Source organism: Vanessa tameamea, chromosome 13, assembly GCF_037043105.1.
Source record: "Vanessa tameamea isolate UH-Manoa-2023 chromosome 13, ilVanTame1 primary haplotype, whole genome shotgun sequence".
NCBI classification, from domain to species: Eukaryota; Metazoa; Arthropoda; class Insecta; order Lepidoptera; family Nymphalidae; genus Vanessa; species Vanessa tameamea.
Genome location: NC_087321.1, coordinates 1,819,786 through 2,108,143, shown reverse-complemented (window position 1 = coordinate 2,108,143; position 288,358 = coordinate 1,819,786). Strand labels below are relative to the sequence as shown.

The 288,358-nt window shown below is 32.9% G+C and overlaps 2 protein-coding genes across 7 annotated transcripts in view; both read right to left on the bottom strand.

Annotated features, from left to right (window-relative positions):
* Window positions 1-66,735, bottom strand: part of LOC113397973 (5-hydroxytryptamine receptor) — a 109,758-nt gene extending 43,023 nt beyond the window's left edge. The window contains exon 1 of the mRNA XM_026636512.2: window positions 66,415-66,735. The gene's annotated coding sequence lies outside the window, so the exon portion shown is untranslated. The remainder of the gene's footprint in view (window positions 1-66,414) is intronic.
* Window positions 66,736-172,037: 105,302 nt separating this feature from the next.
* Window positions 172,038-287,483, bottom strand: Tn (thin). Of its 6 annotated transcripts, none has more exons than XM_026636398.2 (13): window positions 287,306-287,483; window positions 280,849-280,917; window positions 243,341-243,432; window positions 218,177-218,204; window positions 192,387-192,546; window positions 190,823-192,256; window positions 189,384-190,608; window positions 189,113-189,285; window positions 188,449-188,589; window positions 177,732-177,872; window positions 177,057-177,274; window positions 174,695-174,910; window positions 172,038-173,222 (listed from the first exon to the last, which is right to left on the bottom strand). In XM_026636398.2, exons 5-12 carry the CDS (start codon window positions 192,519-192,521, stop codon window positions 174,697-174,699), a joined length of 3,681 nt encoding a protein of 1,226 aa, XP_026492183.2. In that variant the 5' UTR covers window positions 192,522-192,546; window positions 218,177-218,204; window positions 243,341-243,432; window positions 280,849-280,917; window positions 287,306-287,483; the 3' UTR covers window positions 172,038-173,222; window positions 174,695-174,696. The 6 variants fall into 6 exon arrangements, with proteins under 6 accessions (XP_026492183.2, XP_064072824.1, XP_064072822.1 ...); XM_064216754.1 differs by lacking the exon at window positions 218,177-218,204 and having other exon boundaries at window positions 189,384-190,316; window positions 190,404-190,608; window positions 192,387-192,548; window positions 243,318-243,432; window positions 287,306-287,480; XM_064216752.1 differs by lacking the exon at window positions 218,177-218,204 and having other exon boundaries at window positions 192,387-192,548; window positions 243,318-243,432.
* Between the last annotated feature and the right edge of the window lie 875 nt (window positions 287,484-288,358).

Sequence of the window (288,358 nt, the reverse complement as noted above, 5' to 3'; positions counted from 1 at the left end):
AATAAGGTACATCTTTCTTGACATTAATTTGAAATGTATTCTTTGTTCATTTAAAAGATAGGTAGACTTGTAAATTGGCCTTCTGTTGATGAGTGGTCACCACCGCTCATAGACAATGTAAGAGATATTAACCGTTTCTCATTTGGCAGTGCGCCACTCACCTTAGAAACTAAGATGATATGTTCATTGTGCCTGTAGTTAGTTAATAATGAAAATTAATTTTATATTTTCACAATCTGCGTTAAATATAAATAGAAGTTCTGTTTATGTTATATATAATTTTGTAGTAATAAGCGACCTGCTCTTCTTAAAAGACAGTTATTGAGTTTTCAAGAAAGAGAAGGTTTTTTGAGAAAGAGAGAGCAATATTATCAGCCATGTCAAATTAATTCAATTTACCGATTGCGTACAACACAATTAGCACCAAAAGCTTTGCAGTGGTGTGCCTTTAATTCCCTTAGAGAATAGTATCCAACACGCTGATATAATATATGTCGTTTTTTTGTAAAGGAATTAAATATTTTCATGATGAACTGCTTCCTGAAGTAAGCGTAAAAACAAGACGACTATAGAATTATCGGTATAGATTCCCTAATAAATAGAACATTAATTTTATAAGTAATTATAATATATTGCTACTGCGTATTAGAGCTTTGTGCAAGGCTATCTAGGTAGGTGACAGCCGCATCGTATATTCTACCGCCAAACAGCAATTCTTGGTATTTTTGTGTTCCGGTTGAGTGAGCCGGTGTAACTTGAGACATAATGACACATGATTTATAAAATCTTGACTTTCAAGGTTCAACGACATTAAAACTAGAGTTAAATAAGTTAGTAAGCCTACCGCCGAAATTAGAAATAAAATCTGTAGTTTCGCAGATGAAAAAGGTAATCAACTATTACTGATTATGTCTTGCATGTGACTCTTTTATGATGATGATTATATAATTCTACTTGGTGGTAGGGCTTTGTGCAAGCCCGTCTGGGTAGGTACCACCCACTCATCAGATATTCTACCGCCAAATAACAGTACACTGTATTGTTGTGTTCCGGTTAGAAGGGTGAGTGAGCCAGTGTAATCACAGGCACAAGGGACATAACTTCTTAGTTCCCAAGGTTGGTGGCGCATAGGTGATGTAAGGAATGGTTAATATTTCTTACAGCGCCTTTGTCTATGGGCGGTGGTGACCACTTACCATCAGGTGGCCCATATGCTCGTCCGCCAACCAATGCCATAAAAAAAAGCCCCTTTTCCGCCATCGCTGGTAGAAAGCTACAGTTTTCCCGAGTACTATATGATATACATTATATTTGTAACATAATATTATTTTCTTTATTAATAAATTTCATCCGTGCGAATCCGGGGCGGATGGCTAGTAATGCTATATAGTGCATAATTATATTATTTTGTCTATAATAATTCGTTTACAAGAATTCCCTATTACTGAATGTCTTGTCGGTTTTTTAAGTAGCTTTACATTGAAATAGTCTTATATAATGATTCGAGACAAGTTAAAAGCCTTCTTGAATAAACTTTATCTTGAGTTAATTTGTAGCTTGTATTTTATTCTTAAAACAGAGTGAAAGAACAAAGCTAAAGCGATCGGTAGCGATCTGAATCGTCTTAACGATTTGTTTTTATGGTATAGGTAGGCGGACGGGCAAATGGGCCTGATGGTAAGTGGTCACCACCGCACATTAAACATTCCTTATATAGCCAATGCGCCACCAACATTGGGAGCTAAGGTGCTATGTATCTTGAACCTTGAGTAACATAGTCTCAAACGCCCTTCAAACCGGAACACAACAATACTGCATTGCATTGCAGTGCGTGGTACTTACCCAGTCGGTCCTACCAATCAAACTGAAGCAACAATAATCGATTTATAAAATTGTATCGCGTTTCAATTTTTGTTGATTCAAATTGAATTCAATTATTTATTAAACTACTGCCAGTGTAGAATGGAAGCGATTGTAAAATGTCAGCGAAAAAATCAATAAAGTGGATTGATGGCACCATTAATCTCACTATCCGCCATCTTGGTTACCAATATTTAATCAATTTTAATTGAACCATCCGAACGTGTTGTTTCAGATCCGTTCTCTTTTATGTTGGTCAGCCAATATTGGACAAATCGAATCGTCGGATTCGATATTTAAATATATTGATACGATATCACAGAAAATCAATATCTTATTAAAAGCTTATAAATAATCTACCAAGGTGTTAAAAGGGAATTAATGAAGTGACTATCACGCGATCGTTCATGCTTGCTGCTTGATAACATCGCGTTAAACGCTTGATACAAATAGTTGCCAGTTTCTGAACAATTATTATTCACGATAAGGCTATTTCAACGACACGAAATTTTATTAGTATATATTTCCTATATATATATATAACAGTTATATATATATATATATATATGTTATGTTATGTTATAACAGTTAATCGGACAGGCAAATGGGCCACCTGATGGTATGTGGTCACCACCACCCTCATATTTTGGCGTCGTAATTTTAACCATGTCTTAGATCGCCAATGCAACCAACCTTGGGAAATAAGATGTATTTTTTTATTACGATCTTTTATCTAGTTGTGGTCAGTGCTTTTGGTGTATCTTTTTTTTTTTTATTTAATCATGCTTGCGTGTTTTATTACCACCAATGTTATGTCCCTTGTGCCTGTAGTTATATTGGCTCACTCATCCTTCAACCAATATCACAAAAATATAAATTATTGCTATTTGGCGGTAGAATATGTCATCAACTATCTGCATGAAGCCCTACTATCAATTAACTGGTGGAAAGCAGTAACTTCTTTAAGTGGTAGCTTTAAATTTAATTTAAGATTCTAAAATGCTATTGTCTTTGATAAAGTATATTTCGATAAAGTTTGGTCCATTAAGTTTAACGATATTAGAGAAATAAGCAAAGAACCCTTTGTTTACGTGTTCATTTTATTGACATCAGGATATTTAATTTTACAAAACTAATGTAAAATTTGGCTCCTATTTAAGCTAAAGGGTAAAACGGGGCCCTATTACTAAGACTCCACTGTCCATCATCCTTTCTTCTTGACGACACTTGAAAGAAACTTGAATTTTTTGCAGATGATGTATTTCTGTTGCTGCTATAACAACAAATACTGAAAAAAAAATTATGTTTAAGTGAGGCTCCCATACAATAGACAACGTTTTTATATATAATGGTACGGAACCGTCTGTGCACGAGTCGGACTCGCACTTGCCCGGTTTTATTATTATTATTTGTATATATGCTCTTACCAATGACCTTTGGATTTTAAATGTCAGATTACAGTTCACCATATTCACGTTTATGATTACTGCAAAGTCATAAGTTGAATATTAAAGCCCTTTCTACGCCTTAAATAATTATTCAAATATAACTAATATCGTTAACTTCTCGCTTTATAATATTATACGTCGGTTAGATTTTATTTGGAGTTAGAATAATTAGTTTCTTCAATATACGTCAGTCATGGTAAGTATATCACATACAAACACTCCCTTATAAACAAATAGACGTTTTCTAAGAATTCCAAAACTTGGGTATGTATCAAAATTTGTACCAATTAATTATAATTTATAAATTATTGTGAAACATGATAGTATATATTTCCTATTGTTCATTTACCTGAAATACGTATTTCATCATGTGTAAATTACAAATACAATGTGAAGGTATTCCTTTCGAAGACGTAAACAATAGGGAGAGTTACTTGTATTCGTTTTATTATCACTGGAGAAGTATAAGTAGATATTAAATTATCCTCTAGTGTATTGTTGTGTTTGTGAAAAAGTCGGGATGGTACAGCGGTTAGAACACCAGAATACAAATCCTAACTGTCTGTATGTATGGTTGTTTGTTACTCTTTCACGCAAAAGCTGCTGAATGGATTTTGATGAAACGTTACATCAAAAAACACATAGGATATAATTCATAAATATATGTGAATTGTCCAAAATATATATGTCAAGTAAATATGAAAAATTTTATAGGAAACAAAAATGATATTCATGGAAGGACATAGGCTGAGTAGCCTTATGCGTAATGCCCGACCACCAACCCCTAAAACGCGAAAGAAGACGCCGGCAAAAACTAGTACCAAAATAATAATCGAAAATTGTGCTTTCGAATCAATCAAATCATATAATAAATCAGTGAGGAATGAGACATTGTACTGAAAAGATCTGTGACCTTTTTTCTGCAACCACAGGACACAGTATCAGATCTGCGCAGGGCATATTTGTTATTTATGGGTAACGCCCAATCGAGCAAGGTCAAAGGAGGTTGAGGTACATCATCCTCCTAAGCCCAGTAATGGGAAATTTACAAGTCGTTACTTAACTTAACTTTTTTATTGTAATATTATTCATTGCTCGCAATGAGTCGTGTTTTGTTTTATTTGTACGACGCAGACAGCAATTACAAATACATTTGCGTAACAGAGAAAAGTTCATTGTAATTCATGTTCAATACTTACTTTATATTGGTGTGGTGAGCCAGTTGAATTATAGGCACAAACTTAATTAACATTTTTGATCAGTAGAGCTATTCTGTAAGAACAAACTCGAACTCATCCAGAATACTATTGTGAAATATCATAGATATGCGACATTTCTGCCAGTTCATTTCATAATATTGGGTGTCAACGTAATTCGTCTTAGGATCGTCATGTTTTTATTGTTACAATATTATAATAATTGAATCATTGCACAGAACTTGTCTTCCGTATTGAATTTCGAAAATATACGAGTACATATATACATACATATATTCACAAGTTTGTATTGTTTCACTCCGTTAACTCTTGATACAATATTAGTTTCAAAACTAACAACGAAAACGGTTTCTATGGAAAAATTGAAGCGCTTGTATAAGTATACTTAGACAAAGAAACCTTTGAGTACCTTTCAAGTCCAGAGGATGCTCTGGCTTGCATTGAAACGTGCCAATGTAGTCTTTGAGCTATTGATGTAGAAACTTGACGGTAAGTATGTTCTTCGAAACACATGCATTTATAAATTTCTTGATAGTTAAAAAAAATATGAAATAAATAGATGATGGAAATAATTGGAATCTGACGGAATCATTTATGTAATAGACGGATGGGCAAATAAGCCAACTGGTTTTAAGTGGTAGCAACCGCTCATAGACATCGTTATATACTCTAATTATAGTCATAGTCTCTAGAAGTTAAGATGTAATGTTCCTTGTGCTTGCAGTTACACTGACTCATTCAACCTTCAAACCGGAACAAACAATACTAATTATTGCTGTTTGACGGTAGAATATATGATGGGTGGTACATATCCAAATCATTGCACAAAGCCCAAACACCAATAATTGCAGCTTGCGTTAAATATTACTCCATTCGAGAAATAATCAAAATATCTACGCTCATACACCAGAAGATAGAGATCAAACACGTATGAATACAATAATTCATTTTCTATACAAATATTAATACCTACAAATATTTTATTTCAAATTATAACCAAAGTACTGGATAGCTAGTCGGCGTTTCTCCAACAACAATTGCAAGCAATCGGATAAACATGATTGTAAGTTTCTATGTATTCTCTTAAACTAGCTATGTGCGATAAAGATGAGATTGAATTAGGGTTTGACTACTGAACATAGCCTTACATAGCTACTAAATCAATAAGTCTCATCACGATGACTAGAACAGTTAGAGTATATTTTAACCAGCCATTCAAAAGACATATTCGAAAATCATTGAAAGAAAAACTATCAAAGTGATCTCAGCGAAGTATTCGCACCTCAGTTAAACTATGTTACATTGTGTAATCAAACTTGACTTACATAATCTCGATTGTTAAGTATTTCGTAAGAATTATCCATCCGTGAATTCCTGACGACGTCGACGGTTTCGAATCAACTGTAATTGACTGTTATCAAACACTAGATCTTGATACATCGCTGTCAATACCGTTTTGAATTGGCAAATTGTTATTGAATACTGTTAAATCAATATCCCGTTAACAGTTGACATACGAAAATGTAAACGGGGAAAAATAAACGTACATAAATAGCTACGTGCGTTCGTGCACGCCATCATTATTTATTTATCGAAGCGCAAAGCAGAGAGCGTCGACCAAGTTCAAAAATGGTACCCGGACATGATTTGTTTACTTTATATTAAGTATAAATTAAATAATAAAAAAAAAATAGTTCAAAATTAATAATTATTTACATTAATTGAATTTAAATAATGTATTGAGATTACATTAATTGTAAGATAGTATTTGTTTGTATTTTAAGCTGGATAATTAACAATAACAAATACTTGAAATTCTTTGAAAATTAAAATATTTCGGCTTAACCACAAATATCCAGAACCTGCATGTGACTAACAATAAATTGTTTCTGGAACAATTCATATCTTTCCGCCAACGTGATGGTTACAGATTGTCATGAACTGTCTCCCAAACCAATCGAGTGCTTTTATATCAAGTAGTTCTAGGTATTCTATTCTAAAACTATTGTTGAATTATAAAACTAATAGTGTAAATTGGATTCGCTTATACAAATATGTCGAATTACATATAGAGTAAAATCCCAGCGTCTTCTATTATTAAAAAGGTATTATTAAAACGATGCGAATTTTTAATTAAAGTACATAATTTATTATTACAAATGCCACGCACACGGCAGCGGATAAGGTCCATGACGACATAGGAGGGTGTCATGGTGTTTGCCGCCAAGACACGAGCCTTCAAGGCGAGCCAATAGATGTTAATATTATCTTCATTACTTGGAATTGTATTCACAATATTTTGCTAAGATATCCACGTGTACCATCCAATCGGCAATATTAGCTCTAAGGCGCCTTCATTTTTTTTTATGTAGTAGATAGACGGACTGGCAAATGGGCCACCTGGTGTTAAGTGGTCACCACCGCCCATGGACATTGGTACTGTTAGAATTATTAACCATCTCTTACTTCGCCAATGCGCCACCAACCTTGGGAACTAATATGTTATGTCCCCTTGCCTACACACACTTACACACTACACACACACAGTCTGTCACCCTTCAAACTGCGACACAACAATACTATGTGATGCTGTTTGACGGTAGAATACATGTTAAGTGTGTGATACCTACCCACACACGCTTACGACGCTTACACAAGTACCAATAAGTATATGAAGCGCTAATTAACCTATATTTAGATACAGTAGAAAGACGTAACATTTTATTAAACAGAGTCTGGAACGGCTGTTCCACAATTTTTACACAAAAGCAATGTCAAGATTAAACTTAAATTTAAGAAGTTCATCTCGCGATCAGCATTGAAGAAAAACATCGTGAGGGAACCTGCATATGTCTAATCGAATTGAAACTCGGCTACATGTGTATCCGCCAACACGCGTTGGAGCAGCGGGCTAAAATAAGCGCCAAACCTTTTCCTTAAAGGGCCTTCCTTTTCCTTTTTCTTACAGGCTCTTACTAGTATTGATTGTGAGGTACGTTTTATTTGAAGTAGAACTTTGTGTAACTGACACTCATCAATTATTCTATTGCCAAACATCAATACCACGTTCATCTGTGTTCTAGTTAAATGACTGAGTTAGTCGGTGTACTTACAGGCACACGAGATACAAATAACAAGCATGTAACATCTTGAGTCCCATTGTTGGCAGGAGTGAGGACTTTTGACATTTCTAGTAGTTTTAGTGTCTAAGGGTGAACAAATTGCTCGTCTTCATAGCTTGACACGTTTGATTATGCTGGGTTAAGTACCGAGTAAGTACAGGATTATTTACAATGACCTTGATTAAACACCTTGACATGTAGTCTTATCTCACGTCAGGATGTAGCTGACGTCATAATTACTAGCCAGAAATAGTTTTTTGAAATGAATTTAAAAAAAATGTGACATTTAAATATCGAATCAGCTTTGAAAAATATTTCTCCGAACGTTTACATTTGTGTAGGACTAGCTTAATATAAATAGTCTGAGGTGTGTATTAGACCTAAATGTTCTGTTTCAAATTGATTCCGCCTCTCGAGGGGCTCAATCAAGCGATTCAATTACAGGACGGTTAAGGCAGGCCGTCTCTGTTTCAATCGAGCTTGGATTGAATAAGTTAGATCGGAAATTTGATTTTTAATTTACGATCGAGAAATTAGATGAAGTGATGAACAGATATACATTTTGCTGATTTTTATTTAAAATGTTTTATGATTTTATTGTCAACTTACCCCGGCATCGTATGAGATCATTATTAATAAAATGAAGTGCGCTTAACAAGAAAATGTAAAGACGGTATATTTATTTTAAAAAGTTAGTTTAACGTCATTGTAAGATATAGGAAAAAATGTTTCTACGGCTTATTGGTTCAATTTCAGATATTTTTAAGGGCCAAGGTCGATTTTATCGATACAGATCCGATCACTCGTTTCGTAACGAAAGATTTTTTTCGTTTGCCACAAATTGGAGAATTTGATATCTTCTAAATTATTCATTAAAATATCATACTGTAAATGACAATTTTAATCTAAATTAAACGTCCAAGATGGTTAACATATTAAAGAGTAGTTATCTGAGTAAGGATTAATAATGAATTGGAGAAAATGGCTTCGGGTTTAACGAATAGTTTTTTACCAATTTGTAATAAAAAAAATATTTATTATAAATTTATCATAGAAGATGGTGTGTGGGTGTGCTATACTTGGTATTAGAGACTTCTCTGTAGGCCTTTTTAAGACCTACATTTTTCTACTGCATAATCTTGATATATCTTCTAAGGTATAGCCAGCGTTAGCCATGTAAGAAATGATTTATTTGGATATAGTACTATCTTAGTTTAGCCGTTTTGTATGAAATATTTACTTTATACTCACAAACGTTCCTTGTTTATCGTTTTTTCTATTAATTAAAACCTTATCAAAATACGTTCAGTAGTTATAAGTGATCATAACGTTTAAAAAATCTATGTGATTAATCAATCAATGTCTCTCAAGAAAAATCTTGTCGATATACACAACAAAAATCTCAGACTTGTAAGAAATTATTAAAACTCAATAAATCGTTTTTTCATTTGCAGGCGACAACAGAACACTCCCCGTTACGTTCGCGAAATATACATAGTATATATTTTAATCATTAAATTCATGTTTTCATATAAAACCTTCTATTCAATAATAAGTCATAACAAATCAACAGATAGTCATGTTAAAACTAAAAAGTTCGATGGTATGAAAATGTGAAATAAATACATAAAACAATTTGAGCCGGAATAAATTAATTTTACAGTTAATAAAATAGCGTGAAATATCATCCTACTGTAACATGTTGAAACAATACGGCTTGATGATATACATTCTGGCTCATTACATGGAATACGTCAACGTCTGATTGTCGTTAGCCGGTTCTAATTTTATGTCGCGTTAGTGATGTCTGATTTGGCAGAATAATGTTCGATGTTTCGTTTTACGAAAATCGAGCTCAATTCCGTTGATTGGCTCCTGATTTTCAATTGAATTGGTCAAAAATAATTTTGTGCTAAAATTGTTTTAGCAATTGTGGCGTGGTTGGTTCATATAATTGGTGGTAAATTGACAAACGAGAAAAGGAAACGCATGATTGGTCATTTTTGATTTTAGACACTGAAACCTTTTGTTCCAATTAGTATCAACGTATTTACACGTCTGCCCAAAGAAGCGTGTAATGTCTCAGTATCACAGAATTTGCATCTACTTAATTTTGTGTTTGTAATTTATTGCGTGCTCGGAGGTGAAAGGAAACATCGCGAGGAATCTTGCATTTTAACGAAATTATTTGACCATTGGATGAGTTTGGTGACTTGGGACGTTTACAAATATTTAAATTTACCTACATTGTGAAAAATCACCCCTTCATTGTTTTGGGCAGTTAGTTAAATTAGAACATTAAATTGTCGTTGAAAAATATTCTCCAATAGTATTAAATTAAAGTCAATTATCGGTTAATCTTATCACAGCCTCCGTCAGATATATGAAAAGAAAATGCATCGCATAAAATGTTATTTAAACATCAGAAAAAGAAAACATTCTAGTATAAAAATATACAAAGCCCCGCGAGGACGTCGAGCGCCTTATCATGTCGCGAAGAAAGGTCAAGAGCGAAATCTAAATTTCTCTATCGACTTTGTTAGCTTCTTGATTTATCATATAAATGTACCTAGTTAACTGTATTGTGCTACTAATATATTTCCAAGGCCTAGCGTTACTGAGTGATTTATCAGATGCCACTCTATTGATATCCAACAAATGTCAACAGTATTTCATATTGAGTATTTATTTTTAAATTCTTAGATTTGAATTGGTGGTAAGTACCATTCTATTACCATATATCATACCTCCAAGCGACATTGCTTAGTATTGTTTTGGGCCATTCGTAGGATGACTGAGCTAGTGTAACAAGGGACCTAACATCTGAGTTCGCACGGTCGATGGCGTATTGGCGATGTAAGGATTGGTTAAGATTTTTTCTATCACGTGACACATTTGGCCAACTACCAACCAACTATAATATACGAGTATATATATAATAGTACAGTAATAAAGTAAGTGCTCTTGGTTAGATTAAGACTCTCGTTATGAGGATAAGGCTTACAGTTCAATTTACCACGCAAGCTAAAGCGGGTTGGACATACATATGCCCAAAAACTGACCATTATCATCAGACACGTGCAGTTTTCTTCACTGTCTTTATGTGTGTTATTCATCCTTATAAATAAAAATTGCGTTACGTTCGAACTCCTTCGGTTGATTCACGTATTCTTTTTCAGTCGATGTGAAAAGTAATTTAAAATTGCCCGTAATTTTTCCCGGTGGAAGTTAACAGAGTTAGCAAACGCAATCGCATTCATAACATTTTCTTTCTTTCTTTGTATTTTCATTACGAAATGTAATATATGTTTATTTTGAGTATTACAAAAAGAAGAATATAATGTAATCTAGTTTTTTTTTTAATATTTAAAAAAACAACATAAAAATCCTTTTAGGTATTTTTTTTATTATTATGAACTCAGAATTTCTTAAGACTTAATTTGAAAAAGAAGCAGCCTATAAATATGCGGGAGATAATATTTTTAATCAAGTTCCGATCTTATAACACGGTTGTGTAATTGACTCAAATGACAAGTCTTTATAAGATGCGCGACAGATGTCAATAGATCAGAAGTGGTTCAGTGTTGAACACGGCATTATCGGCGCTCTGAACTGTTTATTTGGTAATAACCCGTATTATTGCGCGTACTTAATTATTGTATATGGAATTAATTGTAATCAGTGTTTAGAAATAAGTATAATTATCTGCTATTATATTAAATATACTTTGTTTACTTATAAATTCGTTTTAATATTTATTTTGCCTTCCGTTCACTCACGAATACATAAATTTAACCATTTTTTTTTATTTAAATGACCAAAACAGTGATTGTGATGTTCATATCTTAACATATTTTACAGTCTAGCTTTGTTTTTATTCATTTCCCAAACAGAAAAAAAGATTTATCCAAATCGGTTTGTAAACAATGAAATTCTATCTGACAATGTCTTTTTCCGCTGTGGAAAACTTCAGAAAGAGCCCTGGGGATAGGAACCGTTATGTGTGAGATACTCACTTAAACCACTACGATGGCAGATTTCGACACGGACCAGAGGAGTTGCGGGATCGTGTTGTTATAACGCATCCGCTTGTGTTGTGCTCTACTCGTGGCTCCAAAACCAACTTATTCTGAACCAACCCGAGGCTTACAAGGCCCTAGACCAAGTATGATGTCTTACGTATATAAACCTGTTTATAAGAATAAAGAAATTTAAATAAACTAAACTTAAATTGAAGTAAATGATGACATTTAAATTGCAACGCCCAATTATGTCCCAGCCACCATCTCCCTTGGTATTATGAATTCTGCTACGTAACTAATGAAATTAGAATTTTTAAGTAGTTCAGCTCTCATGATTTTTTTATTAGGTTGTTGATGTAAGACAATGTATACAACTAAAAAGTATATTAATTTAAATAAGATTATAATATCAGGATATATAAGTGCTACTTGAAATTTTTTTTTGGATTTTATTGGTATTTCTTAAGAAAGACTACCTACTGTATAATATAACATAGGCCTGTGATTTACGAGGGTGGATCAGTATCGTTTATAGAGGATAAAACTGCACGTAGCAAGCTAGTGTTTAATAAATAAATACACGAGTAAGTGATAAAATTTATTAAAAAATAAAATTAATTGAACTTTTGGACTTTAACGAAATAATGTTTGTTGGGAAAATCAATTTGTGTATGTATGTTATGTTCAAACGACCCAAGGTATAAACATGTTTGAAATAAGAATATAAAGCAATTTTTTATATGTGATTCAGAGAGCCACTGGAAATAGTAGAATCCGTGACATCCCGACGTAAACGACATTTGCCTTGAGGTTGAGGTAGGAAGAACAGAACAATCCTCAGCTGCCTACGCTGTTATCTGAACTTGTCAAGTACAAAGAGAAATAGCGCCAGTTAATATATTAATAATTTATATTATAAATGAGGCGAAAGAAACCTTCACCAATATACAAAACAGAACAATGATTAAAAAATGTACAAAAATTCCAAACACTGACCTAAAAAAACCCTTCTTATAAAAGTGTGATATTAAAATATCCGTCCAGGGGCAAATGGCACTTCATAAATAGGTAGCCAGTCTTATCTACGTTGAAATATTTACAAATGCGGTTAACGTGAGAAAAAAAGGTTCACATTCGTTTTGAATAAGCGGCTACAATGAAAATGCGTAGTTTATAAAAAATATATATCTTTGTCTGTGTTTTCATCACGTTTTATTTATTTAATGTTCGTCCTTTAGTGTCGGCGGGAAATGTGGAATGTTTTTATTTTCGTTGTTCTTGGTGTAGAGGTTTGTTCAACAAGACGGAACTGTCATTTCGTAAACGCGTTTGTCACTATGAAAATGCTAAAGTCCTTTTTTGTTCGTGTTACGTAGAACGAACCAGATTTTTTTAAATTAATATATATTTGCAGAAGGTGGAATGTTATATGAACATGATTCTATATACACTATAATGTGGATGTAAATATATAAATATAAGTTAAATTTAAATTTGTCAATTATTAATCTAAAAACAAGTATTTTAATTTTTTTATGATTTGGTGATCAACACCGATCATTGACAATGATGCTGTAAGATTAACATTAACCATTCCGTACATCGTCCATGCGCCAATTTTGGGAATTAAGATATCATGTCTCTTGTGCCTGTAGTTACACTTGCTCACCCACCATTCAAACCGGAACACAACAATACTGAGTACTGCTGTTTGGTGGTAGAATATCTGATGAGTGGGCGGTACCTACCCAGACGGACTTGCACAAAGCCTTACCACCAAGAATAAATTAGTAAATATCTATAATTTATAAACATAGTATTATAAGAATTATTGTTACTAACATTCAATTGGCTAATGCTGAAATAAATTGATTATGAAGGTTATGTTAACAGAATCTATATTCATATCATAAATGCGATCACGCTGAAACCGCTGAACCGGTTTAGATAAAATTTTATGCAAATAGTTTTAAGTCCTGGGCAAGGACTGATGTTAATTTATGAATCCACCCCACGAGAGTGTAAAATGGGGTAACGGTTTGTGTGCTATAGAAGAAAATATATAATTTTCGCGCGGCTACAGCCGCAGATTCAGCTAGTGTTAAATAAATGAGGGTTCAGGCATAGTATTATTTACAACGCATTTTAGATAGTACATAGCTGTCCTCGTTAGCAACCGATACAAACATACAGACAACCCTTCCCAGTTGTAATATAATCGACATCATCATTATTTAGATTTTTGTTTTTAAAGGTCATAAGAACCCGCGTTATACGTATATATTATTACTTTTTTAATAATAACATTATTGTTATAACTATTTTATGTTTATTTTCAAAAATATTCCTTGTTTATCTGTAATTGTTTACGTGATTTGAAAAGCACAGATAAAATTAAAAATTTGCTAGGAACGAGGTTTCAATCGTTTGCCGTTCGAACATTTAATTAATTACAGCATAAGAATACACTCAGTTTTCAACTCAAATTATCTCGCTTATAATAGTTTCTAAGTGCGCCGGATATGAGCCTGAGAAGTACTTTTAGACTCAACTTAGAACCTTGGAACTTTGCTTAATTAGGTTCCTTAACTTAAAGCTGGTAATCGAGAAAATTCGATGTTAGCTACGTCATACTTTAATTTTATCAAACTCTCTGAAATTAACATTCGACGCTGTTCGTCGAAGGCTATCATAATATTATAAAAGGGTGTAAGAGACACATACATTAATAATAACAACCATTCGTATGAAATGTAGTTTTTTATGAATATAATATATGCATTTAGTACGTTTCGTCCTTCATAGGGAAACAAGTATATTTATTTAATAAAATACTTAAACTTTTACAGTAGGATTCATCTTTGTCGACCCCTAGTGTCCCTGTAGGCTAAGACCTCGTTTCCACTTAAGTCAAAAGTTTGTAGTTTATCCGCTTTATTGAAATACATGTTTGGCAGAATATTATCAACACGTGCAGCCTTCTAAAAGTTCAGTGGTTCCACGTTGGAGCTCATTTTCTAACTAACGTATCGCCAACTCTATTGTATCTAAGTTTATTTCAAATAACGTCTCTACGTATACGAGTATGTATAATTTATATTAAACATTCAAAATATATAATTGCCGAGGAAAAAAGTTGTAAAAGAAAGTCTGGTAGTTATTATACGACTTCTTAACGAATAAATGTTTATTGTAATTGTATACACTTAATTTTATCGCTTCTATCTCAGAGTTTATTATATCTTAAAGTTTTTCTTATTTTATTTATTAAGTGCTTAGAGTTTTAGTTCGAAATTCATGCGCAATTAAATAAAAATCGACTTCATTCGCATTGGTAATATCACACGCGCTTTTGCATCCTAATTTTCCAAGGTTCATTTTATTGCTTTTACAACAGGAAAGGTACGGAATATAAATTATAGTAAGAGGATTTGGGAAGTAAAAAAAAACATACGAATCTTTTACTTAAAAGTACAGCTCACAAAATAAACCTCTTAGTGTCAGCAATGTCTTACTCAAACGTTACATAGTAACATTGCACTGAACCTTGACTTGGATTCTCATCGCGGCCATCCAGGTTCATCTATTATTTTATTTAAATTTTAAATATCTTTACATTTAAGGTCACTGTATAAAATTTATGTTTCATTGCCTTATCGTTTATGATCGGTGGAAAGGCATTTAAAGCGCTGAAGTGTTGTGCGGGTAAATGAGTTAAATTAATCGTGGGATTTATCTTTTATATTTGCGTCGATTAATGTGTGGGTTGCACAACAATAAATCGCTGTTAAAAAAAATAGCTTTAATGTCTTAAGTCTGTAAAGTCTTTAATATCTTATTTATTTTATAATTTAAAAAAAGAATGCAACCGATTCTAAATAAGTGATGGTAGATAGTTTTTGAAACATATGAGATGTCAGAGTCTAAAATATCAAGGAGTTTCTAGGCGTTAGTATGAAAATTTCACTCGATAACGATTGTGCACTCTAATAGAAAATATGCCACAGCCTGGAAGCTATTTACAGACTAACTTTCTCTACAAACAGGGTATAATATTAAAATTATTTTATTCAAACAAATATTATAGTTGTAGGTATTTTTCTAAAAACTTTTTGTCACAAAAATGTAAACATTTACAACAAAGTCACGAGTAAGTAGCATAAGTCAATAACATATTTTGTTAAGATAGTTTATATAATATAAAATATTTTACTCCAGTCTTTCTAATGGTCCATTCACATAAAGCAGTTTGCTGGATATAAAACATACTTTATGGATGGCGTTGAAAATACACGAACAATTTAACCTTCAGAACCTCGACATTGTAATTGAAATATGACCTAATCACATGTTCGTTCCTATGAAGAATCAATAGTTATATTTCGGACTTGTTTACTTGATCCTTCGAGCAGGATTTGACCTTGAATGACCTCTTTTTAAAATACCTGTTTTTTAAAGTACCGAAATCAAAATCTCGTATTAGTATAGCGTAAGAATTTAATTAGTTCTTAGAAAAATTAGCTTGTCTTTACCTTAGCACGCAAGTTACAGGCTGGTGCAACAGTAAAAAAAATAAGATATTTTTAATGTATGTTTCTAGATATTTTAAATAACATTGAGTCGTAATCGTGTTATTCATCTCACGTTTGTGGCTTCTATTGCAATATGTAAACTCGATTCACATATACTAAACATTCACATTTAAATTTAGATCTCATTCCATTTTAAAGATAATAATGTAAAAATTGTAATGTTAGTTTTATATGCGGAAATATATTTACAAAGACAAATAGAGTGAATTTATTTGTGTAACATTATATAATGGAAACACTTAGCTTAAATTGAAAGTTGGAGATCCCGAATTTAAACCCATAATCTTTGCTTAAGATCCGCGCATTCTAAGCAATTTAAGGTATAAAGAACTTTATTTCTCATAAGAATTTACCATTCACTTAAAATGAGATACAATGAACATTTCTATACATTTGCAAAACAGTTTTAACATCTGGGCCGTTGGATATAAAAGGCTTTATTTACTATAGCGAGGATATTAAATGATTTTTTAGTTTGACTTTAAACATCTCCATACTATCACATAGTTTTATTTCATCTGGTAGTTTGTTGAACAGCTGTACTCCCTCAAACAGAATTGTCTTTTTACCATAATTAGTTCTTACATTATCAATATGAAGTTTATATTTATTCCTTAAATTCGAAATATGCGGTCTCTCACAAATCCTTATCTCTGATTGAATGGAACCTGATTTAATTTGTTTGATTAGAATGCATGTATAGTATGTGTATAGTTGTGATATATTCAATATTTTTGTTTCATTATAAAGTTGTGTCGTTGGAGTAGAATAGTGATATTTATATAGAGTTTTGATAATCTTATTTTGTATTCTTTGTAAAGTATTTAAATTTGAAGTAGTAGTGGATCCCCAAACCTGTATTAGATATTCTAAATGAGATTTTACTAAAGAATTATATAAAATGTTTCGGATTCTTTTTGGTATACAAGTGGAGATTCTATTGATTGCTCCTAATATTGATTGCAGCTTTGTTCTAATATGGTTAATATGTATCTTGAAATTTAGTTTGTCGTCTAACCATAAGCCAAGATATTTTTCATGATGAGAGCGCTGTAATATATCGTTATTTATCGTCAGCGGAGTGAAGTCAGGTATCTTTTTATTTTTAGCAGAGAAAATAATAAATGAAGTTTTAGCAGTATTGATTGTAAGTAAATTGTGTTTGAACCACTCATTTATCAAATTTAGATCATTTTGTGCATTGATTACAATTTCATGAATAGATTTATGAAAATAAAAAAGACAAGTGTCGTCTGCATATAGTGTGAGATGGCCAGTTAATCCTATCTTTTCTATGTTGTTTATGTAAATTAAAAATAATAAGGGTCCTAGAATAGATCCTTGAGGGATACCGTACGTCACATTTTGGGAAGCGCTAGAAAAGTTATTAATTTTAACTACTTGCTGTCTATTTTTTAAATATGACTCAAACATCGCTAAGGCAGTTCCTGTCACGCCAACGTTACATAATTTGGATAAAAGTTTTTGATGACTTATTGTGTCAAAGGCCTTTTTTAAGTCAATAAAGATACCTAATGCAATGTTCTTTTTATCAATGTTAGTTTTAATTTTAGTAATTAAGTCTACAACAGCTGAGAGAGTACTCGACTTTGGACGGAAACCATATTGTCGTTTACTTAAGAACTGTTTTTCAGTCAAATACCCATTTAAACGATTATATAAGATACGCTCAAATATTTTCGACATTATTGGCAGAACAGATATCGGCCTATAATTACTTGGATTGGATCGGCTACCAGATTTAAATATAGGACTGACCTTTGCGATCTTAAGTGAATCGGGATAAATTCCTTGTGCAAGACATACATTTATACAATTTGTAAGTCTTACAAGTATAACACCTTTAAGACATTTAATCGCTTTTGTGCTAATTCCATCCAAACCCGTGCTTGTATTACAGTCTAGTTTATCAATAATTTTAGAAACTTCGTCTGAACTGCAAGGTGTGAAGTTTGTTAATGTAATGTTATGTGTGTAACCATCTTCATACATGAAAATGTTCTGTGTACTTTCATGGTATGGCTTCGGTATTTTAGAAGCTAGCTCCGTGCCAATTGACGAAAAAAAAGTATTAAAGAGATCACATATTTTGTTACCGTCAAAAACCATTCCTGAATCTGACATCATTTTGGGAGGAGCAAAACCATCCCTAATCTTATTCAAAGCCAAACTATTCATCACTTCCCACATTTTTTTGGGGTTGTTTTTTACCTTATCAAATAGATTATAATAATATTCGCTTTTATGCATTTTAATGAGTTTCGGTACTCTGTCTCGTTCTGTATTCAATTTTTTATGTATGATTTCATTCCCCGGTAAGGCTTTATTTTGCTTCCATAGGCTATTGCGCTCATTTATAGAATCAATAATATTTTTATTTATCCAGTCCTTTCGAGGTGGGTTAAGTATTTTTGTTTTATTGATTTTATTTTTCATTATGAATTTCGATATAAATTTTTCTAAATAATCATAATCGTCACTTTCATTATTGTATGTAGCATTTAGTGCATCAAAGTATAGTTGTTTATAATTAAGTGCCTGATAGTCTATCTTTTTATTTCTTTGCGGTGATAGACTGCTAATTTCAAGATATATTTGCTTGTGGTCAGACAAGGCGGATTCAATTATCGATATATTAAATGAATGATTGTTTATATCAGTACATATATGATCTAATAATGTGCTGGTTTTAGTGGTTTCACGGGTATTGTGTGTTTTAGTTCTTTTATTTATAATTCTATATCCAGCCTCCTGTATGCTGCTTAAATATTGCGTAATATTTGTACCAGTGCTTAACAGGTCGATGTTAAAGTCTCCTAAGATGATCGATCTTTTTCTATTATTTAGTTGTGTGATATATTTATTTAAAAAATCCTTTAAGTTAGTTTCCCCTGGTTTGTAAATAGCGCCAATATTGAGCGATAATTTATCAATGCTTATCCATAAGTAATGATTTCCATTTTCTTCTAATTCTTCTGTAACGTCATATTTTATACTATTGTGTATATAAATCGACACTCCGCCTCCTCTACTATTCTTTCTATAATTGTATATGTGTTTATAATCCGGTAAATAATAAAGTTTTGCATCGGATTCCGATGTTATCCACGTCTCAGTGAATATACACAGGTGCGTAGTTTTCGGTATCGCTTTAAGTATACACTTTATCTCATCGAGCTTACCATGTTTGCGAATACTACGCACATTGGCATAAAATAATCGTAGTGATGACGAGTGTAAGGGAATATCTTCGTATTTTTTTATAATGTAGTGATTTATTTCTTTTATTGGTTTTATATTTTTTAATTTTTCTGCGTTTTGTTTTACTGTGCTTGTTAGTTTTTTTTATTGGTTTTATTAGCAATAATTGTGGGTATACCTTTAATATACTTTATAATAAGATCTTTCTCACCGTTAGCAGTTCTTTTTTGCAATTCGTCTCTTAACTGTTGCATAAATAGTTTTTGTGTGGTTGTCTGATCAGAATATATTTTTATGCCTTCCGGTAGTTTATGCTTGTTGTAGACAAGGTATTTTGGGATGTCCGTATTATTAAAAAATACTTTTATAGGTCGCGACTTATTAGGAATATATTTTCCCAGGCGCATTGTTTTGATTGGTTTAGGGCAGTTATCATAAAGTGGTAATATTAGATCAATTATTTTATTCTCATCATGTTGACGCCTATTTTTATAGTTGTTATCATTTTTTTCGGAAATACCCACCACTATGATATTTTTTTCGCGTTCGAAACGATCTTTGACTTCGAGGATTAGGTTTTCATTCATAAGCGGAAGCGAGTTTGGTGTTAAGGAACATGTACACTTTTGATTTTTGATTATTGTTATTTCATCTTCCAAAGCTTTAACCTTATTTTGAGTTCCAGTATAACTTAATTTAATTTTTTCTATTTCCAAATTTATTTGATTAAATTGTTGTATGAGGTTTTCGTTACTAGATTGGATAATTTTTATTTCATTTTTTATAGTGCGTATTTCTTCTTTTATCATAATCAAGTTTTCGTTTTGAGTTTGGCCGAATTTTTCTAACAATGACATAATGTCCCTATGAAAATTTTGTTGGTCTTTTTGGTAATCAAATATCTCAGAGCGTTCTTTGCGTTTTCTTGGGTTTATATTAATGAATGGATCTTCGTGATCATATGTAGATAGATTGGGTACTGACCGAATTTAAATGTATTTAACATGAAATGTGTAGCTCCGTAATGGTATTCGCAATAATAGTTGATGTAGAATAGTAGAGTCAACATACAAAATACTATACACGTTTTTATATCATAATTTCCAGGTAATAATATAATACATCTACAATACTTTTTTAACCGTTTTTTGAGTTCATTTTCCTTTGCTCAAATATAATCTTATTTTAAAATTAAACGCTCTAAATAAATTACTTTTTTCGCCGAATGTTCATTTGTAAGTTTTCCTAGGTATGTCACGTATTTCGAGTCATTTTTCTCTGTCCACGGAATGATGATCTCAAATCCACGAGATAGGGAAAAGAGAAATGGTTGCAGATCTAAACATGAAATTGTTTGCATCAGTGAAAACATTTGTCAAAGATAACCCATAACGTAAAAGCAGAAAATGTAGATTGAAATATCGGGTTCAGTCTTCGTAAAGAGGTTTTTAATTTTAATATTAAATGTCGCGTTTAAAGTCGGCATAAGAAATTCAGAATCATCTACGTTCCAAAATCAAATCTGTGGTAAATTTAAGTCAAGTTTTTGATGGTGTCGTAGGACATGTGGCTAAATAATTAGACTTCGTCGAGAAAAAAACTCTTAGTGAAGGTTAATTATCAATTATTACCGCTCGAATGATTATTTATAGTATGCGTCAGTAACAAAAAATAAGTAACTTTTCAATCAGCTGGATGGAGAATGTGATTCATGTTTCATCAAAAGGAGATCAGATCAGATCCTTCTTCGGATATTTTTTGTTATTTTGCATGATACAGTTGAGCTTGAGTGTAGGAGATCAAGAGTTACTTGATTTGGGCAGAGTATATGCGTCAAACTTGATGAATTTGATCTTCAACTCTTTAGACGTATTTTCGATTATATTCCTTTTCATAACGTCAGACGTTTATACATTAAGATGATTACTACTTTTTAAGTAGATTTTAAAATTCAGCTATTGTTTGAAAGCGTCTTTAAAAATGAGACCCCAGTAATTAAAAAAGATTTTGCTTTGATTTCCTTTAAGATATTTTTCTATTCATAAAGGAATCAGTTCGGAATTGTTTTATTGTAATTAACTAAATACTTTTAAAATAGATGATAGATTAAAATTATAATTACAATGGGATGACTTATCACTCAGACGAATACTGAGTTTATATATCAGATATTATAATCTAAGGATAAGCGAGTAAGTAATTTTAGTAAGTTATATGTTTTTTTATTCTGATTTACAAAAGCTAGGAATTACAAAAGAAACTTCTCCTAACTTCTAGCACAGATTTACAATTCAACATTAATTTTACAGCACAGATTACATTGCCACACACGTTTCGTAGCTTTAAAAAATTTAAATTGGCTTCAAGTATACCTTTTGAGGATAAGTATTCGTTATAAACCTTATCTTCCTTTTATACGTAAAAAAACACTTCAGTTCATATATGAATAAGATTAATTAAAACAATAATAAAATGCTCGGTTTGTTGAAAGGATGTCTAAAGAATTTTAGCATCCGTCAACGTTTACGTCATTAGATTCTACTTTTGTAAAAATCATTTCTTAGTATCTTCTTCTTTTGCCTGAAATGATCTGTATCTGAATGACATCTATAAAATTGAACGTCAAGTTGTAATAGAAATAATCCTGTTATACCAATGTTTAATTTATAAAAAATTACCTACAGCACCAACCAAATTTTATACTCCAGAGATGAACTAGCTCAGTTCACCCTAAGGATTCTGTATAAAACTAATGTTTACGAATAAAACAATTAAATGCCACTTAAAAACATTTTTTCAATGGTAAGTGATAATCACGATCCATAGACATTGGCGCTGTAAGAAATATTAACCGTTCCTTACATCGCCAATGTGCCACCAACCTTGGGAAATAAGATGTTATGTCCCTTGTGCCTGTAGTTAGGCTCACTGACTCTACAAATCGGAACACTAATATAATAAGTATTGCGGTTTGGCGGTATAATAACTGAAGTGTGGGTGGTACCTACCCAGATGGGCTTGTAATAACCACAAATGTACTATTTGTTTTGATTAAAAATACAAACAAATCAATTAAAAATGTAACGTTTTGATGTCGTTTTAAGTTCTTGATTTTTCACAGATTACACTACTGTAGAATTATAATTATGAGTACATTTTAACTTTGCCTCTTCAATGTTAGCATATCTAACAATATTGAATTTACAAAACATATTTTAGCGAAAGTTACAGAAATAGTTTATAATAACGTAAAAGTAGGATATTTAATCAAAATTACGGTAATAGAAGCTTGTGATCTGTGTAACGGGGTAAAATTATATAATAGTTTGCCGAATACTACAAAAGCGTGTACAAGTATAATGTAATTTCAGTAGTTCGGGATGGCAAATAAAATTATGTTTTTTACAATGATGCTCCAATCTCTCTATATATCTTTTACAATCCCTCACAATCCTCCAATTGTTTTCCTTATGACAGCTCAATCATTTTTAAAATAAGAAATAGTGCTACATGCCAGTATTAAATGTTATCCCATAAAATAATATTAACTAAAGTTGTACAAATTATTGATCAATTAATTACAATAATAATTGTATATATTTATAATATATGATATTATTAATGATATAATTAATTATAATATCCTATGACGTAGCACCGTATGGAGGCTAGGGCTAGTCTCGTAACAATAACTTTAAAAAGAAACTAAAATTCTTCATAAGGGAAAATGTATGTAAATAAAATTAGTAAATAATATTTCTATATTTAAAACTCATATTTAATGTTGCTAAAATTTAAAATTTAACTTTATACATTCTTTTGTCATTTTATTTATCTTTTTTGGGTCATTGTGGACATGCACTGCCACAGATTATGAGTAATAAAGTTCTATAACCTGATAACCTAAAATTAAAGCTTGACTTATTTTACTTTATTATTAATGAGACGTGTTGTTAGGATTATAAAGAAAATGTGCACGGATGTCCAATCATGAGTTGGTAAACTGTGGAGAATTGTGGCTAAATAATGTTTGAATTCATCTTGAGGGAGAACATCCGTGACCGTTATTATGTAAAAAATATTAAGCATTTTAAATGTACTTCTTTTTAAATATATATATAAACTTATTTTAAAATAATTAGAACGCAGTTCTTTTACTATTGCAGTTAAGTGAACTAACATAAATCGACGAGTAACAAAAAGCGTTATGATAGCGACTTTTCCATCTCTTTCCTTTCTTTCTGTCTCTTTCTATACGATTTTATTTTATTAGCCAGTAAGGAATATCTTGACAAGTCTCAAATTAATAATCTCTTAAATAAATGATTTATCGTAAATCACAAAACAAACGTGTGTTATGGTTTTCATATTTTTTTTTGATCAGATATCTAATCCTTAGAAACTAATTTAATCACGGGCGTAGCTATACTCCTGTGAGTATAATTACGACTTAATTAGTATTATCGTAATTACCGTAAGCGTTTATATTAATTAGCCTATGGATTTCAACTGATCTATTACTATGTAGTAGAATATTATACCAACCGTGAAACGTGGGCAACTCGACCATGACTATAACGAGACTGATTATGCATTGACATGCACACTGTCAATACAAAGTTATTTGTTCTTAAGAATAGAGATGTTCATAAAAGAGTAGCTTATATAATATTCAGTAAATTTTACGATTGAACTGTTTCAGAAATCTGTAAAACTACGTCTTATAATATGAAGACCCCTTTTGTCGATGTCTTTCGGGACACAAAACTACCGAACATGATTATGAATATGATTTCCTCAAATGGATGGAGTGATTCATGAAAAAGGTTTAGGTGTACTTATAAATCATAAAAGTTTTGTTTTATTTGGCTAAGTTATGAGGATAATTGTTGAAGGTCTATGTTTTTGGAGCGATATCTTCTTATGAGAGGGTAAACTGCTACGTTACGTAACGCGTTACGGCGCCAGTCTTACTCCTCTTTTACTCTAATCGTCAGCAATGCAGTATTTCGGACAGATGTTTTTTTAAGTTTTTTTTTTTAATATATAAAATGTTGTAATTCTTTACAATTTTAAATATGTATTTAATAATACGACCAGGTGAATATTCACCTGGTGGTACTGCTTTGTGCAATTACCCCTGGTTAGGTACCACCCACTCAACAGATATTCTACCGTAAAACAGCATTACTTAGTATTCTCATGTTTCAGTTTAAAATGTGAGTAAGCCAGAGTACCTACAGCCACACGAAAGATAACATTTTAGCTTTCAAGGTAGGTGGCACATAGGCGATGTAAGGAATATTTTATATTTATTGTAGCTTCATGTTTACGTGTGGTGACCACTTACCATTGGATGGCCCATTTATTTTTTACATTACATTAGCAGCCTGTTAATTTCCCATTGCTGGGCTAAGGCCTCCTTTCTCTTTGAGGAGGAGGAGGAGGTTTGGAGCATATTCCACCACGCTGCTCCAATGCGGGTTGGTGGAATACACATGTGGCCAGAATTTCTTTGAAATTAGACACATGCAGGTTTCCTCACGATGTTTTCCTTCACCGCCGAACTTCACGAGATGAATTATAAACACAAATTAACCTGCCTGGGTTTGAACCCGAAATCATCGGTTGATTGGTTAGTGGTTGGATGGACCACTGGATGGATGGCCCACTTGCCATCAATATATCTGCATTTTAAAAATAAATATAATAATTTTAAATAATATAAAGTATGCTATCATCCATGAACTCACTAATTGTATAATTAACCTTTTGCACTCAAACGTTCCTTTTTAATTTGCATTGCATACTGTGCGATAATGTAACATAAATTTCAATTATCGAAAATTTACATTGTAGCTTACATTTAAAAAATAAGTTAAATTAATTTATGGGGAAATAATTGATATTTAATTGTTTCTTTTTAAAATATAGAAAGAATTACTCAATTATTGATAAAAGATTATATTTATTCCTTTGATAAATCGCTTTGAGCTCAGATTGTAAAACTGAAAGCAGGTGGAGCGCGTGGAACATCATTATGAAACAATAAAAGGGGATACAAATTAATTGTAGTGTGTAAATACTCGTCTCTTTCTTAATACTTCCTAATTGCCGTTAATTTAAGTATAATTTTTTTGACTTTATAACATATATTTTTTTCGGTAGTGTGTTTTAGTAAACTTAAAACCGTCTGCTTCGTTTGTATAGTGGCTAGATGGAATTCTCAATAACGACCCTGAGTATAGAAGTTGGAAATGTGTACGCTCCTGTGTCTCGGAAAGCACGTAGTCGGTGGTCCTGTACCTAAGCTCGTACTGGCCGTGTCACATTATCGGATTATTTGAGTGAGGGAATAGAGTGCACCATTGTGGACATAATTATGACAGATCCTGCGCAGTTTGCTGGTGTCTCTTGAGATTAGCCGCCGAGCCCGAAATTGTTAGTAAGCACGTTATTGGGAATTTGCTTTTTCTTTATAATCTAAGGCCGTGAGTGTATTTTTGTTTGGAACAAAGACGCAAACTTATCGTTCGTCTAAAAGTTATTTTTCGGAGAGTGTGCATAGGAGTTAAGCGACATTCCACCCATTCGCACAAAGCGTTTTGCTTAATCAATTCCTATACGCACAGCGAAAATGCGGAATGTTCTTCCGGCGTGAGTGAATAGGCATATTTTTGGCATTGCGATTTGTCTTTGACTATATAAATATTTTGCACCACGTAGCTGTTCTTGATGATAAATATTGTACATAAATAAAAATAAAAAACCTTTGCTGTAATGCCACCAGTATCTTACTGCTAAGGGCTATTTAAAGCTAGTTAAACTTGGCTGAAACAAACTCTCATCCTTCAAACTAATATTTATTATAAAGAGAAAAGTTTGTCAGAGGTTTTTCCGAGTTCGTGGAAAAAAGAACCGGGTGATTACCATGGGATTTTGTAAATAATATTTGTTTTATGTGATACAAGTCACTATGGAAAGTATTTATTTTATAGGCGATAAAACTTTTTTGCATTAGTATGTCATTGATTTTAATATAAGATGTGTCAAAGTTAATTTGATTTGAAGATGGCCGAATGCAAATGTATGCAGAAGTCCAGGAACTAGGCTTTGCGCGTTATAGGAGATTCCGAATAACGATTCCTTGAAGATGACGATGGTACGTGAACCCAAGGCAATTATAGTTCTTTTATTATGAAATAGCTAGTCGGGCGGTTAATGGACCACCTGTTGGTAAATGGTCACCGCCTGCCATGGAGATTAGCGCAAACTTTTTATATTCTGGAAACATTGAAATGAATCAGAGCCGATTCGATTACATCGGCGTACAATTTAGGTATTTATATAATTCAAAATTTAAATCGATCATCCTTTAGGCATTCAAAATGTCGGACATACCTATTGTAAATTAATACAATTAGTAATATTAACTGCGAGGTTCTGATGAGACATTGACATCTGATGACATTCAATTTATTAAAATTCTATACCAATTTAATATTCTTACACAGTCATTTTATCTATTTACGCAATTTTGGATCGGATACTTTATTTTATTTGTTTTGTTGAAATTATTTTGTCCAGTATTCAAGCAAGAGACAAAAGAATAGCTTAAAATATCAGCGTGTCAATAATTCCATGTAAACTAATTTTAATTAAGGAATTCGTTTATTTTAATGTAAATATTTTTTAAACATGGTTTTTTTACAAGGACATATTCTATTATTAAATATTCAATATTAATTGGTTATAAACATGTCTATCTATGTATGTCCGATTGTGTAACCCAACCAACAGTGATTCTACGTAGGCATTTGATTGTGAAAAACCTATCACAAGTTCGGAAATAAATACATCAAACTTGGAAAAAGTGGTAAAAAAACTCAACAGTTTTTTCATTTTGTTATAATTAAATTAATCAAAATCTTTATGAACATAGGCTTATAAAAGCACTTTCGAATTCGTCAGGTTACAGTGTTGAATTAAATCTAAGCTACCACCGGTCTAGAAAGTAGATTCTACCGAGAAGAACCGCCAAGATACTCAGTAGCCTACTCTTTTAATTACAAAGTATGTCAGTAAAGTATACTTAAATTTTATAATTATATCTTGTCTAGAAATCAATATATTAAGCCCACGCTTTCTTATCTATAATATAATCTTGTATATATAATCTTATATTATATAATATGCCATATTTATCAATCAATTTTTTTGACATGAGCTGTGAGTCTTTTAATAGGCCAAGTTAAAAATACCTGTGGTAACTTATTATAGAAACGAATAGCGAAATAAACGAAATAATATTATATTTTTACTTGACCTTGAAATATATATTTTAATACCTAACGTGTGTCAATCCTAAAGCGTAATAAACAACTTACACAGTTAAGAATGTCAATTGAGATGACAATCATTTATAAGACATTTGCTTGACTTTATTTAAAAAAAAAAAACTTAAAGCATCAACCTGTAAATATATCGAAGTGGAAACTTTGGCATCTATCCCATTAAAATTCATCCTTCGGCATGGATCAGAGAAACTGCGATATTTTATCGATATAACGCATTCATGACTCGTACCATGCTGCGTTCTGCTTGTAGCTCGGCGGAATTCTCCTCAAGGGGCAAAGTTATATGTCTCACTGTTGGGTTAAGGTTTCCTCTCCTTTGAAGATGATATTTGATATCGTTGGATACTTATTTGTCAGTTCTTTCAACACAAATTCAAATTCAAATATAATTATCCAACTAGGAGCATTACACGTTTTTATTTATCGAAATTCTACCACCTATATGGATTCGGAAAGAAACACCTCAGCCCTGAGAAGAACCGGCAAAAGAAACTCAGCGAGAAACATATGCAGTAGTCCTCATATTGTGTGGACTTTGTTACCACATACACATGAAAACTAACGTGATCGTCCGTTGGAAACGTCATTTTTTTTAAGATGACTCAACGGTTATAGCTCAGTACCTATCTCAGTTTTATTGTCGTTGTCTATAAATATCGTGGAAGAAAATGCCAGTAGGAGAGTTATAAATCAGATCGGTATCTCTTGTCTTGATAGGTTAGGCTTTACTTAACAGTAATAGGGGCTTGCGTAAAATCACAATATACTTTATTCGAGTACAAATTTCTGAATTAACATTTTAGACGATTATATATATCGAATAGCAATTTTACAGCTACCGGTTTTAGAATGTAGATTCTATCTTGATCCGGCCAGTGATCATGATTCTGCAAGAAACTTGTCAGTTACTCTACTAAGATATCGAAGAGATATGCCCTTTGCATATTAATGTGAGTTCAAGTGTCGCCACTCATTTCTCGCCAAAATAACTACTACAAAGACAAATGTATGAAAACGACACAAACTGAAACAAATATTAACACATACATTATAATAATAGAACACCTACATAAATTGGGAGAAGCTATGTCTTGTATTTACAGACATTCACGCTCTCAGACACAATTAGGAACACCTAGGGAAGCAGTTCTTTAAGATTTAATCGATATTTTATTTTTTACTTTGGCTAAAAATTAAATTGTTTATTTATACCTATAATCAAAATATATTTTATGACATTTAATAATAATTAAATGTAATTAATATAATAGCAATTAATTACATTTATGTAATATTTTTTAATTGATTTTATAGGGATTGGAATGACAATGAAAAGTACTGGAAATTATTGACATTAAAAATTGTATATTAGAAATACTGGAATTGATAGTTTATAAGCGTATCGATACAATTTCGGTATACTACATTACACATCACTGCATAAAAGACTACCCTACAAAAAAGCTTTAAATTATATTTAAAAATTATATTATTAAATTATTATACAGTGCTAAAAAAACCTCCATATTTATGGAGCCATTTTTATGAATAAAATCTGGGCGAGTCGACATTTTAACATTTTGCAATTGTATGGGACTCATTCCGTAGCTGCGAAGCGTACTGTGTTTTGTAGCTGATAAGGTCAGTTTGACACGTCCCGATATCCGTTTGGTCTTTGAAATATACCCGGACTGATGGGGGATCAAAGTTATGGGGTATACGTATATATTATGGATAAGTTGTGGAGAATATATGGGTAAAAGCAGGTAAAGATTTAAATAAAATGAATCTAATTCGATATAACGAAATATTTAAATAATTACATTTCATCAAAAAAAAAGTAAAAAGATAGATAAATAAAAACAAAATAAACAAAAAAAAGGTGTAGAAAATAAAAAATTAATTATAACATATTTGTGTGCAAAGATAATATGTTCACCGTACATATTCAATTAAAGGTTTTGTTAAGATTTCAAACCGAAACAAAGCTATATAAATTATTGTTGTTCAATATAGTAGCTGATAAATCGAACTAGCCAGACCAGAAAGAATTTTCACTAAAGTCGCTACAGATTCAATAATTTGTAGCGAATACTCGGTAACAGGGTTACAAGCCCATCTGGATAGGTTCTAGCCACTCATCAGATATTCTACCGCCAAACAGCAGTACTGAGTATTGTTGTGTTCTGGTTTGAAGAGAGAGTGAACCAATCTAATGACAGACACAAGCGATAAAGTATCTCGCGCGCCTTGTGATGTAATGTCCCTTGTAAGTCCACTGTAAGGAATGGTTAACATTTCTTACGACGATCCTATCGATTTTTATCCCAGTGATTACGGGACGATAGCTGCACATAAAAAAATTGTTATGTTCGCATTTTAAAAAGCTCAAGCCGTAGATGTTCAGTACATTAAAAAGAATTCCTGATTTAAAATTGGTAGAATTTAACAAAGAATTAATTTTTGAGAGCGGAAAAAGTTACTGGCCAGTAGAGAGTGGTACTACGGCCGTATAAAAAAAAAAAAGACGTAAACAAAATAAAAGTAAATTGTTATCGACAAACTCCAATTCAAACTGAAGTAATGACAATAAAGATTTCATTTAAATAAGGTTTCATCATTTTGGCGCCAAATGCAGTTGAGTAACTTGCAGTTTACAATGAAATGAAATCAAAACAAAACCTCTCATAGGTTTCGAAATTCAAGTGTCAAATTTAAAAATATTCTTTTTATAATTTTATTTATGAAAACGTCAAACCAAAAAGTATGTATTACATTTATATAATTCTGTGATTGAATATTCAAGACTCAACAGCTAGAAGCTATACAACTTTTAATGACTATTTATAATTATGTTATTTAAATTAATTTATATATCGACGCAATCATCATCAGTTTGCCGGTTCAATTATCGCTTATAATAATTAACACATCTGTATTTTAAAACGTGATAAATCCAGTTTAATCCGGAAATTATAGGGTATGTATAATATCAATTGATTTATTAAATAAGAATATTAAATTTGAATTGTAAGAAACAATAACAAAGAAATTTTATTCGTCCAATCAGGAGGCGTCTGATCAGCTGATCAAAGCAGAGATTAGCATAAAAAAAATTACATCATGAGTAAAAAAGGGCTCTGGAAGAAACGTCGAACGAAGGGAACAAAGGTTGTATATTGTTTGCATTTTATTTCGAATATTCAATAATATTTTTGCTTTTACAACTAACCAGCAGTTGCTTGTGATGTTTTGTTCTAAAATAAATAAGAAATGTAAATAACAAACAAAATAAAAATAAAACATAACGGGACTAAAAATTATATAAATAATTATTTAGAAAAATAATATTTTAAGAGAGCGTACAGTACCTTACTCAGAATGTTCAACTAGATTTCCACCGAAACACATTAATAATAATTTTATGAAGGGATAATCTCCTGAACAAATGATCGAATACATTTTCACTGGTTGAAAGCTACATTATTCTTGAGTGTTTATTTATTATGTTTAAAGGCCTGGAATTAGTCTTGCGCCTTATTTTTATAATATATGTAAAAAGGTCACTGGATGGTAATAGTGTTTACCAAAAGACCTTTTTTTTTTTATAAATGTTAACAATAGGCTATTTGACAATGCGAAAAATAAAGTGGCAATTATTGTAATCAGTATTATGAGATTAAAAATGGTTATTTATTAGCGAAAGTTGAAAATAATAATTAATTTATTCAAAAATGCATTTTTTTAAACGTTTGTCACGTGACACAAAACGCTCCTGATTGGTCGGGCTTGATTATGACGTCACTTTCGCTCGCTTACTGTATGTGGATTATATGTACCACAGATTACAATACAGGAGAGTAACGTCACCGACCCCATTGCAGCGCCATGTTGTCAAAGTAGCGTTTTAGCGCGCTATTTAAATATGGAATTTTTAATTAGATATTTTTCAGCAAATATGTACTAGAATTAAAAAAAAAAACAACTTTTACTGGGTTCCTTAACCTCTAATAAATAATATAAAATGGATTTTAAAAACTAGTCAATAGCCTATTTCTTAAATCGCCAACGTGCCGCCAATTTTGGTAACAAAGATGTTATGAAGCGTGTGCCTGTTACAATGGCTAACTTACTCTTCAAACTGGAACACAACAATATATATTTTAATAACTGTTTGGTGGTAGAACATCTTATGAGTCGTGGTGTCTGCCCAGACGGCTACAAAATTCTACCACGAAGTTTTTTGTATGTTGTTTGTTGTTTTGTAATTGTATGAAAGTAAATAAATGTAAATGTTAAAAATGTGATTCGTAATAAAACTTATTCGCTTATAAGTAAGTTTGAATAGTTTGATGTTATTCAGAACACGCCATGTATGCTAAGTTAACGCGAAGTTTTGTACTTACGAAATTCGTACTAGTTGCTACAGAAATAACTTCGTAACATATCGTCTTCGCTGCGGAACCTTAATATTATTGCACAACTCAAACTGATATAAATATAATCACATGTAAATTTGTTTTTTTCGGCAAAATAATTATTATTGTGTTTACAATTTAATTTGAAAGTTAATTATAAATGATTCATAAAATATTGTATTTTAAATGTTGAAAAAGAGCTTCTTGCTGGTTCTTCTCGGTAGAATCTACATTCCGAACCGATGGTTTCTGCACTTAATATAGTTTGTAAAATCACGATTCAAAAGTACTTGTAAAAGTCTACTTGAATAAAGTATATTTTGATTTGATTAAAGAGGTTATCTCTTTTAGTTTTGTCTCTGTTAGGCTCAAAGAACGAAATCGCTCATTTAGCAAAAAAACAACACTATAGTCGAAAATGTGGTTTAAAAACTGGAACTGGAAAAAAGGAAAAATGATATTACTTATCTTTATTTATTTTAATTCATACGACACGCTTAAATCAACAGATTTATATTTAAGATTCGAGTTTACGGGGAAAAGCATTCCTTTTGTAAGTGAAGATTAAAAATCAAAGGAGCCTTTTGAAATCTAAGGACGACTGACTGATCCTCAGACAAAGATTGAACAAAGTTTTGAATAGGATTTTAAAGCATTTACCTTAATTAATGCAATTTAACTCACAAACTTATCTTGAAGAGAATTCGCTTTTTATCGTTTGCGATAAAATTTTATTGCTTTAAATAAATTAATGTGAAAATTTCATTTATACTAATGTTCGGTCAGTGGTCGAAATTCGGAATTTTTATTGAAAATTTCAGGAAAATGTATACGAATTTACGTGTTTTTAACATTTATTTTCCGAATTTTATTTACAAAATGAAGATTTATTAATGAGACTGAAGCTTGTCTTTGTCGTCGAGGAGAATAAGTATTAACTGTTTGTTTTTGGCACGTTTTTTGTTTTTGTAATTTTTAAGCGATTTGTAACTTCTACAAGTTAATTTTTTAGCAGTAAGAATAGATATAATGTAGACATGCTACCCATAGAATGTTGAAAAATTAAATAATTTTCTAATGAACCTGATAGGTCAAAAGGCACAAACACTTTTTTTATGTTATAGGTTGGCGGATTAGCATTTGGGCCAACTGATTGTAAGTAATCACCACTGCCTATAGACAATGGTGCTGTGAGAAATATTAACCTTTCCTTACATCGCCAAAGTGGTACGAAATTTGGGAACTATGATGTTATGTCCCTTGTGCCTGTAGTTACACTGGGTATTGCTGTTGACCGATAGGATATTTGATGAGTGAGTGTTACCTGTAGACGGGCTTGCACAAAGCCACCTGCCACCACCACCTACCACCACGAAAACTTAGTAACAGTCTTCTTTAAAATTCTTTAATTGGACGAGTTAAGAATATCAGGGGAATTTTATTATATAAACTAATTTCTTTCTCCAGATTGTATTGACATTACGGAGTCAGAAAATCGATGTTAAAGTTTTCCTACTTAAGTTGTACGAAGAAACGGCTGATTAGTTTAAGATTAAATTAATAATAACGTAATTTAGGCGACTTATATAATAATAGATTTATAAAATTAGTTAAAGCGAAATTGATCGGCGTTTTAGAAACTGGAAGCAATCTATATCTATCAATATCACACACGTATCCAACAATCCACCTTGGAGTAACGTGGTGGAATAAGCTCTAATACTAAATAATATACTATGTTTATAGTAACATTATAAAGCCGAGGAGTTTATTTATTGATTGCAGGCGCTTATGTCAGGAATCACTGGTTCGATTTGAACAATCCTTTCAATGATAGATAGCTCATATATTGAGTAAGGCTATAGGCTATACGTTAGCATGTAACGACCGACACAAGTCGAGTATCAATGAAAAATATTGCAAAAACGGGAGAACATTTTACTCTTTAAGAGCTTCCGTTGTATGCGCCGCGTAAACGATTTCAGTTTATCAAAAATCATAATCAGAATCTGTATACAACCGAAGTCCGGAAGAGCAGCTTGTATTAAAATATAATCATGAAATTTAATTCCCAGTCTGTTTGATACGATGCAGTATTGACCTCTGCCGTTAATAGATTATATGAGTAAAATGCTTCCATTGAAGGTCAATACAGTCCAGTCGAATGACTGCCTCAGCCTTCTTTGACATCTGGGATCTAGGTGTATATTTATAGTTCAGACATGGCCAGCGTCAAGTCAATATGTGGCCTTTATATTATTTTTCTCATCGAAGTCGTTGTAAAGTTCGATTTATTTTGTTCCCGGAGCTTTTATGGGTTCGTATTCAGTTACTGCTATTAATATATAATATATACTAGCTACCCTTTCCGGCTTGCACGGGTAGCATACGGTCTATACAATGTTAACACTCAAGGACAAACTTATTACGAAAATCCCTTTTTTGGGCCAGGGCTTTCGTTAGCGAACCATTCACCAAAATTTCATTATAATAGGATGAATAGTTCAGAAACGCGTAGAAGAAAAACATAGGAACAATGCTTCTTAATAAGAAGAAAAAGAAAATGACATGATATTATAAAAAAAAAAAACTTGTTACAACCGAAGGTCAGTGTTGAGCTTGGAACCCGATATGGAAGTTGAATAACACACATAGAAACACACAAAAACATACACTCACACATACGCATATACCCATGTACATAACTACATATATACAGTGAAACAGTGGAAATTAGTTAACGTGTCAATATTGTTTATTTTTTACAAAGGTTTCAAATTAAAGTTATAATATACTGAATAAATATTAATTTATACCCGGTGTTTGTTTCACTGATTCACAAACTAAAAATAAAACTCAAATTCCTTTATTCAAATATAGAAGCATTACACTTACTTATTGACAGTCAAATTAAACACTATCACCGATTCGGAAAAGGAAATACCCTGACCTGAGATGAACCGGCGAAAGAATGTCAGCGGGTCTTTTTTTTTTTGTCAATCTAATTATGTACATATATTGAATATGAATACAAACAGCCAGGAGGCGAGCGTTTCATTCCCAAGGTGTGCTATCAATCATAAACTCACTAATTGTATAGTAACCTTTCGCACACAAGCGTTCCTTAACATTTTTTTTTAATTTGGCAAAAGAAGTATTTTGAACGCTTTCTAGGATCCTGTTGTAGAACCGTATACATTGCCCCACAAAAGAGTTACTGACTCTATACAGTCGAGTAACAGGAGTAAAAAGTTTGTGTTTGTTCCTTGTACCAATGCTATGAGAATCACATATTCTCATAAAATCATTAATATTTTTCCGTACATGCAAAACATTACAGAATATATATTGAGAAGCAAGAGTTATTATCTTTAAATATAGACTGATCAATTCTCAAAACAGCGATTTAAAACACCTCTGTCAAGCAGTCTACTGAACTATACCATCATAAAATAACTATATTTACTATTCTAAAAACGACCTTGAAAATCATTATTAAACTACCCTCACAATGAGGAATACAAAATCTATCGAGAGCAAGAATCAAATTAACCGCGATTTTGCTCCAAATTGCTTAAAATTCACTCGATCGTAATCAAAGTAATCGATTAGTCTTATCCTCGAATCTGACGTCATTAGCACCCTTAGATGATGGCTGAACGCTTAAGTGACGTTCATTAACAACGATTGTCAAACTTTGAACAAAGTGATTCGTGCTTATTAAATAATTATTGTTCGTATAAATTGTGCTAATTAAAATATATTAAATTACTTTAACAGCCTGTAAATTTCCCACTACTGGGCTATTTTTGGGCCTCCTGTGAGACGAAGGTTTTTGGGGCATATTCCACCACCATGCTCCAGTGCGGGTTGGTGGAATACCCATGTGGCAGAATTTCGTTGAAATTTTGAGTGGTGCTTGTCTGGGTTTGAACCTGGAATCATCGGTTAATATGCACGCGTTCTAACCACTGGGCCATCTCGATTAAAATATATATTGAATTATGTATATTTTTTTGGTTTACAAGAAACACTTACAAATAAATATGTCAGTCTTATCAGAAAAACAAGGAGTGAAACGACGAAAATCTGGTGTGAGTTTTATATATTGGTTCCAAGATTTTTTGGTTTTTAACGCCTTTGATTATTTTTTATAGGTCCAGGTAGACTGTTAAAGCGGAGAACGCATAGAGATATTGTGGCTAACAGTGTGCAGCCAAGTACACGCACACTAGTGTAGTAGTAAACTCCTTCCTAAAAGGCCGGCAACGCACCTGCGACCCTGATGTTGCAGATGTCCATGGGCGGTGGTAATCACTTTCCATCAGGTGAGCCTCCTGCTCGCTTGCCCCCAATTACATCACACAGTCACAATAACATAAAAAAAAAGTATGATGTTTGGCGAACGTAAACGTTGTCAAACGTAACTGTCACGGGCAGCATGAAAATAAAGTTGGTTCTTTTTTTTTCTTTTGTAATGTAATCTAAAAATCATTAGAACATCTACTGAAAACTATAAATATAAAATAAATATTGGACAACATCACATACATTACTCTGATCCCAATGTAAATAGCCCTTGTGTTATGGAAAATCAGAAGTAACGACGGTACCACAAACACCCAGACCCAAGGCAACGGCCGGGATCGAACTCGGGACCTCGGAGTGGCGTACCCATGAAAACCGGTGTACACGCTACTCGACCACGGAGGTCGTTAAACTATGACCTTAAAACCTGCAACTTAAATATTACTGACTTTATACTTCATTGTACACCACAAAGATAATATAAATAAATACAACATGGATGCAGTCTAAATAAATAAATATGACGTTCAATTTTGGCGACCTTATCGTTACAGGATCTCTTCCAGTCAACCACTGCCACAGTTACATTACTGTTATGACTAGACTATGAAGTTACAATAACAATAACAAGGTAAGAATACAACAATCTCATGAAACGTAAATTTTTATCGTCCCATTAGCCAGTACGGACTCAAACGACCGTGAAGTTATTATACATTCTCAATACAATGTTACCTCCACGGTACGTTCCAGTTTGTAATTTCAACTCGCCTCGCTTATTGGCGCATATATCCGGTTCAGTTATCTCGTATGTACGGGTGCGCTCGTAACTCGTATAGGGATAATGGAGCACAGCCCCTAGGCTATGTAAGTGCTATGAAAGTTTCTGATACATTGACATTTTTTTTAGTGAAACCAACGTGCCAATTTGCCACCTGATAGTGTAGTCACCTTATATTCAAAGAGACACTTTGAGAATAACAAAAACAGCTTTATGTCAAACTATAAAATCCAAGGTTTAATGAATTTTTCTCTTTTGCACGCCTCATGATGCGAATTATAAAGATTTTTTGTCTCATTTCGGCAACTATTTTTGTTATAATGCTCTTGTTACACGGAATCAAAAAGGATTGCATGCCGTTGTTATTTAAAGAAGATTAATTCTGTTCTTTACGAAAATTTATTTAATTTATTTAAACTTTAAAACATCAAAATAGTCAAAATCTCTTCTCGTCGATCAAGCGTGAAACTTGAAAAAATTTGTAATTGAGTCAAATTTGTAAATTGTAATTAATAAAAAAAATCAAGGACTTGTATTTTATACGATATGTAGTTATATATAATTTTATATATCTATACATATTTTTGTTTAGCTTAGCTAGTTTGATATATAAATGATGAATGTACGTTGTGAGTGTATAAACGTAACAAAATCATACCTGTGTAAACCTGGCTGCGAAGAGGTGCGGCCAGATGCGCAACGGCAACCATGATTTTTCAGACTCTTTATAGATGTTGCCCTAAAGTGGACGATATTTTATTGAAAAAACAAGTCAATGAAATTTTTGACAGAATAAGAATTATTAATAATTTAATTAAAAATACTAGCGGCCACATTTTGATAGGCAACCTGGTAGATACAAATTCTCCTAATCATGAATATGAGTAAAAATTTGGTTTCTAGCAAACACTCGATGGGTACACCGATTCTGCAGCCGGATCTCGTACTATAAGTAGATTTTTGTTTTTTTATTTTCGGTTTAATTGGCGTTATGAGTCGTGCACTTTTGGATTTTGTATGATATAGATATCGCCCAATGACATGGGCGCTGTTAAAATATGTAAATGTATTTAACCATTCATTACGTCGCCGATGGTTTATAGCGGGCGTTGTGACGTTACGATAATTCAAGAATATGTTCATGCTCGTCGATGTAAATCTTTCGAGTCGAACAATATATTTTATGAAGTCTTCTTAACAGATTACAGCCACGGCAAGCAAGTCTAAATGGAGGATAGACAAAAGAAAATATTATATCTGTGTCTCGACCCGGAATTGGAACCAGGAATCTCAGGCTACACCTTCATTATCATCATCGATGTCAGCCAATTCATTGAATTTACTGCTAGACATAGGTCTAGACTTTTCTGTAAAGACCTATGTCCCGTAATAATAAACTTCATAGAAGATTCAGTTATTATGTTTCTTCAGGTCATAGTCATAATATAGTAATATGTTAACACAATAATGTATGCTACTAATTTTGTATTTACTGTCATAGTTACATCACAGTTTATCTCGAAGTTAACTGTTATTAAACTATCTCATAATGTATAAATATTTCTGATGACAATAACCGCACACGTACAATAAAGCTCCCTTTAATTACGTACTCACGCATTACCCTCAAATTACTAACTCTACGCTTAACATTTACATTATATATGTTTACCTATAACACTACAAACCTTTTTATATACAAAGTAGAAATAATGGTCTCGACAGAAGCGTTCGTGACGCGTCGTCGCCAGCTAAGTGGTGCTGTTTTTAATTATTTTTTAAGCGTATTTTTGAAATAGTATTTCTTCAAGTTTAGAGCCGAGATGGTCCAGTGGTTAGAACGTGTGGATCTTAACCGATGATTTCGGGTTCAAACCCAGGCAGGCACCACTGAATTTTCATGTGCTTAATTTGTGTTTATAATTCATCTCGTGCTCGGCGGTGAAGGAAAACATCGTGAGGAAACCTGCATGTGTCTAATTTCAACGAAATTCTGCCACATGTGTATTCCACCAACCCGCTTTGGAGCAGCGTGATGGAATATGTTCCAAACCTTCTTCTCAAATGGAGAGTAATTAATGTATGTAATGTAATGTGTAATATCTACTTTAATAAGAGAGATTTATTTCGTTTGCCGTCGCTGCGTGCAAGCCCATGGAGCGCAGTCTAATGTTTTACATCAATAGTTACTTTCAAAATAACATCTGAGTCTCTAGCTTTCTATTTTTCACGAAGAAAGAATATTCAAGTATTGATCTCAATCTAGACGTAAAAAAGGTTAGTGATCGGTGTCCTTATGATGTGAAAATACAATTCTCAAAGTACCAGTACACTATTTGATTGTGTTTACTTTTCGGATAATATAATGATATATGTAACTACATTTATTTAACCTTATATAAAGGGTCTGTATTATACCATTATTTGCAACATCTGTTCCGTGAAAGAGCTTTTATCCAGACATTACGATGTCATTCACTGTCACATAAATAGCGTCGAGAACATTATTGTTCTCGTATTTATGTTGACCTCAGAAGACGATCACAGACTGTGATATGTTACAATTGATCTGTAGGTTTTTAAAGATAATTAAAAAAGGCTCTGGGTGCAATTTTTTCTGCCAACACATTTTAATCACGAAATAATTTATTTAAACCTTTTTTAAACTGTGATATGTTACAATTGATCTGTAGGTTTTTAAAGATAATTGAAAAAGGTTCTGGGTGCAATTTTTTCTGCCAACACATTTTAATCACGTAATTAAATTTTTTAAACTTTTTTAAATATACGTAAAAAACCTGGTACAAAGCAAATTGAAATGAACTGAGTCTGTATATTATCTGTCTGTGTGTTTTTATTGCTATTTCGTAATTTTCTATATATTTATCTACAGCGGGCTGACTCATAGAGAATGCCTCTATATATTAAAACTTGAAATTGGATTCCGAATATTAAAATAAATTAATTTAAATTATATTAAGATAAACTAACATTCTAATTAATATAGAAATGTATATTTTTTACCACCAATTTTGTCTTATAATTCGCAGACTTATAAATTGTGCGTACCTCGGAGGTCTTTCTATTGTTTGGTAGAAGTCGGTAGCTTAACGAGCTAGGATGTTTTTAAAATCATTTAAAATCACGCATTTAAAATCATTTAACTTAAACACCTGAAGTAGTTAATAAATTTCCAAATTAATAAGATACCCTTGATAAGAAAAACCGAGGTAGAATAGTTTGAAACCTATGTGAAAGTTACAGGTTCGATCCGATGTGACCTTGAGCTGTTTCCATCCCATATTCTGAAAACAATCTTGACGCTTAACTGGAAATATATGGATATTCGTAATTCCTGAAGGTTCTTCTTAGTGTACTCTTTAAATATTCAAAATAATATTAAACTATGGTACTCATTTCTATATTGTATTTAAGTACTAACCTTAATCATACTTTTGAAGTTGCTCATTGTTATTTAAAAAAAAAAATAATAATAAATAAAAGTCTCACTATTTTTCGAAAAGCTACAGTTCTCTAGCGTTGCAGTTTTCAAGGAACAGCTGTGTTTAGCACAGCCAACTTCCAAAGTATGGGCTGCAAATTACTGTCGCGGAAAACACAGTAACATTTATTGGTCCGACCTGGGTTTTAAGTAAAGGACATACGTATCTATAGCCTAATAAATTAGACCAATGGCGGTGTCAATAACAACCAGTGTGAAATCTAGGTGCATCGAAAGTTTGAAATATCAGCATAAACTTCTAACGACTTGTACTGTGAAATTCGAAGTGCAATAATTCTTGGTATGGACGGAAAGGATTAATTGTTCGAAATTGGCAGAATTGTAGAGACAAATTATTGCAAGGTTGAACCGGAAATGCTATTGAATGGAATTTGGAAATATATTTCATAGTGGATCGGATATGACGGTTCGTTAGCCAACATTTATCGCTAAAGACTTTAAGCTACGAAGATGATAGTTATATTGAAGAAAGTTTGAAGACAAATTCGTAAGAGGATTGTGTTTCAAATATTTATAGAAATATATTTTATTCGAAGCTGAAGGGCACACTTATTTCGGGGTCGCCCGGTCCGATGTGTTTTTTTTTCTCTTTGTATAGTTCAATCATTGAAAAAGAAAATTAAGACCATATAACATTACGAGCAAAGGGAGGGGTGCAGTAACATTGAGCCTGGGTGAAACTGAACTGAGCGGAATTGAGAGCAGCTTTAAACAGTTAAACTAGAAAGTTTATATGGCTGAACGGACCTCGAGGAGCACCAGTCCCATTTAAAATATATGTTTGGTAGCTCGTTTTAAACAAATATTACAAAATCCAAGCAGTATGGTGATGAGCGTTTATATGGTTAAGTAAAAAAATATCAGTATCACCTATATCAACGTGACATTGCCTGATTATTGTCAAAAAGTGTAAATTGTATAACTAAACGCTAAGACTAAATATATGTTTATACAACATGTTTATTAAAGAAAAATTGCATGCGTTTACACGCAACACTCTAGTGCACAGCTAGTATATTAAATTACTACAAAACAACATCCCATATTTGCTGTCAAAATCAACAATTAAGCTATTATTAATATATGTGGTATTTAAACCGATATATATATACAATGTTACATTATTATCATTCAACATATAAACCTTAAAGTAAAAAATAACTGACTAAACAGTATACGCACATATATAAATATTAATTATACAATATACATACATAGAAAATATATTATTATGAAAAATAATTATTCGCCCAGTGATCAAAATTCGACCGTGTTTTTTATGGGGATTTTTTTCTATGATTATTGCCAAACATATTCGTACAATCACTTGGTGATAGGGCTTTATACAGCTCGTTTGGGTAGGTACCACCCATCCTCATATCAAATTTTTAACACCAAGTAGAAATACTAAGTATTGTTGTGTTCCGATTTGAATGGTGAGTGACCCAGTTAAACTACAGACTCAAGGATATAACATTCCCAAGGTTGGTGGCGCATTGGCTATAAAAATAAGACGCCATCTATGGGCAGTGGTAGAAGATAGAGAAGATAAAATCATGCCTAAAATCGTAAAAAGATTAGGTAAATAAACAAGCAATCGATTTATAAAAATTGTGTAAGAAATTTATTAATTTTTCGCAAATTCCGCAAGCAAGACATCACAGATGTCTCAAATGTTAACAACAGGCCGATAAGAATATACTAATTTGACGAGCCTCTAGTATTTAATAAATATGAACCCTCCAAAGTCTTTAGCTGCGACCGCTTCTGAAGACCATGTACATATGATTTAGTATATGTTTTTTTTACTTTACTACTAAAAACTCAAAATATAAAAAATACATTAGAACATATAGTCAGGACATCTGGAACTTAAATTCAGCATCATGGAAATTCATATCCAACGTTGATTTTCAGTCTGTTGAATCGTGTCCTTCTGGATGTTTCCCAGGGGCTTCGAGGCGCACGTTAATCCTAGTTGTAATTGTTGCTACACGAATAGTTATGTACAGCAAGAAGGTCCCAGTTGTTCAAACTTATAATAGTCGTTAAATTTTAGTACGAAAATTTGCAACATTGAATGATTTAAGTTAATTATTTTTATGAATTCCAGAAGCTATTAATGATCGTTTAAATGAGATGGTGATGCATCACAAACTGTTTGATCTGTCTTGCCCTTATGCCTAAAAAAACACTGGCTCACTTAGTGGATCATTGCGGAACAGTGATGTAAATGTTGATAGAATAAATGGCTAACAAGTACTTTTTTAGATGACCTTAGAGTTATATTAAGATCTATTTTATTAAGAATTCTACACTTTGTTAGTGTAGAATTCTTAATAAAACTATAGACTAAATAAATTGTAGCAAATACTGAAAATCCACATTAATCAGCATACTACTTAAAGGATCTGGTAGAATCTTATGGTCTAATTTTGCTTAACATAAATTTCATTGGGAGTATTTTTTTCTGTTAAACTAGGTTCCCGTCGCTTGTTGTTCAAGAAATTCTCAATATTAGACCAGGTTCGTGTAGAATTTCGTCCGATTGATTTTTTTTTGTTTGGCTATTGCAGCCATTCTCAAGGAAGACAAGACATTATCAATCATATTACCATCACCAGAATAGACTGCTATTAAGCCAGGTCGATTCTTATTTGGTTGCATACTGAAAGATTTTAAGCAATTTAATTTTTTTTCTCAAACCTGATGATGTTTGAATGTTATAAATCGAATGATAAACGCAGTTTTCATGCAAAATATCTGTCGGAATATTCAAATGTCATTTTCAAACTAAGTCAGATATTTGACATTCATAACCGCTTACTAATAAGAACCGAAGTGAATAAATGTTTTCTGATTTCGAATATCAAATTATCGATTCCGAATAAATTTGAATTGCGCTCTGAAGTTTGCACGGACGTTAAAGGTAAATTGTGCTTAGTGACTTCTATGTCAGTTTGAGGATCTATGATTTGGTTAGCGAGGTGTATAAAGTGAGTGAAGTGAGGATTTGAGTCGAAATAATTGTTAAAATTTAGTTTTTATATAAAAGTAAAAGAAATTCAGGATTTTTGTCCAATTTTTAAGATTTTTACTTTATCAGTTAGCCTTGCATTTTTATTTATCAGCAATCCCTTACTATCAGGTCCATTTGACAGTCGATCTATCAATTTTATTTAAAAAAATATATATATTTCTAGTTATTCTTGGTTGTATGTTTTTTTTGCAAGCTTATCTAATATTCTACCATCAGAGAACGATACTAAGTATTGTAAACTACAGACACAAATAATACCAACCAAGTTCCCAAGGTCAGTAGCGCGTTAGCGATGTAAGGAATTTTTAATATTTATGATAGTAGCAATATCTATAGGCTTTATGTAATCTACTAACCATTTACCATCATGTGGCCCAATCGCCCGTTTTTTCATCTACAACGTTCAATAAACTTTTTTTGGGCACGTTTTGAGAAAATTATGTCAGATATTTTTTAAGATACGTGCCTCATACTTTGACTGTCTCGTTGGTCTAGTGGCTAGATGTAATGCCACTAATTCATAGGTTCTGGGTACGAGCCCCAGATTGGGCCGATAAAGGGTTATTGGTCTTTCCTAGGTGATAAACTCGAGATAGTATTGTTTGCTGATGATACTTCTTTAATTTTTAAAATAAAAAGACGTATTTAAATATATGACGATGTGAACAATGCTCTCTCTGAAATAGTAAATTGGTTTAGTGTTAATAATTTAATGTTAAATAGTAAAAAGACAAAATGTATTAAATTCACTACTCCCAATGTAAGATGTGTCAAAACGAGTGTACTTTTAAACGGGGAAGCATTAGATGTTTTAGAATCAACAGAGTTCCTTGGTATGACAATAGACTCTAAGCTCTAATGCTAAATAAGCCCCCATATAAATAAATTGACGAATAGAGTCAGCTCTGCAGTCTATGCGGTAAAAAAAATTAGACTTTTGACTGATGTGGATACGGCTCGCCTCGTATATTTCCTACTCTGGGGTAATGCAGCTGACATTAATACCATTTTTGTACTGCAGAAGAGGGCTATTCGTGCAATTTATAACCTGGGCCCAAAAGATTCGTTAAGAGGTAAATTTAAAGAAATTAAAATAATGACTGTCGCTATTTGTTATTTTCCCAGAAATTGTGACGTACATTCTATTAACACTAGGAGCAAGCATATATATAAATGAAAATTCAGTGGTGCTTGCCTGGGCTTGAACTACAATCATTGGTAAGATGCACGCGTTCTAGTGGGTAATCACGGTTCAGTGGTTATTGATGAAAAAAAAATCACAATAATAATAACTAATTATTATTTTATTGTTATAAATTATTTTCATACAATAAAAAAATATTTTTAATAACGTAATAAAAGTAGTAGTTCTCGCGCGCGTACATTTAAAAAAAGCATTAAAACAATGAACACTTGTTTTAAATGAAGCTCAAAGACTGTCATCAAGAGAAAAAAATTCAATTTTGTTTCGTCAAAAGTAAAGTTAACTCAACTATATAAGTTATACAGTTTCGATGTTGTTTGTCCTCTTATTTGTTTCGTGTTTGATATTTTAGTATGCGACCGTGTTTCTGTTGCGAGCATGTTTAAACAGTCTAACTTGTCATTTATAAGGGTTGTTAATAAAGGACACATTGTTTTGTATATTCGGATATTTGCGTTTTGTAACTAACTAGATATCCGTCCTGAATATAAACGGGTAAATTTGGAGTGTTATTCTTAGATATAAGTTCATAATATCTTTGTAAATTAACAAACGGAAACAAAAGACAAAGATATTAGACAATATTGTTCGCTATTAGTTCTAGAAATATGTAGATCAGTTCAGTGAAATAATCTCAAAGGAAGAAGATGATGGAATGTCAAAGCAATATATCTTAAGATAAGAGATCTTTACTTTCTTAATCTGGAGACCAACTAGCAGGTCATATTATATTGAACTTGAAAATAACTTTACCCGTGTACATTTAAACGAAGTTGACCTCAAACTGTTGTGGTATGTGGTCAAATGTAAGTATTAATAGCTATGATACAGACTGACCACATTTAACATTCAATCTAATGGATGGCACTTGGCGGGATGCATTCCAGAGACATAATCAATCCATTTATTTATTGGAATTGAGCTCTCTAGGTATTGATTAAACTCCGCTTACTTTATGAAGTCATCCTGACCCAAGTGTGTGCGCAAACACAGGTGACTCTCTGTTTCTTCACTGTCATCGACTGATAAGACGACAAATCCGACATTGTCGGAAAAAGATTAACTTTCCTAGATAAGGAAGAGCAGCTAGGAGTGAAGCTCTATTCACTTCACTTCATTTCACTTCCAACTGCCAAAATGCGGGCTGATACTGAGAATGTTCGATGGTAAAACTCAAGGTTTTTTTATCGGCTTGACCTGGGGTTTGAAGGACCTCGGAATCTGCGTTATGTCTAGCCACTAGATCAACGAGGCAGGCAATCTACTAACTGCGTAATTGCTGTAATGTCTCTAAATGTCAAGCAATCATTGTCCGTAATCCTCGACAGTTGGCAATAATTTAGCCAAATTGTTTATCGAGCTTGATTTTTAATACTCGGACTAAACCATTTCGAAAATGGTGTCTATTATGTGCGCGCATTTTATTTATATTTTTTTCTCAGAATATTATTAATTGTAAACGTTTTTTTTTGGTAAAATTTTTCTATTACTTCCTCACCTACAAACGTTCTTTCTTAAGGCTTCACAGATTGAATCGTAGAAATTATTTTAACATAAAATAAAAGGACAGACTTTTTATTTAAAGTATATTTTACCTTGTCTGATATTAAATATATACAAAGAATTAATTTCTCGCGAGGTAAGATCAGGAAAAAGTACTCGGAAAATATAATAAATTTAAGAAAAGCCTCTTGAACAGTTCATTCAATTTTCATATAAAAATGAAGAATTATAAATAGAAGATTTTTTTTTAGTAAGCATAGTTCTTTATGTAAATTAAAAATTAAATTAAAAAAAAAAAATGCGTAAGAAGTGTTTACACTATTGTTTGAGTCAGTATTTTTACTTACTAGAGATAATTTTCCGCAGTTCTATTAACCATAAATAATATAAAACAAAGTCGCTGTCTGACTTTGTCTCTGTTTATTTCTTCTAAACCACTCAACAGATTTTGATCTCGTTTTTCCAATAGAACGATAACCGAGGAAGGTTTGTATATTTCATCATAATTATCATCATTTCAGCCGTAGGACGTACACTGCTGGCCATAGGCCTCCCCCAAAGATTAAAAAGAAGAAAAAAAGAGGTCAACCGTCGAATCTAACTCAGCTGGGCAGCATTCGGGAAGCTACGAAAAATTGTACGCTTAAATTACGATGATTCAATCTTAGAAATTTCATCAAAACAATGTCCTAGAAAATTGTTGGTCTATTAATAATATAAACATTGGTTTAAGTCGTAATCTTACTATGAACAATGAACATAGATAATAAATTGTCCACGACTTATAGATTTGAATTTCGGTAATTTCAACTGTCAGTCAGTATTTTATCGTTCCAGCCAGTTATCCGATCACCCGTTTTGCAGTGAACGATGTTCTTGCTTACCCGTGATTTGGAATTGGTGTTATTTTCTTCGTAAAATATAGGTTGGGATCATATAATGTGAAAAAAATTATTCTGTATTAAATACAAAAGGTAATTAATATATTTATCTGAATAAGAATAAATAAATAACCCAGTTCGAGAAAATTGGTTCGCAAATAACCAATAGCTTTTACTGATTCGTAAAATATAATAAATAAATTAAATATAACTACTTTACATTTTCATGCTAAGTGCGCATATCTTTTCTTCATAAATCAATTTCACACGCGCGATGCCGGGCCTAGTCACTAGTATTACTATAAAAGGTGAAAACTTATTAATCATCAAGATAACTTGAATTTGATGATTTCGTGAAATTTTGGTTACAAGACATATTTGTCCTTCCTTTAATCTTAAATTCCATCCAATCAAGTCAAAAAAGCTGAAGAAAAAAAAAGATCTTAATATTCGTGTCTTATGTCAAATTACTTTTTGTCCCATTTGCTGTCGAAACACTTGGCCCTTGGAGTAATGGTGCGAAAAGCTTCATCAAAAGTATAACACCTCGCCTTATTACCTCCACTGGTGACAGGAGGGCTGGTTCGTTTTTAGCCCCGAGGATCGGAATTGCGATTTAACGGTAAATTATTCCTAGGATTCTTGCTACCATTCCACGCGGTCAAGATTTATACAGTACCTATTTTTAATTCAGTTTTGTATACATTTAAGCACTTAATGTTATCAATTCTTATGTTAATAAATTCATCACGCCATTCAAAGTATAATTTTTTTAACAAATCAAGGCTAAATGTACGAATATTTTATACATTAAATATACATGGAATTATACAATGTATGGACAATAGACTGACAATTATAATAAATAATTTGAAATTCAACAAAAGAAGAATTCGTATTTATTTATTCCGTAGGTCACTTCAAGTGCTACTTGTGTAATATTAATTGCTTATATTTAAAAAAATAAACTGGTTAAATAAAAAATTTATAGTACCTTTTGTACGACCTTTTTGGACTTCAATCATCAAGTCATAGCGGAAAATTTGTTTACCCTGTTTTTAGAAATAAATATTAATGCTATGAATTTATTTTAACTTAGAAAAGACCTTTAAAATTGTTTTCATTTACATAAATGAATAAAAATTACTCAGATATTATAAAGCAGTATTCAAACAATCTTCTTAATTTACAGCAGTTTGACTTAAACATGTTTTGAAATGGCGTCGCTTAAAACTAAATTCTCTATAGACCACGGAAGCTCGTTATAACATTAATGTAATGCTACTAGAGTCATTGCTTATAAATCAAAACTTATCTACACTATCGTACAAAGCATTAAATGTGTTGTGTATTAACTCTAATTTGAATAAGTTTGATAACTAATTTGGTTGGTATTTTTATACCATTTGTGATAAACGAGTGGGAGGTTCATATGATGGAAAGTGACTACCACCGCCCATAGACATCTGCAACACCTGGGGATTTGCAGGTGCGTTGCCGGCCTTAAGAAATGAGTAGGCTCATTTCTTGAAGATTTCCTAGTCGGTAAGGATAACCACTGGCGAAAGCTGGTTCCTCAGAATGGTTGTGCGAAAGTTAGGCTATTAAGTAGCGTATTTTTTTCTTTATATGACTGCAACTATATATGTAAATAATACGTAATATACACATAAAATATTAGGAAATCTTGAAAAAACATGAGCGTTAGTCAAAAATATGAGGGTATCCCAAAATATGAGCCGGTTTTCTTTTTCTGTGTATTTTGGTAATATGATAACTGTACGATAAATACACTTTACTGTCGGAAGAGTAGAGAAGAGTCTCTCTGACACGAATATGTATTATGCTCACTAGAGAGACTCAACCTTAAATATGCTATATGTATTGTTTTTTTTTTTTTTTTCTCTCGGCTTACTTATAAAAGGTTTCAATAGGGTATTAACGTCGAAGGTCATGAATTTTTACTGACCCAACCAAGGGTTTGATCCCAGGAATTCGATATCTGTAACATTATAACCAAACTAGACCAAAACGCAGTCAATGAGGCTCTCTTGGCTATATTTGCCAGTAGCGTTGCGATGTTTAAGTAACTCGTGAACAAAATGCATAATACGAATCGAGTTCTGGCAATGTTTACGCAAACTGAATGCCCGCATTGTCAATATTGACAAGATAGCCAAATATTTTTCATCGGTTTATCTTTTTTTCTGCCATAAAACAACTGGCTTTATATTTCATCATCAGTAAATATATCATTGTCGACAGTATCAATCGTAAATGTATGAATTTTCTTAAAATTACAACAGAAATTTAATTACTCATAATGTTACCCAATAGCAGTACACACAAGTATTGATAATACTGAAATTTCTTCAAGATTCCCTCATAATAGATTAAAAAAGGCCGATCACCTTCACGTTCATCATCATCGTCCTTATCACCAAGATTGATTAGTGTGTTCAGGAATTATGTCAATTTGTCTTTCATTTCTCCAGAAAAAATGAGGTCGACTGCTAACATAAAGGCTTAAGTACCTGATAAAATTATCATTAAAATTTAATACGGTATTTTTTAAATAAACGCAGGAAAAACCACTATATAAATAAATTATTTATATCTAAAGGCGTCTTATTTGGAGTTGATATTTTGAGCAGAATTAATTGCAACCGGATAAAATTAAAAAGGTATGTATCTTATGACACTTTTTTAAATTAACGATACCTCATTATAAAGCTGTTAAAGCTTTACGAGTAATTCAAATAATTTTAAATAATTAAAAGACGTAAAAAAAATGTTGTTTTTATGATAAAAGTAGGCAGTAAATGGGCCACCTGATGGCAAATGGACACTACCGTCTACAGAGTAAGATTCTTGTACCAGGTATTGTTGTTTGGCGGTAGGATTTCTTACATCATTGCACTAAGTCTTTTATAAATGTTGTCGTGTATATGCTTAATTAATCAGTGTTTTAATACAAGTTTATTTATAGTTTATCTTAGTTTGTCGATTTGATTATCAACTTCTTGTGATCGTATCAGCTGGTCGCTATTGATTGGAACTTCTGAACAATAGCTTGGATAACTTTTTACGTTACAATTCTGTACAAAGTTTGTTACTGATTTTTTCTGTATTTTTATAGTATAAAGAATTTTGTTAACAAATCATATTATCTATTTAAGTTGGTGCGACATTGATTCTTATAGAATTTTTAAATACAGAAGCCGTAGTTTATTTTTTTATACTTAATAATCGGTGTATTATTTTTAGAAATCTGTCACCGTCAGAATTCGGAACCGTCCGTGGACATTGGCGAAGTGTTCCTTATATAGACAATACGTCACCTATCTTGAGAAATCAGAATTAGATATTGGTGCCGTGAAAAATATTAACTATTCCTTACATGACCAATACGCCACCAACCTTGAGAAGAAAGCAGTTCTGTCTCACTCACCTATCAAACCGGACCACAAGAGTACTAAATAATGCTGTTTGGTTGTAGAATATGTGATGAGATGGTACCTATCCTGGTGGGCTTGCACTAAGCTTTACCATATTGTATATTGATAGTATACAAATCTTAGGATAAATTCACTACAATGCGTCGGACTATACAGTATGAATTATATTGGCCGAATGAACTATCTTAGTAATAATTTAGTTTTAAATTGATTCGCTTCTAATGGTATTTTTTTCGCTAATAATGAGTTAAGTGATTTAAACCATAGCTTGATTAAATATTTTAAAATTTGTAACGTATAATTAGAAAATAATTTAAGCAAACATCCCTTACATCCTAAACGTTAATTTTTATAGAGCATATAAAATTGTCGGAGAGTCTAATAAAATTAGGGATTAAAGCGGCTTCCGATGTCCCGATTTAAAATGCTACATGATGCCTAAAAATGGGGTCCCATTAAAAAAATCCGCGTGACTCCTTAATTACAACGGCTATCGTACCCTGATCTTTTATTACATTAATTAATGGACCTCCAATGTGAATCTGACAGACTTGTATTTATGACCTTAGTATTTTGGACATTGAATTTTTTTTTTCATTAAGGCTTAACGATTTGAAAGTAACGGATTTTATTTAGTATCTAAGTAATTTTTATAACAAATTTACTTATATTTATTAAAAGGATTACGGTTACTAGTACGAGTTTTGAATTTATTTTAAAGCATATTATACATATATGTTTAGAGAACGTGTGGACTGAAATTGGGTTTTATCAACATGTCATTAAATTCGAAAATTACCTTACTAAATTTTTATGGTTCTTTTCGGTAGCATCTATATTTCAAACCAGTGAAAGTTTTAGAGCTTAGACTTAAGTCTCAGTCTGGCTCTCTGGAACAATGTCACGATGGTTAAAGATTATTAATGATCAGAATTATATAAGTTATCATTTTTGTTTTGAAATTAATTTTACTCCAATAGTGCCTCTGACGACCTCCGTGGTCGAGTAGTGTGTACACCGGTTTTCATGGGTACGCCACTCTGAGGTCTCGGGTTCGATTCCCGGCCGAGTCGACGTAGAAAAAGTTCATTAGTTTTCTATGTTGTCTTGGGTCTGGGTGTTTGTGGTACCGTCGTTACTTCTGATTTTCCATAACACAAGTGCTTTAGCTACTTACATTGGGGTCAGAGTAATGTATGTGATGTTGTCCAATATTTTATTATTATTATTATTAGTGCCAGAATTCTACTCTTGTACTTTTCTAACAAATTATTTACGTAAAAACTATTAACATTAATTCATTAAATATGTAGAAATACAAATTAAAAATAGTTACTGTATAAATCTTGACCGCGTGGAATGGTACGAATGCTAGCAGCATTTCCCCGTTGAATCTTGTCAATTCTTGTGTTCAGTACATATTAAAATAAGTGTTAAGTTTTGTTAAAGTAAGAGAACTGAGGAAGTGAAAAAAGGTGACAATAATTGAGACACAACAAGAACTAAAATAGAGCTCGGCGTAGAACTAACTCGAACTTCAGATCTCAAAGTTTAATTGTAGCGCTTTAGGAGTGTTTGTGGATCCACACCAGGACATTTTCAAAGCGAAGATAAGAATATGTAGTTATGTACAAAATCTAAGGCAGCGCTAGTTTGTTCTAAATTAATCCCACACAAATATTGTTAAACAATGGCACACTTGCTTGTAAGTAATAGCCTGGCAATGTCCCACTTCTGGGTTAATTCACATGGGGCAGAATTTAATTTAAATTAGACATATGCAAGTTTTCTCAAGATCTTCACCGTCAAGCATAAGATGAATTATATACACAAAGTAATCACACAGAAATTCAATGGTGCCTGCCTGGGCTTGAACTCGCAATCATCGGTTAAGATGCACGCGTTTTAATCACTAGGCCATCTGGGCATGTATTTATTTACAAAGGTCAAACTTTTTTAATAAGTTCTCTGTAAGTTAAATGTTTTTTATTAAATTGTAATAAGTAATCAAGAGGGTCGCAGCTAATGACTTCGGGTGGAAGTCATATTTATTAAATATGAGGGCGTAAGTCAAATGGAAGTCTTCTGATCTTATTGGACAGTTGATTATCTTTGTGACATCAGCAGTAATCTCTGAATTACATGTTTGTTCTCAATCAAGTTTTTTAGCGACTTTAAAAATAGACGCAACATTATTTCGAATTAAAATGAATAAGAAATTTATAAAATTTTCGTATAGTTTCCATTTTTAAACGATTTTCAATCTGACGTATACGATTTTTAGGTGTCACGGAGAGCGCCTATAAGTAATCTTATTTTATTATTGTAAATGTATCTATCTTATAAGTGTACTCCTTCCGACGCGTCCATTTCCTCAGCATTACAATCTGGTGTTTCCAGAACAAGAGTGTTTATAGCAGTCACGTTCCAGTCAAAGATGCTCCATTATTCTTCATTAGTACTTATCATAAAAATAGTCCAATGGATAGTTAATACGGTTGTTAAGTTCGAAGTTCCATAGTGTAACTCCGAGTCGGGTGCTAAAAGTTACGATGTTTGTTGAAACTAGTTCAGTAGCAGCCGGAGTGACAGAGATAATAAAATTACTACGTTTCCATATCTTGGTTTAGTCGTTTGCGTTTTAATAAATGATTATGTGTATTAAGATAAAAGAAGATAAAATAAGAAGATAAGAAGTATAAGAGCCGAGATGGCCCAGTGGTTAGAACGCGTGCATCTTAACCGATGATTTCGGGTTCAAACCCAGGCAGGCACCACTGAATTTACATGTGCTTAATTTGTTTATAATTCATCTCGTGCTCGGCGGTGAAGGAAAACATCGTGAGGAAACCTGCATGTGTCTAATTTCAACGAAATTCTGCCACATGTGTATTCCACCAACCCGCATTGGAGCAGCGTGGTGGAATATGCTCCATACCTTCTCCTCAACGGGAGAGGAGGCCTTAGCCCAGCAGTGGGAAATTTACAGGCTGATTATGTTATGTTTATGTGTATTTAGATTTCAAAAAACGAGAATACTTAAAAACGCTGATTCAAATTCTTGCAAGCGGGAATAAGAGCTAGTAAACTTACAAAACGGAATGCGAAAGACCGGGTTGAGAGGAGGGTTTAAGTTTGAAATACCCTGTTATTAACCGGAGAGGGTTTCTGAGAAGTAAACAAGATGACTTCAAAGAGTTCAGTGTTTATTAATCAAAAGACTTAATAATTTAACGTACCGTTTACGTGTTACGGGGCTTATATTGATAAATATATAATTATGTATAACATTTTCATGGGCATAGCTGATAGTGTTGCTCATCTGATGAAGGTTTGCTTGAGTTTGTACGCGTATACTCGAGACAACGCGGTATTGCGTAATAATGTGCTTTAGTTTATATATAATAGTCAAATTGTGTGAACAAGTGCATATATTCGTGCAGACCTTCCGAAATGAATACCTAAACATATATAAATTATAGTTAATCTGTGACTGAAAACATTTTTTATGTTTGAATAAAATGTTAATAAATAAAATATCAGAATAGTTCTTATAAATTTTTATATTATTTTAGGTTGGAACTTGATCGCAGCGCCAACTACTGGGACCGATCTAGGCCACGATAAGGCGTTACCAAAGTCCAGGCGTTTAGGAGAAATGTAACGTATGAACATTAGAATTATAAATACAAAGCAGCGGCAAATTGAAATATAATTTGCCTACTAAAACGTTAGCGACCCACTAGTCCGCAGTCATTGATGTAAATTGTACCTTCGTTAATACGATGACAGGACCGGTACCCTAATTCGAGTTTTACGGATTTATTCGTACAACTTTAAACGTTAAAGATATCTAATAAGTATAATACTAGGCACACCGTTGTCTTTCAGAATGACACCGATCATTCTTATATAAAAATTGTCGAAGCGCATTATCATGTAATAAAACTTTCTTGAAAATTAAATTGGTACAGATTTGATTATTTTTATGTTTTTTTTTTTATGAAAAATGAAAATTTCTTATGCAATAAAAAATGAAAAATCTTGATGAAATTCTAAGTAGACGTATTCTGTTCTTAAAGATCGAAAGCGTACTTCGATTTTTACTAATATTATAAATGTGAAAGTAACTCTGCCTGTTACTTATTCATGCTTAAACTGCTGAACCGATTAAGATGAAATTTGGTATGAAAGTAGTTTGAGACATAGGCTATTTTTCTAATTGACCCCTGAAGGGGTAAAATGAGGTTGACAGTTTGTGTAGGTAAAGTTTTTAATTTCACGGGGGTAGATAATCAGCTAATAATAATATAATTTACGCTTTTAGCTATGTACTAACATCGAATTTGAATGGAAGTCGATAAAAAACTCGTATATCATTTGTAAGTCTACAAGTACTGATTATAGGTATGTACCTCAGATTCTCTTAGAAGTTATTTGTTTGCGAGGAGTCAATATAATGGAATCCTTTATGGATTTTGTGAATGTGTCGATAATATTTGACAAATGTTTTTAATAATGGGTTTTGACAAAGTTGAAGATAAATCAATTTGAAAGCTATTTATTTATATAAATAAAATAATAGAGAATACTATTTATATTATCAAAACTTAGAAAGGCTTACGTTGGATTTATTCGGTAGTAGGGTTCTGTGCTAGCCCGCCTGAACAGGTTTAGGTATTATAATGCCAAACAGAAATGACTAGTTATTATTACGGAACTTTGAATGGTGAGTGAGCCAGTGTAATTACTGGGTCAAGTGCCCTGTATCCTGTAGTACCATGAGAATATCTAATTATATCATAGTTTCTATAGGTAATAATCTCACAGTACCATTGTCTTTGAGCGGTGATCACTTACCGTCATATAACCAATTTTCCAATCTGCCTACCATTTTTTAATAAATATACATCATTCAATCAGTTAACCGAAACAAACAAGCCAGACGCATGGTTAATGCGAAAATGATCGCTCTATACAAATTGTACAGTGAGTACGACTTGAACAAATCATTCAGCATCGGAACATTAACTTTTTTGCCAAGAGTAGAATCGTATGTTTGTATACCAATATATGTACGGACCGAATCATATCGTGCGTGGCCAGGCATTATCTTAAAAATATAGCTTGATAATGGCTGTTTCGGGTAGCGGAAATTTGTTGAATTCATCATTGATTATTAGGAATTAAGGTTGAAAGTCATTATCGTATTTGCCAGAAATACATTTTGTCCAGCGTTTCTTCCATTCCTGAGACGATTTAGGTTCTCGGGACCGTTTTCTAATAAACTAAGACCGAAATCTGCCTCTTAGTTAACCACACGGTTAAATTCTTTGAACAATTCAAATATTCCCAATCGAACTATGGAATTCTCATCCCTCATATAATATACTGAATATTTTAAATCTACTAAACGTATACCCGATGGAATATCCCATCGTGAAATTATTCAGAAACCTTCCAAACCTTTATTAAGTATTATAATTTTTTCGTGAACCGCACAGCCCAAACCCTCATCTTGGTCGCGGCGAAGTATATTTGTAGCCCCACTCACAAAAGCAACTTTCAGAATCAATTTCACCTTCGTAAATGATGGATTTTCAAAACGCTTTCAGAATACTCTTTTACCCCATAAACACTTCTGACTGACTGAATTCTGTTCATCGTTTCACCCCCAATGACACCATTCTAAGCGTTTATTTTCAAAGTAACTGTAATAACTGTATTTTTATTATAAGCAGAAGCCTAAGCATCGAATTATATATTTATAACTTTTAAGAATAACGAAATTCCAAAAAAATATTCCTTCCGAAATTTCAATCTGTTATGTGATGATTTGTTAAAAGACTTTTAATAATTGTTGCCGACTTATTAACAGAAGAGCATATACCGATGTTCTTATTTTTAATCATCAAAGATGACGAATTTCTATGTAAAAAGAAGTCCATAACTCGAACACATCAATTTTGAAAAAGCCTTCCTTAGAGCTCACCTACTTCCATTGCTGTGCAAATATTTCCTGTTAAACCATTAATGAATGTGCGTTGAAGGTCAGTCATTCATACTTTTAATTGTTTGTAAGTAGAAAATATTTATAGGACATTAATAATTTTTTTTTTCCATATTTATTCAACTCGATGTTGTTATAATTAAAATATACTTTATTCAAGTAGAACTATAGTAGCGGCACGCTATGATGGCCGTTTTGACGTTTGCCCGCTCATGAAGTTTCGTATTTAATAAATAATTACATCAAAGGAGCAAATTGTTGTTCTTTATTGTCAATAGTGACGTGCAGTTAGTCATAAAGTTTATCGAATGTGATTTCTAAACTACAAATATTAGGGTACCGCGAAGATAACTTTTTTTTTTTTTTGCGTAAACGTGTACGTCACACTCTCACACTCGACCTCGTAGTCGGTGTTATATTTGTGTTGACAGTACATAGAACTATTAAATTAATAAAGGACGATTATGAAATAAATGTGAAAATAGATAATATTTTAGAAAATGAACTTATAATTAATGTGAGTGACGATAGCAGTGAGAGTGAAAGCAGCAGTATGGACGACTCCGATTAAATATAGCCACTAGTGTTTTTGGTTTCTTTTTTTGTATCAATTTATTTCTTGTATGTAATGTGTTTATAAAGTTATTCATTCTAATTCCAATTTTTGATTTAAATTGATTTCGTTCGAATATATTACTTTAACTTATTTTATATTTATTTTTATTAAACCTTTTTAATCAGATACTACTTGCAACAAAAACTTGAATTAAATTACTTGCAAAAAAACAAAGATTTGAATATATTATATCGATAATAAATTTACATTTCGCATCACTTTTTTAATGTTTTTAATGTTTGACGACCTCCGTGGTCGAGTAGTGTGTACACCGGTTTTCATGGGTACGCCACTCCGAGGTCCCGGGTTCGATTCCCGGCCGAGTCGATATAGAAAAAGATCATTATTTTTCTATGTTGTCTTGGGTCTGGGTGTTTGTGGTACCGTCGTTACTTCTGATTTTCCATAACACAAGTGCTTTAGCTACTTACATTGGGATCGGAGTAATGTATGTGATGTTGTCCAATATTTTAATGTGTCAAAACGGCCATCGTATCTTGCCGCTAGTATAGTAAGAGAACTTTAAAATGTATAAATTTAAGCTAAAGCTACCAACGTGTCAGAAACGGATTATATCAAGAAGAGCCGATAAAAAATTCAGTACTTACAAACTTCATCAATTATATATAATATATTTATTTGATTATATACAATATTTGTCTAAACTTTTCATCTTCATTCTCAGTAGCTCATCATTTTTTTATTTCTTCTATTCCTGCGGTACGGGGCTTATTAGACCCCGTGACGTTTAAGAAACTAAAATTCGATGTGTTGTGATCGAATTTTATTTCTTGAGTGCGGTACATGGTCAAAGAGACCCCGTATTAAAGTAGGTACACCACAGTAATCTATTTTCAATAGGCATCATATAAATATATTTATTACTTTCCTACAATATATCAAATAGATCTTACGGCCTCCGCACGACAGAGATATCTATGTTTTTCTGAGCTGCACCGCATAGGAGACACATACGAGGCGTATTAGACCTCGCCTCCGCGTTGAACGTGTTAAACTATGACGATGACAATAGGAAAGGAATGACGCTAGTAAACGATGTAACATTATTTTGTGTGTTTGTCAGATTAAGTAATAAATAAATAAATAAATAATTAGACAATTACAAACAAGGCTTACACTATGTATTGTATGTTTTAATCAATTCTGTAATAATAATAATTTAATTTAAGTTATTTTTGAATTGTATTGATAACATTGATATTAAATGAGAGGGTACTTTGACTTTTCTGTTCAATATTGTGAGTCACGTGATTTGTAGTGAGGCTTATATAAGTGATGGAAGCTCGGTACAGAGCACTTTACTTTTACTTTTCACTTTGATCCTGGACCAGCAAGCTGCTGCTAACATTTAAGGTACGATATAATTTTGTGATATAGTATAATTGTTATTGCTTGTTAAATTATTGATGAATATATGAATTGTGTTTTGCAATTATCAATATACAAAGTTAGTATTATATATACAAAGTTGGTATTATATATACAAAGTTAGTATAATTGTATTTAACTAACAAGACTGTATTTTTGGATATTGAAAAAGAGTAACTACTGAGTTTCTTGCCGGTTCTTCTCGGTAGAATCTACATTCTGAACCGGTGGTAGCTTTACTTTAAATAGTTTGTTAAATGACGATTCAAAAGTTTTTGTAAAAGCCTACTTGAATAAAGTATATTTTGATTGAGGTAATTGGTTTTATTGCAATTATTATTTGATACAATATTACGTTTACTACAGCTGTTACAATGGCTAAATAAATATTTGTGTTTCATATAATAAAATAATAAAGAAATACAAATTATTTTAAAATATACTGACATAATGTATTAACTCTCTCTATAAAAATCAAACACGTTCAATTATTATAAGCCCTTCAAAGCGGAATATACTGATACTGGTATTTTTTTTTTGTTTGGTGGTAGTTGGTGGTATATATAGCGAAATGAGAATGCACAAAGCCCTATCAAGTAAATCCAATATTTCCCTATCTATGCCATAAAACAAACTAACTAATTAACAATCTCACAGATGCTACCCGCATTTCAACGCGCTTCTTTGGATTATAAATCACGTGTTCCGTCGACATGACTCTCGCTCACTAATCCGAGAGATAAGCTTTAATTTTTATATATAAGTGATATTGTTTCCTATATTGCACTTATTACTGAGTTAAACAATTAGTTGTACAATGTATGTTTTGATATAATATGTCTTAAGAAATGAGAGTGAGTCGTCCTGACCGATTTTGGTTACGGCGGCGAATATCAAGGGAGACCAGCCAACTCTACAGTACATATAACATTGCACAAGTGTGTGTGTGTGTAAATACAGGTGGACTCCCTATTCCTTCACTCTCATAATCCAATGAGACTTCAAATCTGACACTACCGGACCAGGAGCCAGGACCAATAGGTTTACGTTATTTCCGAGGCAAGGGAGTATATGTACTTTCAATTTACTGACTCCAGGTAGTTACAGAGAATGTATTGACAGAAAAACTCAATAACTTTTTTAATTTAGTTTGAGTGTTAAAAGTCACTAGATCAATGGAATGGTCAAGAAATGAAAGAGATAAAGTTTGAGGGATTACCACTTCTATACTATGGTTATCCGCGATGGAAGAAGTTATTTTCAGAAATATGTGGTACATTTGGTATTTCGTAACAAAATCAAGACGTTATCCACTGTTCAGCTCAAATATAACTAGAATAGAATTAATATCTATTTCGGACGGACAAACATGATATTTTAGAATGCAAATGAGTTGCAAGGGGTAGGGAACCCTACTTAATCACGGACACAGCCCTGCTGCTAGTTACCATAACAAGGATTGATTGATTAAAACAAATAAAACTAAAATTAATTCTAAAAGGATAGCCAATTCGTATTTATTAGAGCATGTATATGTAACTGCAGACTGCAATGGAAAAAAGTATTCTGATAAAAATATGAGAGGTGTCATGGCACACCTGGTTGGAACGAACTTGTTTTTCTTATATATTATTTATCAAGATATTTATCAATATATTACGTATAATAGGATTAATGAAATAAAGTTGTTTATTAAAAATCATCAAAAGTTTAAATATATATATAGAAAAGTAGAGAGAAAAGTCCCGCGGAGGGGAATGTGGTTTTTTCCTTCCGTAACGATTTCTGCCAGTTTACTTTAAGCCGCGTAAAAGAACTGCGTTCCAAAAAATACCTACAGCTACCCATTCCAATCCGATCATATAGGACAAATTCATATATAATTACTCCTCCCATTATCCTCCGTGTAGTTAAAATTTCCAAGTATCCTTTCTTGGTTAGCACCTAAATTGCGAAAGGGGTAAATGTGTTAAATTTCAAATCAATCCAGTTCGGTCAAAAACCTATTGTTTCTAAGATCTTGTGACGTGTGGTATTTCTCTTATATAATTAATCTTCATAGATTTAAATTCGAGATGATTCATCAAAGAGCAGGCGAAGTGCAATAATGGGTTTAACAGCCTTCTGAGCCTTCTGAAAACGAGAATATCATTCTACTAACTTGGTAACTTCAGAGAACTACAGAGAACTTCCTAACGTAAAAACCAAACCTGTTTTATAACCTCCAGTTATACCTATCCTCACTAAGAGTTGATTTAAAGTTTGGAAATAATTTCTGAGCTTGCTTAATTTGTGTTTAAAATTCATGTCGTGTTTCGCGACCGGCGTAACTCTGTCAGTTCATTCTTACCGAACAATGTTTCGGACCTAATTTCAAGGCGCGTGTAGCCGCGAATCCACAGAAAAGTGACAGATTATGTTTCTTAGAACTTTGCATTGGGTTGATAATGGACCGTTAATTGCTTGAAAGAATCGGTAGGGTTCACGTGTTAACATGAATTTTATTTCAGAATTATCGTGAATATTTTACTGAAACAAGGCCGCTATCAGAATATGACACTTATATTTCATAAAATGAATCCTGTGGAACGTCTTTGTGGAATGAGGAACAATAATTTTAAATAATTTCTATGTCTTTTTAAGAAACATTGATAACAATCAATGGTTTAATATTTCTCGGCTTTTGATAAATTTTGGAACATTAAGTGTTGATATCTTAAACGCATTCGATCGATTTTGTATCCATTTCTTGACGTAAGTAAAATAAAAGGAATAACTACCAAACACTTATTTCTCTAAAAGTGTGATACACAGATTCATTGGAGAAGGTAAAGTAAATAAAACTAATCAAAATGACGACCAAACAGAATACCGTAATATAATAAAAATATCCGGATCTTCGCCTGATATTCTGTACATAAATATCTGTATATCTTGGGCGTCATAGTCCTCACGCAAAATGATTCAACGATATTTAAATACATGAACTTTTACTATTCGTGTAGAGATAACCCAATTAATATGACGTCATCTTGGGAAACAAATTAGACAATAAAAAAAATTGCAACGTGTGATGTTTCAAATGAGATAGTTTACTACAAACTTGGTGGTATAGCTTGGTCCAAGCCCGTCTCGGTAAGAAGCATCATAATAATACATAGTATGTTAAGTTCCAATGTAAAGGGTGAGTGAGTCAGTCTAACATGCACATAAAATCTTAACTCCCAATATTGGAAACGCATTGGCGATGTATGGAATGGTTAAGATTTTTATGGGTGCCGATATAGGTGATGATGACCACTTACCATGGTGGTCCCTTTGGTTGTGTGCCTATCAATTACCATACAAAAAAAAAAAACTTCAATTACTTTAATATATACATATATTATTGTTTATAACACAAAAATAAATACAAAATATATACAAAAATTAGGTATTTGTCTATCCCCTATATAACTGAATTCATTCAACGCTTAAAGCTACGGAATATTATATGACACTAAATCTTAGACAAAAAAATCGTTTGTCTGCAAATTCCCACAGGAAACACTATTGTACGGAACCAAGTTGCCCTTGCTCTTGTATTTTTTACGAAGAGATAGTTAATATCGTGAGTCGTCTCGTGTTAATTCTTTTTGCATTATTCTCGGCGATCTTAATGTAAATGAATGTAAATTTATAATACATTTAGCACTTCCAACGTTGATAAACCAGGTTAGGGTGCACGGACCCGAACTAATTATAATATTACCAACCTCTGTCTTGTATAGCTCAATGGTATACCAGCTGACTAGTGGAGGTCACGACTCAACTTGAATCGTCAGGCAATTGTCTAATCTATTTCTAGCTTTAACTTTTTTTTTATTATTGCTATAATTCGTTAATCATAATTAATTAAGAAATTACTATTATTCCTAGTTGCTCCTCCTTTTAAGCTTGTCACTTGTGTTAGGAGTGGGGTCAGGATCGAACCTGCGACTTTTACATCGCTAGGCGGCCCGTAAACCACTGCGCTACTGACGCTTAAACTTCGTTGGAGTAGGAAATGAAAGCATAGCAATGCGAGTACAATGACGGTATTCTACCATTCTAGGTAGATGGGAATTCTTTAAATTTTTCTTAGAGCTACGGTTTGTTACGACTAACTTTTTTTAAAACTACTTTTACGCGCTTCGAATATCTTGGACATAATATTGCATGAACCATTTTTTTTTTAAGATACAATTTTAGTGTTTTTAAAGTGGACGTGCTTCTTTTTCAAAGTAGCTTATTAATTTCAAATTGATAAATCTGTAGTTAAGTATGTATTTTTTTATAATCAGAATTGCTTATAGTTTTTTTTACGTAAATAGTCCGGCTTAAGTTATATAACTTCAAGAACGACTTTATACGAATCGGTTACTGAAAACGTCAATCAATATGGTACACAGACGGATATTAATCAATAATTTTGATCCATATGTATCGAATATATAATACAGACGCACTATTTTTTTTTTTAAGTTTTAGTTTACTGTTAAAATTTTCAAAATAGGTCTCAATTTAGGTCCCTATGTATTGACGAATACTTTTTTAAAATATAGAACGATTGAATCACTCCAAGGCAATTATATTTTATTTAGGTAATAGATTTGAAAGGTTTGAAACAGTGGAGAAAATCGATGCTGGCTGGAATTAAAAATATGCAATTATAAAAAAGGAATATACGAAAAACTGTGAAGACCTGTTGAATTAAAAAAAAAGTGCAAGATTAATTAATCGGTAAACATCGCACGGCGGGACATAATCCAATCAAAAGTCAAAAATCTTTATTCATTATAGAAGTGTTTACACTTGTTTATTGATAGTCAAAAATCTACCACCGGTTCGAAATTTAACACCTCGGACCTGAGAAAAACCGGCGAAAAAAACTCAGCGGGATATTTTTTTTTTGTTTTTTTTTCGCCAATTTATTTATATGGGGGACCCATTGGAGCTTAGAGTCTATTGTCATACCAAGGAACTCTGTTGATTCTAAAACATCTAATGCTTCCCCGTTTAAAAGTACACTCGTTTTGACACATCTTACATTGGGAGTAGTGAATTTAATACATTTTGTCTTTTTACTATTTAACATTAAATTATTAACACTAAACCAATTTACTATTTCAGAGAGAGCACTGTTCACATCGTCACATATTGAAAGACGTATTTTTATTTTAAAAATTAAACAAGTATCATCAGCAATCAATACTATCTCGAGTTTATAACCTAGGAGATGTGGCACGTCATTTATATAAACAAGGAAGAGAAATGGTCCAAGAATTGATCCTTGAGGGACCCCGCAGTAACTGGAGACCCGGGAGATCTGTCCATTTATATCAACCCACTGAATCCGATTGCTCGGATACGAAATGAGAAGACTGAGTGCAGTATCCCTAATTCCATAATGACGTAGCTTCCTGACCAAAGTTTCGTGTTGCACACAATCAAAGGCCTTAGATAAATCACAAAATATCCCTAAGGTATCCTGTGACTCCTCCCAGGCCTTGTATATATTTTTAACGAGCTCAACACCAGCGTCAGTTGTCGAGCGACCCCTTGTAAATCCAAATTGTTTCTTGTGTAGCAACTTGTTATTGTTAAAATGTGAAAAAATCAAGTGTTCTGATTAGATTAGTATATTATTTAGTGTGTATTTTAATTTTAGATTTTGTTTCATTTTATTTAAGTACTTGTTGTTGATGTTTACTTAGAGGTAGAGTTTTGTGAAAGCCAGCCTGGGTAGGTACCATCCACTCATAAGGTATTCTGCCACCACTTGGTACTGTTGTGTTCCAGCTTGAAGGGTGAGTGTGCCAGTGTATAGGCATAAGGGTGGTTAATATTTCTAACAGCACCGACCTCCGTGGACGGTGGTGACCACTTAACATCATGACGATCGGGTCACCAATTAAATAAAAAAATATATGTCTCTATTTAAAAAAATCTTAAAATATATTTATTGTTAATATACCAGAATAAATATGTATAAAAAAATGAAAAGTGCTCCACTATAGTAATTAATTACGGAGATTTTTATCCAATCCAAACTTGTCTCCTAACGATGTTATCCTTTATCATCGACTGTGATTAATTGTATAGAAAACTCAGATAATATACAAAGAAACACTGCAAATATTCTTATAAGATATATTCAACATCAATGCATTCAATTAATATTTAATCGCTATCTCAAAAAACTAAAAACCCAAAAACTATCGAAACTCATTTTCGTTCTTCGTTTTTTTTGTCTTTTGTCGTTTGCCAGTGTTCCTAATTAATAATTTAATTTTCTTTTCAAAATATAACTAAAAACATACAATTATAAACAACATTTATGTAGCTCGAAGCAGAGCTGTTTTGTCCAATTGACTGTCAAATTGTTTCTTTATAAAATCCTTGGCCTTAAAAAGCTTAGTACTGGCTTTGTACAACACAAAAAAAAAACTAAATATTTTATCCAATAAGATTAAATGTATACATTTTATCGTTTGAGTGTTTGAACTACAGAGTAATTGTTTTATGAATTTATTTTTTATAAAATAGGAATGTGTTCCTTATTCGAATATTAAATAAAACTTTCATAACTTATACTACATATATATAACTTAAGCTAGAAGAGACGAAGCATATTTTTTCTATCACTACACTTTCTACACGAACAAGATTTGCTCGAATCGTATTTATTAAGCTCTCTTGTAAAAGTTACATAAAGAAATTAATATATTAAAAGATTTCTCGTTTACTCGAAATATTCAATGAGTACATTAAAACTCTTATTACTAATTTGATTTGTCATATTTTATAATTTTTGTCCTTTTAGGAAGATTTCTTGTAAGTAATTATATTGTATAACTACAGTACATGTTTCTTGATATGTATGAATTAGTTTTTATTGGAAACTTGACTTACGTACAATTTAATTATGAGTTTTGTACGTGACTTTTAAACTTACAAAATACACGAATATAATTATCTCTATAAAAATGTTTAGGCCAATGCTGAAGTTCATTATTTTAAAAATATTTTATTTATAAAATGATTGCTTGTAAAATAATATATTGTTGAAATAAACACAAATCTCGTAAAATAATAAAAATGAAGGTATATTTTCTCGGTATTAAGTTTAAAATGTTATAGTAATAAATTGTACGTAATACAAACTTTTTCGAGTTTTAACAATTATATTTTGTATCTGTGCTTTATTTTTTTATCATAAACCAAATATATTACTTTATTTATCGAACATTACAAAATATTTTCTACCGTGATTATATTTTTTTTTTTTTTTTCGAATTTCGAAAAAAGAAACATCTCTTTCAAAATTAAAATTGAATAAATAAATTGTTTTTATTTTTCGGCCTGTAAAAAATTAATAATCTAAGGAATTATTCTAAAATGATAAAAAAAAGTGTACATTACCTGGCCGCTATACTTTCAGTGCCGTTTCAGATCTCTGGTAATCATTTTGTCATTTCGATTCGTATCATGCCATCATAATAAAGTTACCCCATATCTTTGATGTACCACATCATATGCAATATGACAAATCACAACACTTATCACAAAAAATAATTCAAACGTTTGAAGTGATAAAGAAAATAAAGTGACGTCAAAAATCCAAAAAAAAAATCGCGTTTGAAATAAATTCAAATTTCGAATGTTATATTCGTACTATGTTAGTGCGGCTGGAAACGAACGCTCAGTACAACGGACAAGGTTAGACTGAGCCACTGAGGGGTGAACCGTGGCGCGCGCAAAACTGTTGATTTCGCCTTTGCAGACTCCGTTGAGTTAGTGCGAAAAATTAGGTACGGTCTTTGTGCATTGTCCTTTTTCCGAATGTGCGATGTTTGCTTCCCGCTCTAATGTGGCAAAAGCGATATTCTAGCGTCCGGAAAATTGGTTTATCAACGCCCTACAACACGTACTAGGTGTTTTTATGAGTATTTAATATTTTTCAAACGATAAAACTTAGATTTTATTTATTTAGATTTCTTGTATCGAATAAAATTTTTTTGTAGACGAATATAACTATATATTTATATAATATATTATTATATTATAATTATATATTTTTAGCGACTCATTGGTCTAGTGGGTAGATAAGGAAACAGATTAGGTTCATGTTGGGCCAGTAAAAAATATTGGTTTTTGTATCGACAAATATTCAGGAACAATCCGGAGTCTGGAATTCGGAAATGTTTTTAGCCGTCCTGTGCCTGAAACTTTTCCTATTGTATCGGATTTCTCATCCTTCGAGTTATAGGAATAGACAGTCCTGTGTTTGTGCACACACTTGTGCACTATAATATGTCTCCTTGAGATTGGGCGCTGTGGCCGAAATAGGTCGGTATGACATCATTATGATTTTTACTAACTAAATAAATTAACAAGTCCAATTAATATAATACTTTTATTTTACATTACGTTACAAGCAATTGTAAATCGTCATTTTACAAGGTCATTAAAATCAATAAAATCTTGATATTTGTTACTTAGACGAACGGCTCTACGGATTTTGATGAAACTTTAAACAGAGATAGTTTATCAACTCCCCCTCCCCTCAAACATCCACTCCCCCTATTTGCAAGCGTCGCCGCGAGCGGCATATATAATAACGAGTACTTATAATATTTATATATTACGATGCGAGAAAATGAACGCAAACTAACTCCAGGCTTTTATCAAATATTTTTTTTACATTTCGTAACAAATATAAGTTGTGAAATAACGTACGTACGTATTCTACGGGAATTTTAATATGGAATTTTATTATAAAATGTTGTGAATAGTAACAGTAATTTACCGCTAAATTCTGTCAGCGACTTCGCCCAACTGAGAGACTTGGAATAATTCACACGGAGAAATAGTACGTTGATTATTATCAAACACTTGAATTTTACAATGTTAATTACTTTTGATGTAATTTACATGTTATATATTCTTGTTTTAGTAAATATACTTTAATTTTCCAACAATTATAAACAAATAACGATATTACATTTAATTCTATTAGTCTCTTATAATAATATTAATGCAAAGTTCAATTTAACTGGTTTTGTACGACATCAATTATGACGTCGCATTAAAATTAATAAATTTATTATGAGTGGTACATATAATACGCATTTATTTTGGGTATAATTTTATTGATTGGTTTTTATATGCAGACACGACTGCTTATTTTTTTTTAATAATAATTCTGCATACGCCTAAATGATATGGCACATAAAAATGTTACTAAAAAAGGTGATATGACTAATTGGTGGACTGCGCTTTATGCAAGTCAGGGTAGGTCCAACTCATCACATCGTCTACCTCCAAACAGCAATACTCAGTAATCGTGTGTATCTACAGGTACGAGATATATAATATTAGTTCCCAAAGTTAATGGCGGTTTGACGATGAAATGGCTGGTAGTGAGGTAATCAGGTAAATAAATACTTTAATTAATAAAAAAAAAAAAAAATTGACACAACACAAAACATTACGACTCTGGTTATAGTTTTATCTAAATTAGCTCATTTTTACGTTCTTTGTCTTTGACACGATTGATTTCTAATGGAGTAACATAACACAATAGTTTTAATGCCCTTCTATTATATAAAAAAAATATATAGTTCACATGCGTTGCCTTCTAAAAATGTCCGATAAGCTTCACGCCTTCTTTTGTAGTATTAAGTTTCAACTCCTCGACACGAACAATGAGTATGTATAAATTCAACATAGAATACGAAAACAAGCATTATATTTTATATATATACAACATGAGGTCTTATAATGTATATAGTTCTGGTGACGTTGAGCCTCTGAATATATTTAAATAATAATTAGTTTAGTGATAGTTCAATATGTAGGTTTAAATTCTGGGGAATGGAAAGTTCCTCGATGAACAAACCAACATTTTAATACCCACGTTGTAGCAAATTCCCTAGCACAGCCCTATTATAAAATGCTGTTTAATAAAGTATAAACTATTATAACTAATATATTTAAATGATAATTTACAAAACATCACATCAGCAGCTCAATCACAGAAGAAAAATTAAGGTACTTTAAAACATTACAAATATAAATTATGAGGTGGCTACTAATAGTAATTTTGTTTCAATAACATTAAATATGTTAAGTCAGTCTATTAACGGTTTTCGGTTGATTTGAATAACGAACACGTTTAATGACTAATGAGAAGACAGAATAGTCTAGTATCGGTATTTCGAAACCTTGACATCGGGTTTCTTAACGAAGGCTGAGCGTACTGAACGTTTTAACCCTTAATTATGAATTCAAAGGCAATGCGAGTTGGTCTATATTTCTAAAACTAAGTTTAATCAACAATTAAATACTCCTATTAGATAAGGATAAGTGCAATGTAAAACTTACTTTTCGGAATCGCTAGACTTTTCCGTGAAATTTGCCAATTTTCTGTGACCATAGACAAATTTTATTATGATACTCTATGTAGAGTATTAGTTATGTTCATGTTCTTAAGTTAATTGAATTTCGTTGAAATTGATTTATTAATTTTGTGAGATGAGCACTCAGATTCTTTTATCCTTAGATAATTGAAACGCCAAAGATTGAAAAGAGCCCGTAAATAATACATACTTATATATATAAGGCAGGTCGACGGGCAAATGAACCAACTAATAACACGTAGTCATCATTGCCCATAGACATTGGAACCTTAAGAAGTATTAACCATTACTTACATCACCAATTCGCCACCAACCTTCGGATCGAAGATATGATGTTATGTCGTTATGTAGTTACTCTGACTCACTCACCCCTCAAACCGGAACACAACCACACTATTATAAGTATTGCTGTTTCGCGGTAGTATATATGAAGTCCGGGTGGTATCTACCCAGATAGGTACGCACAAAGCCTAATATTTTTTATCAAATAACAAACCTAAACCAACAAAAAACACGTCTTTAAACCTCCAGGCCATTTTAACGAAAATATACCCTTAATTGTAAGTTTGATTGTAAGCATAATTTGCGGAAAAAAAAAACAGTTAATTTTCTCGTACTGGTTCAAAACAAATCGAACCAAAATATTCTTTATTCAAGTAGGTTCATGAAAGCACTTTTGCATCGTAATGTTAGTGAATTAAATGTACTAGCTATTAATTAAAGATACTGGTTCAGAAAGTAGATTCTACCGAAAAGAACTACGTAATACTTATGTTATTTTGTTAGATTTTCTCAATATACCTACATCAATTTCGACGTTTCACATCGGCCGCGTGTCCCGTGACGTGACGTCGATCAATTTTTATGTTTCAGCGTGAAAGAAGGACAAATATAAAATTAATAGTCTTTTGCATATAATAATTAGTAAGTGGGTTAATATTAGCAAATACTATATGTTATATGTAAACTTTAGTCTTGTTGTACTTGTAGTTGCATGTTAAATATATTTCTTGACGAAAAATTTGAACACTGATGCCATTTTAAAGATAAAATGATGTTTGATTACTCTGATACAAATTATATAGCATTATTATTGTTATACGGATGGAGAGCAATATATACAATACCAGGGGTTTTGCAGGTGCATTGTCTGCCTTTAGGGAATGAATAGGCACTGTTCTTGAAGGTTACCAAGTCGTATCTGTTCGGAAAAACTACCGGCGGAAGCTGGATCCTTAAAGTGGTTGTGTGAGGTAGAAAATGCCTTAAAATCGCTTTAAAAATTGCTGTGGATTTTAACAATACAATGCTAAGTATTACTGTAGGGCGGTAGAATATCTGATGAATACCTACCCAGACGGACTTGCATAGAGCTCAACACCAAGTATAGATTATATGTATTTTGCGGTTTTTAATATATATTTATCTAACAAACAAATGGTTTTGCTTTTCAATGTCGCTAAATGTAATAACTTTTCGATTTAATAACAGAATATTACATTACATCGTGTCATTGTCTATTGTTTTCATTAATGGATGCTTCTTGCCAGATGTGCTCCGATTTCAAATAGTTTATATCTTGAAGACACTTTAGTCCATATAGAGATATCGAGATGGCGAATTCTTAATCGAAGACTGGGTTTACACCCGGCCCGGTTCTGTTGGAATGCCATCCCATTGGGTTATGAGGATATTTTTTATAATTTATATATGCAGGTGGGTGGGAAAATAGGCTACCACTGCCCATAGATACTGGCTCGTTATTTTTTTTTAACAATTCTTTACATCGCCGATACACCACCGAAATTGGGAACTAAGATGTTATGCTTCTTGTGCCTGTAGTTACACTGGCTCACTCACCATTCAAACTTAAATACAGCAATACTTAGTATCGCTGCTTGGCGGTAGAAAATATGTTGAGTGGATGGTGGATGATCTACCCAAACGGGTTTGCACAAAGTCATGCCACCAAGTAGTTCATTTGCGAGTAAACTGTGTTTGTGGACATACTTGAGAACTACAATGTCTCCTGCGTAGAGGGCTATTCTACATTTATAATGTCTGTCTTGGTCGAAAACAGTCTACAATTATGACACGTATCTATCAAAGATTCCAGTAGAGGAATTCTGTGAGAAGAAACTCGATACTCACCGCAGAATACGGGCTTGAAATGTCGGAATGTGAAATGTGATATTGTCTATAATAATTATAAATTTTATTGGGTATACGTATCAAAATGGCGTATCACGGTAAATAAAAGATTTTACGAGTGACATACGAAGTGAATTCTTACAGAATCGCACTGCAGATTATCTCTTTAGAATATAAAGTCATTTAAGTGTTCAATTTGTATCTCTTTTTCTTTTTCGTCAATTTCTTCGATCATCTGTTTTAACTTTTAATCTTTTAAAAGTTCTTTCTTTTCATTAGACGTCAGGATTAAACGTACCCGGGATCATTTCGTTTGTTTGAACCTTAGAAAATCCTTTTTAAGGTACATTTTTCTTTCGTGAATTGCGATTTCGATAATATATTTAACAATCGACAATAACATTCAATCACCCCCCATCCCATCAAACGGCGGTAACTAGTATTATATAAAAAATATAGAATCACATTGACTGCTAAAAATATTTTGACATGTATTTTTTTAATCGCAACAACACAACTAGTATTCAAAAAAAATTGTAACGAAAGGACAACTTAATCTCTGGAAAGGATTTAGTTTTAACTCATTTCGCACGTTTAGTTTCAACTAAGTGTTGTTTCAAGATAAATTAACTTTACTTATTAACTAAAATGAGTTTTGCCTGTCCACTTTGATGCATGAAGTAAAATATACACATATAATAGAATTGTGCAGGAATTTTGTATATTGCGAAGAAAATGAGAATATTTATATCACGATTAAGATAAAATACACAACTTAAAAGAATTTCTTATTTTCTTACGCTTAAGTCAACACTTAAGTGAAAACAGGTAGTCGACGTGCCTGGTTACCTACTAATTTAAATAAATACATTTAAAAAAAAAAAGACCCGTTCGTTAACAAATATACGTATGTTAGTATGAATAATCAATCAAAACTCATCATGAACGAAATCGTGGTCTTTGTTCGTGTTTTGCAAACTTTTCAATAAAGGACTAATTACAACGAACTTTGGGCATTTGGATGATTAATTAACGGACTATTGCTGATGACCTAACATTAGGTTCGGCTAAAAACATAAATGGTGCTAAAGCGTTTCTATAGTAGAATTATATACTAAAATCAAAAGTCACGAAGTGGGAAAACCGACAAATTTTTGCTTTTAAGTAGCCGTGTATCCGTACATTGGAGATATTATTTCATCTCCAATTTTACCTACTTGAAAGATGAATTCTCAAAGGATTTTACTCATAAACATTTAACTTCATACCGATTTTCATTTTTATTATTTCAAATCACGAACTTCGATACAATCTTTCATCCTAACTTTCGTCTGATAAATTTTTAAAAAAACCCGTCTTAAACTTATTAATAGAAGTCTAAATCCCGATTTCAAATGGCGACTTTCCATACAATTTTCCACCCCTATTGGACCCTTTAGGGGCAGAATTTCCAAAATTCCATTCTTAGTGGGTGTCTACTCAATGAAAATACCCTATTCATCCAATTGCATGGCCCTAAATTTAATAGTTTTTTTGGTGATGATGGATCAGTCAGTCAGGACATGTTATTTTATAAGAATATAAGATTATATAAGTAGCAGTATATGTCGTGTTCTAAAGTAGATGATATATATCTTTGCATTTATATAAATTTACGTCTGTATTTTACTAAACTCCTCCCGAACGGTTGAACTGATTTCGATGTTTTTTTTTTCTGAGTATTTGAGTTGGCCTTGGATTTTTTTTTATGTCATAGGTGGCAAACTAGAGGCTCACCTGATGGAAAGTGACTACCACCGCCCATGGACATCTGCAACACCGGGGGCTTGCAGGTGCGTTGCCGGCCTTTGAGGAAGGAGTACGCTCTTGAAGGTTCCCAAATCGTGCCGGATATGATAATTTATATTTCACCCGGACAAAGTCAAAACTGCTTGTAATAATATATAAAAATAATATTAGATATATATATCTAATATTATGAGCACTTCGCAATTCGAATTGTTGATTTTGCCCACGTATTCCTAATTGATCGTTAATACGAACTAAGAAGTCCATCATGTAAAAAACTTCAAACATTATTTTTGGGAAACTGATTAAAAATTACTAAATACGTATCTAAGCCTTTCTGGATATTCTACCTCTAAGGGGGAAATAGGGGTTGACATTTCGTATAAAGGTTAGTCTGGAAGTCCGTCGTTTTTGAAGAAACATGAAACTTTATTTATGGGCAACTGATTAAAAATGAGTAGATACGAATTTAATGGTTTCTGTGTATTCTACCCTAATGGGTGAAATACACACCAATGTTGTATACTACGAGGTCTTAAAGTAACGTGACATGACGTATGTATATAATAACATACTCATAATTACAATGTATTACAAAAAAGATGACTCTTCATTTACAAGTACAGATAAAGTATAATTATATAATAAATTCAATTTATTTTGCGTCTTTTTATTGAAAGTGAAACAATTCCAATGTAACTAAAGCCATAAGGGACATAACACCTTAGTTCCCAAGGTTGGTGGCGATGTAAGAAAAGGTTAATATTTCTTACAGTGCCATTGTCTATAGGCGGTGGTGACCACTTACCATTAAGTAGCCCATATGCTCGTCCGCATAATGATATCATAAAAAAAAGAAAGTCAACATTCAATTAAGTAACGGAACCGTCGATTTCAGCTTTCCGGGACCACGATATACCTTTGGGGCCATTTTCTTACGATCCCTTATCGTTAAGTGAATCAGTCTCGTCCTTCCGGATAAAGATTATATATTTTTTTATGTATGTATTTAATGTTAGTGGTTCACAACGTCTCGCAACCTTAATGTGCGTTTACATTGTGAGATTAAGCGTTCTGTTTGTACAGAGACGTGCAGGAGCGATAGATAACCTTAGATTTTTTTATTTTTTATTTTAACACGCGCAAACGTTGATTGCCATTAACAAATTAGTCTGCTTTGTGGATATTGTTAATGACCTATCCTGTCCAACTTGTTATATGTATTATAAATTATAATTTATAATAATGTATTCCATATTAAAATTAAAGTACTATCCTGTAAAAGTTCTATCGCTGACCTTAGGTTTTCCCTCTTTTTGAGGAGAATTATTCCAGTGACAGATTTTACAACGAAGACAACGAAATCGAATGATTTATTATTTATGATGTATTCTGAAAACGATATTATGCCATATGTGTATACCCCCACACGAAGCGTAATATAAGAAACTCCAAACTATCTCCTCAAGCGGAAAAGAGGCTTATTAATTTTATTTATAATTCCCAACCCAGTGCACAGAAGATTTCAATTTCGAGGCCATATTATGCTTACTAATTTGCGTCAATTGTGGACCAATATTGAAAAATATTTTTAATTAATCCCAAATAAAAAATTAATCACTTTAAAATTCAGTTTTGGCTGCCCTCGCAACTATTCGCGACCGATCCGTAAATATGTTATGTGTTTCAATCCACTAAACTGTCTCGACTCTGAAAACAATAAAAATACTAAACTAATATGGACATAAGGGAGCTCGGTGAGAAGTAATTCCGTATCAAATGAAAGATTAAACGAAAAAGCGAGATGAAAGAAAAGGTGACGAACAATGAACGATACCCATCACAGCTTATAAAATCTAACAGCTACGTCACATGTTTTAGGAATTTTATTTGTTTACTTTGGTCAATTTTTTTTTTTATTGGCCGAAGTAAATACAAAATTGGAAATTGTGTGGATTAAATCTCTACTTTGTTCCAAGTTCGCATAAAAATGTATTAGCTTAGTACCAACGTCTACCATTTGCAATACTATTTATAATAGATGATAAAAAGCGTGGAGCTAATACTTATACTTGTTGACTTCCAGGCAGGATATATTACCTATATATCATTGTATTTAACTAGAATGACTTTGTATTTTAAACGTTGGAAAAGAGCTGAGTTTATTTTCGGTAGAATCTATTTTAAACCGTTGGTAGCTTCACTTAATATAGTTTTGTAAAATGACGATTCAAAAGTTCTTGTAAAAGCCTACTTGAATAAAGTATATTTTGATTTTTATTGAACATATCTTAGTAAATAGTAGTAGTTAGACTTATATTATGTAATACCTCACCGTCAAACATATATTTCATTAACACTAATTAATATATTTTCGTTGGTTTTAGAAAAGAGAAATTATTATACTTAAAAAAAAGAGTTATTCTAATGTAATATATAAATACGTTGCACTAACAATAAACCCAGGATTTTTACCAATTACGCTCAAAGCTGATTTTTGACACACATCTATACTTTTGTATATTATGGAATAATTTAATATCTCGAAGAACGACAACTTTACCCTATGCTACCAACAAGGCTGTATACCGTTTGTGGTTCACAAATATTACGGGCTGTATCGAGCAAGCGTTTTGAAACGTATATAAAGGTAATATAGATTCTCCTTGACACCGAAAATCCTCGACTTTCTATTAAACCCTGTTGTGTGTTGAAACGTTATAGATCTTATGTGATATCCCTTTTCTTTTAAAACAAGTAAAAACAAAACTTTTTTTAATAAAAAATCAAAAGACTTGGTTCTGAAAAAAAAAACTTTTTTCTTTTTAAATTTGTAAAAAAAAAAAATATATAATTTTATTTTCGTTATTTCTAGTACTCTGAATAATTAAAATGAACGGGATTGAATGAAAATGTTTTTTTTTTTGTGAAAATTTTTTTCTTTATTTGTTCTTGACTTTACCATTTTTAATGAAGCTGTAGTTGCTAATCGAAATATCTTTAACTCTTCGCTCCGCTTTCAATAGATTAAGCGGTCAAGGTAGATGATCTGTCTGTTCCAGCGAATTTACCGATGTAATGCTCACTACATCTAAAATATTTCAATCTTGTTACAAAAATTTCGAAATGCACGTTCCATATTTAAAAAAAAAAACACAGAAAGATAATTTTTAGTATAAAATTTTAAACTTAAAAGGAAACAATGTGCTAGTGACGTACATTCCGTAATCCCTATTAATGACGTCATAAAACGCAGACCCCAAATCAAAGTTGCACAATGGCCCTCCCCTATGTCTGAGGTGACAGTAGAAAATGTAATTTCTCCTTTTGGCCAACCTTTTTTGTTAGTTCACTCGAAAGCCTTTTACATTTAAATAAAACGAACAATTTGGGCGGTTCACACAATATACGACGAGTACTTTACTATAAGCGTACTGTATTTGTTGTATATTATTTTTCTGAGGCATTTACCCTACTAAGGTTTTCATTTTTTACAAACTGTCTGCCATACTTACGACAACTGTTTATACAGTATTTACCTACATATATGGGCAGTTGCTTTAGTAGCTTAGTGACAGATTTTTTTTTTTAATTTAAATTAGTTCAGATCTTTTGTTATTTTAATAATTAATATTTTGGTTACACTTTTTTTTTTAAATATTAATTTTATAATTTATGATACAAATTAAATATAGAATTCAACTTCAGATTATGTTTAGCACCGATTTTGTAATTTTGAATGTAATGGCATTTGAAATAACGCACAAGAATACTCTTTTTTTATGATATAGGTAGGCGGACGAGCGAATAGGCCACCTGATGTTAAGTGGTCACCATCGCCCATAGACAATGGCGCTATAAGAAATATTAACCATTCTTCACACCGCCAATGCGCCACCACCTTGGGAACTAAGATGTTCTGTCCCTAGTACCTGTAGTTACACTGGCTCACTCACCCTTCAAACCGGAACACAACAATTCTAGATACTGCTGTTTAGCGGTAGGATATCTGATGAGTAGGTAGATACTACCTAACGAAGTGACGAGAATATGAATTTGTCATGTCATCATTGTATTATTTATTTTTAAAGATCCTAAACGAAAATGACGTACAAATCAGTAGAAATAAAATTTCAAATTTGCAAATGACCTTGGAATTTTTACTCTCATCACGTCCAAAGAACTTTTAAACAACACGCTTTAAAAGTAAACGGTTGTTTATGTTTATGATGAATATTTGAAACCATACAGCAGAATAAATTAATAGTAATATAACAATAGGGACTAAAACACATTATTTAGTTGTCCGAACATTTGTTACTCCCGTGAGACAAAATTGTTGACCAAATTTTTATAACATTTCCAAGCTGGTCTGGAACTGCATTCAGAAGGGACGTAGGTGCCCCAAGGTTGGTGGCGCAATTTTTTCAGCGTCACTGTCTGTGGGGGGGGATGACTTACCATTAGGTTGCCCATGTCACCGTTTTGTCTCGTATGGAAAAATCGTTAAGATATTGGATCCATTTTCATAAGAAACTATCATATTAGATTCGGTAGGTGTTGCACGAATTTATTAAAAGTACGACTCATACGCATGTAAATTGTATGTTTATGGAACTATACCAAAACGCCTGTCTCATAAGACAAACAAGGAAACATTCACATATTTTCATTACATACATATATAGAATGAAAATTCTCTGGCTTTGATACGTATCTTTATAAATTAGTATCGGCAGTTAAGTCTTACCAAGGAAACAAAGAGTAGTAGTAATCTATCTGTGATAGACTAATCAACAAGCCTCTGGAAATCTTTCTAGAAAATTCTTAAAGAAGATTGAACGTTTGAGTATAAAATAAGAAAACGGAATGTAGTTGTATAGGAGTTACAGACTAGAAAAACCAACGTACTATCTGATTGGACTTAATATTTTATTACTTTTTATAATTTGTAATGGTTTCAAAACAAACGGGCTTAAGGACTATTTGATTGTAAAACCTTTCCTGAATGTATTTAAATTGTAGGAAGATGAAGACCTTTCTCCAATAATCCGCAGGATATGGTCCTTTTAACTGTAGCTATATTAGCTTACAGTCCATTGGAATCCAGAATCACAAAGTATCTTTAAGAGTTGGATATACATTGTTGACCATCGTTTACGATTATATTATATGCGACGATACGAACCGTACATTTCCTATGCCCTTTATTTGCGTGTGGCACAGGTCAGCACAACATCTCGTACCCCTCCGATTTATAAGGCCGCAGGATTGCGTCTTGATTAACGCGTAACGATTACGTAAAATAAGCTGAAGGTACCCATAGTATCGAGTTACTTAATATTCCAATGTAAATAAAAAAAATCTTGTGTTTGATAGCTTGGAGGAAAAAGCTAAAAATAAAGAATTCATACTGTGCATATTTATTTCATTTTTTTTTAATATCTTTGGAGATGAAGAGTAAATGGTGCGTACGATGTAGGTTATTAGTATATTTATTATTAGAATTTTTTCTGATAAAATTACCGAGATGAAATAAATAAATGCCACTCAAATAAAGCCATTACATATATAACGGGAACCTGATGATTGGATGTGGATGATAACTAATTAGGTAGGCACGTAGTAAGCCCTACATCCAGTATAATAAACGCATTCACGTTGAAATCACTTGGTGTAATTATATTAACCCCATATAAGAACCAGTTAAATGAATGTAAGCATCTAAGCAATTCACACAAAGACATTTTCTAGTCCATTCCGCAGTAATTATAACTGGTTATTACCAGCTATAACTAGTTCGTGGACAATAGCAGACCGTCGGATTTGCTAGGCGACATGTTCAATGGTCCAAGTCATAAGTGATTAGAAATTTTAGTGTTAAAATATAAAAAGCTGATGATGATGATGATCAATGTAGTTCAATTTTTATCTCATATCACATTTGAAGATTAGCACCCCAGGGTTTGATGGTACTTCTTACAAATGGCCCAATAGCGGGTATGTCTTGATGTTATTATTTAAAATAATAAAATTATATTTTTTAATAATTTAAAACGTAGTAATAAAGACAAAATATTATTTTCATTATCGGCACGGGGCAATTACTTGGAATGGTTTTTATACAGTGTGTTTTTGAAATAGGACTGTGTTCGAAATTATTTTTACAGTATATGTAGTTTCGGCGCTTTCTTTCAGCGATTTTGACTATTATCAAGGTAGGGTTGTTAATAAAGAATTAAAATCACTCATCAATATTAAAATTATTTGTTCATTATATCGATAAGTGAAAATCGGGACGGAAAAAAATCATGGTTCTTTATTCGCGACTCCTCACGATACAATAATTAGTTTTAATTATAAGAGATTATTTTTTATTGTTACGTCGCTATAAATTCTACTTGTTATATGATGTTATAATTACAATTTAATAATTAGTTTATACAAGTTTTTAGTAGAGAAAGGTTCGTCGTTCGCTCTGTTATGAAGTGACCCAGTTAGGTGGTCGTGATCTCATTATTTTGCCACAATAGAACATTACGAATATTCCAAAAAATAATTGGAATAAAAACAAAATTAATTTAAAGCGAAAATTTTTCATTTTACTTAACGTTTCCGATAAATAAATTTCGGACTGAGATTAAATTTTTTCAATCATTCTTTATTGATATATATTTTACACAAACAATACATATAAAATGCCGGATCAGTTTTTTAAAGCGGCGTTATCGCTTTAGGCAACGTACAGGAATCTTTTTTTTTTATTTCAGAAAGGTAAACGAGAACGGCCTCCTTGATAGGGGCCTCCTTGAACCCGTAGACACTGACTCGGGATAAACCATTAATTTATTACGCTTTCCAATACGGATAATAAGATAATATTGTGTTATGTGTCTGCTTGATGTTATTTTAAATAGAATATATCAAGAAGTTGTGGATCTATACTGACCTGATCAAATGTGTATTGCTTAATAATGGAAAAATATTGTCTTTATATTTTTGTTATATCATAGTTGACCTACCTATATTATTAAACGAAAATTAATTTAAATCAAAACGTTTTATATAGAAAATTGACTAAAGTTTTTTTTTTCAAATTATACTAAAAGCAATGGTTAGATTAAAATAAATATATTTGTTGGTTTTCCGCTGTATTCCTTAAATGTATTCCATAGAGTAATTGCACACCGTCCAGTGTCCAGCGTGGCGGACACGTTTGTAATAGTCGTGAATTTAGTTGGAAAATTGATATTTTTCGGCTTTAATAATATACACATGCAGAGTTTATGTTTTTCATTCAATACACTTTTCACGGATATATAAACAGTTTATTTCATAGGCAGGTGGACGGTCAAGTGGGCAACATGATGATAAGGGGTAGCACTGCCAGAACATTGACAGAATATATATAGATTGGAAGAAATGTTAACCATTCCTATAGCAATCCTCCAACCTTGGGAATTAAGATGTTATCTCTAATGTACAATGTCTTACTCAATCTTCAAACCGGAACACAACAAAATTTAGCATTGTTGTTTGGCGCCAGAATATCTGATGAGTGGATATCTAACCTAGACGGGCTTATCAAAGTAAAGTATAGTATAGTTTAAGTCCTATTATTTTCGTGTAAATAATCCACCTATCTATGTGTCTATACTAATAAATATGGATATTGTTTTTGTAATGAATAGTTGCAAAACTACTTGACCAATACACTGGGCCCGTCATCACATCGCCTTTTTAGTTCTACTTCATATTTGGCATGATGACGAAATCACAACAATTTCTTATTGAAATATTTTAATTTATTAATCAGTCAGTATAAATGTAACGTGTCATAAATAAAATATTTATTCGGTCTTTGAGTAACGGGTAGCCTCATACCTGTATCCGTCTCTGAATAATCTCAGCATCTCAAGATAGCCTACTCGCCAAATACATAATGCTTGTACTAGAACATTCAGTAAGCTTAAAACTATGAAATATAATTGTTTAAAGAATATAATATTATTATATAATACGAGGCACTTTGCAGTTTCGCCCTGTTTAATTTTAAACTATTGACTATTATGTAATTATTGTTATCAGCAACAAAAGTACACGGTCAATATTAGTTCCACTAGTCAGTTGGAACTATATATATAAATATATATATAATAATAACAACAATATATATTTTGAGCACATCCGATCATTAATTTTAGTATAGTTTACAAAGCGTGTGAGACTTGACTCGCATTCTTAATTAAAGTGAAACTAAGTGCTTTTTATTTTAATTAAAATTTAATAATATTTTTACGAAAAAATGTTGCTGGCATGGCTACTCCATAAATAAGTCCGTAATATAAAAATTTAATTACAGGTTAAATACACAAGCACATTTCTACGCGGATGATTTTTTTTTTTTTCGTTTAATCTCGCTATCCATTTTGTTATACGTTAACGTGGTTAACTAGGATAACTGTATGTACCGGATGAAATTCTGCCATGTTTTTGTTTATTGCCTTTCGAGGCATATGTATAAAGGGACCGAATGATAGTAAGTGGTCACACCCATGAGTTTTTACAATGTCTCATATAAAAAAGGATATCAACGCTACATATTATAGCGACATATAAAACACCAAAAATGGGAGAACATTCTGGAAACGCACGGGGCTGAATGGAATAAGTTCCCAGTAGGTGAAGTGTTTCTCGGCGACGTGTAGTGCGAAAAAAGAACGGTACAGTGGGCATCATATCAAACAATGTGATAGAGCTTTGTACAAACTCGTCTCAGATATTTTATCACTTAACAACAATATCTTGTAGTGTCGTGTTCCGGTTTGGTTTCATAAGCCACTGTTACTATAGGCATCAGGGATATAACATCTTAGTTCCCAAAGTTGGTGGCGCATTGGCAATGTAAGGAAGGATTAATATTTCTTACATGACCAATGGAAGAAAAAAGGTAACCAATAAACATTAGGAGGCGCATTTGCCCGTCCGCCTACATACATAATAAAAAATGCAGGAAATCGGCAGTGTGGCGTTTACAATTGGATACCTTACTGTTAATATTTTTGAGAAACTATTTTTCTAATAAACGAAAATGAATCCATTAGACAGCTTCACATTTTATCATTGTATAAATTTGTCGAGAATTCTTTACTTAACTTTGACAAAATTTGCTCTTTAAAACTCAATGTTTATGCCTCCCATTTCAAGGTTAACTTTAGTTAAAATGCCGAGTGTACAAGAGCATGGAACTCTGTCCCTAACGGCTCATAAATTTGAAACAATTGCTTTCCTTTCGGCTTCAATTTTAGACTACGTTGTAAAAACTTTTGTTCAATTTGAGTCCTATTCATTAAAAATTACGTGTTTTATTTAAAAAGGTTGCGATGTAGCCATATACTATTTATAATATTCTAGTCTATAGGCATGTTTGCTTTTTTTCATTGGATATGGAAGTATTTGGAATTGTAGAACTGCTTAAAATTAAATATATTGAAACTTTTATAGAGGATCGTTTTATATATAAAAAAGTCGAGTTCCAGTTTCATATAAATTTTAATATAATAATAATTATTTTATTTATAGCACTTAATGGAAAATTGTCATCACTGTACACATACATTGGTGATATAAGAAATATTAAACATTGCTTACATCACCAATGCACCACCAACCTTGGGAACTAAGATATGAAGTTCCTTGTAGCCGTAGTTTCACTGGCTCACTGCTTAAGATCAAACCCATCGTTATAAAACCTTGACCTTAAAAGGTTTGTTTGTATAATAATCTTATTATTATAATAATTTTAAATTATCTTCGTGAATTCGTAGCAACTTAAAACCGGAGGAAAACATGTAAATGTTAACCGACTTTAGACAGTCAGTTAATAAAATAAAACTTAACTTTACAATACACTTTCTGTTCATTTTGGAAAATAAAAATTCTATGTCATATTTGTAACAGCCTTTTTTTAGAATATTTTTAAACGCATATTCACACTACGTGGCGAAACAAAAAAGAAAAAGACGCATTCAACGCTCGATTCAGTTAAGAACTGATGTATAAAATAAAAATAAAAAAAAAAAACTTCCTTTCAAAGTATCGGGCAATTTTTCGGTCCAGTAAATTAAAAAAAAAAACAGCACGTTACGAAATGGAAATGTTGAAACAAACCAAGCTTCTCAAACAGTGGATTTGAATCAATATGAAACCTAAAAGCGTTTCGCGCTTAGGAACGAATGAATTTCTCTTTTTCAATTCGGCTCCGAGCGAATTAGGTGCGCGGAATCTCAACTTATCCCCGTTTCAGATGTAAAAGGCTTTGTTGAAGCGCTTCGAGCGCGGTATCGAGTCGCTGGATTTATCGCCTGCTGTAGCTCTCTGAAGCGACTGACGAACTACATCCTGTTATACATTCCGAGTCTTATAAGGCATCATCATACCGCATATGGGATGCAAATGTTTAAATAAATAAATAAATATAAATATTGGACAACATCACATACATTACTCTGATCCCAATGTAAGTAGCTAAAGCACTTGTGTTATGGAAAATCAGAAGTAACGACGGTACCACAAACACCCAGACCCAAGACAACATAGAAAACTAAACTCTTTCTACATCGACTCGGCCGGGAATCGAACCCGGGACCTCGGAGTGGCGTACCCATGAAAACCGGTGTACACACTACTCGACCACGGAGGTCGTCAATGTTTATATTTGGCATTTCTACAAGCCCTATTATATTTCAAATATCGTAAGCAAACGAATTATCACCAAGTGATCTCTAGATCTCGATAGATAGTTTACCTGCAAATGTACCACAGCCAGCGAACGGCCTCTTCGATTTTTTAAGAAAACACTTTGAACTGGTTACACTTATAGTAGATTCTCATCCAATTCATGCGGGTTCATGAGATGAATTATTAACACAAACTAAGCATATGAAAATTTTGTCTTACGTATTCCAACCATCTCATCATCTAGGTACTTAGTGGATTTTAATAGACCTGACTGTCGATCTTTTACCGTGTTGTGGAACCAGGAAACCCTGAGAGGGTTTTCGTGGTCTTGAACTAACAGAGTGATATTTACTTAAAGTTATTTTAAATTTTTTTTTAGAAAGCACACAAGTAAATCAATTACCTAATGAGATTGGTTAACTTTCCTTTAAACACGGGTACTGTAACAAATGTAACTTCTCTTCTATTTCTTATACGTTAAATTCACAAACAAATGAACGTGATAGATTTTTTATCTTATTGTGTTAAAATATTTGAGTGCATTTTATGTTTTATCAATCGGTGGAAACTTCGCTGGATAATGTGATATTTAAATTGTATTATGTTATCAGATTATATTTTATATCTGTTTGTTTCCCAAATATTAAATAAATAAATAAATAAATAGAATAAACAGCGAGTCGGTGGTCCAGCTCAGAGAGGGTTCCACAAAGCGTCACCGATATTAAATATGGAAATGTTATGTGATTTCTTTCGTTACTATGTTAAACAGATTTACATTTTTGTACTTTTATTTTGCCTTTAATTCTTGTGGATGATGTAATGAAAGGCAATTGAGTATAGATATATGTATTGTAATACAATTTAAAATATTTAATTGTTACGACGATATTACAGTGCGAAGTTAGAATGGCGACTGTCGACAGGACATAAATATAAATATTTATAAATATTTTTTTTTTTTTTATAAATAAATATTGGACAACATCACATACATTACTCTGATCCCAATGTAAGTAGCTAAACAGAATGGATGTGTTATGGAAATCAGAAGTAACGACGGTACCACAAACACCCAGACCCAAGACAACATAGAAAACTAATTAAACTTTTTTCTACATCGACTCGGCCGGGGATCGAACCCGGGACCTCGGAGTGGCGTACCCATGAAAACCGGTGTACACACTACTCGACCACGGAGGTCGTCAAAAACGACATAAAAATAAAAAGGACATATAATAATGTATTAATTGACAATGTAGCATATCGAATATCGACTTGTTTCTAGGTGCCATTATGGACAGTGATTTTTGCTTACATTAATAAAAGATAATACGTAGGCACATCATATTGTGTCAATTCTGAAAAGAATTACAATTACGAGAAGTTTTTTTACGCGGCTTACATTAGAGTGAACTGGCGGAAATCATCACGTACAGAATAAGCGCTATGCCTCCTCCAGTCGTCCTGTCCTTCTGTTCCCTTTCTCGTTTACTTGTTTTGTCATATACGGTGATATATAATATTATTTAAGCTAAATTTTTTTTTATAACTATTTAATTTCTTGCCATCTAAATATTATCAAACCTTTTTAATATAATATGTCATTATCATCTGTTGCTTAATACGGAACGTTCGACGGAAACCAACTTCGTTCGCACTAAGTGTCCGAATACCTTTTTTATTGTTTTTTTTTTTTATGATATCGGTAGGCGGACGAGTAAATTGGCCGACTGATGGTAAGTGGTCACCAATAGACATAGACAATGCTGCTGTAAGAAATATTGACTATTCCTTACATCACCAATGCGTCAACAGCCTTGGTAACTAAGATGTTACGTCCCTTGTGCCTGTAATTGCACTGGCTCACTCACCCTTCAGACCGGAAAACAAAAATACTGAGTACTGCTGTTTGGCGGTAGAATATCTGATGAGTGGTTGGTGCGTACATAGACGGGCTTGCCCAAAGCCCTACTATTTTCTGTAGTTCATATTTAATGTCTTAGTGAAAATCACTTACTTAACATTAAGTCGAGATGGTTGAAACACCATATAGAAAGGCTCGTAGCCATCTAGGGGTCATTTAATATATGAATACCCATCATCGTTATTTGTATGAAATAGTTTCTTGCTCAGATTTATCTAACGTCCTTCTGTAACTGGCAGGCGACCCCACTTCAAAGTTTATCAAAGGTCACAATTTTAATCTATGTATTTTTTATTTCAAGTCGACACTTTTCAAAAATAGAACATGTCTGAGGACTTTAAAAGAGCCGACGAAAGAATATTTTAATTTCGTTTTAAATATGATACGTGATTTCATCTCACTGCTTAGAATGTTTTAGAATTTGAAATATATATTCTTTAATTCTCATTGTATATTTACAAAATTACGTGTTTTATCTAAGCAGAGTTTCTATGTTGAGGGTGTTTATGTACGTACGTTATAATAAGATACATTTCGAAAAATTTTATACAGCAGAAGAAAATTCAACGACGAGGAAATATTTAAAAACACAACACTAATACAATAAGACATTGGCCATTTAATTTTCGTTTAAATGTCCGCGGTAAATGCGGCATTTTATTTTTAATTAGCATACAATGCGTTTAATTTCATTCGTTTATTCGTGAAGGTTGTATTGGAAGAGCGAGTATGAGAATCGAAGAGATGCCATTAATGAAATTATTGTTTTAATAGAACATATTCATCTCATAATCCTAACGTCATAAACGACGGTACGACGGTTTGACGACTATGGTCGATTAGTGCGTACACCGGTTTTCATGGGTACGCCACTCCGAGGTCCCGGGTTCGATTCCCGGCCGAGTCGATGTAGAAAAAGTGCATTAGTTTTCTATGTTGTCTTGGGTCTGGGTGTATGTGGCACCGTCGTTACTTCTGATTTTCCATAACACAAGTGCTTTAGCTACTTTCATTGGGATCAGAGTAATGTATGTGATGTTGTACAATATTTATTTATTTATTATTTATACAGTTCACCTACCAGTATGGAGGCTAATATTAAGTATTAAGTTGTTATAAATAAATAAATAAATCACAATTCAATTCTACCGCCAAACAACAATATTGTTTTGTACCGATTTGAAGGTTGACACAGCGTCCCCAAAATTAGTCGCATTGGCGATGTAAGGAATGGGTATAATTTTTAACTCTGCCAATGTCTATTGGCCGTGGTGACTACTTACCACCAGGTGGACTATTGTGGCAAGATTTTTTTTTTAAATTTCGTAATAATTAAACCGTTTTTTGAACGTAATTTTAATTTTTCATTTCAATTTTAAGTAACTTATTTTTAATTTGTAAAACAGATTAGTATATATTATAGCAGTTATCGATAGAAATGTTTAATTTTTAAACGCAATTCATTTGTTTAAGTATTTAAAGCATTGCAATCAAATAAAAACTTTTTGAAGTCCCTGTTCTGTGATAGCCATTAAAATAGCGTGAAATAATTATGACCGAAAATGGGCGAAACGAACGTAAATAAAAACAAAACGATATGCATTATTTGACTGAAATATTCTCATGTTATAAGAATTTATATTTCCATATACTTTATATCGATCAGCAAGTAAAGTATACATATGTATGAAAAAGATATTTTTATTTTAAAGATTTTTTTTTTATAGCTGAAATGAGCAAAAGTTTTTTTTTACCTTTTTAGTTTAGGCCGTAAATGTAACAAAGAAAGGAAGACATAAATTCTTACTAATTATTGGTTTTAGTGCGATCTTTTTTTTGTTTTCAATTCAAAACATTGTGAGGTTTTTCTTGGAAAAATAACACAAAACTCTGGAACGCATTGGAGCAGCGAAGTAGAATAAATTCGAAATACGTTCTCTGAGCCGAGATGGCCCAGTGGTTAGAACGCGTGCATCTTAACCGATGATTTCGGGTTCAAACCCAGGCAGGCACCACTGAGTTTTCATGTGCTTAATTTGTGTTTATAATTCATCTCGTGCTCGGCGGTGAAGGAAAACATCGTGAGGAAACCTGCATGTGTCTAATTTCAACGAAATTCTGCCACATGTGTATTCCACCAACCCGCATTGGAGCAGCGTGGTGGAATATGCTCCATACCCTCTCCTCAACGGGAGAGGAGGCCTTAGCCCAACAGTGGGAAATTTACAGGCTGATTATGTTTTATGTTATGTTTACGTTCTCTTAACAGACGAGAAAAAAAAAGTTTTTACCCATCAGTTGGACGTTATTGCTGTTGATTCTTATGCTATAAACTCATTCTCTAGTTATATTGATGATCAGTAAAACAACTACGCCAATTGTGATATTGAAACAAGAACCATGTTAACCAGCACAAGATGAGCTTCAATTTTTTTTTTTATATTATGTAATATTGGTTCGGACTGCCATTTGGGCCACCTGATGGTAATTTGTCACTACTGGTCGTAGATATTGGCGCTGTTTGAAATTTTAATCATTCCTTACATCGCCAATGTGCATCCAACCATGGGAAATAAAATGTTATGTATTGTGCACAATAATTTCTTATCCACATTTGGCTGGACTCCGTTGAAGATCGGTCAGGATCATTTTATCATTATATTCGATATCATTCAGTTGTTAAGCAGTTAATTTCAAACAATAAGCAACATAGAATCATACAATATTTTATACGTAGCTTTTAAATATAAATAAAATACTGGCCAAGTGCGAGTCGGATTAGCGCACGAAGGGTTCCGTGGGTACGGACTAGGTAAACAACAGTAGGTACACATCATCCTCCTGCCCTTATCCCAACTCTACTTGGGGTCGGCGCAGCATGTCTTCTTCTTCCATACTTCTCTGTCGGACGTCATCTCACTAGTAACATTCTTTCTAACCATATCGTCTTTCACACAATCCATCCATCGTTTCTTGGGTCTTCCCCTACCTCTATATCCATCCACATCCATTTTCAAAACCTTTCTCACAACATGGTCCTCATTTCTCCGCATAACATGCCCATACCAAGACAGCCGGTTTCCGGATAGCTTCTCGGTTACCGGTGCCACTTTCAAACTTCCTCTTATGTACTCATTCCTTACTCTATCCATTCGCGTAACACCACACATTCCTCTCAGCATTCTCATCTCCGCCACATGCAATTGTCTTTCAGTCATCCCTTTTATAGCCCAACACTCTGATCCATATAGAACAGCAGGTCTGACCATGGTCTTATAGATCTTCCCCTTAAGTTTAAGGGAAATACGGGGGTCACAAATTGTTCCCGTAACCTGCCGCCATTTCATCCACCCTGTGTTAATCCTATGCTTCACCGTTCGATCTATTTCGCCATCGCCTTGAATGAGTGAACCGAGATACCGGAAGTCGGAGCAGACTGGAAGGGCCACGCCATCAAGCGCTATGGCTTCAGGACCATTAAATTACAAATAAGGAGAGACCGCCGAAATCACAGAACATGTATTCAGTCTTCGTTCTACTGATTTTCAAGCCAACATTCTCCAGTTTCTGTTGCCAATCCTCCAATCTGCTCTGGATCTCAGGTCCATCTTCACTAACCAGTACAATGTCGTCGGCAAAAAGCATGCACCAGGGTGCCTCCTCCTGTATGTCCGCCGTTAGAGCGTCCATAATTAGCAGGAAGAGGTAAGTAATTATTGATATCGAGCGAAAAAGTATCGCGCATCGCGTTTGTTGGATGGGAGCCCCTCTTAAATATTTATTTTATTTTGTTTTAAGTATTTATTATTATAGTGGCAAAAGAAATACATAATTTGTAAAAAAATCAACTGTCTAGCTAGCGCGGTTCTTGAGATACAGCCTGGTGACAGACAGACGGGCGGATAGACAGCGAAGTCTTAGTAATAGGATCCGTTTTTACCCTTTGTGTACGGAACCCTAAAAAGGATAAAATTTTAAATGCATCAAAGTGTGACGTCACAAATAGGACTTATGTCGCCAACGTAAAAGCGTTTAGCGTTGGACCCTCGAGTTTCAACGTTGATATTCAGTGACCGTTTTACCCGCCGCTTGGCGTGGCCACTTTTAATTTTGTATTTGCTAATGTGCTACTGTGCACACCATCTGCCTCTTGTTTTATAATCAGAGCCTTATACGACCACTCTCTCTATATTTGTCAATCATAATATAATTCAGTCACCCAAACCTGTATGTATAACGTATAAAAAATAAAGTCTAATTTTGGGGCAATTACATTGGGTACATTACATTTTTTCTTATTTATTATTTTAATTATTTATTTATTAGATTCAATATTTTAACCTAATTTATGATAGACGTAAACTAATGTACGTAAATAAATTATTATAATAAATTAAATACGTCTACGTATTCGTATTTAATATATAAATTAATTTGTATGTCGTATTAAATATGTTTATAAATCTCTTCAACAGATAATATAAAAAATATATATCCAGGAGTCGTATTGAAATCCTTGTTGAAATATTTTTGCTCGAGACCATTATTTAGGAACAAACTGTATTGACCGTGATAAATGGCGTATACGTGAAAGTAGTCCGCCCACCTCACGTGAAAGATTTCATTTCGATGTTCAGTAAAACGGTACCACTGGCTTGCATATCGGTTTAACTTCGTATTTATTCTACTAGCTATATTTATTTGTTCTTTTTATTATCATATAAGTCTAATGGTAACTCACGAAGGCGCGCTTCTTTTCGTTACATTATCAGCATAAATTAATGTTAGTGACACTCGGTCTTAAAAATACTGTAAAATATATATATAACATATAATCAGCCTGTAAATTTCCCACTGCTGGGCTAAGGCCTCCTCTCCCGTTGAGGAGAAGGTGTGGAGCATATTCCACCACGCTGCTCCAATGCGGGTTGGTGGAATACATATGTGGCAGAATTTCGTTGAAATTAGACACATGTAGGTTTCCTCACGATGTTTTCCTTCACCGCCGAGCACGAGATGAATTATAAACACAAATTAAGCACATGAAAACTCAGTGGTGCCTGCCTGGGTTTGAACCCGAAATCATCGGTTAAGATGCACGCGTTCTAACCACTGGGCCATCTCGGCTCTCAAAAAAAATATATTGTGTTATACAAATATATATATATATATAATGTAATATTATTCCGCAATGACGTTTGTTGAGCCAAGGGCGCAACGCATATACAATCAATATATACGTTTAATAATTTCAAATAAGATTAGTTTTTCACAAGCTTTTACTCAACTTGCTTTGTTTGTTACTTTGTTTAAGTGAAATCCTGCTAGCTCGAGTAGAAAGATCTCTTATCCTACAGATTTTAAATTTGACATGTTAAGTTCTGATGACAACCAGAATCAGCCACAGGCAAAGGAACTCCTTAACGATCTACAGCTGAAACACGTTTTCACAAATTCAAGTTTATATTTAAAAACGTATTTTTTTATGTAATTTTTTAATAAAAAAGTTGGATAAATTATATTTCAATTATTATTTTTAAAAATACTACATTACATTTTGAATGCTATTATTTTGAGAATTCATAAAAAAAACTAATTAAGAATTAGTAACATTCACAAGGACAAAAAAAGACATTGAGTTCGACACGTAAAACTTCAAATCCGATATGAGCTTGCTTTATAACGGTAGGTAGTTACATAAAAATCTTTTTTACACAGCCCTTCATCCGGTACCTCGAAGAGTCGTAAAATCTTCGTCTTATCCGCAATCCATTCGGTTTATTAACTGGTCGAGTCCCTCACGCTAATAAATTCAGTAATATAAAGACTTCTATTGAAATGTTTATACCTATATCTATATAATATATGGGAATTGCATGACACTTAAGGAGTAACAGGAATACTATATTATAATAAAAATACCTTTAAAGTAGATTAAAAAATGTTGCCAGTATTTTGGACCTTATCTTAGTATTGGAAAACGATCTACATATTGTTTTAAATGGTCTATAACAACTTTGAAGGGTAATTCTGATTCTTATGATTTTTTTTTTAATTTCAATATCTCGGTCCAAGATACTATGTAACTAGATACAAATATTATGTAATATACAATTAGAGCCACATATCTGTGCCACTTGTGCTCTGGCTTTACAATATACTTGTAACGTAATATTGTAACTCTTACGAGCTCGTGGGCAATAAAATACCGTCGGTGAAAGTAAGAAGTGATTTATTATAGCAATACACAAAATACAGCAAAAAATAAATAATTACGAAATATTTATTGGAAAACTTAAATTCGAAAATATTTTCCAAGTACTCTTGAATGGATATCATTAAAACTAAACTCAGTGATTGGTTATATCCTGGATTACAATATACGATCAATTTTATTCTATCTAAAAGAAGGGGAAATTTAAGTCAAGGCTCAAATGTCAAGCACTAAAGAGATCCTGGATTTCAATCTCAAAATGGCGATCTATAATAGAGATTACCAGATTATGGCCAAACTGGCCAAATACCACCCAGACTTGCTGAGGAATCCACAATCCCACGTAGACTAATACAAAAACTCTACTTAACAAAGACAAACACCGAATCGATGATGACTTCATCGTCATAAAGTTCAATGCAATAATGAATTATAAATACGACATAACAATGGTACGGAACCCACTTCAGAAGATACATTATTATAACATAAAAAAAATTTAAGGGTCTTAAAACAAAACACGAGTTCTTATTATCTAATAGGATTGGGACGAAAACCTTGCCATGAAAAGATACTTTGACGTTACGTACTTTGCATTCTGTATGTTTAACAATATTGATACAATACTCTTAGCGTCTAATTTAATAAACGATGAAACTTGGGCTCATAAGATTACCCAGTTTCTGTAGTATATCTGTAATATTTGTCGATGTATTAGGGCAAACCCTGGCAGTACTATATCATAATAAAAAAGAGGAACATCTTTAATTTGCAGGGAGCAAGGTTTCGTCTAGAATGGTCATTTCGTATGTAATGGGGCTTTGTTTAAGGTCGTTTGGGTAGGTGGCTGTGAATTATTTGATGAGTGGGTACTCATATATTTCACCGCCTAACAGCAATACTTAGTATTATTGCGTTTCGGTTTAAACGTTAAGTGAGCCAGTGTTCAGGTACAAGGGACGTAAAAATCTATTTCACTAAGGCGTATTGACGATGTTAGAAATAGAATATTTTCTTACCGTGCCTGTATCTACGGACAATGGGGGTCCTTTTGCAATTTCACCTACCAATTTTATATTTAAAAAGAAAAAACTTGAAAATTGTGGCACTTGTTCGGATTTGAGCTCCTAATTTACGGTTAAGATTGCCTTTTTTGCCACTGAGCCATATAAAAGGCGTAAGCCTCCTCATTAGCATATATTGAAATAAAAAAGGATAAATAAATGAATTAATGTAGCCGAGAACAGCAATTCTGATAGCGGTGTAATGTGTAGCTTGCATACTACGGATCTACGCCAGCATGCGCGCTACTACGTGCGGCGACAGTGCTACGAATAAATCAATGAGCAGTACATAAGTAAGTATGCATTAATCACCTTAAAACTATGTTTCTTTAGTCGAGATTTTACTGAGTTGGTCAAGATTTCATTGAGCCGAGATGCCTAGTGGTTAGAACGCGTGAATCTTAGCCGATGATTGCAGGTTGAAACCCTGAGTTTAATTTGTGTTTATGATTCATTTCATGCTTGGCAACGATGGAAAACGTCGTGAAGCATGTCTTATTTAAATATGTCTAAAATTTCATTTTAATTCCAGACAAATTAGGTTGTTATTTTTTACTCCTCCTACCATTGAAATGGATTATATGTTTAGATCATATCATGCTTGGCAATGATGGAAAATGTCGTGAAGAATGTCTTATTTAAATTTGTCTAAAATTTCATTTTAATTCCAGGTAACTTAGTTTGTTGTTTTTTACTCCTCCTACCATAGAAATGAATTATATACTTAGATTATGTAAGCTATCTAAGAACAGTATACTCCATACTTTGTCAGATCTATACCACCCCTAATTGTACTGTAAAAGATGTCAGGGTAAATTTGAAACACGATATGTAGAAATTTTTCTCATTTGACTCGGAAAACAAACGTGGCTTTACGTTAAATCTTTTGACACCCTTGTAGCGTGACGTGCACAAGAATGAAACGACTCTTAAAAGAGAATTTCTTTGTGGAATTGTAAAATAAACATTTTTGCAAAAATTAGATTTTATTAAAATAATTTAAGTGATATTTTTTTCTTAAATTGAATATTATTATTAAATTTTATAAGGTTTCATCTATGAATGGGTCGTCTTACCAAGACAATCTTGCTCAAAGCCACCACCAAGTATAATAGCTTCTGTTAATGACTGAATTTTCACTTGGTCACCATAGGTTGAAATCAGTCAGGAGGATATCATCTTAAAAAAGATTTTCTTTAAAGTATCGTTAGCGGATTGAGTTGATACTTTACTCATTGGTCGGTGACAGTAATAGCAGTACCAGGCTTCTATGGAGAGACCAAAAAGTATGTGCTTTGTGACGTGACTTTGTTTTAGAAAATTTGTCTAAAGTTTAGTGGATGTCTAAGATTGGAAAATTCCAGAAGATGCTAGCTTAGTGTAAAGTTGTAAGATGTAAGATATTTTAAGATATATTTACTTATATTACTAATTCGAAAGTAACTCGGTATGTCTGTTGCTCTTTCATGACCAAGGCGCTGAACCGAATTTGATGAAATTTGGTACGAAGAAAGAAATTTTTATGCACTGACGAATAACCCCTAAATCGTGAGCGAAGCCGCGGGCGACAACTAGCTTAAGATATTTTTGGTAGTGGAGTAATTATGTAAATCTCATTTAAAAGTCTTGTCTTCGAATTCTACTACTAACAAATTACTTTTATTTAAATGTTAATTTTGTATGTCCACAGGCTGTGGTCTGTTTTTTTGGTGTATCTTGTCTTTAATTTTTGTTTTTTTTTTTTTATTTACTGTGCATGCATAGGCATATATAATGCATATATTTACTACCAGGCAGGATCAAAATATAAGCTTGAGAATTTATGTTAACCGCTTTACTTTGCTGTTTTGTTTTACGTTGGGTCCATATCAAAAGTATACGTTACATAGCCAGTAAATGAATATGTTCTGTTCAACTATGATAAATTATATCGCTAAAACGTAATTATATTTTATATCAAGACACGTGAAGACCATATTTTCCACCAGACGAGCGTCACGTTTCTACTAATAGAATATGTTGTAGTCACGTGTTGTCATCAACGTCAAACATCGAAAATACTGACATACAAACAATTTATTATAAATGGAAACTAATAATTAAATATGAAGTAAAAATAATAAACACATATTATAGTAATTGCAATAAACATATTTTCCTTATTATTATAATGATATATAGCAACATAGTATTAATTTAATGAGTCGTGTCACGAGCGCGAGGGTAGAGAAGGGAGGAGGACGAATGACGTCATTAGTGTGTGTCACGCTGTTGTCACGGCGTACGACTCGATCTTACCCCCATGTCGCACCAATAGACGTCTCCCGTCGAAAGATTCCGAAGAAGACCGAAAATAACATGAAATCAATATTATCAATTTCATATTGCCGCATGATTCGAATTTATCAACACGAAACAAATCTAAAAGCGTCTGAGTGTGTCGTCGAAACGCTATCTTTTCAAATGATTGATTAAACGAATGAATCCGTAAACAAATACAATCTGTATACGTAAATTACAAAACAAACACTACATTTCAATCTTTCACTGGCGAAACAATTTCAAATAAATCAGATTAACAATACGACCATTACATTTGCTGTCCGTCTGTTTATTCATCCGTCAAACTATGCATATAAATCTACCGGCTAATCTGTTTCATGTATTCCTGTTATGGTTGTTTGATTCGACTCGAATCCGTTTTGAACTAAATCTTCTTTGGAAATTGAAAGTCAAATTTTAAGGTCGAATTTGAGTAAGGAATGATCTGAAAATATCTCACTTTCAGTTCACTCGTCAAAAATACTTTTATGAGCATAACAATTTAAAATTAAAAACATAATCTACCATTATGACCGCGTTAGATGGTTTTATGGATCGTTTTATTAATCCGACTCTCATACGTATTGTAATTGTGTTTGTGTGAAAGGTTTATTAGCATAGTGAAATAAATTATTCCATACATCTACAATCTACATCATATTTCATAATTTTGAGTAATTTTTAAAGCAAGCATATTTTTGGAACGAAATTCTTACAGCGGCTTACAGTGGAGTGAAATTGGAGAAATAGTCACTTAAGAAAAGAGCGTTATGCTCCAGGCGATGTTGCCCTCTCTTTTCCTTTTTCTCTGTTTCTTTTGGTATACGGATTTGTATAATTTTATTTATTATTATTATTTTAATTCACATGGGATTTTTAACAACAATTTTATTTGTCGTCATTTAATTTATTCTTAAACGTCTTTAATTTATAACATTATATATGTTATGTAAAATATAATATATAGCGAAAACCAACCGGAAATCCCACGAAACATCTCTTTTTTTTAAGTCCCGTTTTTTCTTTTTTCTTATTCAATTGAATTTTATTGAACATAATAGACATAAGCCGAGATGGCCCAGTGGTTAAACATCACTGAATTTTCATGTGCTTAATTTGTGTAATTATAAACATCTCGGCGGTGAAGGAAAATCATCGTGAGGAAACCTGCATGTATCTAATTTCAACGAAATTCTGCCACATGTGTATTCCACCAACCTGCCTTGGAGCAGCGTGGTGGAATACGCTCTAAACCTTCTCCTCGAAGGGAAAAGATGCCTTAGCCCAGCAGTGAGAAATTTACAGGCTGGTAATGTAATGTATGTAATGAGCATAATAGTAGCAGTATATTTTTCCTCTTTTGCGATGAAATAAATTATCGTAGATAACTAACAAAATCAGAATATATTATTCATAAATATCGTGTCTAATCTTCTTGTATTAATGCGAATAGCACATTTATAAATAGCTCTGCAACACTAATACAGTATCGCTATAAGAAGTACTCGTATAAATAGATTATACACTTAAACTTTGTAGTTACGCGTTCAATATTATTCTACCGCTAAATGTGCTCTGAGTGTTCAGATTGACTAAGGCAATAAATTTACAGGTATAAGGGCAATAAATCATTTGAAGCGACCCGACAAATACGTGAAGTCATATAGTTTTTCGGATATGCCAATTCCTCGCTTGTAATATCTTTTAACCGCGACAAGATAAGTACTATTAATATTTATTGATAAAATAAATATATATCATATATAAATATAATCATTGTTTTTAAACAATTTTTCAAATCGAACACAATTTATTTTACGAAAATAACAATAATGAGTATTCGAAAAATAAATCGACAGAATAAAAATACTACCAAAATTATTGCCGAAACGAAAAGAGCCAGTTACATATTTTTGTCGGTTTTGTAAATGCTGATGATACTGGCATTTATAGCGTCACTGATCGTGGGGGCGAGTACTAGACTCCTCCTTGAAATTTAAGCCGTTTTGGCCTCCGTATGACGTCCATCTTGAGGTTATCTCATAGGAGATCGCGGGATTAAACGGAATCGGGGGATTTAAAGTCTTTACTGTTTGCTTGCTCGTCGGGGACCTCGTTTCTGCTGGCGAAAATGATGAGTGTATGTGGCAGTGGCGCTGGTTTCCTGTATACCAATGAACCACGCTGAGGTTGCACTGATACGCAGGAAACGGTTTTGTATCCTTTGTTAATGGTTTATTTGGCACGCTTTAGTATGGGCAAAGTCAGGGCTCGCACACGTCATAAGACCGATGAGGCATCACATTTTATATAGTCTTATCTTCTTCATCTCCTACAATATTTATTTGAGTTAAATCGATAGGTACGACATATACTTATGGTAAAAAATCTTATTTATTAATAAATACGACACGAAACTCGCATTTGTTTCAAATTTCAATCGTGATTAATAAATGTATCGGCGCAGATGGAGGTTTTCCCATCGGAAGGAATGATGCATTAAAAATATTTTTTGTTCTACAACCATTTGCAGATTGAGATCGTGGGAATGAAAAGACGAATATGAGGAAAATCACATAGAAATGACTTGGATTTTTAATATATTAGAAAAAAATATGTATTTACACTTGTGAGTATTTAAAATGGAATAAAAAAATATTATTAAACTTATTTCGAAACCGGTAGCCTGTCTCAAAATATGTCTATTGTACAAGAGATATTTTAAAACGAATGTGTGTGTGAAAGCACAGGTGCCCTTTCTATTCATTTGCGATCTCACAAGTCATTAGGACGACTATGTGTCGAATAAATAACCAGAAATATTTCAGGTGTATTAATAACGGCTTCATGTGCTCACCGAGGTATCTGAGTGTACTCAATCCCAGGCTACTGCAGAGATGTTTTGCCAGAAAAATCCGTTTTTATTGAAACAAAATGGGATTACAATTCAAAAACTCAAAACCTGCAACGTTATAAAACAGTCTCTAGACGAATGAGACAGATTACAATCCATCAGATCGGATATAATATATCGCACGATAAATATTTTTTACTAAACAGTCGATTTCTCCATAACATTGTAATTGCTAGAATATTTGAAATGTAATCCCTGCGTGATTAATTAAAAATAATTGTTTACAAATCCAAATATCTTAATGTTTTATGGTCTTATCTTTAAAGCCGCAATGACACATCACACTGACTGTTGATTGTCTGATTGTCTGAAATGTTACAGTTCAATAAAGAGCTGATCTGTTCGTCCGTATAAAACCACCTCAGCCTATCAACATGAAATATCTGTTCTGTATAATGAGGCTACGTGATTTGATATTTGACGTAAAGTAATAAAGTCGATATTGTGACAAAGATAGCAAAAATGTATAACGCCTCAATCGTAATGAAATTGAATGAATAATTTATATTCATTCTTGAAATTCATACATTTATATTGGATTCTTAAAGATTGTTCTACTGGACTTTGGATCTGATACCTCGAAAGCCGACGTAACCCAGTACACACGATTATTAATCTCGTATTTTTTTATTAGAAAAACTGATTTTGCAGAAATCTGTGAATGTCAGATAATTTTTTTGCGATATATGTATCCACCCGCATCCGAGGAGCGTTGTAGAAACAACCTAAAAAAACCTTTTCCTTTTTGGGGATGCCTAACATTACGAAATTCACGGACATTTACTACAAACCCAAGTTCTGATGAACAACACTACCGTAATAGGGTATTTTTGTTTTAAATTTTAATTATACCTTACATCACCGATGCTTGATATAATGTGCCTTGTATCTGTAGCTCCACTGGCTCGCTCCCATTAATCCCAAACACAACAATACTAAGTATAATAGATGGTCTTGTACAAGACTCTACCACAAAGGAAAAGGGAAGTATGACTAAAATGTATCTTAATATATGACTCCCATAAGATGATCACCTTTTTTATGCTTTAGAAACTTTCAGAAAGGTGTGTGAGCCCCTGGGAGTGGGTTCACCGGGCTAGGTGGGAATCTGCACACAAAAACGATTGCGATGGCTTGGCCTGTCATGGCCCGGATCAGGTAGCCTGCGGAATCGTATCGATATAACGTATCCACGGCCCTTCCTGTGCTTTGCTCCACATATTTATTTAAAGCAGTTCTCCTTAGAGGATGAAGGTGATTATCCACATTCATCACTAGTACATACTGCAGCTCAAGCCCTCCTCAGAGCCATCTGACGAAAGACGAGAGGAAACACGTCCAAAAGACGATCACCTTACAACAAGTGGTCGATTTATTCCATTGCTTTAATCAAACGAAAACGAAATAATATCGAATATTCACACTGACACACGCGTAAAAGAAATAAAAAATAATCTCGAAGGCTTTTACTCATATCGTGAAACGTAATAATATCGGTTCAAGCGAATATGACCTCTAATTCTATTAGAGTAAGAGCGTTGTTATTTGGATCTTATTTTCTACGTTACACTGAATTATATTATTTATGTCATGTTGTGCTGCGTTTGAACGGATTGTTTCGATTATTTATTTCTGACCGAGTCAGTGTTATCAAAATGAGTACGTGACAAAATAAATTCGATTTTGTCTTTTATCCTTTAATTCTAAAACAAAGAATTGCTTCCTATAAAATATCATTAAAAATTAAAATATGCTTATCAAATATATCGTATATTTACTAAACATACATGCACATGTATAATTATAATTGTAGAATTCCGCTTATTAAATGATCGCCAATTTGTGTATTTTTATTAAAAATGGAGATGTCTCAGTGCTTAGAATAAGATCTTAACGCAAGATTGTAAAATCAAACCGAGGCAAGTACCTCTGAATTTTCACGAAGCCTACATGTGTTGAATAAAATTCTGATTGAAGTATCATGTTTAACAATCCAGAATAGGGGACTACGGTGTAATAAACTTCTAGCTCTCCTCTAAAGGAGAGAACGTTTTACTATAAACTACCAATTTAATTTATATCTCTTTAAAAAAAATCTTAATCAACTGAAGCGAGTAAGATTAATTATATTTAATCAAGTCAACTCGCGTGAGCACTCAATTGCATTCAAAGTGACACTAATAACACGATCGCGTGTGTTCTTATGTCATATCATACAACGCCGAATAATGGCAGGCCTTTCAGGCAAAGTCTGACATTTATGGTAATACCCATCTGTCCGTAACAAAACACTTAATTCACATTTCGTGGATGTTTTAAGAAATTGTTTCGTTTTCGAACATCGTAAATTGTATTTGTTACCTTTTAAATTATTATGATTTTGTTTAAAACATTGTAGCAATTGGTTAATGTTTAGTAAAGATGATTAATCCTTCATCCTAGTTTTTGGCAGTATATGTAGTTTGTTTGTTGGTTTGTTTGAGAGCTACCAGTCTTATTTAAAAATATATATTCTCGCGTTAAGTAGACCGTTCATTGAGAAATGTTGACAAACGACTTAGGGTGTTACGCCATTTTGATATCTGTATCCTCTGCTTTTTGTAATAATAATAGCCAATGTCGCATATCATATTCGGATGTTATACGTTCTGTGGTGAATTTTGAGTTTCTTTGTACAGAAGCATCTTGCAACTACTCACGCAGGCAGTAATCATTGATGCCTTTAAATAACTTTAATAATTTTTAAATTAATTGTTAACGAATGCATGAATATGAATGAATTAATAGATCAACATTGCTGGGTCTTTAGTCAATTATCGAATCAATGACGAGAAAGAAGTAAATCTGTCCTTTACTAAGCACCCGCTGAACGATGTTTATGAGTAAGTTAATCATTAATAGTTCAATATGTTACCTGGCTGTTAGCTGTTTACTTTGTAACTATACCTTAACAAAAAATATACGCTAGAATGAAAAAATTAAATTAGGAGTATCAGCAATTTAATAAAAATCATTGATAGAATTATTTTGAGAATAAAATAAAATATATTAGTGAACTTCAAACAATTCTAAAGTCTATGGATGTCCATGTATGTACATAACTTAATATTATTTGGCTTCGCTACAAAATGAACTCAAAACTAAGTTTCACAATTTTTTTTAACTATACTGTGTATTTCAGTATTGGAATGATTTTTATAAAAACCATTGCCCAGAGGTTAATCTTGTTGAATTAAAATTATTTGAAGCAATTTAAAAATTTATGCGAAATTGGTAAACAAAATCTTGCTTTTTCAATTATCGTATTTGCAGCTTAAAGCTAAATCGATAAAAGCCTGACGATTTGAGATAAAATACTACAATATTGATCTCCTAAAACGTAGCCTACAAAACTTCGAATTTATATTTTCAACTAAAGCATTGATATCGGACGACCAAACTTTAAAAGTGTAGCCGTCACGGGACGCCCGGCAGATGTGGAACATCGAAATTGATGGTCATTGAAAGAAAACCAATAAATAAACCTGCAGTAAAATAAAAAAGGACAGAGGCTTTTAATATATTTCTCTTATCACTACAATATTATAATATGTCGACAAAATATTTAGTATACGCTCTGTGTGCGTGGGACAGAGTAGAGTAGCATAGAGAGCAGCTGCGTAGAGAGGCATGAAAACAAGAGATTGCCTTATTCCCGCCGTACTCATAAATTGGTCTTAGCCCTAAAACACCCTTATAGATATTTCAAATCAAAAACGAATATTTCTCACAGTGCTAGAAGTTTGTTTAGTTAATTGTAATAGCTAATTTTGTGATCGCCCTATGTAGGTCTAACAGAGGTAAAATGTCTTCTTGGCTTAACACGTGGCTGTCATACGAGGTATACTTATTTTAGAGATTTACTTGTTTTAACGAACTAAAGTTGGCTCTTAGTGTAAATTAAAAATATATATTATCGCTCCTTGTCATATATAAGTGAGTTGTAAAATGAATTCTTAACTAAATAAATTTAAAATTTAAATTAGTATTAAGTACGAGTACGTAAGTATTGCTGTTTAGCGGTAAAATAACAAATGCTTAAATGGTACCCACTCACCAAATATTGGGCGGTGACGGGCTGCGATAGACGTTAAGAACACGAATAAATATTTATTATTTATAATAACAGTGTATGAAGGTATTATTGATATATGAAATTGAAATTTCAATTGACAATATTTACAGTGAAAACAAATGACGACGCTACATTGGATGAATGAATTATATGGCAAATATAAGATTTTAAATTAACATGGTTATTTTTATTACTAACAGTATTTTAAACGGGATATTTACCATGTTTTTTATTTTTATTTGGTGGAGCTCGATATTTCGACATTATCTACGAATGTCTTGTTCACGAGACTGACGTTTGCGGGTAGATGTTGAACATGGTAAATATCCCGTTTTAAATACTGTTAGTATATGGCAAATATTGTTTGGTGGAATGAACCTTAAAACGACCTTAGGTAAAGCTTATACACGGAGACAGAGCCTATGTTAAAATCTTTAATTTCATAACCGCAGTACAAAAATATTAATTCTACCCTACTCAAATGTTCGCAATAAAGGACTTCAAAAATCCTGACATAAACCGCAGTGCGCCAATGCATTCTGATCCAGAGTAATTAGTGGATACTTTTGAAAATTCTAACGTTGAATGTTTTGAGTATAGGATTGTAAGGTAAGAGGTGACCACAAATCGAGTCGAAAGATCATGAATAGAAAACCTTTGACTTATAGCGCCAGATTAAAAGCTAGCCTTTAAAGTGATTAGAAAAGCAACGACCATTTTCTTTTTAATGTTTTAATTTAACAGATTGCGGAAATTCGACGAGTTTTTGTGTTTATTTTATATCAACAAATCCCGGATGTCATACCGGAATCTGGATTGTGGAAGATAAAAGTTTAACTACTTTGATTTTTTAAGGGACGTTACTCGTTTTCCAGCGAGCAGTGATAACTAATTAAATATTTATGATTTGTATTGATCTTTGCGTATGGCTTAGTATTTATTTAGTAGGTAAGTGAACCACCCATAGAAATTAGCGCTGAAACTAATATTGACCATTTCTTACACCAGCAATGCGCCCCCAAACCTGAATACCACGTAATACTGTACTACTGTACTATGTAAACTGTATAATTAGTGACAATTTCTGTTGAAGATTGAAATAGCTCTCTATATGAACTAAACAATTTCGGCTACCGTGCCAATTTTTAAACTACCTATTACGTACAAACCTATACAGGAACTCAAGTGGACTCTACAAGTGCCCAGCTCATCAGATGCTGAGTGTACCCCCTACACTCAGCGTCTGATGAGCTGGGCACTTGTCGTTGAAATCGAAGGTTTACGTGATGTGAGATAAAAGAGTGTATCACAACCAACTTTCTAATTCCAGACTGATACTAAAAATACCGTGGCGGAGAACCTCAATAACTTTCAATATCGCGATCCAGGATCTAGACCTCTTCAGGATCTTAAATAACTACTAGACGAATGAGACAGTAAACCCGAGCAGCGTGGTGGAATATGCTCCAAACCTTTTCCTCAAAAGGAGAGGAGGCCTTAGCCCAGCAGTGGGAAATTTACAGGCTGTTAATGTTGAAAATACATATTCTAATATAGCGTTACTAAACTGATCACCACTTTAATAAGATGCATATGTAAAGTCGTAAATGTCTCCACATGAAATATACTTTAAGATATGCTTGCTTACTTTAGAAAGGAAAAAGTAAAGTAAAGTAAAAATATTCCACTATCTTATGTTCTTGTGCAGCTAATTTAACCGTGCTGCTTCAATTCATCATGATTTCATTCAACACTTCTAGGTATATTTACCTTGGTTTATGCTCAGCACGAGATGAATTATTAACACAGATTGAGCATATTAATTATCCTCCTGTTTAAGCCACTGGACCACCGCGAATTAGATAAAACACTTTTAAAACCCCACTAACTTTGTTTTCTAAGGTTTTAAATGATCACAAAAAAGATCGTATCTTGACTTACCCTTGCCAGAATTGAAGCCAACTAAAATTTCTAAAACAATGAATAAAATTGAAAAGTCAATCTCTTATATGAAAACTTTCTCTACGTAACTAAAACGGAAATCGGTCGGATTTTACTCAATTCTCTTTCATTTTCACCATCCAGTCCGGATATTACGGCGTCTTTTCTATGCTTAAATATCTACACAAATAACGTTGAATATAACGTGAAATTTATTACATTTTTAAACAAGCTATTTTTCAAGGAACATTATTACAATTTACGTCAAACATTGGTTGACATTTTAGATATAGTGTATTGACGTGTATTTATAAGACGACGAAGATAACGAAACATAACATTTGAGTATTTCACCAACCTTTATAACAGTAGTTGATTTAATGAACCACTTGAGTAATTATACATTTTTTTTTTTTGGCATTGGTTGACGGACTAGCATATGGGCCACCCGATGGTAAGTGGTCACCACCGCCTATAGACAAAGGCGCTGTAGAAGAAGAGAAAGAAATATTAACCATTCCTTACATCACCTATGCGCCACCAACCTTGGGAACTAAGATGTTATGTCCCTTGTGCCTGTGATTACACTGGCTCACTCACCCTTCCAACCGGAACACAACAATACATAGTACTGTTATCAATATATAGTTATGTTAGCGATGATATACATTTTAATCACTCTGTAAACCGCCAATGCACCACCAATCATTGGAACCAACAGTCCAATATTCCTTGGACGAGAATATAGTTATAAATTATTGGTATTTGAAAAATAATAAATTATAACCAACCATCACTGTTGGCGTAATCGGTAACTAAGGCTGCTGGTCCAAGAAGTGTTTGCTCAAAGCCAATTCGACATATCTGATTTCGGTATTTATTTTAATCGACAAACTTAACTCTTAATGCCTGTTTATACCTACACAATTCTACATGAGATTTAAAAGTCTAATATTTTACTATAAAATATAAAAGTATACAGCAATGATAAACTAATGAAATTATTTTAGTACCTCAATGTGTATGCTCCTTGTGACTGAATTCGCAAGAACACTCCTTTTATATAACATGACAAAATAAACAGCCTTCAAGAGATAAGAAGTGAATGGGTCGGGATGCTTGTGTGGACAACAATAGCCCCAAGGAAGTCGCCATTGTCGCGAATAGGCAGGACGGCAGCCTTTTTTAGACTTCCGCACCCAAATGGATCTCAGTAGTTTCTTTTGTAATTTATCAAAGAAAAGCAAATATTGTATCTCTATAACGGTTTAATGTTTATTATGTCGAGTTAAATTGTTTGCCTGTGTGTGTGAGTGTGTTGAGTTTGTAATGCACCAAAGTGAATAAATGAATATTAAAATGACTACTACTAATAATAAACTTTGAAGGTATTATTGAAATATATCTACAACATTAAATAATAAATATTGGACAACATCACATACATTACTCTGATCCCAATGTAAGTAGCTAAAGCACTTGTGTTATAGAAAATCAGAAGTAACGACGGTACCACAAACACCCAGACCCAAAACAACATAGAAAATTAATGAACTTTTTCTACATCGACTCGGCCGGGAGTCGAACCCGGGACCTCGGAGTGGCGTACCCATGAAAACCGGTGTACACAATACTCGACCACGGAGGTCGACATTATTAACAAGGATTTAATAATTTGTCGGTCAGACGGTCCTGTAGGTGACGTCACTTGACCTAGATGACACAGCTTGTATTCGCTCAGTATCTATAAATTAATTGCTACGTTAAATTATAACGGAGGCTAAAGAAATCAATAGTGAAAGCCCTTATTTTTTTAGTCCTAAGATTTCTGTATTGCGTTTATAGTGTACTTTAAAGTATTTCGATACTAATAATGATAAAAAAAAAGGGGCGTCGTGGGACACCCGGTTAGAGTGAAATTGCTCTTGTTTTATATTTTGTTCAATGAAAAAAAAAGGACGAGAGAGAGAGAGAGAGGGAGAGAGAGAGAGAGAGAGGGCGAGAGAGAGAAGGACAAGAAATAAAATAGTTATTAAAATCATGTATGTATTATAAGAAAAGATTGAAAAAAATATATTTGAATATTATTTTATAAAATCGTAAAAAATAGAAAGAGTGAGGGAGGATTTTTCTTTACGTGACAATTTCTGCCAGTTCACTCTGTAAGCCACGTAAAAGAACTTTGATCCAAAAACTCCTACAAATATCTGACACATTAACTAAAAACAACAATTAAATATGTTCTATCAAGGCACGGTATGAATATTGAATTACTTCGTTAGCTTAGTAGTAGTATCTTTAAAGCTGAAGATCTTGAGGTCCTGGGGTGAAATCCCGTATCGAGTATCCATCTTGTTATTTTCAATAGCAGCCGGGAGCGTTAACAATACTACCCTGTGAGCAGTCAGAAAGCCTAATACGTTGCTCCTATGCCTGAATTTTGGTAAATATAAATGCTTCATTCATTTATTTAAATTGATTTTCTTAATTTATGTTTATGATTTAGCTAACGCAGAACATTAAAATATCTTGGAAGAAAAGCAAGCGTGTTATTTGAGCAGCGTAGTGGTTTAAACTCGAAATCTTATCTACTTACTTTTACTTAACTTGAGCTTGAGTCAAAAGAGATAAGCCTGCATTGGAAATGTAATACGACTTAAAAACGTGCTGAGGTGTTTTTATTTATTAAAAATGCTTATCTTATTTTATTAAAAAAATGCTTTTTTTATGTTAGATAACATCTATATACAGACACAGAGACGTTTTCTTTGTAATGTCCAACTGAATAAAAATTAAGTCAGTATATATAATGTTGATGGCCCAGTGGTTAGAACGCGTGCATCTTAATTGATGATTGCGGGTTCAAACCCAGGCAAGCACCACTGAATTTTCATGTGCTTAATTTGTGTTTATAATTCATCTCGTGCTCGGCGGTAAAGGAAAACATTGTGAGGAAACCTGCATGTGACCAATTTCAACGAAATTCTGCCACATGTGTGTCCACCAACCCATTGGAGCAGCGTGGTGGAATATGCTCCAAACCTTCTCCTCAAAAGGAGAGGAGGCCTTAGCCCAGCAGTGGGAAATTTACAGGCTGTTAATGTAATGTAATGTAATGTAATATAATGTTTATACCAAAAGATACAGCGCGTTTCCGATTAATTTACTGGTACAACAGTGGTTTGCTTCGCTTTCATTTTAGTTTATTGACGTGACAAGCTTGTTCTGGTCCATTTATGTATACTGATTTTATAAATGCGCAAGTATCTCTGTCTGTTAACTCTTCACTCTTAAACTACTAAACCAATTTAGATGAAATTTGAGTCCCGAGAAAGGACATAGGCTATTTTTTTAATTCACCCCTCGAGCCTTAAAAGCGGGGTGATGGTTTGTGTGCTATCGGTGAACTTTTATAAATTTTACTTGGTACCAGGGCTTTTTGCAAGCCCGTCTGGGTATTACCACCCATCAGATATTCTACCGCCAAATAACAGTACTCTGTATTGTTGTGTTCCGGTTACAAGGGTGATTGAGCCAGTGTAATCACATGCACAAGGGACAGGATAACATCTTAGTTCCCGAGGTTGGTAGCGCATTGATGATGTAAGGAATGGTTAATATTTCTTACAGCGCCTTTGTCTACGGGCGGTGGTGACCACTTACCATCAGGTGGCCCATATGCTCGCCCGCCAACCAATGCCATAAAAGAAATCGCACGGTATAGAAAGTTTAGCTAGTATTACATAAATAATAACTAGATATGTTGTCAGTTTTTATCAGATATAGTTATTTATGTTAACATAGTTGAAAAAAATCCTCAATAAAAGGATTTCATTGATAAGGAAAAATAGAGAAGTATGTCGGGTAACTTTGTAGATAAGGGTGGCCGATTCCTTTCAGGCAGGACAATCGCTTGATCAGAATTGGATTACAATATCAAAACCCGTGCGAATTCAGAAGTAGTAAAATAATTTCTATACAAATACAACACTTTATACTATCAATATTTCAATGATTATATTCGAAAATTTAATTTTTTATACATTACAGTATTTTAATACTAATAATAATGTAAGTGTTCTAGGGTTAACATACCGATGGATAACATTGTATGAGGAGTAAAAATAACCTTGTGAGTCGAAGACGCCGTTCCTGTCCCATTCAGGGTTATCGCAAAGTAAAACAAACTTATAGTAGATTATGTTATATAACGTCACCCTTAGGTCTGTCTTAACTTAACTTAACTGAACACTTAAAAATTAGTAAAATTAATTTGAAAATTTATATGATACACGCATCGACGTGGATGATACACGAAGCGACTTCTTACAGAATTTAACTGCAGGGTATCAAAGTCAAATTATATAACCGTATAGATTTTTTACTTTACTCGAAAAACGGACTATGTAACTTAAAAAGGATTATTCAAATTAGATAGATAGTCCCCAGTATTGGCATATAAAGTCGTTAGCTTTATAAAAATAGATAAATAAAGATTAAGTGCCATTCTTTATAAAATATTATAAAGTGATATATTTTTAATACGTTAATGTATTGTGCTGCCTCGTTTGTCTAGTGGATAGAAAAGGCCGCAGAACTCGAGGTAGTTCCAGACGGCTTTGCACAAAGCGCCACCACTAAGGAAGTATTATAAGTGAGATTTTGCACCATGCGTGTGTTTGCTACACTTTACACCACCACAAATCACCTTATAGCAATCACGTTTTTTTTATTATCCATAGGCTTACGTTAAAGCGAAGCCATACCTGATAGTAACCATACATCCAGTAAGATAGAACACGCTGAAGAAAACTTTTTTCAAAATAAAAAAAATCAAAATATACTTTATTCAAGTAGGCTTTTACAAGCACTTTTGAATCATTTAACAAACTATTTAAAGTAAAGCTACCACCGGTTCGGAATGTAGATTCTACTGAGAAGAACCAGCAAGAAACTCAGTAGTTACTCTTTTTCATTGTCTAAAAATACAGTCATGTTAGTTAAATACAATTATATGTATGTTATGTCTCCTGGCTGGAAGTCAACAATAATTAACTCCACGCTTTTTTATCATCAATATAATCTTGTATCGAATAATATGCCTTCTTTACTAATGTATTTTTTATAAATGACTTGAATCTATGAAACGGCAAAGTTAAAACTGTCTGCGGAATTTTATTATACCTTGCTCCAAGAATGATTTATTGACATTTAAATTACCTATTCAAGTAATTACGTTATAATCACACAAATCTCAGTATGTCTATCGTACTTGTACGTTAAATGTTATCGTCCGACAATCCTTAATTTTATATGAACCCATCCATTTAGTTCCATTAGGAGGTCCTTGCCTGAAATTTAATCGCCCACTCAGGATATTCCTTTTGATTTCGACCTATTTAGGACATTAAGTACATACTCTTCTGGACATCCATCGAGATCACTAAGATTGTAACTTTCTGATAATGGTTTTCTTTTTTTTTTTTTTTATTTCCTTCCAGCTGTTCTTCGTTTATCGAACAATTTGCTCCTCAAAACTGTTTATTATACGTCTACCTTTTTGCTTTTCTCGTTCGTGTTAAACTTTTGCCTTCTGAACAAATTACTAATACCAGTGACCTAAGAAATTTCATTGAGAAACTATTTTTATATACCAAATTATTAATTCAATATTATATGCACATAGTAGCCGAGATGGCCCAGTGGTTAGAACGCGTGCATCTTAACCGATGATTTCGGGTTCAAACCCAGGTAGGCACCACTGAATTTTCATGTGCTTAATTTATGTTTATAATTCATCTCGTGCTCGGCGGTGAAGGAAAACATCGTGAGGAAACCTGCATGTGTCTAATTTCAACGAAATTCTGCCACATGTGTATTCCACCAACCCGCATTGGAGCAGCGTGGTGGAATATGCTCCATACCTTCTCCTCAACGGGAGAGGAGGCCTTAGCCCAGCAGTGGGAAATTTACAGGCTGATTATGTTATGTATTATGTTATGCACATATACATACGTATGTACACTCATAATCCAAACCTAATTTCGTAGTTTTGGTCGACACTTATTACAACTGCGTGGTAATTTCAATAAAATACAAAGATCCGAAATTGCTAACATTCTATTTTTAATATCGATATCCTATATATATTTAAGTGAACCTAACGTTAGCGCGATTCAGAAAACCGCCTCTTCATACAAATTTACAGTACGATTATTGAATATATTTCTTTTAAGTTTTAACAACATAATTATGTATATTATCGTTTCTATGTTTATGTGGGCTTTGTGTAAGCCCGTCAACCAAATAGCAATACTTAATTGTTGAGTTCTACTTTGTAGGATGAGTGAGCCAGGGTCACTACTGGTAGAATGACATAACACCTTAGTTCTCAAGGTCGTCGTATTGGCGATGTAAGGAACGGTTATTTAGACAGTGCCAATATCTATGGGCGGTGGTAACACTTACCGTTAGGTGGCCCATTTGCCCCTCCGTCAAAAGGTACTTCCGTCCGTGTTATATATATTTGTACTAGTATGAGTAACCATTTTTCTTTTTAAATCCTTTTTTAACATTAAGTCACTTAAAACGTACTTCCTTGTACTTTCAAAGATTGGCTGGTAGATAATACTTTTAAAATCAAGGATTCTTTTCAATATATATATTTTTTGTATCTTTATTAGAAAATAAAGGCTTATATCAAATGTTTTGATCGATAACTACTACCTACTAGAAAAACATAACTCTACAAACATAAATAGATCTACTCGTAATAATATATGAAATTCAATGTAATAAAAATTTCATATATTTATTTTCCGACTTCGCACGAGTCCAATTTATTAATAAAGAGAATTATTTGGTATAAATCAATTGTATATATAGCACTCAGAAATGATATAGTTTTCTAACAGACATCTTTATTAGAATTGGTTCATTAGTTCTAGAGTTTACCCTCTATATACTAACAAAGACGGGCTTTATGCAAGCTCGTCTGGGTAGGTACCACCCTCTCATCAGATATTCTACCGCCAAACAGAAGTACTCAGTATTGTTGTGTTCCGGTTTTAAGGGTGAGTGAGCCAGTGTGACTACAGGCACAAGGGACAAAACATCTTAGTTCCCGAGGTTGGTGGCGCATTGGTGATGTAAGGAATGGTTAATATTACAGCGCCATTGTCTATGGGCGGTAGTGACCATTTACCATCAGGTGACGTATTTGCTCGTCCGCCTACCGATATCATTAAAAAAAAACTCATTATAATATATATATGTGGTTGAAGTAATATAATTTGTTACATCGTTCCTTTCCATATTTACTTAAAACAAGTATTCTACAGCTGAAAGAATAGTTGATTCGAATTCAACACATATAAAGCCATTATAACAAAGAAAGCGCACTCTTGCACTTGAGTTCGGAAGGTCAATGACTTTTTCCCATTTCGCCGCCACTTAAGAAGAATCACAAATTGAAGGCTGCAACAAATGTTATCCTTACTCGGAGTTGCGGTTAAAAGTTATAGAACAGCGGTTCAGAAATGGCTTCTGTTACGTTTGAAAAAAAATTTTTTTTTTTTTTAATTTAAATTATACTATTCTTAGAAACACAATACACTCAAGGTACAAGAAAACTGAATATACAATTTTCATTACGTATATCTTCAAGAGAATTAACATACCAAAGCTCTATAACCATTTGATTGTTATTTACCCATATGTCTTGATATACTGTCAAAGCTGAGAACTCGTTGAAAAATAGTTGGTTTGAAGGTAGAGAGAGAGTCAGTCTTACTACAGAACAAAGGACATGCATTTGAGTTTCTTAGGTTGGCGGCGTTTGAGGACGTAAGGAACGGTTAATATTTCTTACAGCACCAATGTCTATGAGCTTTGGTGTCTACCAACTAATACCTTGTTTTATAAAAAAAATTATTGTTAATTGACTTCTCCTGTAGTTAATATGTGTACGATAACCCCTTGCTACTGATGTTTGCCCACACTTTCGGTACACCATACAATCGAGATCTAGACCGTATTAACCTAAAATAAATATTTTTATTGTTATTGTTTTTTCAAATATTGTTTCTACATTCTCGTTTAGCGTACGATTTAGTTCACGTTTATATATAAACACGCATCACATTTTTAAACAAAAGCTTCCTTTATAAAAGTGTGAAGAGGGACGGCGAGTTTAGAGGACCATGGGAACAAAGAATGGGCGTCTGTATATCGCAATATAGGTACACTCGTGCACCGTTTAAAGTGAAACATTAAATTTTTTAACGTCTGTATTGTTTGAACCTTTTCATTTTTATTATTGACAACTCATTTACAGCTTTATATGTTTATACCTCAGAAGTCATGGGCTGTATATGTCCTACTGTGAACCAGGTCACGTCTCTTTTAAGGAGGCGTTATGAACATTATTACACACCACAGATTTGAAATATGGCAGAATCCAATTCGTCAGGATTTCTCACGATGCTTTCCACCATCGAGCATGACGTGAATTATAAACACATAACAAAATAAATTGTTATATAAATAAAAAAATAACACAAACTTCATCATATAAACAATTTTATATGGTTACATTCTAATCACATAGAAATATATTAGTAACTTGCTGCTTCCACGTGAAATTAAATGGGGAGACCAGACATCGAATAAAAACGACGCATTTTAAATTATTACTCATACTTATTTTACCATGTATATACTTATTGTTAGTTTCTTTTAGTACATTACGATCACTCATCACATATTGTACTGACCACAGTAGCTAGCAATACATAAAACTGTTGTATTCCGATGCGAAGGATGATAGAGCTTAATTCTCAATGTTGGTGACGCATTGAAGATGTAAGGAATGGTTAAAATTGAAGTTCCGTTCTCTATAGGCTAATCTCCTTACTTATTTGAAGTAGCAATAATACTATTGGCTCATAAACTAAGTGTGTATATACTCATTAGCCGTGGCTTAATTACAAAATGGAGACTTAGTAGGAGAAGCCTTGTAATGCTATAGTCATCATTCATACAATATTAATTGTTATGCGTTTACCACATTGCAATAATAGTTGTTATTGCTTGCGTAATTCCTCGTAGAAGCTTGCGTTATACATTCAAGAACCTTATAGTATTAATTAAGACTTAATTTATTGAGTTTCATATCAAATCAAATGTATTTTATTCATGTAAACTTCACAATTAAGAGTTTTCCAATCGTCAATGTTAAACACTACCATCGTTTCAGAAAGCAGCCTCAGAGATGAAACGGCAAGAAACTTGCATTGTTGCTCTTTTCAAATAAAGATTTATTGATTACTGTTTTTATAAACTTTTTAAATTTAGTTATATTAATTACTGTTACCTATATACTCTGTGTAATAAATATATAATATATATTTAGTGACTGGGTATTTTGTAGCTTAGTTAGGTGGACAGGCAAACAAACCATCTGATGGTATCACCGCCCATTGAATTTGGCTGCATAAGAAATTTTAACCATTCTTTAAATTACCAATGCGCCATCAACAGAACAATACTAAGAATTGTTGTTTGACGGCAGAATACCTGATACCAAGTACAAGCTCAACTTATCAACTCAACTGCTCTTAGCTACCACAGAGTAAAAAAATTATAAGGCCGCAATACTTGATCAACTGGGATGGAATGCTTTGAAGGCCAATCAGAAATTACTTTATTTATTGCTTCTAAGAGAACGTTAAACTTCACCTCGCATTGGACCAGTGTGGTGGAGTAAGCCCAAAGCCTTCTTGAAGAGTGACTAGTTGCTTTAATTTTTTTTCTGTACTTTTTAATTATATTGGCTACCAAAAAGGTCTTACATACTAAGAAGCTTGATTGTGAGTTAACCTATTGTAGTCCAGGAACATTGCTTTTCAGTTTTCGTGGAGTACTGCATTAGCGGTGTATTTAGAGCAATGCTATACGGCCGTTCTTCCAGTATCCAGCCAACATTATATAACAAAATTTTGCATATACATAAGGAATTATAATAAATATATACGACTTTTGGTTTTATTTGTTCATTGTTTTTCTATTATATGTTTTTGATTCTTATCTTTAATAGTTATTAATATAAACTGTATTGGTTTATATGACGTTAATATTTTAATTTTGTTTCCCGTGTACAGAATAAATTAATCTATTATAATATTATAAAGAGGTAAAATTTGGTTTGTTTGTATGTAGGGGGTAATCTTCAGAACTAATGATCCAATTCTAAAGAATATTATATACATATATAGTACGAAGCCCGAGCAGATCGTTAGTTACCAATATTGTCTAATAACTCAAGGTAACTTCTTTTATAATTTTTTATGTTGAGTTATTTTTAAAGGTCTAAATGATCTATAATTTTGTTTTATAATATACACACAAAACTATTTTTATACTTTTCAGGCAGAGGCAAATCATGATATTAATATATATTTAAGAAACATCTAAATAACAACGATTTTACGAATGCCTAAAGATACCGATTTCGCAGTTCTAATGTAATAGTCATTTGAAACGTTGGTTACGATAGATTCCATTCAAACTCTGCAGTATGATTATTGCTGTTCGATTCATTCCCGTTCAATTGTTCACGTTGCTCTTCAGTTCATTGGTATGCATATATCGTCTCGAATGTTCAACGCATGGAGGTTTCCTAACGATGTTTTCCTTTGCCAAGTACTAGGTGAATTGTGAACACTAATTAGGCAATTGAAAAAGAGATTTTCGCTCCAACTTTGAACGTGTAATTAAGGTTTGAACACACTTGTACTATTAAGCGAAGCGGAAGGATGAGAAGACTAAATCATGTGTTAGCCTGCGTTCACATGTGCGAGATCGAGAGAATGTTCAACATTTTGTAAGAGTAAGTTGTTGAAAAAAACAAAAAAAATCAAAATTAAAAAAGTTAATTTTCTGAACATTTGTCCGCCAAGATAGATTCTGTGTTATTTAGAAGGAGCCTTTAAGAGTAGATTGAACAGGTTTCTTTGGATGAGTGTGTACCACCTTCGTCTTCATCTACACTTTCCATCAGGTGAAATGGAAGACAAAAGCCTATTCCATTACAACTACATAAAAAAAAGGATCTTTGGATACAGTAAAGCTTGAAACTATTTACTATTCTATCTATTTATTCATATATGATAACACGCCTTGGGAATGAAACGGTCCCCTCCAGACTATTTCATTGTTATATTGAATATATTCATACGTATTTAATTTGTAAAAAAAAGCCACTGAGTTTCTTTCACTCAGGTCAGAGTATTTTCTTATTCTTTTAAATAAATATATATGATTTGATTTTATATTTACACCTTGATTTGACTGATTGGAATGAACACGTTTATTGCAATCAAAATTATCAATGAGGAAAAATAATTAAAAGATCCATTCGGATCTTCGAGAATATTATAGTAATGATTGTACTTTAGAATATATATTATTTTTCCTATTTCGTAATTCTTCTTTCTTAAGTCGTCTTCTTCCGTGTGCTAAAATGACATATCTTATCGTGATAATCATGTCTCTTGGACTATTTTTGACGGTAATATGAGATATTAAAAATAACTTTAAAATCTAAACTAGACAGTGAAATAAAGTCAATATCAAAATACGCCACAAGGAATTAATACCAGATAAACGAAATGCTAAAACGAATACAGATAAGACAAAAACTTAAGGATATTATTACAAAATATGATTTAAAATAATCTATATCAATACTGAAAACGCGAAAATGACTATGTCTCTTTGTCTTTCTGTCTGTTGCTCTTTCACGGCCAAAACATTGAACCGAATTTCATGAAATTCGTTATGAAGCAAGCTTGAACATCAAGAAAAGACTTTTGTCTTTTTGGGACTTACACTTGACGACAATCCCTAAAACTTGAGCGAAACCGACAACCAGTTAGTTATGCGACTGTTATCACTTTTAATACCCTAATTGACGACCTCCGTGGTCGAGTAGTGTGTACACCGGTTTTCATGGGTACGCCACTCCGAGGTCTCGGGTTCGATTCCCGGCCGAGTCGATGTAGAAAAAGTTCTTTAGTTTTCTATGTTGTCTTGGGTCTGGGTGTTTGTGGTACCGTCGTTACTTCTGATTTTCCATAACACAAGTGCTTTAGCTACTTACATTGGGGTCAGAGTAATGTATGTGATGTTGTCCAATATTTATATTTATATAATTGTAATCTAACAGAATCTTATTATGAAATTGTGAACAGAATATATTTTTTTTAACCTTTTTAAAGTGTTGTTTAATTTTTTATAGCGAAAGCATTGTTGCAACTTTCACAGATTCTATGGATTATTTGCGAAAAGTTATTAGTGCAGTTGGTATGCTGAAAATGTTTGAAACTCAATCACGTTCGAACAACTCAAACCGACCGATTGAAATGAAATCTGATGTAGAAATTGAAAATATACTTATTTAAATATTAAAATCGAAATCAGATAATTCACAATTAATAAAAAAAAACATAGAGTATAATAAAATTATTCTTACTTTTCACTTATATATGCAAATGCTTCAGTTGTTACTTCAAAGATGTTAGAGAGATACTTGTCATTTGCTTAAGCTCTTTCCGGTGGTGTTGAATTTCCAATCAAATTAACCTCAACACACAACGTTACTATCGGTAAACCCATACGTTGAAGTCATAATTATGGCGCTCCATTCTAAAATATAATTATCCTATATATACGGTAGATGATCATTTATAATTAACTGATTCATAATATTTGGATAGGCGTGTTCTAGCTGTCAAGGCAACTTGTGATGACGCGACTTAAAAGTATAGGGACGGGGTGACAGCGACGCATAAGATAATTTACGAAATTGAAACAGTGCTGATTTTTCTTGTGAATTTTGGATTACATAACTGTTCCGTTTATTTGATTTTATATAATTTAAAATCTAATATTTTCTATACAATTAATAAAATAGTTCGGACATTGAATAGGTTATTTAAAATATTGTAACAATGAATTATGTTTAGGAGTTGCTTTAAAGTTACAACAATGATCAATATCTATGCTATATAGTAAATCAATGATCTTAATAAACACGTTAAATTATTTTTTTTATTTTGCTTTGTACACATGTCTGGCCTTAACTTAATAGTAAATTCGAAATGCGGTTACTTTACATCACAGCGTTCCTTTTTCAAGTGCAGGTGCTCGATTAAATGAGATATCATACACAGTGTGAAACTCTTCGAGTAGTCAAAAAGTCAAGCGAACAAAATCTCTTCATAATATTTGCAAAATGAAGATCTATGTAATAACCAGACCTGCCTCGACTTAAATAAAGAAATATCTTTGAAAGAACCGTATTGTGTGCTGCCCACCGTCATTTCATTGTTCATTATATATTATGCTCTAGCTTAACTGAGTTCAACTTAAAAGAATTCATGCAGAATATTGTAGTATTTTTTTAAATGTCTAGTTCATTTATTCGTAAGCATTCTTCTGGAGTTTTGATGAAATTTTGTGTTGTTACGTTGATGTAAGATTTATCTGATGTTTGGGTTTGAAGTACGTTATTAAACTTTATTTGTAAATGACTTTCGTTATCTTTATTATTTTTAAATTATATTATAAAATAATATAATTGTATAATTAGAATTTCTTGGTGTTATTTACTTGAAGAATTACGTTAAACAATTTTTTTTTTGTTTTTGTTATCTTTGTGAGAGTGCCAGTGTAATACAGGCACAAGAAACATAATTTCTTATTTACCAAGTTTGCTGGCGCAGTAAGGAATGGTTATTATTTTTGATTCTATTTGACAGTTACCATAGTTATAAATAAAATAAAATATTATTAATTTAATATACATTTCATGAGAACTGTACCAGCCCAGGTGACATTAAAATATATTATGCTTCAAAACAAAGGTCGTAATTCGAATACGGATTGTTTTTTTACCACTTGATAAAATTATCATTATATATTTACGTCGAACAGGTAACACAAGAGAAATCAGATGACCGAACCGCTAATCACGAGTTGTGATGGATTGATTAATTTATTAGAACTTTAATTAACTTTTAACGCCCATTAGTACTTTAATTAAACATTCATTTTGTATTCGCTATAAATTTTGCATTTGCGAATAAGTTTCTCTATACGCTAATGCGCTCAAGAATGGATGGAACTTGCTCTATTTATATGCAAATGCATTCCAATGCACGTCGTTTCAATATAAGAGACACAGGTGTACTAAATGTGGTTGAATTGAAATTAAAATGCCTTAAAGGTACACTTATATTTTAACTTGAATCGGTATCTCCTTCATCAGAAATTCTACAAACAGCAATAATTGTTGTGTTCCGATTTGATTGAGTCAGTTTTACAGCAGATATACGAAATATAATATCTTAGCTCCGAAGGTGATGTAAGGAATGATTAATATTTTTTACAGCGCCAATTTTAATAGGCGATCGTGACTATTTAACATAAAAAACACCAAATGTAAACTAGTACTGTAAGTCTGAAGAGTTCGTTTGTTTGTGTGAACGCACTCATATCAGAACTCATATAAGAAGATTTGAGAAATTGTATCCGTCACGGACGACCCGTGATCGCATATGTCAAAATGTAATAATCAAGATAAGCCAATAAATAAGTATAAAGTAAAATACATAAAAACGTATCTAATTAAACAATAAATATATTATGCATATTATTATTATTATATATACCTACTAAGTATTTGGTAGGAAATAGAGAGCGGCGAAGGGGGCCTATGTCGGCAAAAGAGAACGTTATGCTGTTTTCCGACATAACACTCATATGTGACGCTCCAAACCCTAAGTCGAGCCAAGAGATTTCTCATATCACAAATGTTACTGCTTTAGCGATTTTATTAGACAAAGTGAAAACGGCTTAAGACTATAATATAACATTACATAACGAGCCTGGGGACGGAGAACTGATAACGTTAAAATCATGTTAACGCGCGTTATGGCTTCAATACGAATCATAGGGAATCCTATAGATACCAATTTTAACTGAAGATTGTGAATTCAAATGAGCACCTATCTGTTTTTATTTTTATTTGTGTTTAATTCGCCTCTTTACCAAGGAAACCATTGTAAGAAAATCTGCGGGTATCTGGTCAAATTTTGCACCTAAAGTATTTTTTTCTTTAAGGGGAAACAATTGCCCAAGAGTGGAAAACCAGCATCTAACCCATTAATATATTTAGTGTATTTTATAAAAGAACTTTGAATCTCTTGTCGGTTGTGTTTACATTTGGTAAGAGTTACCTTTATTAACATACATTACATTAGGAGCCTGTTAATTTCCCACTGCTGGTATAAGGCCTCCTCTCCCTTTGAGGAGAAGGTTTGGATCATATTCCACCACGCTGCTCCAGTGCGGCAATCCGCATGTGGAATGCAGATGTGGCAGAATTTTGTTGAAATTAGACACATGCACATGTGGTTTCCTCACGATGTTTTCCTTCACCGCCGAGCATGGGATGAATTATAAACACATCTCGAGCTGGGGTTTTAACCTGAATCGGTTAAGATGCAAGCGTTCTAATCACTGGGCCATCTCGGCTCACCTTTATTAAATATTACTATAATTTAATAGAAAATAGAAAAACGAATGTATCCAAATTCTATATATTACCTATAGTTTTGTGTAGGGGCTTATAGCCAGTATGTGTTAAAATCATTTTTTGAATTTATTTCTAAACTGTTACGCGATACGATTCACACATCAGTAATCGTCGATCGACGGTACTGTATCACAAACCCATACACAAGTGTCAACAACAACTGCACGTAGTTTCATTTCAATAGAACAAACGATGCGTGAATGAATTGAATGGAAAACTAGCATTATTTTTATGTTAATATCTACATAATGTATTTTTAAATGTAGTTCTGTTGACATTGACTGTCTTAGTGCCTTAATCTGGCTCCTAAGGCTGTAAAGTTTCAGATCCTGGTTTCAATATAAATGTTCGGGTTTTTTCCGAAAACTTTTAGTAGCAGCCCGATGTATTTAAGTTGGTATTAAAAACCCTGTACCTCGGAAAGCAAGTAAAGCCGTTCATCCTGTGCCTGATCTATCTTCGTTCGTGTGATATTATCGTCCCATCGGATAAAAGGAGAGATGGCGTAAACTCTACAATGCTCGTGAAAATGCATAAACAAATATAATATAGATAATTTCGCACAAGCAAATGGGCTAAGTGGTGGTCAGTGCTCACCATCACTCATAAAATAGATGCCTTAAGAAACAATAACCATTCCTTGTAATACCAATGAGACAGTCTTGGGAACTAAGATGTTATGTACCCTGTGCCTGTAGATACACTTACTTACCTTTGAAACCGGAACACAGTAATACTGAGAATTGCTCTTTGTTGTTAGAATATGTCATGAATGTGTGATACCTACCCAGACGGGCTTATGCAAAGCTAAAATAGCTGCTAACAATATATATAACCTAGAAACATTCATGTTAAATGATAATGAACATGATAGAAATATGTTTTGCTGCGAAAATATGTCATCCCTAGCCAATCTCAACAGTTCTGACAAAATAAATTTTTCCCCCATTTCTGAAATGGGAAAGCCTCGTCGGATGTATTTTAAGTTTATGCGCGTGTAAAAGAAAACTGTATTCCGAAATTGCTTTATTTTTTCAAATATCCTAGGTTAATTCAATTAAATAAGTACGCTATGCTCTTGATAATAGAAACCATAATAGTTTGAAAGTACTCGGCCATTTTGTAATGATATCTTTGCTGTAGTGAAACAGAGAATTTTGATACTTCTTGTTTTATTTTGTTGTAGTTTACGAGTAAACTGTTGGCTTATTATAAAAAAGATATATTTAACAGATACTTGCTTAGATTGATAATAAAAAAACATATATTTTACAAGCGCTTATGTAACTCCATTATTATGATGTCTGTTACATTTTAAGCCCGTTCCAAATACTTTTTTGCTGGAAATAATACAATATTGTATACTAATTACGGTACATATTTATTTACATAAGAATTATTAACATTAAGTCTTTAATTATATACAAATAAGAATTAAAAATAATAATCATGACCGCATGAAGAATGCTAGCAGCATTTCCCCGTTGAAACGCAATTTCGATCATCTGGGCATAAAATAAACCTCCTGTCACGAATGGAGGCAATAAAGCGAGTTATTATACTTTTAATGTAGTTCTTTTGCTCTACTACTCAAAGGTGTTTCAACAGCGAATGGGACAAAAACATAATTTGGAATAAGACACGAATATTTGAATTGTTTGTCCGCTTCAGGTTTTTTCCGGCTCTTAACATTGTTCCTCTGCATATCAGAGGCGGGACCAGCGTGTCAACGCATGTAGTGGCCCACAATAGGGCCCATATTGTATCGTCGTATTTGTATGAAATTGGCACCATGTAAAAAATAATTTTTAATTATTATTTTTTTTAATATTTGAGAGATTTCAAAAAATAATACATACGGGCTTGAATAAACCTTAAGTCTCCTCAATTACAAGATTACTGATCAGCAGTGGCTCGTGGACTTTTTAACGTAAAACTGCGATATACGGATCTTTGGAACTACATAATATCAAGGATTTGCCGATTACTAACTAAAGTATTATTTAAAGACCGTCTTGCTTTTTTAATTTAAAAATTTATTCATTTTAAGTTCTGAAGTTCATCCAAGAAATTCGACTTCCATTTACGAAATCTTTCTTCTCAGTTAAATACCAGCTACCTCATTAGAGAATAGAAGAATGCCTTTCAACGCTAACGAGGTGTGTGGTATTATGACCTCTCTTTAAATAATTATTTTGGTTGGAACATTTAGCAGACTCATCTTAAAATTTATAAATCTTTCACTACGGGATAATATCACGGTCTGAATAACTTGCTTATTTATTATTAATACTGTTTATTAATTTCACGATTTGCTTCAATTATATTTAAGTAAAACGTTTAAACAATTCTCGATAAAGGAAACTCGTTTCAGAAATCTACCCCGAAAATTTAATAATTATACTAAATTAGTCAAAGTAGCCATAGTAAATTATTATTTTTCATTAAAAAAAAATGTACCGCACTTACTTTTTATGGCCCATTTGCCTACCTAAGAGACATTTAAAAAATATCATTTTTAAGAACAAACCGAGCATAGTCAGGTTAATCCTCCAAATTTAAGAATCACGTGTTCTATATATTTAGTAATCATGATTCTTATAAGAATACAAAAGAATCATTCCTAAATTTAATATTTGAAATGTAAATTGTACAATATTTGATTCTCTTATGACTTCGTAACTTAAGGTAAGTCATTGTATTCATTCCAAAGTTAAACAGTTTAAATACAAATGTATTATAAGCAGGAGAAGCGGGCTGTTGGGTAAAACGTTTAATTTTCCACAATTTAGATCATTTACGACTAAGTTTGTTGCACGTAATGAGTTGTGAGCTTTCACACTAAGCCGCCGCCTAGAATTTAAGCTAAGAGCACACTGAACTCTAAAATATTTCAATAAACAAAAGAGATTAAATTAATGTGACTTATTATTTAGTTCGAGTTTTATTAATTAATTTTAATTAATATTATCAACTATATGGTATCATTGTATGTTTATCTGTTCTGTTGTAGTTCCTGATTTTATTGAATAAATAAGACGCCATGTTGAGATGGCTCAGAGGCAAGTTATTGTTGATGACAGCAACTGAGAAGGCCTCGCACTGCCGTACGTACTAGCGAGGAGTGCGGGGGGTGAAATAACTTCGTAATTTAAAAGCTTCAAAAGATATTCCGATCCATTCAAAATCACACGGTTTACAATTGTATTAACGCAAACCTACCACCGGTTCGGAATGTAGATTCTACCAAGAAGAAGCAGCAATAAACTCAATAGTTACTCTTTTCAAACACTTGAAATACAAAATTATGTCTGTTAAATAACTTAATATATCGTACCAGAAAATCAAGCGCCACGCTTTTTTTTTCATCTATACAATCTTGTGAACAATATGAATTATATATTCATGTTCTTTAACAAATTATTCGAATTTATGAATCAGCAAAGTTGAATCATGAAAGTAAAGAGTACTGGAACGCTTGGTTGATCCTAAGTTCTCGTGTTCATACAATGATCGTCACTGATTCTTTCAAAAGCGTTAAATGTTACGGTGAGTCATTGCTGTAGCTCTAGCTCCAAGATTAAATATAAACCAGACTGATCCATTTTGTAAAATGAAAATAGATTCAATATTAAATAAAGCTGAATTAGAGGAGGATGTGCATGTCTGTCTATATAGCAATATTCTATGTCAAAAAATGGGCCAAGATTGTTCAATATAATTGTATAATAATATTCGTACTTTTTAAGTCTATAAATATTTAAAAATATTCATAACCAATTTAACACTATCTTGTTCATTGTTTCTAGTATATTGTCCGAGATAGAGTTATTTATTTCTGTTCATTTCCATATATCAGGGCCAATAATATTAAGAAATGGTATCCTATTTAATGGTAAATAAAATGTTAGTCAAACTCAAAGTTAAAAATCTTTATTCAATATAGAAGTGTTACGCTTGCTTATTGATAGTCAAAAATCTACCACCGGTTCGGAAATTAATACCTCGGACCTTAGAAGAACCGGCGAAAGAAACTCAGCGGGTTTTTTTAATGTCATATTTTATAATTATTATTTTCATAGAATAACAATAAATATATTTTCCTTATTTGAAACAGCCTGGAGACGCTCATCTGTTTTTCAAGGTCTTTTAAATTTTACAATAGAATATTTTTGAACGTTTTCTGTGATCCTGTTACGATAAAAGTAGGACAAAACGTAAGCAGTATTACTCTGTGTAGCTAAATCCTAAGTTACTGCTTAATTATAGCTCGCTCAACTGTCTTGAAGGCTGCATCCATTCCAGTTTTATTGCAGCAATGAAATGAATCTGTCATCATATTACGTTATATGTTTATTTTGTATGAACTAATTTGATGCAATTTATTTGCCTTGATTTGTATTCTGAGTGTAAATTCAGTTATTAATGTTCCAATTTCGAAATCTAAAATTATAATAAATATATTTAAAGTATTTTTAGAAACCCATAGTTTATTTGGAGGGTCTATAAGAGAATGATTTTTTAAAACAAACATGCTTTCCCATTCGATTCCATAATTATCAACTAAATTACTTATGATTCTTAAAAAAATAGTGTTAAATTTTTAAAATGATGTTCGATGAAACCCTCTGTACATATTTGTATTTTTAATTTATATTTTCTTAATATCTTTAGAACAAGTTTGAACATCATCTTCTGAGAAAGGGCGTTTCATTGAATTATAAACACGGTCAACAGCTATGATCGTACACGATTATATAAAGCGCATTCTAAAAAACCGGCCAAGTTCGAGTCGGCCTCGCGCATGATGGATTCCGTTCCGTATTATTATATATAAAAAAAAATAGTGCCTGTTGTATGGTCGCCTTAAATATTTATTTTATTCTGTTTTTAGTATTTGTTGTTATAGTGTAATTTCAACTGTCTAACTATTACGGTTCATGAGATACAGCCTGGTGACAGACGTACAAATAGACGGACGTTTAGCGGAGTAATAAGTTCCCGTTTTACCCTTAGGGTACGAAACCCTAAAACGATTTTGACAGTTACTTACATTGATAATAATTTAATCAAGCTTGTGTCATTCCATGGCAACGATAAGTTTCGAAGTTATGTAAATTGCACGAAACGGCATTATATATAGCGCTGTAGGAGCACAAACGCACGATAGCTTGAACAACATATTGCTGAAAGATACAAATACAGGATCGAATGAAATAATTTTGTTCATAACATTTTATCTTTGTCCGATTTTGGCAGATGCCCAAATCTGGTAGATGACCTTAAAAAAGTCTCGATTCCATCATCTGGTCGATGAGAGTTAATGAACACGTAGCAGATATCCGATACGTGCTGGTTTCTTTCACCACTGAGAGATGATTTATAAACACTAAACTAACGAACTAACAGGCACGATGGACCTAACATCTTAGTTCCCAAGGTTGGTCCACCGCATTGGCGATTTGAGGAATAGTTAATATTTCTTACAGCGCGATTGTCTATTGCAGTGCTGACCACGTACCATTAGGTGGCCCAAATGCTCGTCCAAGCCAAGCAATGCCTTAAAAAAACAAAGGCTGTCCATGAACATTTTGTAGTGACAGGGTTTGAATCAGCAAACTTCGGTTGAGAGCTGCATGGTCCACTACTACGAAGATATTAGTGTGTAAACTATAAAATACTGTATAATGTATAAGTAATACGAATACATAAACCTTCTTGGTTCTGCATAAATGGAGTAAAATGAAAAACAAAGTACATGACATTTAACAGCGAAGTTTCTATTTAATGCTGATCTATGATCAGAGGCAGCGTCAAACCCATAAATTTCTTGTTTAATTTATTACTGCGATTGTATGACGATTCATGAGCATTATTTCATGACGGTTAACTACTAAATTGTCTCGACTTTCAACTTGCTCTTATACGTGTTTGTTCAAAAAATTAATTGTTATTTTGGTGAACCGAACAGAGAGAGTGGGTGCTCTAAGTCCAGTCCGGGTATGAGCCTCAAGTTTATCTCCTGTACACGGACATTTTCTAACCCGTAGCCGTGGCTACCAAGTAAATTTTTTTGACCTAGAGGTTAAGGCCCGGAAGACCTAGTGATGATTGTCGTTAGAAGTAATAAAAAATTAACTTGGTAATAGGATTCGAGCAAGTCCGTCTGGGTAGGTGAATTGTTGTGTTCCGGTCCAAAGGGTGAGTGAACTTTGCTACCAAGGTTTTTGGCGCAATGGTGATGTAAGGAATGGTTAATATTTCACGCCGCGCTAAGTTTTATGGGCGGTGAAGACGACTTACCATCATCTTTCATAAAAAAAATCTAATTAATGTCACTAGATTGCGTCGATAAATCGACACAATCGACGATTTGTGGATATTTCTAAATCGCGCTATCAAAATTGTATGTTAAATTATGTATATCCTTATATATTAGTAGATCGGGCAAAGTAATTAAAATTTATTGAACAGTATAACAATCATTTCATCTATATCTAAATACTGTCGCTATAGTTCAGATATTTTTGTAACATTTTTATCTTATAGACAGTTCATTTACGGTATCAATTAGTTAAGATAATTTAATATTATTTTAAATGACAAAATTCACTTCTTTTCGTCAATGCAGAAAAGTAAGCTTATATATATATATTATTTGAAGAGGGTCAAATGTTAATTCATCTTCGATCCCATTTATGCGCAATAAAATTATTAAGAAATTATTTTATAGCCTAACTTTAGTTTTGAAGTCATTTATGATTCTGTTTAACGCTTCTTGCAATCTAATGCCTAATTAATAAAGATACTAAATCAATATACATAAGACTAGTATTTACTATTTTTAAGTAAAAATAATGAAATAAAAAAAAAGTCATGTTTAAACTTTAGTAGTAATGTTACCTAAAAAAACCTGCAGGCACAAAGGTGAAGGACATGTACTTGGAGCATTGTATTGTAGCTGCGCTTCGCAGTTTCACACGCACTAAATTTAGAACATCGACGTGACGAGCGTGAATTTCAATTTCTTGCACCAATATAAAAAGACTGATTCGTGAAGGCACGCCGCTATGCTTTTTTCATTGGTCATCTATGATACTTCTAAATTGAATACATAATACTTATATTAACTTTATATTTTATATTCACTCGGGTTGTAGTTACTCATATTATTATATAAAATGCTTAAGCGTCAAAGATTTAAGACCCATTATGTGAAAAAAAAAATTATGATAAAAACATTTATTTTGAAAATCTTAATGCTATTTTATACCTATATTGTATGATACTGTTTTGACTGATTACAAACAAGGCGATCCAGTGGCGTCCCCTGAAGAAGCGAGGGTACCGCTGGTTTTTTAGTGGGTATTCCGGTGTATTAGGGCTTAATAGTGTCGTTCTGGGCACCGACGAGTCCCACGTACGACCCCCCCCTCCCCCGCTTCATGTGGGGGAAACGAGTAATGCGTTCTTCCAGTGAGAAAAAAAAGCAGCCAATCACAAGGGAAACCACCCAATTATGCTGGATATATTTCAGTGCACAAGTGTGTGAGCACAGACAGGTGCACTATCATAATTTGATGGGATGGCAAATTTAATACGATTGGAAAGATCAGGAGCAGGACCAATAGCTTGACGTGATTTCGCAGGCACAAGAGTGTTCGCAATTCCACTTCCAGACTCCGAGCTGTAACTGAGATCATTTTATTGACAGACAAACCAAATTAAAAAAAAAGTTTCCCTGGATCTTGGAATCTCTGGTCTTATTTTATCTAGCCACTAGACCAACAAAGCTGGTACATGGTGGTATTAATATAATACGAAATAGATTTACTACCTTACTAGTATTTTTTGCACACTTATAATATGCTTTGTCTTAATCTTTTAAATGACGAATTGCTAATGAAAGAAAGAGATAAATCGATGTATATCTATTCACTCGCTTGATGAGGTCGTACGATTTTGTATTATACCGTGTTTATATGTAACCCGATTCTATTGACCCCATAAATTATTATTTAAATCAATCCGTGGAATTGGAAACGAGAACAAAATTTATGGTCTTTGGTGAAGTTTAATATTCGTTAATTTGTCCAAAAGCGAATATTTTATTTACATCGATCTTTCGAGTAGATATTTTGAATTGATTATACACTAAAATGTATTAATGTATTTGTATATTTTTTGTATTCCAAAAAGTATTTTTAATTAAATCCTCTTTTTACATTCCCATTGGAAGTCACATCAATCGATATTTTGTTACGTTTATAATTAATTCTTTTAGAAAAAAAAAACGAGTAAAATTCAAGTGATATGTAGTGATTTAGTGTTGTATTCGGGCCCAAATATTTCATTGGTATCTGTAAACGCTACGTCACGGACCACTAGTCCGCAACCGGTCGGAAAGCCCGGATTCATCAGCAATTTATCTTAAACCACGAGATACATCGAATTTCCATTCATTTGTGCTGCACCTGACGCTGAGTCCGTAATTAAAAGTACTTCAAACCAATTGATCGACGGCTAACATTGATTGCAACGCGTTATCGTAAATAGAAATTAAAATCTATTGGCGACCGCCGTGGCTTTGCCTGCATGCAAGAAGGTCAGGTTTGAAATCGATATATTAATTAATTCACGCAAAGTTAAAGTAAGTAAAGTAACAGCATGAAGTATTCCACAGTTGGGCTAAAGTATCCTCTCCCTTTGAGGATAAGGATAAAGTTTATTCCACCGTACTGCTCCAATGCGCATAAGTGGATACTCAAGTGGCAAAATTCCATTAGAATTAGACACATGCAGTTTTCCTCCGATCTTTTCCTTCAGCGCGATATGAATTATATGCAGAAATTAAGCAACTTACCATCAGGTGAACCATTTGCAGGTCCTACTTATATAATTAAAAACTAAACTAAATAAAAGCTTGTAAAAATTCTTTTAAGTAATATATTGATGAAAACCTGCACGAGTCAGAATTTTTCTTATATCTATCTATCTTATGTACATCTAAAAAGGCACTGAAGCACTTCGAGCTTATTGTGCAATAAATCTTCAGCTCAGAGGGGAAGGCTTTTGCCCAGACGTGGGACATATACCGGCTGTTACTGTGTAAGAAGCAATATAACATATCTTTTTATGTTTTTCAATCAGTCATTTTTGTCAACATTAATACGTTAAAATTGTAAAGTTTTCTATTTTTTTTTTGTATTTATAGTATCTACTAATAAAGTAAAATTGATAAAATTGACTCTACATTATATTTTATTAAATAACAGACGCAAAGAAATAAATCAAAAACGTTTTAATGAAAGTCCAAAATGCATAAAAAAGAGTTTTAATAATATTATATAAAACCGAATACAATGGAAAGAAACAGTGAGAGGAGAGGAAAAACAGGAAAAGGTCACCCCGAGGGGCCTAAAGCTTTTTCCTCACGTGACCATTTCTGCCAGTTCACTCCACTGCAAGCCGCGTAAAAGGACTTCGTTCCAAAAATCAAATCATATATACAATCAAAATATACTGTATTCAAGTAGGCTTTTACAAGCGCTTTTATATCGTCATTTTAAGAACTATATTAAATGAAGCTACCACCGGTTCGGAATGTAGATTCTACCGAGAAGAACCGACAAGAAACTCAGTAGTTACTCTTTTTCAACATCTATAAATACAGTCACGTTAGTTAAAAATAATTATATATGTATGTAATATATCGTGCCTGGGAGTCAACAAGCATAAACTTCAAGCTTTTTTATCATCTATATAATTTTGTATCGAATAATATTCCTTCGTTTACAATGTATTTTTTACAAATGATTTGAATTTATGACATTATTAACATTGGACAACATCACATACGTTACTCTGATCCCAATGTAAGTAGCTAAAGCACTTGTGTTATGGAAAATCAGAAGTAACGACGGTACCACAAACACCCAGACCGAAGACAACATAGAAAACTAAAGAACTTTTTCTACATCGACTCGGCCGGGAATCGAACCCGGGACCTCGGAGCGGCGTACCCATGAAAACCGGTGTACACACTACTCGATCACGGGGGTCGTCTAATCTAACGGCAAAGTTAAATTGCGACGTAACACTATAATCGATTATTTTTGGATAAATAATAACAAGAATAAAACGTACAATAATTACAAATTTTAATATTACTAATTATATTGTACAAGATAACTATTGTATTAGAATTAGGGCCATTAGATATATCCGCGTATCAGTTGCATCAATGGGTAATTCCATTATGAAGTATATCTCACTGTTATTTATTAACAGTCAAACGAAATCCAAATTAACGGCATTCCGTCGTTAATGTGCAGCCACGAAAACGTGATCGTCCGTTTTGACATTCCTCCAGAGTGACTTCAACAGCAAAAGGTATTCAATCACTCTCGTCTAGAAATTGATACTCTATCGAGACTATCATTTTCAATAACGGAACCACAGTCGCCGTCATATACAGCTACAGAGCATAAAACAAAGTCGCTTGTGCTGTCTGTCTGTCCCTATGTATGCATAGATCTTCAAAACTACGCAACGGATGATGCGTTTTTTAATAGATAGAGTAATTCAAGAGGAATGTTTATATGTGTAACGAAAAATAATATACTAGAGAAACACTGATAATTTTAATAGTTTCTAATGTGATGTCGTAAATAAATTGACGACCTCCGTGGTCGAGTAGCGTGTACACCGGTTTTCATGGGTACGCCACTCCGAGGTCTCGGGTTCGATTCCCGGCCGAGTCGATGTAGAAAAAGTTCATTAGTTTTCTATATTGTCTTGGGTCTGGGTGTATGTGGTACCGTATTTACTTCTGATTTTCCATAACACAAGTGCTTTAGCTACTTACATTGGGATCAGAGTAATGTATGTGATGTTGTCCAATATTTATTTATTATATTTATTAAATACATTTTTTACGCTTACATTGCAAATACTGGCTGAACCCTACGAGATAGATTAAAATAATGTACTACAATATTGTTCAACTTATAAATATCTACAAAACAGTCCGTGATGGTATATGTCTATCTCTTAGGGATAACCCACTACAACCATTTTTTAAATATTTACTTTTACGAGAAATAATGGCTTATTTACGAAACGATTTTAAGCAATACAGCATTAATCCTATAAAGTGCCTTAAATACATTATGCATTTCATACAGATCAATAATACAGTACGTAAATTATATGAATATTTTCGAAGATATTACAGATTTAAAATCCAGGAACGTAGGGGTTTTGTATTGTCTAGCGACAAATAACTGTGTTGTGTATAAAGACATTCTGTTGTGTGTTGTGTATCAGCATTTCACCCGAGCGAAGTGGTGGGTCGCTAGTATATTAAATGTACCACTGCGGATACCACCTCCATGCACCACCTACCATATATCGTCTTCGCAGGCTTATTCGTTGTGGATAAGAGATTATTACTCATAGTTTACTTCTTTATTTAAATGAACCAAATCTCTATCACAAAAGGCGATTAGTTTATCTGTATGTTTATATAAAAAGAGACTGCATTTACCTTTAAGAATTCTATTCAATACAACATCAAACTTTATGTTGTAAATTTAAAAGTACTCACTTCACCTTTTGTTTTCTGTTTATGCGAAACAAACTTCCGAAGATTGTTTGGAAGTTGAAAATTGTAACGAAATATTTTCTCTTGTTATTTAGTATAAGAATATTGTGGGTTTAAATATTTTCCGTTGCCTAACACATCTACAAATCAAGCTTTAATGTACATCTTTGATTATTTATATGTGTGTCTAGATAGACTGTCAAAATTGGTAACGCGTCGAAAAAAAATAGTATTCATCATGTTCTGTAAGGAAGCTCTGTGATCGAAGACGCAGTGATTCCACCACTGATCACGGAGCGGAAGATGGAGATGGCCCTCGGCCGCTTGAAAGCCAAGAACACGGCGCCGGGTTGTTGCCGAAGTTGGTGCTGTTGCCGAAGGAAGGTCGGCCGATGGATTCCCCTTCGGCGTACAGGCCAATAGTGCTGCTGAACGAGACGGCCAAACTTTTCGAAAAGGTCCTCGCAGCCCGTCTTGTTCAGCACAACAGTTTGGCGGACGAGGAAATGGGCCACCTTATGGTAAGTGGCCAGCACCGCTCATAGACAATGGTGCTGTAAGAAATATTAACCATTCCTTACATCGCCAATGTGCCACCAACCTTGGGAACTAAGACGTTATGTCCGTTGTAGCTGTAGTTAAACTGGTTCACGGTATGTTATAGAGGTTTAGGCATAATTCTGTATTTTTTTTTATCAAATTCTTATACATATTTTCTCTCCTATACTAGACCATTAACTCACCTACTGAAATAAGCTCCCTTTATGATAATCATAAAGTAAGATATCCCGATTAATATAGTCCTGATTAATAAGTAAGATATCATCCTCCATCTTTAAAAAGGCTTATAAAAACGCATAAAATAGATTGCGAAACTTCAAAGTGTACTTCAGAATAATATGAAAAAAAAAAAAAATTAGTCTAATTAATTATGTTTGACGGTATATTGGTGTTTATTTATATATTGTAATTGTTCTTGGATTTCTGATACATAGCAGCCTGCTTTTCAGTAATATTACATAGCCTCTTTAATGTAGTGAATAAAAATATAAAAAATAAATTAATTTATGGAAAAAAAAATTGCATTCAAATAGCCCTGAAAAAAATTATGTTCAGGCGTTCAAAAGGCGTATAAAATACTTAGAAACAGCCGACTATTCATCATTATTCCGAGGAATTAACTCAAAGTGAGTTATAAATCTAATTTAAGCATATTAAAGCGGTCCCTGGACTTATAAATCCTTGCTCTTTTATTTTGATACTTGCGAACATTTTAGACCAATGAGAATTTTGTTATGGTATTTTGAACATAATTTTTTTTATGATTGTGTTGTTTACAATTTAATTTCCTTATATTTTAGTCTTTACTTTTTTCATTTCAGTACAAATATCCTTGGTATATGTTGACGGCCTCCATGGTCGAGTAGTGTGTACACCGGTTTTCATGGGTACGCCACTCCGAGGTCCCGGGTTCGATTCCCCGCTGAGTCGATGTAGAAAAAGTTCAATAGTTTTCTATGTCGTCTTGAATCTGGGTGTTTGTGGTACCGTCGTTACTTCTGATTTTCCATAAAACAAGTGCTTTAGCTACTTACATTGGGATCAGAGTAATGTATGTGATGTTGTCCAATATTTATAAAAAAATATATATGCATTCAGAAACAACATATTATATATCTCAATTTTACCCCAGACAATGTCATACATAAATATATAATAAGCTAGTTGAAGATATATTCGCCAAAGTAGCTCTGTCCTATTCGAGTCTGTCTACGTTAACCATCAATATGTGATATTGCTATGTATCTGAATTAGTAAAAAAAAAAAAAAGAAACACGAGAAAAATTTAGATACCATGTTTGTATTTTTTATGTTAAAGGTGTTCTACGTCATTTCTGAGATCCAAACAAAGTGTATTATGTTATTTCGTAAAAGCAAAAAATAATAACAAAAAAGTCATCAATATTTGCAGCGTTTTAAAACACATAAACAAGTCGTCTGCTTGATGTCAACACTTTATTGAAAGGTATTTTGTTGGTTTAATTTCTCGTCGTAATACAGATTGTTGGGACTTTAAATTCCGATGATATTGACAGAACAAACCCCTTAGTTGACTCTTACAATAGTATTTGAGTTAAAGTGGCTCCAATCCACACAAGATAAGAAGAATTAACGAACCTAAGAAAAATAAAAATAAATAACAATAATCACATCCTTTTATTTACGTCGACTAAAATACAATCAGATAAAAATAAGTCGCAACAATTTCACCACGAATTTCAACACCAGTATTTTCGTGCAACAAATTTAAACTTTTCGTGCAACAAATCTGAGAACAATATCCCTTAAGGGTCCAAGATAAGACACATAAGAAATATATTAGGATGACCATAATTTCTTAGTAACGACTATGAATAACGCCACAGATAACACCAATAGCCGAACTTAAGGCTCTATAATAATTGATTGGGAACAGTTATTTGAACTTAAGGCTTAATAGGTATGAAAAATGTTCTATAGTATTTAATGTTGTTTGATCTATTATTAATTAAGTTCAATTCAAGATCTTTTGAGTTACTGAGTGTTTAATTTCTATTTGAGATTTAGTAATCATAAAATCGATGTATTTTTCAGATATATATTGTGAAACATAGGCATAGGTTGGACGACTAGTATATGGGCCACCTGATGGTAATTGGTCACCACCGCCCATAGACAATGGCTCTGTAAGAAATATAATGTCTTTTTTATAAACAAATAACGTTTTCTCCACTGTAAACTAAGGTACTGTGGTATATGTTATACGTGTTGCTATGGTTAACACTCGTATTTATTGTTACTCGGGTTGCTATGGGCAACAAGAGCGATGGAAGGAAGGAGGAAACAACTAAGAAGTATCTTAGCAATAAACTAACAAGCAATTGAACGTGTTTTTCAATTATCCACAAACATCTCAGGTACGTGTCGTTGAATTGATGTATAATATAACACAAAGATTTTTGTGGATAGAACAAAAGAACGTCTCATTCAAAAAGTTATGCGAAACATAAACAATAATTCGACCGATAACAGATGCACTGTGCGTTTGTTATTAGTTGGGGTCAATTCTGACCCGAAGACCGTTACAGTGAAAAAAAAACATATGTGGAATATTTTAATTATTTTTGATAAAATTATTCCAATTTTTGATAAAATTATTCCAATAATAAGTAAATTGAAGCGAATAAATAAAAGTCATAGAATATCAAACTCCTCGAACGCTTATTTTCTGAGATAATTGGATTTTTATAGCAAAATGGGTCAAATTTGACCCGAGGACCTTATGAAGGTTAAGGTTTTCATCATCAATATCATTGTTTGAACGAACCAATTTAAATTATTATAGGAAAAATAGCAGTATTGCATGTAAGCTTGTGTAAACCAATTTAATTTCATACTTCAGTGTAATTTTATTTTACGTTATTTCAAATTAATTTATTAGATGTATAATTGAAATAATTTCTTTTATTTTAATTTAAAATCATATTAATTTAGTATGTACTGATTATTATAACTCATAATTACTGTCACTATTACGCAAACCGAATCATTGTTACTTGAAATGAATGAGTTTTATTTATTTTGGAACATAAAAAAATAAAATAAGCTATTATTGAAAATAATACTGATCGTAAGAAAATTCAAAGGCATGGTAAGTTCTTTCCTTTGAAAAATACATAAAAACTTTATCAACCGAAACCGAAATGCTAAAAAATAAAACCCTTCCAAGTATTCGAGACCGTTTTACGACAAAATGTAACAATTTCAAGTAAACATGTTTCGCCGCCGTCTCATTTTCGAACGTTATTATATTACAGATATAAAACGAGAACTCCGCCAACATGGTTAATAAACTTCAAATTGTATTTTTTTTCCCCTATAAAATCACTACAGCTGCGAGACAACATTGGCATTAAGACGTAACTAAAAATATCTAATAATCGAATGGTGACAATATTCCATCCAAACCCATCTGGGTAGATGGTACTCATTATATATTCTACCCCTAAATAGTAATACGTAGAATTGTTGTGTTGTTATAAGTAGGCATGAGGGACATAAGAGAGAATTAATATTTCTAACCGTACCAATGTTTATGGGTGATGGTGACCACTTACCATCACGTGGAGCATCTTTTGTTCGCCTACCTATTCTATGAGAAAAATATACTACGGTTTTTATGATATAGGGGGACGAAGAAATGGGCCACCGATCTTGGGAATTAAGGTGTTATGTTTCTTGGGCCTGTAGTCACACTGGCTTACTCAACCTTCAAACAACAACAATATTGGATACTGCTGTTTGGCAGAATATCTGATGAGTGGGTAGTATCTACCCAGATGAGATTACACATGACCGATTTCAGTGAGGGCGGCCTCAATCTCAAGGGAGAGATGCCAACTATGCAGGACATATTACAGCACAAATGTGTGTGTGCAAACACAGGTGCACTCTCTATTCACTCACTCATAACCCAATGGAACAGCAAATCAGACACGAGCGAAAATAATTCAGACCCAGAAATAACGACTTTACGTACTTTCCGAACCTAAATATCTGTGCTCTTATATCTAGCCACTCGAACAAAGAGGCGCTTACCTTGTAAAGGGTATAGAAATACATAGGGTTCTCTTTATCTACCACCACTATCACACACACGGAAAAAATCTCGGTTGGTAATCGGATCAAAATAAATTATTAGAACAAAGTGCCTGAGGTGAATGAGTCTCGGTAAATTACTCTATATTGGAAATAACAAAACTATCTGTTTACTATTTCATAAAAATAAATAAACCACCTGATTTAACAACAGCTTAAACTCATAACAAGGTATTATGAAATTATATAATAGGCAGTCGGAGGCGTGCAGATGTTTCTAAGGTCCTTTGTTTTCGACGTTTCGAAATCCGTGTTCCAATTTCAAAAGTTTCGCGATAATCGGATATTGTGATTAAAGTTTTTCTTTTCATTGTGACTTTTCCTAATTCACTTCGTTGAGTTACCCCATTTTGATAAAGTAAGGAAATTTCACGGTAAATTATCCTCGAGTGAAAATATTCTTCATTGCAGCCCCACTCCAGATCCCACTTCGTCACACGGGTGTGGCTCCAGCTTACAGAGGATTAAGTCTTCGCAACCGTTCTGCTTAATCGCGTATGTGTGTGAGCCTTAGGGAATTTTAATGCAATTAACCTTTAGCTAAATTAATGTATTATTAAAAAAAAGTAACATTCAATCATATTTGGTTGACTAGCAGAGAGTATCTTAATGGCATTAAGTGAGCCTTATGTATGATGCATAATTGCAATTGGGGACAAAAGAGTAAAAAATTATATAGTTCCTTAGATAATAATTAGATTAATAAACTAAGCAATATCATTATTATAGCAATATTTAATTATTAAAATTATGTGTCACTTGAATGTTTGTAATAAAATCAACAGGATGAGGCTCGTTGAAGTTTTTCGATACTGATATTGAAATATATTTCGGATATTATATATTGGTTACAGTATTTGATTTACGAAGAGTTTATGATTGAAGATGTTTGCAGAATATCCTTAATAATATGCCCTCTTTTATTTTATTTACATTTACCTATATGAAGCCGTTTTGAATGTTATGATTTTAAAAAACTTTATTCGTTATTCAGAGTTTGCACAATTTTACTATAAAGGTGAAGTGGTGTGCGCCTAGCTAGGTTATCAAATAATAATATTAATGTATTAACAGTCATAGTATATTAAAAAATATTCATACATCAAATCAAAATATACTCTATTAAAGTAGGCTTTTATAAGCACTTTTGAATCGTCATTTTACAAAACTATATTAAATGAAGCTATCGCCGGTTAAGAATGTAGATTCCACAGAGAATAACCGGCAAGAAACTCAGTAGTTAAATTTTATAGACTATCGTTCACTGCTGCTGTATAACTGCCATTCATAGAGTGTGATCTCGAACTTATACCCGAGTTACGAAGGAATACCTGAAAAATACGGGATAGATACAAGGTTCCACATTCGAACGACATTCGACAAAGGTTGATTTACGAGATAGCGATGTACGACCTGCAACAACAAAACTGCAGTTACGCATTTACGCGATTGAGGCCGTATTGCGCCATGGTGCACAAATTTTGGCGAAGACAGTATTTCAAAACAGTATTAACCTAAACAGAATTTACCTCAAAAAATGAGTTTAGGAATTACACCATCAAAATAGCTATACGCGGATACGTGGTTTCGCAAAATCAAAACAACAAACAGCAAAAGTAAATGAAACCGGTGAATCTTTCAGTATTGTGTCGTAGTACAGAACCCTCAGTGCGCGAGTCCGACTTGCACTTGCCCGGATTATTTAATTTTTACGTACGTACAATAAAAAAATAAAGGTAAGAGCGCATTGTCAGTATACATTAAGTAAAACATATAAAAAAAGCCGAGATGGCCCAGTGGTTAGAACGCGTGCATCTTAACCGATGATTTCGGGTTCAAGCCCAGGCAGGCACCACTGAATTTTCATGTGTTTAATTTGTGTTTATAATTCATCTCGTACTCGGCAGTGAAGAAAAACATCGCGAGGAAACCTGGATGTGTCTAATTTCAAAGAAATTCTACCACATGTTTATTCCACCAACCCGTATTGGAGCAGCGTGGTGGAATATGCTCCAAAACCTTCTCCTCAAAGGGAGAGGAAGCCTTAGCTCAGCAGTGGGAAATTTACAGGCTGCTAATGTATGTAAAATGTAATATAAAAAAAAGTATGATTTACAGCTGTAAAATCTAGTCGAGCACCCGGTCCAAGGATCTGTTCCACAATCAATAGATTATCAATAGAAACCCGGATTCAGTTAAGGGTGTTATAGTATCGTGCCTTCTTAAACACGTCAAGTCATTGGTCTAGTTCCCGATCGCCCTCCGGTCGTATTAGATTACAGTCTTATTGGATTACGGGAGAGAGAATAGAGATTGGGTTGTACTTCCAAACAAAGTTTGGTGCTGGAATATATCCTACATTATGCGGTTCATTTTATGAACGGTAACGTGATCGCTCATAATTATTTTCCATAACATTTAGGTTTTTATATTTGATAAAAAAAAATTAAAGTTAGTGGTAATAAAAATAAAGCTAATGAATAATTAACAATGTCTTAAAAAAACATCAATGAACTGTTTAATAATATTTTTCTATATCGAAATTTAGGCTTTTCTACAGGATATCGCATAATATACACACTAATAAACGCCCCATTGTGGATAATGGGGTACTTGTTAGGGTAGTGTGTATATTATGTAAGTGTAAAAATATATATCTCACGCACACATACACACTAAATAACCTATTAAATTATAAATGTGTACAATACACCTGGTTCGTTTTTCTATCTGTCGGTATTTCTACAACTATTCCTACCTATTTACAAATTTTGTTATTACGTAATAATAAGTTAAGAAAATTAAATTTAAGCTTAGACTAATCTTTTTGGCACGGACTTGTAATATAGAATCTAATCAAATGTATATTGTAAACTTTGTTTATGAAATCAATTTATTTGTTGTCCATTTTATAATAATTCTATACTAAAATAATACGATTACATACAATTGTAACGATAAAAAAATACGAGAAGAATACTCTCCTATGAAAGATTTTTACATTGGTCATTCTTATCTACATATACAATTAAAGTATATCCACAGATTAAATAAAATCATTTAAAAAACAAACAGTGCATGCTAGTTAAACTATTGATTACTATTGCTTACGACAGCAAAAGTGGTAAAACTAAAACAAAAACTAAGAATGAGTAAGAGAAAAAAATTAATGTTTATAATTGAGATATGAAGCTGTTATCTAAACATTTGTTTTAAGAGTAATATAAATCTTCTTTAAAGAGTAATATAGTTATTTTTGAAAGTCAGTAAAATAATATTAATGACCTATTGCATACATTGGGCGTGAATCGGTACAGTAATATTCAATTTTATCGCTAGAAAATAAAAACGCCCTCCGTGTACACCGGTTTTCATGGGTACGCCACTCCGAAATCCCGGGTTCGATTCCCGGCCGAGTCGATGTAGAAAAAGTTCATTAGTTTTCTATGTTGTCTTGGGTCTGGGTGTTTGTGGTACCGTCGTTACTTCTGATTTTCCATAACACAAGTGCTTTAGCTACTTACATTGGGATCAGAGTAATGTATGTGACGTTGCCCAATATTTATTATATTATTATTATTAAAAACAATTATTCACTCAGCTTTGATTATAATCTTATTTCATACAATATAACAATATATTCACGTATGAGATTTCTATATTATGATTGATTTTCTTATCTGTAACAATATTATTGTCTCAAACATCGTTTGTTGTTTCTCGGAGCAACTCGTTACGCTCATTGTGAGCTCGATATTATTGGTACAGGGCACACAACTGAGCTTCGGTGATAACGACATATACTCTTAAAATATTTCAGACTTTACGCGTTTAAAACGTCCGACTTTAAAATATGTTCTAGTAAAAAAATGTTTGGAATCTCTGTGGCGGTTTATGTGTATAAGAACAAAGTTGAATCTTATTCCAAACACGATTGTTAAATGTAATATGTTAAGTCGTTTTTTAAAATTTAACGAGTAAGATACGAAGTGAGTTTTACAAAATATCATTGCTAGATATATTTAAGTAATAGCTGTTTATGTAATAAGAACACAGTTGTATATTGAAGAAGCAAAAGTACTGGCAAAGATTGTTTGAAGTTTTTAAGCTATAAAACCTCTTTATATATTAAATAAGAGTGAATTATTATGATGTGCCCACACAAGGTGACATGAAAACTTCATGATGAAGTTTGTTTGTTTGTTATCACTAGAAAGACGGGCAGGGGTCTTTTGACCCATTTTGAAGTTTATCGTTCGATAATTTCGAAACTATTAGTTTTGGTGCTACGTCCTCCCGTGACTTTTAATGAAATAGTTTATATTTCAATGTACTGTTGATGTTATTGTTATATTATCATCCTGAATTAAATAAACATAACATTTACTTACAAAGACGGCGCCGGGTCATTTGACCCAAGCGGCATTTATTAAGATAAACAGTATCCATTTGAAGCTAGGTCATAATATTTACATTATTCGTTTATAGCTGCGGATGTTACATGTGAAACTAATTGTATAGAATCATACCAACTGTCACTTTCGTGAAGCAAACAGTGTTATTTAGTTATTTTACAATGTCTAGGCTGAGCGACCATCAAATATTATTATCGTTACAATCATTGCCTGAGTCAGACGGTGAGGGTGAAGATGTGGAAAGTAAAGGCGATTCAGAAGAAGAGATAATTCCATCCGAAACGAGTTCTTCGAGCAGTGGCGACTCAAATGATAACATGCCACTAGGTAATTATTATCTCTTTTCTTTACTTATTCGATAAGAATATATGATATATTATATTATATATATATAGATGATTTGATATATTATACAATTACATTTTAATATTTTTCGTTGTCTTTTCAGCTACTGTACAACGTCAACGATCATTTAGGGGAAGAGGACGAAGGAGGCAAGTGCGTGGGATTCTGTTGACGAACAATTGTTTGCCACTAAAGTCAGATGTGCCTTTATTCAGTACATGTCTAATAAGCCAGATAAATTCGGAATCAAATTTTGTTTGTGTGTCGACAAGCATTCCAAATACCTATTGAATGCTTCGCCTTATTTTGGTAAAGATGAAACTTGTTCAGAAAATCAGAGTCTCGGTGAACATGATGTTATGAAACTCGTAGAACCATTTCTCAAAAAAGAAGAAATGTCACCACTGACAATTTCTTCACATCTGTTTCGCTGGCTAAAACTTACTTTCCAAACAAACTACAATAGTAGGCACAGTAAACAAAGGAAGGTCTGTCTCTCAGAATGGATGTAGGGGTGGATCACGAGGCACTAAGGAGCTACTCCTCATTGATATGACCATTAGCCAACAGGTTCGTCGTTTTCAAAAGAGTCTGTCGACATGCTAGATATATTACAAGAAGGTCTATGATTCCGTGCCGCATACATGGCTCTTGAGGGTGCTGGAGTTGTATAAATTAGATACAACTCTATGCAGTTTCTTGAGATCATGTATGGGGCAATGGCGGACAGTCCTTCCCTATCCAGGATATCGAACGATTCAAGGTAATGACGAACCGATAAGGATTGAGCGGGGAATATTCCAGGGCGATAGTTTGAGTCTATTGTGGTTTTGTTTAGCCTTGAACCCTCTAAGTACTCTGTTAGAGAGTTCAAGGTTAGGCTATTGTTTGTGGAGAGGAGGTAAAGTAATATCCCACCTACTTTACATGGATGACTTAAAGCTCTTTGCACCTTCAGGTTCACAACTAATGGAGCTACTAAAGGTAACAGAAACTTTTAGTAATTCTATTAGAATGGAATTTGGAATTGACAAGTGCGCGGTTATGCATGTAGAGCGAGGAGAGATTATGGAATCTGACGGATTACAACTTTCAGATTCCATAAAATTTAGATCACTGTCCGCTAACGAATCATACAAATACTTGGTTGTGTCGGAAGCGTTAGGCATCAATGTGACCGACATGGTACAATCACTGCAGGAGCGTTTCTTTGATCGTCTGAAAAAACTACTCAAATTATTATGGCGTCCGTATCCTGGCTACGGTTCGGCAACCTATTCGGTGAAACCGAAGGTTTTGTCTGTGCAATTATCAACGAAGTTATCATGACGAACAATTACCGGAAGTATATTGTGAGGGATGGCACGGTGGACATATGTCGGGCATGTCACACTCCGGGCGAATCCCTTAGACATATTATTTCCGGTTGTTCTCGACTTGCTAACGGAGATTATTTGCACAGACATAATCAAGTGGCCAAGATTTCAATCATTATTTATTTAATTTTATCCATCAACAACTTGCACTTCGATACGGTCTTGTGGTATCAGACGTACCATACTACAGGTATGTGCCAGACCGACCCAGTTCTCGAGAATGGTCATATCACACTGTACTGGGACCGATCTATAATTACTGACAGGACTGTTGTCGCCAACAAGCCTGTTATAGTGGTGATAGGTCGGTCAGAGCCCCGCACGATAATTGTTGACGTCACCATCCCTCATGACGAGAATCTCGTGAAGGCTGAGAAGGATAAGCAAATAAAATATCTTGACTTAGCTCACGAGGTTGTCGACATGTGGGATGTGGATACAGTAGTTATTGTGCCGATAGTCGTTTCAGCGAATGGCCTAATGGCCGAGAGCCTCAACCAACACCTTAAGAGGCTCTCGTTAGGCAGCTGGGTCTTGACCCTTGGCCTGATGCAGAAGGCAGTACTTCTCGGCACGGCGCGTATTGTGAGGAAGTTCCTATCTCTGGGGCCCTGACCACCGGTGGCTTGGACCCTGTTCCCGCCATTGGTTGGCCTCTGGTATTTTATATTTTTAAATATATTTTATATATTTTGTATTTTATATTTAAAAATGTATTATACATGAGTGAGAATAAGTAATACTCATAATAATTTTATTATTTTGTTGCAATTAATAATTTGCGTGAAATTAAAATTTATGTTGAATCGCGCTGAAGAAGTAGAGCATCTCACGCGCGTTCATAAGTACAATTTTATTTTCTTATATATAATAACGGAAACGGTTTATGTTAATACACGTCTGAAGACGTCTTAATAAAAAATGGACGACTATAATGATTTTCATATGAACACAAGTACGGTTGCAATAATTTCTGATCACAAATACTAAAACACATCTGGCATATCTAAACTTTGGGATTAGGTTGAATAGTTTTCTAGAAGTTACTTTGCGGCCGATGCTGGGAATTGTTTTCGGCGTTTTGTTAATGAGATCTGACCGTTGGAGGCAGATATAAGGAAACTTTGTTATTTACAAGTTTAACTTTGCTTCGAGGATCCGTATTCACTAATTTATTGATGATTGTTAAATTTGTTGATCGTTGTCTCTGTAATATTATCTACTTGATTTTCACTCTGACTTCATAGTCATAATATACTTATGTATATATTAGATAAGATTAGGTGTTATTTCGTTTGGTAATTGGTTATTTAGAGAGGATGATATATTTGAGAGTTTTATTTCCACGTGACCATATTATTGAACTTGCCTAAATATCGTTTACCTATCCAGATTGAAATCACAACTATTGCTTTTCAGAAAATCACCTAGTGATAGTTAACAATGATAGTCATTATTGACGACCTCAGTGGTCGAGTAATGTGTACACCGGTTTTCATGGGTACGCCACTCCGAGGTCCCGGGTTCGATTCCCGGCCGAGTCGATGTAAAAAATTTAGTACGTAGAAAAGTTTTCTATGTTGCCTTGGCCCTGGATGTTTGTGGTACCGTCATTACTTCTGATTTTCCATAACATAAGTGGTTTAGCTATTTACATTAGAATCTGAGTAATGTATGTGATGTTGTCCAATATTTATTATTATTTATTTATTTATTACAATTATGTCCACTTGCTAGTTAGGGCTTTTTGCAAGCCAGTCTGGGTAGGTGACCACTCATCAGATATTCTACCGCCAAACAGCAGTACACTGTATTGTTGTGTTCCAGTTTGAAGGGTGTGTCAGCCAGTGTAATTACAGGCGCAATGTACATCTTAGTTTCCAAGGAATCATAAAAAACACAAACTTAATTATGCTATGTTTTCTTTACTACGTACTCGTAGCTCTTCGTAGCACTACGTACCTCGTAGCACAATTATTGTTCCTTTTCTTTACTCGAAAGTACTACATTAATATCATACGACAAATTAACAGTAATACAAACAAACGCTGCCTTGTAAAATATGTTAGTTAAACGTCTGTTCACAGCGAAGGTCTAGATTTCATTTCACCATGTTCCGTGGTTCAAGTTAGACGAGAATCGCGATTTTGTTTTTCATATTAACTTTTAGTTTATTCATTACTATAATATAGTATCCCCATAATTACCCTACCTGTAAACTTTTCACACTTTTCGAAACTGCCTAGAGATTTATATATAACATAATATAGATATAATTAATTTTATATGTAAATTCATGTTTAACAGTTTTATTTCAACGACTTTGCAAAGTTGCGTCTGTTTTGTCACTATTAAGAAAGATTTCTTGTCTTCGTGAACTATAACATAGTTAACGAATATTTTTTACCTCGTCTACATAAAAAAGTTTGTATTTAACTATAATGCTATGCTATGCAGTGAATATTTTTCGCTGCAACGATCATTGAACATTTAACAGTCCTTAAAAAGTAGGAGGGTGTTCATTGATTATTCAAAAACGGGTAATTTATTTTAAGTAAAAGCACCATGTAACTGCTATATAAGTATTTTCTTTGATGTACCTATATTGTTGTATGGAATATTTCGTTTTAGAAGAAGTTTAAAGTATAGTGTCGTATTTTTTATATTTGAATCGCTGATTTATTCTTAGTTACATAGCTTAAATTCAACGATTACATACTGACGCTCGCCGTCCACTTCAAACATTTGACACATTTAAAATTACTTACCAATAACTTTAAAAAATAAACAACAAATTTTAGTCGTTGTGGAGTTAATTATAATTAATTATTTGCGGTTAAAACTATTACTAATTATGCCGAAGACGTAGAACATCTCACGCACGTAACCGTACCTTTTTTTTAAATTATATCAATTTCAATTACGTATTCGCCTTTCGACAATTCATCTTTGCGCAATGTTTAGGGAAAACATGCTGATGAATGATGATGGCAAGTTGCATGTCATTCTCGTTCCCTTATTCCATTTAATTGGCGTAGGTTTAATATCTAATAATTTTTCATTCATCTCGAAGCATCATATAATTAATTACTTCCTTCTTGTATAGGTCATCACACCTTGCACAGTTCATACATACTACATATATACATCCTCATATGTTAACAGTGATACCAATGACGAAGCTTCTGTTTTTAAATTAGTTTTGAATAAAAGGAGAAGAAGCATAAAGAGTATACATGCAACCTACTTTTTTAAGGGGCTAATATTGCTATACATTCAAAACCTATATATAACAATTTTACTCGGTAAGATTTTGGTGAAGCCCGAATGGGTAGGCACCAACCATCCATCATGTAATCCACCGCCGTACAGCAGTACTTAGTATTATTCCGGTCCGGTTTTGATGCTGCATGACTCAGTTTTCCAACAGGCACAAAGACAAAACATCTTATTTCCCAGCTTTGATGGCAAGCTGGTGTTCTGAAGAATGAGTAATTTTTCTTACGGTAAATGTCTATGCGCTGTGGTGCTCTCCTACCATCAGGTGGGCCGTTTCCCTTTCTGCTTCCTGACATAAAATGTTGATATGGTTTTCAAATAAATAATATTTTCTATAACTTAGACCAGTAGCTTAAGGGCAGATTTCATTGCACGCCCGCCTTCAGGCCGTGAATAATTCATTTCGAGCGCGTTCTCCGCTGAATAAACATGAAACTGCCAAGTCTTAAACAGTAAGTTATTTTTACCTTTCAGCGGTATAACTAAATGGTCTACCATATATTTAATAGGTTACCAGTAAATTTTGGGAGTACCAAACGTGGGAAAGCTTTCACGGAGTGAGAAAAATTAATTAAACTATCATTTCAGTACATTCAACCGGGAACAACTGTTAAGAAACTGAGTATTAGTAAAGATATCATTGGACTTTAAACGTCTGATCATCATTTACTATACATTGCTTTATCTTAAAACGGATGGATTTTTAATATTATAAGATAGAAGGGCGAGCTGTATAGTAAGTGGTCACCTCCAAAGATTATATGTCCCTTTTAGCAATAGTTACATTGATTAATTTATCCTTCAAACCGAAATACAAAAATAGTAAGGGTTGCTGCGTAGCGATTGAATATATGATGAGTATGTGCTATCAATCCAGACGGGTTTGCACAAAGTCCTACCAAGTAAGAAATTACCTAGTCTCTTTTGAGAAAGGCTACAGTGGCTGAAATCGAATAGTATAAAGCCAAGCCAATAATCTAGCAAAACCGTCAAAGCGTCAATAGCGCAATGGTTGACGGGTTGATTGTGGATTTGTAGATTCAATTCCTAACCCTCGAACTATTGCTGTCCACGCTCTTTGCGCAAAAATTTTCAAATAGTTTACGAATATCTGTCATTTCCTTAAATGAATCTTGCAATTTCTTAAAAAACGTTCCCAAGGAAAATCATTCTTGGAAATTCAGTTCCATACTCTAGTCTTATAAATTATTTTCAAACAGAGTCAGATGTCAACAAATTAATGGGATAGGGGCAAAAGTTTAATTCAAAATATGCAAGTTTTATCTCGACAGTAATGAAACAACCGTTTACACCGCAAATAAATATAATATAAATAAATGATAATTTCAGGATAAGCATCGCGGGTTCACGGTAAATACTCATAACTGGTTCGTTAATGGCTCCGCATTTATCAACGAGATTAATAATTTCGTTTATTTTATTTCGCCTTGTATAATTATATTATCCCTTATTAGTTACGAAATGAGCGCGTAATTTTGTTTCTTTGGATTTATTGTCTATATAAAACAGTATTCATATAAAATCAGTATAAAACAGTGTTCAGGATAATGTTTTATTTCGATGTTGGATTTATAGTCTTGGCTCTATATAATATTAGCGCGTCTGAGCAATTTAATAGATAATTATCTGTTTGAGTAGGTCTTGTCAGGTATTTTTATAAGAAAGGCGAATGATCGAATCGACCATCCGATGGTAAATGGCCACCACCACCCATAAACATTGCCACGTAAGAAATATTAACCATTCCCTTTATTGCCAATACTCCACAAACCTTGGAAACTAAAGTTTTATGTCCTATTTACTCTGGCTCACTCACCGTTCAAACCGTAACATAAAAATACTAAGTATTAATCTTAAGTGACTGCGTAAACCACACACAAGTTGTTAAATACTGCACGATCCATTACTTATTCAATTTTATGGAAAAAATATTCTCGTAGAAAGTAACAGGCCTTTAAGGCATTAGATTATATATTTTTTAAAATAAAAGCCAGTTATATTAATTACATATTTTATTATTAGACGTTTATCCAACATCTATAGACAAAGGCTACCTGCCTAATTAATTAAAGATTAAATAAGACAAATATATATTTCATCGTTCGCAATATCCTAATTTCAGTACAATTTATCAATTCAATGTTTTGGCAAGAGATAACCAAACGAGAAATCGAGGATTTTTGTTATTTAACTATCGACTTTAAAGCATTACACTTTAAGTTCAAAATAATAGAAGCATTTATTTGTAATACAATTAAAAGTTACCCGAGTATTTGATTACGTGAACGAACGGTGATCGATAGAATTGCTAATAAACATTAATTAAGACAATAAATTCAGTTGAATTTGATGATTAAATATATTAATGTTACATTAATATATTGACGCCGAAAAACTTTCAACGCATATCCAAATGATAGATATATATCGATAATAAGCTTTTATAATATATATATTTTTTTTATTTACCAGATGACGTCACACGGGAAAATTGTTCAAATCATAAGAGTCACTATCGCCCATAAACTGCGCTGTAAGAAAATTAACGCCTACGCAGTAAATGCACCAATAATCTATTTATTTAACATATTTTGTCTCACTTTTCAAAACAGAACACAGTATTATTAAACTATTTGGTCGAAAGATATGACTTTTTTATGGTATATGTTGGCGGATGAGTATATGGGCCATTCGTTCTTAAAGCGATATCCAAAATTACGTCAATTATTCGTGATTTTATAAAGGTTTCGTAAGTGCAATTCACTGTGGTAGAAATAAAGAAAATTTATGGAAAACCACATTCCTAGAGACAATACATTCAGTCAATCATGGCTGGGCCTCTCGGGCATCAAGGAGGGTCCCATTAAGAGGGCTAATAAAGAAAATAAGTATACACTCCCCGAAGGAAAAGAAATGCGATCGGGAAAAACGAACCGTACAAGAAATCTTGACTTTTCAGATTAAATTTTCCCTTGACTGTGATTACTTAAGTATTTTATATGTTTATATTGTTTGTTTCATTTAATTAACTATTTTTTATTTTATAATCGAGTAAATTAACATTGGCTGTAAATTTCGCACTGTTGGGTTAAGGACTTTCTCTTCTAGGAGTTTTCTTGCTGGACGTTACGGACTTCATCGGATATCCGAAATAAAACGTATCCGAAATCGTAATCGAATCCGATAAAAAATATTTATTATAGCTTTTTTGCATAGTTATATACTTAAAGAGGGTTAAATGTTTTTAAGGGTGTTTATAGCTAATACCAAACAATACCATACAAATAAAGTCAAACTGATACATTGATATTTTCAATTTATTCTTGATAATCTAACAATCGTAACTAAAACCATCCGAAGCAATTGGATAATCCGAAATGATGTCGTATCCGTAACCGTATCTGAAACCGTTAAAGTATTATTCATATATCCGTATCCATGTCCAGAGCCAAAATTACATATCCATAACATCCCTGCACGGTAAGTACCACGCAATTATGACTTCACGTCATTTACTTGGTGGTAGGGCTTTATGCAAGCCTCATCTGATATTCTACCGCCAAATAACAGTTCTCAGTATTGTTGTATTCCGGTTTGAAGGTGAGTGAGCCAGTGTAACTACAGGCACAAGGGATAAAGCATCGTAGTTTCCAAGGTTGGTGGCGCATTGGCGAATATTTCGTACAGCGCCATTGTCTATGGGCGATGGTGACCACTTACCATCAGGTGGCCCGTCCGAAAATCTATTCTAAAAAATAAAAATAAAGCTACAAATTATAATAAATGGTATTTAAGCATTAACTATATTAATTAACACTAACTTCAACTTGTATTTTAATGTAGTTGGTTCTTGTGGTTATGCTTGTCTGAACTTCTGTTTCCCCTTCCCCCATATAAGGGTAACCACTATCTAAAAATCTTTTAACAATTATAATTTTCCTTCATTAAAGATTGTTATTGAATATTTTACGACTAATATTTAATTTAATGTTACATACATATTAAACCTTGTGCAACCGTTTGACCGATAAAATGTATTAAGAAGGTTTTATATATTTTATTAACACCTGCGAGCCGAGATGGCCCAGTGGTTAGAACGCGTGCATCTTAACCGATGATTTCGGGTTCAAACCCAGGCAGGCACCACTGAATTTTCATGTGCTTAATTTGTGTTTATAATTCATCTCGTGCTCGGCGGTGAAGGAAAACATCGTGAGGAAACCTGCATGTGTCTAATTTCAACGAAATTCTGCCACATGTGTATTCCACCAACCCGCATTGGAGCAGCGTGGTGGAATATGCTCCATACCTTCTCCTCAAAGGGAGAGGAGGCCTTAGCCCAGCAGTGGGAAATTTACAGGCTGTTTATGTTATGTTTATTTATTAACACCTACAATTTTATCAACACAATGAGAAGATGGTTTCCAATGTATGAAACTATTGGCTAATATGTACATGAAACACAACAAATGAACAATTTGAACACCCATTTTTTACATTTACGGGTGGATTTTTCATTGACTTCTTGTACAAAATTGGTACGCAATCTGATGTCGTTAAGCTGTTGAAATTGATGTTTATTGAAATTAATTATTAGAAAAGAGAACAATGAATTATAAATTGATAACGTAAAAAAAATAAAAACCCATTATATACGCTGGACGTACACACGAAAATTTACTCACACACACACACACAACTTTAATGACGCATAAGAGTGTGTCATGCCATACGCCGTTACGGTTGCGAGTCAATCTTAGACCGATTGTCCACCGCGCCATCACCGGGACGTCAACGAAAACAAGATAACGGCAACACATACATTTCCTATAGGCCGCCTGTCCAGCCTGTCCACCGCAAGTCCGTCGCCCGAGCGCCGTCATCCTAACCACCGAAGTTTAAAGTAGATCGGCGTGACCGCTAGAACTCGGCCTGACGACGTACCGGCAATACAAAACACGTTTCAACTTGTCCATCCACGCCGGCGGCGTGATATCGCAGCACGCTCAATTTTGTTTTCAATGTATACCTATTGCTTTGTTTCTTGAAATATTAATAAAATTTAAATACGACATATTTTAGAATTTGTAGTGTAGAATTTTTTTTGGATAAAACCAAGAATGTTTTCGAATATAACAAACTAGTTCACTCCCGTTCTTCGCTCGCTTTTTAGTGGTTGGTGTTAGGCGTTGGGCATAAAAAGCGTATGTCCTTTCTTGGAGATCAAGCTCGCTCCAAACCAAATTCCATCAAAATTGATTCAGTGATCCAAAAGATCGGCGTACAGAATCACCTTCGCTTTTATAATATTAGTATAGATTGCGAAGAAATGCACGGTTATTATCGGCTTATAGCGGCGATATTTCCATGGACGAACGATCGCAGTCTCCCAAGAATATTGTTCTCGGTGATGGTGTTGGTGCAAAAACGTACATCCAAAAATAGCACTAACAATCAAAAGTTTCACAATATAAAATACTAACTACAATACAAAAGTTTAATGAATTTTATTGTTAGGTTGATTTTTTATTTAAACTCAATGAAATACGTGGGAGTCGATACCCTAACTTTATTTGGGTTGCCCTATCGATAAAATGCCTGCGGGCTGAGAGACATGCGTTCGATTCGAGTCCAAGTTTTATCATCTTCCTTGCGATTATTTTTAAACACGTGATATATCAAACAGTTATGATTCTAAATGAATTTTATGTAATTTGTTTATTTCTAGAAAATAATTATTCTATATTGCTCTATTCCTCCATATTCAACAATAACCATACGTTAGATGAGACAGTAGGCTTATGTCTGTCTTATACATTTTGATTTGTCTTGTTAAATTAAGTCTTCAAAAGCTCTTAGCCAACTTCTATAATACACAAGTGGATCGTGGATCCCACGTAACTTCGTGTTTATTCAAAAGATTTTTTATGAATTTCGAAACCTATGATAAGTTTCGTTTTGATTTTATTTCATTGTAAATTGCAAGTCACTTATCTAAATTTGGCGCCAAAACGATGACACCTCTTTTAAATTAAATTTTTAATATCAAATAGTATACATTAATTCACTTAGAATTGGAGTTTGTCGAAAACAATTTACTTTAATTTTGTTTACGTTTTTTCTTTTATGTTCTTAACCAACCCTAGTCCCTATCTCTAACTGACCACTTATGTTTTTCCGCTCTCTAAAATCAATTATTTGTTAAAACGTAACAATTGAGTAAATTGCAATCAAGAATCCTCAATAATTTTCTGCACAACTACGACTGGAGCCCTTCAAAGTGAAATGAAAGTAAAACCGATATTTTTATATGCAGCTATCGTCCCATAATCACCGGGACAAAAATCGGCTTACGCTAATAAAATATATAACATATCTTCATGGTCAAATAATATTTTATCAAATAATAACGCACTGTATAGCTATGGATCTCCATTTTGCGAGTTTATTCCATAAATCTGTTCCAATTTCGATTGGTGGACATACCAATGACGAATATTATTATTATCCAACAGATGCAGATTTCTTAATGATATATCCTTCATAAAATAAGCACATAAAATTCTGTGGTGCTGATCTGTGTTTTAACTTGCGTTGTAAATGTTTTGGTAAAGTAAATGTTGAATTAAAGTGCATTATGTCGATGGTTTAATAAAAAAACAAGTTTGAACTCAAAAATTTAATGTCATCAGAATAGTTATTATTCTTATTATTTGCTTCAAAAATGTCGATGTATATTTTTATTGATGTCAAAGTCGCGTATTCAAAGTGCACTACTGTTTAAATAGCTAGTATTTTCGTCATAAGAAAACTCATTGAAAAAAAAAAACTTTTTTATACTAATTTACTAGCTGAACAAACTGAACTGAAGAGGTGACAGACAGAGCTACTTTCACATTTATAATATTAGTGGGGATTAAAAATCAGATCGATGTGGATTATTTTATTAAACTTAATGCGACTCGATCCGAAATCGAAAATTACATCTTGTGATTATAGTTACATAACATATGTTATATATTATATTATTTACATTATTATTTTAAATATTTTAGATAACTTAATATTTAATTTTGTGTGTGTAACGCATGGTTCATATTTTACGCGAAATTGCTTACATCAATCTTGATTTTAATACCATTTAGAGCGTCGTGGAACACGTCAGCTTGCACCAATTTAGAAAATCGTAAGCGTTTGGATTTTTGCCGTTTATTCAGAAACATATTCATTAGCTTCCGTGTTACGCATTCATTTGTTTTATGATACATTTATCAAGACATCATGGAATCGACTTGAATATAATTTGATAAAATTTATGAATATAATATGATATACATTTATATTTATGATTAGCAGAAACCCTTCCAAGAAACTCACTTTTCTTGGAAGGGTTTTTGCTATCGTTTGTTACAAATATCACAGTCAGCATTAAAATATTTTAATGTTTATGTATTTTTTTTATGGATGTAAGGGGATTCGACAACGACCTTAGGCTTTCTATCATCAACCTCACCAGCCGGTGGTGCATCCTGCTTATCAACGAACGAGGCTCTGGCGATTGAAATTATTAAACTGCATAATGCGTTGGATGAATTTTCTGCGAGTAAATGTAAATGTATGTGTATACCATACATATACATATACGAGTATGTCCACCAACCCAGTGGAATAAGCTCTAAGCCTTTTCCTCGACACCTTTTAGTTTTTACCCAGATAGCTGTTACTGTATTTTTTTATTATTGGTACAAGTCAGTTGTTCTCACGTCTGCCATTGCCCCATCTTTCTTCATAATTTTAATATAAAGATAATATAAAAAAAAAATTCTTACCACTCTTCTCCTATAGTTTTGTAGGGGACTCTGTCGTAGATTTTAGGATTAAAAGAGTAGCCTATGTTCTCCCCTTTTTTTCTCGCAGTGGAAACCTTCAGAAAGATACCCTATTGGGAACCGAATTACGTAGGATTCCTACCTACTAAAACGCTATAATGGTATAATCCGCGGCATCAATCAGTTTTCCATTCATAATTCGGCGGAGCTTTACTCAGGGGGTAGGGAAATGTTTCCCCATGATATCTCTTTCTCACCCCCTGTACTTCTCACTAGTGCGTACGACCGAGAGAGGCCATCCCGGCTGCCACGAGACGCCCATATCGTGCGTCCACGTCCTATCTTTTAAGCACCGGGCTGTAGTGGTAGATGTAAAACTATGTTCTTCCTTAGGTAGGTAGGTTAAGCTTGCTTCATATCAAATTTCATCAAATTCGGTTCAGAGCTTTAACCGTGAAAGTGTAACAAACAGACAGACCTACTTTCTCATTTATAATATTAGTATAGAAGTACCGGAGTCTAAAGATTAGTTATAAAATGAAATTTCTGTTCTTACATAAATACACTTACAAAGGCAATTTATATATAAAACTATAAAACCTTATTTAAATACAAAACTTCAGGCAAATTGTTAGAACCGTTTCGGAGACACACGATTTAACTTTATACATAAGAATTGCTCATTAAGTATTATAAGATTTATTGAAATGTCAAGTACCTTTGGTTATAAGTTCTCATATGATAAGTATTATTAGCAATTTAAAATGAAGTCACTTGTTAAAGTTAGTTAGTTTCCTTTTTGAAATTTTTTACCGAAATTAATTTTGTTCAGAAGAAAAACTCGAATAAAATGTTTTCTTTTCAACACAGAATATATATTTTATATCTGATTAAAAGTTTTAATGGATGATACTTTCTTCAAAATTTAGATTAAAATAAAAATCGTGGATTTATTTTTATATAAAGAACTCGATGATAAGACTACAATAACTCATAGAGCCAAATCTTGCACTAACATGTTTGAGTCTTTAGAGAAAAGTACTTTTCGTATGACATTGTTTTACATTCATTTTTTTTCTCCTTTTTTGTGTTCTGTCATATTTTTGATGGTATGAGGAAAATGGACAAATGGTTATTTGTTGGTGGTCAAAACCGCCCATGGTCTTTAAGAAATATTAACCATTCCTTACATCGTCAATGCGCCAATGACACACGGGCTCACTCACCCTTCAAGCTAGAACACAACATTAAGTATTACTGAGTGGGTGAACCTACTTAAACGGGATTACAAACTACCACCAAAAAAACTTTAACTTATTTGGTTTTATAAATGTATTAATTGTATCGATTCATAATTCATACATATAAAATTATTCTGATTAAATCTTTAATCAAGTCGAATTTAAAAATTCATGTTCGAAAACCGTTCTATCAAAATTGAAATACAAATTTTTAAATTTGAAAAATCTTTAAAGTTACGTTTAGCTTTCAATGGAATCTTCCAGTCGGGTCACGTTCCAGTTTCGTATAAAAGAGCGACACACGAAGTGATCGGGTTTTTATTTATCACAGCGTTGAATACAAAAGCCTTATCGAGAGTATTTTAGTGTCATATGTTGCCTTTATTTGGTGCGATTTAGACAAGACGATTATACGACAAAGTTGATACGATATTTTATCGTATATGTAATTATTATATTCTTCATGTATAACTAAATTAAATATTATAATATACTTCAATCCTAATAGAATAGGTTTAAAAACAGAACACAAATATATAATATCTCACGATTCGTTTAAAAGTATTTAACAGAAATTTATGGCTTGCCTGGCGGACGTTATTACGCCCCAGGAATACTTTTGCAGGTAAAATTAATTTCAAAATAAAATATTTTATAGATGATAAGGCGTAGAAATACTATTTGACAATTTTCAGCAAGATATAATATACATTTAATTGTACTGTATAAACACTTGTATTAATTAATTGGTTAGAGAGAGAAACTTTTTAGTTTATATTGTAGATAGGCAGACGAGCAAACGAGCCACCTGATGGAAAGTGGTCACCATCCCTCATAGGAATTGAGGCTGTAAGAAATAATAACCATTGTGTTTGTAGTTTTGGCTCACTCAACCTTCAAACCGGAATACAACAATACGAAGTATTACTGTTTGGCGGTACATTATCTGATGAGTGGGCTAAAGCTCCGCCACCAAGTATATTTATTATGTAAATGCTTTTAATGAAATTCTCATAGTCTTCTCTTGCATCATTCACACCTGGACATAAAATCACTTATGATTATAATAGATTAAATGATTTCTTTACCCCGCCTATTTGAGGGGGGCGCAGCATGACTTTTCCTCCCATTCTCCTCCATTATTCGTCATCTGAACGTTGACATCCATTTCCCTCATTGATATCCTCACATACGCCAGCCATGTGTACTTTGGTCGATCTCTTCCTCTCCCTGTTTCTACGCTCATGCTGTTAACGCATAATACATTGAATTATTGTCCCATCAAAGACCAAACTTTATTTCAAGGTATATTTTGGTTGGTTTACGTAATATCGTATCGACTACGATAAAACGTTATGTGTAAAATTTTTGACACGAAAAAGAATTTAATATGTTTCTTGTATTTATTCAACATACGATATAAATATAAGTTTCTCTTGATCACTTTGACGAAAATACGTATAAAATGTAAAAATATATGTATTAATAATAATTGATCCAAAAAAAACGTTTGATGACTTTTAATAGCATAAACGGATAAATACCGTTAAAAGGGTATGTCTCTTAATTTTCACTTTCCGAACATTTTCGAGCTGTTTTTTTCCCTTGTCGATGTGTGACCGTTTTTAATTCAATAAGGGTCTTTTAGATCTGAAACATTTTAGATTAAATAGAGACCCTTGTAGCGAGAATTTTTAATTTTGAACCCCTGAGGGAGTTTGTTTCGTTATTTCAAGTAATTACTAAAATTTCAACCCGAGTACCTTAATTTAATCGCAATTTATCTAAAGGAGTTCACGTAAAATAATGATTAAGTGAGTTTTATCCGTAACGTCTTATAAATGATTGGTAGAATAATTTAGGGAAAAGCGCAATTCTTACAAAGGAAGCCTAATCAATAAAAGTAATGTGTCGTTTTTAAGGAATCAGATTACACTTTGCGGGTTCTTGAGATTATTTCTGTCTTTAATACTCTATTTCGTTCATCGTATTCGCATTTTTTTTACATTTTTAATTTATCTTTCTAATCAGACAAATTTAATGTACACGTATATAATGACAAGCATTTTATTCTTTTTTTTTATAGGTACTAGAAAAAAATATAAACATGGTAAAGCAACGCCTGTAAATGTCCCTCTAAGGCGGGTTAAGGCCTCCTCTATACATATGAGGACAATTATATTTTACTACGCTGTTTCAACGCAGATTGTTGGATACATATGTGGTAGATTGAATCCCTGGTGGTTGGGTTTTTTGGAAACCTGTCAGGATAGGTACCACCCACGTATCAGATATTCTACCGCCAAATAGCAGTACTAAGAGTTTTTATGTTTCGGTTCGAATGATGAGTGCATAATTACTAGCCTAAGGAACATAACATCGTTTAGAAATTGTAAAGAATCGTTTAACTTTCTAACGGCATCAATATCGTTGGGCAGTGGTGACCACTTACCATCGGGCAGCCCATTTAACAGGTCACCTACATGCTGCAAAAATTTTTTTAATGTATACTTTCCAAAATCCATTTTGAAAGAATAAATTTCATTTTGTTTCACTTCATTTCACTATAAAGGATGTCATTGTAAATGTTGTATGTTCGTGACAGACTTTATTCAAAAGAGGGGAATAAAAGTAGAAACCATTTGTTCTAAGTCGAGGAGCGACAAATGGAAACTGAAGCCATAGATTTACCAGTTCATTGTCTATCACTTGACAAATTACCTGACTTACGAAACGTATTTTAGGTAACGTCTGTGGTTATAAGTTAAGGATGTAACTGTAAAACATTTTATTTTATATTCTTGGTTTTTTATTTATACCTCTTTTATGTTCTTTACCAACAGGTAGTGGATGAAATCAAAATATTCTTTATTCAAGAAGGCTCATAAAAGCAACCAATTACATAAAAGTACATGCACTTTAAAAAAAAAAAATGCGTTGTATGGGTAGCACTTAAAATAGTTGTAATTATTATCTAAGACGAACAGAATGTTATATTATTATTTATGTGTATTCTCATGTAAGCGACCTATGTCTTTTTGAGAATAAATGTCTATAAACATAAACATAAACATAAGCATTCTTTCTATCGTCATGTTACAGTATTGAATTAATGCAAAGGTACCACCCGATCGAAAAGTAGATTATACTTAGAAGAACCCCCAAGAAACCCAGTAGTTAGTTAGTACATTTTTTTTATGTATCCTGCCTAGAAGACAATAAGAAGTCAATTTTTTATCTTTGATATATGTAATCTTTTTTTGAGTAATATGCCTTATTTATCAATGTATTTTTGAAATAAGCTTAATTTTTTTAATGGGCTTATTCAAAAATGACTATGAAATCCTATTAAATAAAATTATTTATGATATAGCTTTTACACTAATATATAAAATGCATGCTGTTTGTGGAATATACTGTGGTGTAAAGTAAATTGAATAGAACAACCTCACAAAGTAAGCAATCTTTAAAGAGTTCAAAAAGAAGGTTTTATTGCTAAAAATAATTAATACATGACGACGTAAGAATAAAAAGCAAATGATATAAGTACGCATAGTATATATATTATATTTAAGTCGAGTTTAAAGTGTAATTTTACTCGTATTGTCGTGAATTAATTAAGGCTTTGTGCAATTCCTCTGGGTAGGTACCATCTATTCATCATATGTTCTACCACGAAACAGCAATACTTAGTATTGTTGTGTTCCGATTTCAAGAGTGAGTGACCCAGTGATTTTTTTTTTGTGTCACGTACAAGGGTATATAAGGATAATATCATAAGTTCCTAATATTGATGGCGCATTGGTGATGTAAGGAATGTGTAATATTTCTTAGAGCTGTGTTCGTGACTAACAAATTGGCGGGCCATAAGCCAAAAAAGCCGAGATGGCTCAGTGGTTAGAACGCGTGCATCTTAACCGATGATTTCGGGTTCAACCCCAGGCAGGCACCACTGAATTTTCATGTGCTTAATTTGTGTTTATAATTCATCTCGTGCTCGGCGGTGAAGGAAAACATCGTGAGGAAACCTGCATGTGTCTAATTTCAACGAAATTCTGCCACATGTGTATTCCACCAACCCGCATTGGAGCAGCGTGGTGGAATATGCTCCATACCTTCTCCTCAACGGGAGAGGAGGCCTTAGCCCAGCAGTGGGAAATTTACAGGCTGATTATTAAGCCAAAAAAAAAAAATCTTACGTTATCTCGATTCGTGGAGGATCCGAAAATTGGTGTTTAACATTTCATGAACCTATCTTGCTTGTATAAGAATCTGTCACGTGTATCCACCAACCCGCATTGTATAGCGTGGTATTGTACAAACGTTTTCCTCAAAGGACTCCCCTTTGAGCATCAATGGGACGTTAGCAGGCTGTTAAATTGTTACATTTATAGTTCAATTCAAGTGTAAGAATTATTAACATTAAGTATATATATATAAATATGAATAAAATATAGTGACTGTATAAATCTTGACCGCGTGGAATGCTAGCAGCATTTCCCCGTTGAATCGCAATTCCGATCTTCTGGGTAAAAAACGAAACAGCCCTCCTGCCACCAGTGGAGGCAATAAGGCGAGGTGTTATACTCGTAATAAAGCTTTTTGCACCATTCCTCTAAGAGCCAAATGTTTCAACAGCAAATGGGAATAAAAATAATTTGACAATAATTATATAATAAAATAATTTAATGTATTTATATAACGGATATATCCCAACGGAAAGCGTCCAGCATAGTTGCACGTTTCATGTCAAACAATATTCATATTATGATGAAACAAAATATTTCAAAAGACATAAATGGAGTCTATCAACAGTTCTCTCGTCGCTTTGTTATTTCGCAACGGAACACTAAAAACGTGCCGTGACTCCTCCTTAATTGGACGGAGGGGTTTCATTACACAATTCAGATGTGGCGGTGGGCTCAAGAATTTGTCGTTACTTGCAATTTAGATAGAGTATTGAGCTTGGGAATGAAATAATAAATAAGGATGAATTTGTATCGAATTGTCTTTATTAAAATCTATTAAGATGTCTCCGAGATGTTCAATATTCATCTTTTGCTTTCATTGAATATAGATTATTACTTTCATGTGGCATGCTTTCAAGTTGTTTTTAATAAAATAAAATAAAATTCATAAAAGCGAAATAAAAAATTAAAAAAAAATGCAAGTCTAATGAAAGTTAAAAGAAAAATACTTTCAGCTCATCAATTATTTAATAAAACATCACACACATCGGGAAACTGCTAAGTAAATAATAAAAAAAAATAAATAATTTAACTTAAAATCTTTCAGAATGAATAAGTTTATGTTTCAAAAAGCGAATATACGAAACGTCAATAATAGCTTTAAAAACCATTTATACTATAGTCGGATGAGACAATGTACTTGTATTAAACTCAAGTTATGAAAGGGCTATGACAGTCACCCTTAAATCAATTAAGGGATGTTTGTTAGTTTATTAAGTAAAAGGGTCTGAGTTACGTTCGACCTCGTACACATTAAACTTGGTATTGTATCAACTGTTTGTAATATTGTAAGAGAATTATTGCCACGAACCGTTGTCAAGTAATAATTTTGCTCAATAATTACGATTTTTTTTTTATGTTATAGTGGGCAAACGAGCAGGAGCTTGTGATTATATAGTGATTACCACCGCACATCGACATCTGCAACACCAGGGGGTTGCAAGTGCGTTGCCGGCCTTTAAGGAATAAATAAAATATATCTTACGCAAGTTTATCAGACAGTTCTTAAATGTAATTAATTAAATTGTATTTAATTTCAATCTATAGCCGAGATGGCCCAGTGGTTAGAGCGCGTGCATCTTAACCGTTGATTTCGGGTTCAAACCCAGGCAAGCACCACTGAATTTCCATATGCTTAATTTGTGTTTATAATTCATCTCGTGCTCGGCGGTGAAGGAAAACATCGTGAGGAAACCTGCATGTGTCTAATTTCAACGAAATTCTGCCACATGTGTATTCCATCAATCCGCATAGGAGCAGCGTGATGGAATTTGCTGCAAAACCTTCTCCTCAAAGGGAGAGGAGGCCTTTGCCCAGCAGTGGAAAGTTTACAGGCTACTGTAATTTACAATCTTAAGGCGCAATGATTTGGGCGCGGGAATCTTACCAGACGATTGCGGGTTCGAAATGTAACCCATCCAAATTGAAATTGGGTATTGCCCTGTCAAGTATCATAAAGAACTATAATGATATTGTCACAGGCAACGATGTCAGAAGAGCCTTGTTAAGCGGTAAGCGGTTCTTAATTGCTCTCATTAATAAAGTTTTTCTTTTAAGGCGAAGTGGGCTTATACAATCACATTCGCGTCCGCCCAAAATTACTTTTAATTGACTTTTCAAAATAGTTTAAATCGATTTATGACTCAGAAAAATGTTGACGGGAATCTTGAGGTTTTATATTATAATTAGGAAATCGATATACGGTTGAAGAAACTTTGTGGGATACAAAAAAGTAGCAATATCAGATAAAATATCAGATTTTCAAACTTGACTCATTTAAAATTCATTTTGAATAATATTTAATCGTGACCCATGTTTATTAAACAAAGTGTTTTAGGCATAAATTTTACATAGACTTACTAATAAAACAGAGAAAACAAAATTTAAAACTTATAGTATACCCTCAATCAAGCTATTTCAGAAGTCCCATATACTGGTCAATGGATTTCGCTTTTAACCTTAGTTTTTCAATTTTAAACTTTTTTTCCTTATGTTCTAAATATTGCAATGTCTCTGCAATAAATAATCAGTTATCACCTGTAATTGACGTTCAACTTTTTGATTTTATTGTGTCAACTCTGTATTTTCATGCATTTGTATGTACTAAGCTTTATTATAACATAAGAAGGCCGGATCACATTATCACTTCAAAAATATATTTTGTAAGTTGGAGTAAATGTTACATTGCGGTATAAAGTACCCAATATATTGATTACCTTAATTCAAGGTCATGTATCACTGAAAAGGCTTGAAATGTAATCTTAGCACTTATTTATTTTTTAATAAAGCTACTTTTTTATACATTTCATATTCACCGAGTCAAGGCAGCCCTATTCTACTAGAGGAGCCCTAAGCATCATAAGAGGAGTATAGAGCCCTCACCAACAATGAGCGTTAGCAGAAACTAACGATAAGTTCAAAAATAATACATACTGTGCAGTATAAATATTTCGGAATTATTTGACCTAGAAATTGTTTTTTTCTAACGGTATAAAAATTAACGTAACAAAAGGTTCCCTTTAAATAAATTTGCAAAAGTGTCTTTTTATAAAATGCGCAATTGAGTTGTTTTTTACTTTTATTTGATTTTCTTATATTTTTTTAGGGATGTTTTTTTTCAATTATTTAAAATAGTAAATAGATTAAGAAAAACTGTTCTTATTCTAATCTACAGACGAGACGATCAAAGCAAAAGTTTTAGTATTTGACTGTTTATTAGTGCCAACATTCAAATCAAATCAAATCAAAATATACATTATTCAAGTAGACTTTTACAAGCACTTTTGAATCGTCATTTAACAAACTATTTAAATTAAAGCTACCACCGGTTCGGAATGTAGATTCTACCGAGAAGAACCGGCAAGAACCTCAGTAGTTACTCTTTTTCATCATTTAAATATCATTCAACCTTTATAAATCAACTTCTGGGACGACGTTTAAAAACATGTTTATATGTTGTAATATGTTGGATTTAAATATAGAACATCTTCGAATGAAATAATAAATATTCAATTACAAATATTAGCCTAAGGAAGATTTCATAGTTGTCTTGTATTGTACACCAAATAAATTGCCAAAAAAAAAAAATTACTATAATCTCTACGTTAAATAATAATAACCTACGAGAGTACTATGCTATCCGAGTACTAAGTAAGCTTAAGCACTACTTCCGCATTTCACCACTGTCACATAATCTGACCGCTTTTAAGTGTCTACTTAACTCTTGCATAGCGGAGAATACTTGGATGAATAAAAAAGGCCTTTAAAGCTTTTATGTCCATCAAGTGATTTATATAAGGCTTATGAGATATAAAATTTATTTACAAATGGGTTTTTTAAAAGCCATATAGCTTAGTAAGTAGAACATATTTTAAACGAAGAATACGGGTTCAATTCTCGCCTGCTGATTTATTGTATGTAGCTTACTTCAACGAAATATATCTTTAATACTAATGTTGTTAAAGTTCGATGTAGAGCTAACTCTGGAATATGCGACTGGTGAGTCCTTAGTTTAGTCGTTTTCTTTTTTGGAAGAAGGCTCGGAGATTATCCTATCACGCGGCTCCAATGCGGGTTGGTGGCGGATTCACATCCTAACCATGCTGACTTTTGCCTATTTCGAAAATAAGAAAGTGACTGTGATGTTTATTTAAACAAAAATGTAAACATGGGTAAAATAAACCGTCAAAACCCTTCGAACGGTATTTGACGGGTTTTGATATTATTTTTTGTTACTCAACACATATACAATGAAATAAAGTAAATCTTAGCTAAAATGACGTATTTACGTAATACATTAAATGATAATTATTAAAAATTTAATCGATATATGTTATTACTATCGAAATAAAGCAGACGGGTTCGACAACTCTACTAGTTATAGTAAATAATTCCGTACAGGGTTTTCTTGTAAGCGTATTAACCCAGTATCAACAGGGTTACATTGGACTTTATCAATATCGTACGACCCACGGGAAATCAGAGTCGCGAAAAGTTTAATCAAACGAAAATAGGTGAAAAGGTAAACCTTCAAACTGAAGATGATGGAATATTTTTTTTTTTAATAAATCTATAGACTCTACATAGTATGAAATAAGTCGCTTCCCGTCTGTATGGATTTCAATGAGATTTTCGTTGATATATAGGATGATTCAAGAGAAAGGTTATATGTGCAACCCTCGCATATAGCTAGGAAAAAAAAAAAAATTTTTTTTGTTTGTTTTTTTATTTATTATTTTTATGCAGACCCTTATTATTTTTATGTAGACCCTTATTATATCCATGTGAAGCCGGGACGGATAGCTAATATGTTATCTTCATAGTTTTTTTATTACGAAGCATGTTTCTATATACATTTGGCCTAGTCATTTCTTAAAGGCTGGCAACCACTTCGGTTTTCCAGTCCATGGCTGGTAGTAGTCACTTTCCACTTGCTCGTTTGCCAACAATTCCATAAAAAAAAACCAACTATTGAATTCATTGAAATCATTATAATAGCTATTCTTCATGAGCGACTTCAGAATCGCAACCTTTGACGTCGATTTAAACCCGATTGACTTCAATAAAACTTCCGGTCGTATCACATGATGATAGAAGTCAGACGAGAAAAATGCGGTAATCACAATCAAATAGTATGCATAGAACCCGACGCTATGCATTGAATATTACCTGTCATTTAATAAATTAATTCGAAACGCCTGAAGTTATATTGTGTTTTTTTTTTACAAATTAAAAATTGATCATATTAACATATGTATTAGTTTAGTTGAATCATTCCCATTGGCTCCGTTTTGAAAATAAATAAAATCTAAAAACATAATAATTTATCTGTTATATCTTATAATTTAAACGCCTATCTAATTATGACGTTACAGGAACAGTTTTCATTCTGAACTTTAATAAAGGCACAACACGCCCCAGTCTCCTGTTGAAGCGATGAATTATGCATCTCAACATCATTAACCATATCGCAAACAAATAGCACCCGCGGCCATTAGCAAATGCTCGACTCGTGACAACTTTGGTAAGGAAAAACGATACTTGTCACTTCATCGTGGTAAATAAAAACCAAATAAGTCGCTTACCACCAAACGCGTAAATGAGAAAGAATAATTAAGGCGCTCCCCTCCATGTTAAATTCGGCGTTCATTAGTGTCGAATGACGCTCTGCTTATGAGATGTCTTAGTGTGCGTAAGGCGATTAACATAACAGTAAGGGCAAGAAAAACAAATAAGATTGTATGATTATCTTTGTTTTAAAGTTTAACGTGTACTTTATTGTTGTTTTTCGGCTTGATGAGTGATTACATAATAACATAATCAGCCTGTAAATTTCCCACTGCTGGGCTAAGGCCTCCTCTCCCGTTGAGGAGAATGTATGGAGCATATTCCACCACGCTGCTCCAATGCGGGTTGGTGGAATACACATGTGGCAGAATTTCGTTGAAATTAGACACATGTAGGTTTCCTCACGATGTTTTCCTTCACCGCCGAGCACGAGATGAATTATAAACACAAATTAAGCACATGAAAATTCAGTGGTGCCTACCTGGGTTTGAACCCGAAATCATCGGTTAAGATGCACGCGTTCTAACCACTGGGCCATCTCGGCTTTCTTTCTTTCTTCGGCTTCGATGAGTGATTGAACCAGTGTAATTACAGGCTTAAGAAGTTTTTTTCAAGGTGACTGACGTATTGATGATGTGTTCGTGAGGTATATTTAATATTTATTACAGTGAGAACGCGTGCATCTTAAGCGATGATTGCGGGTTCAAAATCAGGGAAGCCCCACTGAATTTTCATATGCTTAATTTGTGTTTATAATTCATCTTGTGGTCGGCGGCGAAGAAAAACATCATGAGGAAATATTTTTACATATAGCATACTTCAAATATATATCAATAAGGTATCAGTTTTAATTTATACACTCCCTATTTAGGAAGGTTTCCATTAAATCTGTAATAATTCAATTAACCTGGTAAACTCAATTTAGCACAAGTTCCATTCAAAATTTTATCTCATTAAATTCAACAAGATGTTATATTAAACTCAAGACTTAAACTCAATCTTCTCGTATCCTTATACAAGCTGTAACTTATGTCTATTCCAGGCGCTAATGTTGCATCAGTTCCTGAGAATCGAATTACCTTAGAAACATCTCTGAAAGCTCTATTCAGAAGAGTACGTCTGGACTTTATTTATTTATTAGGTTCGCTAGCGATTTTTACATTTTTCATTCTTACATAAATACACAATTAGGTATATACATCCATAGATTATGTAAAATCATTTAAAAGTAAACTCTACATGCTAATTAAACTATTAATTACAATTGCTGGCTACAACAATAAAAGTGAAAAAATGAAAAAACGAAAAAAAAAAACTATTAAAACGTTTGTACACATATTTCGGCTTAAACATTACTCTGGTAAAAGCAGTACATACCCTTAATGTGACTGAGCAGAGTTGTGAAGACAAGAAGAAGATACTTAAGAGGAGATATAAGATCGTCTCTACTCCTACTCTACTACCTCTCTAAGTCATTCTTTTTTATATAGGAACACGAATTATATGAAAAAAAAAATGTAAAGCAGAATATCTTCTAGGCGAGATGAGTGGTCATGCCACCCGTAATGTCATAGACATTGAATCTGTAAAAAAACATTAACCGTTCCAATACGCCAATACGCCACCAAGCTTGGATGCTGAGATGTTATGTCCCATGTGCCTGTAGTTACACTGGCTCACTTACCCTTCAAATCGGAACACAGCATTATTAAATATTGCTGCTTTGCGGTAGAATATTTGATGGGTGGGTGGTACCTATATAACGGGCCTGCTCAAAGTCCTACCACCAAATAAATATAACATATTAAAATGTGTACTTATAAAGTCATACTATTCAAGCTAAGGTATTCATTATGACTTTTGCCTATTAATGTTCCTAATCGGGGTCTTTAGGATTGTACAGTGGGTAGCCTTCGTTCGAAGGATTTCCCGTAATTCATTGTTAAACGACTTGCTCGAGACATTGGTTTTCTTATCAGAATCGTCGAAAATACTTTAAATACTTTTAAAACTTGTTTACTTTCCGTAACGGTAGCTTTGCGTTTAAATTAAACACGATTCAAAAATATCTTTATGCGCCTACTTGAATAAAGAATATTTTGATTTTGTTTATAGTTTAGAGTATGTATTATTTCTTATTTTTATAGACTAGTGTAGCCCCGTCGATGTTCGATCATAAGCATTACTGAAATGGGGGAGTACGAATTCACATATTTTCAAAAATATTTTTTTCTACCATTCGATTTTTTTTATTGTTAACACTAAAAATTTACAATAACGACCCAAAAAAAAAAACTTTTGACACATTAAGGAGAAAATGTTTTGTATATCTAGATGTCTAGAGTATCACAGGTGAGAATGTGTCGAAAAATATATTGAGCAACAGCTGGTTAATAAGTACACGCACACTAGTAAAGTATCACGTATGGTGTCAAGCGTAGCTGTCACGCACACTAAGATAATAAAGTGGTCTCGTTTGTTTTAAATCCTCTTTAGAGCAATACTCTATGTAGATCTAAAAAAAATCTTAGATTTTCCTTCTTTCTTATTTTATAGATTAGAAAGAATAAAAAGAAAATATAAACTATAATTAACCTCGCAATAACGACGGAAAACAAATTTTAATTAAATTTCTTTAATATTTAAATATGAGTTAATAATACTTAATGTTGTGTTTGCACCGATATCCGAAACCACTAGAATTTGAACTATTTAAGCGCTTTACGGTCACCAAAACCATGCAACACTTCCCGAGAACTTTCTCTAACCTCTCTAATGACAACAGATAAAGGCTTTAAAACCTAGCGCGGTAATCTGATATTAATTACATAATAAATAACGTTTATAGCGCTTTAGCGCTAAGTTATACAATAACATTTGTAGTATGAAACTCTTTTAATGTTTTTATTTATAAACTTTAAATGTTTGTAGGACTTTTGTGTGTTTCGATTCGAAGCATGAGGGACCCAGTAATTACAGGCATATAACATCTTAGTTTTCAAGTTTGGCCGTGCATTGACGGTGTAAATAATTGTTAATATCTCGTACAACTTCAATATATCTGTATAGTGGTAAACTCAGAACAATAACCATCAGGTGGACCATATTCCGGTCTAGGACACTATTAAATAAAATAAAGAAGGGAATTTGAGTGCACCGATTCTTAAGCACATACTTGTGATTTGTTTCCCTCGCAGAGTTGTCTAGTCTCCGTTGAAAACTGCAGCCGTTGTTTCTCTCGCAGAGTTGTCTAGTCTCCGTTGAAAACTGCAGCCGTGGTTTCTCTCGCAGAGTTGTCTAGTCTCCGTTGAAAACTGCAGCCGTTGTTACTCTCGCAGAGTTGTCTAGTCTCCGTTGAAAACTGCAGCCGTTGTTTCTCTCGCAGAGTTGTCTAGTCTCCGTTGAAAACTGCAGCCGTTGTTTCTCTCGCAGAGTTGTCTAGTCTCCGTTGAAAACTGCAGCCGTTGTTACTCTCGCAGAGTTGTCTAGTCTCCGTTGAAAACTGCAGCCGTTGTTTCTCTCGCAGAGTTGTCTAGTCTCCGTTGAAAACTGCAGCCGTTGTTTCTCTCGCAGAGTTGTCTAGTCTCCGTTGAAAACTGCAGCCGTTGTTTCTCTCGCAGAGTTGTCTAGTCTCCGTTGAAAACTGCAGCCGTTGTTACTCTCGCAGAGTTGTCTAGTCTCCGTTGAAAACTGCAGCCGTTGTTTCTCTCGCAGAGTTGTCTAGTCTCCGTTGAAAACTGCAGCCGTTGTTTCTCTCGCAGAGTTGTCTAGTCTCCGTTGAAAACTGCAGCCGTTGTTTCTCTCGCAGGGTTGTCTAGTCTCCGTTGATAACTGCAGCCGTGGTTAATAACACTTATTCCCAACCCATTTAACAAGTTTTCATAACAACTTCAATAGTTTGGGTTCCCAGTGGTAAATTCTTGGTAATAAATAAATAAGACTATTAAGGTAAGTTTGCTGTAATGATCGATGAAATGTATTTTTCGTATTATTTTATCCGTTCAATGTAACTAAATTCATACACTTAAGATCCCTTACAAAATTAGAATCTCAGGTCATCAATAACTGTTCCAAGCGTGAAGTCGTGAAGTGATTGATGCCTAGCTTTTTAAAATACAGTCTTTGTGAATATTGAGTCCGAAATGGATTAATGAGTGTAGTGTGGCTTGATAGCCGTTTCAACTAACAAAAGATTATGAATGACAACTCCTTAGAAAAACCTCTTTGGAGTTATATTTTATTTAATATATAAATAAATGCTTTAAAATTGCTTCGATCACGCCACTGAACGAATCATAGTACGATAGTAGTGAGGACCTCCGTGGTCGAGTAGTGTGTACACCGGTTTTCATAGGAACGCCACTCCGAGGTCCCGGGTTCGATTCCATAACACAAGTGCTTTAGCTACTTACACTGGGATTAGAGTAATATATGTGATGTCGTCCAATGTAAATGTAATAATAATGTTCTTCAAAGATCATAAATACAAGACATATGTACATATGTAAAAGATAAAAATTTACTGGGGTCAAAAACCTGTCATTGTTACATTTGACTATGGTACCAGAAGATCCCGCTCTACCATATCATTACAATATCCGCAATTATAATTATATTCGACGACCTCCGTGGTCGAGTAGTTTGTGCAACGGTTTTCATGGATACGCCACTCCGAGGTCCCGGATTCGATTCCCGGCCGAGTCGATGTAGAAAAATTTCATTAGTTTTCTACGTTGTCTTGGGTCTGGGTGTTTGTGGTACCGTCGTTATTTCTGATTTTCCATAACAAAAGTGCTTTAGCTACTTAACATTGGGATCAGAGTAATGTATGTGATGTTGTCCAACATTTATTTATTTATTTAATTTACTTTTTAGATAAATTCAAATAAATAAAATTACTACCTACGTACACATACATATTATTTTGTGTGACTGTGTATGCTTATGTGTGTGTAAATATTTTATAATCAGCTCATTATTATATCAGCAGAAGTACGTAATATGTATTATGTATACGTTCCGTCTTATATTTATTAAAAGAATGTTCGATGTAGATGTATTTCACTATCCGCTGATCCTCATTATGTAACATAAAAAAATCGGTCAAAAAATACATAAAATTCGTGAAAATACTGCATTTGACAAATGCTTGCGACAATCTGGCGCTTTATTGGCTATTCTGTAAGAAACTCGAAACCCACCACAGAACACGAGTCTGAAATATCAGAACGTGATATGCGTTATTGAATAAAATACTTATAACATTTTAGGATACATTTATCAAAATGGCGTATCGGTAAGTGGTTGTCAAGATTTCACGAATGAGATACGAAGTGAACTCTTACAGAGTCGCACTTCTGGTCTGGCAGCGCGTTCGGTTTTACTGACTTATCCTTGGGAATGGATAATTAATTTGGTTATCAAATTAATTATCCAAAGTTCGTTATTATAAATACGTCCCGGTACAATTTATTTCATATTAAATAGCACAGTTAATTAATTATGACTTTAGGTGTTCTTTACTTATAAATTATTTAATATTAATACTTAACAAGGTAATTTAAATTATATGCTCTAAATACTAAAAAAAATCACACAGTTAAATATTTTGGTATTAGATATATTTACATACGAAGATGCGAACTGAATAACTCTAATATACTCAATATATTTTTGGGGGGAGCAGGGTCTGGGTCTACACCTAGAGTTGACTTTATACTGCAAAAACACCAAAACAGTTAACAACATACGGAAGTTTTCGTATAAAAGTTTGTTAGGGTTCCGAACCTCTAAAGGAAAAAACCGTTATATGCTTACTTTGTTGTCCGTCCATCTATCTGTCTGTCTGTCGGTCGAGGTCCTTTTTCTCGGGAACGCGTAGAAGTTGAAAGTTGAAAGTTGAAATTGATACTAAATACTGAAGTCTGCGATCCCTTGGAGTTGTGAAAAATTAAGCCTCTATGTTTACGCTATCAAAAGATATGGCCGTTTATGTCACATTTTCCATACATTCACAAAGGGAATCAAAAACATATTGGGTACTTCACGTTGCCTTAGAATCATGAAATTTATCACGAAGCAATATATTGGCACAAGTACAGTTAAAAATCCGAAACGCGTAAATTTGTTGTTACATCAGTGTCTCTTTGTCTGGTGATACGGAACCCTCAGCGCGGGAATCCGACTCACACTTGCTCGTTTTTTTTTCCTATAATTTATTCAGGCTCTCGACTACTATAACATCATACACATCTGTAACAATTGTGTCGTTTTCTTTCAATATGAAAGAATCTTCTAATATGAGCACCCTTGTAACTAATAATGAAATAAGAAGCGACCGTCAATTTATCATTCTGAGCTTCCATTACTTGGCAAGACCTTTTATTATACGCGGTCCGTTGTCAAATATTGAGTTTTTAAACAAATTTATTAGCTACGTGACTTTGAACCGAGTTTCTTTTGTGGTATAGTGAATTGTGGATTTTTAAGTATAAGTTTCGTTATTTGTTCAGTATTATTGAAAGAGGTCTGAGGAGATGAATATTTAATATTTACAAATTAATCATTTTAGTTTTTACACTTTACGTAATGGTTAAACAATAGTGTGTCTTATTCTTTTGTATGCAAAATCAATGGTGATAGAAAGAGAGGATTCAATGTTTATAAGAAAGACCGTAAGGAAGTTTGCGGTGATACTTGCCTTTTCCGCAAGCGTATATAATCGTTGGTCTTGCGTCTGATGTCTTCGGATGTATCGTACTGCCTTTTCAAATCTGTAACTCAACTCATAGTTTATCAGAGTGAGTTATATTTATATATACAGTTGTATATAATAAATAATCGAATATTATTAAATAAAAAGCTTTTATTTAAATAGCAATGTTTGTTCGTTTGATTAGGTCTAATATTGCTGAATGCTTCTTACAGAGATTTTCATTGAATTTTTAGTTACGATTTAATGCATTTGTATGACCATGCCTGTTTTTACTTAAGATTCTTTACAAAGGAATATCTCCAGAAGAAGGAAGTCTCAACGTTCAACAGCATAGACACGATTTTTGCATATAAAGCTTGTTTATAGCGTATTGTTTTTGATATGTAATATTTTCTTTGAAGTCGGTTAAGTTAGAAATGTCTTAGAAGAGCCGCTCGATAAATAAAACACTATTTGTCATTAACAAATATTTTTTATTTAAACTTGAAAGCCATACAAAATGTACTTAATAACGTCAATATATTTAATCTGTTACGAATACATTAAAACGATTACTCATTATGCTTTTAACTTTTAATAAAAAGCTGATGTAATATTAAGAACTCAGTTACATAAAATTATATATCGAAAAACGACTGTTTATTTAAATAAATATCATTTTTTGGCAATAGAATTTGGCGTAAAATACTATGATGATGATTAAATCTGACTAGAAAGTATTATTACACTAATATCAATCGTTTAAAATAATTATTCATATCGATTTGAAAATCGATTTTCATAGCACAGTATAGTCAGTAAAGATTATGTATTGTAAATATTAATGAAATTAAAAAAAAAAACTTAAATACTAGCTTCGAATTCTATTTATAAATTTTTAGTAATCAAAATTGAAAATTGTAGCGAATGTTACTAGCAAAAAGAATCATCAAGAATCGAATAATAAATGCTTCCATATCGTTTTAAATCGTTAATTAATTTTAATTAATTACATTCTCGTTATAAATATAAATAATTTTTCGTGATTGCATAACAAAGATAATTATTTTAACTGTACTTATATACTGTATTTTTCGATTGTACTCAATATAATTACATTATCCTTGATTATTTATGTCTTCATAGACTTTGAAAGCGTAAAACGAGTCGACTAATTATACGCACACTAGTAAAGAGGTATAACGATTGGCAAGTGTCAAGCGTAGCTTTAACACACACCAAGACAGTAAAGACTCGTTTGTGTTACGATAAGTTATTTTATAGTGCGACATATAAATCTTGATATATAAATAATCAAAGAATATTATATGGATGAGTTTTTTTTTTAATTACAAAATCAACGTAAATTACTTAAGAAAATTTACAAAATACATAAAACAGCGTAAATGATGCGGGACATATGAATGAAGAGAGATGAAATATAAACAAAATAGAACGACACTGTATTATTTTTTTAATCTTACTGTCAAAAGACTTAATTTTCGCGCATTAAAAATTACACGTCATATTATTTATTTATATTATAATAATTGACATTTTTTTATGCGAGGTCAATGACGAGGTGAAGTTATGTACATTATAATATACTCAATTAATCTCTTAGTTTTTGTTCGTCAGTGTTGATTTCTTCAGGAAATCTGAAAAAAGTTAATAATAAAAATATTAATTAGAGTTTTCATTTTAGAATGTTAAAATTTAATTAATAATTTGAAAATGAATAGTCTGTCCAGGAACCATTAATTTATTCAGGGGCAGCGTGTAAACTGCACGAAAAAATAATTTATTGTAAGGCAGGTTTTTGCGTGCGGGCGTTTGTCTGATGCCGTTCGTCCTTAAAAAATCTTTTGCTTGTGGGTTTGCGCAAGCATACGGGTGAGTGGTTGAGGTGCTTACGTGCTCAACTAAACTTTAACTAACTCAAAAATGATAAGCGAGCCTTTGTTATATCAACAAAGTCTCTTTTTTTATCAAATACTTAAAAAATGTAAGTACGGATTAAATTATTAAAAAAATATAATTGTTTTAAATTTGAATAGTAACAATGTACAGCTCATTTGTTTCAATGATAAATAATTAATATTCATCGCTTCGCCAGATGAAAAATGGCTCAACTATTAAGACTTAAATTATTAGCATTACACAAATAATTTTAACATTTAAGTAGAATTCTAAATAATAGAAGACCCCCGTTCGTAACTTGTTAACATTGTTAGATCTTTAATAAGGATTTTTGTAATCGATATTGGTAGCAGTAACTGCCTGTTATTCGCGTCCCTACCGTCCGACGGATGTAACATTGTACAAGCGTCCATTATTTTCAGTGTTTCTATTTAAATTTTATTTTGAAGCAATAATATATAATAGAAAAGTCTTAAAATTTTCGGATAACAATTGAATCTTTGTATTATATGTATTTTTTTAAATACTTTTACAATTTTTAAATACATTACATTAAGAAAATAATATGTTCGTCATTGCAAAGTTATGTCGATCAGAAAAAATTACATATGTCAATAAGATCAAGCTATCTTGTACAGGGTATAATGATTAATGTCCATGATTAAGTTAATATAAGCTTTGGTAAAAATTTCATTTTTAGTATATATTTAAGTTATATATTTAAAAAGTTACGAATTTTAGAATAATTTTCGTTAAAACATACCCATCAGAGGCTTTAGTTTCGAAACTCTTAAAATAAATGCTTTTCGGTTCATGCATTTTAAATTCGGCTTCCATAGCCAACTTTCAATCTAAACTTTGTACGAGAGTGTGTAAATATATTTTAACTAAACAAAATGATGGTTTTAAATAATCCTTCATTGTTAATGTTTAATAGGTTAAAATATTTGAATTAAGAATATAATATGAATTAATTTTAGCCTTTGTTTTTTTTTTTTGTAATGGTATTATTTCATCAGCAGTAGTAGTAAGGAACAGTGTTTCAACTGCTAGGCTTAGACCTCCTCTCCTTTAGTACTTTTGTATCCTACAAATGTGACAGAATTTCCACCGATAATAATTACAGATTTCGTTACGATGATAACTAAGCAAAATAAAATATTGAAATTTGTGAGGGAGACATTCAAACTCAAATTATAAAAGATTTTACCTTTAAAAAACCTGTACACGGTGATTCTCTCGATCGCAAACGATTATGTTGCCACCTGACATAACAGCGATACCCTCCAGACCCTTGAACTCCCCATCTCCAGATCCCCAAGACCCGAAAGCCCTGAGGAAGGTTCCATCAGGATGGAAGATTTGGATCCTGTTGTTACCGGAGTCAGCGACGACGATGTAACCTTGATCGTCAACGGCAACTCCCCTGGTGATGATAAAATTCAACGTTAATATTGAAAATAAATTACACCAGACTATGAAATAGAATTTTTAATAATTGGCATGAATAATGCCACACGTTAGTTTTGCGTTCATTTAATCTTAAAATATTATAAAAGGTCGTATATACAATAGAAACTTACAGTAGATTTTTTTATTTTTATTATATCAGTTGGCTGACCAGCAAATGGGCTACCTGATTATGTAAGTGGTCACCATCATCCAAAGCCAATAGTGCTGTAGGAAATATCAAACATTCCTTTCATCGCCAATGCGCCACCAACGTTGGGAACTAAGATGTTATTTCCCTTGTGCCTGTAGTAACACTGGCTCACTGACCCTTCAAACCGGAACACAACAATACTGAGTACTGCTGTTTGCCGGTCGAATATCTGATGAATGAGTGGTACCTACCGAAACGGGCTTGCACAAAGTCCTACCACCAAGTAACGCAAAAATGAGTTATTCCTTGTTTAAATTATTTTAATATCTCTTAAAATGTAAAAAAATATTGACACATCGAAAAATCCTAAATATTTCAATGAATATTATTTTAGTACTGAACATTGAAAACTTCACCGTTTACAGTGTAGTAAAGACAACAATATTGTCGGATCGTAAAACTAAAGTTGAACTATTAAAGATACTCGGTAACTGGATCAGGTTTTGGGGTCATGCTGTCATACTATTTTCACGAAAGAAGTTGGTCAAGGTGTCCGTCATAAAATTAAAACAATGTTTGTCTCTAAGATTATTTCATATGGCATAAAAATCTACCTAATCCTCAAATCACGCTGTAGACGAATATAATTTGATTATTTATCGATTGTGATGATAATCCTTGTAATTTATAAATTTAAATATTAGATTTAAAAAAGACCACACTTAGACAAATGAATGGCTTATGCAAGCATCACAAATTTAAGAGTCTATATTTGACTATGTATTTCGTTAGAGCTTCATGTCTCTTATCATCGATAGATTTTGAAGGCAGAACCCGTTAGAAATTATCCAAACGTTAATCCAAGTTAATCCTTTAACACGACGATTCATAAAAACACTTTTGAAACGTCATGATACAGCATTGAATTAAATGTAAAGCTGGAACCGGCTAATGATGATTCTTTTTGTTTAAATGTAGACTAACATTCGTTTTGAAGTCTGTAGCAAACTTAATTTCATTTTCATTACGTTTATTTAAACAATTCTATTTTAGATTATAAAATTCTATACGCTAGTAGATATTGCCCACCTAAATATTGGTTAAAAGTTGAATGGGAAAAGTATTGGCATACCTAATTTTACTCTGACCAATTTTATTTAAAAATAATTTTAATGGTGATATACACATAAAGTTCACGCTAGCGACAGACCTACTACCAAAATAAATTAACGAAACATGAAAACTAATTTGAGATAGACTCATAGACACCAAAAAATAACTACGAACAAGTTAATATATATACCTACAATAATCAACCCACAACAAAGAACAAGATCAATTAAGCATCGTCTTCAAATTATTATAGGTAATTCGATGTAAAATTATTGGAAATCTTAAACCATTTCAAAGTTCTATAAGTAAATCACGAATTTCTCAAGACAAATTCAAATTTTCTAGTAGGTAAATTTTAAAGATCACATTGAACCATGATATCTTAGAAATTCCAACTAATCTTATGTCCATAATTAATTTATACAAGGCATTGTGAACGGTATGTAAAACAAAGGATATTAATATCGATTACTCGTTAGCAAGATACCAATCAAGGGATAGTTTACAAGGCACCTCGCAAACTATAATCCTATTACGTTCCCTTACGATCCTGTTTAAGAACTCTTCACTGGTTGTTTAATCAGACTCGTTTCTAGTGATAAGTATTTGATAGATATTTATGACATTTACCAGATCGTTATTATTCTATCGTTCGATCTTTGTATTTGGGAAATCTTATCTATCGAAATCTTATATTATATTTGAAAATGGAATTTAATTATATTGTGGTATGAAATCAGGTATACTTTATTGTAAAATCACCTTAAAAATAATAAAACAAGAGATTATATGATACTGAACGAAAAAGTTAAAAGACGATGATAATCTAAATATGATTTAATTGAGATCAACTAACCTTGGGAACTTAAATTGTCCATCTTCAGAGCCTTCTTCACCAAATGAAGAAAGAACTCTTCCATTCACATCGAAGACTTGGATCCTGTGATTATTGGAGTCAGATACCAGCACACGATTAGTGCTGGATACCGCTATGTAATGGGGATGTTCCAGCTGTCCAAGTTTGGATCCGAAACTTCCGAATTTACCCACAAACGTGCCATCGGATTGGAACACCTAGTTCAGAGAATATATTAATTTAGTAATTTAATTAAGCTAAGTGTACAATAATTTTTACTTCTTATTAGGTATTTTATAGACGTTAAAATTTTTTTTTTTTGATAGGGATTACGCTCATCTTCAAAGGCAATCTAATAAACCGCAAATATAGCCCATAAACTTTTAAGTAGGAAAAGGTTTCCTTTCCAGTAGACGGACACAATTTCATCTCCCAATTAGGATACCTTCTCTTTAAGAAATTTTCGTGAAATGTTTCAAAAATTCGGAAATAATTTTAAAAGCCTATTATAAGAGCTTGTAAATCTAAATTGTAATCAATGTTTTGTATCTACTGGTCTATTTTAGCTTTCTTTGTCAGTATTAAATCAAATCAATTTACCATACTATTTGAATTTAATAATTTCGACAAAATTTATCAGATTTACATTTTATATTACAAATACTTGAAACTAACCTGTACTCTATGGTTTTCCTTGTCACACACGTATATAAATCCGAGGGCGTCTGTGGTAATTCCCCATGGGTAGTTGAATTTTCCATCACCAGTGCCCTGGCTGCCGAAGGATCTTAGGAAGCGACCGGCTGGATCAAATACCTGATGACAAAAATTGAAATTCGTAAAAATTCGTTAAACCGATACCAAAATACAAAATAATCGTTTCAAAGTTTTCTTGTTCCAATAAAACTTTTAGAAAGTATGAATTTATCGGAAAAGGGTAAAACATTCACGCCATGTTTTTGTCTGTTGTGGTTTACAAATTTTCTTTGTGATGAAACAAATAAAATTAGATTTTGAATTTCTCAAATGTTGTGTAATACTTTTGCGGTCAGAATAATTTGCGCTAAAAGGGACTATTTTTTTTAATTAAAATCGGAAAACTTCTTCATCACAAGTATCTATACGAGCGAAGTCGCTAGTAAGCATTTCACAAATGTTACCACTATTGATACTACACATGTGACAAATAAAAAAAAAGATACAAAGAAGTATTTGTGACTCAAAAGACGCTCTTGTGTAAATACACTAATATTTAGAAATTGGGTATTGTACACAATATACTATTAACTACAAAACCAATATATAAATACTACACATATTGTAATAAATAAAAGAGAAAACAAATTTGATATAATTTTTCCAAAATATACTAATTGATACTATATCAAAATTATATTTGTGCCGTTTGTAATTGAAACAAAACCTCCTTCTTTAGTGTTAGTGACATTTTTTCCCGTCGTGTATCAATTGGCTCCGAATGATATTTTGGAACACATAACACACTGATGAGAAATTACCATATAGTTTGTGTCTCAAACATAAAGGGTTAACTTGGTATTTAAACAGAATTATTATATCGTATGATGGCCATTTTTGAGAAGGTTATAAACCAAATTATATGATTTTGAAACTCGCGCTAGTGATACCGAGAATTGATGATGAACATAAATACATTTTGTTTATATATAATATCACTTATGCAAATGACAGAATATTATATTTTTAAAAGCAATAATTAAATGTATTTACTAATAAATATAAACGTTCAATAACGGTCATTAAGAAATACAATACTTTGTCTTTTTCTCTCCTATTTCTAAATACATATGAAAGAAATAGAGCTTGCGAAGATTTATTAAAATTATGTGATGTGACAATGAAATGGTGAAAGCAAACGTAGGTAAATCTCAATGAATGAATATGTAAAAAATTAAAATTAAGTCGTTCAATTAACGCTACAACTTAGATGTAGCATCGGCAAAATTCGTAAAACCGATTACATCCGAATAAAGTGACTTCAAAATCATCAATAATTTCTTATGCGAAATTTCTTACGCAAACGTAATGATTAGCGCAAAATTGACGATGGATTTTTTTTTTAATTAGTAGATGCTACACTTAAATTGTGTCGTACGCTTAATCGCAATATATTATCGTAAAATGATTTTATTTTTTATTTCCAAATTATAACTATTCTTATAAAAGGTTCAGTTTAATTTGTAATATATTTTATGGTTACGTTTTTATTTTCATTCAAAACTTTTATCAAAATTTAATTTTCGTCAATTGATTTTGAATTATTATTTTTAGTTTGAAATATTATATTCAATTCTAGTAAAACGTATTCACCTTCTGTAATATTATTAGCTACCCATCCTAGCTTCGCTCGGGTAGAAATAGAGTCAACATAAAAAGTTTACATTATAATACCTATAATTCCATTAAAAATAAATAATTATCTTTATATTTCGGTCTATGATAAATGACAAAACTGTAATTAATTAAACCATCATCTAATCAAAATCAATACATACTTCTATCTATCTACTCTTTTAAAAATTGACAAAGATAAATTTATAAAACGTTAATAAAAAACGCATAAATTACGCATATTTTTATTTCAAATCAATGATTGAATTCGATACCATTCCTTTATGCCGAACACCGAAATTTTCTCACTTATAAATAGTGTCACGTAGGTAACTTCGTTAGTGCGTGTCTGGTTAATTAGTCGGTTTGAAAACATTTGTTATCAATCGGGAATAGCAATTAATTTCGATTACTGAATCGAATATAAAGAACCCTTTTGTAATGAATATTCTGACATGTGATCAATTTGTATGTGGTAAGGAAATTTAGTAAGCAGATCGTTATGTAAATTGTTACACTTTATGTTTTTTATGCGACGATAACACTTGTGCGAAATAGCTACAATAATGAGATACACGTGGTCGTTGCACAGGTGTGGCCGTAGCTTTTCAGACGATTTAACGTCGTGGACGCTTACGCTTCGTTTGATCTCACATTTGTGTTTGATCCTTTATCCTATACAGAAGAAAGTCTTACTAACTTTTTCTTACATTTGGTAGACATGAAACCTATTTTAAAATACGAACGATTTTCAAAATTATTAGCTGTTACCTACTTACATAAGATTGTGTTGGAGAAAGTATCCGAGTCTTTTCGGTAAAATGAAAGACTTTTGTCCAGATCGCCCAGTAGTGGCCCATTTATATTACACTCAGCTCAACTAACTGCTTCGCTTGGCGTATATAAAATAAATATATGGTTTTTTTAATTATGAAGAAGTCTTATTCCTCAATATAATCAACGAGCCGTTCAAGCGTCAATACTGCTAAGTTATTAACATCCAATAACAAAATACTTATTAAAATGATTAAAATATTTATATTTCTTAAGATTATTATAATTAACAAGAATGTTTACCATGATCCTTAGAAACGAAATGCAGTAGACGTAAGGGCTTTAACAAATTCAGAAGATACGTAGTCGTGTCGTAAATCGTAGTACGATACTATATGTGTATAGCCACTACAGGATATCGTATCACGACACGAAATTGGTCCTAAGACGACTTTAGTCTATTATTTGATACTAGTTGAAACCCCGACTTTGCTCGGGTAAAATAAACAAAACTAAACAAATGCGGTTTATACTTTATTAATGTTAATTTAAAATGTGTTCACGAAATTGTATTATTCGGAACACACTTACAGAACGCTCCCGTAAACGTCACATATGGCTGCCCATTGAATTTCGTGTCACTGAATTTTATAATATCGAATTATTTCGATTATACGAATTTGCTGATATATGTTGTCGAGAAAAAAATATGTAAAGATCTGTTCTTGTACTTATATATATTTCGATAATCTATCGTAGACCTGGACGAAATTATGAATTAATATAGATTTTATATAAAATTAAAACAAATTTTAAATGATTGTCTGTCCACATATATTTATATTCATTTATTAATATCAGTACGTATGTGTGTGTGATTGTTACGTCACATGCCTCTAGATTTATTTATAAATTTATAGACGCGTGTTTGTAAATCTTTAGAGATTACATACTTTTTATAAGTACTTTTATCATAATCGTTTAAAACAAACTGTTGAGTAAGAAAAGTATCATTGGATAAGAAAAGGTGATAATTACATTCCAGCCCAAGAGAATACTGTCGATGTTATTATTTATGATAAGCTATTTCAGGAAGGTAATATTAATTTGACCTTTATTTTGAACTTTATTATTTTCATCTGCCATGGGAATTTGATGTTGTTTTCAATTATTATTAATTAAAAAAATCATTATTTGATTGTTCTCTCGAGACAAAGTCGTTTGTAGTTAACATATACTATATATTTACGAGCCGAGATGGCCCAGTGGTTAGAACGCGTGCATGTTAACCGATGATTTCGGGTTCAAACCCAGGCAGGCACCACCGAATTTACATGTGCTTAATTTGTTTATAATTCATCTCGTGCTCGGCGGTGAAGGAAAACATCGTGAGGAAACCTGCATGTGTCTAATTTCAACGAAATTCTGCCACATGTGTATTCCACCAACCCGCATTGGAGCAGCGTGGTGGAATATGCTCCATACCTTCTCCTCAACGGGAGAGGAGGCCTTAGCCCAGCAGTGGGAAATTTACAGGCTGATTATGTTTATGTTATTATGTTATATATTTATAATTTTGACGCTAGAAATATCTATTAGGGTAACAAAATAGAAATATTAACAGTTGCGTTATAAAGTATTTATTACAATAATATGTATTTATGTGGTGGTAGGTCTTTGCGAAAGTCCTAGGTAGGTACCATTCACTCAACACATATTCTACGGCCAAACGGCCAAACGGCGATGCTTAGTATGGTCGTGTTCCTCGTTGAAAGGAGAATGAAAAAGTGTCACAACAAGCACGAGGAAAAGTCCTAGGCTAGTAGTTCATGACAATGTAAATTATGGCTAATTTGTCTAACAGTACAAATGTCTACGGGCGATGGTGACCACTTACCATGAGGTGCATTTGCCAGACTTTTAAAATTTAAGAAAAAAAAAAATTTTTTTTAATATAACGAGGAGGTGCTAATGTTCAAGACCGCTCTTCCTATATTTAAAATATATGACGGCGCGCTGATTTTTGATTAATTTTCATGATAAAAATTACGAAATTATTATTTACGATTTTTTTAATAATGTTTTAGTTTTAGTTGATTATGTGATGTTATTAAAAATATGAGCGGGTAACTCCGAATAGAGTAGTGGGTGTCGCCTCGAGGAATAGCGGCCGGCATTCGTTTGACAGCTGCCGCACGAGGTGCACACGTGCTAAACTATTGGCTCTAATCTAGTTATAATAAAGTGTTGATTGTGTACCTTTTGTGTGAAATTGTAAAACGGTGAAATAATAAGACTATACAATACGAGTGTGCCTTTTTTTATTATCAAAGTCCTGCCGTTACAACGCCCACTATGGATGGCGAAGCCCGGGACCTCAATGGGGCCCCTTTTGACGCTCCTTTATCAGAAGTGGGATTACCTGTGACGAATCAGGAACAGAATACAGGCCAGTGCAATAATATTTCACAAGTAAATGAGTGTGAACGTTGGAAAAGTCTTTTTGAAATGCAGCAACAAAACATGATGGAGTTAATTCGTGCTATACGAGAACCACGTGTATCCAGCATGATTACGTTGCCTGAGTTTAATCCTGATACTCCAGAGCACGACGCTCGCGCTTGGTGTGAGACGGTGGACATATGTTTACAAGAAAAACCTATTTCTGGCAGTGATTTGATAATCACTATGAGCAAGGCACTCAAGGGATCGGCGTCACCATGGCTAGCCCAATCTAGTTTTTCGGGAATTACATGGCCGCAATTAAAAAATCTGTTCTTGGCAAGATTTGACACTGTTGAGACTCCAGCTGCGAGTTTATGGCGATTACTGAATAGTACTCCAAAGGAAGGCGAGTGTTTGTCTGCATATGCCGGACGATTTATGAGTACTTTATTAGCGCAGTGGAAGTCTTTGTCGAAAGAGCAGATTGCGATCGCGATTACTCTAGCACATGCTTCAAAAATTGAGCCGCGATTGCAAAGAATAACATTTACTACTGAGATTGACACTCGTAATAAATTACAACAAGAGCTCATGGCTTTTAGCTTTAGAAAAAGAGGGCCTCCGCCTAATGAGAAGACTACTACGCCTGTAGAAGCGAAGAAGCCACGTATGGAGAATACGCGGCGATGCTATAATTGTGGCAAGATGGGTCACGTGTCTAGTGATTGTAGAGGCAACAGTAGTCGTGACAGTAATACTAATACGCGACTTGAGATATCAGATACAACCTCCTCCCAACAGTCGAAGGAAGCTGGCGCGCAGAAGAAGACAATCACTCCGACCTGCTTCAAGTGTGGTGAACGAGGCCACATCGCGCCGCGCTGTCCCAGTGTGGATGTTAAGGGCAGCGATGTACGGACCGAACGGCGAGTGAATGTCTGTTCCATCCAACCAGCTATGGATAAGCTCATAGATGAAACCGGTGAGATGTTTTCATTTTATTTTGACTCGGGTGCCGAATGCTCTTTGATAAAACAAGTTCTGTCAGATAGGTTTCCAGGTAAAAGACAATATAATGCAGTAACATTATTGGGTATAGGTAACGCTTGCCTTAATTGCAATATCCAAATTCTCGCTACAGTTTCAATTCAGGGTTATTCAGTGCAGATACTGTTTCACGTGGTGCCTGATTCGTGTATTTCCAACGATATAATGATTGGAAGGGATCTGCTTGCATTAGGGTTTTCAATAGAGATTTCTGAAAACAATCTTATTCTTAAAAAGAACAGGGTAGTTTCTATTTGTGACATAGGTAAAAAGGTAGACAAATTCGAGACTATAGAGTGCGACGTATCCGATCGTGAGAAAGAGCAATTAATAATCTTACTGAAAAATCATTCTAGTTATTTAGTTGAGGGTACACCCACTGGTAGGGTTAGTACTGGTCAGCTGGTCATTAAACTAATTGACCCTAATCTCACGGTTCAACGTAGACCCTATAGGTTGAGTCCAGACGAAAGACAGGAAGTACGCCGTCAAGTCAAAGAACTTTTATCAGCTGGTATCATACGCGAGAGTTCTTCCCCCTTCGCGAGTCCAATTATCCTAGTTAAGAAGAAGGACGGGAGCGATAGGCTCTGCGTAGATTATAGGGAACTGAACAGCAATACGGTGCCTGATAGATATCCTCTGCCACTTATTTTGGATCAAATACAGCGTTTAGTGGGTGCAAACTATTTTACTTCTTTAGATATGGCTAGCGGCTACCATCAAATTCCTGTCCAAGAAAATTCCATAGAACGTACCGCGTTTGTTACACCGGATGGCCAGTTTGAGTATCTGTCAATGCCTTTTGGGCTTCGCAATGCACCTTCAGTGTATCAACGTGCCATTAATAAAGCCCTTGGGGCATTAACTGAGTCATTTGCTGTAGTATACATTGATGACGTCATCATTCCATCACGAACAGTAGGCGAGGGCATCGAACGATTACAGCTAGTTCTTAAAGCGTTAACTGATTCTGGATTTTCGCTAAATATAAAAAAATGTAGTTTTCTTAAAACCAGGGTTGAATTTTTGGGTTATGAGGTGTCGGCCGGTGAAATAAGACCAAATCCTCGTAAAATTCGAGCCCTTACTGAGCTACCACCACCTCAAAATGTCACTCAACTTCGACAATTCATTGGTTTAGCTTCCTACTTTAGGCAATTCGTACCTGGGTTCTCTCAAAAGGCAGCTCCTCTTTATGGGCTTACCTCGGGAAAAGGTAAAATCAATTGGAATCCCCAACTCGAGAAGGTTCGTCAGGATATAATAGACATTTTGACTGATAAACCTGTATTGATGATCTTTGATCCTAAACTCCCAACGGAGCTACATACAGATGCCAGCGCTGAAGGCTATGGTGCAATACTTATGCAGCGAGTTGATGGCAAGCTGCATGTAGTCGAATACTACAGTCGCCGAACCTCCAGCGCTGAATCAAAATACCACTCATACGAGCTGGAAACGCTTGCAGTGGTGAACGCTGTCAAGCATTTCCGTCACTATTTGCAGGGTAGAAGGTTTATTGTTGTTACTGATTGCAATGCTGTCAAGGCTTCTAAGTCGAAGGTTGACCTTACACCTCGTGTTCATAGATGGTGGTGTTTCCTGCAAGCGTTTGACTTTGATGTCGAATATAGACTGGGGAAACAAATGAGTCACGTAGATTTCTTTTCCCGTAACCCGTTGCCAAACACAGTGCGTTCAGCCGTCAAAGCTGAACAAAAACGTATCCATTTGACTGTGATTTCAGACCATTGGTTACAGGCTGAACAACAAAAGGATAATGAAATTAATTCTATAATGACAAAACTTCAAGCAAATGAGCTTAGTAGTGATATCGCTAAAACGTACGAAATTAGGCGCGGTCTTCTTTATCGCAAAATTGACAGGAATAACAAGAGCTATTGGTTGCCAATAGTGCCTAGGGAATTTCAGTGGGCTATAATTAATCATGTTCACGAAAATATCATGCACCTAGGGTGGGAGAAAACATTGGAAAAGGCCTATTGCCACTATTGGTTCCCAAATATGAACAAGTACGTACGAAAATTTGTAGAAAACTGTATAACTTGCAGAATTGCAAAGTCTAACTCGGGAAAAGTTCAAGCTGAACTACATCCAATCCCTAAAACTCCAATCCCATGGCATACCATTCACATGGATGCCACGGGTAAATTAAGCGGTAAGAAAGACGCAAAAGAGTATGTTTTTGTATCAGTAGATGCTTTTACCAAGTACGTGATATTACATCATACACGCAACATAGACGCAAACAGTGCCATTTCGGCATTAAAATACAATGTCTCCTTGTTTGGTGCTCCTACACGCGTCATAGCTGATCAGGGTCGATGCTTTGCTGGAAAAGAGTTTAGGGACTTTTGCAATACACATAACATTAACCTACATCTTATAGCTACCGCCACAAGCCGCGCAAACGGGCAGGTAGAGCGAGTCATGTCCACATTAAAGAATATGTTAACTGCTGTTGAGGTAGATAATAATAAGTCATGGCAAGATGCGTTGCCTGAAATTCAGCTGGCCATTAACTGTACTATAAATAGGGTTACAAAGGCAAGTCCTTTGGAATTGTTAATAGGAAAGGTTGCTAGGCCCCTAAATTTAATGTCATTAGAAACCGATGACATAGAAATAGATTTAAATCATATTAGAGAGCAATCGGCACAAGCAATAGAAATTAACGCTTCCTCGGAGAAAGTAAGGTTTGATAAAAGTAAAGCTATTTTAAAAAAATTTTAAGTAGGTGATTATGTGCTTCTTGAAAATCACGAGCGTAACCAAACCAAGCTTGACCCAAAATTTAAAGGCCCCTATAAGGTAGTTGAGCTGTTGGATGGTGACCGGTATTTACTGCGGGCCCTTAACTCTAATAGGACGTATAAGTATGCGCACGATCGTGTGCGTGCAATGCCTGAATGTTATGTTCCATTAGAGTTAAGTGGCGGACTAGAAATCCCAACCAACCAAATTGAGACAGAATGTGCCGATGACGGCCATAGTAAGTAATTACATTTTCTTTCAATTGTAGTTTTGATCTATGTGACATTGACTAGCCTGTGTGGCAAAGACTAGCCTGTGTGGCAACGACTAGCCTGTGTGGCAACGACTAGCCTGTGTGGCAACGACTAGCCTGTGTGGCAACGACTAGCCTGTGTGGCAACGACTAGCCTGTGTGGCAACGACTAGCCTGTGTGGCAGCAAATGGCCTGTGTGGCATTGAATAACGTATGAGACATTTGTAGGTCCCTATGCTATGTGTACTTTTTATTTAATTTACGAAAGATTTTGTTGTATCTGGACGCAAATATTTGTAATCACTGTGAGTTGTTGTATAAGATTAACAAAGGAAGTTACTTGAAGAGTCAGGGTGACCGAACGGAGTGTGCTATAAAAAAATAATAATAAAAAAACAAAACAAAACTATGTCTTTGGCTTACAGATGGGACACACGAGGACGTGTGATAATGCAGGACGGCCGTGACGGCGCGCTGATTTTTGATTAATTTTCATGATAAAAATTACGAAATTATTATTTACGATTTTTTTAATAATGTTTTAGTTTTAGTTGATTATGTGATGTTATTAAAAATATGAGCGGGTAACTCCGAATAGAGTAGTGGGTGTCGCCTCGAGGAATAGCGGCCGGCATTCGTTTGACAGCTGCCGCACGAGGTGCACACGTGCTAAACTATTGGCTCTAATCTAGTTATAATAAAGTGTTGATTGTGTACCTTTTGTGTGAAATTGTAAAACGGTGAAATAATAAGACTATACAATACGAGTGTGCCTTTTTTTATTATCAAAGTCCTGCCGTTACAACGCCCACTATGGATGGCGAAGCCCGGGACCTCAATGGGGCCCCTTTTGACGCTCCTTTATATATATTATTCATTTATATTTGTTTATCTACTCTTAGTTTTACACTCTAGATGTACCTAGACTAATATCTGCAAAATTATATATGTATGTGTATTTATAGTATTCTAATAACATTTTCAAAGTCTACACGTATAAACCATAGCTCCGTATTTCGGTAAGTGTTAATATAACTGTCAACAAGTTCACGCATAAAGTTTTGACATTGCATATGACAGTTTGACAGCTCCTCAAAGTTTCATACATGGGTAGTTCATGAACAGGAAAAATAAACTCCTTCACTAAACATCCAATTATATATTAAAATATGTAATGGCGAAGTTAAATTTTGATGTTGCAGATTGAATATCTTCACATACTAGATTTACTTTTAAACAAATTTGACTAGATCTGTAAAATTGGCTCTATGTGTTCACGGAAAACCAATGAATAAAGAATTGTTTTTACATGATACATACATCAAAGTGGCCCTGTACCCCTAAACTAGGAGACCCCGTATCTTAAGGGCCAATAACTTCCCAATCAGTGCTTACATTTGTTAGATTAATTATTAAGTTTAAATTTTATGTTTAAATATATTAAGGGAATATTAAGAAAAGGAGAAAAAAATACAAAAATATGTCGAGCAAATTTGGTAAGGAATTTCTGTATTATTTGTAATAAAATATGTGTGTGTGTGTGTGTGTGTGTGTGTGTGAATGTGTGTGTATGTTTATTACGTGTGTAATAAATGCATTACTTAGATATTGCTGGATGAATTATAAACGGTATAGTAATAGCTTATACCATTATATTCTGCAGTATATTTATGGGTATTTCCTATTATTATTAACATATAGGTATAGTATATTATTTAATTTACCTGTATGCGATGGTTATATCGATCAGCGATGATGTACTGCCCGATTCGGTTTACGGCTACGCCTGCGAGACAGTCGAATTCACCCTCTCCGCTACCGTATTGACCGAATTCTTTCACGAATATTCCGTTAGAATCGAACACCTGGATAAAAAAAAAACGTATTTATTAAAATAGTTTGTGTATATTGGTTACGTAAGCAACAGTGTTCTAAGAAACTCGGTTTGATATGATCTGGAGTTCAATAATTCCTGATGATTAAAATAATATAATATCATAAAGCCATTAAATCATTTAACAATAATTTTCACATCTCGTTAGCTTAATTCAACTACGATTTTCAATCAAAAATAATGGTCCTTCAAATAGTAAATTTTAGCAAAGTTGCGTCCAATCATATGCTTATTGCTTTGCTAGAGCATAAAACGTTTGGCAAATGCAAATTTGAATTTATGATAATGTTTCGAATTCTACTATTTTGCCAACACGTGTTTACAGCAGAGTAGTCTATTTCCGTAATTTTATAGGAAGGTAAATATTGCAACAGACTTCATTGCTAAAATGAAAGTCGACATATTGACTATGCGAGTAATTACAGGAACGAAATTCCTAGTATAAAATGGTGGGAACGATTAATAATTATACTTTTTTTTTAATTGTACTGTACCTGTACTCTATGGTTGGATGAATCAGCCACGACCATTATATTGTCGGGACCAACAGCGATGCCACGAGGCCAAGTAAAATAACCGGGTTCGCTCCCCCGGCTCCCCACACTGAATTGTAAACGGCGTTTCTGCAGATACTGGCTCCTAGGGGAGGAACCTGCTGCTGCGAAACCTGTGACAAATGATCAAGTTGAAATAAAGTTCAAATCAGTCTGGCAAACCAAGAACCAGAAGCCGCAAACCTATTTACACGCCACTCGTTATTCTAACCTGCTACCGCTGCTGTAGCCGCCGTAGGGGAGATGGGGGAGCCTGCCGCGTTTTTTGAATCGTCATCAGAACTGGCAAGCTCGTTAGCTGAGCGTAAGGGCAACCCGAGAGACAAGCGACGGGATGCGCTCGAAGATGTACTGCCCGAATCGCGATCTTTACCACGCGAGCCATACTTGTTTTTCAAGTATCTCGCCCAAGAACTTAAGGCCGCTCCGTCCTTTTCGCCGGTTACCGGACGTTCAGGAGAGCTTTCTCTCGATTTGAGCGCATGAGAAGATCGGCTTCGAGACAGCTCCGAACCACCGGTACCGGAGCCGTATCGAGCCGCTAGATAAGCTGAAGGGGATGCGGTAGTAGGGGAAACAGGTTCGTCTTGGTCATCATCGTCACCCGCACCGAAACCTGTGTGACTGCTCTTGCTTCTTGCAAGGCGATTACGTCGTTCTTTTAGAGCAAGATATCTTGACCGAGCAGTAGGATATTTTGAATCGTCATCCAAAGAGGATGTCATTTCGTCATCCTTTGGTTTACTACCATAGCGACTGTAAGATGAACCACTGGCACCATATCGAGGAGCAGGCTCCTCTTCTGTTTGGGAGGTTTGTCGCGTACGGTAACGTGACTGAGTCGGAGTATCTTTATTTTTGTTATCATTTGCGTCATTTCGAGCATTATTACTTCTTGCTAGGAGCGGCCCTATATCACTGCGAGCCATCGCCTGACTCTCGGGCTTCCTTTGTGGAGCAGGCTCCTCTTCACTCTCCTCTGACGAATCAGTTTCCTCTTCGGAGCTCGTGTCGGAGTCTTCATGGGCCGGCTCGGCGGGCGCCGGGGCAGGTGTCGGTCGTTGGGATCCAATAAAACGACTTTGCACCCGTTGTGCGCCGCCAGTTGTTCCATTTGTCGTCACCGGTGTTGGTCTTTCATTGCCTGCGGACAAAAAACGTGTGGTCGGTTTTGGTGGCAGCCCATCATTGCTATATTTTGCTTTCAATTCTGCGATCGATAGTATCGCACCTGTGTGTTTTACCGCCGAGCCGGAACTTTCTGTCGATGCACTAGATTCAGTGCTAGGCGCACGGGCTGCTGGACGGTGTACTGAAGATGTATCGGATGCTGACGGCCTTCTTACAGCGGTGGGTTTTGGTGTTGGAGCTGTATTCTTGCGCTGATTTCTTTGCAGGGATCCAACAGATTCATCGGATTCTCCATCACTGGATGCCTGAGAAATATACTGAAATTCGGTATTGACACCAAAAACGTAGTCTAGTCTGATTTATTTTGTCGTTTTGTTTGTGTTTACGTGTAAATGAATTGTCATGGAGTGTTTTAGTGGAATGCCCTAGTTAGTTGTCGCGTTTTCCGTGTTAGTATCGATGATTAAATTGCTACTTAATTTCTTGTTTTAATCACTCCCTCTCATCTTCCCAACTCACCTCACGGGCTGGAGTTGGTGGTTTATGACTAATTGAGCTCCTTTCTTCTTCAACGGGTCTTTGAGGAGTACGATCAGGTTCTTGAGATGAAGCTGCACCCTTGTTTTGTCTTTTAAGACGGGATATTTCGTCATCTTCACTCTGCTGTCTAGCTGGTGGAGGTGGACGGCTTCGAGGTTGAGGTGTTGGTTGTACTGGTTTTGGTGGTGGGGGAGGTTCCTTTTTTTCCTTTTTTTTACCGCTATCTACATCTAATATTCTTTGCATTACCCGAGGACAATCACTCAGTCTAAATATACCACTAAGTGGACCACGAGTTGCATCTTCGGTATCAGTGACCTTTTCCTTTTCTTTTTCTTTTTGTTCAGCTTTCACTGCACGAGTTGATGTTTCAGTATCAGAATCATTATCTGTTTGATGACTTCTTACGAAACGAGAACGAAATCTTCGAGATGGTCTGTGTTCAGATTCGTAGCCACTGTAGTCATCTGTCACTCCATAATCTCTTGTGTGCTTTTCTGGAGGTGGAGGACGACGTTCACCAAACTTACGCCCTCCCAAAATCGGTTCATCATTCTCTGTGTATCCTTTAGCTTCTTCTTGCTGCCGAAATTGTGATGCTAAGCGATGATCACTCTTTGATCTTGTTAAACCTTGACTTTGTTGTAATCCAGTAGAGTACGCATTTGAATGTGTGATATTAAGTTCACCATAACTAGCAACATGCATTACAAGCTGATTTGGATCATGAGTCATTACAAATCGTATCCTGCGATTATAATCACCAGCTTCATAATCAAAGTTTCTGAGAAACTCCACTGTTTTTAAGAATATTTCTTTGGTATCGACTAATTCTGTGTCTTCCCATTCAACATCATCATTCATATATTTATCAGCGAGATCACAATTGCTTTGAATATTGCTTAATTCTAACTCTAAATTATCTTTAAGATGAGTCAAGTTTCTAAGTTCAGTAGCTAAATAACGATCAACTTCATTTCGTAAGAAATCAGTTCGGTCTTTTAGAGCTTTCGCAAGTCTCTTGTGTATTTCATCTACTTCCCCAGCAACTGCACCACAGTTTGTTTGCAAATTCGCTGTGTTTCGTTCTACTACAGCTAAAATATCTTGAAGCCTATTTACACCTCGACGTATTTGATTATTAATTCTTGCAATTTCTCTGCGAAGGACTTCCATATGAGCAGACTTGCAATCTTCGCAGACTTTTTTATCGCAGTGAGCGCAAGGTGCACAGTATGCTTTTTCTGAGCAAACATTACACCTCTCCATAACTTGCCCAGCCGTGGGATCCGGAAGTTCCCCAGCGATTTGGGCATGCAGCTCCAAAAATCTCTGCAAGGTGACATTTGTGGGGAATCCTTGTACCCCTTGATAAGGGATACGATGTTCTGCACGACATTCTGGACATTTAACCTGTAAAATAATAAAAATAGGTCTTAAGTGGCTGAAAAAAATTGTTATCTATTTTTTACTTCGCATTTATATTTTTTCGTTAAAAAATCTGGATGTAATGTTTTTATGAAAGGTTAGCAATTTTTGGTACCTGTCGCCGGACATAGTCGACAAGGCCGTCCATACAGGGTTCCATACAGAAACTGTGCTGACATGGTAGCAGCTTTGGGTTTCTGTACCGGTCCAAGCAAACACAGCACGTCAGCAGTGATTCAAACTGCTCCATTTTTGCTTAACCCCTCACTATATATCTGTAATAGATGAAGTTAAATTTTTTACAACAATATTTTTTTTTTTAAATACTTTTTCGAATTTTTGAATAGAAAAGTTTCGTTTTAGATTCACATTTCTTAACATAATTTAAGAAACATAATAAATAAAATAAAAAAGTAGCCCGCAGATGTGACATTGTTGGGCTAAGGCCTCCTCTACTTGAAGAGAACGTTAGGAGATGATTACACCAGGCTGCTCCTATGCAGGTTAGTGATTTGCTAATAAAATATTATTCTAACTACAACTTTGCTCATTATTACTTTCTGATATTTTTCTAAAGTGCATTTGATAGAAAACGTAAGTAGGTCAGTAGACACTTTAATAAGATTCGAAACATCTATACCGATCAAAGAATTCTTCATTGACTTTCTTATTTCATCTTGAAACTCGTACGATATTTATACAGTAATAAGAATCATCAACAAACATTCACTATGTTATTTTAGCTCTTTCGATCGAATTTAAAATTTCAAACTTAATTTAGCTTGCAATTTTTCTAAGCTCATGCTTTAATTTATCAAACCTTATTATATATTTACATAATATATTCCATCACAAGTTTTATAACAAACAGTGAAATACCAAGTCTAATTTTGGCGTTTGCGCGATATTCGAAGATCCGGCACCATTTAAAAATAGCAAACGTCTGGCGTTTCACACGGCTCCCATTTATATGTTAGTTGCAATACTCGATTCAATTTGTGTGGGTAGTTCTTTTGATAACGAAATTCTACGTATTAAGTGAAATATTTTCTGTATTCTTACGCGTAGTTGTTGATTTATAAGCAAAGCGTGTTTTGATTCGAACGTAATGTGTAAATTTAGATTTTTCGTCAATGAACGTTTGTGAAGATTTGAAATATTAGAATTTCTGGCAAATATATTATGTGCTATCTGATTTATGATAATCACATTATTCATTATGTTTCAACGAATATGGAGCTGAAATAATTAATTTAAATGCTAATTTTTAGCATTCTCTTTCAATTTCGCTATATTTTTGGGCTTTGTGTAATTGCAGCGTATATAATTTATATAAATGTGAATCCTCTATAATAACAATTTTCTATTAATTGTTATAATATATACTCAATTAAATGTTTTATCTCACAAAAATATATAAACGGTGGTTAAATTGAATTGTCCAATACTGAAAAAAATTACATGTTTCCGTAAATATTTATGAAGCATGACAGATCTATGATATAATGACCTCATTGGGATACGTCATTTGGCTCAAATTTTAATGAGTCACTACTTACGTAAATGAAAGGAAAATTAGGCGTATGCATGCTATGAAAAGAAAAGTCACATTTGGACTAATTATATTACATTGTCTAAAAAAATATATGTACTACTCAAAATAAGAAAAAAGGTTCATTGATTGCATCGATTCAGACTGAAGTTAATACGTCACAGGCATTTCACACTTCCATAACAGTGAGCAGGGGGTTGAACAAGTGGATAAATACTCGCTTCAATCGTGTCATGAAGATATTCTTGGGAATATATTATATGTGCGTGAGGAGCAATGGAACTGAGCTGAAGAAAAACGTGATACGATAACTAACACGTGTAGTCATTTTTATAATGACCCTTACAAATTGATGACCTTGGACTCTCGCGTTCAATGGGTTTCATGTGATAAAGACGAAAATTTAACTGATATAGAAATGTTGTCATATATTATTGTGTATTGATAAAGTTTTATTTTGAGTATGAGAAGATTTGAGTTTAGACAGAGTACAGGATGTCATTGAATTAAATTCGGACAACGTATTGAAAGTAAAACTAAACCTCTTCGAAGTCTTCACGCGTCGAATGAAATTCTGCCCCATGTATTTCCTCTGATAGAAAATCCAAATCCTTTCGTAAGAGGAGAGGAGGCCTTGCCCAGATTATTCAGTTTGGTAACGGTATTTTTCTTTGAACTGTGTTCTATGAATAAATGTTTGAAAATATTGTCTATTAATATTACAAATATTGCTCATATATTAAGGATTAATTTGTATTCAGTCATAAGAATGGTGAAAACCCAACAAGAGATTCTGAAATCAAAGCAAATAAAATATTATCAACGCAAAAAAATAACAAATCGTATTTATGTCATATTGCGGAAATATACAGGACCCTCGGTATTTGATTTATACTCGATCTTGACCGATTTTATAATTAGATTACTACGGATTGGCTACGTATCTCCTGTTTATTATCCGAACACACGCGTCAGGGTTATTTTCAACGAGGTTGGCAGAATTTTTAATAGCTTTCTTCGTATTTGGCCAACTGTAACGGAAGACGTTTTATTTTTTTTTTAAATTACGCCTATAACTTAGGCAGAATACATAAGATCCTTTTGTTACATTTATTTTCGATAAGATAAAAAAAATTGAATAGAATAAAAATAAAAAATATGTTACCTTTTTTGTAATGCCACCAATAGTGCTTAAAATAAACATAAAATTTTAAAAATGTAATTTAAGTTGTAAGTTTAAAATACAAAAGAACGCAACATTATTTACAAGAAAATGTCAAACGAAAACGCCAATACAGATAAAAAATACCGTGACACAGACATACGAGAATTTAAATAAAACAAACTCATGTGTAATAGTGTCTTAGAGTGTATTATTCATGATATGTTATTACTTTTTACATTATTCAACAGTGAAAAAATATTCTGCGCTGAATTCAGACCGTGTCTGTAAATTCTATACAGAATACCTGCCGTATTTACGTAAGGCGTTCAGACAAATTTGTTTTCTTCAAGGATCACGAATATCTATGTCTACATTATACAGTTAATTCTAACACAAAAATACAAATTTCTCTCGGTGTTTTTATTATACGAATACTCCGAACATCTTAACATTTTTATAACTTTTGAGGTTTTATTGCTTGAAGTTTAGAAATTTACTTTATTTCGTAGTAGGGTTTTGTACTCATGACATATTCTACCTTAAAACAGCAATACTTAGTATTATTTTGTTCCAGTTTGTAAGGTGAGCGAGCCAGTATAATTAAAGGCATACGGGATATAACATTTTAATGTTATGGTTGGCATCGTATTGGCGATGTAAGGTATGCGTATATAGCTCATATACGAGTGTAAGTATTTTCAGTTCAGCGTAGGACTCAAAATACTTAAATATCAATAAGATTACTAAAGACAGTTCTAATAATATCGGTAAGCGTTCAAGAAACCGAAAATTGATTTTATTGCAATCTTTTTTTGCGTATTTACATGCGTTTATCATTTTTCCGCGTGACCAAACTGTAACCCTTTAGCTGAGTCATTGTTACTATGCTGACTTTTATATGATTTAGATAAGTGAAAAGGAAAATGGACTTCACCGCACATATAAATTGACGTCCTAAATATTAACCAATATCAAGACCACCAAGTAAAACTGGTTCAGTATTCATGTAACAAGATGAAAACAAAAAAAAAACAATTGAACGTCTTCCAATCTTGCCCACGTAGACTATTTAAAATTGATATCAATGCTTGCCGTATTACTATTATAAAATCGAATGTCTTAAATAAATATATATATATACATACCAAGAGAATGATGGTAAAAGTTCGAATCCCAAAGTTTTATGGACATTTACCATTCATAATTGCTAAATCTTAGGTTTTACCGGAAAATCTTAAGATTTACCGTAGTTCGAGCTTTTACAGTAACATATACATTATATATAAAGTATATTATTTTATCAATTCTACTATTACAAACGAACGTTCAAAAGTTTAATCGACAAAAAATTTCGATGTATTTTTATTATTAAAAATAAAAACAAATGAACCCGCTAATCATATTCTCCAAAAGTCATTCTAAGCAAATTATTGATATTACAATATCAAGCATTTTTGTATATTACTGCCGTCGTTGCCATTAAACCGATTGCGAAATGAGTTGGCAATTTTTCTTAATCTGTTGTGTATTTGAGATTAAGGTAAATCATATTAAATTTCTTGTAGAGTTTTTATCTTTTATATATTTTATATTTCTCATTAGTGGTTCGATGTCTGTAATTTAATTACGTATAAACCCTCATATTGTAATTAATAGTAAATGATTGTATATCTCTATAGATTTTTATGAAACATGTATGCGACCTGTTAACCTACTAAACGCATAGACGATTCTATCATGCATAGACAAAACTATATTTTTTTATGAACTTATTTTATGGAAATAATCTGTGCTCTAATGCACAGATTATATCACCAATATCACTTATTGTTTCTTGAATGTATAACCGGATGTATAATTGTCATAAATATTACTTGTTTAAATTCACGCCAAGCGAAAGTGAAGCTGGTGGATAATAGCTAGTAAATAAATAAAGACGCTATATATTTCGAACTCGACGAATGACAACAATTATATTAAGTGTACTAAATCAGCGAAAAACTCGCGGATAAGACGGTACAATATAAACATAAAATTGTAAAATTTGGAGAATAAAACGATAAAATGCTTATGTATTGCAGTAACTCCAAATTTCTCTATTCAAAAATAACATATTTCATACTGTACACATAGCTGAATGAACAATATTTAAATATATTTTGGATACTTTGGTTTCCATCCGTTGCATAAGATTTAATTGATTTAAAAAACAAACATAAATAGAACTCGCGTGTCATGTCACAGTTCAATTTTAAATTTAGAAAGTCAAAGAAATTTCTGGACCCTTAGTAACGAGTATTGAATACCAGTGCATGGCGCAATTGTAAAACAATGGAAAACGTTTTGTTCTGATTTTAGATGCAGAAACACAAGGAAGACCGGCTTGTTTCAGTCGGTGACGTCACGGCGGAACAAAGACATGAATTAATGAATAAAATACGTCACAGTCTGAAGGACGTTTTTTTGCTACAAAATTTTTCCATGACACTACATTTATATATGAAATTTTATTGGAGATTCAAGGAATTTGCATCTCAGAGAGCTGCTTGGTAAGAGGGACATCGACATGAGCAAAGCTCTTAAATATATGATGACGGGGTATTTTGACCAAAACTACGTTCGTACGGGATTGAATTTGACGGTATTTCGAATCATACCTCTGTCAAAAATAGCTTGCTTATTGCAGTCCAATAATTTTAGTTTCGTTAAAACCAAATAATACTTACGTTAAATACAAATATATTAATTATTATAGCCCAGTCATTATATTATGATCTGTCACGGAAATGATAAAAGTTTAAAATATTACCGGAAATGATGCTTAAATATAGTAAGAGGGCTGGTTCCTATTTTCAACATATCTTTAGAATAAAATTAATAAGGCATGCGAAAACGAAAAACAAAATTATAAAATGTAAAAATGTCTTATGTAGACACACTTCCAATATAACCAATGAATATTTTTAAATCAAATTAAAATATTATTAAAGTGTCGTGTAATGAAGTAAAGAAAATAAACGATTAATCTAGTTTTAGATTAGATTAAAGTTATTAGTATACAAGAAAAATGGGGTGATGATTTGTGATATACAAAGCTAGAGAAATGTAACATTGTCTTACGTCACAGCTGTGTGTATGTTACAATATAACTAAATCGGTCAAGCACAAGCTTATGATAACATGCAGGTTATGATCCCGAATATATGATTGAAATACTTTTTCTTTGAAAACAGTCTTGATAATACAATTCCAAGTAGGCTCTTAGCCTATTGTCATTTATCAATCAAAAATATACACTGGTATTTATAATTTTTTTAACCATTGCTATCTTTGCACATGTTGGTTGTTATTTTAAACACAAAGCGCAATACTTACAGCATCTATTGCCACATTAGATAAAAAATAAAACACTTGAAAATAAATCCAATTCACAAGCGGGTAAAAAACAGGTATTTTAGCACTGGCAGTTATTTACTTGTCATTGTCGGTACGGTGACATTTGAAAATGGAACGGGACTAGAAATATCACAGGCGGTGGTGTTCACGATCTTTGCTTTACTGAAGGCAACTCGACACCGGAGCGCAGGATTTTATTTTTGGAGCCGGTGCGCTTGCGCATATGGAACCGTCACATTTACTTTTGGACGGGAAAAGGTCATTGGACACGCGATTGTTTTCGATAATACACATTGTTTCTTAGTACATTCAATGTCGAAGAGATTTTTTCGGTAAATAGGTCATACCTAGACACATCGTTAATATTCGTTTAAAGTCAATATCATACATTTTTTTATTTTAATTATTAATTCTAAGTTTAAATTTATATTTCAATAATGACTTTGTAAATAAAATTTTATTAAACTGTTTAATATATATTTTTATTTGAGTACCTACATACTAATTTATATTTTTTAAATTGTAGAAATCACTAATAAACGATAAGGATGCCTAAATATATACAGGTATATAATATTTAAATTAAGATACTACCTTACATTAAGTACTTCTGTATATATTTGATATGTATGATGTACAACAAAAGTATCTTATTTATCTATCTATAAATAAAAAAAAGGAAAGATTGCGTATCAAAGCGGCGATAATATTAACAAAAGTTCAGTCAACAAAAAGAAATTCGCTTAATACAGAACTCGAAGCGTTTGAACTATTAATACGTGTTTCGATTTGTACTAAAAATAAATAACCCACTGTCATTTTCGATAAATGCCAATGACTTCAACATAAATAGTAGTCGGGATGAAAAGAAACGTCACGAATAGCTCCTGCTTTGATCTGCATGATACAATCATCAACTACAGGCACAAGGGACATAACATCTTAGTTCCCATGGTTGGTGGCCCACTTGCTCGTTCGCCAACCTATATCATAAAAAAAAGATCTCGGTTACATATATCACACATACTAAAATGCACAAGTGTGTGTGAAAATATAGGTGAAATCTCTATTAACTCACTCTCATAATTCAATGTGACGGCAAATCCGACACGAATAGAAAGAGTTCAGGTGCAGGACCAGCTTTACATGCTGTCCGAGGCACGAGAGTATACATATTTCTGATTATCAAAGTTCTAGGTTGTTACCGAGAATTTTTCTATAGAAAATCCAATAATTTGTCATATCGGCCTGGGGCTTGAACTCTCAATCTCGGGATCGCGGCCTTATATCTAGTCACTAGATCAAAGAGGCAATAACAGAAATTAATATGTACGTAATAAAATATAAAACTAGGTTAATAAATAATACTAACATATTAAGCGCTTCCAACTTATACACGTGTGAAATATTAAACGATTTTGCGTCATTCACTTTCTATATAAAAACGTTGCAATCTCATTGCGCATCAAGAATTATACTTCCATGAGAAATTTATTAACAAAAAGCGATATAATCAAATGCTAATCTACCAAATTATACTAATTATGATTTTTACTTGGTGTAGCGGGTACATGGTAAACAAATGAAGTACGAAAGTTACAAGATGGTATCCCAGATAAGGTAGAAGGAAATGAGACAGACAAGAAAAAGATAGGATAATGATATCAGAGAAGTGGCAGGAGTGATAAGGAACAAAGTGGCCCAGAATGGAAAATATTGGAGGAGGTTCTTGGTCTATTGGCAAACAGATCTACAAAAAATAAACAAGTTACAAAGAAGAAACAAGTTAGATACGATGAAGCTGATCTAAATAAAGCATATGCTTCAAAACAAATGACAAGCATCCAAAGTTTTTCCATGTGCGAAGTCAATTATTTGGATCAATTTAGATAAAGAATCCGAGAAATCTAACTTATATAATGTACGACTTATTCTTAAATAATTGTTCGTCGATAAAACGATCCGACTCATCAAACATTATTCAATGTTAACGTTGACAAAATAATTTCGATTACCGTTGACAGGGTCATGCATTTCATTCTCATTTAGCTGTTCATTAATAACGATCTCATTCACACATTACAAGAACAGGCGATATAGAGAAAATAGGCTTTTAAACGCCTTCCTTTTCTTTACTTTGGGTGAATAATAAAATATAAAAACCTACATGATGCAAAGTTATTATCAGATATTGATTGACATTTAAAAGTAACATCACAGATGTACTACAATAGTAACACACAAGGTGCCGTTTGACTTTCTCATAGTAAAATAAACCAACTAGATCTATCTTCTTATATTTGGAAATAAATCTATATTAATATATTATGTACATAAACAAAGCTCTACCGCCAAATGATTGTATCATTTACTTGGTAGTAGATCTTGCACTAGCCTGTCTAGATTGATATCATCCACTGATCAGGTATTCTGCCGCCAAGCAGCAATACTTGTTATTGTTGTATTCCAGTTTTAAGGATGAGTGAGCCAGTGTAACTACAGGCACAAGGGACATAACATCCTAGTTCTTTGGTTAGTCGCGCAATAGTAGTAATAAACTTTAGAGACACCAAAATTTACTACAGCACTTTATTAACATGAATAATGCTCTTTTTAGCTCTTTGACAGCTGATATACTAATTCTCATTAGGGAAAGTGAAATGCATGAACAATGACTACAATTGAATTAAACCCAGTAACAAGCTTACTAGAACTAAAAGGCCCTGAGTTTGAATACGTGAAGATAAAAGTTGTGACACTTTTTCGTCAAAACATCCAGCTCCGAGAACTTGGAGAAAAAAAGGCAATGATAGTTTGCCATGCCTCAAATAATATAGCTGATGGCTCAATTCTTGCCATTCAGCCAGGTCGTAATGGAATGCCACCCCATTGTATGAGATTAAGGATCTAAATAGGGTACTGTATTATCATTAAACACTAATGTCCTCCACATCACTAGCGATAATATCTTTACTCGGATTTCCTTATTGAATACTATAAATAGTTATAACTTGTTATGCTTTAACACTGTACTTCAATGTAAATATTATTCAGTCTAACATCATTAAGGAAATAAAGGTTTTGGGAATTACGTCTCAAAGTACGTTCGGATCCAGCGAGTCACCTGGGAAATGATATTCCAAATTTCCCTTCACATCATTTACCTGTTTAAGGCTTTACGGAAACAGTACGAAATGGGACATAAATTACCCGACTAAGCCGCGGATGTAATAATTATTACATTATGTGTATCCGAAACGCCGTATAATGTTACCAGATACAAAAATTGTTTTGTCGTCGTTTTAATACTTCATATTTCAGATATTTTTTGTTTCGCTCAAATTAGATCTTAACAAGTCCTTTTTTTAAACATTATAGAATGACAAACGTAAAGCTTTGATACTAATAATAAGAGTAGAATATCAGTTGTGTCACTTTTAAAATTTGTGTTTTTTTTAATTAATATTCTATTCTTGATCTAAATTGTTTCAATATTGAAAAATATATATTACTCAAATACAAGATTAAATTAAGATTTTGTCGTAGGTACATATTCCTCTAAATTTATTCAGCTAATTCAGAGATTTTTGTATAAAAGTGGAAGAAATGTCCTAATTCGATTACAAGAATTGAACGTACAAATTAAGCACTTACTAAAACTCAGTGGCGCTAACCCCGTCAAAGTCTGCGACTGTAACTATAACTTGTGATCATTATTATTATTATACAAAAAATGTGGTCAATTTTAATTCAAAGAAATATGAATTGGATGGTACATATTACAACAACAATAATTATTGCGTTTTCTGTTTTTTTTTTTCGGTAGAATGTTCGTTCCAAAACGATTGTCAAAGTATTATTATTTTGAAAAAATTAAATATTTAAAAATACTAGTAAACTCCTTTTCAGATGAGAATTGATTTTCATTTTTTAATACAATAAAATAAGGCCTTTTGAGATTATAAATATTGAAGAAATAAAACCCGTCAACGTGCATTGGAACGGCGTGGTGGAATAGGCTACAAAACTTTCTCCTCAAAAGAAGAGAAGGCGTAAGCCTTAAACTAGAATATTTATAGACTTTCCCTTTTTTTCACAAGTAATAAAAGTAACTTGAAATAAAAAAAATGTGACTATTTCAGCTTAACCGATATCATTATGTAAATCACCAACTATTCTTGGACTCTCTAGTAGAAATCTACAATAATAACGTTATTTTGTTTACATCTCTAGTTAGTTCTATACAAACCATGCAAGCAAACACTTGCTTTGTTTGATTAGGTCGTTTCTCACCTCATTACTGTACAATTTCATCGCTGTTTACTCGCTGTTTGGAAGGCTTCCTGCTTGCCTGATGTGGTACAGAACTTTGAACGTTTGTACAAGAACCTAATCAAATATTGAAGATATGCGCTGACTGCGATTCAATAAGTCTACTATTTGTATTTTTACGGTTTACAAATTGCTCAGTGAAACAGTTATATCGACCACTGTGAGTCGACTACCACTATCGACTGACCGTCAACAAGGTCAATTTGAAGGTCAACCTTTGACCCCAAGGGCAAATAGCAGTATTTTGAGACTTAATTAATGGTACATTTAACTTATTTATTATTAGATGTTTTTAACTAACCTAAATTTATTGTAAATATAATAAAGCTTTGAAATTCTCAATTTTATTCACATTAAAAGAATAATTTATGTCTTTTTTACCAATATTTAGTTCGGTGAAACATACAGAACAATCTTTGTCCGTATGCAAACAGAGTTCTGGCGATCTTCTCTCCCCCCCAAAAAATGTTTTTAAGAGACATTTCAGAGAGAGGCCCCAACAATTAAGTCGCCCCTGGTCCCACTTTTGGGTAATTCCCTTTCCTTCTTTCGTTTCCTTCTACTTTTATCTTACGAGAGAGAGCGTAGAAGCTTATTGCACCAGTGTAGCTGTACCAGTACGCGCTACATGTTGTGTGTTTTGTCTGCATTTGTATCAGCAGCTTACAATTCAGAACCAAAATAATAATATATGTCTGGGCCACCTAAACTATGTATTTATAAATTTGCTGATTGTATAGCCGAGATAGCCCAGTGGTTAGAACGCGTGCATCTTAACCGATGATTTCGGATTCAAACCCAGGCAGGCACCACTGAATTTTCATGTGCTTAATTTGTGTTTATAATTCATCTCGTGCTTGCGTTGAAGGAAAACATCGTGAGGAAACCTGCACGTGTCTAATTTTAACGAAATTCTGCCACATGTGTATTCCACCAACCAGCATTGGAGCAGCGTGGTGGAATATGGTCCAAACCTTCTCCTCAAAGGGAGAGGAGGCCTTAGCCCAGCAGTGGGAAATTTACGGGCTGCTGATTTTTTAATTTTTTTATTGTATAGTTTGAGCAGTTGACATAATATATAAATTGGCATGAAAACTTGGTAAATTATTGTTATAAAACGAAATACCGTAAATGCGTGTTAAGAGTTCAGTAATGTGCATTACGTACGATAATCGTCGTCGGTTATTATTAGAAATTGTATTCAATGAATCTAAACAACATTCCTCTATAGCAAAGCTTATAAGCTGTACTGTAAATTAGCTCGTATGTATTATTACGTTAACATAATATTAAAGGTTTCATTTCAAACTAAAAAAAAAAATTCTAATAAATTTCTGACGTAAAATAGGATTAATAACATTGCATTTACTCGTAAATGATTCTTAAGATTAAATTTAAGTAATAAAATAATAAATCTAAGTCTATATAAATATCCAACTTCCTGTCAGCACTTGATGGTCAGGCTTCGCGGAAGGCCGCCTGGGTAGATACCATCCACTCATCAGATATTCTACCGCCAAACAGCAGTACTAAGAATTTTTGTGTTCCGGTTCGAATTACGAGTGAGCGAGTGTAACTACAGGTCCAAGGGACATCTTTGTTCCCAAGGTTGGTGGTACATTGGCGATGTAAGGAATGGTTAATATTTCTGACATCATCATTGTCTATGGGCAGTGGTAACCAGGTGGTCCACCTGATGGTATTTTTTTTTTATGGCGTTGGTTGGCGGACGAGCATATGGGCCACCTGATGGTAAGTGTCCGCATACCTATAAATACCATAAAGAAAAATCAAAATAAGCCATTTGTTATTCAATTATGAGGTCTTAATACAATTCGTCTCAGATCCTATCGAAATACTGCATCACAAGACCGACCAGCTGTCAAATTTTATATTTAAAAAATGGCGCGAGCGATGCACTTCCATATATATAATTTTACAATAAGGAAAGATTTTGTTTTAATGATTGTAAGTAATTTCAAATTTTTATATCTCTATTCTATGATATTCTGTTACCTATGACCTAATAATAATATCATATAGTGTAATAATCAATTATTAGTAGATTTCTTATATTAATTTCACTAGAATTTATTAGATCGTACTTTGTTATACATTAACATGACCAAGTGAAACAAAATTCGAGAAGTCCTACAATCATGATAAGCATTTACTTTCGTAAGGTTGGCAAAAACGGAAACCACAAAATAGTCCATTAAAATGGCATCTTAGTATAAATAAAATAAACACACTTCAAGAGCGCTCCTGAAATATTTAATGTCCTCAACCTTGGCATCTTTTCAGATTCGCCTCTGAAAGGAACAAACATCCTTTATGGACGGCGGTTGATTAAAAACGAAGATTACGAACAGTTTATTCAGCGTTTCACAAGATTTTAATCTTATAAAATCGAATTATGTCATTTAAAATAAGTTAGTCATGTATAAATGATGTATTTAATATATTAAATAAATAACATCGAAAAAGAAGAAGAACCGGGATCAATTTAAATATCGAACACTGTTTTAGTTCTATTTATGTTTTTTTTTTTGCTCAGCTGATATTATAAGAATCAAAACCAAAATATTACTTATTGTGTAGTCCCATAGAGGCACTTTTGAATCACCATGTTACAGTGTTGAATTTAATGTGAATGTAGATTCTACCAAGAACCGGCAAGAGTTTAAAGTAGACAAGAGTAGTAAACTCTTTTCCACCATTTTAATTGCAGGGTACATCAGTAAAGTAAAATATCCTGCCTAGAAACCAACAAATACTAAATCCACGTTTTTTAATTTTAATATAATCTTGTATTGAGTACTGACTTTAAATTTTTAAATAGGCCAAGTTTAAGTTACGAAATGTTGTTGACTAAAATGAAGATTTTAAGTCTGCAGATTCCAATGTTCTAGCACCAAATTCCTGATTGAGCAAATAAAACAAAAACGAAGTATTGATCGAGAAAACTCAATAGCAGCCCTGTGTCCAGAAGTTTGTAGTGTACATTCTAAAGTGCCTCGGTAAGATCATAAAGTCGGTCGCGCCTTAACGTTGGTTTACGTTTTAACTATTTCCGTTCGTGTCGTATTTGCCATCCTAATGGACTGTGAGAGTTAAAGAATAAAGAATGCAGTTATGTTTCCGTCCACATTTGAGCACTATAATACATAAATGGCTCCCTACAGTAAGTACTAAGTCAATTATTAATGTAAAATTAAATCTAGTAACACATAAAAAGCATAAAACATAAACAGCCTGTAAATTTCTCACTGCTGGGCTAAGGCCTCCTCTCCCTTTGAGGAGAAGGTATGGAGCATATTCCACCACGCTGCTCCAATGCGGGTTGGTGGAATACACATGTGGCAGAATTTCGTTGAAATTAGACACATGCAGGTTTCCTCACGATGTTTTCCTTCACGGCCGAGCACGAGATGAATTATAAACACAAATTAAGCACATGAAAATTCAGTGGTGCCTGCCTGGGTTTGAACCCGAAATCATCGGTTAAGATGCATGCGTTCTAACCACTGGGCCATCTCGGCAGTAACAATATAATCTAATTCCTTCGAAACTCTGACACGAGACAAATAAAATTAATCAATCCACATGTTTCGTACAAAATTTATTACCCGATTGGAACTCAAAACTTTGAGAAACTCTGCACGGCACAAAGAAACTCCAAATATATGGTAATTACCGAACAAAGAACGACTAACGAAGTATGAATATAATGATATAAAAGTCGAACAAATTGTTTCCGTAACAAAGTGGGAAGTAAAATTCTTTGTACTTTTTCTAACATAATATAGTTGAAATATCAAAATCATTATCATTTACAATTTTATTATATATTGAAACGTAAAAAGAATTAAAATAAAAAATGTCATGGTACACCCGATTGGAACCAGGTCGATTTCGCTATGTATTACGTATTATCTAACAAAGACTATAAAATGGATTAATTAAATAACTGTCTCAAAATTGTTATTAAATAACCTGTCTGAATAACTAAATAACCATTACAATAAATCTATTTTACTAGTTCTATATGAAATTGTATACAATAGAAAGAGACAGAAAATGAAAGAGAGAGGGATAAGGCATAACTTGTGACGATTTCTACCAGTTCGCTCTATTGTAAGCCGCATAAAAGAACTTCGTTCCCAAAACAAAAAGTTAGGTCCCAATATTTTTTAACTCAAACTCAAATTCCTTTATTAAATATAGAAGCAGTATACTTACTTATTGATTGTCAAATTAAACACTACCACCGGTTCGGAAAAGAAAACACCCTGACCTGAGAAGAACCGGCGAAAGAAAATCAGCAGATCTTTTTTTTTGTCAATTCTTCTGTCAATTATTTACAAATATTCGATATGAAAAGAAATAACCAGTGTGTTATCAATCATAAACTCACTAATTGTATAATAACCTTTCACACACAAGCGTTCTTTAACCATTTTTTTTTTAATTTGGCAAGAGAGGCATTTTGAACGCTTTCTGGAATCCTGTTGTAGAACCGTGTACATATATTATTATAATATCATTTATAGCAGGAGTATTGTAAGCATTCACCAGGGAGTTGGAAGCGAAGGCGGAAAGTCGGTGAGACGGTGTTAAACAGCGTTGTGTCATTTGCCGTCATAGTTTATGAGTCGCTCTCACCCCAAAGTTGCACCAAAGACATTTGACATCAAAAAGTTTCTTCTTTGATATTTTCATAACATTATTTTAGTATTATAATCATCATAATTACTCGGTTGTTTTGTGCAAGTCTCACTCATCCGATATTCTACCGCCAAACAGCAATACTTAGTATAATTGTGTTCCGATTTGAAGGATGAGTGAACTAGTAAAACTTCAGGCAAGAATTGGTGGGACATTGGCCATGTAGGGAATGGTTCATATTTTTTTCTAATGCCTAAGGTAAACGTTTCTGACGCAAATGTATTTCGCTTATGTCATGTCGTAAAAATCATTTCAATAAAATCGCCGATATTTTTTCCTCGATTGCAGCTCAAGATCTACGGGTTCTTGGCTAACGTCTCGGTTTGGCCATACAAAGTGAAAATGTTGCCAGTATTTTGGTTAACGGTTATTTACAGTAGTGTTAACTACAGACACAATGGAAATAACATCTTTCTTCTTAACGTTGGTGTTGCGTTGGCAATGTAAAGGATTCTACCTTCAAACGGCAGTACTCAGTATTGTTGGGTTCCAGTTTGATGGGTGAGTGAGCCAGTGTAACTACATGCACAAGGGACATAACATCCTAGTTCCCAAGGTTGATGGCGCATTGGCGATGTCGGAAATGGTTAATATTAATTGCAGCGCCATTGTCAATGGTGACTTTTTATTAAAATAATAATTACGTAAAATTATGAATATTTTGATTTAATTTTTATTATTATTAATAATATGGATATTGATTGTGTTAATGTTGATAAGCAATTGGTTACTCTAAATAAAACATTATCTGCTTAATTTATTAATTATGCACAACTGAAATGCGTCATTTCATGATTGTATTATTCATGACGCTAATAAATAAATAAATGTATACTACTTAGTGACTAACAAAAACTTTCATCGATGTCAATACTCAGTTTCTGATACTGATATTTGATAGACTTTACGTAAGCCCGTCTCACCAGCACTTCATTAATTCTCATACTTGGCAGCAATAGTTTGTATTGGTGTGTTCCAGTTTGAAGGGTGGGTACAACCAAGGCTGCCGGTACATTGGCGATATATCTAATGATTAATGTTCCTACCATATGTATGCGCGGAAATTATTGTCACGATTAAATTGCCCATTTGGATACGTAAAAAGACGCTTTATTTAACACGACAATTGGGAAACCGTCAAATTCACTGGCAACATTATTGCATATATACAAGTTATTTGACTTTCATCGTCTGGAAAAGTGATTTCGAAATAAAAAATATGATATATTTTTTTAAAAATATTTAGGAAACCGTCCAAATTATTATTTATATTCTTTGTTTCTTAAAGACATCTTGTCTTTGTTTTTACTTCTTTCAAAGTTTATCGTACTTGTTTTGTTAAATTATTATAATTTATCATTATTAGCAATGATATTGCATTCGTTGACAGTTATATGCGTATCATACGTCTTTAGTATGCAAATTGGCTGTTTGCCGAGTACCAAGTATTTCGGTATGTCATGACATTTTTCTTTATTTCAGGACGGATTCGAACCATTTGAGACAAAGAAATAAATATCGAAAACATTCCGTCTGAAGGAACTCTAATACATTCCCTTAAAACAGTTTAAGGGAATGAGTTTAATAAATACTCATTTAGTTAGTGTGTCCGATTTCATAAAAAATAAATGTTATCGATTTCATAATATTATTTCTATTGCTTTGAATTCTGTACTAATACACCATATATTTATTTTGAGCGAGTTAAGTTTCTTTGTAAAATAGCCTTTTATCTAATTGTTTTAAGATCTTTCGCTTAACATTAATAAAATGTTATATTTGTATAAAATTTGTAAAGTGATTTAAGTTTAAGAACAAAATATAGCCTTAACATTTTTTATACTTAAAATAAATATACCATCGGATCGCTTATAACGTTTCATATTGCTATGCTGTACCGTGATGCCATTTCTATCAGCTTTGATCAAAACACCGGTTCAAATAGATGTTTCATATTTTGATAGCAACCGCTGAATGCGACAGCCTGCAGATATATCATATCAAAATCGTGTTCAAAAAGAACTATTTCTATTTATCTGTCGATTCAAGAATTCGCGTCGCATTGCAAGTCTGGCCAAATATACATTTGTCATTGCAATTTAAAACTACAAGAATCCACTTCACTTCCACTCAATTAAATATGTTAATTGGAAAAATAAGTGGCTTGTTAATAGTCCAACGCGTAAAGACCTCCAATCCTATTAAGGATGTAATTAAACACAGTAAAAATGGTAGAACAAGCCCCATAAGCTGTATAATCAACCTTCCGTTCGTCCGTACCTTCCGTCATGTTGTGTTTACCAGGACTTGAAATGCGGACAAGTTCTTATCTATCTTTTTTAGATGCTGAAAAATGAAATTTAGCACATCTCTTCTGAGAGAGAGAGATGATGGGGGAGGAGGGAATTTTTTTTAATATTTTTTTTCCATCGTTACCCATTCTCTTAACAACACAGAATCGCTTGCTCATGACGCCACTCTGTGCAGACGCTCGCAACGAATATTGTACGCACCCTTAAATACCAAAGCGACCACAATCCTCTATTAAATAAGATAATAAACTATTTAATGTATGTCACTTTTAAAAGACTACGTAAAAAGCAAAATCAATCTGTACGCAGAACGGAAATACATTATCAAAAGTATTGCCTTTGTATTCATATTATTGATTGACAACGATTTATATAGAATTATTGGTATAAATGAGTGATTAATAAAATAAAATTAGTTTTCAACTCCATAAACTTTCCTTGACATAACTGTGAATTTGTGGCAATTATTTACGACTCTCCTTGACCGGAATCTCTTGTAAATTATGTTTACGTAGTAAGTGACCGCTGAATGAAAATAGTTGTCCCAATTTTAAAAAGAAATATCTCTGGTATACGTACGGCAGATATACGTCTAGACAACATTTGTATCATTAGAATAACATAATAAATGAACTTAGGTGGCTCAGTGGTTGAAAATCTTATACGAACATCTTGAGGAAACCTGCCTGTATCGGATACAGATTTCTGTTGCATTCTGCTTCTCATTAGGAAAGGTCCTTGGATTTTTTCGTATTATTTTAATAATATACTTATAACAACGATGTGACTTGTGTACGCGCCCCTGTCTCGCAAGAGGGCGACGACATAATTAAGCGTCATTCTGTTTGCCATTATGGCGTAGCGGTCACATGGTGGGTCACACCATGATGGAGTGGAGTTATCGGCCACACTTTCTCCCCCCGCCATAAGCTTCGCTGGGGATAGGAAGGGGTTTTGTAAGCTCCTAGGAATAGAGGCTCGCATAGTCAAGTCACCTTTGGGCATGACGGTTCCATGTGCAAGCGCTCCCGGGACCGACCTTGAAGAGCTCCTACGCTCCCATATACCATCTCACTTTATGTGAAGTAAACGCGTGAATGCCTTTTTACAGCGAAAATAATGAAAAAGGGGCTATCTAACTCCCTAGACGTCCTGTTAGATATTACACATAAAAAAAAAATCAATAAACTCTCCTTCAAATGTATTATTTATTTAAACATTGCACAATCCAGTCTAAGCACATATTAATCTTTTATGTATGGTTGACAACGCATTGACCGTGTAGGAAAAGGTTTGTTATTCTTGCAATTTATTAGCGATATAAACGTAAAACAGCATCAAATTGCCTCGTATGCAGTTTTAAAATTAAAATATAACATCATACATATATATATTTAGTTATTTATCCTTACGAAATGTTATTTTAACATAATACGATATCGAAGGAGACGGGTAACCTAGTTACATTCCTATATCAGATAAAATACAATATTCATAGAAATATGATAGAAATGTAAATCAAAACATCATACACTAATGTATACAATCGAATCTCTATTACTTTGTCTACCCGCGAACGATCTGCCTCTAGTTGATAGTTGTTCGATTTTCGTCTTTATATTAAGCACGTTAAGGGTCACAGGTGCAAATAAATGCAAGTACGTTGTTCTTTGTACGTTTTCATACATATTCATGAGTTCCATGAGATGTCACCTAGATGTGAAAAGAACTCGCATAGTTTTGATGGAGAATTTGTTTGCCTATAATCTGAAGTTCCTCTCGATATCTCCATACACAATTAATCTATATAATCCTTTTCATGCCCTTTGCTTTATATAATTACCTATATCTCATGCTTGGTGAAGAAAATAGACTACAAACCATGCACATGAAGAGAGAACGTCTTTGTACAGGGACTTACTACTCGAATGTAGGGCTTTGTGCGCGTCTTGCTTAGCTTATAAGTATGTGTATTATTTATATTGAATGAAGAAATTTGAATAATAATAATTAATTTGAACAACTAATTCTTGGGAGATCAAAACGTGGGAGCTTGGTATAATCTAAATTTAAAAAAGAGAACGTATTCCAATTCTCTTGACATTAAAATAGGTAAATATTAAATAAAATTTATTGTAGCTATATGTAGAAACAAAGCTCTTTGTGTTTGTTTGATTGAGCTATAAAAAGATAACAAATAGCAAATCTACCAGCTCATGGTCCTTGCTTCCTAATGGAAAATACGCTCTCCCACTAGACATTTGACCTTACATATCTTGAAGCCAAACTTGGATTTCATTCATTCCAGAACAGGAAACACAAATGAATGGCAAGATTTTTAAATATTGTGTAACATTCGTTAATTCTAAATATACAATTGTGACTCATCTAACAGTATCTATTTGGTGTTTTTTTTTTAAATTTATCGTTTAGTATTTTTTCAATCCCAAATCCGATTTTTTGGCATAGAATTGTTGTTTTAATGCGGTGGGACGTCATATAAACAACATTTTTTAAAACTTTATTTTTGCCAAAGATGTAAGCGATACATTTTATTAACAGAAATAAATGTGAATGAGTATGGCAAAGTAATGACCTTCATTTTATTTTTATTTTATTCCACTTCGTTATTTTAAATTGTTTACTTGGTTCTACGTACATATTACTTTTGGCTCCTTCGTCGTTCAGTAACTAGGTTATCACTCTGTAGATTTCTAGGTTAGGGGTTCCAACTCCTGGTTGGACCAATAATGGTAGTCACTAGGGTTTAACTGACAAAAAAAAAATTTGCATTTCATTACCTCGGAAAGTATGTTAAGCTGTTGGCCCTGCATCTGATCTGTCTAACGTTTTTATGTGATATCCGGATTTTGGAATCGTATTTCTGTATTTTTACACACTCTCTTATCCAAACGGTTAATAATATAGTTGGATGATATTTGTTTAAATTTTTAAATAGAAAAAAAAATAGTGTATCCTTGAATATCTGGTTATATAATCTGTAATAAGACATTAAATGTGACCAGAAAATTTCAACTAAGAAGAAATAATTGTAAGCTGTTCGAAATAATACAATATAATGCTTCTCACTGAAAAATCTCGTCTCATCTAGGGGAACCGTGATTCCCACGTCAATTTCCTGTCTGCGTGGAACGTTCAAAGCTTTATACAAAGAATATTTCTCGCGTTAAATAAAGTCACGCCAACGTCATGGCATTGCAATTAAATATACTTAATTAAAACTTAAATGCCTGGGTGGCTTATTTTGGTTGAATGTGTATATTTTCAGAATTGTTTAATTCTGCAATGCACGTGTAGGCCCAATCTTGTAAATAAATTTAACATTTTCCCCAGTTCCGACGATTGGATTGAACTAAAATATATTTGAATCAAATCCAAATCTTAGGTATACAAAATATTTTCAAAACACTTGGTGGTAGGTCTTTCTGCCATTCGGTTATTGCATATTCTACCGTCAAACAGCAATTCAAGTATTGTTATATTCTGGTTTGAAGTTTGAGTGAGCCAGTGTTAAACTACAGGCATAAGGGATATAGCATCTTAGTTCCCATTGTTGACGGCGCTCTCGTGTAAAGGATGTTTAAAAGTCTAGCCAATGAATTACTATTACAACTAATTAATTAAAAAATTAAAAATATAAAGAGGCAAAGTTTATAAGTGTTCGTTCATATGTTACAAATTTTCTCGGACCGAATATATTTGGTATTTAAAGTTGTCTATGTTGAAATGACACGTATATCATATCATTTTTTTTTTTTCTAAGAAACTCTAAACAGCCATTTGAGAGACGCTAGTCGATATGAATCTTACGAAAAAAACTGGAATGTTTAATAAATCTAAAATAGATATAATAATATTTCAGACCAATGTGAAGCGCTCAAGTTTATTTCGAAACTAAAATAGCCGTAACTACGGGACTTCTACAAGAACTCCACTTGTAAATCAAACGAAGTGTCGAAGCAATTTACTTCATTATATATATAAAGTAAATACGTTGCTTTACATTATATATGAACATAAGTGCCCAAAAGATCAACTGGAAGATATTTTAGGAACACTATCGAGCGAATCTGAATGTTAACCAAAAATGGCGTCTTCAAATCTAGTCATGTTTAAGGGTATTTTAATAAGGTTTTTTTATTGGCTTACAATATGTAATCCTGTAAACTAAGGAGCTGAGATGGCCCAGTGGTTAGACCGCGTGCATCTTAGCCGATGATTGCGGGTTCAAACCCAGGCAAGCACTACTGAATTTTCATGTGCTTAATTTGGGTTTATAATTCATCTCGTGCTCGGCGATGAAGGAAAACATCATGAGGAAACCTGCATGTGTCTAATTTCAACGAAATTTTGCCACATGTGTATCCATCAACCCGCATTGGAGCAGCGTGGTGAAATATGCTCCAAACCTTCTCCTCTCATTGAGATGAGGCCTTAGCCCAGCAGTGGGAAATTTACAGGCTGTTAATGTTGTTGTAAACTAGGAAACTTTATCTTAGGGGTCAATTACATCCCATTTAATCTTTAATTTGTTCTTGTAATGATTAAGAAATCTCGGCCCAGAAATAAAATAAATTTGGAGTATCTTACAGTACTATTACATTGAACCTAAAAAATATTCTATTCATCATAAATATGCGAAAACTAAATAATAAACTCTTTGTATATATTTTCTGGGAAATCATTTTTGAAAAGCGAAATTGCTCTGCGTCCCATTAAAGTTGAATGTGGTTTGGATTGTATCAGCATGTCACGTTCCACTGGATACATTTTCACATCTGATCTCCAAACGCGAGCGATATAAATATTCCGATCCCTCGTGTATTTATTACAATTTTACGAATACGTCATACAGTGTATATAAAAGCAAATACATATTGTAATAAAATATATCGTAACGATAGAGTTTTATTGATTAAAAAATGGAACGCTTATTCCAAGAAAATTGGCTGTTTTTAAAAATATTGCCGACGATCCATGTAATGACAACTAACTATTATTTTTACACATAGTAAATATTATTACTCAAAAAAAAAAAACCTTTTGGTTAGCAATACTCGATTCAATGGCTAAATAGACAGTATATCGGTTTCCAACCCCAGGCCAGACTAATAAAGTTATGGGGATCTTTTGTAAAAGTTAGAAGTGTGAAAATTCAATTCCCTGTACCTGTAATCTTTCCGGTCATATCCATATGAGATAAAAATTTACTTCTTTATTTGAAATCGGTTTAATGCTATTTAAATGTATATCTTTATTGAGTCATTTAAATTCATATTACCAAGTAGATGAACGCAATGAATGTGAATTTTACGATTTCGTGCAAAATTGTATTGCAGTAAATTTTATTTGTCCAAGAAATCTTTTATTATGGTTCTTCTGACAGTATAACGCAGCTTTATACGAGAAGTAAGTATCTACGAATGAATAAACTGGGTTTATTAAATTTAAATAATGCATACATTTGTTTCTAGCTATATTTTCTGACTTCATATTGATGTTATTTTACGCTTAATTATATTTAATATTAATGGTAGAATGTAGTTAAAGGATTTAGAAGAGGTGAATTCACTAAGTCCTCTTTCCCTTATCCCAATTTTACTTGGGGTCGGCGTAGCATATCTTCTTCTTCCATACTTCTCTCTGTCGGACGTCATCTCATAAGTAACATTATTTCTAACCATATTGCCTTTCAAACAATCCATCCATCATTTCTTTGGTCGTCCCCTACCTCTATATCCATCCACACCCATGCTCAAGACCTTCCTCACAACATGGTCCTCATTTCTTCGCATAACATGCCCATACCATGACAGCCGGTTTCCAAATAGCTTCTCGGTTACCGGTGCCACTTTAAACTCCCTCTTATGTACTCATTCCTCACTCTATCCATTCGCGTAACACCACACATTCCTCAAACATTCTCATCCCCGCCACATGCAGTTGTCTTTCAATCTCTTTTGTAGCCCAACACTCTGATCCATATAGAACAGCAGGTCTGACCATGGCCTTATAGATCTTCCCTTTAAGTTTAAGGGGAATATGGGAGCACAAATTGTTCTCGTAACCTGCCGCCACTTCATTTTCATTCATTTTTCATTCTCTTCAGAGGTGAATTGACTAAAAAACATATAATTGAAAATGAACTTGTCATTTTATAAGAAATTTATATTTATATATTTTTCAATATCATAAAGCTAACGAACTTGCTTGTATGGACTTTTATTTATTATAGGTTTCAAAAAATGGATAAACCATGTACCAGTATCATGGCTGTTAAGCATAGTTGCATACTATGTGAAAAATTTATTTCATCATACGAAACAAATTGTGAGTTACGTTTGGGTGAAATCATAAAAATAAGCAGACGAGTAACCACTTTGAGAGTTGCTTCGAGCGAACGATAGGATGGATAATTACCTCAACTGCAAACTAAATTCGTTTATGCCTATGCAAGTTGTCGACAAAAATATATTGAAATTTATAAGAAGAAGCAAAATGTTCGCCAAAAGGGCGTCGACCTGCTTGTAGATGTCGGAAGAGTGGTTTATACCTATTGTAGTTTAGCATGCTTACAATGCAACGGGAATAGTTAGCTTCAATACTTTACCTACCATTAAAATAACTGAAGTGGAAGAGAATATTTGATGCAGATCCATGACTTAAAATGCCTAAATGAACCAAAATTTTATTTTAAATGTTACTTTTTTTTCTATTATCATTAAATTACTCCATTCTCCCACTTATTATGCTTATAAAAAAATATAAATTAACTTAATTTGGATATAAAAAATCATTTTACAGCCTAAAATGCCTCATACTATTTGAATCATCTATTTAAAAAAAAATCAAATGCACAAATTTTCAATAGATAAACTTTTTTATTTATGTTAATATGTTTTTATCCACTATAACAAAAGTCCGAGGTTTGTATGATTTTGACGCTCTAGGCACTCCACTAAGATTATAAATATCATAATCGAAAACGAAACGAAACAATACATTAATACCTATAATAAATTTAGAAAAGCTTACATTTTTATTTATTTATTTCCTAATTTTAAACCTATTTTTTATTTTCTGAATTAAATTAGTACTCCCATTACGAATAATATTTGCATAATCATAAGATACGATACGGACAAAATGTACCATTTTCATTACACATAAATATTATAGAACGCTGGTTTTTTTATATAAATTATATCCTCGGTAAGCATAAAGCGACTGAGCCATTACAGTATTAAGTTAATATAATTACGACTTTTGCTGCCACATAATAAAAAGTAAAAATATTCGAAATTACTCTTAAAATGTGTAAACATCAGACAAGACACTTAATTGTTTTTTTTATGTGGAAGATAGACCGACTTTCTAATGACCAACATCGTCCATTGACATTGGCGTTGTTAGAAATATTAACCAACCCTTACATGGCCAATGCACCACCAACCTTGGGTACTAAGATGTTATGTCCCTTGTGTCAGTAGTTACGCTGGTTCACTCACCTTTCAAGCCGGGACATAACAATACCGAGTATTCCTGTTTTGCGGCAGAAAATTTGATGAGTGATATCTGATACCACCAAGTAAATTATGTATTAGATAATAAACAAAAGTTTTAAAGCCGGTACTTTTGAAATGAAGGTTCGAAGTCTATTCCACTATGTTGTTGCAATGCGGATTAGTGAACACATAGATTTTTATCTGCTTCATCAAATTTTCGTCACAATGTTTTACTCCATCGTTTAACACGAGATGAATTTCAACGATGATTAAGCACATCAGCAATCTTTGGTTAAGATTGACGTCATCTTACTACTGGACCATACTTATTTGATCAAAACTTCTATTATAGCAATTCATTTAAAATTTAATAAAAAACATACATCTTAATTTTTTCTTTCATACAAACCAGCATAAGTGAATGCCTTCTCGAACAAAATAGTAGGCATTGGAATTACAAGAACTAAATCTATATATATTTTCATGTTCCAGTAATCCAATAATTTTATAGGTTTAGTGAATTTAAAACAAGGACAGCATTTTTAGATTTTATTTGATTGTACATTGGTATATCTCTACGTACGTAACGTAATTCAATCGTACTTTTGTCTGCGCTGTCCTTATACAATCGCAAACTGCAATACATTACAAGTCATTTACGTGCGTCGTTTATTTTTAAAACTTTCTTTTGTAATATTTTGTTTGTTCCGTATTTCGTAGTGAATTGTTTATTTTAGTTGCACATGATTTTACGTTATTTGCATTTAGGTCAAATGCGTAATACACTGCTATATGAATTCACTTTTTAGGTTTATTAAAATTGAAATATTGATACAAGTAGGCTTTAAGTATTTTATGCTCCCTCATTATCAGTGTGATAAAAATACTGCTTACCTATGTGACGTTGAAGTTTAAGATGTACCTGTAAAGTAAAATAAGAAATAATTAATTAAATATAATAATTAATTGTTTCTGTGATAAAAAAAACACCTGCAAATTTAAATAGCAATTTCTGTTAATCAAACCGATGTTTAATATCACGAGCTTTATACGAAGTACGTTCACAAATTCGAAATTAATTGCGTTCTAGTAGATTTAGATTGTAACATAGAAACATAGTTTTGTAAATTATCACTATAATTGGCACTCTGAGGAGAAAGGTACAGTCGATTTCAAAAAGACGTACGACTGACCAGTTTAATGTTAAAATGAAATACCTAATTTTGACATTGACTGTATGTCTTAATCCTCTAAGACGTAGGGATTATTAATGCTTCTGATGTATTCGTGACCCTTCATTTCCTGGAACGTAAAGTCCTTTCGTATTGATAGAGTTTAAGCTTTTGTCATTTCGAGTTACATTAAAAATCAACCACTGATAGACGCAGGAAACAATATAGATATGTTCATCGATAATCCTTTCATGCTTAGTCATCCTTATTTTTAGATCAATAATAAAAACAACATTCATAAACCAAACATATTTCAGTTCGTTCGTTTTTTTTTTTGGTAAGACCCAATAAATAAAATTATTAATTTATTGGGTCTTACAAAAAAAAAATTGATCATTCAAAATAATTTAAGAGCTTTTTATCTTTTGTTGCATTTTTCTTAATTTTAATAAACGAGACATTTTTTTACAACGCCGAATAAAATATTCTTTTTAGCGTTTATTTTATGCTTAGCAAATTTTAAGTGCTCAGCGTGCCTTTTTCGCTACAATATCAATTCACATACTCTGATATTATACTCTTAGTAACTAAATTTCCATGTTTAATGTCACTCTAACGCGGAGAGTTTTCGGTCTGTTGAATCGTCCATGAGGCGTGAACTTGTACTATAATATACCAAGTTTCGACCGTGGAATTGCTCGTATTTTTATAAATTTGTTATGCAAAGTGGTGTATCGACACCGGCGGTGATCACCACCGCCAATCTTAAATATTAATGGCGTAAGCCAATTTTTGTCCCAGTGATTATGGGACGATAGCTGCACATAAAAAAAATGGTTATGATCTCATTTTGAAGAGCTCCAGCCTAGATGTGCAGAAAAATAAAGAGGATTCTTGATTGCAATTTACTAAATTATTACGGTTTAAGAAAGAATTAATTTTAGAGAGAAAAAAAATGTAAAACGTAAATAAAATTAAAATGTTATCGACAGACTTCAATTCTAACTAAACTAATATAGTATTTAACATTATTAATTTCATTTAAATAAAGTCTCATAATTTTGGCGCCAAATGTAGATAAGTGACTTGCAGCTTATAATTAAATAAAATGAAAATAAAACCAGTCATAGGTTTCAAAATTCCTAAAAAAAAAATTGAATAAGATATTTACGTTTAGATATTAACGTTGTAAGAAATATGAATCATCCCTTACATAGTCAATGCTCAACCCCCCTTGGATATTAATAGGTTATTTTTGTGCCTATAGTTACCACCGGTTCCAAATGTATATTCTACCGAGAAGAACCGGAAAAACGCTCAGTAATTATTCTTTCAAACATTTGAAATACAAATTTATATTAGTTAAAAACAATTACATATAAAATTTATGAATATTAATTTTATTTAAAATATTTAACTAGTTCAATTTTCATTATCATTCCGTTACATATAACTTAACGTTTTTCAAAAACGTTGCAAGAATAAAAAACAGACATTTTATAATTAAATTAAATTATAAATCAAAACAATTCGGTATAAATCTATTAAACGATAAATACGTCTCTACAATATATCTTGAACGTAACATTTTGATTCGATATGAGTACGTCGTAATGTTATGTCGTTATAAATGAGTTATGAAAATCGCGGCAAAGGCATTCTCAAAGGCACTGTAATATAACATTTCAGTATTCAGCTAATAACGTTACCGTTAAGTGATAATGTAGCATTATTATTATCATATGCGAAATAAATTATGCTTTAATATAATTGTCGTTTCATATAAGGAATAATTTATTTTCATATTATAAATTCGCAAGAGAATATTAGTTTTTAAGAACGATTGGGTTTTAAAAGGGCACGTGATTATAACGTTATTTATTTGAATTTGGAATTAATTATAAATTTTAAATGTATTCCTTTATGAAAAAAAAAACAATTGAATCTTTTTTTTATTATTCTTAAAGTGATAACTTCTTATCGGGAGGGTACACAGCTTCGTTACGTAACGCGTTACGGCGCTAGTCTGTCTGGCTTCGAAAATCAATTTCAATATTAAATTAGGTTAAGTCAACGTAGCACACACGCGTTTTTTTTTTTGTTATTTCACTTTATTGAAATTCGTCGTTTCTGTTCGAGCTTATTCGAGATATAAGCAAGCAATTTCGCATTTATAATAATCAATTATACAACAAGTGTTACCAGTAAGTAATACATTATAAAATAAAATATGTATTTATAATGATATATATCGAAAAGCATCAAGTGGGGTTGGAACTGTAACAAAATTCCTTAGCTGTAATTAATTATACGCCCTTACGTCATTTCCTGTTACCGCTTCTTCTTCACCTATTAATTACGTCACAAACACCGCAGGTATCTTGGTTTAGTGTAGTTCACGTTCAACGCGAACATAATAATATAATGTTCATCATTATAAGTGACGATCCCAGATTTCGTCCCAATACTTTTCATTAACAAAATATTTAGTAAAACTTCCAAAAGAAACGTTACCGATAAAAGTATTTATTCGATCCGTTTCCTATTTAGTAATCCTAGTTTTATGGTAGCACGAATATTATTTAATGCACACATATAAACTAACCAGAAAGATTTGTTTTCAATAAAAATGATGTATTTTTATGTATGTATAATTCTAGCAAATAATTAATAACAGATTCTGGTGTATGCTCGGTGGTCGAAATTTTCATGATTATTAATTATGGAATTATTTTGAATGAAATTCTATTTTTGAATTGATAAACAGACTTATTCATATAACATACAAACTTTTCCATAGTATTATTACGATGTATATATATTAACCATCCACGGTCCGAGAAATTGAGTTGTATTTACTTTTTACGGTTACGATGATGAATAATCGTTTCATTATGATAGATTTTTTTACAAAGCGTTCGCGTTCGTTTGCTAAGAACTCAGTTTCGTCTTTACAAGCTGAATTTTTGCTTTTTATCACAGATTCTGATCAATGATCAGAATCTTGAAATAAAAATCCGCTGTTATCATTATTTTGCTCAATTAGTACTACTTACTAAAGAAACTCAACTATTTAAAGGCAATACTTGAATATCGCAAAAGGCAATACAGTTGCTAGAATACTTGAAAACCGAAATCTATAGAATTTCAGACCTTTACCTTTTTAGCATATTGGGTCTTCCAAAATTAAGGTAATTTTAGGTCTTACAAAATTATTTGTTTAGTGAGCATAAATCTGTTAAAATAATATTGCTTGTTGATTGCTGTGTCTAATTATAATTACTTACACAATAACTTATGACAAAATGCATAGAAAATCTATTTAACGAGTAAAAATTAAAGACCGAATACACTGAACTAGTGATAATAATAATTATCGATATTGTCATAAACATTCGAATCTTATTTTTTTAAAATAAGTCTTATTTTATCTGTGGTATATATTTAATCGCTTTTATTATCAAGGAAAATGTTTTGGTAGAAGTAGCGAGCTTACGAAACCTCGATCAAGGGTTTGTGGTTTTAGCGGTCGCTTCAGTGAATTCAAAAGAATTCTTACGTAAAAGATTAAATAAGATGCAATATATTTTCGTAGTCAATTTAAATTTTAGTATGAATTTATAAATAAATTTTTAATAAAAATTAAGAATATTATTGCGAAAAACAAAATAATTATTTATGAATGTGTACATAGTATTTTGATGATTTATATACAACATGAAGATTGAAGAACAAACCGCCTAGAAAAGTACACGTATTATACCTTCCCCTTGAATCACTGTGTTTATTGATGAAAACCATATTAAAATCCGTTGCATAGTTTAAAAGATTTAAGCTTACAGATGGTGGAAAGCGACTTTATTATATACTATGTAGATATTTTAAAAAATATCTATGTGTTTTAAATTTTATACCGATTCGTTGATTCAGTACCAGCGATTATGAATGATGAATGCTTTTTGAGACACGGGAATGTAAACCTAGCCTTTCAGACTTCAGGCTGTTTTTGAGAAATTTTCGACTGAAAAACCCCGGTTCGAACCCATAACCTCTGGATTGGTCTTCAGAACAGAACCCTTCTAACGAAGCGCAGAACGGTACTTTTTTACTTGACAGTGCACCACTAACCCCACCATAATGATCTGCCTTTACGTTTATGTTTGTATAAATATCCAAGAAAACCTATAATTGTTTTAAATAATAATAATGATTACGACGTAATCTGATCACGAGTGATTGTTATGCATTTTTACAGTGGCAATATCTATGTGATCTTTGATGAGTACCATTAGCTAATTACAACAAAGTATATGCTCATATATTAAATACTATTTACTTGGTGGTAAGGCGTTGTACAAGCTAACTCTATAGATGGCGGTGACCACTTACCATCAGATGGCCCATTTGTCCGACCATGTACCTATACCATTAAAAAAATAGTTTTAATCTTAGGTTTCACTATCGTGTAAGGGGCTTGTATGTTTTGGGTGAAAAAAAATTCAAGGGTTCAAACTTTATACCAAATTTCATCAAATTTGGACAGACAGACAGACAGAATTATAATATTAGTAAAGATGTATAAAACAGGTCCAAGCATTTCATAATAAGTACTTAAATAATAATGAATTATTATTGGTACATATCGGTTACAGGATTTCACCAATTCAAAACCTTCACCAAAATTATTAGGGTTCATTTTAAATATTAAAACAGGAGCGCTGCGTGTCTCGTTACTTTGATAGTATTATGATTTTAAGCAAATATATGATAATGTAAACATTTTGACATTATTAGTGTACGTGTACGAAATACTAAATTTTCATACAGAAACAGTATTGTTAGATATATTAAATTGTTATACAGAAACGTATCAGGTTTTTTTTTTTCATATTTAATTAACTTATACTTGATGGTAGGACTTTGTGCAAGGCCGTCTGGGTAGGTACCACCCACTCATCAGATATTCTACTGTAACATTGTAACTACAGGGACAAGGGACTTTACAAGTTAGCTCCCAAGGTTAGTGGCGCATTGGCGTGATGTAAGAAATGGTTGTTCTTTTTTACAGCGCCAATGTTTATGGTGACCACTTACCATTAGGTGGTACATTTGACCGTCCGGCTAGTTATTACACAAAACAAACTACGACCTCTAGGCGATAGGGTTATGTCACCCACTCACCACAAATTCTACCGTCAAATAGCAATATTTTGTAATGCTTTGTGGTTTAAATGATGAGTAAGCCGGTGTGAATACTATTAAAACCTTAGTATCCAAGGTTGGTAGTACATTGGTTTGTTGGTGGTAGGGCAAATGTATATGGAGATTTTGAGTACTGAGCATTCGCCCTTCAGCATGTATATTACAAAATAGACTAAAGTTAATTTACATTAATACTATTGACTACTGATATATGGTTTATTCTATACATTTTTATGCCCTAATTTGGACATTATATCAAAAGAAAATAAACAAAAGCAAGCGAGTTGTAATTAGATTAATCCTAATTCTGCGGAGTAAGGATCAAGAAGGTGTGACAGAATCGTGACCGAAATACCTACCCGTGCTTATTACATTATGTTCAAATGAAAGTAAATTTACGCATTCGAAAATTATTGTTTGCTTATGATAATTATTTTCATGGTGGTGATGTACAAGACCATTTGTGTACGTATATCCTACACGTCATATGTTCACAAAACTTTTGAAGGAAGTGGATTCAACGGACGTAACATCTTAATTCCGTTGATTTAAGAGATGGTTAATATTTCTTACAATGCCAATGTCTATAGGCGGTGGTGACCACTCGCCATCAGGTTTCCTATTTATCCCACAGTGCACATTGAAAAAAGTCGATTTTTTTACCAAAAACATAACGCTTAGTAAATTTCTTTAAATTAATTCTTCATGATGTGCAATCGATATATGCCTATCGAATAAACAAAGAAGACATATTCGAACTAATTCAAACAGAGCCTTCATTCATACAGAATCTCAAGCGCCTTTTTTGGTGTGGAACTCAAACTTCAATCATCAACTTTATTGTCCAGCGCGAGTTTTGTAAACGGAAATTAAACTAGAGAAAACTTACTAGTAGTGTTTCAGAATTGAACAGTCGAAGATCGACTGTGTGTCCTGCATATATCCTAGACCGCATTGTATAATCACAGCCTGTAAATTTCCCACTGTTGGGCCAAGGCCTCCTTTCCCTTTAAGGTTAAGGTTGAAGACTACCTTCCTTATTACGAAGGGATTAGGGTAACGGAACATCGTTCTGGCCGTCCCTTAAAAATGATATTTTCATATAGACTGCTAAAATCATTACCTTTGTTATCACATCGAAGTAGGTAAATTGTACTAGTGTTAAATATTTCTTAAAAAGTTTAGAACTAGTGTATTTGTATTTTAGTTCCCAAATATTTGATAATCCCGCGTGTTGTATTCAATACATTAGAACAAGTGGATAGATCATTATTGCTTTCTAAATAATTTATTTGATTCTGAGTTACAAATTGCAATGTATTTATTTTACGAAGGATACCAGATACTTGCTGAAAAAAGAGTTAACTAATTACGAGTAAAACGGCTACTTTAGTTCACAGTAATACTCGTTCTTAAAGAAACACTAAACATAATATGACTAATTATTATTTGTATGACGTGAAAAACAAGTTAATTAAATTTTTAGTAAAGGTTATAATATAAATACTAGATAATCGTTTAAAGTATCTGCCGAGTTTTTAAGAATATGAAACGTTTTTTATACATTTAGGTATTAGAAGCCTTTGCCCGCAGCCTCACTCGCGTTTTTAGGTTGGTCGTTAGGCGTTAGACATAAAGCACCTATGTCCTCCGTGAGCAACAGACAGACAGAGTTATTTCCCATTTATAACATTAGTATACATAGATGCACATTGTAATTTGTAAAAATATATATTGCTGAATGAAATATTTCTTTTTACAAAGACCATTATTGGATTTTAGGCGAAGGTTTTAGGTGTTCTCGTTAGCTGTCTCTGGTTTGTACTCTTTTATTCCGATTCTGCTTCGTAGAAGTCTGACCTGTCGAGCATTTGTTTCCCTCTTTCTTATAAATAATTGTCAATTGAAGGAGTTGGTACGTTTATGACAATAAGTAACTTTAATTATATAATATCATCAACTTCCGTGGTAATCCCACGCTTTAATTCTGGCAGATCTTGTGGATTCAACTTAATTAGTGTTTGCAACGACATCAAAGGTATGTCGGATCTATGTCCGTGTAACCAAAATTGCAAAGTGACCAGAATACGAGAATCTTATCAGGTGATTTCAGGTTCAAGCCCAGGCATGTTTGTTTGTGCTTTTAATTCATCTCGTGCGGTGTGGTAGTGGTGAAAATCATCCCCTATCCCCAATAGAAGAGCGAGATGAGATAAGCTGCAAGCATTCTTCTCAAGAAGAGAAGAGACCTTCGCCAAAAAGTGAGATTATTATAGGTCATATACAAGAATATAATCTATCTAAGATAGTACATCTCTTAATAAGCCTAAGCCGTACCACGTTTCTACAAGCTTCTAAATCGCCGTCATTGGTGCTAATCTGTTCTGCATCTTTCACAAACATACAAAAAAGTTCACTATTTTTGAAGTGATAACTTCTATGGGAGGGTAAACCGCTTCGTTACGTAACGCGTTACGGCGGTAGTCTGTCTCGCTTCCATTTCTCTTACGCATACGGTAGCGGTAGGCAGTCTCCTCCTCTCAGTCTAACCCCTGTTGATTAGAGTGAGAGAGGACGATCATAGCCGTATTTTGGACAGTTTATGTTATCACTTCTGTCGGACGTACCGAGACGCACACGTATTTTTTATTATTATAAACTACTTATTAGTTATATATTGTGTTAGACAATTACATACAATGTTCAATAATAATTGACTACGAATGAGTTTCAAAAATTGGATCGTTAATAGTATTTTATGAAATAAAATTAACATTTAACGATATATTCAAATCTAAAACGTAAAAATCTAATTTATGTATGAATGCAATAATTACAATATTGTATAATTAACTATTAATTGAACGAATCTATACATTTGTTTAGTGAAATTTATTTATCGAATGCATCATTTATTTTTAATTTAATATCATAAAATATACCGTAAAGTTTCTATTAGATGTATAATTGAATTTTCTTTTTAGAAAAAACATTTCTTTTTAAAATTACACGTGATTTTTTATTCTTCGGCTAAGCGTAAACGCTTACATTATGAAAAGGTATAGGAGCTCGATGGGGAGGGTTCAACCAACGACCCTTGGCGTTCTGGCTCACTAAACTGTCAAGCTATTATGATGAAAATAAGGCGTTTCCCTGTACAAAAAAATATCCTTATGACGGTACAAAGGAAATACTTCCTTCTTGTATTACGTTTATTTAAAAAAATCTTAACAAAAAATTAAGTATTTTGTCAACTAAATTTTGGTATACAACATACTAGCTAGATTTTAATGTAAGTCGTTCAATGTAATATCATAAGAGTTTACATCTAGGATTAATAAATATACATATGTGCTCATTATCCCGGAAAATTAATAGATAATATTTTATAGCTAGTTACCGATTTTTCTCATATATTTTTATTTTTGAAATTAGCGTTCGGAAATAACTTATTTATGGTTTTTTTTAATAAAGTTTATATAGAACATTATTTTTACTTAATATTCCATTTTATTAACAGCTAAAATTCGCAGCGTACAGGTCTCTCCTTTGGCTTATGTAAAGTTTTAATATGCTTAATAAGTTTTAATTATGCTTATATTTCATTTCCCGCTTTAGGAAATTGACTGCGTGGTAAAAATATCTGGTACGTGCACATCCGCTAATCCCTAGTAATGAATACTATATGAGGAGGATATCTAACTAAAATAGTGACAAATGGAATTAACAGCGATACTATTTTGCTGGTTAAATAAATACACATATTTCCAATATACAAAAAAAATTATATCGATATGATGTCATTTTAATCAATGATTAGAATAGAAAATTATTTATATTGAGATATTCTAATTTTGAAGTGCGTCATAATAATTGTTTTTTTTTTTCTTTTTTAGCTCAATTTTACGCTCGTTGAGCGCAAAATATTCTGCCAATGTTACGGTTTCAAATTGTAAGTGCTTCATGATGATGACGATGTTGAGTAGAAATCGACGGACATAGTAGATAACTAAAATAACATGATAATTAATAATAATGAGGATGAATTAATGGAATATAATAAATATATATTATAACATTAATGATTATTGTTTTCGTTGAGATTATTTCCATAATGAAACGTTATTAGAAACATAGATAAAAAATAGGATTATCATCTTGAAACGTTATGAAAATGAATTCATTAATAAATAATTAGAAGTATATATATATATATATATATATATATAATATACCTTTGATTTATCCCGATTTATACGGAATTTTTGATCCGGTTTACATACTCGATAGTAAGAATATCATTTAGAACAGAATAACACACACGGGGACACTTTATAGTAAGGGGACTCTACCCAAAGACTTTGGAATCCCAAGAAATATGATCCTAAATTTGCCAATGCACTGTACCACTGTGTACGGGTAGTTATATCCATAATTTTTAATAGCAACCCAAAGTATGTGAGTTCTATGTGTAAAAATCACGTATAGTCGAACATTCCCCTGAATTCTGCCGAAATCTTTTCATGTTTTCATTCCATCGAATTACTAGGTTACTAGGGTACTTAGGTTGTTCTTCATTACAAATAACATTATCAGTTATATTAATCAATAATAATGTTTTATACATTTTGAATGATTACTAAGCAAAAATAATGCACTAAAATGTTACTAGCCTGATTGGATAAACAAAGTTTAAAGAAATCTTTAGATGGCATGCAAGTTGGAGTTTTATTTTATAGCTCAGTGTGCCACTTTAAACTGACGGTTTAGGAGTTTAGAGTCTTGCTTCAATGTGACGATAACGACACGATATTTAATATGAAAAAAAACTTTAGCCGATTTATTTGTATGTCTCATTTATTTGGTTATGTGGAAGCCAGACGGGAACGGTTAGGTACAAACCGTTCCCGTCCGGTAGTAATTCTACCGTCAATTTAAAATGCTATGCAGGTACAGGTTGAAGCGTAAATGAGCCAGATTAAATACGGGCACGAGACACATTACATCTAGTTTCCAAGGTTGGCGCATTGGCGCTAAATTATAAATGATGGCCATTTCTTACACTGCTATTGTCTACGAACAGTAAAAAAAAATTCTATCTTACTTACGTTTAAAAAAAGTGACAGTGATATTTTTGATTTTTTTTAATCATATTAGCGAATGTTACAGATAACTAATTCGTGTAAATTAAGAACATACTCATTATATTGTAATGAAATATATTTTAAAATCAACGCTTGTTAAAAATATATACGAAGAACTTATCTTTGCCTGTGTCTATGTGTGGCATAAATCTTGTAACTGAAACAGTTTTCACTAGCAAATAAAACCTAGTAACGTTGAGTTGACATTTTACACACAATTTTTATCGTTTGCAATGATAGTCTATAGTATATTTACATTCATTTCTTAATTATTATGTATATTAATATTATATATCGTATATTAAAAAAGTCACTAAAATGCAATCAAGGTTCAGGTTGGAAAGCCAGGCTTTATAGGTGATAAAACTTAACGCTTTACGTCATCTCACTTAGCTCCATCGAACTTACATAAAATAACTTAATAGTTTTTTTATATGTTTATGCTTAAGCTATCTTTCATTGATAATTTTATTGTTTAATTGCGTTTGACGAACGTCTCCAACGAGATCACTCTCACTAATTCTACCAAAGAGAAGCAGTACTGTAAAAACAACTGCTTAAAACGGGGTGAAATGTTTTAGGGTTCAGGTATGTATGGGAGTTTCTTTATTCCATCATAACTTTGAAATACCTAAAGAGATTGATGTATTTTATTCAAGTAAACTTTACAGTAAATCATTTTCGAACCGTCAATATTTCAACTCTACCACCTTTTCGGAAAGTGGCAACAAGCGAGATAAAACGGCAAGAAACTCATATAATCTTTTAAATAATCAGATTTACAATTATTTTAGCCATAATTGTTGTTCTTAATCAGACCTTTGTTGGAACACAAGACTAAATCCAGGAGTGTTTTTCTAAAAGTCTTATTTTAATGAATAATAAGATTTATATCCTTAGAAACCTTACGTCATCCTGAGTGACACGGGCTGTAAATTAATTCATTTATTCATTACATTCTGTCGTCTTATTTTAAAGGTACAAAAAGGGAAGCGTAGTGAATTAGACTCGTTTAAAAAGAGAGTTTTTGAGATTTAAATTCGATAAGAGTTTGATAGTCGGAATCATGTTGACATACAAATGTTAGAATATCTTCAGATAAATGAAATATTTTTGTATCGAAACGTTTGATTTTGTTATGTTTCCCTCGTGTGATTAATTCGGAGATATTAAAAAACTATCGTATCACTAGGTTTGATTGGCATCTTTGTTGAGCCAAATGTTAGAGGGGAAGGTGTCAAACATCATAAATTTTTAAAATTTCATGGTTATCTTCAAATAAAATTTCAGCATTTATAATATTAAGTTAGGATTGTAAATAAAATCAAATCCCTTTATTCGCTACAAAAACATTACACTTTCTCATTGAAAGAAAATACCCTGACCTAAGCAGAAAGCCAGCGGGATGTTTTTTTTTTGCCAATTTGTGATTATTTACATATATTCAATATCAAAAATAACTAGCCATGAGGTAATCGTGTCACTCCCCAGGTGTTCTGTCAATCATGAACTCACAAATTGTATAATAACCTTTCGCACACAAGCGTTCCTTAACAAAAATATTTAAATTTGGCAATAGAGGCGTTTGAAAAAGTAATGCTTCTTTTATTAAAAAAAAATACTTTGTATAGAATAATTTCTTTACGTTGCAGACTATTCCTCTTTAGATCGGGACCGTCACGATTGAGCTCAAAGACTCCACTGAATACTGTCGCTTTGAAACGGAATATTATTCAATAAAATCCATTCATATGCAGACATAAATCTCTTGACGGGTGTCTGGTTAAGCAAAATCCAATATGATAGTATATACTTCTTATTCAAATATATATACATACAGTTTTATCGTAGCTGAAGTGTTTACTTAAAATAAAAAGAGAATCTTTGGATCGAATTTTCTTTCGCTATATTATGTATTAAATGACAGTCCAAATGTAAAAAAAAAAAAAAAAATAACAAAAGAAATCAACATTCTCAATTGTGATACACCCAATGTTACCCACACTAGGAATTCTTGTATCTTTTTTTTATATGATAGGTAGCATACGAGCAGGATACTCAACTGATAGAAAGTGACTACAATCCATCATAATTAATAAACACTATAAAAATATGTAAGGCATAGGTCATGTTACAGAATTTCCAAATAATAATACAAAATAAAAAAAATGTTTATCAGTCTATGAGCAAAAAAAAGGTTTTCGGTTGAATTGTAATCTGAGGAGGGCGAGACAGGAAACCTCTTTTTTTGGCTTGTTTAACGGCATAATGTTTGAGATCACAAACGAGTTACTTTTTTGTAAAGAAAGCGTCAATGAAGGGACTAAAGCGTCTAGTAATTCAAGGTTTAATATTCGGCACTGGGATCTTTCAGACTCGACGTCTGAGTAGAGTTTTATAGTGTTAAGAGGGTATTATTTCTTGGTGTGTTTTAAGTACTCTTTTTAAAATGAAAAGTTGATTACAATAATAACAACAATAACATAATATTATAAACCGTATCCAATAAAAAGAGACAGAGACACCTTTCTGTTTGTCTCTTTTTAATATATACGGTCACTTCCCCTGGGGAGGACATAACGCTTTTTCCATTCACTCTACTATAAACCGCGATCATTCCAAAAAAATAAACTAATGAATATGGAGCCATTATTTGTAATGACTAATGGAAATACTACTAAACCAATATATCACGTACATAAAACTAGTGCCAAAATATGCAACGTATTTCGGAAATTGTTTCATTATAGAATATTATTATATTAGTAACTGCGCTTCACAATTTGGTTTCTTTAATTATTGATTTGATTAGGGGAGAATTCTTGTTCTTGTAATAGTATATATGACATACTATGAGTTTATATAATGATTATGTTTTAACAATGTCAAATTCAGCATATTTGCTGTCTGAGTCTGTTCGAGTAATAAATAATATGCACTGTATTAGGATGAGGAAAATTGGCAGGAAACTCTGCAGATACCCACTTCTAAGAAAAGGTTGTAGCTTATCACTTAAATGACAATATACCTTGTCAAATGTCATTTTTAAAGTATGCAAGATAACAATAAGATATTGTCGATTTTAGTAATAAGGTTTATTTCAAAGACATAATCACGGAAGATTATAATTGCCCTGTAATAATTTTGTGCTCAATATTTGCGTAAAAGACCCCTCAACTGAAAATCTCAAAATATTTAGATATTATGTTTTTGAACCAAAAAAAAATAAAATTATAAACATAGCTATGCCCCTCAAGAAACTATAATCCTAAATAGTATTCAAAAAACGCTATAAAGTTCACAATATTATTTATATTAGGTTTGATAATAAAATAACTAAACCATATTTTGTTCGACCAAAGCTTTTATTGCCGTCTTCTAATAATACCTTGTAGACAATATTTTTGCCTTGGCTTATTAATGTACCAATTGTTTTACTTTGTTGTAGGGTATTGTGGGAGCCCGTCTGGGTAGCTTCTACTCACTCAGCAGATATTCTAGCGCCAAAAAACAATACTCAGTATTGTTCTGTAACTACAGGCACAAGTGACATGACATCTTAGTTCTAAAGACTAAAGGCAAAAGCGCATTGGAGATATGAGGAATAATTAAAATTTCTTACGAGAACAACGTCAATTGGCAGTGGTTCCCACTTACCATCAGATGGCCCATTTGCCAATTCGCCTATCTACGACTTTCAAAACCTTATTTTTTCTATCACAATACGTATCAACCCATATTATAATAATCAATTTAATTAAATGTTCAAATATTTGGTCCAATTTAATGGCAAACATCGATACATGATTGGGTCCGACTACAAACATTGATCCAACATACGATACTATTAACTGGAACGGTTTTACTTTTGTAAATAACGATTCTAGCGCTAATGCTTCAAAGTACTCAGAAAAATGGTGCAATACTCGTAATCTAAGTGGTAATGGTATCATTACATTAGCTGAATCGTACCGACCAAGTAACGGTTCTACAATGAGCGAGTAGCAATAATATGAAAACTGTAGACCTATTCTTAAAGGCGAAACTCGTGAAATGTCAGAAATTGAAGTATGCGACATTGACTATTATAATTATAGAACTTAAGTGTCATAATAGCGTATCACCATAAGTCAATTAGGACTTAAATGAGTGTGATATAATAATAATTAATCGCTCTCTCCTTTGTTTTCCACCGATTAATGTATCAAAATATATATCTACAAAGTGACATACGTTCAAAACATTGTTATACGCGATATATCATTACAATGATCGTAAAATGTTTTACATTTCGGTCATAAAGTGATAATTTCAACGACTCGTCATAAAGTTATCAACTTCTCACATTTATGTCGTTGTTTATATGAGGTACTTATATTTGTTTTATAATGTAACACGAACATTAATATTCAATTTGTATTTCCATAACACACGAATTGTCTCATGGCAATGTTAACTGGTAGCGGGCTGCACAAGACCGGTCGTTGTGGCGATCTTTGGGTTATGTCCAGCAGTGGACGTCCTTCGGCTGAGAGATGAGATTGTTAACTGTCTATTTATTTTGAAAAATGACTAACCAGTGAATTTCTTGACAGTTTCTGTAGGCATTCCACAGGTAAAATCAAACAGCTAGCTTCAATAGAAAATGTGGTATTTTTGATTCTGGAATGTTCTATGCGGACTAGCAAATGGGCTACATGGTGATAAGTGGTCACAACCGCCGAACAAAGAAATATTAACAATTCCTTTAATTACACGTGCGCCACCGTCCTCGGGAATGAAAATGTTAATTCCCTTGTGCCTGTAGTTCGCTCAATTGCTAAGTTGCTGAACAATACTAAATTTCTGGCAATAGCAACATCACTGGCGGTAGATTATCTGATGAGTGGGTGGTACCTACTTGAACGGATTTACACAAGCCTTACTACCACGTAAGATGTTATGCCTCTAGGGTATTTTATTACAAATCGTAACGAAACGTCATGCTGTACTCCTTGCTTGTTCTCTTTTAAGACTATATCTTGAAATATCACTAAAATAGTTTAAACATAATTATATGGATCTGGTGTATAAATATTCAATAGGAATATTTTTAAACAAATAATCAATGTTAACATGTTACACGATATTATTCAGTGATAACACAAAATACTGAACGATTCACGTTTCTGTTTTTATACGTTCTCTGTACGTATATGTCCAAAAGTACTATACTTTTTACAAAGTGAGAAGGATAATGATTACAGGATATGTCTTTGATTTAAATATAATAAGTGATTTTTGTGTTCTAGTTCCTTAGTTTAACTATTATTTAGATCCTATCACAATGTCACAGTTTAAACAATACAGTAAAATTATAAGTATTTAATTAGAATTTAATACCTATTTCGGTAACGGCTGCTTTTGTCAAGGGAGAATAGTCAAGTGGGTAGGACATTTTTATGGGTACGTAGGGCAAAGGCCGTGTCTCTTTGATGGGAAGGTATACAGCTAAGTCCACCACGCTGCTTCAGTGCGGCTTGGTGGATACACATTTGGTAAAATTTCATTAATTTTAGACATATGCAAGTTTTTTGATTACGTTTTCCTACAACATTCGGCACAAAATGGAAATTCAATAGTTCTTGCCTGGGTTTGAACCCGCAATCATGGTTTGAGACGCACGCGTTGTAACCACTGGACCTTCTAAGCAGTTAATAGTGTGCAAAATTACTCTTATAAGCCAATGAAATGGCAAATGTATTACGACCAGAAAGATTCAAGACCAACGACTTAACCTAATTAACGAAACATGGCATTAAACACGTTAACTTCCAGACAGGCCGAGAATTCCTCGGATGAAAAACTCAATATATTTTTACTCTCCCGACCCGGAACACGAGACCTCGGGATGCATTATAATCGGACCATTAGAGCCAAGAGGCAATTTGATAACCTTGTAAATATTATAACACAACAAGTGAAAAACGCAAAGTAAACATTGGAAAACTTCAGGCTAATTCAATTCACAACTTTATACAGTTCGGGAGGGATCGTGCTTTCCTCAAAAGATATCGCGCGGTACATTAAGATTCACCACGCCAATAACAATTTTCTTTTATTGTTATTACAAGTATACCTGCGTGTCTTCTAACTGAATGTTCAACGTTGATGAGATTGTTATAATCTTATTAAAGAAGTTTTTTTTTTCAGATATTCCTTTATGTTCTTTTCCTTTTGGATCAGGCTCGTTGATACCAGATGTTTGTTAGGCCGTCTTTTCATTAGGACGACTTATATTTTTCAGACATGTTTTTTTTTTTTTGTTTTCTTATCGAAAACCTTATTTCGTATTCTTTTGCTTTTTAAAAAAATTATTTTAATGATGAAGATTTTGCAGCTTTTCATGGTTAAAATTTCTATATAAGAGTTGACAAAGCACAAATAAGTAAGCATTAATAAATATCATTCGAAGAAGGGAATACTAGAAATTCTTAATTCTTCTCTACGAGTGAAGATTATTTTCAAAAGATATTCATAGACTAAAACAGAACATAAAAATTAAATTTTAATTGAGTTCAAAATTATAAATCATAAAACATTTAAAAGAAATATGTCCAGCAAAACCGTTCTATGATGTCATGATTAATCTCAAGACGCTTAAAATGGACAGCGTATATCCTAAATCAACGTATAAAACTTGAGATTTCTATAGTTAAAATGCTTTAATTCATTTTTTCATATGATAACGAACGCACCCAAAGCATTTATGTGGAAAACGTTTAAAAACAATCCTTTATCAAGTGATCTTGTGTTTCTTTATAGATTCTGATTTGAGCCGCATAATCATTTGTTGAAATAACATTTTCGGAGCTTGCTTTATTACTCGCGCCCAAATCCTTTTCACAAAGGTCTATATGGTGATGAAATCAATGTAGATGACGAAATTCCGTGGGCAGAAAAATAAATAACTTCTCCAATAATATATGATTTGTAGTTATATAGAAATTGTTAATATTATTATGATCCCTATAGCCGACTAAAAAGTTCTGCTCTCGTGAGTTCTTGAAGTGAACCTAATAAGTGATTTAGAAGGTAAATTCCTACTTAAAAAGTTTAACAGAACATTTGTGCAAGGTATTATTTCTTAAAACATATTTCGTTTTCTATTCGTTCTATATTCTGTATTTTAACAACGAACATGTTTTCAATGCATTTGCAAGAAATCTTTCCTTGTATTTTATAGCGTGTAAAAAATAGGGAATTTTTCAGACTCTCACTGGTTTAACGCGTCATCTTTTATACACGCTTCCGCAAATCATCTTTAATGCTCTCCTAACGACTTCTAGGCTTTGATGTATACTTTCCTAAGCGTTGCAGTGTCTACGGTTTTTATTTTTATTTCAAGAAAGAAGCGTTTCTACTTAAGAACTAGCTGTATTATTTTTATAGCGTAAAATAAGTAAAGTAGGAGCTCATAATATCCCACTGCTGGGAATAATTCAAAAAATGCCTGCTTGTTCATTGATGGTTTCCTAAAGTTTTTTTGTCAGCTCTGTGCAAAAAGATTACTCTTGAATTACACAATATTACAAAATCATTGTTTGACCATTTAACGTGCAAATATGGGTGACCCTTTTCACTTTCGTTTATTTAGAGATAGTTAAAGCAAACTGGCGCCCACCATGGGACCAAATGTTAACAAATTTAACACTTGACAAACTCAGTCCCAAAACTGAAATTCGTATCCATAAAAATGTTTTATGTACATACAAATTCTTATTACATATTTTTTGTATTAACATATACATAATTAATAGTACGAACTTAACCCGATCCGATTTATTTAAAAATACTCAAAAACTGAATAAAATCGTCAATAAGTTTTCGCCAAAATTGAATTTCTCTGCAAATAAGTCGCTCCTTTTACAATCTTTTTCGAATTTAAAAGAAAGATGCTACCGTGAGGAAACCTTAAACGAGGCGTTTCCGTACGTGTGACTGGAGACTTGTAACATTTGAACTCCACGTGCCTTATTCAAATTTCAATGATGTGGAATTCCGAATGGAAATTTCGAGTGAATGTTAAAAATACTGTTATAAAAAGTGTAATTGCTTAACATTTTGTAATATGATAAACGTGAGACTTTTTTTCTTATTGTTACGTTGGTACAATCCAAATAAAAGCAGCTCTGTATCCTCCGATGTTTGACAATCATCACGGTATATTTACTATGGCACATGGCTTGTCAAAAACGAAACCGAAATTGAATACTTTATTTTGTTTTTCGTTTATAATAACTTCTTCCTTTTAGCAAAACAGATGTTGCTATTATTAAGTTATTACCGAGTTATGTACGATTTTTTACGAAAAAAGAAACTCGAAAATTTTGATTCTTGACGTTTTTTATACGGCTTAAAAATAATTTATTCGTAAATTCAAACTTCAAAGATTATTCACGGAGGCCCTTAAGAAGTTTGCATAATTATCATATTTACAAAGATGCTACCGATCCTTCATAAAGTTCTAATTATTATTGCTAGCTATCAAAGCGTTGAGATTACTCCTAATAACAAAATTCAAATTTTGGAGTAAATAATACGAGAAATTAATAAGTTTGTGGTTTTGGATTAGGTGACTTGACAGAAATGGTATCGATAAGAAATCTATACGACAACGTGGGACGAATTAGAATATAATACTATTTAATTAGAACCCGAATTGCAACGAGGCTACGTCACTTTTAGATTCTATTTGTGCGTACAGTTCTTTCCATGGAAGACGCTGGAGGCAAGCATCGTTAGGAACATTCAGGCAAGCAATATGAGATTCTGCCACAAGTATACCCTCTATTGGTCACGTTGATTCTAACTATACTAATATTATTAAGAGGTTTTTTTGTTTGTGGTTATTTATGTACGAGGCAATCTCCGGAATTAAGGATCCAATTTTAAAAATGTTTTTACTGCTAGAAAGCTGCATCATGTCTACGTAATATATAGTATAAATATTATATTTAATACTATTATTTATTAAAAATAAATCGAGTGTTTAGTTTTTAATGTAAAATTCCGTAAATATCCCAAAAAAACAGCAATTCTGTTTTGCGGTAATCTGACGCATGCACAAAACCCAATCACAATATATAGAAAAATAATTTAAAAATTAAAGGCATCATAAAAATACTCATAAATTTCGGTTTGAGCTACGCAATAAAGACATTTATTGCTCCTTAGGAAATTCGATTACTTAGAACCGACAATTTAATTTGCATTTGAACTGTTAGTGTAATTAGTGATAAGGTTATGTGTTTGTGTAATAAACGCGGCCTATTATTAATACACGTACTTATTATTAAATCTTAGCTAGAACATATTTTTCAAATTTATTCAAAAAAAAAACCCATACCGTATAAAATGTTTTTATCTAAAGTAATCTTAAAAATGTTTTCGCGTCTCTGGGCTAAACTTTTTAACCAAATATATTTCGGTTGGTGTCGAATTTACCAACCATTCATGGTTAAAGAATTATCAAAATAGCTGATGTATTTCAGCCTAAAAATGAGCTAAATTATTTAACATGGTAGGGCTGGTAGTAATTATAATTTTTATAAATTCATGTATTCGAATATTTATATATATTCTTCCTTTTTATAATTTTTTATTCCTTCGTATGCGCTTACCCCACTTTGAACCCTTAAATAACCAAGTTTTACACGCACGTCAGAACATAACGTCCTTTTTTTATGACGTCAGTATTTTATTTTTTATTATTATTACAAGGTTAGATGAAGTTGAAAGTTATTTTATTTCCTTTTATTCTGTAAAATTACAATTACATAAGAATTATGTGAACTTCGCTCAAGATATTGCATAATAAAAAACCTTTTTATTATAAAACTGTAGTGGAGACATTTTATATGTTAAGATTAATTATTTTGTTACAATAATAATATCCTGTATATCATTGTTGTAGCAAATTCAAAATTCGATGTATGTAACTCGTATATGGGCAAAATTACAAGGTCAAATTTGTTATATTTTTATACAAAGTTAGCTTACAGAATAATACAGCTGTCTGGTTTATCTAGAGATATACCATAATAAGTCCGCATATCACGAGGTCTTGGAAACAAACCCCATACCCAGCCGAAGTAAAGTCATTGGAATTTTACGTCGAAATTTTTGTAGGAGACTAAATTCTGGAAGTTAGAAATGTTTACTTCTTTGCTTCAAAAATCATATAAAGCCATTGGTCCTGCGTCTGGACTTTTACCGGACGTCTCGGATTAGTACAGGGTTATGAGTTAGCGAATAAAGAGTCCACTGGTGTTTGCGCGCACGGTTTGAACTATAATATGCTCAATAAAATAGTCTCACTTGAGAAAATTAACAAACACGATACAACTTAACTAAATATACATAAACCAAAACTCTTATACAATTACAGTACAAATCATCAACGCTTGGAATGGTGGCAAGAATCCCGGCAACAATTCTCTATTTCATCGCAATTTCGTGAATTAGGATCAAAACCCTTATCATTCAGTGAATGTGATGCGATGTGATTTATTTTAATATTAAACATAATATAATATTACAAGCTTTTTTATTATATAAACCAGAATTATTAACATTAAGTCCTTAACTATATGCAAATCGTTATTAAAAAAAGTTACTATACAAATCGTGACTGAGTGGAATGGTGATTAGAATGTTAGCAGCATTTCCCCGTTGAAATCAAAATGAACCAGCCCTGCTGTCATCAGAGGAGGCAAAAAGGCGACGTGTTTAGCTTTTAATACAACTTTTTATACTTCAACTTCAAGCTCCGAGAGTTTCAACAGCGAATGGGACAAAAACATAATTTGGAATAAGATACAAATATTACGTTCATTTCAGATTTTTCTGCAGCTGCTCCGGCTCTTAAAATGTTTCTCTGATATGAGACGGGGCCAGCATGTCAACGCATATAGCGTCCCATATATGATAAACTAAAATTTTACAAGGCTTTTGTAGTTATCTGGTTAGGAATGATCTGTAAGCAAATTATTTATCATATATGTTTTGTGACAGAGCTCTAGCAATCACTCGATTCACTGATAGAGTCAGTAACCAATGGCGACTCAAGTTAAGCAAACTCCCGATTTCACTTCTCACTGTGCAAAACACATACTATTACATGAATTAACGTCTTGGTTTATTTAATGTAAAAAAAGAGCTTTACAATATTCGTCTATTCCGTGTAATATCAAACATCGCACTTGGTATTAACAATATATTATGTCTTGTGACAAAATGAGTTAGTAGCACCCGATGGCCAACTCTAACAACGCGTTCATTGGTCAAATCAAATAGCGCGCGCCTCCGTAGCTTCCTGTTACACATTTCCGTTCCGTTTCACGAAATCACTCTCAGATATAGCATTGAAGCGAGAGGACACTGGCACCAGAGGACATGGCTTAAGATTTATTTTATGAAAATACGGTACGCCTATGATTATTATACTTTATTATTTAAAATAATTGTTACTAACACTATAAATAATACGGGCTTTATCTGAAATCAATATTTATAATTATTATATATTTGTTTAAGTATTTCACTGTTCCCGTTTTGCCAAGTTTTTTTTTCGTTTTGCGAGATTTTGTTCAACAAAAACAGCAAAGTGATATCCACTGCCCAGAGCCATTGGTGCTGTAAGAAATATTAACCATTAGTTCACCAATGCGCCACCAACCTTGGGAACTAAGACCCTTGTGCCTGTATTTACACTAGCTCACTAACACAAACTGAGATACAACAATACTAAGTATTGCTGTTTGGCGGTAGAATATCTGATCAGTGGGTTGTACCTACCACCCACCACCAAGTATACTCGATGAGAATTTCCGAACAATTATGCATGTATTGAGTATGAGTGCTTTATGTAACAAAATGAAAGTGAGTTTGTATATGCTAAGTGCCTGTAAGCTAGAAATCCAGAATAGTGAGTGAGAATTGACTCCAGGCGATAGTTTTTGCTCTCCATTGGAACTTAAATCAGTATACATGGCATTTTTTTATTACTGTATAAAATATATTTGAACATTTTCAAACATTTCAATATACATACGTTACCTTTAACGTACTTCGCAGGTTTAAATTTCATATTTCTCGAAGTTTCCACAAAGAAATACATTACAGCCGTACAGGTACTTATTCGACCGTTGAGTTAAATTCCCACGCTTGTGCACTTAGCCAAAGGCGGAACTAAGTCTTATACGATCTTAAGCACAGAAAACAGATTACATTTAAAAATGGTATCGTACAGTTTACGTTTAATTTTACAATTAATAATAATAATAATATAAATAATTATTTTTCTCAATTATCACTATCTAAGTTGTTTCGGTATTATAAGTCACATTTATTAAAAGTGTTCTCATCTATACTGTTATCTACAACCATAGTATTATAAAGAAGTAAATTTGTTTGTTTTTTATCTTCGGGTAATTTCTAGAAATAATAATTTTAAAAAAAAGTCACCGGTAGAATTCTACAATATTCCTGAGTGCTATAGAGTATATTTATATATTTTATATATAAAATATAAATATATATAAAATAATATATATAAAAGTTCCTAACCAATCAGATTGGTAGAATTCTTTTTAATGATACTTTACGCGAAAATATTCTTAACATTCTATAACATTATTCCATAGTAAATAGTGTCTATAATTGTGTGAGTTATTCCTTGGGTCTACCAAGCAGCAATACTTTGCGCTTCTGTAATTACAGACACAAGGGACGAACAAGTAAAATAAACACATCATTTTATTTGACATTGAAGAGTGCTGAGCTCCCAGTTAAAAGCACTTCTAACTACACACACAAGGGACGTATCTTAGATCATACTTAATGATATCGACGTTTAAGCGACGCTTCCCTACTGCAAAATATTAGATTTGATATACTTTAATTTTTTTAATCTTATTGTATAAGCACAGCCTATATAAGACGTTAACGAGTTGCACTCGGAGGGACGATCTCATAGGAACCTCAGAGTGAACGTCACTCGGAGCCCCAGAGGGCTCAAACTTCAAGGCTTAGTCTAGTACTCGCCCCCACTCCCTGTGTTGCTGTAAAGTCCAGTAGGGCCAACAGCAAATGACACACAGACACAAAAAAAAATTGCAATCAGAACGAAACGGAGGCATACGCCCTAAACCCTTTTTTTAAATTAATTCCTCATCGATCGCTTAGAATATATATTTTATGTGTATGAAATCTTATATTAACGCTGTAAGAAGTGGTTTATATTTCTTACAGTGCCATTGTCGATGGACAAAGATATTTACCGTCAAGTAACCCCTACATCTGCCTTCCTTAAATATATTGTAATCTATACGAATATTAGAGAGTTAAAGAGTTTGTTTGTTTGTTGGAAAACCTACCAAATCTATTTAAAAATAAATCGTTTTGCGTTACATGTAATAATTTCCACCTTCGGGGAGATAGCAGTAAAAAACCAAGTGGACCAACTTGTATCGTACAATGTTATAAATTACTTAGCATCTTCGGAAATATGTTACTTAGTTTTATCATTCCCAAGAGACATGTTAACTTGGAATACAGAGTCGGCAGCGCAATGTTTGCGTTTTGAGTTGTAATAACTTATTTTTCATGATATTTATATTACAAATGATTCGTGACTCTCGGTCTAGTAAGAATTGCTAGCTGTTTCTGTGTGAAGTTGGAAGTCCAACATTGGACGTTGGCACATTGGTTAGTTGAAAGATATTTGCAGTGTTTACACTCGCGGGAAATTTGTAACGCTGTTAGTCCTGCGTCTGAATAATATCCGGTCATGTCGGATTTGCTGTCCTATTCTCAGTTCAATGAGACGGCATTAGAGAGTTAGGAAACTGGGAATACACTGGCTTCTACCCACCGATATGTTGGCAAGCATCCATTGAATTTGCACGCCTTGATAAAAAGCAGTCGGAAGGATAATATCAACGACCCAACATCATATATTAATGGTGGTGAAGATAATTATAAATTTTATTGTTCATTCGTTTAGTAAGTTTTCGGAACAAAGTTATTTTACATTAGAATGAGATGCTTACAGTAGAGTGTACTGTCAAGTAAGGAATAAGCACCTCATGGCGACCTTCCTCACTCTCTCTCCCGTTTTGTATAACATTATTTAAACATATGTTTTATTATTGTTTTAATTCACATGTGCTCTTTAACAACAATTTTACTTATTGTAATTTAATTATTTTCAAACATTTTTTTAATAATAATAACAATAATATAACAAAAGTTCCTTCTAACCGGGTATCCCACAAAATTTATGTTCTCGTTAATGTTGTATTAAAATCATTAATTTCATCTTAAATATTTATTGGACTTATTATATTTTTAACAGTCTCATTTAATTCTAATCATTCAACCGCAAATAATAAAAAAAGAAACAAAGTTATTGGGGTATTTCAACTTAATAGAAATATATATATTTACTGACTAAAACCTTTTTGCTGGCGTTAGAATAATAAGATATAATAACTTACGTTTAAAGTACCAGCGGCGGGCCCGGCCTCGTAATGGCGGGCCCGCACTTCTTCCTTCCTTTTCTCGCTCCCTTTAAAAGTAATTGCACAACCTGAAATCAAGATAATTCTTAATTAAAATAGATAAGAATTTGACACTACTGATCTTTAAGTATAATCTTTTAACTAAATGTTTCCGTCTAACTAATCCACAATTAATTATATCGGCGTTTTGGCGACACATCACTATTGAAAAAGGTTCGATATTAATCTTATTATAAATATATTTTATGTGTCTTATTTTATTGTGTTCCGAATAAACTTTATCTTGTTCTATTTTTAAAAACATTTTAATCATAAAGATACCAGTATTAAAATCATGTGATCAATTTAGGGTAACATTTATTTTTTATAATAAAAATAAGGATATCGGAACAGTCTACAATGTATTCGATGAACATGAATTCAGAAAATCAGTCAGTCAACGTTAAATGCAAATACGTCTGATCAGAAAAACCGTCCAAGGGCAAATACGGCTTGGGATATTTTATACTATAATATATTCGTCTCTATTTTTATCAGATCTACCAGCACGATTGGTAGTACGTGATCCTTATGATACCTGCTCCGCTGTCCCCGAACAACGATCGCAAAATTGAATTCGGAGGGCAGCCGAGCATCCCTGTTAAGGTAGTGTACGTCCTAAGCATGGATGCCCAGAGAGGGATTCTCCAACGCAATCGCTGATGTTACCCTCCTGGAATAATGAAACCAAATGCCGGCCTCTAGGACTCTCACATACTGTATGAAACGCGCCAGCTTGGCTAGTTTACGCCGATTTTTAATGATAGAGTGTTACTTCCCCGGGCGCATTACAACCCGAAGGTGTGCAGCGTGGCCCTACCACTAGTTAAACTAGTACTCGTAAGATAATAAAACGAATTTATAAAGTCAACGTAATGTTTGCGCATTATTTATTCTTTGGTCCAGTGGCTATCATTAATAAACAAGCAATAAATTGCTATATTCGGAAATTAATTATACTTTGCTAGATTTTTTACGACTTTTCGAACTCGAGAGAGAGTTGTCGAACCGATAACAAATTTATATATAATGAAGATTTAGGTTCTCACGATAAACTGTATTTTGTGCGTTACATAATTCACTCTAATTGAATAGCTACGCCAATATTACTCAGTGGATAGAACATGAGTTGACCGAAGATTGCTGTTTCAAGCCCGTCTGGGTAGGTATCACCCACTCAGCAGATATTGTACCGCTAAACAACAGTACTCAGTATTGTGTTCCGGTTTGAAAGGTGAGTGAGCCAGTGTAGTTACACAGGCACAAAATCTTAGTTTCCTAGTTTGGTGGCGCATTGGCGATGTAAGGAATGGTTAATATTTCTTTTGGCCGGCGGTGACCACTTACCATCAGATGGCCCATAGGCTCGTCCGCCAAACTACGTCATAAAAAATATGTATCAGATAAAAATCTGCCGCATGTGTTCACCAATCCGTATTGAAGCGGATGCGGATAGTGGAGTAAACTCAAAAGCTTTCCCACAAAGACTCAGCATAGTGCAATATTTATAGGCTACAACTACTACTTTAATAAGCCAAGACGGGAATTAAAAATTTGTAAATATTAATCGTCTCCAACACTAAGAAAAACATACTAACCAGTATTGGAAGCTTGATAGAATAAAAATATTTTATAATTTTTATCTCCACAGATTTCTGAAACCGAGCATTTTTTATGATTTAATTTTTTGATATTTTTAGCTGCTTTCCATTTATCTTTAAGAAATTGGCTGTGGAGTATTACGGTTAGTACACACAGTTACTTTTTTATTTACTTTAGAGATTCTTAATGAAATATACACGAATTACGTTCTGTGTAATACTCAGACACAGATATTCGAATAGTAGTAATTTGATATTTTTAATGAGACCCTGTGGGATTTCGAACAATTCAGATTGAAAGTTCTCATTCAGATTACTATGCATTTATATATGTCGAAGCATCAAAAAGTTTTATTAGGATTTATTTATTTTTTTATCGTACATGCTGGCAACATCAGTATGACGTGGAGAAAACGGGACAGCCAAAAATGTCATAGTTGATGGGATATTGAAAAGAGATATATTACGAATTTGAACGAATAGACTTACATTTCGGATATCATCATGTCTGATAATGAGTTGATGCCTAACCCCTTCGATATATATACGTATATGCTATCAATATACTTGGACCTTGGAGAAATAGCGCGTAAACCTTATAGAAAATGTAACGTTCTATTTCCTCTAGTGACAGAAAGACTATTTATTTTTTGATCAGATAACTGCGAAATTCCAGTCCTGTGTTTACTTTTATACCTTAAGCATAAAATGACTTCTGGAGATAGAATGTTTAAATCTTCTCCCTGAGAATCAAAATTGAGATTCAACGAGATGAATCGAAATAGCATGCTTGTTTTGCGACATTTCACCGCGGTATGATCTGAATAGTAGTTATTTTAAAATATATTTTTTATATTCTTATATCGCTTAATATATATTCAAATATTTCTTATGGAAATTTAATAAAGTCACTGAAAACTGAGATGCTGAGGCTTACTCACTCTTCAAACCGAACATAATACTAAGTATTGCTGCTTGGAAGTTACATAAATATGTATATTATGAGTGGTTTGTACCTATAAACTTAAACAAAGCCATGTCCCCAAGTTAGGCAAATTCTGTAATTTTCAATAAACTCTATGGTTTTGAACCGATGAGTGTTTGAAGATCCAATTCGAGTGTAACGCTATAATATATAGCATATTTGTGAAATAGTTTTATTGATTCACATTTATCATGTACGTTAAGTTTTATGTTTTATATTGAATCGTGTTTTTGTTACTGTTTCTCAGTTTATACAAAACATTTCAATAAAATAAATTTGTTTGCACTAGAAAATCCTATAATGATGTTTTCCTCATGACCGATTTTAGACTCAGACTGCTCAGGAGCTATTATAGTGCAAGTGAATGCAAGAACATAGGTACAATCTTTATTCATTCACTCTTTTAACACTGAAGCCCCGGCAGTGTTCAGGCGTCCGTACTAGGCATGGAAATATTAACACTGAAAATTTCCAAAATTCAAACTGCACTTGAGAACTCTTGTCTAAGAAACGCAATTATTCTCTGCTGGATCAATTATTTGAACTCTTATGACCTTAGTATATAAAGCTAGCCATTAGACTGAAAAGGTATTTCATGGCTGTTTATATGCTCAAATGTGCTTTTAATAACTAAAAGGGTGCACTGACGGATATATATATCTGGTATAATTACTAAGTTTATCGCTAAGAACTGCGAGTTCAGCTCGTTGACTATGTATACATACGTAATGTAGTCAGCTAACGGTGTTTCTTTTGTCGCCTATGTGCCCCCTCAGCTAGCGATATTTGGCATTACGCCAATGGATGCGTGTCCCATAGTACGAGTGATAGCGATTATTATTATATTTCATGTTAAAAATCTACTAGCATGACAAGGGTTATACCGACGCGATGATTTCATGCTCTCATAATATGCCGTAATGAACCATCTTCGCAGCGTGTTTACTATTTATTCCATTGCTATCTATATTAATAATTTCCTGCAGGTCTGCGATAGACTCTATCGATCGGTTAAAATATAAATATTTTTTAGTCGACAACGTACATCCGCAATATTTTTTTAATCGAGATATTTCGATTTCAAATCCATAAAAATTAATAACATGAAGTTCAATGGGTGACAATGTTGGACTTATAATAATAATAATTTCGTACCTACGTTAGATTCGATGAGAAAAGTTAAGGATAAACCGTATTTGTTTACTTTTATTTATTTTACCCGAGCGAAACCGGGTTTTCATCGAGTAATTATTATAATGCAACTCTGTTTTTGTTGGTCTATCAATAAATTTATCTCATATTAAAAAAAAAGATAATCGAGGCTTATTACTCGATACAATTTAATCTACTTAATAATCTTTTAAAACGACCTTAACCGGTAAGTCAACGTGAACTTCTGTAATTCAAATATTTGAGTAGAGTAAATACTGAGTTTCTTGCCGGTACAAGAAACTTTCCAAAACAGTAGTAACTTTTCACTTAATTCAATATTATAACAGGATAACTCAAATGTTTTAATAAGCCTGCTTGAATAAAGAATATTAATTTTATTTCGATTGTTGGTTTCTATAATTCAATATTCTTTCAAATATTCTCAATTTCCATGTTAAAATCTAGCGAGTATCCAGTGATGGCTGTTCTTTTATCGTGCATTTATACCTAAAGTAATATCTTAGAGCTACAGGGTGTTTTTTTTCAATTTGACAACACTTATAACAACAATACGTTCATTATTAAGATTGAAAATTGTTCCCAATAAATTACAATTATAGCTTGTAGGTATCTTTTAAAAAAACTCGGGATAAATCAAATTGTTAAACGAGATGTTATAAATATATATCGCATCATATTATTGTACCACACAAAGACAAACTTACTTAAATATCGTACATGGCTTATCCTCAACATACAGTGTACAATTTCGCGAACTGAAGGGTTAGAGAAAAGTTTTTTTGCAAGATTTCTGCGTTTTTTTATTTTTCTATTAGTTGTCACCGGTGGCCTCGGTCGCGTTTTAAAGGTCCTCAGATATAAGGTACAAAAAAGTAGCCTATGTCCTTCCTTGGAGTTCAAGCTTCTTCCATACCTAATGTCATCAAATTCGGATGCGCGGTTTGGCCGTGAAAGAGCAACAGACAGACAGACAGAGTCACTTTCGCATTTATAATAAATATATATGTATATATAGTTTATATGGTGTAGATCCAGAAATTATAGGTTCGATATCCGGGAAATATTCTTTTTAGGGTTCTGTCCCTTTTACTAAGTACTTCGCTGTTTGTCCGTCTGTATGTTCGTCTGTCACCAGGCCGTATCTCATGAATTGTGATAATATGATAGTTGAAATTTTCACGGATAATGTATTTCTGTTACAGCTATAACAACAAATACTAAAAAAACAGAAAAAAAATAAATATTTAAGGATCCCATATAATTTTTTTGTAGTTTTTATACATAATGGAATATGGAATCCTACGTGCGCAAGTCCGACTCGCACTTAGCCGGTTTTATGTACACACACATGTGGTAGAATTTAATTCAACAAGCAAGTATTCTCCCGTTTTCTTACACCAAACGGCTCAAGACAAATAAAATTATGAACACAAATTAAGTATCTCAGAACTCAGTGGTACTTATCACTATCTGTTTTAGTCACTGGGCCATCTCTGGTTTCATTCACCTAATTGGCTATTGCAGTGAGAACTAAAATCAATATGTACTGTATGAATCGTAATAATTTGGAATACGGGCCAAAAATTCTCGCATCAGTTCTCTGTTGAAACTCAACTTCGATTCGAAACTTACCGACTTTACCTTCTAAGTTACGAAAACTAAGTTATTACAGGATTAAATTGAACGTAAAACAACCACCGGTTTGGAATTTAGATTCTACTTTATTTTATTTCTCAAATAGAATTAATTCTCATATTTTGTACAATCAGATGTATGTCTTGTATTGAAATCAATGAATACGAACTGTATAACTTTAATGTTTTACAATAAGTTCTAAATATAAATAAATAGGCAAAGTTAAATTAATCAATGCGAAAATGTTATAATTTGTACGATTGTTGTTCAATGATTGTCGTAATGACGTATTAAATTGGAGAATTTAGAATTAACAAAAATAGCTGACAGTTTTAATGTAAATTATTCTGAGATAAGCCGGAATTACTTGGTAGTAGGGCTTACTGCAAGCCCGTCTGGACTGGCCACTAATTCAGCATATATTCTACTGCCAAACAGAAGTACTTAGTATATATTGTTTCGTTCCGGTTTGAAGGATGAGTGAGCATTGTAACTCTGTAGTTTAATTTTTCTTACAGCTCTTTATGTATATGGGCGGTGGTGATCAGTTACCATTGGCCATTAGAACATCCACCTATGCCTCATATATAATAAAACTTTTGCTTATATCAACCAATTAAATTAAGTTAATTTGTTTGGTAAATGAATTAAAGACAAATATAATGAAATCAGTAGGTATATATTTATGCTTCATGAAAATGAACGAATAGCTTTCATGTTTTTATTTGAGTATATAATATTTTATTCAATGATACTAATACGATTTATTTACTTATAATTTGTGAACATAACTTAATTTTATTAATTGGAAAAAAAATTTTTTTAAAAAATGGGGGGCCTGGTTCGATTGATGCTACTTTTGCTATGTATTATTAAATTAAATAACAGATACAATGTAGTAAATTGACAACGTTTGATAATAAATAAACGACGCATAAAAAATGTATTAAAAATCCCAGGTGAATTAAAACAATAACAAAAAATAACTTTAAATAATTTAATAATAAGCCGCATATTGTAGAAGGAGACAGAAAGAAAAGAGAGGGAGAGGTCGACTGGAGCCCCCTCCAATACTATATCGCTTTTTCCTTGCGTGACGATTTCTACCAGTTCACACTATTGTAAGCCGCGTAAAAGAATTTCGATCAAATAAATAAAATTTTATAGTTTACGGTGTGTACACCGGTTTTTATGGGTACGCCACTCCGAGGTCCCGGGTTCGATTCCCGGCCGAGTCGATGTAGAAAATGTTCATTAGTTTTATATGTTGTCTTGGGTCTGGGTGTATGTGGTACCGTCGTTACTTCTGATTTTCTACCACACAAGTGCTTTAGCTAAATACATTGGGATCAGAGTAATGTATGTGATATCCAATATTTATATATATTATATTATATATATATGAATTCTGAACTACTGAATTTCTCGCCGGTTCTTCTCGGTAGAATCAATTTTCCCAACCGGTGGGTGGTAGCTTTAATTCAAAAATGTTCATGATGATTCAAAAGTACTTTTTAAAACAAATATTTTTCTCATAAAGCAAAACGACATCATGAAAATCATAGCAAAAAAATATTAGAGAATCAATTGAAGGCATATAATATCAAAGGCGTTTTTTCAACATTATATAGTCGGTTCTTCAGCTTAGCTAATTCTAAGATCTCTAGTTGAGTGCATCTGGCCAACGTCCAACGTCCAAGAGACACGGAGTCGTTCGGCTACTATGCATTTTCATAGAAAATTGAGGCTGTCACGCGAAATGACTTGCATTTAGAGCGGTAAGCGCTTGATAGGACATCGCTCTGACATGGATATTAACGATTTGAAAGAGTTTTCTGATTACATGATACTGATAGACTTTTGGACACGTTAAAATGCAAGCTGCTTTAAAGTGCTTACGATTTTTGTTATTTAATAAAAGAAACAAGTGCGGTTTTATTTATTGTGGTAATTATTTTGTCTATCCAAATATTTTTATCAATATAAAAAGACTACTGTGTTATTATAATTGTCTGTATTTTTAAAATCATTGGTTATTTATTAAATATAATTTATATTCTTGTTTTCTTATTTAGATATAAAATATATTATTATGTTAACAATTATTTACATAAGAATTATTAACATTTATTCCTTAAAAATAGTAACTGTATAAATGGTGACCGCGTGGAATGGTGGCACGAATGCTAGCAGCATTTCCCCGTTGAAATACAATTCCGATCCTCTGGGCAAAAAACGAACCAGCCCTCTTGTCACCAGTGGAGGCAATATGGCGATGTGTTATACTTTTAATGAAGCTTTTTGCACTACTACTCCAAGGGCCAAGTGTTTCAACAGCATATGGGACTAAAAATAATTTGACATGAGACACGAATATTTGAATTGTTAATTTCGCTTCAGCTTATTCCGAAGCAGCACCGGCTCTTAACATTGTTTTTCGGATTTACATTATAAAACAAAAGGCGGGTTTGAACGCGCGTAACGTATAGCAACAAAACCAACTACAAAATACTAAAGCGAATACAAATACTCGGTAGTGCGAAACAACTCTTGTGTTTTTTTAATACTTGACGTATTAATAGCGCTCGCTTTTAGTCTTTGTGATAATATCAGTAACAACAGACTTAGGGACATACTATCTCAGTTCCCAAAAATTAGTGGCGTGTTAGCGACGTAATGACAGTCATTACTCCTAATGCCTATAGGCGGTGGTGACCATTTACCATCTGGTAACTCATATATTATACAATATTGTATATACTTTTAATATAATAACGTATATAAGTCTATTGTTTAAATATTTCATAAGCCCGTAATCGGGTCATACGACAAACAAATACATGATTATTCTTAGCTGCGACAAAGTTGAAAAAGAGAACAAACTTCTCAAGACATTCTTAAGTAAAGCTCAAATCGTACGATAAGTGTTTCAATTTATTTTATACGAAGAACATTTTCAATGTGAACTCGCTGTGGAGTTTTAGCAGAAATACACTGAATTTTTCGTATCCGACGGACTTATCCTGCTTCAGCAAGGCTATTCTCTAAGAACAAAGAACCTCGTCGGTAAATTTGAACGTGAAATTTAAAAAACGAACTCTATTGACGCACGACATTGAACTCGTTAAATACAGCAATTACGGTAAAAGTGTAGTTTAGGTAAATATAGAGTAGGTATGTTACGAATCTTAAGGATTTATAAAAGGTTTCGAACTAAGTATAAACTTGTAACCACTACTTTCCGTTTGCATACGGTAAAGAGAACTTTTCTGGGCAGTGTTATATAGTGGTATCCTTTATAGGTAATAAGATACCGGAAAAAATAATCAATTTATCATTAAAAGAAATTAAATATTTTAATAAGACGAATTCAATAAATAAATATTATTATTTATACAAAGAATATTTTTTAGAAAAAAATGTCTGGAGATAGGCTCGGGTTCCATCACAGGACATTAATTATTGTTGTAAGTTTTATCCTCTACTAAATAATTAGTCTATACCGCAACAGAGATTTAAAATTATATAATATTTGAAGTATTACTGTATCTATTTTTATCAAAATATACCCTTTTTCCCTTGGTCACGCCATAACTTGAGAACGACTTCATTTCACTCATTCTTCAAGTCATTCACCTTTTTTTTTAATGTTTTCTACAAACATAATTTATAGTAAAACTAAAAATCCCCAGAAAATTAGTAATTTTCAGATAATAGACAATCGTAATGACACTCATCAGGAGATTTCCGAAACAATAGGTCCGATTGACCTGAAGTTCAGTATAGTTACTCCTTTCGTTATATAGGCGTTACCTAAGAAGGGGTTTTGCCAAATTTCAATTTCGAGGGGGGAAGAGTAATTTTGTACTTTACTTTATTGACTGTATAATGTCTCTTCTGCGTTACGCTAGCTTACTTTATTAATATATGGAAGTAAACTCAAAAACACCAAAAATACTACGATAGGATAGAGTTCAAGGAAAACAAATACTTACATGTTTATCGAAATATCAAGTATTATCGAGACCACCTTATTTTTTCTTACTTTATTATTTCTTGATTTATATAAAAGTATGTTCACGCGAGGAATTGAATTTATGACCGTGAATGTATGAATTAACGTCCAGAAACGAAGCATTGAGTCCAGATTCGAGGTTAACTGTTCACTGGTTACTTGGAGCTATATCGCTTTAAATATTTTAAACTGGGTTGATTATTACTATATTTACTGGCGACTTCATCCGGTTTCGCACGGGTGCAGCTTAATAATAAAGAAAATGATGTGATACCAAAATAATAAACACACTATAGCAGTCAGCATAAATGCAGAAAGAAACAATAAGAAATTAAATTTAAATACAAAATTAAAATAAAGTTTATTTAAATAGGCTCTCATAAGCGACTATTGAGCACTTTGTTACGGTAATCCATAGACTATAAGTATTTCTATTACTTTTTCAAAATGTTTTTTCTGTCGAGGAGAACCAGCAGGAAACAAAGTTACGCTTTATCAATACCTACTTAAATTACATTTGTATTTAAATTGAACAAAATTAATTTACTATTCAATGGCAGTCATTACCTGTAGAGGAAAATGTTTTGGTGATTGATAATTAACAATGAACAGACATAATTATGTTATCACTCCATTACTTTCAAACATAATATAAATTATAAATACAAAAAAGCAAGGAAAATCTCAGTATTTTACATAAAATACATATTTCCTGTCCAATAGTCTGTCTTTCATAATATCAAAGTATAACTTAATATATTCGTATGCTATGATGATATATACCTCTCTTTCCTTTTCTCTCTGTCTCTTTCTATTCAAAGCAGGTTTAATTTTATGTTAGTTAAACTTATTTTTTGTTATTGTTTTAATTCGAACAATATTTTTAATAACAATTTTATTTCTTGTCATTTAATTATTATCAAAAATTGTTAATTTATTTTAGTGTATTTGTTATTGGAACATAATATATAGAAATAACTAAAATAAAATAGAAAGCAACTACGTTCCAATCGGGTGTCCCAGAACAACTCTCTTTTTTCTTCTAACAATATAATATTGTTAATTTCTTATTTAATAATATAATATTTCTTATAATAATAATAGCATTGTTAGAAATAGAAAGAAAAAATTAAAAGTTAATTTACGACACGGCACAATTTTATAAAGTATATATGAAAAAGAAATGGTATGGGCATGTTATGCGGAGGAATGAGGACCATGTTGTGAGAAAGGTTTTGAAAATGGATGTGGATGGATATAGAAGTAGGGGACGACCGAAGAAACGATGGATGGATTGTGTGAAAGACGATATGGTTAGAAATAATGTTACTAGTGAGATGACGTCCGACAGAGAAGTATGGAAGAAGAAGACATGCTGCGCCGACCCCAAGTAAAATTGGGACAAGGGCAGGAGGATGATGATGATGATGATGATATGAAAAAGAAAATATTGAGAAATAAAAAATAAAAATAAACAAAGTATATACTAATTGATCTACAAAAAAAAAACACAACAAAAAAGGAAAGAAAATATAAAAAAAGATATTTATAAGCAATGATAGTAATCGTGTCCTAAATAGGTGTACCATTCAGCTTCCAAGTTGGGTTCCAAAAACCCAACGCTGATTTTCAATGGTACCTATGTAGCTATGACTAACCTAATAAAGTATCCAATGAACACTAAACCTTATTATAGTTACGTGTTTTATTTTTCCAGTGCGCTATTAAATGGAGCGAGACGGAAACAATAATATAGTTGCCAGACCTTTTCAGATTAAATAAATCATCCCTCACGTCAAAGGGTTCGATGGTTTGAGCCCTTTTAAGCACTTCAAACTTGAGATAACCGAGCCTTGGGATTCAAGTACCTTAAGTAATAAAATTTCTACCAATTGTAAACACTAGAGTTTTATATACGCAAGAAAAAAAGAGGAATATTCATTTCGGCGTACTTGAACTTTGTTGTAAAATATTTGAAAATTTGATTATTGGATCGCTGATATTTCGTCCCGGTTTCAAATACAATCGAACGCGTGTAGTGTATTAGATGTTTGAAAGAAACAGGTTAGTGTGCGTGATGAATTGAATTCGTTCGGGTGGCCACCTGAGACGTGGGGTCACACAATTTAATTTAGACGTCTAGTTCTATAAATGACTTGTTACTGCTTATTTATGACCGATACAGGTTTTTTATAAGCCATTGTTTTTTGATTTTGCCAATAAAAAGTTATTCAATATTCGTATCAGGATTTTCAACACCAACGAAGTACGAAATTTTTGGTATGTCCATGGGCATAACAGCCTGTATATATATATGTATATATGGTACTACAGATTAGTTGAAAGAGAACAGAGACTGCAGTACATTTTTATTGAGTTCATGTATATTTGCACTTGTTCATTTTAATATTTACTGCGTAGTTAGACATTACTCGGTGGCAGGCCAAACAACAGTACTCGTTGATGTGTTCCGGTGTAAATGGTTAGTGAGTCAGTGTAACTACAAAATCAAAATATGCTTTATTTAAGTAGGCTTTTATCAGCACTTTTGAATCGCCATTTAACAAACTATATTAAGTGAAGCTATCATCGGTTCGGAAAGCAGATTCTACCGAGAAGAACCGGCAAGAAAATCGGTAGTTACTCTGCTAGTACAAGCAAAAAAGCATAGCATCTTAACTCGCAAGGTTGATGGCGCATTAGTTATATAAGGATTGGTTAATATTTCTTACAGCAAAATTGTCTATAAGCGGCTCGTCAGCCTATATAATAAAATAAATAAAAAAAAACTTTATATTTGATGCCGCTACCAATATCAGCAAGAAATATTTCATATATTAGTAAAATATGTCAAAATAGATAACATTCACAAGATGCACGAGTCGTTGTTAACCGTCTAGCTAATAGTATTATTATTATAAGATATATCGGCATGTCAAGATATTTTAAATTACAATATCTACGAATTTCATGAAATCAATTTCGATGAAATCATATTTAAAATCAACTCGACCGACAATAAAGGTCCTGAAGTATATAGTACTTGAATAATTTGACGTATTAATCTCAATTTAATGTTCAATTGTCTTAAAAAGGAGCGAAATATGAATGAAAACCTTTAACTTGAACCGCAACCTGCGTGAAACGTTTTATGGATCTTAAAATAGAAATAAAACGGCTATATCGAAGGAATATTCCTCGGGTTGGTAGAAATCTAAGAAGATTACTTCGGTTTAAGATTATCAATAAAATATATCGGGCCGGCGGTTGCTGCACTTTATATGTAAGTTTTGTTGCTCTATAAATTTAATATATCTTATCTATTTATAAATCTTATATATATAGTTGTGTTACTGAACTTGTATATTTACTGGTGGTACAACTCTCGTATTTGTTATTTAACCTTCAAACATAAATACAGTACATAGCTGTGTTACGCCTTGAGGCTGGATATATGGATAAGCAAAATTTTAGATATGTTTGTTGGTTACCTTTTTTCTATATAATTGTTTCAAAAAATCTTTAAAAAATATAGATGGTAAGTTTATTTAATTTACATTGGAATATTAAATAGCATAATACAAAGGGAGCCTTCGGCATATTTTTATTGGATCTCTTTTGTAATATTTAAAAAAAAAATGTAATCGTCGCCTATTAAATCAGTTCGTTGCGTTCTCATCCCGCACTGATTTATGCTAAATGGACCTGTGACATGTTACTCCGCAGTAACAAGGCACATCTGAGGTTTCTCGCGGCCTATTTATTGGTAACGCCCAAACGAGCAAGATCACCGACGTAAACCTCTAAATCTGGAATTAAACCGATGTTTAAACTCTTGTTTAGAATTTAATATATATTCGGAGCAATATAATAATTATACGAGCTTTCAATTAATTTTATTTACCTATCATATTTCAACATTAAATCTATCCTTCGAATCATGAAACAAATTATGTAACCATTATATGTGTGTGTATGTGTATGTGTATTGGCATGCCAATAAATTGCAATACAAATTTATACGTGTACGAATACTGATAGAGTCTTTTAAAAGTTATTTGTCTCGGAAAAACTTGATTTTGGATAATGGCCAGTGGTATGTACAACAATTTTAAATGACCATTTAAAGTGTAAAAGACGAAGCTTTTGACACAGTGAGATGAAACTGATTCATGCTTCGTGCTAGTTCATTTGTGTTTTTTTTTATAGCTTTGGTAGGCGAGCAATGTATCGTAAAGAGCATTAAACATAAATATAAATATTAAGTTATTTCAGAATTTAATTTAACCGCAAACTACTCGAAAATACACAACGACAATTAAAAATATCTTTACAATAAAAAAAGGAATTACTTTAATAACTTCAATGCTTATATAAATACTTACTCGTATATGCTATACAGAAAATGTATCCCCTAATAACCTACTGTTACTAAATGGCAATTTATCAACAAGTAATTCATCCACTCTATCAGCGTTATGACGTCGCTACATAGATAAATTAAGCTGCTCGTTTGCTATCTCTAAGAAAATGAGCGTGAAATTGTATAAATTAAATTCCAACTAGCTTAAATCTGTACAAACGAGTTTGCCTGACAGCGGTATAATTAGATTTTTTTTCTTTAAGCGACTTATCTAAACGAATAAGGACAAGAGGACCGTGAAATGCCAGGCGAGATAAGGTATCGGTTTGGAAGCATTGTCATTTGGCGTCCTATAAATAGAGTTTCCACATCGAATTTAAAAAAAAAAAAATCGGGAATTCGCTTGGATCCATTGTCGTTTGCCCCTTATAAATGGTGTGACCACGATGTCTTAAAATTTTAGGACGAAATCGTTTTTTGCAAGAATAAAATTGGTTAATGATTTGTGAGTTTTTTATTGTAAGAACGGACAGACTCTTTATTTGAGTAAGCACTTATAACTATTTTAAATTACAATTTTAGACGATTCGATAAAAGTATAACGGATTTTTTTTTTCGTATAAATAAATGGACGGGCATATGGCCACCGCTACCCATAGACGTTAGTACTGTAAGAAATATGTATCATTCCCCATACTACCAATGAGCGACATGCTCATCCTTCAAATATGATTAGTGGGTGGTAACATGTTTACTTTCTATTTCATAGCAGAATTTACATTAAAAACCCTCGGTAATTTTTTAAAATTCTAAATTATCAATTTTAATACGCCAGTATGAAATCGAGCAATAAACGTCCAAACTGACAAATATTCGCGTTAATTATTTAACTTTTGCTATTAATACATTTAAAACATATAGAGGAGGGTTATATAATATAACATAAAGTTCATATTCGTTGATTTCCATACAAGACATACATTTAATAGTATAAAATTGAGAAAGGATTATATTTGAGAAATAGAGTAAGGTAGAATCCTACGTATTTCAAGAAGAAAATAAGTTCAAGGTCAAATAGTCATTTATATGTCCCAGGACCGACCGTAGCATGGACAATATAGCATAATCAGATTTCCTCAGTCTTTTCTTTCTTAATTCCTATTATCTTTACGATAAGCCTAATTGAACGATTTCGCTTTGAGGCTTTGAATGGTATCCCTGAAAATTACTTGTAAAGTGGTAATAATTACAAATTACTCTTCTAAGTGCGTAATAAAGGTCGTTTATTTTTGGGTTTAATTGTAAGATTATAATAGAATTTGTTATTTTAGCATACCTACCTTATATATTTAAAATTTCGTTAATGAAACGTTTCGGGTACTTCGGACTTTATATATAAAACTTAGATAAGAGTCTCATGGGATGAGAAACATTCTAAGCTCAACAAGACCTTTACTTTAAATTTATTTATTTTTTTACTATTACTTTGTTGCTCTATTGTTGTTCTTGTAAAAATATAGATAACGAGTTCAATCCTCGAGAAGGCCAATGAATAGTTAGTAATTATTTCTGCCAAGAATATATCCAGTAACAGCCCGAACTTGGAAGAGAGCTTGGGAAGTACAGTCTCTTGCATTGAAAAGTATATAAATATGTAGCCTACGGATTTATTTCGAGAACTCTTTTTACCACTTTTATATTCACTAAATATAATAGATAGATAGATATTTATTATAGATAATTAGTAATTTGCTAGATGAAGTAATGTTCGGTAAGAGATAATGAAGTTACCTATAATGTGTTTTATAGTTGTTGTTAAATATATACTTATATATTTAATAAAACGTCTGTACAGTTTTATTTAATTTAATTTAATTTACTGTTATTATTATTCATTGCATATTCCTTAAAGTAATTTCTCTAATATGTTATTTCTAGAAATCCTAACAAATGTTATTCTTACTAAACAATATGTTAAACTATAATTGTAATAATGATTAATACGAGATATCCATAAGTCTGAAGCGATAATTGTTAACAGGTTACTGAATTTCTGAAGATACATTTGAGCTAATATTAACATAATGTTGTTAAAGTTATGGCTTAAGTTTCTTGACGTGTTTGTTCGCTAAAATTCATTTGCAAAATAGATCGAGTAGGTGCTGGCGAAATTTCGCTAACCGCGAAAATAGTTCTGAAGATAATAATCATTCATTTAAATACATTTAGAGAATTCCAACATAAATATATGTCTAGTTGTCAATGAAACACATTGAGAAAAGTGTCAATATGTATTTTACGCTAAGGAATAAGCGCTGTGAATTATTTTTCTTTGAAATAATATATTTACACTCTGGTTTTGACTCTTAAAAATAAAATTACTGCCTCGTTGGTCTAGTGGCAAGATAGAAGCAGGTCCCGTGGTCCTGGGTTTCAACCCCAGATCGGACCGACAAAAAGATATTAGGTTTTTTTATGGAAAAATTCTCAACTCCTCACGATGTTTTCCTTCACCGCCGAGCACGAGATGAAGTATAAACAAAAATTAAGCACATGAAAAGCATTATTATTATTACAATAATATTAATCCAATCGCTATCAAAGTTCGTTACGTTCAAGTTAAACTCAGTTTAGCCTTCAATTATATCTCAACTCGTAGTTTTGCAGTCAACGCCTTAATTTTATTGACACGCCGAGCGACTAATATTGTTATGTTGTATCAATTAATACGAATATTTGATTATTTAGCGCTTAAACGTACATGCTAGTTTCATAAAGTTAACTTGAGTGTAATTCATTTAAGTTTACATACAAATATACCATCAATATAATGATTTTATCTTATTTATTGGGTTTATTTACAATCGCTTATATAATACATGAGAAACGAATAAGTTTTAAGTGTAGAGACTACATAAAAGTATTGTCATAATGCGAATAAAAATTGAAAGAAAAAGATCAAAAATAAAATATCTTAAAAAGTAAGAATTAAAAAACAAAAGAAAATAGATAAAAGATTACATTCTCTTAACTACTTATCGTCCAAGTTCATGACATACTTCCTAAATTTGTTAATTGGATCTCCGTGACTGTCAACAAAAGAACACTCGATCCAACAGTTTACAGTCTTGGGATTTATTAATAAAAGCATTCAACAATGCATTAATATATCAAGATAATATTATTATTACTAGATTTTATCCTAACAACATTAATTGTATTTTCAAATTTTTTGTCTGCAATATTTCTTGTGTATTTTTACGCCTAAAACTGAGTTAAACGAACGTGTGCGTAAACTGCATTGTTATAATACACACAAACAAATACAGACTCTAATAATTCGAACACTATTGGTTTATTTAAAATAAGAACTCGATATATGTTTCGCAGATAAATCAACATTTAAAAAGAGATAAGCAATATATTTGTTTTTCATACGTTATCAAATACCTATTCAATTTACCTCCCAAACAATAGCGATTTCAAATATATTTCCTATGGGACTTAAGTAAATTTGCTTGAATACAAATTCACTATTTTGGTTCGTTATCCCTTGTTTGATATGCTTTTAAATATTCAGAAGTTTCCATTAAATATCATACATTATTACATAGAACTTAATCATTTGCTAATTAACTTCGGGTTTGATGGTACTATTGTCAAAGATAAATTATCATAATTGTTGTTTCTAATATTGTAATGTGAATAGTTCCCCGTTTGTGCCGCTTGGGAGTTAGGCATTAATCGTACATGGTATTAACGAAATTCTTTTACAGTAAGTAATCAAAGCCTGAAAGTATCTTAATATTGGGCTGAAACCTCTCCTTTTCTTTAAAATCAAGATTTGTTGAGTACACCCCTCAAAACACCACTCGTTCCCAAGACAAAGACACGTTTAATAATCTGTTTTACTAGTCTTATATTATTTCTTTTGATAAAGGATAGCGTGATTCAGAAAAACGAATAAAATGAACCACGACATCTATTGATACATAATAAGAACTAAATAAATGTTTAAAAATTATACACTACCCTAATATAGTTACGTGGACACACATGTCGCAGACTCATGACATCACATCCTACATGTATACGTACCTCACTATTTAGTTTGCCTTCATCACCGAGCAGGAATAATAATTATATCTTGATATTTAGCCTGAAATATTTCCTTTGACACCCAATTTTATAAACACTATTTTCGGTCTAAGCTTCATGTTTGATCCACTGGACTACGTCGACTATATTAAAAAATTTTTTAATATATAGTTATACAAATTACACATACCATGATCAATAATGGTAATACCGCACCAAGTAACCATCTCTAACCTTTTTATCATAGAGCTTTAATTAATAGAAACAACCCCCGCCCCCTAGTATCATTTTCTTATACGTCCCTGAAACATATTTGAACTTTAGACTCTATGTTCAAACCCTCTAACAAGAATTAAACTTGACTTAAACTGGGTTTTTTTTTATTCGCACATTTGTTGTATACTGGCTAGAAGACTTGAATCTTAACGGATGGTTCCAGGTTCAAACCTGGGCATGCACCACTGATATTAATGTATATACTATGCTCTGCGGTGAAGCAAATTATCGTGAGAAATGTGGCAGTCGAATATCTGCCACATTTCCATGTGTGTCCATCAAAACGCATTCGAACATTAGAGTAAGTTAAGCTTCTCCCCACAATGGAATTAGCCCAGCACTGGAGCTTATACAGGCTGTTTAAATTAATTATGATTTTCTTTAAAACAATTTATAAGTAAATCAATAAGTATAAAAAATACGTTTGATAAACTCGACGAAGGTTATATTAAAATAAATAACTCTTAATACGTTTTGAATAAAATCACTAAAATGAAAAAAATAAATAAAATACTAAACATTTATTTAATACCATTGCCGAACAAGGTTAATAACGGTCAAGTAAAATAAGAAAAAGGACGCGAAAATACCATAAATACCTTCATTAATGGAAGCGAACAATAAACCAAACGTTTTATTACGAAATGAAACGATAGAAAGTTACATTAAAATAATGAAACGAAAAGACACAGAGCAAAGTAATAACAGTAGACACAAATATATATGTATATATATATATATAACTGTATGGATGTTTGAGAGTGTATAATTTGAGCGAACTTCTCCCGGGTTAATTCACTTAATGTGGGTCGCACGACTATTTTAAAGGTTATTTTATTGTGTTTACGTTTAAATTTCTAGAATTCTAACAGATTTTCGGACAATCGTTTTAATTTTTGTATCATGATTAAACTTGGAAGAATGGTTTTTGAAAAGAAGTTACTCACGTGCTGTATTGAAAACACATGCTGGTTTGAAAGTCGAGTAATTATAAAAAAAATAAGGATTAATTTACATTGGTCACGAGGCTGCATACATAAGGACTGATTTAGATACCGATCCTGCTAATCCATTTTACTTGGATGATTTTTGCAAGCAAGTCTGGGTTCCATCCACTCATATAATCTACCGCGGAATAGTAATACTTAATATGTTCCAGTTTGAACGGTGAGTGATCCAGTGTCACAGACCTAAATCTTAGTGCCCAACGTTGGTTTGGCGTTGGTGATATTAGGATTGATTAAGATTTCTTTCTATCTATCTAAATATATATCTATCTATTTTTATTTATATGAAATAAAAAAGGTTGGATGATCGTAATATTGAAATAAAAGAAGAAATGTCTACACTTTTCCATCATGAAACTTGTATTGAGTAATATTTCTTGTTTATCAATTTGAACATACAAACTTTATTTTTTGCTCATTCTTCGTTTTTGTTTTGTTTAGTTTTTTTTCACTTTTGCTGTCGAAGCAATTAATAGTTTTGCTTTTAAATTATTTTACATAATCTATGGATGTATGTAATTGTATGTGTGTGTAAGAATGGCCAATGTAAAAATCGCTAGCAAACCTATTTAATATAAGTTTTTTGACATGAGATTTAAATTCATCAATAGGCCCAGTTAAGTAACCGTGGAACCTTATTGTCGGAAAACTTTAGTTTTTCAAGACATTGATGTATAATTTTTATATCCAAATCAAAATATACTTTATTCAAGTAGGCTTTTACAAGCACTTTTGAATCGTCATTTAAAAAACTATATTAAGTGAAGCTACCACCGGTTCGGAATGTAGATTCTACCGAGAAGAACCGGCAATAAACTCAGTAGTTACTCTTTTTTCAACATCTAAAATTACAAACATGTTGGTTAAATACAATTATATATGTATGTTATGTCTCCTGCCTGGAAGTCAACAAGCATCAACTCCACGCTTTTTTATCATCTATATAATCTTGTATCGAATAATATGCCTTCTTTAACAATGCATTTTTTACAAATGATTTGAATTTATGAAACGGCAAAGTTAAAAATGTCTCATAACTCTTCTTGAATTTGAATCCATAGCAACTTTTTAAATGGGGATTATAAATTGAAGCAAAATATTATTAAATAAATAGTTAAAATAGTGAAGTTGCTCGGTAGTGAGGTGCATTAAATCAACTTTGTTGTAAGTTTTCAAATAAATCACAGGAGTTGCGCCGAAGACTTTAATTATAAGCTTGGGGTTGCATTTATATCATGGTTGTATTTCAAACGATTTTCGTATTAAATAAATTTACGTTGAAGATATTAGTTTAGAAGTATTGACTTATATTAAAGTTTACTTTTTTTTTATTGCTAGTGTCAGGCTGACGTGTAAACGGACTATCTGATGGTATGAAATTTTAACCATTTCTTACATAACCGATTACGCCGCCAACTTGGGAACTTAGATGCTAAGTCCCTTGTGCCTGTGCTTAGTCTGGCTCAGTCGCTATTCAAACCCGAACAAGAATACTATGTATCGCCGGTTGGTAGTAGAATATCTGATGATAGAGATCATTTATTGGCCCAACGGGCTTGTCTAAAACCCCACCAATAATATATATATTTGTGGACAATATTTACAACGAAAAGTTTAATCGTTACAAATAGAATTAGAGTGTCCAAAGTACCGCAGTACTTCCTCTTCTTACGGCCAAGTTGACTGTAACAGTTGCCAACTATTTAGTGTCGTCTCATCTTGTCCCAATAAGTCGGTTGGATTTTTTTATACTAATTTGAAATCTTCAATTCCTGTATGATTTAGTAGTTGCCACGCATATGACAAGGAAGGTTGGCCGGTTATGACGCTGATAAAGTATATGAGGATGTCATGATGACTGCTTGAGTAGTTCAGACGTAAAAGCGTAACGAACAAATGAACCCACTTCCTTTATCAATTAATAGGCACCTTATTGATTCTCGCTTGACATAATTATACCTTAGCAATATTATTACGTTGTCATTCATATTTGCTGTCTAAAATCGATCAGTGAAAAACTTTAAGTGCTTAAATTTTTACCAATCGAGTTTTAACTGAATTCGCACAAAAAGCTAATTTTAATGATTTCATAATACCTTTTGCTCGGTATTCAATCATTGATTGTATTGTACAGTGTGTGTTAAGGAAATAAAAATGAGATCCTTAAGGAACATCGATTCATATTTCGATACACGATCATTCAACGTCAATTCATAGTCTTACAATAATATATTTTCAAAAAATATTAAGCGTTTTAAATTCGGCAATAATAATAAAAATTAAATGATAAAATAAAAATAGTTTGCCTATAACATGGCAATGTGTCAAGTTTTAGGCAGAACACTTTCTACTCCTGAGTCATAATACTTCGTCCTTCCGAAAAAAAAAAAAAATTTTGAAACAACTTAATAATTGTTCAAATTACTTTTTTTTAAATCAACTACATTTTTGACAATAATTCAGATTGTTTATTATTTAAACGTCATTCTGTTACTAAAGTTAAATTTTTGAATAAAGAACAAACTGTTTCCTTCGTTACATTGGATTCATTTGTGTTTTCATGCAGTGCAATATGGATACGTGTTTGTTGTGGACAATCGTCTGTGTAGCGAGTTCCAGAACTGTTCCATTAGTTGTCAATGCGAATAATGAACTTCACTATTCAAGGCACGGTCCGTTGCAATGGAACGTACGTTCTAGTTTTCAGTCGTAAATAATAAATAAAATTTATTATAATTAACAAATTTTATATCGCTGGCTTATGAAATAGGTGAGGTGCATTTTTATTATGTTATTTCATTATCTGGCTTTCTTTCAGTGTGACGTGCATTCTGTAGTCGCTTAAACTATATGAATAAAAATAATATTAAAAACAAAATAGATTATATTATATTTATTACATTTCTTCATTCGATAAATTATTGTATTCAACTAATAATATACAAAAAAGTAACAAAATTTTATAGAAACTAAAACTGATATCAAATATTATTTTTAATGACTTCAAGAGAATTTTATAAGAATATATATGCGTCCGACTTCGTACGTACCCCTCATACTTCCCATCTTTTAATGTTTATTGTATATTTCTTAGGTAACGTTATGAAAACAATAACTACTTATGTTAAATTTCTTGTCAATAGTATATATAGTTCTGGAGATCTCGCGATAAGTCAGTCAGCGGTATTTCAGTTATATGTATGGATAATATAAAGATTGACATTGTGATTTAATTATTAAAAATATATAATCAGTTACTTTTGGAATCATATAAAAGATTTGCTTTCCTTTTCTTAGCGTGAGCAACATACTTGTTTTGTTTAACAATATATTTTTTTCATTTTAATATTTAAAAATGAACTTCAAACAAATATACGATATACTTGCTAATTATATGCTATTTTTTTCTATGCTAAGTTTGGTGGACAAGCAAATGGGCCACCTGACGGTAAGTGGTCACCACCGCCAATAGACAATTGTGCTGTAAGAAATATTACATCGCTAATGCGCCACCAACCTTGGGAACTATAGTGAGTCACTCACCCTTACAATACTGATTACTACTGTTTGGCGGTAGAATATCTGATGAGTGGGTGGTACCCAGAAGGGATAACACAATACACTACCACCAAGTAAAAGTACTACGTAGCGTTCTTACTAAAACATAATAAGTCTATTCTATTTTAATATATATGTATCCCAACCATCTAAATGCAAGACGCTTCGTCTCCTTTAATAATATTTTGACAAAGCTAACTTCGTTTGGAACACTACGGTCGGTATAGAAGTTTTCTTGGCGTATCGTGTTGCTAAGTAAATTACGTTAAAGTTAACAGAGATGTTGTATTATTATATGAATTAAACTTGTTTCGAGGGACTGTTTTCTTTATCCCTTAATAGTTTCGAAATACGATTTTTCCTCTCTTAGACAATTAAGTTGTGATTTCTTCGTTCAAATATTATTTTTAAGATGTATTAATGCTATGCATTATAAAACGGTGTCGTTGGACATCAAGTTGGAACGAAATTCCTTTTGCTATATATAATCTTCGGTCCAAAAAATATGATGCATAACTGAAAATCGAATGAATCAATTATTTTTTTATTCATTTGATAACTTATTGTATTCAACTAATAATATAGAAAATTGTAACAAAATTCCAGTAGTTTTGGCGTGAAAGCGAGACAGAGTTACTTTCGCATTTATAATATTAGTATGGAAGTATGGATTGTTATTTCCCTCGCTAGAGAGCTCCGATAATAACCGCGTCTGATCGCTGCTAAATTCAAAGTGCTACAGGGAGAACCGCGGCCTCCGACGCGCCTATAGCACGCTCCCGCCGCCCCGGCCGGCCGATACCACCGCAAACGCTACGTTCCGCAATTTTTAAATCTGTAATATCTTCGAAAATATTCATTTAAATCATATGCTGTAAAGGGCCATATAGATCAATATTAAATCAACAATGTATTTAAGGTATTTCATTGGATAAGGATTAATGCTGTATAGGTTAAAATCACTTCGAAAATTAGCCAATATTTGTGGTCAAAAATAAATGACAAAAAATGTTATTGTGGGTTATCACTTACACATAGACACATATCATCATGGACTTTTTTGTAGACATTTTTGAGGTGTACAATTCTGTAGTACATTATTTTGATCTATCTACTAGAGTTCAGCCAGCGTTTACAATGTAAGCGCAAAAAAATTTATAAATTTACGACATCACATTAAAAAGTTTTTAAATTATCAGTGTTACTTAACTATATTGTCTATGTATTATATACAAAAACCTTCCTCACGAATCACTCTATCTATTAAAAAAAACCGCATCAAAATCCGTTGCGCAGTTTTAAAGATTTAAGCATACAAAGGGACATAGGGACAGAGAACGCGACTTTGTTTTATACTATGTAAAGATATATACTAGTTATACGTCCGACTTCGTACGTACCCGTCATACTTCCCTTCTTTTAATTTTAATGAATGAATTAATATATATAAATATAATAATGTGACATAGATCACTCCAATACCATGATTGTCGGTTTCAATTCAACCTTTACCTTCGCGGGTTTTTTCTTTAACGTACCTCTTAACTTTTACAGATTTTCACAATTTTTTGTTTCGTTTTACGTTTACAAAATACTTAAAAATGTAACTAAATATTATTGAACTTACAATTAAAATCAATATGTGGATAAAAATTAATACGGATTTCATGAATTTATTGAAGTGTAAAAGTTAATGAAATGAGTGCATTCCAATTTAACGATTGAATGAGTTTTAACAAATATATCAAAACAAGATCATTGCAAAAAGGCCTACGTATTTCGTAACACGATACACCTATGACTATAAAACCTTTACATTTTACAAACATTAACAACCTGTAAATTTCCCACTGCTGGGCTAAGGCCTCCTCTACCTTTGAGGAAAAGGTTTGGAGCATATTCCACCACGCTGCTCCAATGCGGGTTGGTGGAATAAGCATGTGGCAGAATTTCGTTGAAATTAGACACATGCAGGTTTCCTCACGATGTTTTCCTTCACCGCCGAGCACGAGATGAATTATAAACACAAATTAAGCACATGAAATTCAGTGGTGCCTGGGTTTAAACCCAAAATCATCGGTTAAGATGCACGCGTTCTAACCACTGGGCCATCTCGACAATGTGACCTTAAATACATGCAGTTAATTACACAATTGTAGTCTGGACTTTTTTTGCCACTTTCCGATTTCGGCCACTTTGTCCACGTCGAGACGTGGGCGAAAACATTGGTGCAATCTCTATTCCCTCACTCTTATAATAGGACGGCAAACCCACCACCACCGGAAAGAGTTCAAATGCAGCACCAACGGCTTCACGTGTTTTCGAAGGCATGGGATCGTACTGACGTGACGTCATTATATTTTCATTACGATTGTATATTTATAAATAGGATATAACCGTAACAGCGTCAGACCCCAAAGGCTCGTTAGCCTGTCGCACCCAATGTAATAAAAAAGCCCTTCACACGACCGAAACAAAACGCTACGTCCATACAATTTCCATCGACAAATACGGTGGCTGAAGAGAATTTCGGATAATAAAATAATCTTTTCCTGTGCCTTCAAAGGTTTTATCTCATTTATGAAGCGATATACTCGAAAATAATATCAAAAGCGACCCACGATTTTATTTGCTGGGAAGAACGTATTACGGCACACTCGACGTATTCCAATGATAGTCCTCTTTGAAGATTTTCATTGTAAGACACACTAGTATTTATTTGATTGACATAGTAAAGTCCTTCATAAGGTTTCGAAACCCTTCGATTTATGAATAATTTCGGTAAACGGTTCTCGTACAACGTACGATCATCTGTATTGAATAATTCCAGATGGAAGAGTTACTTTTGAAATTCCAGATATGTTGACAATATAGTTTGATTTTAAAACGTTACGACAACACGTGTCCATTAACAAGTTTCAGTCAAGGTTAGTTTGGGTTTTTACTCATTAGGTATTCTACCATCAACCATCAGTACTCAATATTGTTATGTTCCGGTCTGAAAGGCATGACGTCATATAATATTACCCAAGATTCTTGGCGATGTAAGGAGTAGTTAATATTTCTTACAGTGCCATTGTCTATGACAGCTGGTGACCACTTATAATGAGGTGGCCTATTTGCTCGTCTGCTTACATATATCGTAAAAAACAAGACGAACCAAAAAACTAGACTAATGTTGTTGTTGTTGTGTTGTTATTTTAGAAAGAAATTAAAACGGATTCAATGAAAACTGGATATAATAATGAGGGATGTAACCAGAAGCGCTATTCCGGGATATGTTAATTGTCAACAATTCATATTATATAACTCAGACTGAGAATCACGATTTCTATCCAACGTTCAATAACACATATTTTTTTTTATAATATCGGTAGGCGGACGAGCAAATAGGTCACCTGATGGTAAGCGGTTACTACCGCCCATAAACAATGGCGTTGTAAGAAATATAAACCATTCCTTACATCACTAATACGCCACCAACCACGGGAACTAAGATGTTATATCCATTGTGCCTGTAGTTACACTGGCTCACTCACCCTTCAAACTAGAACACAACGATACTGAGTACTGCTGTTTGGCGGTAGAATATCTGATGAGGGTGCAAGCCCGTCTGGATAGGTACCATCCAGTACCTATCCAGACGGGCTTGCACCCTACCACCACATTTTGTACAATATCAATGATCTTAAATAAATAATTTCAAAACGGTATCTGTTTCAGTACTGGTATTTTAAAGTAAATTTTCGTCATTGTTTCCCAATAGTCTCAAAGGGCTGGTAAGGGTAAAATTCAAATAAATGATTTTATTACATCCGAATATAATATCATTGCGAACGTTTAAAACGAACAAATTGGAATTATCATATTATCTTGTCTCCTTTTATGGGACGAGCTCACCTCAATTTATTTATTAAGCCGTGATTGACAAAGCGAAATCAATGAAAGACAAATTTACAAAATTAATAAAAAAAAAAAAAAATTAAATACATGTTAAACTAGCGAATGAAAATATTTATGATATCATTACATAATCTCAGCATTAAGTTACGTTCAAGCGTATCTTAGACATAAGCGTTTAAACTCAGTAGATGTAATCATTTAACGGTAGACAACAAAAGGCTAAATTTGAGCAAATCCAACCATGCAGCCTCTCAAACTCCCGAGATTAAAGTCAAAGTTGCTTGAATTGCTTTCATAGGGTCGTAACTGAGGCAACGAATAAAATACATTCAATTTCGTGTTTCACTGAGAAAATTACTGGTCTGCAAAATAGCCATTTAAAACAGCGCTCGGCATGAAACAAAACATTCTTAGATAAGTTAAATATATACGTCAAGATAAGCAGGAATACAATAGTGGTCGCAATGCAACCTTGGGGAACCCCTCGTAATAGTTTACACGAGCAATAGTCTCCTGGAAATATTTGATATTGAATAACATATTTAATAAACGCTTATTATATAAAATAATAAGATAGCTTCCAAATTCGAATTATTTTAGTAAAATATATTTGTAAAATTTTGATATATTCAATGTCTTGTTCAATATAATATCTATTAAAATATTAAAGATGAATCAACCAATAGCAAGCGCGAAAGCCAAGGGGTATGATATAAGAGTCATATTAAAACTATCTTTATCAATTTTATGCAATTTATTATCGATATGAGCCTAGAATTTTAAAGACATCACTATAAAGAAAATGCTAGCGCTTAAAAATGAATAGGTACTGTATCCGTAACAACTAGTGTACAATCGATAACATTAAACGGGTAAATGTATCCACTATATTACAAGTCATAATTATTTCAAAACATGTTGTTTAAGGTAAAATTTTCTCGCCTTCAACAAATACACCACCAACCCTAGTTTCGAGTGAATTTATTTACAATTTTCCTTATGAAATACTTCGAAACGTTGCGCGAGAATTTATTAGAGGACTTCGCAAAAGTAATTCGAAGTTTCAACGTCGAGCCGTAGCCGGGTTGCGTTGTTCGCTAAAGACTTTCACTAACGTTTTTAAATTGTTATTGTTGCAGTGTTACAGTAAATTGTTTTCGTTTTACACCACTACAATAAATACGAAAGTTTTGAAGTTGATTTCGTTGTTTTATTTAGATGTAATCTCCAGCTAACAAGGGCTTGAGTGTTGACCGTAGCTTGTACGTTAAAGAGGTCCGCCCGGGCGGAATTCAGTTTGTTAATAAATGAGTCATTATTACTGAAATGACACAGCTTTTTAAAAGTGAAGGAAGTATTAAAATTGATTGAGTATATTCTGAGTTTGTTAATTACAAAGATAAACCTTTTCTCTTTCCAATATTAGTATTGTTAAATAGAGAATAATGGCTGTTTGTCTGAAATTGTATTTTATTTAGACAAATTTATTTGAATATTGAAAAGTGACTTGCTTTATAATTTTATGAAAAACTTAGCAATATAAAAATAAAAAATTTAACATCACAAGTAAGTGCTAAAACGTACAATAGTCGAGCGTTCTTTTTCAAAATTTTGCTGAATTTTTCGGAGTGTATAACTGAATTGACATGACTTAATACCTCTATCATTCTTATTCTTTCATTCTTATAAGTACAGTTAAAATCTGGAATCTTCATCTGTTTACTGTATATTTCCTCTAGCATTACAATCCGAGTATCTTCAAAGCAAGAGTGAAAAGGTATCTTTTAGGCAATCGCGTTCCATTTTAGACAATATTAATAATATAGCCATCACTACTTTAAAAATTGTCAATTAATTATTTACGACCTTAACGATTACAACAAACAATTACATCAAAATAAATTGTGAAAATTTACGAATACCTAATAATAGGAACGCTTAAAATGATCGACCTCTGTGAAAATACAGAGGCCTATAACTGTATCCCAATTACAATTTCTTTAATCCCATCGTAAGGCTTTATCGAAGAACGCATGTATCGTAAAACCGAACTTACTACAGCCGATAAGAGAAGGGTCCGAACTGTATTGTTTTATTGCCTCTTCATTTTTTCCCCTAGCTCAGAAACTTTATTGTTCCATGCCATTAAGAATTGTAATAAAAAAAAAAAATTAAAAACACTATACGTGACTTATAATGACGTTCGTATGTTTTAATCTAGATATTGTCTAACCCTTAGCTGTTGTGACTATTATTAGCAAATATATTTTCGTTTAATATTATATCGCATGTAAAACTTCGTTTCATGTGTGTATTTAAATATTGCCTAATTAAAGAAAACGATTGATATTTACGTACCCCCTACTATTAAGATATATAAGACTTAAAACAGAGAAGGCATCAAAATGCACAATACCCAAGACTTTACGCACTCCTCGGCGCACGCGTGTAAACATTCAAACATCCGAAATTTGTCTGGAACAAAGAATTTCTTAACATATAAACCCTTATCGATCATTTTTATTAATATTACTTATATTACCATGTTTTGGACCTAAATTTAAAATGATATTTATCTAAAAACTGATGCGAAATTCGCTATTGCAATAATTATACATTATACTCAAGGATAAGCCCATTACTTATATAATGCCGCTGAGCTAACACTTATCCGCAGAAACCGTCCTTGTCCTGAGAATACCTGTACGTTAAGTGCGATAACGCATATATTTGTAAAAATATGAAGGTAGAGGATTTCCCCCATCGGTGACTTAACGGTTGACTTTTTGCTTTACAATCGATACAATAGCCGACTTCCTCTATAGCTGTCGAAGCGGATGTAACATTTATATTATATATGATTTTTTCTGTATTCAATTTAAAAATGATTGATCTCGTTTGGTTTTATACATTGAAATCAAACAAGATGTAGAAAAAAATAATGATGCCCCATTTTATCGAAATCGAAAACTCTTTAAAGCTGAAGCTACCCTTTCCACAATTTCGTAACAATATTTAAAGGAGGTATAATTTAAATAACACATCTATATAAACCAATTACGGCTAAATTTACCAACAATGCCAATAAACTTTGATCATTTACATGTCTAGATAGACTGACAAAATTGTACGCACACTAGTAAACTAGTATGACGTTTTGCGAGAGTCAAGCGTAGCTGTCACGCACACTAAGGTATTAAAGTTGGCTCGTTTTAATTCTTATGTAGTGCGGCACCCTATCTATATATAACGACGACCTCCGTCGAGTTGTGTGTACACCGGTTTTCATGGGCACGCTACTCCGAGGTCCCGGGTTTGATGTAGAAAAAGTTCATTAGTTTTCTATATTGTCTTGGGTCTGGATGTTTGTGGTACCGTCGTTACTTCTGATTTTCCATAAAAAAAGTGATTTATCTACTTACATTGGGATCAGAGTAATGTATGTGTATTGTCCAATATTTATTTAGTTGATAACTAATTTAAACTAGTGAGTTATAGAAGAATCCTCATTCTGTCTGTACAATTCACTCTTCATGGGTTACTTCAATTGTTTCTAGGGCAGTTGATTATAAATAATTAAGCGACGATATCAAAGATATCACCAGCTCTGAAATCCAGGGAAAATTGAAAACACTAAGCCCTTTTCGAAATAAAAGTCGACCCACGGACATTTTGCCTCTCGATAAAGATCTACAATGCCATAAACTAGATCCCTTCGAATTCACCATCAAACCTTCGGATCAACAAAGTATTGTTATGTGAACTTTTCACTGTCATTAGAGATTGGAAGATATCTTTAGTGTCTGTTTTATTGCATCTATTTATACAAATGGTTGCCAATGTATTGGATTAAACTGTTATTATTATACGTCTAAGAATACATGTGAGTGAGAGCATCATCTTTCTCTTTTATTTATTTTTCTTTTATTTATTATCTTACTTGGATTGGTGCAGTGTATAATAATAGTTTACGTCCGTACGTCGTTTACGTTTGACTTGCGATATAGGGGATTTTTTTTTTAATTTTGTGACTTTTGTCCTACACAAGTACGTTAGTCCCATATATAGGGGTCGGTCGTCAGGGATTAGGCATAAAAAACCTATAACCTTCCTTGGAGTTCAAAATTGCTTTTATACTGGATTTCACCAAATTCGGTTCAGAGGTTTGACAAAAGAGCAACTGACCAACAGACTTACTTTCGTATTTATTATATTATATAAGTTGGAGATGGCCCAGTGGTTAGAACGCGTGCATCTTAACGATGATTTTGGGCTGAAACCTAGACAAGCACCACTGAATTTTCATGTGCTTAATTTGTGTTTATAATTCATCTCGTGCTCGGCGGTGAAGGAAAACACCGTGAGGTCATGCATGTGTCTAATTTCAATAAAATTCTGCCACATGTGTATTCCACCTACCCGCATTGGAGCAGCCTGATGGAATATGCTTCAAACCATCTCCTCAAAGGGAGAGGAGGTCTTAGCCCAGCAGTGGGAAATTTATGTAAAAAATAGTATAGATCTATATTACTGTACGTACTTTTAACGGTGTGCTTGACACTACTACTACTAATGAGTTACGAGTTACAAACGGTTGATGCCTTATGTATTAGTGGCATTGAAAGATGCGTTCATCCAAAAAAACATCTCAAGTACAAAGACAACAACATATGTATACTGGATAGCCAACAAAAACATATAAATTGAAGTATTATTGCAATAATTTATTCATTGACGTCGTATAATGACATCTTAATTATTTTTGTGAACAATTGGTATTTATTCATTAAGTGCTCCAAAAAAAAAAAAACACCCTGAAAAAACCGACGTGATAGAATGGCCTTTAAAAAAAAATCTGTACATCTTAGATGAAACTCTATTAGGTATACTTAAAGAACCACAGTAAGAAGAACAGTAGAGCAGTGTGGTGCAAAGAACTCAAAACTTGGCTCTACAATTAATAAGATTATTTATGCCTTTATCGTAGTGTCATTGTCTAGAAATCCGAATATCTTTAAGCATAAATGATATTTGATAATTATACCTTACTCTAAGGACAAACATATTTGTGTTCACGTAATAAGTCTTGCAAAAGGTTGCAAGTTTGAGCTCGTCCAAGAGTACCTCTTGTCTTTTCACGAGCTTAATTTCTATTTAAAATTCGTCTCATGTGCTCTAAGATGAACGAAAACATCGTGCAGAGGATTAGATTTTCCTTTTATGGAGAATAATAAACCAAGCATCGCACAAATCTTAAATTACATAGCCCACTTTCACAAATGTAATGTATACGATGACTATCGAAATAGTGTCGATCTAAATGTTAATTGTCTATGAAAAAGATCGTACTAAGTTTTTTTTTATTTTTATTTTAAGTGAATATACATTTTATTTATATTGTCATGTATTAAGAATAATTAATTAATTAATTATTAATAACTGGTCAGCAAAAGTTATGTCTAAGTTGATGCATCCTTTCTTATATGTATATTTTTTGTTTTTTTTTTTTTATTAAAATTTATTTTTAAGAACTTTTAACACTAGGTTAAGATGTTGATTGTTTTCTTTTTGTATATGTCATGTTCCTCTTTAAGTAATTGTGACACTCAGAATAGAATTTTACTTTTGTTATATCATATTATTTTGATGAGTGTAGGCATTGTCGAATGACCAAATAAAATATTTATATTACTAATTGTCGCCGCAGTTTCACTCGCTTTGAAGAAATTGTTCGTCAGGAGTTAGATATAAAAAAGTTTAAAATTCCTAGTGTCTAAGCTTGCTTTATACCAAATTTCATCAAATTCAAGACAGACAGACAGAGTTAGTTTCGCATTTATAATATTAATATATATCAATATTATTCTATATAAATTATTTAATTACGTTGCCAGTAATCAATGTTCTGCGTCTAATAGTACCAAGTGACGCAATAGGCCAATTTAAAATGAATTTAATGGTGTTACTTTTAAGTATCATTTTCAAAAATAACTTATGTTATTTGCAAATATTCACTCTGTAGCGCTAATCCGGATGAACTCACATCGTATCTCACTCGTGTAATATTGAGTACCGACTTACGGTGTTAAACTATTTTGATGCATATATAAATTATACGAGTGTCATAGTTACAATAAACAACGTCAGTTGCGACATATTAATTGAATACTTTGTCTATACCGTGTTCAAGTTAGCTTGATCTTTTTGACAGACGGGCTAGTGATGAGAAACAGAAAATATAACATATATAACAGTCGATGGAATGATGAAATGCGTAATTCAAATTAGAATTCTTTTTTTTTAACTTATTTTTCTAAAAAGAGTTATAGAGACCCAGCTTAAGAGACCCCAACCACTAGCCAAAGAAACCCCAACCAAAAGGAACCCCGTTCGTAACAATAACTTAACAATGATCTTTAATAAGGATTTTTGTAATCGATATTTGTAGTTACTGCCTGTTATTCGCGTCCCTACCGTCCGACCGATGTAACATTGTACAAGCGTCTATTATTTTCAGTGTTTCTATTTAAATTTTACTTTGAAGCAATAATATATAATAGAAAAAGTCTTCAAATTTTATTAGTAATCATATAAAGTAATCTGAAGTGACTAACGTCTGAAACTCAAGCTCGGCAGGGCATGTATTGAATAAATAAAAAATCAAATATTACCCTTTTTTTTCAGCGGTTTTTGGGCCTTTTTTTTATTAAATAAATCTTTGTTTAACATTTTATGTACGTCTAAAGAGCTATTTTATAGTACCATTCATTTGAATTCATAAAATTTTCTATATAGAGGCTTTTGCATTTATACGTATTTCTATCTTATTTTTTGTTAACTTTATCAATGTTAAAGAAATATCTAAATAAATAATATTAATATACAATTCTCGCGAATTTGGCCCTTTTAATCCTGACTAATATTATAAATACTAAAATAGCTTGATTTGTTTGATTGTCGTTTGTTACGGTTTAACTTATAAAGTACTCGACCGATCATCATAAAGATAACCATACGTTGTACAGGATTTAGAACTAACTCTACCCCACGGTCGATGTATAATAATAATAAATAATTCCACCGATAAATTCACATCAGACATTACTTGTCCCATTTGGGAGCAATTTATTTTCCCAGAAAGGGTACAATTCGGTTGCTTGGGATGCGGCTCAGCCTTTGTGATAATCTTAACTTCTTAACTAATATAATCTTAAGTGAGTTTGTTTATTTGCTTACGACTTAACTATTCAACCGCATATCGTGAATTAGCATACGTTGTCAGGGGTACTGAAAAATTCAGGATAACTAACGACCCTCTCACTCGCGGTTGAAGTTGATAATATTATTGTATATTTATTGGGTCTTATTTTCTTTTCGAGTTTATCCGTCTAACATAAATCTAGATTACTATTTGCACGCTAAGTTTTGTAATAAGACGTCCAACGTTTTAATCCTGTATAAATGATAAAATATTACTGGTACAAATTAAGCTTCTGAAAATATTCGTAAGACGAATGGAAAAGTATATTTGTTTGTATGTTACTGCATAACTCTCGAGCGTCGATTTTTATTTAAAATTTGATTCGATTTTGTGGTCAATGATATTAATACTTTGTTGTTTTAATAATTATTATAATTAATATTTGATCACCAAAGTAGCCAGTAAACTAATTTTAAATAGTCTTCGTTTTTTTGAATATTTCAAATTTCGAAATTGCATTATATAACGTGTATCTGAAATTTTACAACAACTCGACCTTAAATCTCTGATTAAAAAATATCGTTCTATAAAAAATACTTAGGAACTGGTTCTGACAGGTGACACCACAAACCTTTCTCGACTTGGCAGCCATATTAATTGGAAGAGTCCTACTATGAGAGAGAAATTTTATTAAAATGCATTCTGGTTATTTTTTTAATTTTAGTTTGTTATATTTTTGTGTTTTTTAATTTATTCATTTGTATCAAAAAGTAATAACTTATTTTTAGTGTTTTACTTTTTAGTGTTTAATTTACCAGAAATTAACAAAAATATCTTTTTTTATGTCATAGCTGTAATCGCACGTGCAGATGGGCAACCAGAGTGGTAAGTGGTCACAATTGCCAATAGACATTGTCAGTAACATAAATCATGCCTTACAACGCCAATGTGCCTTAGGAGCTAAGGTATTATGTTCCTTGCACCTGTTCTAACATCTATCAATTTGTTACTCTGCATATCTATTTAAAAATCAAATCTATTTACCAGAAGTCTTGTTATATAAGCTAAGATGATTCTCTTTCTTTTATTTTAAAGTAAATTCATATCAAAATTTACTTTTTAAAAGTACCGAGGCTATCTGCTATGAAAGTTTTATCTGACAAAAATCTACCATCGCATCATACTTCCTAACGTCTACTTCAAAAAATGATCAGTGAAGTAAAGTCTACTTTAAATAGTATTTAAAGTAACGAACCTTGACGTTACTTTATATAAATACTTAATTCATTATTTCAGTAAATCTTTTAAATATCCCTTGAAATATCAACAGCGAAGTTTCTCGAAGTTTAAAGATTTAAAAGCGGCTTCCAGTGAAATTATTTGTTCACAAATTCGAAACAGACTTTAACCGATATTGAATAAGATACAAGTTCAGAACAAAACAGACTTGCTCGTTAAATATTACTAAGAACGAAAGTTATACAAACTCAACGGAGTTAGATTTGTTTTTTTTTTAAATATGTTTAAGAAATATCATTTTCGTTAAATTATTTTAATGCAAAGCTTCATTATTTAATGATAGATAACAGAAAACAATTATGCAGACGAATTAGACATAGAATAAGAAGACATACACACATAGATACACACATTCTCTTGGGTCTAATTTATTTGTACTGTTTTAAAACCCTAAAATAGATTGTACATAAGTTTTTATAGGAGAGCGGGGCCATCTGACATATGTTATAGTCCTTACTAATAACTTACAAGGTTTTGCTTCCTAACCTGTTATAGATTATGCATGTAACACCATAAACATTTTGAAGTGATAACTTCTTATGAGAGAGTAAAGCGCTTCGTTACGTAACGCGTTACGGCACCAGTCTCTCTGGCTTCCATTTCTCTTATTCATACAGCAGGTTCCTTCTCTCTCACTCTAACACAAAGCGCTAGCCGTATGTCAGACAGTCTAATTATCGCTTCTGTCGGGCGCACAAGTAATCATTTTTTTATTTTAAGACTTATTTTTTGATTTTGGCATCACATTGTCTCCAAGCTAAAATAATTCTTTAACCAATATCGATACTAAAATTGATGCATATATGAATATAATTATTAATGTTACAAAACCGTTGTTGATTGTGTTTTCTTTCAACATTTTATATTATTTAAGTAAAAGAAAGTAGCAGCCTTTATATTTTTAACTGCTGGACTAAGAGCTGCTCTTCGTTTGAAAAAAAATTTGGAGCTAATTACACCAAGCTAATTCAATACGCGTGTGGTACATATGTATAATAATCTCAGATATTTGTCCGATACAAATAGATTGCCTCACATTACCTCATTATTGAGCGCAAATCAAATGGCTTGTCTGCTTAAAATTCACGTGTTCTATTCATTAGGCCCCCTCCACTCACAGTGTTAACCTTTACCAACCGACGTGAGTGTCTGTGAAGCCTAGTACTAGTAAATAACGCAAATCACTCCCTTCCCTCGCAAGTGACGCAGACGCCTTCACGTAGTTTTAACCCCACTGACACACTTGTCAGATAGAATTTACGCGTGTGTTACGTAAATATTTTCTTTTCGATATTAAATCCATGAAATTCAATGATAATCAATAACAGTTCAATGGGTGGCCATGTTTGACGTTTACGGGTGCGTTCAGAAAGTGTGTTCCAAATATTAATTTCAGGGGTACGTTAGTTAGCATATTTATATTTACATTTCTTTAATTTTATTTTGTTCACACGAACGAAGCCGGATTTTAATCTAGTTATATACATAATTAGATACATATGTGACCTATAAATTAGACGGTAACGTCTCATTTCAGTCTCTTGTCTCTTACGTTGACAGCAATAAATAGACGGAAGAGCCAGGTGCCAGGTCTAAATACGAAGTGAGTCATCACTCACGCGTTTATATATAGCTTGGAAGTACTTTGAGTTATGTCACTCAATACATACTTCTATTATTAAATAATTAGTACCGGTACATAATAATGTTGCTCAGGGGCTGTCAATACAATGACGCAAGTTGTAGTACATCATATCAGAATAATAATATATTAGAAATTTGCAATTAGCTATTCGCTAGTGGCGTGGTTGTGGATAATTATGAACACTATTATATTAAACTAAAATAGCAACTATTAATTTTTTTAGGAAGTAAACCAGTAATAATATTTCATATTTCATGGTTGGCAGTGTAAAAATAATCTACAATTCAATGTATAAGTACAATAAAATCTATATTCCATTTAAGTAGATTTTCAAATAAATTTTGAATCGTCAAAAAACCTAAAAACTATTTTTCATAAATCAAATTAGATTTAAAAATTAAAAGCAATTATTTATTCGTAAAAATCAACTAACACGAACCATGATTTTTATCTCATTTAACAAAATCTTGTTTTAAATAAAATAACTGGTGTTTTAATGTAAATAATTTTCATGTTTGTTTGTATTGAAAAAAAAAATCGTCACTCAAAATACTTTTTCTTACGAGATAAATTGCGTGAGTTTGAGAAAAAAAAAATAACTACTAACACCCATCATTACCGTCTAGCTCCGCTAAGTCCGAACATAATGAGCAAAAAGAACAGAGGGCTAAAAAAGAAAATCTTACCTTCTAACGAAAATCTTGCAACATTTTGACATCTATCACTGACACATTTTGTTATCTATGGCAGCGCACCTGAAAAAAAAAGAAAGATTTAGAGAGTAAAAATTAGGCAACTGTCAGATTTCACGAGTAGAATCGTTTCGGCGTCAGAAGTATTATCTAAAACTTTATAATCTACAAAATATTGTAATTTTATATAGTTTTAAGATCTTACGTCACGTCACGTCAAAGAAGTTTAACATCGAAAAATAATTATCGATGTTAACATTTTACATGTTGAAATGACAAAGTAATTGTCATTAAAACATTAGTCTTATCGTTCCTTAAGAATTTCGTAAAGGTTATAACATAGCAATATAATAAAAAACCGAATAGTTTAATAATTGTTGACGTTAGGTTTGTTCCGGGAACTACGCGTCGGATTTAAAAAAAATATAATCTGCATTCAAAAGTCCCTTTAGAAGATTGTCAAATATCTATAACTCACAGATCCATGAGCACAGAAGAATATGGTAAAGGCTTAAATTTTATAACCAATTCGCAATGAACCGACTTCATGAGATATTGTTCAAACCTCGTCCGTAATTGATTTGTCCTGCTGCGGAACATTGAATGGCTGATACAGAAGAATCACATATTTCACAGTATTTCATATATATTGAAACCATAAAATGCTTTATCAAAACGGACCAAACACCGCTCCCCACCCCCGAAACATACACTCGTGTAGCAGCAGCGAGCAGCTAATATTAACTTTATTTTTAACTCACACAATAAAGCAACTGTATTAAATGTATATTTTCCTGGAACAATCTTACAAGGGAAGGTCACATAATCTGGTCATAATATAATGTTCACATACAGAATGTAATTATGTGAGGGTGAAACATATCTTGGTCCCCAGTGTATGGTCATGCCCTTCAAAGTGTTAGCAAGGATCTATTGGGCTCGGTAAATCTATTATTATTGTCCCGTTGGGCGAAATCTTTCCTAATGAAGCCTGAACAATCGTTGGGGAATTGCGAATGATGTATTTTATCGCCTTTAAATTAATGTAAAAAAGTTTATTAGTTTCTTAATTATGAAATTGGCGATTTTTTATAATTGGTAAAGTGAAGATCGATATATTTCATTCTACTAAGAAATTTGTAATAACACATCAGCGATTGTACATTTCATTATAATTTTTATTAATTTCCCCCCTTGTTTGATTTTTCTTTGGAATTATTTTATGATATATTATAAAGTACGTTCCTTCATTTGGGTCATCTTGTCATATATATATATATAGGACAACATCATATACATTACTCTGATCCCAAAGTAAGTAGCTAAAGCACTTGTGTTATGGAAAATCAGAAGTAACGACGGTACCACAAACACCCAGACACAAGACAACATAGAAAACTAATGAACTTTTCTACATTCACTTGGTGGTAGGGCTTTGTGCAAGCCCGTCTGGGTAGGTACCACCCACTCATCAGATATTCTACCGCCAAATAACAGTACTCTGTATTGTTGTGTTCCGGTTAGAAGGGTGAGTGAGCCAGTGTAATCACAGGCACAAGGGATATAACATCTTAGTTCCCAATGTTGGTGGCGCATAGGTGATGTAAGGAATGGTTAATATTTCTTACAGCTCCTTTGTCTATGGGCGGTGGTGACCAATTACCATCAGGTGGCCCATATGCTCGTCCGCCAATCAATGCCATAAAAAAAAAAAAAAACATCGACTCAGCCGGTAATCGAACCCGGAACCACGGAGTAGCGTACCCATGAAAACCGGTGTATACACTACTCGACCACAGAGGTTTTTTTTTTTATAGAGGTCGTCTATAAATGCAAATGACATAATATAAATGCAAAAGTAAGTCTGTCTGTCTGTTGCTCTTTCACGGCTGAACCATTTAACTTAATTAAGTTTGGTAGCAAGCTCAGAGAAAACATGGGCTACTTTTTTAAAACGCGATCTCGACTTTGACAGTCTCCTGTCAAAGTCAAAGACCACTCTGTGGAACCAGCTTTCGTCGGTGGTTTTTCCGAACCGATACGACTTGGGAACCTTCAAGAAAAGAGCGTCCTACTTCCTTAAAGGCCGGCATCAACCGCCCATGAACATCTGCAAGCCCCCCGGTGTTGCAAATGTTCATCGGCGGTGGTGACTCACCTGATGGAAACTGACTACGCTTTCCATCTGGTGAGCCTCCTGCTCGTTTGCCACCTAACACATTGAAAAAAGTGTGACTTAATATGAGAGAGAGAAACTGTTTTGTTATTAATAATTTCACCCAAATTATTTAATTGAAATCAATTTCAAATCAAATTAAATATTTATCGAATTAATTTTATATTGCACTAATAAATTACTAGAGTCGCGGTTTTAAGCAAAACCGCAACATATGCATTTTAAACAGGATAACATATCTATGTTATCCTCTATGTACATACAGTTGACTGCCTCGTTAGTCTAGTGGCTTTATATGAAGCCGTTGATCGTGAGTTCCAGGATTCAAAACCCATGTCGGACCTATAAGAAGTTATCGGGTGTTTCCAGCTCGGAGTCTGTAATATGGAAATTTGTACACTTCCATGCTTCCGAAAGCACGTAAATTCGTTGGTCGTGCGACTGAAATCCTTCCAGTCGTGTCAGATTGACCGTCCCATCGGATTATAAGACCGAGGAAGTACCAGGTGTACTTCCTCGGTTTTGCGTATATACTTGTACAATATAATATATCCTATAACCTGTTCCTGTAAGATAGGCCTCGGCTGAAATCGGTCAGGACGAAAACATCAGGTTTTTTTTAGTTTGTCATTACAAAACAAACGCCTCGTCTTTGTATAAATTTAATTTTATATTATACAAGCAAATATTAAACTATGCCAAGCGAAACAAGCGATTAAAATTTAGTCATTGAACATGTACATTTACAACAGTATTCCAAAAAATTAAATCTATATCAACCCGAATTGATATTCTTTGTCAAGGGACGTTGGGATAAAGGAAGGTAAACAGATTAATGTCTATGGATTGAATAATAGAACTTGTTAAGGGAAGTTGGAATTACATCATAGTAGTCCAGGGAATTATCCGTTCGATATTAATGGATTTATTCACGCGATACTATTGATGGTGGATTAATAAGGAAATAATTAATATTATCTGTGTTCCCGTCATGCCTGAGAAATTTTGTATGGATATAAATTGAAAGGAAATAGAAAATATTTTTATTAGAAAGAAGTATCGAAAATCGGTCTAAATATACGCGATTCAATACAAGTAAACCTAAAAATAATTCGAGTTAAAATTTTATTAGATTATTTTATGTACGACACAGATAGGAGGATAGGCAAGTGCGCCACCTGATGGTAAGTGGTCACCACTGTCCATAGACATAGGTGTTGTGAGAAATTTTAGTGTGTCCTTGCATCGCCAATGCGCCACCAACTTTGAGAACTGAGATGAGAGAGATATACTCATCGTTCAAACCGGAATACAACATTACTAAATATTGCTTCTTGGCGGTAGAATCTGATGAGTGGATGGTACCTACCCAGATAGGCTTACACAGAGCCCTACCACCAAGTATATATATAATATAACAATTAAGTCAATTCGCTTCAGTTTATTTTCATGACGTTTACGTATCATAATTCATTTGCTAATATAAAGTCAAACATGTAAATATTAACATGCTCGAACCACGTGTTACCGTCACTCTGTCACGGACTTATGAAGCATTGTTAATCTCATTTTTGATTAATAATAGTTATTTGAAATTCAGTTTTAGTATTCAACGAACAGATCAGATAATAATTATATATTTATTAATTTTCAAATGTGCGAGTTGATTTTCATATCTGTGAATAATAAATATATAATTCAATATTTGTTTTTATTAGTCGATTCAAAGGATGCATCCGAGATGCAAACATTTGATTATACTCGTATAATGTCTTCTACCCCATGATGAACAAATTAAGCAATTAGAAATCATACAAAAAACCTCTGTTTTCGCAGTTGGTTTTTTTACGTACTATATATAATATTATGTTTATATTATATCATACGAGTAGAAGCCTATTCGGTTCTGGGAATAACATATTATAATTTAAAAAATCAATAAAAAAATTTCGGTCCGACCTGGGGTATAAACTCAACCTCAAACTGAAATTCCTTTATTCAATATAGAAGCATTACACTTACTTATTGATAGTGAAATGAAACACTGCCACCGGTTCGGAAAAGAAAATATCCTGACCTGAGAAGAACCGGCGAAAGAAAGAACTCAGTACCTCGGAAATTTCGGCCTTATTATATCAAGACTTACTTACTTTAGGCATTCAAACTGAAAAAAAACTGCCACTAAACCAATATACATAAAACTTTTAATAAGATGTTATGAGTTTCGTAAAAATTTTAATAAACATCTATTAAATAAGAAGCTACGCTTCATGAAGTGACGCGTGAATTTTATGTTCTAATAGTCTAAAATTTCCCCACGACATTTTTGTAACGATCCATCGAATCGTTTGAGTACCGACGTTAATTAAACAATAAAACTATACACGAACGTAAACGTTACATTATTGAATACATTATTGAAATACGTACAATTGTATGAAATATAAGTAGATATCAATTAAATTATATTCATAAAGGGATCGTTTAAGGTGATTTGTTAAATTATTATGAGAAGTAAAGATTTTTAAACACCAAATTTTCCCCCCAAATTTCAGTATAGTATCGTAACAGCCTGTATATTTCCCACTGTTAGGCTAAGACCTCCTCGCCCTTTGAGGTGAAGGTTAGGAGCATATTTCACCAAGAGATCCAATGCAGGTTGATCGATTCACATGTGGCAGAATTTCGTTGAAATTAGACATTAGAATTAGGCAGATTTTCTCACGATGTTTCCCGTCACCGCCGAGCACGAGATGAATTATAAACACAAATTAAGCACGTGAAATGAAATGTTCATTGGTAGCTTGCCTTGGTTTGAACCCGCAGTCATTGGTGACATCTTCACCAATAATTGCAGGTTCTAACCATTGGGACATCTCGGCTCGAAAATTTTCCTAAGCCTATACCTTACCTTGCACACCTTGTACAACATCTTATCGATAAATCAATCTCATTTATATCCAAGGGTTGTCTGGAAGAGATTGCTCTCTTAATGATAAGATTTTGTACATAGGATTAATTTCACTTTTGTTTGTAACTGTATATTTCCACTGTAGTTTCATTGGATATTGATTTTTCTATATTAAAATAGGAATCTAATTTATCAAGCACACTTTTATAAGTACTTTTAAATCGTATTTTACAGAACTATATTAAAGTAACCACTGATTCGGAATGTAGATTCTACCAAGAATAACCGGCAAGTAATTCAGTAGTTAGTCTTTTCCAACACTTGTAATATATAATTGTGTTACTTAAATACTGCTGCAAGTCAACAAGTATTCGCTCCACGCTTTTTTTTCTATATAATATTCTGTTGCATAATATGCGTTATTTATTAATGTTTTTTTTAAAAAATTATTCGAGTTTATGAATCGGAAAAGTTAAAAATAGGATTTACTGACTTTGCGGAGTCGAAAACTTGGTGTTATAAGCTTATCCTTAATTTTCGCGTTCATACAATGATCGTCACTAATACTATCAAAGTGATCAGTGTTACTGTGATTAATTAATTATTGATACTGGCAATAAGATAAACTTTTTTTTTTAAATTGGTAATAAATAATTAATTTATGGTATTTAAAATATAAGTTATGATATTTATATTAAAGTCATAAATTGCCAATGATTTTATTGAACTGTACTGGATAATTGATCCTTCATTCTATTGATAAACGCAATCAGTGATACTAATAATAATTTTCGATGGATACATTTCGTGATTGCGTGATAAAATAAAATAAAATCAGACTAATATTGTTATAGAATTATGAACAAAACGGCTTATGAGGTAACTCATAATACAACTTAAATAGCAAAGTGAAGCTATAAATAAAATTGATATAAATAAAAGTTATCTTTTTGTCCTCGGCTCTAAATACTTCGTTACATACGTGACAAGTCACTGAAAGCGGGCAACAAGAAAAAAAAAGGGAATTATTGAGACATAAAGATCAATCATATATCCTCTCCTCGTTCTAAGAGACACATCGACACATCCACACTCAAAGCTTTACACTAATTATTTCCGCACTGAAGCCGACTATTACAAAAAAGAAGCAGTTTGAAAATAGAACACACCGAATTCCGCGCCAAAACTAAAAACTCTGTGAAACCTTCACCCACATTTCAATTCAAATTTAAAAATTCACAATATAAATTCTCTTTTGTAATTAAAAAGAACGTATTCTTTTTTTAATTTTAAATTGACATGTAATCTTTTTTGAAATGTGAGAGTAGGTATCTTTTTTTTTTTTTTACTTTTTTGACACTTACTGTAGTGCGCGCGCCTAACACAACGGTACTGGGTTCTTCCGACTCATTCGATTATTCGTTCGCTGAAATCTAAAAAAAGATAGGGACACTCATGAGCGAGACTTCTGAGCGTAGGTGAGAAGCATCATAATAATTGTGGGTGAAGCGGTAAAAATAGTGATTTAAAATCCAATATAAATTTAACGAATATTAAACTTCCAATGTATACTGCATACATTATTAATTGAATTCTTATAAACTGTTTTTAATAATAGAATGAAAATAAAATAAACTATGTTCAAGCAAACTGAGGAAAGTTTGCTTGAACATACGTCATGACGCTGTGAAAGGAAAGTGTAGTGTTCTTCTTTTAATTGGTATAAACGCCGTATCACTCATTTGCATGGTCACCAAATACTTTGGTGGTACCTCACGAATTGGAATGATTGGTTCACAATAATGTATCTGTGAATTGGTGCTATCTTACTAGTAACACATATAAAAAATGACTATATAAATTCAATTTAGGTGGTGAAAAAAAAGGAAGAAATTTTGTAATTTTGGTATTCCAATTAACATTACGTTTAAAAGTATTTAGTATTTAATATCGAAATATCTCGATTATACGAAATTTGCGGATATATGTTGTCGTCTAGTTTAGCTTTCGATTGCGTCTATCATAGGCCTGCACGAAATTATTATTATTAAAAACATATATATCAGATAAGATAAACATATGCCAATACAATTATAATTTTACAAATACTTTTATAAAACTATCACAAACCTAACCTTCTCGCTGTTGTAAGGTAACCTGCCTATGTTCAAGGTCGTTCAAAATAAAAAACATAAATAAAACCGATAATCCCACCTTTCTTGAAATTAAATAGCATTCGAATAATTAAAATAAAGTTATTTCGTGGATACACTTAGACGGGTCATAAAAGTTTTACAGCCACTTGTTTATATATCAAGATCGTAATGTTTCTTGGCACGTGTTTGGCATCGACCATGACGTGGACACATGTGTATGAAAAAATGAACGTCTTGCAAACATTGCATTGGTTCCGCTCG

What these genes read in the sequence shown, in the direction of transcription:
- Tn (XM_064216752.1), bottom strand. Translation starts at nt 192,521, where the DNA reads ATGGAGCAGTTTGAATCACTGCTGACGTGCTGTGTTTGCTTGGACCGG. An exon ending in TCGACTATGTCCGGCGACAG is followed by an intron (nt 192,257 to 192,386) that starts GTACCAAAAATT and finishes ATTATTTTACAG; the next exon opens with GTTAAATGTCCAGAATGTCG. An exon ending in CACCAACTCCAGCCCGTGAG is followed by an intron (nt 190,609 to 190,822) that starts GTGAGTTGGGAA and finishes TATATTTCTCAG; the next exon opens with GCATCCAGTGATGGAGAATC.